Here is a 288,358-nt window from a genome sequence, read left to right as displayed (position 1 = left end):
TTAAGGCATATGTAATTAAGAATATTATATGTCAAACAACAACTTGGTCATACTTACCTAGTGGTAAGATATTATCCCTTTAAGGTAATGTGACCTTTCATTTAGAACAGTTTGTTGCTGACCAAGTCTGCCTTAGAAATTTACTTATTTGGTTAATATATCTGCTTAGAGTCCTAAGAGAACCAGCTACTCAGAATTGTGAGACAGTTGTTTGTTTTGTTTGTTTGTTTGTTTGTTTGGGGTTTGCAAGATAATGGGGTTAAGTGATTTGCCCAAGATCACACAGCTGGGAAATTATTAAGTGTCTGAGGCCAGATTTGAACTCAGGTACTCCTGACTTCGGGGCTAGTGCTCTATCCACTCTGCCACCTAGCTGCCCCAGTGTTGTTCATTTTGAATTTGATAAGCTGTAGAATACTGGACATTTGTGACCATTAAACTGTTCTGCAATTATGGGACAAATGTAATTCTGTGTTTGTGATTTTAGATAAAAGATTAAAATTTCAGTTCAAATCATTAACTAAGGTAAGATCATTTGCAGAGAGGATTCAGTGTCTGAAACCAGAGAAAAGCAAAAAGACAGATATTATAACCATCAGCTAAGCTTGAAGTTAGAAGTGATGGATACTATAATTGCTGTTAATTAAGCCCAGTTGAGTAGAATGATCAGCTTAAAAGCAGAGAATCAGAGAAGTCATCTACTAGTTTGAAATATACAGTATTCCAAAAGTCTTAATGCAATTTCAGCCTTTAATATGGAATACCGTGTATAATTTAAGACCAGTTTACCTGTTGATCAAGTATTATAAACATAAATTCAATTCAGCATCTTTTCAATAGAGAAGCTAATTTAATCAAGTTTTTTTTTTTTAATGGATAGTTCTTGAGAAGAAAAAGGATAATGACATGTATACTTCCAGAGTTTTGTTACCTTGATAGCATGGATTTTCTTTTCTCATATGCATCAACAGCAAATTACTTCGTTTTCACTCCTGCCTCAAGATAGATCATAAAAAAGGATAGTTCCATTTTCTACCAATTTTTAAAATAACTTTTGCTTCAATAAATGAGAAAATCTTTCACTGGGAAGTAGACAGAGAGGTTAAGTTTCTTGAGGTGAGAGACCATGGATGCTATTTCTTCATGTTATTGAGTGAATTTGTGAAACCATGACCCAGGCTTCTGCATGAATTCCGTGTATTTATTTTTCCTGAATTTGTCTTAATGCTAAAATATTATTAACTATTTTAAACATATTTTAAGTAAATGATTGGCTGTGCTTGAGATCTCAAAGCGTTATACCTATGAGTGACTTATTTTTCCTTAGATTATACTCAAAACTTTTCCATCCTGTTCCTTAATCTCAGTCCTTGAATTCATACCCATTAGAGATATTAGATATTTCAGATAACTTCAGCCATTTGGCCATTTGAATTCTCTCTCTCTCTCTCTCTCTCTCTCTCTCTCTCTCTCTCTCCTCTGATTAAATAATTCCTCCCAGAGCTTCCTTTTTGGGGAAAGAGTACCTAGTCCAGTTATTCCTTCATTTTTCACTCTTTCTCAGTTTCTTTTTTATATGTTCTCTTCTCTCATCTGAATGTAAACTCCTTAGGGACAGGGACTTTCTTCCCTTTGGTTTCTATCTGTATTTCTCACACATCACATATTTCCTGGCATATAGTAAATACTTATTTGTTGATGCTGTAGTTGATTGGTTTTGTTTAAAATAAAACACATTAGTGGAAGCTTAAGAGCTAGAGTGTTGAGTAGATAAAGAATATTTCCCCACAGCAGTTACTTCTAAGACACTGAGAGAGTCTGAGTGTAACTAAATGATTGTAGTCCTCTTCTTTGAACCAAAGTCAGAGCAGGTTGGAGTGAGTGAGTCAGCTCAAATAGTGAGGAGTCCAAATGACCTATTTGAGAGTTGTCAAGCCACTGAAATTGTAGGTATATCCTCCATAAACCTATGAAATAGTGCTTTGCATCTGAGACCCTAATGTTGACTCAGTCAGGGTAATCTCTCTCACCACTGACCTTTGACTCTATATTAAAATATTTCTCTTTTGTTTAGACTTAGTTCCACAGCACCTTAGAAGTACTTATTTATTGGTGAGCATATTTTGTCCAATATACTTAGGCATAAGAATTCACAGTTTCTCTTCACTTGAATGATTTTCTTTTCTAAAAGCTAAATTATCCAGGTCAAGACTGACCATAAAAGAAGGATAGTCCCCTTTCCTACCAATTTTTAAAAGTCCCTTTTGCTTCAATAAATGAGAAAAACTTGCATTGGGCAGTAGACCAGAGAGGTTAAGTTTCTTGAGGTCAGAGACCATGAATCCTGTTTCTTCAGTGTTCTCCCACACCCCCCCCCCCCCATGCAGTGAGTCTGAACACAGTGGGTGTTCAGAAATACTGCTAATGGGTTGATTTTACATCCAGGGAGAGCATCTCACCCACTGCCATTTGCCTTTTCCACCCTCATTTTCACACAATCCCCACTCTGTTTCTATACTCATGTAAAACCCTTTGCCCTTTCACTATAACCCTGAAGAGGGAGGCAGCAGAATCTGAGGAAAGGTCAGGCTGAAAAAATTAGGTATGGCAGAAGAGAACAATGTGGTCAAACAAAAGAGATAAACAGTAATAATGTATCATCCCAATGATATTTAGTGAAATTAGATGCATTAAGCAGAAAAGAAAGCTCATGGATGGAGCTGCAAGGGATCTCACAGACTATGTAGTCCAAACTTCTCATTCTTCAAACGAGGAAATTGAGGTTCACTGGTTAAATGATATTTCCATGGTCACACAGGTAACAGAATCATATCCTCTGATTTGCAAATTTAGCACTCCTTTATATTCTTATTTTAAAAAACTATCCTTTTTATAATGACTATAACAATCACCTTTGATACATAAAGAAGACTATGAAGAGATTTTAAAAAGAAAATGTGAAATTCTGTTACATATAGTTTTATAAGGATATATTAAATTAAACAAGATAATAGCAAAATTTCTGTTTTAACTCCTTCTGTACTTCATCTTGTTCTTCTTTTGTACAAAGAAATCCCAAAGTCTATGGAAGTCAAATCAGAAACTATTCCTATCTCCTTAGCATATTTTACCCCCCATCCCTCTCCACCCTCACACACCATGGGAGCTTTCAGAAGATAAGAGTTCCAAACTACATTTAAAAATTTGAGAACAACTTGGCTTAGAATTACTGGAAAAATTTCAACATAGTTGTATGGTGAAAATAACACTGGATTTGGTTCCTGAAGATCTGGATTCAAAGTTATGGCTTTTACAGTTTACTCTTTGGGACTTGTTTCACTTAATCTCTCTAAGTACTGTCATCTCAAGTACTCCACTTGCATTACACATCTCAAAGAATTGTGAGGAAAGGATTTTGTAGTGTTGGGTACTAGATATGTGGGAGCTTTGATTATTGGCATAGGAAACAGACACTCTGCCAGCTTCAGGAGAGTCAACTTCATTAACATTACTGGAGCACAGGGCTCAGTCAGAAATCTTGTCTAAACAGGAAACACAAAATATTTTGTTTTGAGAAATGGAGGTTGAAAGGTTACATTTATTTTGAGAAATGGAGGTTGTGAGGTTAGACTTCTAAGGCAGAGACTATTATTCCCTCTCTTCTCTGAAATAATATTGGTATCTTCTCTGACCACACAACTGCCAGTGAAGAATTTGTTTTGGGTACAATGATGATGGGAAGAAGTGAGAATACAGGTTTCTTCACATCTCTCATCCCTTATTTATTCATCCCACAGGATGCATTTGCTTGAGTGAAGACAATGTGGAGATTGGTTTGATTTGGTCTGGGATGAGATACATTGAGTCTAAGTCTGCACTCACTCAATATGGCTCATCCCCAGGGCAGGCAGGGAGCAGAGAAGGATTACAATGTTCCTAGATTATCTGAATCTGCATATGGCATCCAGATCCCATTCTATGACTGTTTTTGAGGTTCATGTGATTTATCAGTAACCATTGTAATATTATCTTTTTTCTACTGAGTATTAAAAACCCATCTGTTTTTGCTCATATAAGGTAGCATCTTCATCCTAATCCAGCTGGAGGAAGTCAGAGGCCTTATTCAGAATTGAAGCTGCTTCTCTGGTTATGTATTGTTGGTAGACTTTAATCAGTGAAAGTAGATGGTAACACATACATGACAGAAGTACTAAGGGTTCAAATTTTCATCTGTTCCTGGGAGGGCATGATAAGGAACAAAGTCATGTTTGTCTTTCTTGTTCTCTGGGTGCTGGAGTAAGGCAAAGAGACAGAGAATATACATGATTGGTTTGGACCAGAGTAGTGTGGGAATCAGCTATTTTTACATTGAAGGGGGTTGGTTATCAGACAAACAGATACAGTTTTGGAAAAGGTTCAGAGGCAAGAAATGACTGGATGAACATAGTTAATGATTGTGCAACACTCACTATTCACAGACTGAATTGAAAATAAAATGCTAAATTAAGGGTTAGCCAAAATTGCATTCCAGGAATTCAAAGGATTAGGGTTAAAACCTGTGCAAAGACTTTATACAATTAATAGATTCAAAGATTGCTAGAGATAAAAAAATCCTTTGTAGTAGATCATCTATCATCCAACAAATAAAGAAAATGATACCCAGAGAGGTTGAGTAATTTGCTTAGGCTCAGTGAATTGAAATTATGGAAATTTCACATCAAATTACAAAATTCTTGTTCTACTTCCTTGATTCATCCAGATGAACCTAAGCTATTGTAAGCTACTATGCTAATTGGTCCTGCTTCCATCTCTTGAATAGAAGACAACTATGTCAGGATAATAGTTGATGACCTCCATGAGTTTGGTCTTAAATAAAATTATTAATTCAAACATGGTGTAAACCTCCAGGGACAAATGTATCAAGAAAAAAAAAAACAAAGAAAATTAGGTTAATATCCAGGTTTGTTAATATTTCTCTAAGTTTGCTGATCATGCAGATTTACATGGGGGCCTGGCTAGAAAACCAGACCACAAATGGAGTTTTGGAGAGGGGTTCTTATACAGGTAGGAACTGAAATGCTGTTGCTAGAGTCCTCATTCAGGGTAGAGCTGGAAAACATATATTATGCCTGGAAGACATGCTTAGAAGAATGGGTCCTCCCAGCCCAGGATTTTTGTGCCTTTATGCTAAGATCTCTCCAAAGTATGTGAATCTTCCCCTTTCAGGATGCTTGTACCACCCGTGACCAGTGATACAATTGAGAAGTTCATATTTGTTATTAGGAGTCAACATAGTGGACAAGCTTAAGTACTAAATTTGTAGATGATTACTTTCTGACCTTTGACAAATATAACCTTTCTGGGTCTTCATCTTTTCATCTTTAAAATGAAAGTGTCTGAAGCAAATTAGTTTATAAATGAATTCTAACAATCATTTTCAAAGTAATTGATATCTACAATATAGAAATTATCTTGAAAATTAAGGAAATAAGGCAATCTAGCAAACTCCTTTTCTTAATCAAATACGATTCTAATATTTCTAATCTTGGGTAGGATCATACACAAATCAGGAAGAAACAAAACAGAGAAACAGAACTGCAGAATAATCTCACTAATTAATATTAGAGCAAATACTTTAAATAAATCTTCAAAAGGAAAACCCAATTGTGCAGAAAATAATTCACTAACACTAAGTAGAATATATTCTAAGGAGGTAGAAAACGGTACAATTTTGGGAAGGTAATTAATCTAATTGTATAAGCATCAAAGTTAGCACAACCTACATTACATATATATATATATATATATATATATATATATATATATATACACACATTTGAAAAACCTTTGTCAAAATACTATACTCATCTGTGTTAAAAATCATAAAGGCATAATTATGGAAAGGTCCTTTAATATTATTAAAAGCATGCATTTAAAACTAAGAACGAGCATTGTTTTTGATGAAAAAGCTCTAGAAACTTTTCTAATATAAGCAGGGATAAAGCAAGAATGGTTCTGTTTTAAACTACTCACTGATATAATTCTAGAAATTATCACTACAAATATAAGGCATAGGGATAAAATTAAAATATAATGAGATGATATGCAGATGTGATAATCATGTACCTAGAAAATCCCAGAGAATCAATGAAGACAATAATTGAGATAATTAATCAGCAACATATCAAGATATGAAATTAAATATTCAAAAATCATCAGCATTTTTATAGGGAACTAATAAAAACAAAGAAAAATTCAATCATAAAAGAAATTCTATTCAATACAGTAAAACAATAGAATACCCGAATTTAATCTACAATGAGATACCCAAAATAAATAAAGACTGACTTAAAAATATTCTTCAGAGAGGATATACTCAAGAAAAAAAATTCTGAAGACACAAAAGGAAAGAATTCTGGTGAATGGGGAAAATGGTATCTAGTAGAAGAGATCAAAGTGAATACACATGAATCTCATCATCAAATTTAAACTTTTGAAAGAAATGTATAACCCCTATGCAAACATGGCAGAAGGGAATTCTGGGTCCCTAGAAACTTCTCAGCTATGAAAATATTTCCTGGTGGTCTTGCAGTCAGGGGAACACCTTGACAGGAAGGCTCATCTTACTCTGTGGACATGAGATGTACCATAGATCTTTTGTGTCACCAGTTGTTCACCAGATGTTGAGTAATCTAACCTTTGCTACATTTCCTGCTTCTGTAGCTCCCGCTTATGCTGTAGAGCCCCTTACCCTCTGTGGTTTTAGCCTTTATAAACTTCACTCTCCCTTTGTTCATTGCTGTACGATTTGGTTGTTAGCCCCTACAGTCACCAGCAATAAATTCCACCCTAAAACTCTGCTGGTCTTGATCTCACATCTGTTTCAGCACAACAATGGAAACAAAGCCAGGTGAATGTAGATGCATATGAGTTTAGCATGATCCTATAAACTGGTTTCAGAAATGCTAAATTTTTGAACAAGATGAGTCTGGCTATGAAAGTTAATGAAGTTTTTTAATGTAATATTTTATTTTTCCAATTATATATATATTAAAAGTTTTTAAACAATTGATTTTTGGAAAAAAACTTTTAAGTTCAAAATTCTATCTTTTCCTCTCTCCCTACCCTTCATCCTCCCTGTGATGAAAGAAACTCAGATACATTAAACATATGCAATCATAGAAAACATTTCTATAGAAGCTATTTTATACAAAAAGACATGAGAGAAAGAAAGAACATAAGAGTTTGTATTGAGACAAAATCAGTTCTTTCTCTTATTATTAGTACTTATTAGTACTGTGGGATTGTCTTGGATCATTGTATTATTGAGAATAACCAAGTAATTAAGTTTTTCATTGTACAATATTGCTGTTAATGCATTCTCCTGATTCTACTTATTTCACTTTCCATCAGTTCATGTCCAGGTTTTTCTGAAATTATCCTGTTTGATATTTCTCATAGCACAATGATATTTTAGCACTATTATATGCCACAGATTGTTTAACCATTTCCCAGTTGATGGGCATCCCTTCACTTTCCAATTCTTAGCCACTACAAAAAGCTGCTATAAATATTTTTGTACAAATATGTCCTTTACCCCTTTTTCATGTCCACAAAGGAGTTTTTTTTAAAGCTATATTGAGTGAAAAAAAGAAGGTATGATAACATGACAACAAAGAAAGAAGAATTGATAGTTTTTAGTTTCTATTTTTCCCTAGCAAAGGAAATTACTTTTATACTGGAAATGACATTACAGAAGGACTAAAAGGTGCTGATACCCCAAATAAATAAGGAGATGGTATAAAGGAATACCTAGTTGCCCCTGATAAATTCTAGTAACCTAGTTCAGATGAATTAAAAGGGTCCAGATATTTTATGCAATTTATCATATAGATTTTAAAAGAATTAGCAGGTGTGATTACTGAGAAACTGTCAGTAATATTTGAAAGATCATGGAGAACAGGGAGGTACCACAATATTGGAGAAGAGAAAATATAGGTCAGATATTTTACAAGAAAAGAATAGAGTATGCAAATTGTGATCCAGTGTGCTTGACTTCAATTCCTAGGGAAACTCTAGAATTGATCATTAAAAAAATGATTATTTAATATCTAGAGAAGGAAGTAGTTTTTACAAAGGGACAGCCATTACTTTAGTAAATACAGAACATTCCAAACTAACCACATGAGAAAAATGTCGTGATATACATTTTAGCCAAGTTATTGTTCTGGTGAAAATGGAGAGATATGAATTAAACAATAATACAATCATGTGAATTTATAGATGGCTAAATGTTCAAAAATGAAAATGGTGAACTCATCATCAAAAGAAGAGGAAATTAAAATAATAGCAACTATTTTGCCCAATTATATGTCACTAAATCTGATAATCTAAGCAAAATTAATGAGCATTTCTAAAAAATATAAATTACCCAGATTAACAGAAGAAGAATCAGAATACTTGAATAACTTCATATTAGAAAAAGAAATTGAACAGGCCATCAATGAACTCCCTGAGAAAAAATTTCCAGCACTATATGGATCCATAAATTAATTATACCAAACATTAAAAGAACAATGAGCTCTAATACTATATAAATTTTTGTGGAAAATAGGTGAAGAAGAATCAATTGTTTAAAATACAATTAAAATACAATTTCTCTTACATAATCAATATGGTTCCTATAGTTAAACCAAGAGAGCTTAAATAGAGAAAGAAAACTATAAACTACTTTCCTTAATGAATATTGGTACAAAATCTAAATAAAATATTAATAAGATTACAGCATTATGTCACAAGGATCATACGCTAAGAACATTTGGGATTTATACCAGAAAGATGGAGCTGGTTCAATAATAGAAAAACTATCTGTATTGATATATTAACCACTTCAATAAAAAATCAGCAGAAATCATATAATTAGCTCAGTAGATGCAGAAAAAAAGCCTTTGATGAAATATGGTACTCATTCCTATTAAAAACACTATAGAAATAAATGAAACTTTCCTTAAAATAATAAGTAGTATCTATCTAAGATATCAGCAAGCATTATTAGTAATGGAGATAAGTGAGAAGCCTTCCCAATAAGAACAGGGCTAAAGCAAGGATGCCCATTATGCTCCTGTATTGCACCAGAAAATGTAAGTTATAGCAATAAAAGAAGAAAAAGAAACTGAAGGAATTTGAATAGGCACAGAGTATTATCATTCTTTGCTGATGATGATGAGAATCCTAAAGTATCACTAAAAATTATTTGAAATAATTAACAATTTTAAGAAAGTTGAAGGTTATAAAACAAACCCATATAAATCATCAGCATTTTTATATAGTACCAATAGAACTCAGTAGCAAGAGACAGAAAGAGAAATTCCATTCAAAATAACTGTAGACAACACAAAATACTAGAGAATCTACCTGCCAAGACAAATCCAAAAACTATATGATTTTAATGACAAAACAATTTTCACACAAATAAAATCAGATCTCAACAACTGGGAAAACATCAATTACTCATATGTTAATATAATAAAAATGACAATTATAATCTAAATTAATTTACTTATTAGGTGCCATACCAATCAAACTACCTAAATTAATTTATAGGACTAAGAAAAAATAAAATTTATCTGGAAGAGCAAAAGACAAAGAATCTCAAGGGAATTAATTAAAAAAAACTGAAAGAAGAAGGTCTAGTCATACCAAATCTCAAACTATTTTATAAAGAAGTTGCCATCAAAACTGTTTGGTACTGGCTAAAAAATAAAGTGGTGGATCAGTGGTCTAAATTAGGTACACAAGACACAGTAGTGAATTACCTTCCTATTCTACTGTTTGATAAACCAAAAGATGCCAGCTTCTGAGATTGGAACTCACAATATGACAAAAACTGCTAGGAAAAGTGGAATATAGCTTGGCATAAGCTAAGTATAGATAGACATCTTACACCATATACCAAGATAAGGTCAAAATTGTTACATGATTTAGCCATAAAAGGTGAAACCATAAACATATTAGGAGAGCAAGAAATATTTTAACTGTCATATCCATGGAGAAGGGAAGAATCAATGACTAGCAAGAGATAGGGGAGCTTACTAGATGCAAAATGAATAATTAAAAGGTTTTGCAGAAACAAATTCAATGTTACCAAGATTAGAAGGAAAGCAGAAAGTTGGGAAACAATTTTTATATCAAATATCTCTGATATATATCTCAATTCTCAAATATACAGAAAACTGAATCAAATTTATAAGAATAAATTAAAACAACTGAGGTTCCACCTCATACCTATCAGTTTAGCTAATATGATAGAAAATGAAAATTATAAATGTTGGAGAGGATGTGCACAATTTGGATATATACACTATTGCTAGAGGTGTGAACTAATCCACCCATTCTGAAGGACAATTTGGAATTATGTCCAAGGCCAATCAAATTGTGCATACTCTTTGATCCAGGAATACCATTACCAGTTTGTATCAGAAAGATTTAAAAGGGGAAGAAAGGACCTACTTATAAAAAATTAATAGTAGCTCTTTTTGTGGTGGGGAAGAATTGGAAATTGAGGGAATATCTTTAAATTGGGAAATGACTAAAAATATGGCATATGAATGCAAAGAAATACTATTGTACTTTAAGAAATGGCAGGCAGACGATTTTCAGAAAAATTTGAACAGACTCACATGAACTGATGCAAAGGGAGCAGAGAACCAGGAGCACATTGTACATAGTAATGGTAGCATTGTAAAAGGATCAACCAGGATGAACTTAGCTATCTTCAACAATACAATGATCCAAGATAATTTCAAAGGACTCATGGTGAAAAATACTATTCACCTCCAATGAAAGAACTGATGAATTCTGAAGGCAGATTGAAACACACTAATTTCAAATTATTTTTTCATAGTTTTTCTTTTGTCCTATTTCTTCTTTTACAATATAATTAATATGGAAATATATTTTACATGATTGCAAGATATCAAATTATCTTTTGTCTGGGGAAGAGGATAGGTGAAGATTGGAGGAGAAAAATTTGGAGCTTAAAATTTAAAAAAATGAATGTGAAAACTTGTCTTTACATATGGAAAAAATAAAATACTCAAAAAAGAAATACTAAAATTTGACTCAAATTTATAAGAATAAAAGTCCTTTCCCAATTGATGAATCAGATGAAGTATTCAAAGCAATCTATATTCATATGAATAAATGCTCTAAATCACTATTGATTAGAGAAATACAAATCAAGACCACTTGAGATTCCACATCATACCTATCAGTTTTTAATGGTTCAATTTCCATATGGGAGGAAGTCTAGTGAAATACTTTAGGAATCTTTGGTTTGTGGCCCACATTTTACAATGACTTAGAACAGTAGTTCTTCATTTGGGATCCATGAACTTAATTTTTAAAATACTTTGATAATTATATTTCAATATAATTATTTTTCTTTGTCTTTCTATACATTTAATTTTATGTAATTTTCATGCACTTTAAAACATTTCCTTTTGACTTCACAAGATTGTCTAAGGGTTCCAAGACACAGAACAAGTTAAGAAACCCTGATTAGATAAATTAATAAATAACATGGTCATCAAATTTGTAGCTGACACGAAGTTGAGAAGGATACTTAACACAATGGATGACAGAGTAAGGATTTAAAAGATCTAAAGAGATTCTGGAAGATTAGAGCATATGCCTGAATCTTATATAATTCAATTTAATAGGAACAAATAAAAAATGTGCACTTGGACATCAAAAAAATCAACTTCACAATATAAGATGGGGAAATATGTATAGCTAGTAGATGTTATGAAAAGATCTGGGGGTTTTATTGGACAGCAAGCTCAGTAAAAATTAATAGTGTGATGTGGAAGACAAAGAATCTAATTTAATCTTGGATCACTTTAGAGGCTAAAAGCTTCCAGCAATAGTTATGTGATAGTCCTTTCATACTGTGATGTTGTCAAACTCTATTTAGAATATGGCATTCAGTTCTGGGCACTGCTGTATAAGAAAGACTTTGATAAAATGAAGAATGTTGAGGGGAGCACAACAAAATGGTGAATGTCCTTGGATTCATGACATGAGATGTTTATATATAAATAAATAAATTGTAGATTAATTATAATGCATAATAATAATAATTAAGCTGGTTGATCAGTTAATAAACATTTATTAAGTATCTATTATGTAGAAGTATCTATTATGTTGGGGATATAAAAAGAGGCAAAAGACAGTTCCTGCCCTCAAGGAACTCATAATCTTATAGACCAGATGAAAAGAAAATCTGTGTGTGTGTGTGTGGGGGGGTGGATATGATAACTATCTTTAAGCATCTGAAGGACTGATATGCTTTGGGAGTAAAGTAATGAATAGAAGTTGCCCAGGGGAAATTTAGGTAAATTCTCTCTTCTTGGCATGTAGTAGAAGGTAGTAGAAGCAGGACATCTTGTTAGATGACTTATTCAGTTCAGTGAAAAGTGTGCATTGGACAAAGGGGCCATTATAGTGTTCTAAGTCTCAAATTCTATGTTTGTGTAAAGTAATTCAGAAATTTGATTTTCTATCATGCAATTTGGAAAAGTTGACCAAAAAAATGGTAACAGCAGATACTGAAAGTACTATGGGAAGATAGGAAAATTCATACAATACTGATGGAGTTATAAAGTGGTCTAGTCAGTCTGGATTCCAAATTGGAATTGTGTAAGAAAAGGAACTAAATATCTAAATGTCTTGATCCACCTTGCTACTGCCTATATCTGAAATATTCCCCTGAAAGTCAAAGATTTAAACAGAAATTCGAAATTTACCAAATATCCCTAGTAGAACTCATTGTGATAGCAAATAAACTAGAAACAATGTAGGCATACATTGATTGAAAATTTATTGTTAATATTCTATGGTATATGAATATTATATAATGGTACTCTATATTAAAAATGACAAATGTGAAGAATTCAGAGAAACAGAGGAAACTCTGCATGAATTCATTCAAAGTGAAATAAACATTTGCAAAATATATGACTTGGGGGGCAAGTGATAACTTTCCTGGGTCTCAGTTTCCTCAGTTGTAAAATAAGAGAAAATAGAAGTCTTGTGTTGTGTTCTCCCCTCGCATTTTATAGTTGGTTTAATAAATCAATATTATTATTATTATTATTACTATTTTCCACTAAATATAAATATACAAAAAATTTAAGCAGAAAAGATAATCATTACAGGAAGCTCTGCTGAAGAACTGAAAGACATTAAGTATATATATATATATATGTATATATACATATATATATATATATGCACAAATGTAAATGGAAAGAACATTAAAAAGAAATCAGACTCCGAGGAACTGAATAACCAAAAAAGATACTGTAGAACAGCTAGGGAAACTTATACCCTTCCTTACTGAAGCTAGGGTATTATAGGTTCTTTACATTGTCAAATATGATCATTGTATTTGATGTCTTTGTTTAATGGGTTATAATTTGTCACAAAAGAGAGTTCATTCTAGAAGAAGGAGATTGAAATGATTGTGAAATGGTATAGTTGTCATTCTTTCTTGAAGAGGATCAAAATGGCATCACTATTTTTGGGTCAAGTTGCATGGTGTCCAACTGTGACTGATCAGACCAATAAGAGCTAAGAAGGTTGAGCACAAATAGTCCATATTAATATTCGGAATGGAAGATATTTCTAAAGTTTCTACTTCAGGATCACATTCCTGCCTGCCTCAGTTAAACAGGAGAGGGTTGGAGAAAAGCAGACAATTTTTAGGGCACCTTCTCTAGCTCCTTCCTCTCCCCAAGAAGTGAGCAGTACAATCCTTAAAAGATACTCAGGGGGGCTGACAAATCCCTTTATTACTTCTGTTCAGTGAGAAGATGACCCTATGGCCTAAGTCACCCTGTGTGCAGAGTATCCACACATACTGCTTCATCACTTTCTTTACCTATTGCCATCAGGACCTTGAGACAGGTAAAAATGGTAAAATAGTAGGAGGAATATCTTTTGACTCAAGAATAAATTGGGTTTGACTTCTGGACAAGATGGCAGAGAGAAGCCAGGCCCTGTGTAAAGGTCTCCTGATCTTCCCTCATAAACAATATGAAACAAACCTCTTAATAGAAGTCCTATTGAGAAAACCCTATGAGTCAGATAGAATGATTTAAAAACAATAAATCCTAAATAGAAGGACAGTAAAGAGATGGGAGGATGGAGGAGACTGAATGGAGTGAATTTCATTACATTAAGAGGTACAAAGGACTTATTGCAATAGAGGGGAAGAAGGGAGGAGGTGAAAACTGCCTGAATCTTACTCTCATCAGATTGGCTTAAAGTTAACATATATACACGCAAACACAGTGAAGTTAAGAAACTTATCTTACCTTTAAAGTGTTAAATGGGGGAAAAGAGGGGGGAGGAAAGGGGAATCAATAGAAGGAAGGGAAGGAAGAAGGGGCCAAGGGAAAGGGGGAAAAAGGGGAGGGGGTTGGATATAGGAGGGCAAACACACTGAAGGTGGTAGTATTCAGAAACAAAACACTGGGGAATATGGATAAAGGGAAGAAAGGGGGGAAATACAGAGGGAAGATAACATCTGAGGGAAATAAAGAGTTAGTAATTATAACTTTGAATGTGAATGGGATGAACTCTCCCTTAAAATATAAGTGAATAGCAGAGTGGTTTAAAAACCAGAATCCTATAATATGCTGCTTACAAGAAACTCATCTGAAACAGGGAGATACATATAAAGGTAAATAGTTGGAGCATAAAATATATTTTGCTTCAGCTGAAGTGAAAAAATCAGGGGTAGCAATCCTTATTTCAGACAAAGCAGCTGCAAAAATAGATAGCATTAAAAGAGATAAGGAAGGAAACTGTATCCTCCTAAAAGGTACTATAGACAATAAAGCAATTTCAATACTAAATATGTATGTGCCCAATGGTATATATAGCATCCAGATTCTTAGAGGAGAAGCTGAAGGAGTTACAGGAAGACATAGACAGCATCTTAGATTTAGATAAATCTATCTATCTATAAAATAAACAAGAAAGAAGTTAAGGAGGTAAATAGGTTGTTAGAAAACTTAGACATGATAGACTTATGGAGGAAACAGAATGGGGATAGAAAGAAATATACTTTCTTATCTGCAGTACATGGCACTTACACAAAAACTGACCATGTGCTAGGGCATAAAAACCTAATAATCAATTGCAGAAAGGCAGAAATAGTGAATAAATCTTTCTCAGATCATAATGCAATAAAAATCATAAGCAATACTGGGCCAGGGAGATATAGAACCAAAACTAATTGGAAGCTGAATAACCTCATTTTAAAGAATGAGTGGATCGAGAGGCAGCGCCAGGTGCAGCGTGCCGAGCCAGGCACTGGGCCAACATGCGAGACGGGGAGAAGGGCAAGAAGATCTTCGTGCAGAAGTGCGCCCAGTGCCACACGCTGGAGCAGGGCGGCAAGCACAAGACCGGCCCCAACCTGCACGGGCTCTTCGGCCGCAAGATGGGCCAGGCCGCGGGCTTCTCCTACACCGACGCCAGCAAGAACAAAGGGATCACCTGGGGAGAGGTCACCTTGATGGAGTACCTGGAGAACCCCAAGGAGTACATCCCCGGCACGAAGATGATCTTTGCGGGCATCAAGAAGAAGGGGGAGAGGGCCGACTTGATAGCCTACCTGAAGAAGGCCACGGAGGAGTAACGCGTGCACTCCGCCTCATTTATTTTGAAAAGCAGCCGATGAGACTTCTTTCCTTTTTTTACATGTACCATAACGACCCTATTTAAAGTGGTTTCATCGACCTGAGCATTTCGATCATGAATGGCTGTTCTAATAGAGAAATTATGTAGATTAGGTAGACTTGGGTTTAGATAAGAAATGATCCCTTCTCTCTGTTTTGGTCATAAGTCCAGTCACAACCAAGCTGTCACACTTGAATGTTTATTTTAAAAGATTTAGGCAACTTTTTTTTTTTTTAAAGCAAGGGCTATGTGCCCCATGTCTTAGAAAAGTTTTAATTAAATCTGGCTTCTTTCACCAAACTATGGGGAAAGCCTACTTAATAATTTCATATGACTTTTACCTGTTACGGGTTTTTTGGGGTGGGAGAATTGTTCTTGGGGTGGGGGTGGGGAGTTATGCCCCAGCCTGTCCAAAGGCCAGTCCTATTGAATCCATCTTAAATTCCCTAACTTTGTGCATAAGTAACTTAATTACAATGATTTCATTAAATACTGCCTTTAACTTGTTGAAAGGCATTTCAGTGCTTGTCTAAGGACTGAGTAAAGGTCATCCCATCACTGCAGGAGTTTAGTTAGAGATAGGATCTCCTGACTTGCTAAGTACCTGTTTTGAAGACCTGTTGAATTGAAAGATTACAGACATGGGGCAGCTAGGTGGAGTAGTGGATAAAGCACCTGGCCTTGGAGTCAGGAGTACCTGGGTTCAAATCTGGTCTCAGACACTTAATAATTACCTAGCTGTGTGGCCTTGGGCAAGCCACTTAACCCCATTTGCCTTGCAAAAAAAAACCCTAAAAAAAAGAAAGAATATAGACATGTTCTTAGTATGTGAATAGCACTGGTGTATTCACTTGGAGAGTCCAGTTTAGGGATGTAACATTAGTACTGCATCTGTAGCCATATTTAAAACTTAATACACTTGGAGGATTCAGTTGTATGGAGATGTGCCATTAGTGCATCCATGGTCACCCCCAAAACTTGATTCAGCAATTAAACATTTGTGAATATAAAAAAAAGAATGAGTGGATCAAGCAACAAATTATAGAAAGAATTAATTATTTCATCATAGATAATAACAATAATGAAACAACATACCAAAACCTATGGGATACACTCAAGTCAGCTGTCAGGGATATATTATATCATTAAATGCTTATATGAATAAATCAGAGAAAGAGGAAATCAATGAACTAAATATACAACTAAAAAAATTAGAGAAAGAACAAATTAAAAAACCTCCAGTTAAATACCAAATTAGAAAAAAAGAAAGAAGAAAACTAAATTGCTAGTATCATAAATGAAAAAGGTGAACTCACCACTAATGAGTAGGAAATTAAAGTAATAATTCAGAATTATTTTGCTCAACTCTATGCCAATAAATTTGATAATCTAAATGAAATGAATGAATATTTACAAAAATATAAGTTGCCCCGGTTAAATGAAGAGGAAATTAAATACCTAAATAACCCTATCTCAGAAAAAAGAAATTCAACAAGTCATTATTGAACTACCTAAGAAAAAATCTCCAGGGCCAGATGGATTCATGAGTGAATTCTATCAAACATGTAGGGAACAACTGGTTCCAATTCTATATAAACTATCTGGAAAAATAGGTGAAGACAGAACTCTGACTAAATCTTTCTATGACACCAATATGGTGGTGATACCTATACCAGAAAGAGTTGAAATAGAGAAAGAACATTATAGACCTATCTTGCTGATGAATATAGATGCAAAAATCTTAAATAAAATCTTATCAAAATGATTACAACAAGTTATCACTAGGATAATATTACAATCAAGTAGGATTTATCCCAGGAATGCAGGGTTGGTTCAATATCAAGGAAAACTGGCAGTATAATTAATTGTATCAATAACAAATCTATCAGAAATCATATGATTATATCAATAGATGCCGAAAAAGCTTTTGACAAAATACAAGCATCCATTCCTACTAAAAACACTAGACAGTGTAGGAATAAATGGATTATTCCTTAGAATAATAAACAGTATCTATATGAAACCACCAGCAAGCATTATATGCAATGGGGATAGGCTAGAGGCATTCCCAATAAGATCAGGGGTGAAACAAGGATGCCCATTATCATCACTACTATTTAATATTGTATTAGAAATATTAGCTTCAGCAAGAAGAGAAGAAAAGGAAATTGAAGGAATTAGGATAGGGAAGGAAGAGACAAAACTCTCACTCTTTGCAGATGACATGATGGTATACCTAGAGAATCCCAAGAAATCATCCAAAAAAACCCTACTAGATATAATTTGCAACTTTAGCAAATTCACAGGATATTAAATAAACTCTCACAAATCCTCAACATTTCTATATATGACTAGCAAGATGCAGCAGAAAGAGCTAGAAAGAGAAATTCCATTCAAAGTAACCTCAGACAATATAAACTAACTGAAAGTCTACCTGTCAAGGCAGACTCAGAAACCTTTTGAAGACAATTACAAAACACTTCTCACACAAATAAAATCTGACTTAAATAACTGGGCAAGTATCAACTGCTCATGGATAGCCTGAGCAAATATAAAAGAAATGATAATTCTACCAAAATTAAACTACTTATTTAGTGCCCTACCAATCAAAATTCCAAAAAACCCTACTTTAATTAGTTAGGAAAAATTGTTAGTAAATTCATATAGAGAAATAAAAAGTTGAGAATCTCCAGGGATTTAATGAAAAAAAGTGCAAAAGAAGATGGCCTAGCCTTACCAGATCTAAAATTATATTATAAAGCATCAGTCATCAAAACTGTCTGGTATGAGCTAAGAAATAGAGTGGTGGATGAGTGGAATAGACTAGGTGCAATAGCAGGAAATAATTATAGCAATCTGCTGCCTGAACTCAGAGTCCAGCTACTGGGATAAAAATTCCCTCTTTGATAAAAACTGTTGAGAAAATTGGAAGTTAGTATGGAAGAAACTTGGATTAGACCAACACCTCACACCCTATACCAAGATAAGATCAAAATGGATACAGGATTTAGGCATAAAAAAACAATACTATAAGCAAACTAGGAGAACAATGAATAGTTTACCTGTCAGATCTATGGAAAGGGAAGCAATTTTTCATTAAGGAAGAGATAGAGAACACCATTAAAGATAAACTAGATAATTTTGATTACATTATAATTAAAAAGCTTTTGCACAGACAAAACCACTGTAACCAAGATAAAAAAAATGCGATAAATTGGGAAACAATTTTTATGACTAGTGTTTCTGACAAAGGACTCATTTTTAAAATATACAGAGAACTGAGTCAATTTTTTTTTAAAAAAAAAGACAAGCTGGAGCAGCTAAATGGTGCAGTGAATAGAGCATTGGTCTTGGAATCAGGAGTACCTGAGTTCAAATCTGACCTCAGACACTTAATAAAGGACAATGATCAATGTTGGGAGGGATGTGGGAAATCTGGGACACTAATACATTCTTTCTGGAGAGCAATTTGGAATTATGCCCAATGGGCAATACAAATGTGCATACCCTTTGATCCAGCAATACCACTACTGGGTCTATACCCTGAAGAGATTATGAAAAGGGGTATAAACATCACCCGTACAAAAATATTCATAGCAACTCTGTTTGTGGTGGCAAAGAAATGGAAAATGAGGGAAGGTCCATCAATTGGGGAATAGCTGAATAAACTGTGGTATATGTATGTGATGGAACACTATTGTCAATTAGAAACCAGGAGGGATGGGAATTCAGGGAAGCTTGGAAGGATTTGCATGAACTGATGCTGAGTGAGATGAGCAGAAACAGAAGAACATTGTACACCCTAACAGCAACATGGGAGTGATGATCAACCTTAATGGATTTGCTCATACCAACAGGGAAACAATCAGGCAAAATTTTGGGGTATCTGTGATGGAGAATGCCATCTGTATCCTGAGAAAGAATTGTTCAATTTGAACAAAGACCAAGAACTATTACCTTTAATTTTTTTAAAAATGTTGTCTTAATATTATGTAATTCTGCTATATCTTATACTATGTTTCTTCCTTGAGGATATGATTTCTCTCTCATCACATTTAACTTAGATTAATGTATACTATGGGAACGATGTAAAGAATAGCAAACTACCTTCTGTGGGGGGGTATGGATGCAAAACTGGGGGAAAATTGTAAAACTGAAAATAAATAAAACCTTTCTAAAATTAAAAAAATAAATTGGGTTTAAATGAGGCAGAGTTGTGTGAAGTTATCTGTCTCTCTTTCTCAATCATCCATGTCCAGTGGCAAGACAAAAGTAAAGACAACTGGTGATGGCTTGTATTACAGTGATGTCTTTGATGTCTAAGCCCTCCACAGATCCTGTTTTATTCCCTTTCAATAACTATTGGAACAAACTGTTTTTAACTGCCCATTCCACTTGGGGAAATCTTCACATGTTTCTGGTAGACCCTGTCCTACTTCACCAACAGGTTTGAGACCCCTCCATTACCCTCAAATTAGGTTAGCCCAACTGCTGAAATGAGTTCCTGGGCTATAGTATTTGTGCATGATACAGTTACTTCTTGTCATAAGTGAGAGTTGTTTGAAAGTAGTCTTGAAAAGAGGTTGGCCTCTCTCACAGCAGAGATGCTAACTTCCTTGAACACCCTTATACCATTGTGAAATTAAGTCATGTGACATCCATAAAATATATTTTAAAAACACAAAAATGAGTTCTATTTTGGATTATCTCTTAAGTGCTCCTCTAGTCCTAAATCCTATGATCTTTTGAATCTCTATGCATGGTTTATACACTCTAGAAAACATCAGAGAGTGAAGATCAATAGTCTAGTGGGTAATATCAGATTTCTGAAGTGATTCAGAATATTTATGGGGTTAATATTGCATTATTTCAACATGTTTTTACTATCAACTGGATGACACCCATATAATGTAGCATTTCCCACTGCACATAAATAGAACCTGTTATTTACCCAGAGCAACAATAAGAGATTGAGCTTGAAGTCTGATGGACCTCAAAGGAATCAGCTGAGAGAAAGATTTAGCATGCCCAACAACAGTAGTTTTGATGATTTGACAGTTTTGAACCAAGTCCACTGACAGCCTTAGGTGATACTCCATATTCTGACAACTTACTATATACAATGCTTCGTGGATGTTTGTCACAAACTTTCTTGAAATCCAAAAATATGGTTGAGACAGAAAAATTTTGTTAGGGGAAGTGTTTTGAGTAAATTCAGAGAATCAGGGGCGGCTAGGTGGTGCATTGGATAGAGCACCAGCCTTGGAGTCAGGAGTACCTGGGTTCAAATAGGACCTCAGACACTTAATAATTACCTAGCTGTGTGGCCTTGGACAAGCCACTTAACCCCATTGCCTTGAAAAATCTAAAAAAAAATTCAGAGAATCATTTGCTGAGAGGGGAGATCAAAAGTCAGGATGGATGGGTTGCCAATAATGTGAGGAAAGGCTGATTTTTGAGCTCAAATCTCTCTCAGTGAATAAAAGTTTCATTTAGAATCACTTAGATTGGCTAGTAAAAGGCTGACTTTAGAAAATGTGATTAGGAAATCCCTCAGAGTTCATGAAACAGAATAGATTCTCTCAGAATGATGCTACAAAGGAATCAGCAGGGTTGACGAGTTAACGAAGAGATAAAGAATAGGTTTTTAAGTTTCCATAGTTTCCTAGAAAATTTTATGTTAACTATACTATGCCAGGATTTATAAACTGTGGGACAGAAAAAATTGTGCCAAAAAAGGAAGTGGTTGTCATCATCATCATCTGAAATAGCACTATTCCTGGAGTTGGAGGATTGAGCGCTCTGACATTTACTAGTTTGTGACTTTGGACAAGTTTCCTCATCTGTAAAATAGATGACCCATAATATCCCTTCTAGATCTTTAATCATCACCCAATGTATAGTAATTATAATTAATAATTTGCAATTATTGTATAGAAATTATAATTAATAATGCATTGATGTTATTGTTTAACTAAGTAGAAATATACCAAAAATGTAAGCAGTATAGACAGTTATAGTAGACTTTACTGAGGAGCTGAAAGGCATTAAGGACTTGAAGTCCAATTATAATCAGAAGTAACTGGGGAGGAGTTCCATATATACTAGTTAAACATCTCAAGAAACTGAAGATTCATTAAGCACTGGCATCCCTTAAAAATACTTCTGATCCTGTGATCTTGGCTGCCTACTTGTCATAATACTAGGTAATTTTTTTTTGGCAATAGGTTGTAATGTATCTCACTAATGTCTATATTTTTTAAAACATATTCACAGATTTATTTGAAAAGTGATGATGTAAAGTTAAAACATAGTTTTCCTTTAATGATGAAAAATAGATTTAAAGAATAAAATGAACACCCAAAGAAGTAGAATTCTCCATATAGGTATAGCTTGAGTTTATTGATCAGACGATTTAAATTCCCAGCATACCTAACTTTTAAATAAGTCTTTATAAATATTCAGATTTACTGGAGGTGGGAGGGAAACAACTCAACAATTAGGGTGTAATTTTTTTTGCTGCACAAAAGTTTTCATCACAGATCCCTTTTAAATAATTACCTCTAAATGTGCATTTATATTATAATTAAGTCTATCAAAAGTTCTTTAAAGACAATTTTCAGGCATGCATTTATTGTTCAAAATCAATACCCCTATGTCCAAGACCAAATGTATATTATTATAAGAATAAGCAATGATGAGAGCTTTCAACTGCCTTCCAAGCTTGCACTACTTATCTGAAGCATAACAGCTGCGCTTGCTTCTGATTTTAATTCTAAAAATAGAGTGACCAATGCCATTAGTAGCACTGTACATTTTTAACTTGGGCTACCTAAAGGCTAATTCATTGAGGACAAGGATTTGCCAATACAGGGATATTCCTTAAGTTCAGACTTGGTCTCGAAGTTTAGCTGGTACATTCCACCATGGTCCCTTCATCTTTTTTAAAAAATTTTTATTTTGAATTTTTTACAATTTTCTTCCTAATCTTTCTTCCCTCCCCCATCCCCCACAGAAGGCAGTTTGTTAGTCTTTACATTGCTTCCTTGGTATACATTGATCCACGTTGAATGTGATGAGAGAGAAATCATATCCTTAAGGAAGAAAAGTAAAGTATTGTGCTTGATTGTCCCACTAAGGGAATGAGCAAGTCCATCAAGGTTGGTCATCACTCCCATGTTGCTACTAGGGTGTACAGTGTTCTTCTGGTTTTGTTCATCTTGCTCAGCATCAGTCCAAGCAAATCTTTCCAGGCTTCCCTGAATTCCCATCCCTCCTGGCTTCTAATAGAACAACAGTGTTCCATCACATTACATATACTACATTTTGTTAAGCCCAATTGAAGGACATTTACTTAATTTCCAATTCTTTGCCACCACGAACAGAGCTGCTATGAATATTTTTGTACAAGTGATGGTTTTTTATATACATTACTAAAATACTCTTGTTTAAGAGCAAACATAATACCCCCACCCTCCAAAAATATAGACCCTCATGAGAAATAAAGTAAAGGAAAGAGAAAAAATGTATTTCAGTTTGTGTTCTGATACCATCAGCTCTGTCTCAGGTGGATCATATTCTTTATGATAAATCCATCATAAAAGTTACTTCCATATTTTTTCACTGTTGCTGTTGCTGATTGTAATTCCCTCCATCCATTCCTCCCCACTACCATATATTATATTTTCTCTCTCCTTTCACTCTGTCCCTCTTCTAAAATGTGCTGTAGGGTAGCTGAATGGCTCAGTGGACTGATGACCAGCTCTGGGGCCAAGAGGCCCTGAGCTCACATACCACCCCTGAGACCCAGTAACCACCCAGCCCTGTGGTCCTAGACAGGCCACCCAATCCTATCCCCTTGCAAGAAGTAAAAAAATGTTATGTATCTGACTATTCTCTCCTATGATCTACCCTCTCCCCTTTGACCCACATATAACCCCTTCCCCCTTTCCCCCTTCTCTCCTTTTAACTCTAGATGTCTATATCCTATTCAGTGTATGCACTGTTTCCTTTCTGAGCCATTTCTGATGAGAGTGAAGGTTCCCTCATTCCCCCTCACCTTCCCCCTTCCATATATTGGAAAAACTCATTTTATATATATCTATATCTATATCTATATCTATCTATCTATCTATATATATATATTACATATGATATATAATATATACATGTAATATATATTACATATAATAATTTCATATATATTATATGTTACTTCATATAATATATATTTTATATAAAATACCTTAGCCTATTCCACCTCTCCTTTCTCTTACTCCCAATGCATTTCCCTTTTAGTCATTGACTCCATTTTTACACCATATTATATCTTCAAATTCAGCTCTCTCCTGTGCTTCATCTGTAAAAGCTCCTTCTACATACTCTATTAAATGAGAAGTTTCATATGAGTAGTACCAGTATCATTTTTCTATGCAGGAATACATGCAGTTCATCATCATTAAGTCCCTCATATTTTACCCTCCTCCTCTGTTCTCTATGCTTCCCCTGAGTCCTGTATTTGAAGGTCAAACTTTCTGTTCAGATCTGGTCGTTTCAACAGGAACATTCAAAATTCCTCTGTTTCATTGAAAGTCCATCTTTTCCCCTGGAAGAGGATGTTCAGTTTTGCTGAGTAGTTGATTCTTGGTTGCATTCCAAGCTCTTTTGTCTTCTGGAATATTATATTCCAAGCCCTACAAGCCCTTAATGTAGTTGCTGCTAAGTCTTCTGTGATCCTGCCTGCAGCTCCATGATATTTGACTTGTGTCCTTCTGGCTCTTTGTAATATTTTCTCTTTGACTTGGGAATTCTGGGATTTGGCTATAATGTTCCTGGGTTATTTTTTTTTAATCTCTTTCCGGGGGAGATTGGTGGATTCTCTCAACTTCTATTTTGCTTTCTGCTTCTAGGATATCAGTGCAATTTTCCTGTAGGATTTCTTTAAAAATGAGGTCAAAGTTCTTTTCCTGATCATGACTTTTAGGTTTCCCAATAATTTTTAAATGATCTTTCCTGAATCCATCTTCCAGATCAGTTGTTTTTTTCAATGAAATGTTTCACATTTTCTTCTAATTTTTCATTCTTTTGGTGTTGAATTATTGTGTCTTGATTTCTCATAAAGGCATCAGCTTCCTTTAACTCCATTCTACATCTGAAGGATTTGTTTTTTTCAGAGAGCTTTCTTATCTCCTTTTCCATATGGTCAATTCTCTTTTTTAAAGCATTCTTCTCCTCAATAACTTTTTGAGCTGTTTTATCCATTTGACCTATGCTGGTTTTTAGCATGTTATTTTCTTCATTTTTGGATCTCCTTGACTAAGCTGCTAACTTCTTTTTCATGTTTTTTCCTGCATCTCTCTCATTTCTTTTTCCAATTTTTCTTCTATCTCCCTTACTTGATTTTCAAAATCCTTTTTTATCTCTGTCATAGGCTGAGCCCAACTTTTGTTTTTCTTGGAGTATTTAGATGCATGAATTTGTACTTTCTCATCTTCATATTGAGTATTTTGATCTTTCTTGGGATCATAGACAAATAATTTCTCAATGGTATTCCTCTTTTTTTCTCTGTTTACTCATTTCTCCAGCCTGTGCCTGGTCTTGGGGTGCTTCTTGAGTTTTTGAGTATTATTGGGACACCTGCTTTGGGGGGGGGGTGTTGGGACACCCCACTGGGACCTTTATATGCCTGTACTTTGATATGTAGATGACCTCAGGCACTCCCCTCTGCCCTGGAGCTGTGAGGAGGAGCCCTGCTATCTTAGTATGGAAGACCAAACTACAACCTGGATCTGAGTGTGTGAAAACAGCAGAGTCCTGCCCCAGGGAGAGCAGAGAGATTTCTGCAGTCTCTCCTGCGGGCTGTGGTCTGGAGGTGCAGGCTGGTTTACCCAGATTCCCACTGCAGGTTCTCGCTTCAGGGCTACTCTGAGGCCAGTGCTCCTCACTCCATACTCATTCTGGTGCAGCAGAGTTCTATCACTGCCCCTTCAAGCTGTTCCCGGTGACCCCCAGGCAGGGCTGGGCTGCTGTGTGGAGCTGTGGCCCAGGCTTTTTTCTAAACCCCCTATCCTGGTGAAATACATTTTTCCTGTGGACCTCCTAAATTATCTTGGACTGGGAAAATGTATCACTCAGTTTTTCTGTGGGTTCTGCCCCCTCTAAATTTTGGCTAGAGTCATCATTTGACAGCTTTTGGAGTTTATTGGGGGACGATTTTCCGGGAAATACTGCCATCATGGTTCTGCCTGGTTCCTTCAGCTTAATGCAACTGGTGAATCTAGTGGTTGGCAATCTTGAATCCAAGGGGATTATGAAAATCCTTAGAGACTTTTAATAGTTTTCCTGTAGGAAATATTAGAGGAACTCACAGACAGTAAGGAACTATTTTTCCATAAGATGGGGGGGGGGTGACTCAACAGGTAGTCTGTCTCCTTAAATAAAAGACAAAGAAAGCCAATTTAGTTTAGACAAGTCTGTGATGGTGATTAAAGGAAATCACTAGAATCTGAGGGAAGACCACTCCTCTAGATACAAGAGGAATTAGCCTAGTCATGATTGAGAAAAAAAAATCAGAAAATATGCCCATTCAAGCCATGATTATCATGAATGCTAAACTTACTTGGCACAATTACAGACAGCAAATAGATCTTAGCTAAATACAAAACGTTAGCTTTCAAGTATGGCTAGAGTTCAAATTCTGCCCTCATCACATATTACCTTTGTGATTTTGAAGAAATCACTGGCCATCTATTTTCTCATCTATAAAAAGGAGAGGTTGGGCTAGATAGCTAAGTTCCCTTTGAATTTCACAACTATGATCCTCTGTAGTTGTGACCTCCTCAAAGGGAGACACTATAAATGGAGATAATAGGTATCAGAAAAATTATGATATGACTTTGTCTGACTTAACTTCTTCTATGATAGAGATAAGATCTCCATATCGTCTCCTTGCATTGCTGCATCAGTACTCTGTATATTGTACCATTTTCTCCTTGGTTGTCGATGATATCAATATCTCACATGAATCTTGCCTGACCTTGTAACCCCAATATCTATTTTCCCTATTGTTACTCTGGATCAGAATACCCAATATTTTCACTAATTTTCATATACAGTAGATCAGAAAACAACCTAGTTTGGAAATTGATGCCCTAGGGAAGAGACCAAAAAATACTAATTTCCCTACCACTCCATCCATGAGTTGACGTCTCACTTTTCCATATCTTTCTAACACTTTTATAGGAGCAATATACTGACTTGCTCTGATCTGTGCTAACGCACAATTGCATAACCTTCACTTAAGTGAGTTAATTGAGTGTGTATATGTAGGAGGGTGGCATGGAAAGCTTGCCTCTGCCAAAATGATGCTACTTTGGAATTAAACAGACTGTTACTTTTTAAGGAAAGACTGACAAGTTAAAACCAATATAGAGGTGAACAACAAGGATGGTAAAAGGACTTGAAACCATGCCAAACAGAATTAGTTGAAGGAACTAAGAAGGGTTAGCCTAGAAAAGAGATTGAAAATAGGCATGATAACTGATAAATATTTAAAGGGTCATCAGGTGAAAGAGGAATTTGATTTGTTTTCTCTGACCCCAGAAGACAAAATGAGAAACAATGGGTTGAAGAGAAGAAAAGTTTGCTTTAATATAGGGAAACAAGTTCCTTAACAACTGGAGCTATTCTTTCTTTTTCTTAGGATTTTGCAAGGCAATGGGGTTAAGTGGCTTGCCCAGGGCCACACAGCTAGGTAATTATTAAGTGTCTGAGGTCGGATTTGAACTCAGGTCCTTCTGATTCCAAGACAGGTGCTCTATCCACTGCACCACCTAGCTGCCCCAACAACTGGAGCTATTGAAAATGGAATGGGGTGGCTTTAGGAAGGCATGAATTTTCCACAAATGAACGTTTTCACTTAGGATGAATATTAGGGGACTAACTGGTCAAATATATGTTAAATGAGATGACCTCTAGGGTTTTCTCAGCTCTGAAATTATGATTTGTTATGGGAAGCAGGTCATCCTTAAAGTTCTATTCTCTTCCCTCTTGGCTATTTTTATGATTGTTTTCTGTGGACTATGCCTGCCTTTGGATCCATTTCTTCAAAAATCAGATCACATTTTTCTGCTTGGCTCCCTAAATATCTTGAAAGGCAAAAGTTAACAACTGGTTCTAAGGCAGAAGTTGTATTTATAGATGACAGTAATTATGTTTTTTGTAGATACTTAATAAATGCTTAAGGTAGCTAAGTGGCATAGTGGATAGAAGGATGGGCCTGGAGTCAGGAAGACACAAATTCAAATCTAGCCTCAAACATTTCTTAACTCTATGACCTTGGGCAAGTCACTTAACCTGTTTGCCTCAATTTCCTCATCTGTAAATGAGCTGGGAAAGGAAATGCCAAACCATTCCATTTCTTTACCAAGAAAATTTCTAAAATAGCTGGACATGACTGTAATAACAGAATAACAAACACAATAAATGCTTGTGAAATTAATTATTATATTATTGAAATGGCTTGCTCCTTGCCTGATCTCTAGAAATAGGGTACTATGCTCAGAGCATGACCCATCCCTATATCCCTAAATATATTGTCTCCCTTTTATCCACTAATTCCCACCATGAACAAAGACCCCTTCCTGTGGAGACTTGTATATACAATATAGTGAACTTCTCTTATCCTAGTTTTATTAATAATAGCTGCACTTATATAATGTTTTATCTATTTGAGCTGTGAAGGGTGTTTTCATCACCCCTGATGTCAACTAGTCATCTTCAAAATGGAGAAAAAACAAAAAAATCTGTTTTAATTTATTTTATCATCACAATAAGCCTGTGAGATAGGTATTATTATTATTTTATCATAATTTTATAGATGAAAAAACTGTATCTGAAAGCAACTAGTAAGTATCTGAGGCAAACCAGTTTTTCCTAACTTTGTTCAGCACTCTATTCACTATACATTATTGCTGTTCCCCACTATCTCCTAGTTTCTCTTGATTTGTCTTTGAAAAGTCTAAGCCACTATGTTCAGAATTTCTTTTTGTTTCCTGTTATTTCAATCTGACTTCCTTGAGATGATGTTTTTGAATACTTCTCTAATTAACTGAGGTTATTTGACTACTATTCCTAATCACCACTTTGGAAATGTAAGTAGTAGACTTTTTCTGAACCAACACACAACTTAGAACCAAGTTCTTTGCTGACACTAACCAAAAGAAGTTGTATCCAACCTTGTTTAAATTACTCCTTAATTGAATAATTGAGTGACATTTCCTCCATATCTTACTATGTTATTTCCAAGTATTTGTATTGTCCCATACCCTTCATCATAAAAAACTGGAGGAAAGTTAGGAAAGGGATGCATGAGTAAAGAGAGAATATTAGTCTACTGCATTAGGAAACAGTATGAGAATTGACTTGGTCTGCTTTAGGTTCACCTATTCTTACTCATTATCAATTTAGTGCTGTATATGTGATAATGGACAGAATCATAAACCTTGGAAGAGGGTATTTCTTGGACGATGGGGAGGAAGTTGGATCTTCTAAAAAATACAGATATTAAGTTGGCTCAGTCCTTCCTTCAACAAATAATGAATGAATGAAACACCACAGATTAAAAACTTGCCATGTGAGAGGCACTTTGTTAAACACTGAGAACAGAAACAGAAAAAAGAAAGGTAGTCCTTGTTCTCAAGGAACTCGTATTCTAATTTAGAAAGCATAACATAAGAGAAAATTCATCTGCAGAGAAAATGGAAAGGCAGAGAAATGCTAAAGATTCAGTGGCAGTCAGATGGTCAAGCTCATTGAGCCTTTGGTTACATCGGTAAGTCAGAAGATACTGCTAGGAGTCTGAAGCAAAATATAGGAAGGGCAAGTAGTGAGACTTAGAGGAACTTAGGAGAGAATATCAGGATCTGTGGTGGTTCTTTATCTCATAGGAAGAAATAGAGTTGGTGACTCCCATATATCTAAACTCTGTGTATCCTCAAGCAGTTCAGATAGATGAGGTCCTGCAGAGGGGTAGAGGGAAGAATAAGGAGAAGGAAAGGATATATGTAGTGGCAGTAAGTCTTCTTATCTCCTGACCATCTTTGACAGTTCTCAAAAGATGAAGAATGGGGAGGGCAAATACTCAAACATGTGTGTACATGTACATATATATATATATATACATTTATGAATACATAGACATACATATACACACACACATATATACTACTTGCCCTCCTAAAATGTACCCTATTCTATTTGCTCAAGGAAGACCTATGCACAAATAACTCTAATACAAAGTGGACTTATGTAACAAAGTTACAACATGACTGGTACAAAATTGCTGTTGTCTTTTGTTCAGTTTTGTAAGTCCAGTAAAGGGAAGAGATTCTGTCTAGGTAACTTAAAAATCTGTTGCAGGTCAGAGATGACCGGGTTGGATACCTGGCAGTTTAGATTGGGAAGATACAAGCCAGTCATAGTTCATCAAACACTTAACAAAAGGAGATATACATAACCATTGTAGGTGAAGGAGAGTTAACAAGGACATACTGCAAGGACATGCTCCCCTTCCTCTAAGTTGCCTGTAGTTGTCTACCTGTCAAGCATCAGGGAGGATGTGAATCTTTTGGGGCTTAGTTTTCCTAAACAAATTGGGTTTTCAGGATGATTGCATTACCTTTTAAGAAAAAGTACTCTCCTGCACATAGAGAGAGAAACTTGGGTAGAAATTTCTTCTATCACAACATATACAAATTCTCAAAAGTGTTAGGTAATAGATCTGAGAGGAGACAATGTCACAAAGAACACCAGCTTTGGAACCAGGAAGGCCTGGATTCAAGTCTTACTTCTGACACAGACATAGCTATATGACCCTGTGCAGATCACTTAACTTTGTGGTGCTCCAGGCATTGCTCTATAGTGAGAAACTTATTTTCATTGGTTGAGGGAGTTTGCTCTTTAGTAGTCACCTATTTCAATGAAATTCCAGAGCCAATACTCTCCCCTTCAAAAATCTGAGATCCTTTGGACCAGGGATTCTTTATTTGTCTTCTATCTCTATCTATCTATCTATCTATCTATCTATCTATCTATCTATCTATCTATCTATCTATCTATCTATCATCTATCTATCTATCATCTATCATCTATCTATCTATCTATCTATCTATCTATCTATCTATCTATCCTTCTAACTATTCATCCATTTTTCATCCATCCATCCATCCTATAGATTTTATCTAATATGTTATATATATATATGTATATGCATGTATATATAGATGTATGTGTGTAATTGCACTGAGTAATTCTTTATCAAGCCTTCCCAAACTTGTTGATCCCTTTTAAACTGTATATTGATTGCTCCATTGTCAAATTAACAGTTAAATGCAGCGTGTGTGTGTGCGTGTGTGTAAAAGAGAGAGAGAGAAATAAAGTTTCATAAAAGGAAATGAATCTTTTAGAAGTATTTTTGTCTGACTGAATTAATAATATTATCTTTATTCTGTAAGAAGAAAAACCCAAGATCTGTCTCTTCAATGAAGCCGATGTTAAGAAACAATATTATAGACAACAGTACCATAGTTTACATAATACAAAATTATATAGTTAATATTTGGGGTCAACCAAATCTTTACTTCATCATCTGTGATTAGAAGCTGACTTGGAACATAAGATGTATGATACATTATCGATTCCCAGAGAGAAAGAATGCGACTGTACTTGAATATCAATTGTTCTGTAAGGTTGTACCTTTCCTATTTGGAGGGGCTGGAGTTTCCTTAGAAACTAGAAGATGGCTTATTACAGACATTTACAGAGATGTGGTCTACACACAGTCAATTAACACCATGTTTCTTTCACAAATGACTTATTCAGACTGCCTCACAATGAATTACTAATGGAAGAATTACCAGTGCATCCAGGCTATAAAGGGGCTTTTTGCAGTGGCTACTGACAAGCACGGTATAACACCATATGGTTATTTCTATAGTTTTAACTGATTAAGATTCAAGCTGATAGTAATTTCCCACTGGGCTAGAGTAGAAAGAATACTTTTACAGATCACAAGTAACACAGAAAGAGTCAATAGATGGTTTCCTTCTACATTATAAAACCCTTAATATACAAAAGTTTTGGCTGGCCAGTCTGCAATTGATTTCATTGCTACTTGATCACAGTTGGTCTCAGGAAAATCTTTTCAGATATTTCCAGTTCCAAGTTGCAGGATATCTGCTTGGATCTTGATATTTGAGATCTGAATTAGAGCTAGTAAAAAGGATATGGATGTCAGTGACCTATAGAAACTCATGCCTTACATGGACTAGAGTATATAACTTTGAACATGTCATATATTCATCACTATATTCTTTAAAGGAATCTTTGGTGGGGGGGGTTCTTTTGGGAATATGATGAAAGATTTAACAGTGGCAAGAACAAGAATACTTGCATGAATTGATGCAGAGTGAAAGATGCCAGAATAGGAAAGCTTTATACACAATGACTACAACAATGTAAACAAAGAACAAAGACAATAATAAAAACAAGGCCAAACACTGAATACTGTTTTTGTCCCTAAAGAAAAAGATGAGAAAACACTTCTCTCCTTTATTTGCACAAATAGGGGGAAATGTACACAGAAGACTTATATTGTTATGTTGAAAATTGCCCCCACCTTTTTAATCTTTTAAAAATCTTTTGTTGCAAGAGGGTGAAAGAATATATTTGAGAAGAAAGGTTAGAAACAGAAGATAAATAATTTTTTTAAAATTACTATTAACTCAGTTCAGTTTTCTTTTGTTTCTAGTTAATTTTTAAAAATACATTCATGTCTATAAATAAACAACTACAGTAATTCTGGATGGTAAAATACAAGGTATTACTTCGGATTAGTTCTTCATCGCTTGAGATTTTTCTGAGAATCTAGAGAATGAAAAGACAACCTTGATTGTCCTTCCAGAGTCAGCTCCTTGAAGGCAAGGATTATTTTTCTGTCTTTGGTATTTGCAGTGCTTGCAAAATGCTTGGCACATAGTGAGTGCTTTAAAAATGCCTATTTACCAACTGACTTACAAAGAATAGTTGTAAGAATAAGAAAAAGTTGACTAATAAAAAATAGAGACACCAAAAAAAGGGGATTGGAAAGTGGGATAATAATTTCTCAAAAATATTTAGAGGTGACGTCTATTTGTAGGGGCTTACTAATAATCTCAACCCAGATATGTCATTGGGAGAAAACTATAGGCCAATAAAAATTTTCAAAATCTCACAATTTTCTCCTCACCCTGTACCCCTAGATAAATTTAGATTTCTTTCTCCTTTTAAATGAGCAGCATTATGGTGGATAGAAATCTGAGCTTAGAGAGAAGGCCTAGATTCAATCCCTGTTTCTAATATATACTATGTGATTTTACGAAAGACACCTAACCTCTAAGTGCTCTACTACTTCTCTGAGAGTGTGAAGAAGATTTTGCCAGTCTCCATCAGTAGAGGGAGCTTGTCTTCCAAGAAACTGGCATACTAATGAAATCAGAGGCCCCTGCATGGCCCCTGTTCTCCTAGTTGAATGTTGAGATTCAACCTGTGAACTAGTATCTTTGATACAAATACCATTTTTCCATTGATGAAGATAAATTTGTAATTTAGCTCAGAATTTCAAACAAAGGCAACTACTGAGCATTGTCTTCATTTTAGAATGCTTCTGTTTTGTTATGGGGACATATATCTTTGACTTTGACAGCAAGAAGAGATTTAATGATTCAGATTTTCTGACCTCTTCAGAGCCGCAAATTGTGGGGGTACAACAAAATTCTCATTTAATTTAGGAAAAATTATGTCTAACTCGCTTTTTATGATTTGGTATATATGAACTAAACTTTTTTTCAAGAACTTAATATTTGAAAACCCATGATTGCATCCATTATCCAAATAGGATATATTTAATCTTTTCTTTTATCAAGGCTTTTAAATAAAGAGTTCCAGAAGAGCAGCAAACTTGTGGAATGGTATACTCTTAGTATGCAGGATGACATAGAAGTGAATTTGAAGTGAATAAAAAGGACCAAGAAAAATTATTCAGTTAAAGAAAATAATACACACACAGCATTTCCTTGAGGGAAAGGACTACATTTAATTTTATCTTTATATTGGTGCCTAGCACAGTGCCATGCATTCATTAGGGAACTAAAGTTTGCTGAATGAATGAAAATGATAGAGCTCTTAATTTTGCATTTTCAAGTATTGATTCTATTAATATCTTTTTGAACTCATCATATCCTCCAGAAAAAAAATCTTGCAATTGAGGGAACTTATTCTAATGTACATCACCACTGTGATAGAATAATAAATTTTGATTTCTTTTTGTTGGGCTTCTTACATCAGAGAGATAGGATTTTTATTAAAAATAAATTTGCTGGCTATTTGATGTCAGTTGATGATATTTTATTCCGTGCTCAGCTCTTCCATAGAGAAAAAATAATATAATGCTACATTTAATTATGCCTTTTACAAAATCTGCTTAATGTCCCTGAGATGTAGTGTTGTGATACTCATTTTTAAAGAATGAAATTGAAATCAGTAATGATAGAACTGTATAGGAACAGCAGGTCTCAACATTTTCTTGTTTACTAATAAGAGTAGCACCTTCAGACAATCAAGCTTTTGTATTCAGAGGTGAACATAATCTAGTGATTGCATTTGCATGTTGAAGTATTGATCCCGTTAGCATCTTTTTTAAGCACACCTGTGGTGTGTCCTTTGGAAATACTGCTTCACAATGTGATGGGGACTATCTAGAATAATTCATTAATATGGTGAGAAAATTTTTCTTTAAAGATATGAGTCTCTCTTGGTCTACTCTGAATGCATAAATATATGAGGGGAAATTCTTTAAGTTTCTGCAGTGAAGGAGAGGAAGGTGAATGGGATATGAGAAGGAATTGAGGGAGATCATCCTATTTTAATTGTATAGGCAAGGTTTCATATTATTTCTTCCTTTTTGTACCTACTCAGAAGATAAGAGTTGTGTTTTGTTTTTGAGACTGGATCTCTATTTTTCATGGACTGGAAGTGATGCAGCCACTCATGTCTATAATCCAATGCTACTTGGTATCCCAAAGCATTGATACCCAATATGGGCTGTTTCCCTTCCTTAAGCACCTTGGTGACCCTCTGCTCTGGAAGTGTACCATATTAGTATCCAAATTAACACCAAGATCCACTTAACTTTTGCCTAACTGCAGTTCAAAATTACTGACCCCAAAGATTCCACCAGTTTTAGAGATTAGAGATATGTCATCATGCCAGGCTTCAAGATTATCTGGGGAAAAAACTGGAAGGAGAAAAACTAATCTAAGAAAATGGAACAGGTTTGATTTCAGTGCTCATGGGTCTTTGAAGAATGTTCCCTTTTCTTAAAATCTATAGCTATTAAGATTCTAAATACAAATGTGACACATGGATTCTGGGCTCACTCTCTCAACCTCCAATGCTTGGCACAGTGCCCCATATCTGGCACATAGCATTTAATAAATATGTCTTTTTGAATGATCACACTTGGACTAGCAGGTCAAGTCCCCAGAGTTTGACTGGTTACTTCTTCCCTCAGGCTTTTAGGGGTAACACTAAGTAGTTTGTGGGCATGTGGAATTTTAGTACGATAACCTATAAGCCCCTAAGGTATATTATATATATATATATATATATATATATATATGTATATGTATATAAGGTATATTATATTATACTATCACTTAACTAGCTACCATCTCCTCAATATCAATAACTCAATTAACATCAATTTGATTTTGCAAATAGGTATTTTTGGAGATAATACAGTGAGGACAGAAACTTTCTGCCTTCTTAAATCAGGATCTAGTCTCCCCTTTACATATTCACTTAGTCCTTGAAGAGAAGGAACCTAAAGACAGATAGTAAATAAGCAGTTATTAGGTACTTCCTGTCTTCCCAGCACTGTACTAATTGTTCATTTTCTACAGAAAATTTCCTACTCAAATCTACCCATTTGTAGTCAAGGAAGGGGGTACTTCCTGACTTGAGGTGTAATTTTCTCCCTTTAAGGAGTGCTCACCAAGTTCACTTATGGACAAGTTATTTCCTCATTTTTAGACCTTGCTGTACTGATAGCTATGGTTATTAGCAGATTTTGTCACTATCTCAAGATGTTGGACTTCTAAAGGACCTTCTAACTTTTCAAAGTTTACAAATTCTTTAGGTTCATTTCATTTCTGATACTAATTCATCTAAGATCAAGAAACAATAAAACAGTGTTCACATGTTCAGGGCTATATAATAGAAGCCAGGTAGAAAAATAAGGGATCAATTGTAATATGCTGGGACAGTTGCTAGTCTCATCTCTATTCTCCTTTTCCCTCCCCTTCTTCCCACTCCTCTCATCCCCTACCCCAAGCACATAGTATTTCTTCCTCCTCATATGAAAGCTGTCCTGATGAAAAAAAAAAGATGATTTGTCCAAATGACTTTTTATCTGCATATTCAGATTTGGCTCAGCAGTTAAATAAAAGGCTTTTCAATCACTATGCAGTCAACTGGTAGAAAATAGTGAGAGATAAATTGATAATTTATGGAATTATGAAGTGGGGTAGATATGCCAAGTTCTTTGAGTACTCACTGGGAAAGATCATGATTGGCAGTGGGAAACAGGGCAGCAATCACACTTTAATAACTACAAAGGGTATAAGGGTAAACAGCACGGAAAATAAAGAGACAAAGAGCAAAAAAATGGAGTTGAGAGGCAGATGGTGTGGAGGCAGGTAGCATGGGGAAGAAGATGAGAGGAGAAGAGGCAGAGCATATCAAATGCTGGGCACCATGGATCTGTTGAAGTTAGAAGATTGCTTGGGGGAAGGATTTTTAAGGACTCATTTTTATAGGGCTTTTTGGGAATCAGATCAACTTCTATCTATGTCACCTAGGGATTAGTTCATTAACATATCCAGATCATCTCAAAGTGATGAATAAAACTTCACAGTTAACATATATACTTCTTCTCAAAGTTATCAGTACTTTTTTTATGTTCCACTGACCTAGAATGGTGGCGGTCTGGAATTTGTCTCACGTCACATGTCATATGACCAGAATCCTGACAGCAGCACCTAGATGTTTTCCCCCCAGGTTTTGAATTTTAGTTAATATATGACACAATTTATATATTGTGCTCCTTTGATCTTTGGAACTAGAAAGGGTGACAGTGGTTGGGGGAACAGAACAAGATACATTATTAACACAGAAAATACATATTACTGCTATGAAGATGAATGGGAAATGATTCATTCATCATGCCTTTATATGGATTAGCAATAGACCAAGCATATCAGCCCTTATTGCCCTATCCCTCCTTCCATAAATTCTATGATATTAAAATGGTACTTCTCCTGAAAGTACTGTAGACTGAACTAACAGTTTCTCTAAGTGTAGAGCAGGCCTAATTAGGGGAGAATAAGAAAATACAAGATAGTCTTATTTTTGTTCCCAGGAGAGAAGCAATGGCATATCATAAGAGTTTATATACTATGAGTCATTGTAAATAGAATAGAAAACTCTCATCAAATGGTTCCTCCTGTCCTTACTCTATACAATGATTTGTGCATAGTAGGGACCTGTAAAATATCTTTATTGATTTCTTGATTTACCCATCCTTTATCTAGATAATTTTTTTTTCAAACTGCCAAACTTACTGCAGAAAACAAAACCAAAAACTTTCTTCTGAAAGCCTTTCTAACATGGGAGATATACCCACTGGTGCTTATTACTCCTATATAGTTTTCTCATTTTTTATGACTGTGAGTCCATGTAGTTCAAAATGCGCAGGGATCATTAAAATTTGGAATTTTGAACTTGGAAAAGAAGAAATGATATGGTTCCAGAAAGGTTTATATGACCAATTAATTAAATGTTAGAGTTAGATGGTTGTTGTTTCAAGAATTGATTATTCCTGTAATGTAAAAGGGACTGGTATCCTTCAAAACTTTGAACTGAAGAAATTACATACAACCTTTTACCAAAGAATCTTATAGGATTAATTCATTAAAATTGCACAACATCTTTACAAAGGAGATTGGATGTCTTTGTTTATAGGAAAAATTAAGAAATCAGGTCCCAAGGTGTTTAAAGTAATCTGCCTAGTGTTACATAGAAGAAGCTAAAATCAAATCCAGATGTCCTAATGCCTTTTTATCTAGTTCTCTGAATATGTACTGTTTTAGATTTTTTAAAAGTATTTTCTAATAAATTTTGTGTTCACTCTAACAAGGTAGGTACATATATAATTATTGAAAAAGAAGACAAAATTTTTACTGCTTAAGGAGAGAGCACAGAGAATATATCCTGGATTATCTGATTAAGGGGAATTCTTATTCCTGATAATATTAACCAAGATATCTCCCACTGCATGCATTTTTAAGTCAGACTCTATAGTTTGGTACTTTCATAAGTACAGAGATATTTTAGCATTGGAGAAAAGCTAGGCATAGCAATAAGATGGAACAAAAGAAGGAACAAATATGGGCAAAATGGAAGAAAATTATCTTTCATAATTATGGGTAGAGGAAGAGTTCATGACCATATAAAGGACAGAGAAGAGCATAACTGAGTAAAATGGACAATTTTGATAATATGAAATTTAAAACATTTTGCCCCAACAAAACCAAAATAGAAAGGAAATACCTAAATATTGCATCATATTTATCTAGTAAAAATCTAATTAGCAAGATATAAACTCAAATTTATGGACAAGTGCCATTCACTGATAGATGAATGGCCAAAAGATTTTGAACAGGAGATTTCAAAGGAAGAAACAAGATAGCAACAAGTATGTGAAAAAAATGCTCTAAATCACCAATAATTAGAGAAGTGCAAATGGAAATAATTCTAAGCTACACAATTACACCCATCAAATTTTCAAAAGTGACAAAAAGGAAAATAATAGTTGTGGAGGTGAGTAATATAATGTTGGGGCAGCTAGGTGGCAAGTGGATAAAGCACTGGACAGAGAGTCAGAAAGATCCGAGTTCAAATTCAGCCTCATGTACTTGCTAACTGTGTGACTCCATCCTCCACTTCCCAGGCAGTCACTTAATACTGTGTGACTCAGTTTCCTCATTTGTAAAATGAGCTAAAGTATAATGTGGCAAATCATTCCAGTATCTTTGTCAAAAAACTCCAAATAGGCTCATAAGGAGCTGGACATGATTGAAATGACTAAGCGACAATACACCATTGGTGAAACTCCAAATTAGTCCAGCCCTTTTGTAAAGCAATTTGGAACTATGTTCAAAAAGTCACCAACTGTGTAAATCCCTTTGGCCCAGCAATAATGTCTTTAAACTTACTCTCCAAAGTGATCAAAGAAAGAAGAAAAAATTATGCATCTATTTTACATATATAATATGATGCATATTATATTATATATTGCAAAATAAAATATATTAGACTTTTCATTCCTATCTGACTTTTCATGATCTCATTTGGGATTTTCTTGTCAAAGACTGAAGCCATTTCCTTCTCTTCAGATGAAGAAACTGGGGTATATAAGATTAAGTGACTTGCCCTGGGTCACATAGATATTAAATATCTTAAGCCAGATTTAAACTTAGGAAGAGATTCTTCCTGACTCCAGGTCCAGTATTCTATTTATCATGTCACCTAGCTACCTCAAAAATGTATATAATAACATTATTCATATAAAAAACAATTTGTAAAACCTTAAGAATTCTAATCAATGAAACAGCTAACCATGATTTCAAAGGACAGAAGATAAAGTACCTACTCATCTCAATAGAAAGATAATGAACTCGGAGGCAGCTAGGTGGTGCAGTGGATAGATCCCTGGCCCTGCAGTCATGAGTACCTGAGTTCAAATCTGGCCTCAGACACTTAATAATTACGTAGCTGTGTGGCCTTGGGCAAGCCATTTAACCCCATTGCCTTGCAAAAAAGAAACTAAAATAAAGATGATGAAGTCAATATGCAGAATAAGACATGCATCTACAGACAGATATGGGAATTTGCTTTGCTTGGCAATTCTTCCCCCCCTCCCCCCAATTTCCTATAAGAACTTGGATTTTCTTTTCTTTTTTTCCTTTTCCTGTGAAGATATATTAGAGGGTATGAAGGAGGGAATGATGGGAATAAAGTAGCAAAAGAAAAGAAGATAAGTTTTTTTTTAAAAAAGGAGAATCATCAAAGCATTTATTTAAACAAAGAGAATAGAAGGAATACCAGAAAGAATAGACATATAGGGCAATCTTGAAAATCTATAGATTAAATTAATCATATAATAAAAAGGGATAAAATTCCAACTCTGCTCTCTACTATCTGTGTGATTTGGGGGATGTTATTTAATCTCACTAAATTCTAATTCTCTCAACTATAAAATGAACAGGTTAGACTAGATGACTTCAAAGGTCCTTTCCAATGCTAAATTCATGATACTATGGTTTCATTAAGTATTTAAAATGTTCTGCATTCTCCAGATCCTAGATGTGCATATTCACAATCATATTTCAAATTCAAGTACAAATCAATTTGAATTACTTGTTGTTTTGTATTATCTACCCTCTGCTCTTCTCCAGTCCAAAAGTTATCTATATTCACCGATATCTCAGAACTGATCTGCTTTAGTGCATACCTTTTAATTTTTCTGTAAATGCTATCTTTCTTTCTTGGGTGGAAATAAAGCTAACTTAAAATAAAATCCTATGTCTTTCCTTTACACTGTTGAAAAATGATAAGATCATTAGAAAAGAATTAGAAGAAATGATATCTTCTATATGGTTGTTCAATTAAATATGAGAGGGGTTGGACTAAACCTCCAACGCTCCTACCATGTCTACAGCTCTGATCCTGTATTTATCTTCCAATAGGTACAAAGTTCTAATCTAACTAGAACTGATTTTTCTCTCTAAATTTGCCATCTTTCAGACCTGGAACTCCAAGAAAGGCAAGGGAAGTAATTATACTTTTTAGTTCTGCTAGGCTGCCCCAGGATTTGTAATTAGATGTCTTGGACTAAGACCCTAGCTTTGCAATTTTCTATATGACCTTGCACAAGTCACTTGTCTTTTCAGTTTCCCTATCAGTTTCCATAAGAGAGTTTAATTAAATGACTTTCAAGATCCCTTCTTCTCATTCCAATGAGACAAAAAAGTTCATTTCAATTACAAACTATAATAGTGAAATTAGTAAGAAATGCAAAGAGAGATTGACTATAGATAAAACTAAATGCTAGTAACCCACACGTATCTTTTTGAGACTTTACAAGGATGAAAAGCAATACTCTATCTAAAATCTCTTCCCTGTGTGGGTGTCCTCCTTTTCTCATCACAACTATTATTTAGGAGATTGTTAATGGTAATTGTAGATCTTCATAGCCCCATAAAAATCATAGGGAATTAGTATAAGCTAATTTCAGAGTAAGAGGAGCTAGGTGATTTGAGTTCTGGGCTTGGAATCAGGAAGACCCAAATTCAAATCTGGCCTCAGATACTTACTAGCTGTGTGTCAGTTACATACTGGCTCTGTGCCAGTCACTTACCCTGGCAAGTCACTCAATCCTGTTTGCTTCAGTTTCCTCATCTATAAAAGGAGCTGGAGAAGAAAATGGCAAATCATTTCAGTATCTTTGTCACAAAGAGTTGGGCATGACCCAGCAACAACAACTATAAAAATTCATGGTGAATTATGCCTTCCATTATCTCCATTCCAGTATTTTAGGACAAGTACTAGAAGTTACCCCAGAAGTTATTCTCATCTCTTATAATTCCAGTGCTTTAATTATTTTCTATTTATCCTGTATATAGATTGCTTTTTATGTATTTCTTTGTTGTTTTCACAATTAGACTGTAAGCTCCTTTAGGACAGGGACTTTTGCCTCTTTGAATCTTCAGCTCTTAGTATAGTGCCTGCCATATAGAAGTATTTAATGAAAGTTGGTTGACTGTGAATGATTTTAGATATGATGAAAAAGAGATTTAGGCAGGTTAAGCAACTTGTTTGGAATCACAAAGCTAGTAACCTTAAGATGTGGATTCAGTGACTATCTGGAAAATATAACCATGGCTATCCTGGGAATCTGTCCAGAATCATTGGACCAGTGAGTCCTGCTTGCCAGAATTTTGAAGGTATATTCTGGGCCTCGCAGAGGTCACTTAATTTTCCAATATGCTAATGGTCATTCTTTCCTTTATTATGACTCTGTGGGATTTGCATCTTTTGCAAAGTTGGCCTGTCCAAGGGGACAGACATTTTCTCACTTATGACTCCCCACTGTTCTCTCTCAAAGGCAAAATCAGGCAGCCTGGACCCTAGAGTTTTTGCCAGAATCTTAAAGACCATGGCTGTGAGTCTTAGAGAATTTCTACAGCAACCTTGAGATATCATCCTTATAATACCCTTGGGCTCTATATCCTAATTCTATCACAATGGAATTCTTAAAATTTATTTTATGCTTAACCACAAAAGGGAACACAGTTTATGGTTGGGAGTAATGTGCTGATCTAGCATTTTTGTAAGTTTGGGACTCCAAATGCTATTAGAGATTTGGGATTCATATCTTTCCCTTTAGGGAAAAGAGATGCTCATAGCTCCTACTTGGGCTTTCCATGACCTAGTCCTTTATAACTACCTTGGAAATGGTTCTTCTCTCTATTGTATGGAAGAGGGCAGTAGGAGGGGGACTGTCGGTAGGTGGGAGATAGAAAGTGATGTCAGGGAAAATATAGTGCCTTGGAAATAGAAAGATTTATTTTATGGAATACTATATTCATAATAAAATTATGTTACTCAGGAGGAAAAGAACCCATTGGAATGGTAAAAAAGTTTTCAAAAGAAAATAGTTTTCTATATAGCACACAAGGTACCTGTATATGTGTCAATGGAAGACATATCTTTTATGAGTCATTTGAAGAGATAAAGAAGTCTAGAAGTCAGTAAACAAGATTAAGCTTCAATGAAACTAGTTCTTTTTTCTTTTCTATCCAAAAGCTAAATATTCTGTCCCTAATATTTGAGATGAAAATTATTCACCTCTCACTATTTTTGAGGACTTCTCTCATGACTAATGGCTTAATGAAGCCATTGGGAAGGCCCTCATAATGGACCCAAATAGTGAATGATTTCCAGAATAAATTAAAAAAAAAGCAAAATAATATTTTCCCATTCTGTCTTTCTTCCAGAGAGATTCTGTAAAAACAGAAGATAGAGTAAGAATCCATTAAGGATGGCATTGAGTCAAAGAGATATGGGATGTTGTGAGCATCATATAAAAATAATATCATTCTTCTGATCAGTCATTCAGTCAACAAGCATTTATTAAATGCCTACATTGTGCTAAGACTTGGGAATACAAAGAAAGGAAAACAAACAAAAAAGAAGAAACAATTTAGGCTCCACTCTTAAGGAATTTATGCTCTAATGGGGGAGGGGAATAACATGAAAATTATATAAATACAGGATTTGTTGGGGATAATCAACAGAGCAATAGCATTAGTATTAAAGGAGATTAGGAAAGGTTTATTACAAAAGGTTAGATTTTAGCTGAAGCTTGAAGAAAGATGTGGAGATGAGAAAGGAAAGAATTTTGAGTATCCAGGATAGCCAGTGAAAATGATAGAAGTGCGGAAATGCAGTTTCTTGTTTGAGCAACAGCAAGGAGGCCATTGCCATTGTATACCAGAATGTATTTCTGGGAGTAAAGGTTAGGGAAATTGGAAAGGTAGGAAAAAGTCAAGTTCTGAAAAGTTCTGAATTTCAGATCGAGGATTTTATATCTAATTCTAGAGATGAAAGAGAAACACTAGAGTTGATTGAATACATGGTATGTAAGACATGGTCAGACTTGAGCTTAGGAAGATCAGTTTGACAGCTGAGTGAAAGCTAGATTGGAGTGGGAAGTGCATTAATTAAGGCAGGAAGATGAACTGGAAGGGTATTTCAGCAGTTGGGTCTGGTCCAGGATTATGCACTCTAGAGTGCATCAGACTATTTGAGAATGTCTTAATCTACTCAATTTTGGAATTATTGTCCTGAACTTGTATGAATCTCATTGATGAGTGAACCAATGCAAATACATACGGTCCATTAGAACTATCCAGTTGCATATAGCACCATCCTCCACATCTCCATGTAACTATTGTCCTGAGTCATCTCTTAGCCCTCCACCAAATTTACAAATTGATATTACCAAACACTCTGGAAAGGGCATGTCAGTCATTACTCTTACTATTCAGTTCATCATCCCTTTGACTTCTGAATCTAAAATATCCTTTCCTTGCCATCCCTCCTTTATATGCATTGTTCCCCCCACCCAACAGCCTGTGTTTTTGAGGGCAGACAACATCTTGGTTTTGTATTTGTCCTCAGTACTTGACAGGGGGCCTGATAAAATGCTTAAGAAATGTTTTTATTACTTCATTTCATTTCATTCACTTCCCTTAGGAGTTGGGATGCAATTCTTTTCCCCATTAGTAAATACTTCCACTAAAAAATGAACAGAAACTTTTCTCTACTAGTTTATTTCTCATAGAAAACTACTGGCAAGAAGAAATTACACAGAGAGATGGAGCCTATGGTCTAAACCAATGGGATCAAATCCACATAAAAATGGATTGACTTGAAAAGCAACAAATTAGCATTATCTCTGTTGCATTGTATTTTTATTGATTTTGTTAAACATTTCCTAATTACACTTCAATCTGATTCTGGCATGCTCATTAGTTTCAAAGAAAGTGAATTGGATACCTCTGACCTAGAATACTCATCCTGGCCATGTAAATTAGCTGAACCTAACTAGGAGTTTGTTTGTGATTACAGAAATCCTTAAACATGTTATTGGAAGTATCTATTTGAAACCATCAACAGTCATATGCAATGGGGATAGGCTAGAGGCATTCCCAATTAGATCAGGGGTGAAACAAGGATGCCCATTACCACCACTACTATTCAATATTGTATTAGAAATGTTAGCCTCAGCAATAAGAGAAGAGAAAGAAATTGAAGGAATTAAAATTGGAAAGGAAGAAACAAAACTCTTACTCTGCAGATACATGATGTTATACCTAGAGAATCCCCAAAAATCATCTAAAAATTGCTAGAAACAATTAAAATTTTAGTCACAGAATATAAAATAAAGCCCATAAATTCTCAGCATTTCTATATACTAATAGCAAGATACAGCAGCAAGAGCTAGAAAGAGAAATTCCATTCAAAATAACTTCAGACAATATAAAATACCTGCCAAGGCAGACTCAGAAACTCTATGAAAACAACTACAAAACACTTCTCTCACAAATAAAATCAGACTTAAAAAACTGGGCAAATATCAGGGTTCATGGATAGGCCAAGCTAATATAATTAAAATGACAATTCTACTTAAATTAAATTACTTATTTAGTGCCATACCAATCAAAATTCCAAAAAAAATTACTTTAATGAGTTAGAAAAATTGTAAGTAAATTCATATGGAGAAATAAAAAGTCAGGAATTTCCAGGAATTAAGGGGAAAAAGTACAAAAGAAGGTGGCCTAGCCCTACCAGATCTAAAATTATATTATAAAGCATCAGTCATCAAAACTGTCTGTTATTGGCTAAGAAATAGAGTGATGGATCAGTGGAATACACTAAGTGCAATAGCAGGAAATGATTATAATAATTTGCTATTTGATAAACCCAAAGAGTCCAGCTTTTGGAATTAAAAACTCTCTCTTTGATTAAAAACTTGGGAAAATTGTAAGTTAGTATGGCAGAAACTCAGATAAGACCAACACCTAATATATTATACCAAGATAAGATCAAAATGTATACAGGATTTAGACAAAAAAAAAGACAATATTATAAGCAAACTAGGAGATCAAGGAAGAGTTTACCTGAAAGATCTACGAAGAGGGAAGTTTATGACCAAGGAAGAGATGGAGAACATCACTAAAAATCAACTAGATAATTTTGATTACATTAAGTTAAAAAGCTTCTGTATAGACAAAACCACTGTAACCAAGATCAAAAGAAATGTAGTAAATTGGGAAATAATGTTTACAACCAGAATTTCTGACAAAGGATTCATTTCTAAAATATATAGAGAACTGAGTCAAATTTATGGGAAAAAAGCCATTCCCCAGTTAACAAATGGTCAAAAGCTATGCCGAGGCAATTTATAGATGAGGAAATCAAAGCTATCCATAGTCATATGGAAAATTGCTCTAAATCATTACTTATTAGAGAAATGCAAATTAAAGCATCTCTGAGATATCACCTCACACCTCTCAGACTGGCCAATATGACCAGAAAGGACAATGATCATCAGTGTTGGAAGGGATGTGGGAAATCTGGGACACTAATGCATTGTTGGTGGAGCTGTGAACTCATCCAACCTTTCTGGAGAGCATTTTGGAATTACACCCAAAGGGCAATAAAAATATGCATACCCTTTGATCCAGCAATACCACTACTGGGTCTATACCCTGAAGAGATCATGAAAAAGGGTAAAAACATGATTTATACAAAAATATTCATAGCAGCTTTATTTCTGGTAGCAAAGAATTGGAAATTGAGTGAATGTCTATCAATTGGGGAATGACTGAACAAATTGTGGTAGATGTACCTTATGGAATACTATGGTTCTATTAGAAACCAGGAGGGATGAGAATTCAGAGAAGCCTCCAGGGATTTGCCAGAACTAATGCTGAGTGTGATGAGCAGAACCAGAAGACATTGCACAGCATAACAACAACATGGTGTTGAAGAGCAACCTTAATGGACTTCCTCATTTCATAAGTGCAAAAATCAGGGACAATTTTGGGGTATCTGTGATGGAGAATACTATCTGTATCCAGAGAAAGAATTGCGGAGTCTGAACAAAGACCAAAGACTATTACCTTTAATTTAAAAAAAAAAAAAGTTTTCTTATGTAATCTTGCTATCTCTTACATTTTATTTTTTTTTCTTAAGGATATGATTTCTCTCTCAACACATTCAATTTAGATCAATGTATAGCGTGAAAACAATGTGAAGACTAACAGACTGACTTCTGTGGGGGGTGGTGGTAGGGAAGCGAGATTTGGGGAAAACTGTAAAATTCAAAAATAAATAAATAGATTTATTTTAAATATTAAAAAAAGAAAAAGAAATGCACCAGAAAAAAATTATTGGAACCTGATTTTTTTTTTACTATGATTATTATAAATGAAAGGAGGATTGACCAAAGGGGTACAATTCAACTCACATGGCTATTTGGTGAACCTGATTCTGGAAGTTTTAGATGGTGTAAAATTCAGGAGCTTGGTTCTATTTTTTAGAGCATGCACAAATGTATCATAACCAGTTCCAGCTGATTATTATTTTGGTGAACAAGATCCTTTTGGCTGGGTGCTAGGCTGCAACTCAGTTTGCATACAGAAGGGATTAATCATCCAAATCAAACTTTCTTGTTTCTGGTGACTGGGGGCGGGGGTGGGGAGTAGAAAGTAGCTTTTGTGAAAGAGATATTGGTGTTTTTGAACACTATCAGTTCAGTATGAGTCAGCGGTATGATGTGGCAGCCAAAAAACTGAATGTGATCTTGGGCTATATTAATAGAAGTGTAGTGTCTGAAATAAACAAAGTAATAACCTTACTGAACTGTTCCTTGATCAGGTCACAAGGAAATTATTGGGATTGGCTCTCAGGACTGGTTTGGGATTGAGCAGAATGATGAGGAGACTCTAAAGTGCCTTGGAGGAGAAGCTGATGAAATTAGGAATGTTTGTCAAAAAATGAGGGGAGAAGTAATATCCAATATTTGAAGTGTTTGACAAAAGAAATAAAGATTAGGATCTCTTTAGCCTTCTCCTAAAAGGCAGAACTAGTTCCAAAGGGTGAAACTCCAAGGAAGCATGTCTCTGCTCAATACAAGGGAAATTTTTCTTTGGAATTATTCAAAAGTAGAATGGAATGCCTGAAAGAAGCCAGGAGTTAATCTAAAGGGGAAGACAAAAAGTTTTCAGATAACAAGAATCTTCTGAATTCAATAATTTATCTTAGACATCACAGTTTGCATCTTAATGATATTCAATTATTATTAAATTAAAAAAATTGAAAATATTTTTAGAAGTTTTTACATGTTGTTTAGATATTACTATGCCATAATAGGAGACAGCTTAGCATAGCACAGAGTAGATGTAGAGAACTAGTCTCAGATCCAGGAAGTCAAGAGGCAGGGCTTTAAATCCTGCCTCTGACTCATATTAGCTATGACCCGGAGCGCAATACTTGGACTCTCAGTGCTCTGACAACTCTTTAAGAGTAAAAGTTGTCAAGAAGGTGCTGACCTACCTTGGTAGAGGGGGTTGCACACTGACAATTCACTAAATGACTGAAATCATAGAGTCAGTCCTTATTTTAATATAGCCTAATTGATTAAAGTTCTTGACCCTCCATAGAAGAAATATATACTGTAAAACAGGGGAAAAAAGCAAAGTATTTATATGGGAAAAACAATGACACAGACTTGCAGCAAACTTGGATGTTTTAAAGAAAGAAGAAAGTATTTGCCATCAAGTTAGAAAAAAAATACCCTTGGGGCTGAGAGAAGAGTACATTATACCAGTATATTCCCCATGAGAGCTGCCAGATGCCCAGTTTCTGAACCTGAAAAAGTGTAAACAGCACCCTGGGGAAAACAGAACTCACAGAACTGTCCTAGCTTATCGAGCCACTGACCCAGAGATGCCAATAATGGGGATGGAGAAAATATAGTTTGACTCTAATTCTGGATGAGCAGAAATGAGGGAAGCATTCCAACTTTAGGTGAAACCCTGTGACACTTACCTGGGCAGGAAGCATAACTAATTTCATATTCTAGATGTCTCTTAATGCTCCACTGTACCCAATAAAATTATGAAATAACACATTAGGCAAAAACACTTTCTCCAAATGGTGAAGAGTAAATCTCCAAAATAAATCCAAGATTCGACAGAAATGCTGTTTGCCCCTAATTTCCTCCCTTATATTCAACAATGACATCAAATTCAAGCCTAGGAAATGCTGAAGATGGATGGGGGACAAGGGTACTCTATATTCACCTACTACCCATACAGAAACTAAGAGGTGGTGTGGTATGGAAAATATGGGTGGGTATTGGGTGACTTGGATTCTAGTTTTAGTTATGATACATCAGTTTCTTTATGTGTAAATAAGGTGGTTCAGCTGAACAATGACTCAAGTCTTTTGAGCTCTAAAATTTTAAGATTTTTGGACTTCAGCAAAGTTTAAGCGCCATGCATAGGAATAGATTTTAAAAATATACATATCACAAATAAACAGACAGACAGACACACACAGACACACACACACAGACACACACACACAGACACACACACACACACACACACACACACACAGCCCTTGTTGCAAAACAAAACAAAACAAATAATTCCTGCCCTCAAGGTGGCTGGATAGTTGATTATCCTTAGAGAGAGTTAAATTGATCTAGAAATTAATCACGTTAAAATATAGGCATACTTGATCTTTCAAAAGTCCAAGGTTCTATTATCTACTGAATACTTAATATGTGGGTTAGCTAGGTGGCATAATGAATACAGTACTGTCCTGAAGTCAGGAAGCTAAGAGTTCCACTCTTATCTGAGACACTGCTCTGGACAAGTCAATTAACCTCTCTCTGCCTCTATTGTCCCATCTGAAATAGGATAGTAACAGTACCTGCCCACAGAGTTGTCATGCAGATAAAGTTAAATAATAAATATAAAAAAGATTTTCACACCTTAAAGTACCATACAAATGCTAGCTGTGATGAAAAACAGATCCTAGAGATAAAAGATGATGAAAAAAAATCAAATTTTCTTTCTCTCTTCCAAATGGGAAAGAAATGGAATCTACTTTGTCAATCACCACAAAAAAGGTCTTAGATACTGTATAAAGGATATGCTAGTTGTATCAGGATATAAATATTTATTAATATGAACAAATTTCAATCTTTATTAAAAATGAGAGTTTTGGAAAGCACACTCTTAACATGTCTACCGCAATAGACTGGATAAGCAGTAATGCAGAGTGGATTGGGTGCTGAACTTTGAACAGTAAGAATTTGATTCCTATCCCATCTCTGGGTCTTACTAGTTATGTGACTTTAGGAAGTCATTTGTCTTTTCTGAACATTAGTTTACTTATCTGTAACTGGGATGATACAGCATCTGCTTCACTCAGTTGTTATGAAGACTAAAATAAGATCTTACAGTACTAAATGTCAACTATCACTTCTATTTTTATCATCATATAGAGGTCCCTGATTAGCCATAGAGCATAGAAAGCTGTTACCAGTATGTTTAGGAGCTATTGACTATGTTCTCATTATTAGTATCACAAACAATCTCAAAGAAAGAAGAAAAAGAGGCACTTTCTAAGATAAACCTTTCAATGATTACTATATAAAATGAGAGAGTACTCTCTGGTAGTATGAGTTCATTGACATTCCACTGATGACAGTGACACTAATATCATTTGACTGATCTGGTATTTAGAGTTAAAAAATCTTGTCTATATTTTTTACTTTTCAATGTAACTTTCTTTATGAAGTAAGTTTTTTAAAAATCACCCATGAATTCACTCAAGATTGCTTAGTTGTAATATTATAATTGTGTGACTCAGTTTGTCTTCTCACTAACTTTTACCTAGTTTTATCTTTTATCTTGAATATTCTTCAATTTAAATAAACTTACTTGAACAAATATTTATTTTCTACATTGCCTAGTTGGGGAAGATAAAAATATGAGATGAGACAAGGTTCTGGGATTCTTAATAGGGAAGCACCAAATTTAAAGTACTTGAAAAATTATTATTTAACCAAGGTTGCTTACAATTTCCTGCTTTTATAATATTCTGTTCTGACCTTCCAAATTAATACAGGTCAATTGAAGGAAGAAAAGGGCTAGAACTCAGAATACCTATGCTGATCACAATGCTATGTTCTACCTTCAATCAAAGGGTCATATATTGCAGAGCATTCTGCCTGTCTAAATATAAATACTATAAATATTGCCTTTAATGTCAGTGGTAGGTATAAGGCATGGGTAAGAACAAAGGGGCATACAAGGTAATTGGAGGAGGCAGCTAGGTGGTGCAGTGGATAGAGCACCAGCCTAGGAGTCAGGAGTACCTGGGTTCAAATCCGGTCTCAGACACTTAATAATTACTTTGTGTGGCCTTGGGCAAGCCACTTAACCCCATTGCCTTGAAAAAACCTGAAAAAAGAAAAAAAGGTAATTGGAGAGAGATTAATGAAGAGAGAAGAGAGTAAGTTTTTTTTTTTAAATGGTAGAGACTTGATATAGAGTACCTATGGGACAGAAAATACTAAGAAGGAAAAAAGTACTATGAACATATTTCTCTTAAAGAGCTTTAAGCAATGAAATTGTTACCACAATAAGGAAACTCAGAAGCCACTTTAGCATACAGAAAGTTTGGAATAACATGGTTGACATGGGCAATAAACCAGTTTAGGAAATAAACTCATTTGCACAATGTTCTGAAGGGGTATGATGGAACATTAAGGGCAGTATAAATATCACAAATAAGTGAAAAGTATTGATAAAAACTGACCTCCAGTGAAATGAGAAAATTTGGAGATGAAATTGAATGAACTAACAAGAGACCTGAAATGATCAGCTAGTATTTCTATAGCAGGCTGCTCTCATTATGTGCTTATTGTTGAGCCATCATCATAGGGCACTACTACTTTAGTACCTTATTTAATAGGTGATGAAATTATAATGTTACCCCATAAGAGAAAGTTAGAGAGAATGGTTGAACACAGAAAAAAAATCTGTGCTGGAGGAAATACATTTTTACAGATAGTAAAGGATCAATTTGTAAACTATTTCAGAAGAGAAATTTCCTAAAGAATTGAAAAGTTCCCAGATGATGCTTAAAAATACAAAACAGAGAATATAAATGTAATAATTTGCTACAATAATTAGCTCATTTGAACTTAGTGAAACATTATAATGGTCCTTAAGAACCACATGATCCCCTCCTCTTCATGTCAGGAATGTTATTTTAGACAGTTATGAATTTAATCCCTGTCACTCTGAATTCTCAGTTATTAAAATTCCCAACATTGAGGACTAATGCTGGGAATTTTAATAACTGAGAATTTATCTCTGGTTTTAATGCCTGGATTCTTTGAGACCTCCAATTTACTTTTGAAATAAACCTAACTATAAGGAAATTATTTTCATTTTCATGAGCAGAACATTCCTCCTTGTAGTTTCTAATCATAGGAATGAGATTTGTCTTTTGGAGCAAGATTGAAAAGATTTTGTCAAATTCTTCACATAATGGCTATGAATTCTCTCCTCTTTTTTTGACAAACATTCCTTTTTTTTCCTCCATTGGGACACTTTAGTCTCTTCATCATCCTGGTTGCCTTGCTATAGTCCAGCTTCAGTTTTAAGCATCCCAAACTATAGAGCCAATCTCAGTAGCTTACTTGTAACCTTACCAGGGAAGAATTCAGCAGGGTTATCACTTTGTTTACTTTAGATACTACATTTCTATTAATATAGCCCAAGATCACATTCAATTTCTTGGCTGCCACATTACTTGGCTGGGCCTCCCACAGAGCTTGTTGTGTACAAAAACATCAATATCTTTCACATGAACTACTTTCTAGCTATCTTTCTCCCATCTTGTATTTGTAAGCCATTATATATAATTGTTAACTTCCCAGACCAATTTCTCCCTGAAAGGAAGAAAGAATCAACAAATAGAGAGTATCTATCTCCTCTTTTTGAGGCTATATGCTGGTGAACTTTTGGGGGGGAATTTGAAATGCTGACTGAGAGGACTGTGAATTCAAAACTTGGATCTGCCGTTTACTATCTGTGTATCCTTGGACAGATCATCCAAACTCCAATTTCCTCATCTGTAAAAGAAGGGATTGGATTAGATGACCCCTCAGGTACCTTCCAGATTTGGAGCTAAGATTCTATTCTAAATATGTATATTAAACACACACACACACATGTATATATATATATATATATATATATATATATATATATATTATATACACACATTGCTTTATTTATGAGTACATATGTATTGATAGATAGATAGATAGATAGATAGATAGATAGATAGATATACAAAGTTAGTGTGGGAACTAAACTTCTAATTTTGTTGGTATGTAGAACTTCTAGAGGAGGGAACTCATATATCAATGCATATTTACACTTTCTCTGCAACTTAGGCTGCTGCCTAGAGTGCAGAGAAGTTAAATGAATTACCTGGGTTTTCACAGCCAGTTTGTTTCAGAAGTAGAACCTGAATCCAGATCTTCCTGGATCTCAAACCACCTTACTATGCACTCTGCCATACTGCCTCTTATGTGTGTGTGTTGGCATGCAAATATATATGTATATACATATATATACATACATGTATATATGTGTGTATACAAATATGTGTATATATTTCAGATATATTTAACTATGAAATTTACATACAACATACCTCCTAAATTATATTTATATTAATCTTTTTATGTTTCTAAAAGCACAAGAAATTGGGTGACTCTTCAAAGATAGAAAAGTAGATAGTTGGTTAGAGAATTCATCACAGCTGACACTAACCCTGTGCAAGCCCCACTGAAGCATGATGTCTGTGGAACCAGAGAATTGTGTCTGCTCTAATCTACCCTTCCATTGATTAGTTTTAACTTTGCTTGAGGAATTTATTGTCCTGGTCAATCTTTGAAAACCAAGAGGTGAAAAAAATCATCTGATCCCAATTAAAAGGATGTTTCCCTTCTATGGTGTGAAAAATCACCATCTTCTCTTTGTTCCAATTTCCTGGGAAGCTTTATAATAGAAGGCAGCCTTAGGCCACTTTATGGCTCTCTTGGCACCTAATTGATTTCAACAGGCTTATATGTCATGCTCTGAAATACTTCCTTTCTAGGAAAATAGTTAATAAGGATCCATCTTTTCTTCCCCAGATTTCCAAGAAGTAATTGAGTAAAAAGGTAAAAAATTATAGAAAATAACATTGTTATTGCCTCCTATACATATGATGCCAGATATATAGACCTTTTAATCCCCAGAGGTCTCCAAATTCCTCTCATTTTAATCTGTTCAACTATGGTTTGTCTATCTACCAACAAGAAATATTTTCATTTCTCTAATCTTTTTCCTTTTTTCTATTCAGGTGCATCATTTTCAGTTGAAGCAACCAAAATTGGAGATGACTTTCAGAGTGAGATTGAACTATTCATTTCTTATTTTCCAGGTGATTTTCTATCTCCAATTGAATAAGAAATGAATGTTTTCAAGTGAAAAGAACTCCTTAAAGTTCCACATCATTACCAGATTGCAAGTCTACTTTTAGTTATCAGAGTTTCATACAGACTGATCAGAAATTGGTTCTTCCTTTAGCTGTATGCTATTTTATATATATATTTCTCTCTTGAAAGTAAATGATCAATTAAGAAGACATTTATTAAGTATCTACTGTGTGAAAGTTACTGTTCCAGATACATCTTTTCTGCTCCAAATTTCCAAAGCAATTCAGTTCCAAAAGAAGTAGTTGAATAAAATGTAAACACATTTTAGAAAAAAAAATAGAGATGCAATATTTTTATTGGATAGAGAGATGGTGTTAGACTCAGGAAGACCTTGGTTCAAATCTATCCTGGGCTCTTGTCACTGCACCACTAAATACACTAGGCAACTCTCATTTCAGAAATATATTTCAGAAAAATGTGGACCTGCATTATTAGAGAAAGTTTCCTTAGCCAATATTTTCCTATGAGTCTTCTGTGTTTTATTGGAGCCCCAGCTTTATTTACTGAGATAAGCAGTGACATAGGCAAGGGGGAGAAGCTACAAAGTGCTTAGGAAATATGTTGAGAGAAACAATACTATCAGTTAGGAAGATTAGGGAAAGTTCAATAGAGGAGTTAGTATTTTGTGATGAGTTTTGAAGGAAGATAAGAAATCTGAAAGGTGGAGATGAGGAAGAAGTATGTTCTAGGTAAGAGACAGTATATACTATAAAGCCATGGCAACTTGTTCTGATAAATTATCTATCACTTCAACTTTCAATCTAAGAGAAAAAGTTGTCATATAAACTAGAAATAGAAGAGGTCTTATAGATCATCTAGTGTGACTCTTTCATTTTACAGGTGAGAAAAAATGATGCTTTTAATGGTTAAATGCCTTATCCAGAGTCACAAAGATAGATATCAGCAGGGCCAATATTGGAACCTAGGTTTTTAGATTCCAGATCTAGTGCAAGAGGAGAAAACAAAACCATATTTTTATGTATTGGCCATCAATAGAATGGGTTACAAGATTTATTCTGACATTTGATCATAACTTCTTTTTTTTAAGGTTTTTGCAAGGCAAATGGGGTTAAGTGGTTTGCCCAAGACTACACAGCTAGGTAATTATCAAGTGTCTGAGACCGGATTTGAACCCAGGTACTACTGACTCCAGGGCCGGTGCTCTATCCACTGCGCCACCTAGCTGCCCTGATCATAACTTCTTATATGATTAATTCAATTTTATTTAATTAAAGGTCCCTGCTACATGCAAGGCATCATGGAAATACAAAGATGAAATATGACAAAGTTCTTGTCTTTAAAGAGTGTAGTCTAATAGAAGTGCTAAGAATCCACTCATAGAGAAGTAATACTCAAGGTAGAATATGATGGGGCAAAGGAGAATCCATGAAAAAAAATATTATGTTTAGAACTCCAGCCCATGATCCATACTTTGAAGAAAGAAAATGATTTTTATCAGTCTGACATGTGGAATGACTGCTTCACCAGTGTTAGAGATGGTCCATGTATGCATATGGAGTTGGGAAAATGCAAGAAAAGATTAAAGAACAGGTAAGCAACCTGGTTTGAACTGGAGTGTGTAGAGGTTGATAGCATAAAATGACTCTAAATATAAGAGAAACCTCATTTTGAAAGACCTTATGTGATATGCTACAGGGTTTATATTTTACTGTATTGGCAATAGTGGATCTTTGAAGGTTTAGAGCAGGAGTAGGTTTGTTGGTAAAAGGTGAAAGGGAGAAGATCAAACACATTCATTGTCATCCTACTCTTTGGGTCCCTCCTGCCCCTTCCCCCTTTTCCTGTTTCTTTTTGTGTATTGTCTTCACACATCAAGCTCCTTGAGGACAAGGACTATCTTTTTATTAATTGTACCCTTAACTTTCTCACTGCTGGTCACATACAAGCATAATACAAGGTGCTTGATAAATGTTGACTGGATTAAATTGATGTATAACATGGGGCAGCTAGGTGGCGCAGTGGATAGAGCACCGGCTCTGGAGTCAGGAGTACCTGGGTTCAAATCCGGCCTCAGACACTTAATAATTACCTAGTTGTGTGGCCTTGGGCAAGCCACTTAACCCCATTTGCCTTGCAAAAACTAAAAAAATAAATTAAAAAATAAATTGATCTATAACAGTATCTTCTGCTTTGTCTTATGCTTCCTTCTGGAAGGATAATCTCAATCTTTTCGATAGAGCATGAGATGAAGTTATTTGGTGAGGGAGATGGATGTAGAAGAATTTAGGGATTAGAGGATAGAAGAGGGGATTTGGAAAAGAGATTATAGGAACTGTGATAAGCAGTCACAGATGAATAAAAAGATTACTATGCAGTAGGGCCAGGTTTCATTGTAGTTACATAGCAAAAATATAGAATTGATCCACTTTTGACTTTCTCTTGCTGGGCTTAGATATTCCAGAAAGGATCAGAAAAAGAAGTAAATTAATTTGAGTATTAGAAGGATTGGAATGATAAAGAGAGACAAGATGGAGAAAGGAAGGAAATGAAGTTGAAATAAGGGTAAAGGATAGAATAGGAAAGCAAGGAGAGATTGAAGGATTGAAAGCCAAGGAGAGGATGAAGAAGAGGTTCAGTAGGAGTGATGAAGCAGAAGAGAAGTGACAGGATATTTTAGCATACTGTGGTCAAAGAAGGGGGAATATCAGAATTTAGGATCTTGGAGTTAGAACTCAAGTGGTCTAAAATAAGACCACTTCTGTGAGTAATTGAGACAGAGCAGTGATGAAAGAGGTTGAATAATGGAAGGTCATAGAGGGGAAGGAACAAGCATTTGTTAATCTTCCTATTGTGTGCCAGATACTGCTAAGCACTACAAATATCTCATTTGATCCTTATGATCAGAGCTATTGTCATTCCCACTTTATAGTTGAGAAAACTGAGCCAAGTCACTTGGGCAAGGTCACACAATTAGTAATTGTCTGAGGCTATATTTGAACTGGCCTGTTTCCAGACCCAATACTCTATCCAGTGAGCCACCTAGCTGAACAGAGAAACCAGGATGTTAGAAAAGACATGCATGTAAATATTGAAGTCACAAGAATATTAGTAGAGATTAGAATGGAAAGGTAAACTGTAAGCTAGGTCCTCAAAGTTGGGCAAATATCCTGAAGGTTGTGAGGTGATTGTGACAAAGATTTGGAAAGAGTGCCATGATCAGATCACTTGAATATCAAAGAAGGAGTTGCCTGACAATGGCAGAGGAAGACTCAAGGAACGGATGTTGAAGGAACATGTAGATTCTTCCTTCCCTTCTCATTTGGGGTCAGAGTGGAGTTAATGAAAGAGCAGTCAATGTAAAAAAATGGTGCTGAGGGTTATAATATCTTTTGAAGAAATCCAGATTTCCACTACAGAATATAAAAAAGTAAAAATATTGAGGATAAAGGGGACACTCTGGGGGTTCTAGAATACACAGAAGAAGAGGACAGGAGAAGGTAGGAACTGAAGAGGGACAAAATTGAGCTAAATAGAGATAAGGTGTAAGAAAATATTGTTGGGTAAGGCAATAGCTCTGCATGTATAGGATTAAGATACCAAGAGTTGGAGATTTAAAAATCATGGCATAGAAAGAGAATCATATCAGCAAGAGTTTGTAGAAAAAACACAAGTTTTTATTAAGTGTATGTCTGACATAAACTTTATAGATTTCCTCCCCAGAAAATTTCATTAACTTGAAAGAGTAGCAATTGTTAGGAAAGGCCCTTTAATAGGAAGACTTCAAATATCTCTTATTCCAAGACATATAATCTTAGAGATTGAAGCTGCAATTTAACTGGTACAAGGAATTTCTATATTACAAACTCCTCCTACCTGGTCAACATCTTCTCTACAACTTATGATCAGTACTAAGAGATTAAGAGACTTTTCCAGGGTCACATAGCCAATATGTCTCAGAGGAGAACTTAGACCAAGATATTCCTGGCTCCTTAGAGAAGATCTCTATCTCTCAAAGTAAGTCATACAACTTCTCATAGAATCCTATAATTGCAATTTTGGATCAAATAAACACCTGGTTAAACAGCCAGGAATTTATTGAAAATCTATAAATCCATGTGGAGATAGACTTACAGACAAGGATTTAATCATGGCACTCATGTTGGTTTAGGTGAACCCAAACCAATCCTTTATTCTCCTCATAGATGCCAGCTCAAGATTTGAGACCTATCCTATGCCAAGAGATTGATGGTCACAAGAGGCCAATTATATTTACCAGCACAGGTTTGACTAAGAATGAGACTCATTACCCTGTCCACAAGCTTGAGTTCTTGGCTTTGAATTGAGCTATCACTGAAAAGTTGAACCACTATGTATATAGAGTAAAACTCCAAATATGGACTAATGATAATCAATTTACATATTTTGATCTGTGCCAAATTGGATGCTGCTTACCTGAGATGGACAGTAGCATTGGTCAATCACTACTTCATCTCAATCTAGAGACCTGGAGAAAACTAATATCAGTGCAGATACCTCACCCATGTAAATCTGGAGCTATAAGAAAGTGAAAGGATTATCCGAGATATCCAAGAAGTTGGACTACAAGTGGACCATCAAAATGGCTTGCCAAATGCATATGTAAATCTTACTTCATTGAAGTACTTCCCTGCCACAATTGTCTGTAGATGACTAACAGTGAAAACAGGTGACTAATGAAAGACTAAAAGAAGTGCTGTTGGAACCAAAAAGGAAAGAAGTGATCTAAACAACTGAAAATCAGTCGGGAAAAAGACACTTCACTTTTTAAACAATGGCAGAAATCAGGGCATTGACTCAGTCTGTTACTAATTCTATAATATAGAACCAGTTAATAGCTGATGCCCCCTAAACATATCCAATACCTATGAATACTTTACATGAAAACTTTGGACATATAAGTAAAGAAAAAGTCCTCAAACCATAAGAATTAGATTTAACTGGTTTAAGATAGCTGCAGATTGAACCAAAAAACTTGTGTTAGATATGCACTAAGAAAAAATATAACCAACTTCTGCTGAATATTTGGTAATATTTGGTACCAGCAAGCCATTTCAATGTGTCTGTGATTTTTGAGGAGATAGCCAAAAAATTACATATCTTAATAGTAACTATTTTACTAGCTATGCATAAGTCAGAAAGCATCTACTGTCACCAAACTGTTGGGGAAAAGTATTTTACATTGCATAGATTTTCTTTCAGGACCCACTCACACCACGATAGTGATCATGAGAGCAAACACTCAAAGAAATGGCTTCTGCAGGTAACAAAAAGCCTAGAAGTCCTCCTTTCTAACTGCAGAGAGACTCAAAATCTGGATGTTTCACCCACACTCTCAAATATGCTGAAAATTCTGATATCAGAACAAAAAGCTGAATGAAGTCAACATGTATCTTGTGCATGTGTCTAATACTACCAGAAATGATACTATAGATTTTATACTTTATTGTTCATATTTGAGAGAGAACCAGATCTACCTTGTTTACTTTTGAAATCTCAGTGGAAGGAGATATAATGCAACTTGGTATAACTTTCAGTCAAGAGAGAGCATAAAAGGAGTCTATTACCTATCTATAACATAACTATCGTTAAGAAAATCTGTGACAGAAAAGAAGCTAATATGATACTAAAATACACTATCAAGACATTCAACATGGAGACAGAGCCCTGTTGGGAAACCTTAGCATTCAAGTGATTAACAAACTAGTTTGTCCAATGGAAAGCCAAACCAAACAAGATATTGAGAATATTTGTTAATTTACAAAAGAGTCCCAGAGAATGGAAGGATCCCTATTAAGATTATTCATTACAACCATCTAATTACTGTAGAAGAGATTTTCCAAAGAAGATGGAGAGATAATAGACTCTCACCTTGTCTAAAGCTGAACAAAAAGGGGGGCAGCTAGGTGGTATAGTGGATAAAGCACTGGCCTTGGAGTAAGGAGTACCTGGGTTCAAATCCGGTCTCAGACATTTAATAATTACCTAGTTGTGTGGCCTTGGGCAAGCCACTTAACCCCATTTACCTTGCAAAAAAAAACAACCTAAAAAAAAGATGAACAAAAGGGATTGCCCACCATCTCTACCAAAAATTGCCTGGTTCAAATATAGGCAAAGAGATATTTCCAGTTTTACAATGATCCTGATAGTCAAATAAAACTAATTTTTGCCTCAGGTTTAAGAATGGAAAAATAAATCAATGATAAGAGAACTGAACTCAACAATCTAGTCACTAGATAAACATTATGTAAAAGGTGAACTTGAAGAGTTAAAAATGTATTTAGAAAACAATGCCATAGTTCACTCATATAAAGTGTACCTTGCATGTAATTGTACATGTCTATTGCTGTACCTACTGCATATTTGAGTGTGCTAGTTTTTTAATTTGCTGGCATGTTCATTTGATTATGTTGTATGTTAAGTTCATGCTATAATAATACCTTAAATATTTTGTTAATTATTTCCATATATGTTAATGTTTATAGTTATAATGTGTTTTTAAGCATAATCTTATTAATGGAGTTATTAAAACCATTTAGCTTTCCTTTATTAGGTTTTCCTTGCTATTTTGTTTATATATTGCTGCATAATATGAATAAGCATATACTGTGTCTTGAACATAACTTAGACATCTATCACTCATGTACTCCTATGATCTTTTGTTTAGTGGCATATCTATAGAATATATTGTTATACACATTTATCTTTCTATTTTAAATGATACTATAATTTGATTCCTGAGATATCATAAAACACTTCTTGTTTTAAAGTTCTGATGTTTGTGTTTTAGCTATACAGCAACAGATTTCAAGTTTTTCCTCCTGATTTTTGCAGAAAACTGCAAAAATTTCAATCCAAAGGACTGAAGGACAGCCTTTAAATATGTGTCCATAAGGGCGGCTAGGTGGCGCAGTGGATAAAGCACCAGCCCTGGAGTCAGGCATACCTGGGTTCAAATCTAGTCTCAGACATTTAATAATTACCTGGCTGTGTGGCCTTGGGCAAGCCACTTAACCCCATTTGCCTTGCAAAAAAACCTAAAAAAAAATATGTGTCCATGGAGGGAGATATGACTTCTGATTGGCTGAGAGACCAATGAGCCCATGATGCTGTGTAGACCATATTTGTGGAAAAGAGATTGCTTTGGTCACCTATGCCTTTTATTGTAACTCTAATCTCCAGTTCCACAATCAATGAAAAGGCCTTTTTTTTTCATCATACAGTTATGGAATAAGAAACCTATGGGGAATGCTTGTACATCCTCTGAAGTTGAGAATGGGGCTCCTCCATTCAACTCAATTCATTAAAAATTTCCAGAAACAAATGTCCCTGAACTGAATGTTGAGGCCCCTGACCATGCTCTCAGAATTGTGCCTTCACTGGCTGCTGGATTTCTAAAAGATCAGAACAACTAATACTTGTAGACCTCAATAGGTCATGAGACTTGGGTTGGTCTATGAGTCATCATTTAGATGGAAAATTTTAGTTTAGTATGGTTTGGAACTATACATGAATACTCTGTTAGAGACTGATCTATTGATTCCTGGATTTGAGAGAGAGAGAGCAGGAAACTATCAAGCTTTAAGTACATATTGACTTGTATGTTTGGCATTTACAAGTATATATACTAACATATTTTCCTGCATTTTTTTCACCACTACAATTTCATCCCACCTTTGAAAATGTCACTAAATTTTCCACAGTGATATGATTCAGGAGTAGCACCAAACCTGGAGTCATAGGAAGGAAGGAAGGAAGGAAGGAAGGAAGGAAGGAAGGAAGGAAGGAAGGAAGGAATAGAGGAAAGGAGGGCAGGAGAAAGGAAGGAAGGGAGGAACGGAGGAAGGGAGGGAGAAAGGAAGGAAGGATGGAAGGAAAGAGAAGGAAGGAGGGAAAGAGAAGGAAGGAGGGAAAGAGAAGAAAGGAGGCGAGGAAACAAGGAATGAGGGAGAAAAGGAAGGAAGAGGAAGGAAAAAGAGAAAGAAAGGGGAAAAAGCATTGCTTTAACATTTATTATATGCCAGACACTGAGCCAGGTAGCGACCCCTATCTCATTTGATCCTGACAACAATCCTGGGAGATAGCTTCTGCTGTTATTCCTATTTTACTGAGACAGTGACTTTCCCAGGGTCACACAGCTAGTAAGTGTCTGAGGCTGAATTTGAATTCAGGTCTTCCTACTTGCAGGTCAATTGGAAAATATTAGTTATGTCACTTACTACCTTTGTGAGGTTGGGCAAGTGATGGAACCTCTATAAATCTCTTTTCTTGCCTGTAAAGTAAGGTTTTATTACAGTATATGCACTCCACAATCCTTTCTAGCTCACATCTATGATCCTGTGATTAAGCATATGTTTTCATGAATTGCCTTTCAATTTGGCTACCGTCATGGAAGGTTAATTTATTTATTCCAATAAACATCACCAAGAATTAAACTATTTGGTGAATATATCTCTACTATACTATACTTTGAAATGAAATATTTTGGTTTTGAGTATATCAATACCTTGATGGTAAAGGAGATTTTGGGGGATTGATTAGCTAGACTATGGTCTTAACTTTTCCATCTCCTTTGGTGGAATAAAAGATTTGGGGGCACTTAAGTATTTATCTAAAGAGATGGGTTTTGTATTAAATTTCTGCAAATAAAAATTCCTGGTATTTTCTAGTTATTCATTTTATTTGAAAACATGCCAAGAAATTTCTTTTTACTTCAGAAACACGTACACCTCTGCATCAAGGAATACCACATTAAATTTCTAGCTACAGGGGAAGTTAAAGTCTAGTCTAACAACCTTATAAATAAGGAAACTGGGAATCAGAGAGGTTATAAGTCATTTGTCTGTGGCCATATTGGCAGTAAATGGCAGACCCAGAATCTGACCCACATCCTCTGACTTCATATTCACTAATCTCTGTTATCCTATGGTGAGGCTTAAATACTGTACAAATAGAGCCAGAAATACATGAAAAAAAATCTGAGAAAGTGAAAAAGGGTCAAGACTTTATTTAAATTTAGTCTATTGTCATATTATGGAAGAAGTCTTGATAAGCCCTCACATCAGAGGTGTTACCTCTCTCTGAACTCCACCTTTGGTATTCATCTGTCATCCAGCTCTCACTTGTGAGCCCAAGAAACTGTAGCAAATGGAGTGGATATACTCTGGTAGACTATGTCAACAGACAGGCTAAACCAGGATAAGCACAACCAACATGTCTCAAACCTGTTAGTGAGTTATGGGAATGGTTACATCAAGTATATGAAGATAATCCCCAGTGGAATGAATTGATGAGAACAATTTGTTCCAAGAGTTATGAAGGCAGCTGAAGTAGAGATTGATCAGACATCAAAGAAACAATCATATACTATATCCAACACCATTGCCAGTCATCCTGACTTTTGTCCTGCCATTGGACTTCAATAACTCTGGAGGAGAGAATGAGGCTGCAACTTTCTCATTTAAATTCAATTCATTCACGAGTCAAGACATCATCTATGATGTCAGTGGTGCTCTTCAAAAATGAAGGACAGGCAATAACAACATTTATCATAGTTTACTGTCAGAAACAAACTATTTTATGCTAGAATTGTTTTCTATTTTACAGTAGAATTACCGAAGTTGGATATCATTACAAACCAGAAAGTTCAAAATTCAGAGTAATGAGTTAGATATTGTGTTCTGGTAGAGAAGCTAGTATAGGAAGGACACATGCACATTTCTCACCTGGCTGAAATTATTTTGGACTTTTGTGACTTCTCTCCAATGTCCCTTGTATGGTCATCTGTGGGAAATTTCATCATCTTGCAAGATCCAGTCATTTTGGTATTGGCCCTCATCAACACCCTTTATCCCTATGATTAGAGGGTGGAGACATCAACTATTAATCCTCCATGGGTAGGTGGAATAGGACCAATATCTTATTTCCCACTAGGGTGCATTCATTTTAGACTTGATTTCTCCTATCACACCTTCATGCTCCCTCTATTTTTCAGCTTTTATTTGTGGGTTGTCTTCCCACATTAGACAGTAAACTCCTTGAGGGCAAGAACCGTCTTTATTTTTCATATTTGTATCTAAAGTATCTAGCAGATAATAGATGCTTAATAAATGTATTGACTGTTAGTTGAACATAGCATGAAATAACTGACCATTAGAGCCAAGATCAGCTTTGAGCTGACTCTTATGTTCTGATTCTAGGCATTTTCATTTGTTTCCCATGCCTGGAACTCTTTCCATTCTCATCCTTAACCTCCCAGTTTCCCACTAAAGAAGGCTTTCTGAAGAAATCTTTTGGTCTCCCTTAATGAGAGTGCCTTTCCCCTACGCATTATCTCCTATTTATCCTGGATGATGATGATGATGTTTGTCCTTCATTCTTGAAGACTATCATATCAGAGAAGTGATACCTTGACATGCAAGTGGATTAGAGTGAGAGAGATGTGGGGTTGTTACCAGCCTCACTTTCTCCTCCAGAGCCATCTGGATCCAGGGGACAGATATAGATTAGGACAACAGGAAATGAGGCAATCAGGGTTAAGTAACTTGCCCAAGTCACACAGCTAGTAAGCGCCTGAGGTCAAATTTGAACTCAGGTCCTCTTGAGTCCAGGGCAGGTACTGGACTCACTGCTCCATCTAACTGCCCCATATCCTTGTTTGTACATTCTTGTATGCATTTTGCCTCTCTCATGAGATTGTGAACTCCTTAAGGGAAGGGACTGGCTTTTTCCTTTTCTTCGAATTCTTTGTAGGCAGTTAATAAATGTTTCTTTACTTGTTGACTAGTTTCTTGTGTTTATGGAGATGCAGAGGAAACTCTGGGGTATACTATAGTTTTGAGAAAGGCAGCATGTTATAGTGGAAACAGCAGCAAAATTGAGTTCAAATGGTTGAAGTTTGCATTTGGGTTCTGACAGTAGCTATGTAGACTTAGATAACTCATTTAACCTTTTTGCACCTCAAACTCCATGTCTAAAACATGGGAATAGTAATTCTTGAAATATATTCCTAATGATGTTTCTGTGAAAATATGTTTTGCTTCTCTGAATGACAAATGGTTAATATGTAAAGTAATCATTCTTCCTACTGGAGGAGAAGGTGAAAGGTTTAGAAGAATATCTCTCTATAGATTACTGGGTTGAAAAAAGAGTTCCTTGGAAAAAATGAAAGGAGTAAAAAAAGGTGGGAAAAATACAAACACAAACCAAAACCAAAAACATCAGATGTATGGAAGCAAGGAGTTTAAGGAGATATCTAAGAATTGTTTTGGAATTTTTTGATAACAAGTAAATATGTAGAAATAATGTATTTTTGAGCAAAAGGTAATGTATCTCAAGAAGAATGGTTATATATATATATATATATATATATATATATATACATACATATATATATATATATATAATATATATGTATTTGTCCAGAATCTTATAAATCTGGTCAAGAAGGATTGAAAATGAAAATGGAGGGTAAAGGAGAAAAGTGCCAACACATTTGTCAAGAATCTGTTGATTTGTCATCACAGAATAGTGAATACAATGTGTGAAGAATATTAGTAGAGAGAACCATAAATTCATAGTTAATAGTAGCCAAGAAGAAAAAGAGACAGCAATAAAACCCCTTACCTCAGATACCTATACATAAATGCAAAATACATGAAAAATAAATAAGACAAGTTAGAAATTCTGTTGTAATTCTATTGTCATGAGACAAATTAAACATAGTCTTTGCTAAGACATTAGGGACTAGGGCTCCTGATTGACCCATGGCTGTGGAATTGTTTGCCTAATTCAAAAAGATTTACATTAAAGGGGTGTCAAAGTAGTATTATATGTTAAGAAGATAAACTTCTGTTTTTGGTTTTTTCTTAGTTTTTTTGCAAGGCAATGGGGTTAAGTGGCTTGCCCAAGGCCACACAGCTAGGTAATTATTAAGTGTCTGAGACCGGATTTGAACCCAGGTACTCCTGACTCCAGGGCTGGTGCTCTATCCTCTGCACTACCTAGCCACCCAAGAAGATAAACTTCTGAGAAAATTCAGAGATTACCAGGGTGAAAGTATGGTGGAAGAGTTGGATTAAGTGTATATGGAAAAAAGAAATAATATTTTCTTGGGAATACACTACTACTGAGCACATGGATCAAAAAAGGATACAGACAAGAGGTTGGTTTACAAATCTGATGTAGTAGTGATGGGACTTCTTTAATTTAAATATCTGTTGAAAATGCTCCATGCCAAAAGCAAAGAAGCTGATAAATATTTTACTTTCTTTAATGATGATATCATTTTTCAAAAGGTGGAGAAAGTAACAAAGGGAATTGTTGTTCTACATTTGAGTCTCCAATTAGGAATATTTGATGTCTGAGGAACAAATAATAGGAAACTGTGGGGTTTTGAATCTGTCACAAAAAAACATAGGACAGTTATCCCTAGATTTGGGGAATGACTTCAAATTAGAGGTATTAGACTAAATGGTTTCTGTGAATTCATTCAGCTCTATAACTATGAAAGAGCAGAGAGAAAGGTTATGGCTTGAAATGTTATATGGTAATGAATGAATCAATGGCTGAAGAAACATTTCTTAATTATTTTCACTTGGATTTCAGTAAATAATTTGAAAAATTCAAATTCTTGTTGGGTATTAGATGGGTTGGGAATTGTTTGAACAATTAGACTAAAGAATAAATTAACAGATCAAGGGCAATTTGGAAGGAATCATCTTTGGAGGATGGGATGGGGTGGGATTGGGGGGGCAGAGAAACATTGATTTTTTAAAAATAAATGATGTAGAAGAAAATGTGGTTGTATGTTTGTCAAATTTTCATATGATATGTAACTAGGAGTGGTAGTTCACATGTTATATTACTGCACTGTGTCACCAAGACTAGAATCTATGCCCTGGAGGATTCAACCCCTTCATCCATGAAACTCCTTTTCTGAAGTGTCACTGTATGGTTGCCTGAGTCATCCACTACATTTAGTTTTAGCTGTAGATACAGTACACTTTACTAACCAATTATTATGCCAAAATACACATAATCCACCCCTTCTTTCCAATTCTAGAGACATAAATTACCTTTGCCATTGCTTTTTGTAGCAAAAAAGCAAATAGCTTTCTGTAGTTTCCTCTATGGCTGCACTCACTAACTCTTTAAAATTTACCTCTTCAAAGAAAATATTCCTCTATGGTCACATGCATGGGTCTCCAATAAGCTTCTTGAAGGTACTTTTACATTTATATTACTTGCACTTATCATAATTTTTGACAGATAGTAAGTACTTAATGAAAACTCATTCATTCAAAAAGTTCTTAACATATTACAATGAAAAGATAAACATAATTAGATAAAATTTTATATAAAAATATAATTATATAGATTTATATAGATAAATTAGATAAATGTAAAGTCCTGCTTTGGGATTAAAACACTGCAAAAGAATTTATTATGGAAAAGGCAGCTAGACAACATTACTTGTGGAAAAAGATCTTGGGATTTTGTACTACAAGCTCAGTAAGAGTCAAAAGCAGCACAGTGGTCAAGAAAGATAAGATCAAAAATATCATTTAAAAAAATATGGCATCCCAGGGTGACAGTTTTTGTTTTCCTACTACACTCTGTACTGGTCACATCACATATGGACTATTGTGTTCAGCTCTGGTTCTACATGTTGGCAAGCCACTTGTCTACTGTTATTTGTCATCAAGACACAAATTCAACACTATTTGCAAAATTAAAAAGCAGAGCGTGATATTGAAGCCTATATTAGGTGTCATTAGGTTGCAAAACAGCTGAGGAACTTCAAATGACAGGATTAAAATGAAATTGATAAAAGATGCTATCAAAGAAATATGTGAGAGGAATAGAGGATGGACTGATCATGGAGTGATGATGAGGGATCAGAAGTAGATAGAGTGCTCAAAGAATGTGATAAAAGCTTCCAATACATAAGGTTTACACTATATGGAGAATAAGGATCTCACAAGATAAGAAAGCTTGGATGAGTGGAGAGTTGCACCACTGACAGGAATTCCTAAATCAATGGGATCAAAAATCCATTTTAGTAGTTGAGTATTTGAGAGTTGACTAGCTGGAGCTCAATCAAAGGAGGGTTACCAGCATGTTCCCTGGATAAGAAGTTTAGGATATTTAGGGATGTTTTGCCAAGTCAAGAGAAGACTTACCAGGAAGAAGAGAGCTGACTTCAAATATCTGAAGAGATATAATGAAAAGCGGCATTAACCTTTCTCTGACTGTCCCCAACCATATCTAGAGGCAGTGAGTGGAAGTTGCAGACAACTGTAGGCTCAATGTAAGGAAAAACTTTCTAACAGTTAGAACAATTCAGGAAAGGATTAATATGGGAAATCATTGACTCCCATACAGTTTCAAGCATTGCCTGGCCCACTTATCAGGGAACTCAATGAAAATTCCTATTCAGGTTCAATTTGGTCTAAAAAAAGAAAACAAAACTCTGCATCTTCTTCTAAATCGAAGATTCTGGGATTTGAGGAAATCAGCTTTTGAGGGAAGACTTGAGCTGTGTTGGATTCAAACTGCAAATCACAGCAATACGAAGAGTCACCACATTCTAGCACTGCTATCCTGGAAGCAACCATGGCTTCTCCTACATCTCTCATTCTGGGACAGGATAGGGAAGAGATCAAGGAATCAACTAAGAAAATCTGAATTGGAATGGATAGGAAAAAAAAAAACCACTGTAAGAAATAGGTTTCTAATATTCTCATGGGTAAATCAGTGCCCCAGGTTATATTCCTATAATGTCACTATTTAGACAAATATGTAGATGATCCTTTTGGATATGGTGTAATTATTTAAATGAGGAATGATTGAAATTATCATCTGTGATTGGTTATGGCTTCTGAGATGCTAGCATACAATTTTTTAAGAAAACATAAAATCTTCCAGTATAGAAGTCAAATAATTGCAATGCGTTTTCTCTGAGTTTGACATAATACACTGTTACTGTAACTTGATGGTATAATTGGAGCTTTGGGGCTCTTTGGTTCTATGAGTTGGTAAAATTCAAAACCAAGGGAAAATAAAATATCTAAGAGAAACATTCTTAGCATCGCTAATAAATTGTGATTTGTTTGGCAATTTCACCTAATGATTTAAAAAATTGCATTGAACATAGAATGCTGAACATTTTTTTTCTTTTTCCAAAGTCTAGTTGTCCATGATCTGTAGCCAGGCTCCCTCTAACATTCCTTAGGCCTTAATTAAATAAGAGCAGGACAGGACATCAGGATTTGGGTTCATGATAAACATCCCTGGCTTGAACAGGAGATGTTGCTTTAATGATTTGGAATCTGTCCAGGAAGCACGCACTGGCTAGCAGGCAAATTTGACAGCTACTGGATCTCCCTGGCAAGAACATTCCAACCAATTAAAAGCTAGACCAGAAATAATGGTTTGTCACTGAATTGTGTAACAGAAACCAATTGGTCCAGATTAACCAAAGGATTAACTTTTCTAACTGAATTTAAAGGTCACAAGGAGCTGGCTTTAAAGAGAAAAGCATTCAATTAGAGAGGCAAACGATTTTTAGATGTTGGATGTGCAGACGAAAATTAGGTTTACAGATTGTGCAAAATCATTTATGGTAGATTCAGTAAATTGCTGCCTCTTTTTATGACAGGATATCATAGTTAATGGTATTTAAGTGTGTGTGTGTGTGTGTACATATATGTATATATTTAAAATAAATGATCAAATAATTCAAAGGTATTTCCCTTATTGTTTTAAAGAATCTGACCAATGTCTAATAATAGTATATACTTCAAAAGATTTCCTGCTAAGTAAATATGCATTCTTGATAATGGAAACTACAACTCTCTCATGAAAGCAGGAGTAAATGAATAAGTTGATTTTCCCAATTCATTGTGGTTCCTGAGACTAGCTCTTGAAAGGGTAGGACATACACTTCTGGATTTGCTGCACCCTTTTGATAGCTATACCAATGGGCACCCAGGATAGCTCCTCCCAAAATATTTGTAGCTATTTTACTACCACTTAAATCACTTTCTATCTCCCTTCTCCAGACAATAAAGAAATCTTTTTTCTTAAAAAAGTCATGCCCCTGATATTTATGATCTTTCTTCTTTCCTTTCTCCTATTTAATCCTTTCCTGAAAGAAGTCACAGCTTGATAGAAGTACAGTCAGCTATTTAAAGTTAAATATGGCATCATGAAAATACATGCATGATGGATAAATTATAGGATCCAGGATTCATGTTATCATTTCAATTCACAACCATCTTATCTGGAGCCTTGTTGTTTAGGGAAAGTCTCCAAGGTTGACTGTAATATGCACAGTCCTCCAATAACTCTACTCATTTTATAATTTTTTATGTATTATATTTGTGTCACCAGCCCCAAGTGTAGCACCTGGCACATAGTGGATGCTTAACAAATGCTTGTTTATTGATCAATATAGAAGTATTCTTAGGATTTTATCAGGATTAGAATTCATCAGTGATTAGCAGTTATGAAGTCATTGCTCATATCAGTCTTAGAGAATCATAGGCATGTTCTCTTCATGCTATCCAATTTGAGAATAGCTTAATCACTTCCAAGTTACTCAACCAGACTCAGGATACAGAGGGTATTCTAAGAGTAATTTCCAAGTATTTCCACATATAGAAATATAACTCTTCCTTCTGGAGCATTGTCTTCAAAACAGATTATAAAAAGATAATTTTCTAAAGGCAGTAATCATTCTTGTATGTTTTATATTGGTTAGATCATATTTCCTTAAATAGTTTTTTCTTAAACTATGCTATACTTATGAATAGATTAAATCTTTTACTTCCATAGGGTAGCAGGACTTAAAATAATTTATTAGCAATATTTAGTCCATATAGCTCAAAGCAAAAATCATATTTTAACACAAAAGAGACTGAACAGGAGAGTTAACTGTTCAACCAGATGAACTTATATGGAGCCTTTATTTGAAACTTTGTTTCTAGGACAGTATGGATTCTTACTGGCAACCCATTCATACTTTGCTGAAGAGGAATGATTGAGTCTCAGTGATTGGAGTTGAAATGAATGGTTTAGATTGTGGTGAATCAATCACCACTTTGCACTGTGTCAATAAAAGGACATGGCAACATTAGTCTCTTCTCCCTCTTCTTGAATGATTATGAAATAGCTGAATTCAGGACAGAGACCAGAGATCTGAGAACATACTTTGGTTCCTGATCAACACCAATATTTTAGCATAGACCCCAAGGATCAACTTCCTCCCTGATGCCAATCTCAACCCAGGAATGACAGCCTATTCCTAGAGGCAGTTTCAATCTCAACAATTATATGTAATCATGAATTCCTAAACTCAGAGTGATGGGATCTTGTATTATTTATTTTTGCATGTTTTCAAATATGTAGCCCTATGAGAGTATAAGCACATGGGAGAATAATGGATATTCTTGAACTCTAACCATCTAGAAACAGAAAAGGTGATCCTGAAATATATTTCTTGGAGAAAAGATGATCCTGGGATTAGTCTTCAGGAAAAAAAAGTAGTCATGTAGAATACCAACCTCAGGATTGTCTCTCTAGGAATCCTTAGTTTATAAGTTCTGAAAATAAGTCTTTTAGAAACAGAAGGATGAAGAGTTGGACAATGTCAAATTCTTGGAAGAGAGAAATAGGCACATGATCCCACATATAAAAGAGCATCCAGGGACTCAGTCATGATATGGAGGACCAAAACACCTGGATTTAGACTTTTGCCACTATTTTCATTTTGGAGGGAAGGTATGGGAAAGAGTTTTTACCTCTCTAGTAGTTTCAAATTTTTTTTTGAAAGTGTGAACCAGTCATATATATCAATAAACATGATACTTTCCCACTTTTGGATTAAAGAAATTTCATGTTATTCATTAGCATCTTAGTCTTTTTGGCTGAGGATTTTTTACTCAGTTTCTGCATCATTCTTTTAAATATTATTTAGTATTTTATTTTTTCCCAATTATATGTAAAAACAATTTTAACATTCTCTTTTCCCCATTGAGAAGTCAAGTGATTTGACATAGGTTATACATGTGTATAGTCATGCAAAACACATTATTATGTAAGTCATTCTGTGAAAGAAAACAGATAACCCCCCTCCTAGAAAGTAAAGTATCTTTAATCTATATTCAGCTTCTTAAAAATTGATTTGAATCATTGTACTTCTGAGTATTCATCATAGATTATCATACAGTATTGTTGTTACTGTGCATAATGTTCTCTTGGTCCTTCTTATTTCACTTTGCACCAGGTCATATAAGTCTGAGCATCCTGCTCATCATTTCTTGAAGTACTTAAAGAAAGGTATTCCATCACAATCATTCCCCAACTGATGGACATTCCCTCAATTTCCAATTCTTTGCTACTACTAAAAGAGTTGCAATAAATAGTTTTGTACACATAGATCCTTTTCCTTTTTATTTTTTTATCTCTTTGCAATATAATCCTTGTAGTGGTTTTGCTTGGTCAAAGATTATACATGGTTTTATAACTCTTTGGACAAAGTTCCAAATTGTTTTCCAGATATATCATTCTTTTTTATGGTAATAAGCATAAAACAACAAAGTATTTGGTTATAACATAGGTTCTATGTTTACAATGGTAGAATAAATCTAAAAAAGGTTATCATTGGAAGCTTATGATGAAACCAAGCTGGTGGCCTTTCTCCATAGTTTCTGAAATGGCTGAACCTTGGGTGATAAGACTGTGAGAAGACTCCACTTGAAAAGACTTTAACCAAAGGTTATGGCAACCATCTGAAAAGCACTTTTTGTGTTTTTTCATTTGGTCCTCTTATCAATAACCAACATAACTCTTTTAGATAACCTGTGTGAACACTGACTAGTTCTTTTTAAAGGATTTTTAAAAAAATTCTTGATTCCAACTTTCTCAATTCCATTTGTGTTTCTAGCTGGGAAATAAAGACTGAGAAATATCCCCAAAATGAGCCTTCCTCGTTATCTTTGAGGTTTAGCTTGAAGGAATTGTGGAAAATTCACCAAAAATCACATTCCTTCTTTATTCCCATGTTCTTGACATGGGAGGCTTTCCAAGACAGTTTATGCCTTCTGGTGCTTGTGGAAACTGAGACTTTTGCATCGTTAGTTTTGTTCAACAATGCAGTATGTGAAAATAAAATAATTTAGTGTCAACATAATTCCCTATTATTAACTTTGAAAAGGTGCAAAATAAAAAGAAACAAAACAAATCAGGTTAAGTTGAAACATAGACTCTTTTACAAAGAGGTAACATCAGATACACATACCTCACACAATATATATATCTTTCCTCCCATTTCCACCTAGAATAATTCTTCACTTCCCAGACAAACTGCATATTGGAAGGCAGAGGCGAATTACACTTGAGACCATCCTGTCGAAAATAGATGGAGTTTTTAGAATTGTGCATGGCTCACCAAATCAACTTCTCTTTTGTGGAACCCCAAATAAGGAAAATAAAACCCAATCAAACTTAGAGAAATCCACTAGAGGGGAATAAAACACTAAGAGAATAATCACAGTGGCAGCAGCAGCAACAACAGGCCAACTTCATAACTTATATAAAGTTGACCTGACTAGTTAGTGCAGAGGCTTTGGGAGGGCGGGAAGCAGGAGTTCTCCCCTCCCTTTCTCCTTTCTATTTTCACTTCTCCTGTTTCCTCTGCAGCCTTGGGAAACTCATTAAAAGCAAAGCAAAACTAGCCACATCATTACATCCACTTAAGGTAGAGCCCAGCTAGCCAGTTTATGCCAGTGACAGTAATAACCACCACTTCTCAATTTTTTGCCCTTAGTGGCATCATGGTTTGGGCTGGAATTTTTTTTTATTTGTCTTACTTTGAAATTTACATGTCTTCAGAACAACTAAAATTCGCAAGAACAAACTAATTAATGGATTCCATTTTTGACAGCTACAAGAAGACGGATGAGAAAGTAACATGCTTCTGGCAGCGTGTTATCAATTGGGAGGCAACAGTGCATTCCCTCTATGTGGAACAGTGAGCTGGAACAGACACTGACAGATGACACGGCCCTTTGACAGTGAAGCCTGTACAAGCTGACAGCTCCACTTGCAGTCAGTCAAGTCCACATTTTGCACTGGAATTTCAACCCACTTGATTTGCAGAATATGCTTTTTTTCCTACTTGCAGCATGTAGAAGAGGTGAATAAAAATTTCAGGGCATTTACATTAACCAGTGGATTCTAGGATCCATTACCCAACTTTCCTTTCACCCTTAAAGGGGCTAATAATAATAAAAGGGGGGTAGGATAGATCCTCCAACAAACTGCAGAGTATTCATCTCAGAATAGGATAATATTTCTCTTTAGATTAAGGTTTTCCTATGATAGTGATATAATTCTTATGTAAATCAAAACATTTCAGGAAATATATTGTAAAATTTATAAAAGTTCTCAGAGTTAAAAAGTGATTTTTAATTTAAAAAAATGTAGAGTCTTCATAAAATGGCTATTCTTTATTGTACAGTGCCTGGAACATAATAACTATTATTTAAATGTTAATATTCATTATTAATTTCATCATCATCATCATCATCATCATCATCATCATCATCTTTACTGTGCCCTTAGCATTGTGAAGCTACATCAAAATTCCAACTGCCTTATTTCTTTTTAAATAAATTATTATTATTTGTGCTGATTGAGGTCTTAGATGACAGTTCTTACTCTTATCACTTTTCAAGTTATGTTTCTTCCACTTGAAGTCAGATTTATGCAGGAAGTTGGTTTTCTTTGTGGTTTTTGGAGAGTTATTTAACATATTTATACTTTAGTTTCATTCTCTACAAAATGTTTAGCTCTGTACAACTATCAGCATTGCATCTTTCCTTCCCATAGAGTACATCACAGAAGTAGTAATAAAATAAAAGGTGCCATCAATAAATGGTTTTTCATTTTATAGCTGTGTAACAATTCTAGAATCCATGATCTCAAAGGAAGCTGTATTTATAGGTGAAATAAAATGTTTCATTAACTTTACAGTCTCTATTGTCCTTAAAAATCTGAACTTGAATTTCTTCCAAAGGACAACAGAAAGGAACATTCAATTCAATTAAACAAGCATTTATTAAGGAAGAAAAAATAAATATAAAAATCAATCCCTATCTTCATGGAGCTTGTAAGAGAATTGTTGAAAAAAGATGTAGTCCAAAAGCAAATACAAAGTAGTGGGAAATAGTTCATAATCCAGAAAAATCTATTTTCCAATAATTTAGTGCCTTTATTGCATAGTAATAACTTAACCCTCATATTATTCCTCACAGTTTACAAAGCCCTTTCCTCACAATGGTTCCCATGAAGTAGGGGATACAAGTATTACTATGGCTATTTTATAGATGAAGAAATTAAGATTTAGAGACATTAAATGACTTACCCAGAGGTACACCAGCTAATAAGTAACAGAATTGAAACTCCAAATCAGGTCTTTTGTCCTTATTTCCCATGATTTTTTTCCCTTTTTAATGTGCTTCTTGAAGTACTTTGAAATAAAGACAAGTTTCCTTATTCACTCAATATGAAATAAAGGAAGGAAACCACTCAGGAGAAGGCTGCTGGTTAGTAGCCAAGTGATCAGAGATAGATCAGAATGTTTGCTTTCAAATTCTGGCTCTCTCACTGTCTACTTGAGCAACAGCATGTGAGTCATGACCTCCCTGGGACCCTTTCCTCATTTTTGAAAAAAAGAGGTTGGTCCTTTAGTTCCACTTTAGTTCTAGATTAATTTGTGTACCTCCAAATGTTAAGGAGGCCACTCCTCTCCCCAGAATTTTCAAGAACATGTTGAGAGCTACCATCCTTTTATTTTTATTTTTTTATTTTATTTTATTTTTATGTTTTTGCAAGGCAAATGGGGTTAAGTGGCTTGCCCAAGGCCACACAGCTAGGTAATTATTAAGTGTCTGAGACTGGATTTGAACCCAGATACTCCTGACTCCAGGGCCGGTGCTTTATCCATTGTGCCACCTAGCCGCCCCTGAGAGCTACCATCCTTTTAAACATGATTCTAACAAATGATATTGTCATATGTAGTAAGAATCATCAGACCATTAACAAATTTCACCTATGCATCTTCAGAATAGGCTCTCAGACTAGAAAGATCAGGAATAACAGTTCCCAGTTTAAAAGAAGTCCAAGCAAAATGAATTACAATTAGAATTCTGTTATTGATTTCATTTTCAATGAATTCTTTAAAAGGTATTTTTCTGGGAACTAGCTACAGTGATGAAAGGTAAACAATTAAAATGGAAAAGTTGTTTTCCTGAACACAATATTTCTATTAATATAGATATCAATCTGAACAACCTCTTGGCCCAATTTAGTTCCCATTGATATTATAGCAAACATGCTGAAGCAAGGAACAAATATATAAAAATGAGCATAAAAATATCATAACATTTCCATTTTCTTAATACTTTATGAAAACCTTTCCTTTAAACTGATATATAACAGAACGTAGTACACAAAATGCCTGTAATTCCAACTATGAGAAAGACTGAGGCTGATGAGTCTCTTGAGCTGTTTGGTTCTAAGCTTCAATAGGGCTAAGCCTATGAAATGTCCAGACTAAGCCTAGCATCAGCATGGTGAGTATCTTGGATCAAGGATGGGAAGGGTGAGGTGACAGGAGGAGGAGGAGGAGGAAACTGATTGTCAATGGTCAGAAAATACCCAGGTCAGAAATGGAACAGCTCAAAGCTACTGGGTTAAACAGTATTGAGATTGGGCCATGAATGGCACCTGCATTCAACATATGAAAACTAAATTTATTACCTGTTCTCCACCAGCTTCCTCACTTCCCTAAAACTGTCAAGGGTATTATCATCATCTTCCTCATTAATGAAGCTCACAACCTGGATGACATTCTTGACTATCCATTCTCTCTAGGGTCTCATAAACTGTAAGCGGTCAAGTCTTGTTATTTCTACCTTCTCAATAACTTTCTTATTCACTCCCTTCTCTTCTTTATCATTGTAAGCAGCCTGGTGCAGATACTCATCACTTTGTGACTGTACTATTACAATGACCTACTGCTTGGGCTCCCTGCATCCATTCTTTCCCCTTTCAAAGCCATATTCCAACTCAACTGACAAATTGATCTCTCTGAAATGCAGTTCTGACCATATGGACCTCCTATTCAATAAAGACCCTTTTATCTCTAGGGTCAAATACAAAATATTATTTAGTTTTCAAAGCCTATCATGATCTGGTCTCTTCCTACCTTTCCAGACTCCTTAAACCTACACTCTTTTATGTGATCTTTGATCCAGTGACACAGACCTTGCAGACACCACCTCCATCTTCCAGCTCTGGGTACTTTCACAGGTCTGTCCATAATTTTTGGAATGATCTTCCTCATCTCAACTTACTAGCTTTTTTTAATTTTTCATTCAAATCTCAACTATTTCCTGCTTTCTATAAAAAAAACCTTAGCCATTATGCCTTAATCTTAGTACCTTCTCTCTGAGATGATTTCCCTATTTATCACACATATATGATAAACATATACATCTTATATGTATATAATACATATGATAAATGTATGCATGTATTTAAATGTGTATATATAAATATATTATATTTCATAAGTATAAAATTTATAAATGCATATATATTTATTTTTATAAAGTTGTTTGCATGTTGCCTCCCCATAAGGTGGTAAGTTTATTGAAGGCAACGATTGAGTTTTTTCCCATTTTTAAATCTCTGGAACTTAGCACAATATATAGGTTCTTCAAGCTGTGTGAACTAAAGAAACCCAATTTTAAAACTTTTTGTAATTCAACTTTAAAATAAAAAAAACTGATGAATGTCACTACTTGGATATTATAGGTTACAATATGATAAGAAGAGAATAAAACCAGGTATTTTTCAAGGCTGGGGCTAAAAGGAAAGTTCTTTTTTTTAAATGAATGATGGATGAATAATTTATGATAAAATAGATAATTTTAATTACATCAATTTGAAAATTTTTTCCATGAACAAAATCAATGCAGTCAATATTAAAAGTGAATATATCAAGTGGCTAGGTGGTACAGTGGATGGAGCACCTGCCCTGGAGTCAGGAGTACCTGAGTTCAAATCAGACCTCAGATGCTTAATAATTACCTAGCTGTGTGGCCTTGGGCAAGCCACTTAACCCCATTTGCCTTTCAAAATCCTAAAAAAAAGTGAATCTATGAAGTGAGAAAATATTTGTATTAAATATTTCAAATAACAGTACGATAGCTAAGCTATATAGTCAACACAAATATATAAAAACTGGAGTCAACTTTCCCAATAAATAACTGATAAAAGAATATGAAAAAATGATTCTCAATGGAAAATTTCAAATTATTAACACTCAAATGAAATACTATTTCAAATCACTAATAAGAGAAGTGTAAATCATAATAGCTTTCAGTTTAAGAAGTTCAGAAAACAAAAAATGATAAAAGTGTAGGTTTGTGGAAAATCAGATATAGCAATACTTTATGAATTGGTCTAAACATTCTGGACTAATTTATTTGTGGAGCATTCTGAAGCAATTCACTTATTTATTTATTTATTTATTTATTTATTTATTCAATTATAAGTAAAGATAATTTTCAACATTCATTTTTAAAAATTTTCTCCTTCCTAATATTGCCTCTCTCCACCTTCAAATAGAAGTAATCTGACATAGGTTATCATGTTTAATTATGTTGCATATATATCCATATTAATCACATTGTGAGGGAAAAAAGATGAAGACAAAAGAAAAAAGTTTTAAAAAGTGGAAATGGTATACTTTGGTCTGCATTCAGATTATATAGTTTTTTCACTCTGGATGTGGATGACATTTTCCATCATAGGTCTTTTAGGATTGTTTTTGATTACTATATTGCTAAGAAGGGCTAAGTCTATTGTAAGTGATCATTGCACAATGTTGCTGTTAGTGTGTACAATGTTCTCTTAACTCTGCTCACTTCAGTCACACACTGTTCATAACTTTTCAGGTTTTTCTGAAATCTGTCTGCTCATAATTTCTTATAGAGTTATAATATTCCATTACATTCATATATTCAGTCATTTGCCAATTGATGGACATCCTGTCCATTTCCACTTCTTTGTCACCACAAGAAAGAGCTGCAATAAATATTTTTGTACCTGTAGGTCTTTTCTCCTTTTGTAATATCTTTGGGATAAAGACCTAGTTGTGATATTGTTGGATCAAAGGGTATGCACAGTTTAATTGCCCTTTAGGCAAAGTTCCAAATTGCTCTCAAGAATGGTTGGATCAATTCATAACTCCATTAGTGGCCAAGTTTTCCCATATCCCTCCAATACTGATCATTTTCCTTTTCTATCATATTAGCCAATCTTATAGATGTGAGGTGGTATCTCAGAGTTGTTTTAATTTGCATAATAATGACAGAGAATTTTTTCATAAGATTATAATTTTAATTTTTTCATCTGAAAACTGCCTGTTCATATCCTTTGATCATTTTTAACAATTGAGAAATGACTTATATTCTTATAAGTTTGATTCAGTTCTCTATATATTTTAGAAATGAGACTTTTATCAGAAAAACCTGTCTGTATAGATTGTTTCCCAGCTTGGAAAGCAATTTTAATTATGCCCAAAATGTGACTTAAACATCTATTCCCTTTGGACTAGAGATCCCAATGTTAAGCATAAACTCTAAGAATGTCAAAGATAGAAAAAAAGCTCCTATATATACCAAAACATTCAAGGAAGTATTTTTGGTATTAGCAAAGAACTAGAAACAAAGTAGATATATGTTGGATAATAATAATAATAATAATAATAATAATAATAATAATAATAATAATAATGATAGCTGATACTTACTTATCCAGTGCTTTAACATTTGCAAAGTACTTTAAAAATATTATCTCATTTGATCTTCACAACAAACCTGGGAGATTGTTGTTGCTGTTCAGTGATTTTTTAGTCATGTCCAACTCTTTGTGACCCCCATTTGAGTTTTCTTGGCAACATTAGTGAAGCCTTTTGCCATTTTCCTCTCTAGCATATTTTACAAAAGAGGAAAGTGAGGCAATCAGAATTAAGTGACTTGCCCAGAATCCCTCAGTTAGTATCTGAAGCTAGATTTGAATTCAGGGAGGAGTCTTCCCACCTTTAGCACCCTGTCCACTGGACCATAACTGTCCCATCCTGGGAGGTAGACACCATTGTTATCTCTTTTTATAGTTGAGGAAACTGAGGCAAACAGAGGTCAAGGGACTTAACCAGGGTCATGCACTATTTTGATGAACAATCTTTTTTCATTTTCTTTCTTTTTTCTTATGTAAGATGATAAAAATATGGTGATGTCAAAACAAAAGCTTATAAATTTGGAGTAAAAGGAATATTAAAAATCATCTAAACCAATCTCTTCACTTTACAAATGAGGAAAGTGGTATTCAAAGTGACTTTTCCAATGTAATAAGTAGAATCAAGATATGAACTCAAATCCTTTGACTCTGAAACAGGTAAGTTGTTCAATGGATAGTGTCAACAGGACTTGAGTTCAAATCCAACCTCAGACACTTACTAGCTCAGTAACCCTGGGCAAGTTACATAATCCTGTTTGCCTCAGTTCCTCATTTGTAAATTGGGGAAAGAAACATCCAGTATCCCTGGCAAGAAAACACCAAATGGGGTCACAGAGTCAGATACAACTGAAAGGACACAACAAACTTTGACTTTGAATCTTGCTCTCTTTTACCTAAATACCTTCCTTAACTTTTTTAAAAAGTGGGAGGGGAAAAAAACCTGATTCAGACTTCCTTGGATAGAGGCGTTTTTTGTTAAATATACAACAGTCAATGTCATATTCCCTTTTCACACCACCCCAACCCTATGGATCACCTAAGGGTATTAGAGAAAGAAGGTAAAAGATTTGAATAGTCCTTCTGATGAAAACTTGGTCAGGATGGAAAGAGGAGCATTTAAAACACACAGAAAAGGAAAGAGGTAAGAAACAAGATTCAATGAGAAAAGGGGAGACAAGCATCTCCCTCTCTCTTCTCAGACTGCGTCTGGCTCAAGGCGTCCTCCTCTCTTAGTTGAATCATTTTAGGAGTATGCTAATTGGTCTCTCTGTGTCCAGTATTTCCATTGTGCAGTTCATCCTGAATTTAGCTGTCAAATTGATGTTCTTATAGTTCTTATAGGTCTGACCATGTCATCTGTGCTCAAGATATCAGTGGTTCTTTCTTGCTTCAAGTGTAAGATACAAACTCCTCTTTTTAGCTTTTATAACTCTTCACATCTGTGAAGTCTTTCTTGACTCATTGATTTTTACTCTCCTTTGCATTGGCATGTTGCAGTCAAACTGGCCTATTTATGTTAATTCCTCTGCAAAACATTCATCTTCCATATCTATGTCTTATACAGGTTTTCTTCCAGTTCTGGTCAGCATTTATCATACCCTATTGGGCATTATAGATTCTGTGTGTTTGTGTAACTGTATGATCTTTTTAATAGAAGACAAGCTTCTGAAGGGAAGGGAATTGTTTCTTATCCGATTTTTGAATCCCCAGCAATTAACATAATGCCCTATACACAATTTATGCTTAATAAATGTTTATTAAATGGAATGGAATGGATTTGAATCAAATTGAACCTGAAAAGGAGTGCATGTCCAATGTATTATTTGGCCAATTACAGTGATTTTGTTGATGGTTCTAAAAATATTTTATTTTATCATCTATATATTTTTAAAAAGTATAATCAGTAAGTGAGCAATTTTTTTACATTTCTTGAATAAAATAGGATGTTTCTTGAATTGAAAACAAAAGATATCCAGCCCATTATGCATGTTGATGCAAGACTTTAGAATAGAAATATCTCCTATATCCTAATAAAATCATTTAGCATTCTTTCCCATATTTCTGAGGAGATGAAGTACTATAGAGAGAAAATGTTGCACAGTGATGAACTTGGTCATAGTGTTGACTGGTATTCCTGAACTGTTTTTGTCATAAGAAAGGTGGGAGGTCAATTGGAAATGCATTATGGTTTTAAAACAAAAAGTTATTAATTTAAAAACCAGGGATTGAATTAGTAGTGTTATGGTATTATGAGAACATAATTATGTAATCTATTAGCCCAAAGTTTGGCACTTTGTAAGTACTATAGAAATGTTAGTTATTATTATGTGGCACATTTTTTGTTAGACTCATTTTATAAGGATATTAACCCTAACAAACAGCATATAGCTTACTATCTTTTATACATAAAAATAAGATATGTACATAAAACCATGTCTATAATTTATCTCTTTATATATATATATACATATATATTTATCTGTTAGTCTGTACATATGTCTATCTACCCACAGTTTCATATATATCTTCTATCAGTTTCTAATCCAGTTTCTAAATGTCAAATCCAGATCCTTGTCATTATTCTATTTCTATAAAACTCCTTTGACACATTTTCTTAACCTGCATTTGCTGTTTATGCCTCAGAATATAGCTTTAAGCTATATCTGTAACAGTAGTTACTAAGGTATTGCCTATGAAAATTTTTTTAAATCTAAAAAATTCACAAATTTCAAAATAATTGCTATCTAGCTTGTTTGATAAAAGCTATGATTACAAAAGACTTCTATGTATTCAATAATGCTTCATTTATATTTTACTAATCATAATAGCATCCACATGCATTTAAAATAGGAATGCATATACATGAAAGGCATTTATTCAGTTTACACCATTCTGAGATGGGAATTCTGGTTGAAATGATGGAAGATTCATCCTTGGATGTGGTTCCATGTCTGGTTTGTTTTAGTTTCAATTTTTAGTTTGGTTCAGATTTTCTTTTTTAAAAAAATTCAGTGATATTTTCACACAAGTCTTTAAATGTTTTCTGAATTCCTCATAATCATCATTTCTCTTTCTTGGTACTGTAATAATTCATCACATTAACATATCAGGGCAACAAATTTACTGGTGTTCATATGAATTTGAAAAACTCTTCCTAGCAGGATACTTGATAGGTTTCCTGAATGTTCTGTAATGCCTTGCATCTGGAGCTGGAGCAGGAAAATCTGAAGTCAAATTCTGTCTTAGTGATGAAGTTTTGGTTTAGTAATTCCTTGTTTTAGTAAATCCTGGCTGAGGAAGCTAGACAAACCACAATATCCTTCAGTTTCCTTAAATATAAAATGAGGAGATTGGGCTTAATTGCCTCTGATTATATGATCTTATGACCTAGGATCCCACAATAACTTCTTGACACTCCAGCTTCCCCCCACCCTCAATCCCAATTGTCTGTAGGTCTTAGATTAAAACCATTGTTCTAATGTTTGTCTTTCATTTTCGAAGAAGACCACAACATTAGGGAAGTAATGTGATGACAAGCACATGAATTGGATTTTGAGTGAGGGGGTTCTGTGCTAAGTCAGCAGCCTCACTTTCTCCTCCAGAACCATCTGGATCCATAGCCAGAAATGAATAAGGGTGACTGAAGATGGTCCTGGATGGAAGGCAATCAGAGTTAAGTGAGTTGCCCAAGTGTCTGAGGCTGGATGCGAATTCCCATCCTCCTGAATCCAAGGTCAGTGCTCTAACCACTGTGCCAAGTGATGCCAAGCTTCCAAATGGAGATTGAAAGATTCAGCTATCCAGATGTGCTATATTTATAACAAATAGACTTAATTTTGTGATAGGCACAACTTGTAAGGGTCTACTCAAGCCACATTGTGATTATTTTCTTTTGACATTTAAAATATATTTTATTAAGAAAATAGTGGTTAAGACACACAAAGTGAAACATTTGTAGGTAACACATGTGCAATGATTCATAATGGAAAACTGGAACTTTAAAAGGCTGGTGTCATTGTACTAAGTATTAGCCAGAATTTCATTGCTAGACAATAGTTTCTAGTTATGTACTCTATTACCATATAGTAGCAAAGAATATCAGGAGGCAGAGCCAAGATGTGGAGTAGCAAGAAGAAATATAGTAAACTACACCTTCACCTCCTCATTCCTCCAAACAGATCTAGGAAAGGCATGAAACCCTTATCAGGAAATCTAAGGGGGAAAAAATACGAATCATTTTTCTAGATCAGGTCACTATGGGGAGGCAGAGGTCCAAAGACACTGGAAATGGGATTTAGCCAGGAACACAACCTTGCAAAGTACTCTGTCATTGGGACAATTTATTTTTGGACATGCCAATGCAGAAATTTGTTTTGCTTCATCATACATTTTTGTAATAGGAGTCTTGTTTTTCTTTCTTTCTCAATTTGAGGGGGGAGGAAGAAAAGACAAATTTTAGCTAGCTTTTTTCTTTATTAATTTGGAGGAATAAAAGGAAATTTTATTTTCTAAATAAAATTGTTTTTTTTTTAAAACAAGACTATGGATAACTTCTAGAGGACAGATAAAAGAATCCAAAGAGGCTCCAAAAATCTGAAGGAGCAATATCTAATGAAAGGATTTTTTAGGGGGAGGGAATGAGGGGGAGTCACACTACTTCAATAACAAATAATTCAAAACTTTCCGACAGAATTCCTTTTCTCTTATAGAGCTTAGAGTCCACGTGATTTGAAGGAAAAATCCCCATTTCATTGCAATTTCCAAAAAAAGGATAACACAGACATCTCTCCCTCCCTCTATTCTTGGCCTTGTCCTCTTCAAGGGAGCTGCTACACTTTTGTATATGATGAAACATAAGAGAATTAGTTCTTAATCCATAACCTCACAATCATGGTCCATTTTGACCATTTTTCCATCTCTATTCTTTCATTGTATTAAGGAACTCTAGCATCACAAGATGATATAAAATGAGGGGACTGGACTAGATAACTTTCATTTCTGAATCCATGAACCTTTTTTCTATCAGGACCCAGACTAGATATAAAAATAATAAAAAGCTTTCATGGATTTAGCTGCTTGTTTTATTAATTGGACATTTCTTTCTTTTTGGGGGAGATGATTGACACCCAAGTTTACTAATAAGCCTTTCTTGTCTTTCTCTCATTAGAGAGGAGAAAGGGTTTTCCCAGACCAAAGAGGAGTCTGGTCAGGTAAACTTCTCCCTAGGTCAAGGTGTTTGTTACCTGTAGAGAGCTCCCATTATTAAACAAACCAATATTTTAATTTTATTATAAAATTTAACAAGTTTAAAGTAGTTTTTATCTGTTAAGTATATTTTTGATTTATTTCTCAAGTACTTCTGACTAGACATTATCCAAACAAAAATCATTCTCAGTTCCCTCAAATCATGAGCATCATTTACTTTACTCCTCACAAACACATTGTTGAAGTCATATTTAACTTCTTTAACTTCTATATTTCAAAAAATTCTACCAGTTTCTTCACCCAGAAACCAATGAAATTTTTTTTATTATGTTTACCATTCATAGCCTCATTCAAAGGTTAATATTTCTATTTGGAATTTTACAAACTTTTCTTTCCTTTCTCTTTATAATTTTACCTTGTGAACTCAATATTCTATGACTAAGAAGCCTTCTTGAAAACATTCTGAAGCTTCTAACCTCTTTTAAACTGACTTTCACTGCTTTCAAAATAAATTAAAAGTCTTGCTCTCATTTTTAACTCTAAAAGTCTCTAACTTAATGTCCTGGATTATATCTATGGACATCTTTCCTGAACTCATGTTCCCTAGTTTTTGGACCACTAATATTCTTCTCCAATTGCCTTGAATAACCTGACTATTTTTCTTTATCTCTTTCCTTAAGACTCATTCATTCTGGAAAACCTTCCCCAGAATATTGTCCAACTATTGATTTCTGCATTTTGCTGAAGCTCCATAAATATTAATATTCCACAAAGTACATCATTGAGATGTGGACTGAATAACTGGCAAGAGGAAATCTTCTATTATGGCTGTGTCTACATAATGCCAAAACCACCAGTTCATTTAGTCAAATAAATCAGTTAAAGGGGAGGCAATATGGAAAGAGTCCTAGCTTTGTTTTCAAGACCTCTGTATTTGATTGCTGGCTACAATGCTTACTGGCTGTGAGACCATTGTCTCCAAGCTTTAATTTCATTATCTATAGCATCGGGATAATAATATTTATACATGTATATGTGTATATATCAGAGTGCCAGGCAATAGCAATTGGTTAATAAATTATCAATGGATTGATTGATCCTAAGGTTTTATGAAGGAAATGCTTTATGAGTCATTAAGTTCTATAGAAATGTGAGTTATCATTGTTCTGTAGGTCTTGTAGATAAAACCAGTAGTTGGTTGAATGTTTTTCTTTTTCACTGACATATTTGCACTGTATAACAGAGGATATGAAATCCTGTTTTTGAGAATATGTAAGTTTTGATTGATTTTTTTCATATTTATTTAAGGCATCATTTATCAATTGCAACTGACTGACAGTGATATAAATTGAGATGTTAATTAAAGTATCTCCTAACTCCCCACAGGAGAAATGACTAATATCTAAATCAGACTTTTTGCTCCTGAAATGCAACTATAACATAATGATCATGTGGTATCTTGTCAGGTTCTTTGCCTGTTCATCACTAGCTAGGTATCAAATGGTTATTGGATTCAGAGTAATAGGCCTTTTTAGCATCACCTATTTCTCTCTCTGTCTCTCTCTCTCTCTCTCCCTCTCTCCATCTCTCTTAGAGCAAGTTACTAGCTGCAGAATTTCTAGATAGTTGTCTTCAGGGGATAAATGCTAATAACCAAGTAACTAGATAAATGAGGGTACAAACTAAATATTGGAGATAATTACTGTTACAGAGAGGAGTCTAGTTTTAACCACCTGGGGATATAGTTTACTGAATTAAACTATAGTCTAAGTTCCTCCTCTAATAACTTCTAGGTTCTATCACCTTTTCCCAAACTCTCTCCCCATGTCCAAAAGTACGTCCTCTGTTAATCTCAGAATTTCTAGTTTTCTTCAGATCTTAACTCAAAGATCATCTTCTACATAAAATCTTTCCTGATCATCCTAGAAATTAGAAGCTGAAAATTTATGTTATAATAAATTACTTTTAAAAACATAACTATCATTTGATTTTATATTTTATCCATTAATTTACAGTAATATTCTCTTCTAATTTTCCTCTCATTGGAAAAAAAGAAATGGAAAACATTTACCATGTATGCATAGTCAAGTAAAACAAATTTTCAAACTTTACATTTCTAAAATTTTCACCATTCTGTTAGATAAGTAGCATATTTGATCACTGTGTCTCTGAAATTGTGATTGATCATTGAATTATTCAGAGTTTAAAGTTTTTACTTCAAGGAAAACAAAATAAATTTTGCTCAACTCCCTATTAAAATGCTGTATGAATCTTTATGTTTAAGGTATATCTTAAATGTACCTTTTGGTTTTGTTTTTTAATTTATTTTGTTATCTATTTCCATTTTGTGAGTTTGTTCCATTTACATTCATGGTTATGATGAATAATTGTGTATTTTCCTCCATCCTTTATGAATATTTCCCTTCTCTTTGATTTCTACATACTCTTTGTGGAGAAGAAGAGGGTGGTGAAAGAGGAAAAGGATGCCTAGCACTAGTTCTCTAGGTTTAATGCAATCTTTTTCTGCTCTATGGTCCCTATTCTCTTTCTCTCACCTAGAGCCCAACCTCTTGTGCCAAACTGATAATTCTGTTTTTTATCATTTCTTCTATAATTCTACTTTATTTTCCGGGTTTTTTTGCTCTACTAACCCTAGAATGCCACCCTTAGTCCGAGACTACCTGTCAGTCAACCTTGGATTTGTGATGTGGAACTATAAGCAATAGAACTTCAGTTGCTACCTGTTCTTGCACCCTCTACCGACTTAGGGCATTCTGTGTTAGATTTGGGACCTCTTGTTTCCCTGATGCACATTGTTAGCTCTCTTTAGCTCTCTTTCAGCACTGCTGTTCTCAGCTAAATCCTGTCCACAACTGTCCATAGATTTGTCTCTCTATACTGATATGGACTGGAAAAAAAACACAATGGAACTTTATCCTGGATTTTCCTGACAGGATTTGGTTTGGTATATTTTTTAAATCTTTGTGAAGGAGTTATGGGTGAGGGTTGGGATAACTTTCTGCTATTCTTCTATCTTGGCTTCTTTCTCATATATATATTTTATAAAATATCTATTATATATAGAGAGATATAGATATAGATACATATATACACGCACATAAACACAAAATCATATTGCTCCATAGAATTTAAGCTCCTTGAAGGTAAGAACTGTTTTCATTTTTAACCTTTGTATTATCAGTACTTAGCACATAATGTGTACTTAATAAATATTTATTAACTGAATCCAGAAAGTTTTCTCAAAGGGCAATATTCTATTACTAGTGTGAATCTGCTTCTATTGTTAGTCCAAACTAGATTCCCTTGGTTCCCTGCTAAATGAATTTCTTCTGGCCACTAGCTTCTACTAAATTAAAAACCTTTTCTCTTTTTTTCTGTCTTCTGACTCTTGTCCTGGACTTTTTGGATTTGCCATTAAACTATCCCACCCTGGGACTAAATTTATTAGGTCATTTCTAAAGGAGCTCTGTTTATTCATTGAGAAAAATTACTTTACTGTGAAGTTATAGGCCTTATACCAGACATCAGTATGAAAAGTTTCACACTCAAGGCACTTGCAATAAGGGCAATTCTCCACTGGACTGTTCCATAGGACACTGAGCCAAACCCTGCCATACAGCCTTCAATAGCACTGTTACTATTGCAGGCAAGGACTTCAATTTCCATGTCATCTGATGATCCATGAACTCTGTCAACGATAGATAAATAAAAGAGCGATCTGTTTCAAAAAGCTTTGCAGCTTCAGTCTGTCTTTGAAACCTTATTTATTGTGCACTATAATACGTCAATTTAGAACTCGTGTTTGGTCAACTCTTTTGAAAAATGTTAGAACTGCAATCTGTACTTTCTTTGTTGGTTTGAATTTTTCATAAAAGAATTTTTTCAATAATAAAAAATAACCAAAAGGGCTTTCATTCATGAAAATATGTAAGGCATTTGAAAGCCTAGTACATGTAGGAGTAATATCCTTTTGTAAAGCTTTTTGAAGAAAATTTCTTTTAACTCTTTTCTATCTCACAAATGGCTCTGACTTATTGAGAATACTCTCTTCACAAATAACAACTAAAAAACATACCTTGATGAAAATGGATGTCATTGGGAGTGGAAAGAGGTGGAGAATAGATCAAGGTTAGACTAGTTTGAGAAAAGAGGGAGCAAAGAAAGAAAGCAATGAATTTCTTAAGGCTAAATCCTGCAAGTATTCCTTGGCTATTTTTGTTTAAACAAAAGAAGAAAAGGCGAAGTTTAAATGTCACTAGTCATTCTTTTTCCATCTGACTTTTAGAAGTTCTTTTTTTCAGTTTCTTTTCCCTTTTATTTTCTCACTTCCTAAATCTAAGCATCACCAAGGGATTTAATCATTGAGTTAGTCAGAAAAGCAGTACTTTGAATCTTTCATCAATTAACACTTTCCAGAATACCTACCTCTAATAAGAGACTTTGGGGAAAGAGGAATCAAATTTTTCATGATAATTTAAGAATAAGCCAAATTTGGGGGATAGGGTGAAAAGGGTCAAGAGAGTGGGGATATCAGATAAAAGTTGCCCAGAATATAATCAGATGACATGTAATTTCTTGTAAGTTTCCTACAAAGTCAGCTACTACATAACCTTGATATATCTTTTCTGAAAGGTAAAAGTTACAATTAAAGTAGGTCCATTCAGCTCAGAGAGACTTTCATTAAAGTATATCATTGACCATAAAAACCTTAACAGTTGCTCCATTTTTTTTAGTATCTATTTCAAGGAGTCCTAAAAATTTTTCAAACTAGTAATTCCATCTATGTAATTTAGACACAACTATACAACTTCTTATGAATCCTTTTCTGTAAGTTTCTGCCCCTGGTTATTGATAAGAGATGATCATAAAAAACAAGTCAATATAGCCCATCATTTGACAATTAACTAGGAGTTCAGATAGCAGATCAATATACCCAATATGGTGTACAACTAACTGTGCAAGGTCCTGAGGGATAGACAAAAATAAATTTGATAGTCTCTGACTTCAAGAAACTTAAAAATTAGTAGAGGTGATGAAATATGTAGAAAAATAACTATTAATTCAAATTAGATCATGAAAAATGCCCAAGAGGTATGAATTCTAAGAAAGTTCTAAGCAGAAAAATCATGAACCAGAAATTATGAAAAGAAGCCTTAAGTACACCAGAGGAGGTAGCTCAAGAACTCAAGAATTTAAAAATAAAATTGAGTCACATCATCAGGGTGAAACTTCTTTAAGGATATATGTCCCTAAGTTATGGGATAAATCAAATAGCATTTTTCAAGTTTTAAATATATGTTAGATACTGTGCTAACTGCTAAGAATACAAATACAAACAAAGAAAGACATAATCCTTGCCCTAGTGGAGCTTATATTTTAATGGGGGAAGATAAGTATAAAAAATGGCTGAAAAGCATAAGGGTAAAAGAAGAAATTGGAGTTAGAATTAGAATTTTCTGTAAAGTGTCAGTTCTGGGAAGAATTGACCAATCAAAAGAAAGAACCTCAGGAGTAGAATGATCTTCCAAGAAAAGAAGGCTGTATCCACTGGTCTAGGAATTCCCACCATGAAAGATTCCATTTAGAGGATAATGATAGGTGAAGTATGTGTATCAAAAAGGAAGAAGTAGGGGCAGCTAGGTGGTGCAGTGGATAGAGCACCGGCCCTGGAGTCAGGAGTACCTGAGTTCAAATCCATCCTCAGACACTTAATAATTTCCCAGCTGTGTGGTCTTGGGCAAGCCACTTAACCCCATTGCCTTGTAAAAAAAAAAAAACGGAGGAAAAAAGTTTGCTGAATTTTCATCGGAATCTATTAATAGCTCAAGTAAGTAAATAAAGTTCAAGTAAGTAAATAAGCCTCATGAACATAGTTTAGCTAACAATACCCATAATAAGGCCTCATTCTCAATATACACATTCAAGAAGATAGACATATACCAGCATAAGGAACTTTCAGTGTAGAAAGTAGAATTCATAAAATGCCCATACCGTTTGGTATTCAAAGAATCCATTGCTTGGGAAGCATGCTGAAGAGATTAAAATGAGAAAGATTTTATATACTCCAAAATATTCATAGCAGAACTCAAAAAAAAAATAATTGGAAACAGTGTAGAAATTCATTCATTTGGGGAATAGTTACCCAAATTATAGAATTCTTATCTTTAAGAAATGATGAATACAAAGAATTTAAAAAATATTAGAAATCTTATTAGAATTAACATATAATCAGGTAGCTGAATTCACAATGCTTACAACATCAATGTAAGGGAAAACAATAAAAAAAGATGTTGTGATTATAATGATTGAATGGATCTGAGGACAAATGTTCATCATCACATATTCAATTTGATCATAATGATCAAATTTGGCCCCACAGAAGAAATGGAAAAAAAATTTCTCTCTTTACCTTTTTTGTATATGTAAGCAATTGTAGAATACTGTGTGTACTTTGGGGGCTCATTTGATATACTTTTTATGGTGATCAAGGAAAACATCTGAACAACTGAATTTTTAAATCACTTCATGACATTATAGGGTGTGGATCTTTGTTTTTTAAAAAAATGAATTGGACATATGCCTTAGCCCTCTTTTTTTTCTTTTCTTTGCAAGGCAATGGGGTTAAGTGGCTTGCCCAAGGCCACACAGCTGGGTAATTATTAAGTGTCTGAGGCCGGATTTGAACTCAGGTACTCCTGACTCCAGGACTGGTGCTCTATCCACTGTGCCACCTAGCTGCCCCAGCCTTACTGCTCTTGCTGAGGACCATGTGCCTTGCTAGAAGGGTGAAATCAACTCTTGATTGGTTAAGCTATGAAAACTTAGAATGTCTATGGCATACTTATCAGTTTTTAATTTCTTAAAATGTAGTAACATGTTTCAGGGCAGGTTAGGTGGCTTAGTGGAAAGACCACTGGCCCTGGAGTCAGGAGTGCCTGAGTTCAAATCCGGCCTCAGACACTTAATAATTACCTAGCTGTGTGGCCTTGGGCAAGCCACTTAACCCCATTGCCTTGCAAGAAAGAAAGGAGGAAAAAGTTTGCTGAATTTTCATCGGGATCTATTAGTAGTTCAAGTAAGTAAATAAAGTTCAAGTAAGTAAATAAGCCTCATGAACATAGTCTAGCTAATAACACCCATCATAAGGCCTCATTCTCAATATACACATTCAAGAAGATAGACATACACCACCATAAGGAACTTTTCAGTGTAGAAAGTAGAATTCATAAAATGGCTATACCATTTGGTATTCAATGAATTAGGACCTGAGTTCAGAACTGGCCTCAGACACTCAATAATTACCTAGCTGTGTGACCTTGGGCAAGTCACTTAACCCCATTGCCTTGTAAGAAATAAAGAATGTAGTAACATGTTTCAAAACTTTCCCTCTTTGTTCTTTTTACACTAAACCTACAGCACATTGGAAAAAGAATCCTAGATTCTAGTCCTGAAGCTACTTGAATCTCAGCTTCCTGACAAATAAAATGACTATTATTGTAAGTATTAGACCATGTGATCTTTGTCACTTCTTCGGTCTCTAAGAACCATGCTGATACTTAATTTTACAAAATTTCTTTTTTATCAATGCTGAGCTATAATGAATTCTCTCTGAAACTTTCAAATACCTATAATAAAGGGAAAATCACTTAAAGGTGTCTTGTATGAGGGGAGAAGCCAAATCTAGATGAAATGGTTTTCTTTTTTTCTAAGAAGGTCTTGAGAACTCATCTAATTCAGAAGTGCAAAATCCAGCCTGCTCACATCCCAAAATAAAGGTGCAGCATTTCAATGGAGAGTCATGCAAAGTTCATTCCTGGGCTTCAGGAGGTGTCCTTGCCACTCATTTTCCTTGATTATGTGATGGTGAACATTTGTCCTTGGATCCATTCAAGAAGCCATCTTCTGGAAGCTGAAAATGGAGAATAATATACTGGTTGGTTGGTGCTGGACCAAGTGATTGATTCATTTATAGTCTATGAAATGACATATTTTTCACCACCTTCCTAAACAAGAAAATGATTTCAGATCCTGAGACATGATTGTTACAAATGGGCAGTCATCCCTATACTATTCTCATAGAATGACAAGAATATGCATTAAATATTTGTGTTTTTTCTTTTAAAAAACATACTTTCAAACAAGACAGTTTCGGGGGTAGTTTACAACTCTATTTTTAATGTTCTGATTTCACTACAGATAGTATAACTGCAAGGAAAACACATTTACAAAAAGCTGTTGCCTTTAGAATTTTAAATCTGGCAAGGTTTTTAGCAGTAAAACCTTGGCTAAATAAAAAGTTGCATCTTTTTATGTATCAGGGTGTTAATTGGGCTTTTCTTGCTGTCATGAAGAGTAACAGCAGATGTTGATCTAAAGTAACTCCTTATCAAGGTACAGTGGTTGATCCTTGGAGATAGCATTTTCTCTGGGGTCTTCATTGACCTGGTTTATTTTCATTTTACAGTTTTACATGCTGTATCAACTACTTAGGCCTATGGTGAGTGATTCAGAAAATATTCTAATATAATTGGGGGGGAACCTCCTTAAGGAAATTTATATACATACATATACATATATATATGTATATATACATATATATATATGTATTTCCCCCAATGAACTATAGCCATGTCAAGGTGAGAATAACTAATCTCTTCACCTTGATGCGCTAAGTTAAATAGTGTGAAAAAAATCAGAAGACAATGGTGAATAAAATGAGCTGCATGAATAACATGTTATTTCCTTGCATAAATAAAGTTTGTGTGATGATTAAAGCTTAGTGGCTCAACCATGGTAGGGGGAGGGGAAGGACTCAGTTATTTTACATACCAAAAGAATGCATTTTTCTACTGATATATTGATTATCATTTTCAATAAAAGAAAAATATTAAATTAATGGAAGATTGGTATTCCCATATTTACCATAGCATTTCAAAGCCAGGCAAAGAGTCCAAGACCATTTTACTTCTTGCATTTAAACAGTTTGTATTCAAATCCTACCTTTGTCAGGTTGAAAAAATATGCTTCATATAGTCATTCAGGAGAATTGTAAGGACAGCTTCAGTTAGTAGAACCTGGTTGGTTTGTAATAGATACTAGAGGAATAATCTTAGAGTAATGTTTCTATTTTATAATGGGACTATAAAATTCAGAGTTGGAAAAGAATATACAAGTCTTCAATTCCAATCCCCTAATTATGGTTAGGTGATCTACCTAAGGCTGCATAGACAGTAAAAAAACACACAACAGATTTTGGATTCAAACTTAGATCCTCTGATTATGAATCTTTCCATAAAGAAGTTTTCTGGAATCTACAGTGAAGTCACTTTTGAGTCACTTAGATTTGCTATACTATCAAAACTGTCCATGTTTGTTAATACCTATGAAAGATTTTATTGGTTTAACTTCAATAGAAGCCAAAATAATTCCTCCTTTTTCCTCTAGTAGATCTAGGAGTCTGAAAACAACATTCTATCATTTGAATTTAATAACAATAATAACACTGATTTAGCACTTCAAAATTCACAAAGAACTTTAGATACATTATCTCATTTGAAACTCACAAGACCTAAATAGGATCTTAAAATGATAGATTTAGAGGTGGAAATTAACTTAGAAGCTGTCTTTTTAACCCCTTTATTTTACAGAAAGAAAATGAAGATGCAGAGAATCTAAGTAATTTGTCCAAAGTCACAAAATAAGTGATGGAAGAAAAATAACTACTCATTTATTGTTCTTTCCACTGGAACCATGATGTACCCACAAATGTTACTATTATTATTAGAATGAAGATAATTATGATGTTTATGATAATGATGATGGTGATGGTGATGGTGATGGTGATGGTGATGGTGATGGTGATGGTGATGGTGATGGTGATGGTGATGGTGATGGTGATGGTGACGGTGATGATAAGGAGGAGGAGGAAGAGAAAGATGAAGTTTGGAACTATGATTTCAATGTCAGTAAAAAGTGTCAAACATACCACTGGTAGGCAGAATATAGAAAATGTCAATAAGTGGTTATTTTTAAGTTGGTGGCTTACAAGGGTCCTTATGTACAGTTTAGATATTCTGATTTTATTTAAGTTTGTCACCTCTGACCTCTATCAGTATAAATAAGAAACTATCCACTACTCCATTCTATCTCCCAGTTGAGATAGGTGACAATGATAAAAAAGAAGAGAGAGAGAGAGAGAGAGAGAGAGAGAGAGAGAAAAAGATTTATGACTAAAAATCTGATTAAGTCTACCAATGGCTACCATATAACACTGAAGTTGCACTAAGTGCTCAGCAGAGAACATCTAGTCAGAGTTCCCTTTAAATGAAGCTTTCACAGTAGAGATTTACCCTTTTTGCATGTCATTAGGCAATCTGCCTTTTGGTTATCTCACTAGACCTTAGAGTAGGATGTACATGTTCTTGCCCATGTAATTCATTTCATCAATGCTAAAAAAGGCCTCAGTCATAAATCCTGTTGACAGAAAGTAATATCCCTCAGCAAAGGGACTTATTCATATAGACAGCCTATGGATGCGTATATTAAGAATGAGAAGGAAGGCTCCAAAGGTATTGTATATATGATCTCCAAAGTAAATTGTACCATTTCTATAATGGTCACAGCAAAGGAGTTAAGTCAATGCTCACTTTTTGTCACATATCAAACCATAAATGATGAAATGGTGTTAGAAATCTGTCCTTCCATGCCCTCAGAAAAAAGATCTAGGAGGATAGCAACTATTAATGGTAGGAGTCCTGCTATTCTTTTTTAGGCTTCTGGGTACAAGACAGTGAGCCCATGGAAAACTTGGAAAGCTCTTGCCTACATGATTTATGGCTATTGCCAGTTCTTTATTCCTTCACTTTCATAAGCACCAAATTCACTTAGAAAACTTGAAAAAAAACCCTGCCAATCCTAGGCTATTTTAGGTTTTCTTCATCTTCTCCTGACCTTTGGGTTGACAAGCAAGAGAACAAAATGAAAAATGGACTATGCAGTCTTGACCATGATTACAAACTATTGTGGGCTGGATGAGGAGGGGAGGGGAAGAAAACATCATCTGCAGTCGAGATAGTTGAATACTCTTAGTTAATGGCAATGGGGAACCTTAAAATATTGAGGACAAGAAATAAAAAAAGAAAGGCTAGATTTCATATTTACCTCTACATTTATGAAATAAAAATCTGAGGTTAGGTATGTTTTTAAGACTCTACTCACACTAGTAAAGTCTTGGGGAGTAATTTGTGTGTGCTTGCATTTTTATGCCAGCCTGGTTATAAGTTCTAATGCAATTCCTTTAATACCCCCTACACTGTTATTGATCCCCTTGAGAAAATAAGCAAATTTAGCATTTTTAAAGTGTATTTGTCAATAACCACTTTGCTCCCATTACCATGCCTAGATCTTGTGTGAACATCAAATCATTTCAATATTTTTGACAGTTTTTCATTCTTGCCATATACAACACTGCTAAATTTGAAAGTGAAAGCAAGATAATGAAGAAATTTGCAAAGTGCCGATATATATTTCTCTCTCTTTCCCTTCCTGAACTTTTCCTTCTAGGTAAGGAAGGAAGTGTAAGGTGCAATTTAATCTATTCAAATGGAACCCTAGCTTTGGAAATTTGAGAGAATTTTCTTTCATACATATACATGTATAAACAATAGCACTATGAAAGGTAAACTTAGCCCTCCCATCCACCTAAATCTCTAGAACATGTGCATACATTAAACTAGTTCAAAATTAATAAAACTCTCTAAATTATGCATGGCACAGGGGGTGAAAAAAAGTTGATAACAGGAACTGCTTCCTGCCTGGTGCTATGAATTTGGTAATTCACTGACATCAACCCCATGGCTATGCACTAGAGAAGATCATAATAAGGTATAATTGTTGCTTGCTCATTTGTTTGAACTCCAAAACTATATCAAATAACACTTAATTATACGCATAGAATACCATTACAGGAGGGAACTCATGTTTGAATAGCTCAGGAGAAGCAAAGACATTTAATATTATTCTACTCCTGTAGGTGAAAACAGAGACAAAGTTGTGGCTGCTAATTTATATGGAGTTTGATGTTTTTCTTTCTTGTAAATATCAGAAGTAAGTTTAAAGAAAATTTCTTGGCATTGGAATCCATAAAGTTGTAGAGGCTCCCATCTGGTATCTGCCCTCTGATTACCCAGAATGTTGGCTGGCTGTTTGAGGGACACATTTGCGAGCTGGCCAAGTTTAAAGGTCTTCTGGAGGTAAAACAATGCCCACTCTTTTACAAGAGCACCATTGTTCCTTCACAATGAAGCGCTCCGGCTGATTTGAATGTCAACAATTCAGAAAAGTTGATGTTTGGAGCCATCAAATAAAATGTTTTTGTGAAACAGTTTATTATTTCAGTGGTAATTATTTGAATCATTCATGGTAAAGGATGTTTGCTAATGAGAGCTTGGCGGCTGGAAATTCCAGAGAGACTGAATGCTCTTTGTGCTGACAAAAAGGCCCAAATCACTGGAGAGCAACTGACTGGACAAATCATTCATCTATGCAAATGCCAGCTGAAATGGTCAGATGCATTTATTACCCTCCTCATTATAGTAAACAAGGCAGGAATCGTGACTGGCAGTTATCAACTTGCCCTGAAGTGTGATTTGTTCTCCTACCACTATTTAAATGAGAGGAAAAAAGGCATGCCACCAGGGATTTGCTTGGTTTATAAAAGAGTAAATGTCACCTAGCCCAGTGCTTAAAGCCTGGTGATTGACAAATGTTTTATTTGACATATCAAACAATGATGGTTTTCATATCAAATAGTCCATATTTGTTAGCAAAAAACTTAACCCTTTAAAGATTTTTCATGGCCACCAGCTCTTGTCTTCAAGAGCTGGGAAACTAGAACACAGATGGCAAATTACATTAAAGGTAATACCAGATACCTCTGCACATAATGTGCAAAGACCTAAAAATACCTTGCATTGGGTGACAGAAATGACACAATGTTTTATCACAGCACATATACTGTAAAATGTTCTTCTGAACTGATAATGCAAATTAAATGGATGTTGACCTACTTGCACTTACTAAGTATTTTTTTCTGCTGCTTAGTGCAAGATAAGCAAAACATTAAAGGATTTATACAGCATATGTCACAGCAAAACCGGAATTGTCTGATGTAACTGTGTTTAAATGTCACCATGGTGGCACTAGATGCTTGGGGTTGTAGCATTCCCAGAGAAACTCACAGTTCCCTTATAACCTCATATCTTCTTGTGTTCAAAACTTTTTCTTTCTTTTCCCCTTTAGAGCTAAACTTTTCAAACACAGTTTCAGTCCAGATGTTTATTTACGAGTGTGTCTCTTGCCATACAGGTAGGAAATAATAGAATTTGAATTTATAAACCAGAGGCATGGTTTGTTGTACTCAACATAGAGTCATTGGCTTTATGAGCTTTTATGAACACATGTTTTGGCAACTGGATTCCTCAGGCCCGTATTTTAATCTGTTGCTTCTGCTAAGTTTTTGAGAGTCACTCTTTTTCTCCTTTCATCTTCTAATTTTCTAATTAGAATTTAGGTAATTTTCTAATTCAATCAAGCTTCTAATTTTAAAAATCTAGTAACTTTCAAAAAAGTCTTAGGAAAGGGTCTGATTAATCAAAATCTTGATGGAAGATATGAGGGAGAGCGTATGCTAAAAATGAATAGTACTGTTGAGTTATCGTTATTTTTCTTTTAGGTCATTGAGAAGAATATGTTAAAATACCTAAAAAACATAGACTAACACACAAGAATTCTGATTGAAAAAGCACAGGTTCGGGGGTCAAGGCCTGTATTCAAATTCTGATTCTGCTACTTACCAACTGTGAAAATTTGTTTAAATCTTTTATTGGGGGGGGGTTCTCTAGGCCTGTTTCTTCATCTATAATATGGGGAGAAGGAACAAACTAAATGATCCCTAAGGTCCTTATGATGATCCTATCAACTTCAGGTATTTTTTATCTTACTCAGGGTATTTTGACCCTGAGTTTTCATTGGTAGAAATACTCAATGAGAAAACTAGTTCTACAAATGCAGAAGGGTAGACAATTGCTCTACAACTCAGTCTTAGAGAGTTGTCTGGGATCTGTGCTTATCCAGGATCGCACTTTAGTGCCGAGATCAGGAACTGAACTTGAACTTCAGTCTTTCTGATTCTTGACTGTACCCACTATATCAGGGTATCAAACTCAAATAATAATAGGAGCCACTGAGCCATACATAAAGATCCCTGTGACTTTGAAAATGACTTATTATCTATTGCTTTATTTCATTTTTATTCATTTTCTTAATTTTTTCAATTACATTTTAATCTAATTCAGGCTACCCCAGGGAGCATTGCAATATTCCAATTTTTGAATAGTTTAAATTAAATTGTCATAATTAGTAATTTCAAAGGAAAAATTAGGTATTCTTTTATAAATAAGGTATCATGGCAGTACATGATAATGGAACAAATACTGGTATGGAGTCAAAGGACCTGGGTTCAAATTTCATCTCTACCATTTACTACCTGTGAGAGTTTAGTCAAGTCACTTTATGTCCTTGGGTTTCAGTTTCCTCCTTTATATAATGAGAAACTGGAAGTAGAACAGTAAGGTCCTCACCAGTTTTAGATCTATAATTGCATAGCTATTTATTTGAGGTAAAAGAAATAGGTTTTCTCAAGATAATATTATATCAATTCATGTTTGTTTGCCAATGTGTAAACAGCAGTCCTTTTTTGAGTGACTAAGATAGGAAACTCTTCCATTTCTAACTGTTAGGTATGGAAATTGTTAAACATTACCATTCCATAGCAATATATAATGCCTTAGTTCAGAGTCACTCCTTTTTTGTAGAAGTACTAAATTGCTCTCTAATGCCATTGCTGGCATGAAATATGGAACTTTGCTAGACATACCCAATGCTCCAGTCCAACTGATCTATTTATTCTTCCCTAAATATGACCTATGCTTTTCTATCTCCACCTCTTGGTTCATAATCTAGAGTTGGAAACATAGAGAAACTATAGGTCCTCACAGCTCTCTATAATGCAAGTATTAATATTTTTGTGCTTCATTCTTGAAGAACCATGACATCAGGGAAATGATGTCATGGCAAACATGTGGATTGGATTTGAGTGAGGGAGGACTGTGCTAAGCTACTAGCCTCACTTTCCCCTCCAGAGTCATCTGGGTCCAGTGACCAGATATGAATCAGGATGACTGGAAATGTGCTGGAGGAGAGACAATCAAGTTTAAGTGACTTGCCCAAGGTCACAGCAGTAGTTAGTGTCAAGTGTCTGAGATCAGATTTGAACTCTTGTTCTCCTGAATCCAAGACCAGTGCTCTATCCATTGTGCCATCTAGCTGCCCATATTGCAAGTAAGAGAAGCCTTGGCAGAATAATGTTCTTAGATAGTTTTATATCTTATGTAAGCAAATTCAAAATAATCATTTAGTTCATTATTTAGAAAGATCAGACAATTCTTTTTTTAGTCAGTACAGGACTAGAATTCTGAATTTAGCTGTAGATACATAGAGACTCATGGAAGCAAAGTTTTGTATGGAAATTTTAAGTAAAAAGGACAAAAAAGGAAGTTTTTTTAAAATTAAAATTCTCTATGTACTCTCATTCATCAAATTGTTTAAATTTGTATTTCTTTGATTTTAATGATTTTGTTCAATTGTTGACTTTTCCAGCATATATGGAACAAATATAGGAAATGTATATGTGTAATTTATACACACACACACACACACACACACACACACACACACACACACACACACACATATATATGTATATATATATATACATATATATATATATATATATATATATATATATAGGAGATGTGTGTGTGAGAGAGAGAGGAGAGAAAAGAAAAAGAAGAGGAAGAGAAAGAAAAAAGAAAGAGGAAGAGGAAGAAGAAGGAAAAGGAGGAGGAGAAAGACAAATTTACAGCTTGTGCTCAAGGCATGACCAGACAAATGGTGATATGACAGAAATGTAACACATCATGAATTTGAGGTAAGTTTATTGAGGTAGATTTTATTCATTATAAGAGAAAGGGCACATTTTGAAATTTTAGAATAGATTTGATTTTAGGATAAGTAAAATAAATTGCTATCTTGTTTTATAGGTACTAGATATAGAGAATCTGGCAACCTGAAGAAGTTTATAGCTAAATAAACTTAAGAAGGACCCTGATAAATTCATGAAAGACATATTTATACTTGTTTACTAAGAGGAGCTGGGCTATTTGGAGTTCTAACCCTAACCTTTTGAGGTTGGTTTTCATGAAAGTCAAACTTTTGTTTCTTATAAAGCATCTCATAGTATAATTGTCATAGATAAAGTCATAGTTTGAATGGAAACTCTTCTGATTCAATATCATTTTTTATTTTTGTTACCTTATGTATTATTAATTTGCTTTTATAAGAAAATGATTACTCATTAGTTTCTGTTACCTATAATAATACTTATTACCTAATATCTTTAACAGTTTGTCTCCAGTCAGCACTATGTCAAGATAAAGAGGACACCCTAGTAATGGTGGTAACCTGAAAATCTAATCATCTAAGCAGATTCTAATTCAGAGATTTATGGGAGCATAGTAGAAAACCAGACAAATAAATATGACTATATTTTTATTCTAGGTTAATGATTCCTTTAGAGTGAGGATTCAGAATGCACAGGATGGTGTGGAAAATAATAGCAAAAGAGAGCCCTGTATAGGGTCATGAAATATCAATTAGTTATTTTTGAGCACTTATATGTGTTCAGAATGACAATAGGTGCTATTGAGAGTGATGAGATATAAGATTTGGTTTCTGTCCTCAAGGAGTTTACAAACTAGTTAGCCAGACAAGGCCAATACACCATGAAAGAATTAGAGGACAATGAAGGGAAGTATATAATTATAGAAGAATTTGAATCAATGGTCAACAAGCATTTTTGAATAGTTTTTACAGGTCTCATTTACCTCTAATGCCTCCTTAAAATGAAAAGGTAAACCTGGAGCTTGTCAGAGAATTAGCTCTGACAGATCCTACTAAATTAGGAAGGCTTTGACTATAGGTTAGTGTTGGTTGTGCATCATCATAGAACTCCTAATTATCATGGAAAGTTTTCTCACTAGAGACAGCTAGGTGGCACAGTGGTTAGAATGAGCCAGGAGGACCTAAATTCAAATCTAGCTTCAGACATTTAGAAGCTATGTGATTCTGGGCAAGTGTAAAATGGGAATCATAGCACCTACCTACCAGGGTTGTTCTGAGAATCAAATGAAATAATATTTGGAAAACTTTTAGCACACAGTAGGCAACTGGCACATTGTAGGCACTTAAATATTTGTTCCCCTGCCATTAGCTAAAGAAAGGTTTTCACCAAAAAAATTCAAAAGAGATTAAGAGGTTTTTTAATCTGGATGAAATGGAGTTTCCAATCTGATGAAATTGCAGGGTGGCTAGTTGGCACAATAGATAGAGCACTGGTCTTGGAATCAGGAGGATTATAGTTCAAATCCTGTCCCCGAAACTTACTAGGTGTGTGACCTTGGGCAAGTGACTTAACTCTGTCCCACATCCAGGGTCATCTCCAGTCATGTCCTGATTCATTTCTGGCTACTGGACCCAGATGGCTCTGGAGGAGAAAGTGAGGCTGGTGACTTAGCGCAGCACCCCTCACTCAAAATCCAATTTCACATGATTCCTTGTCATGGCATCACCTCCCAGATGTCTTCTTCAAAAATGAAGGACAAGGGGGCAGTTATGTGGCCCAGTGGATAGAGCACTGGCCCTGGAGTCAGGAGGACTGGAGCTCAAATATGGTCTCAGATACACCTAGCTGTGTGACCTTCAAGATCACTTAACCCCGTTGCCTTGTAAAAACAAAAAGAAACTAAAAACAAAATGAAAGACAAAACAAACACTTAAAATTTTGGAGGTTCATTACTAGCCAAAGAATATTTCTATTTCTAACAAGGAATAAAAGTAGAAGGCAATGCCCTACTTAGCTCCACCTAAGGTTTTTTCCCCCCTTTAATTTGCTGACTCCCTTCATTTGTATAGAAATTAAAACAATCTTATGATTTAGAAAACCAAAAGGCATCAAACTCTTTGTTGAAAAAGCTCATTTTAGAACTCCTCTCAAATATCTATCATGAGATCACTGTAGCTTACATTAACTTCTCCAGTTTCTGTAGTTATTATTTGTACTATTTATTTTAGCATTTAAGTCTTTAAGTCTTTGCATTTGACTATCTTCTATGCTTATGTCTTGACTCCTAAAATAGATTACAAACTCCTTCATGTGTTTTATTTTCTTTATTTGTAGGAATTTAGAATTAGAAGGGACCTTAGAGATCATCTAATCTAATACTAGTTCTCCAGAAGAGTAAACTGAGGTAGTCATTTGACATTTAATCTTAAACAATTTTGAAAGACAGTAATTCTATCTTTCAAATGAGGAACCACTATTCCAAATGACTAGTGATGAACAATGGTATCCACTTTTTGATAAGTGATAGAGGTGTGTGAGTGTACGTGAGAAAGTGAGAGAGAGACAAAGAGCAAGAGAGCATGGATAGATAAATAGATAGATAGATAGATAGATAGATAGATAGATAGATAGATAGATAGATAGATAGATAGATAGATGATATACATATAATGTGAGAATTTGTTTTATTTGACTATACATATTTGCAACAATCTTTATTTTTCTTGTTGTCTCAATGGGAATATGATAAGGGAAGAGGAAGAAAAGTAGATCTAAAAATGAAATGTTACAGTAAATGTTAAAGTAAACGTTTCAGGGAAACTTGTATCAACTGATACAGAGTGAAGTGAGTCAAACCAGCAAACAATTTATATTGTAACAGCAAAACTGTAAAGGTAATCAGCTTTGAAAGATATGGTAACTCTAATCAACACAATGAACAAACACAATCTCAAGGTCTAATCATTTCCTTGTGAATTCTCTTCAGCCATGTTCAGTCTTTTCAATGATACATATTTGTGGGGCCGAATATGTCCTAGGTTTGTAAGAAGAATATTTTATTGCTGGTTTTCTTAAGCTATTTCACTATATGTCTTTGCTTTGAACAAATCCCATACTCTGTCTAGTAAAAAATAAAGATATTGGTGGTGGTTCATGAACTCTGGTTTTGTCTGGATAAAAACACCAGAGTATTTTAAACCTGAAAATAGCTTTGTTTGAGAGGTTCATTGATGTGGGAGGGTCATGTGCATTTATGTATTCTTATGACAAGCTATTTCCACTCATATAAAAAGCAGAATAATAACCAAAATCATCTTCTCTTAGATTTCTTGATTAAGAAGAAACCAAAGCTGAAATTCACAAATGAAACAAAAGTTATCTAGCCAGTGTTAGGATTAACAATGTTTTAGCCTTTGTGCCTAAAATCCTGATCATTCCACCAATAAACAAATATCCCTGAAGCCTATTCTGCATTAGGGACTTTATAATTCCAAATTCTTGCATTTTACTGATAGTAAAGATTAAATAGAGAAAGGGTATGGTGAGTCTATGATTACATACTGATGTTTGCTAAAGCATAGACAAAAACTTTATTCGATGATGTTAGTTTTGAAGAAGCTTTTAATGTAACTTTAAAGAAATTCCTCATGCTTTCATAAATTTAGAAGGATAAAAAAACATTGTGACTTAAATTTGCTATTCTAACAAAAGTTTTGAGATGTTTTCAAATATTTAAATCTGGGCAAGAGTACAAACATTTTCAACAGAAGCTAAAATTTGAAGCTTTAAAAATCAATATATAAATTAGCTACATCAGTCTATGCATCTAATTCACCATCAGAGAGTCACAGTCTCTATTTCTGAGAAGCTCTATGCACTTAAGTCTCATTGGTAAAATACTAATTTGTCAGTCAGCTTTGGTCCACAGAACATTTCAGATTCTAATGAGGAAAATGACACTCAAGTCCTAATCTCTAGACATATGTGAGCTGAGTGGGAAGAGAAACCAGGTATAATTTATCCAGCATAAAACTCAAGTAGACTCCAATTGTAATAGCTTATTAAAACGGGAACTGTTATTTCATAGAATTTTAAGGTATTAAGAGACCTTAAAGGCCATCTAGTTCAAGTATTTCACTTACAAATTATTAAAGAACCCCAGAGGGATCAGGCAAATTGCCCAAGGTCACACAACTAGTTAGTTAATTGGTCTAGAATTAAAATCCAGGTCTTCTGATTCCCAGACAATATATTTTTTCTTATACTGTTCTCACCCCTATGGTCTTGTAAATGATGGTTTTATGATGTTCAAACCAGAAGTTAAAAGGTATCACGTAGGCATCCTTATTGATTCATTTTATATCACCAAAGTACTGTTGATTCTTCCTCTGAAATATGTTTCCCATCTGCCTATTCTTTCTTACTGTTAACATTTCAGTGCAGGCTATCCTGCCATTATTCTCCTCTTCCAAACCCTGCTGAGGAATGTTTTCCAAAATAGTCAAGTTAAAACACCACATTCATCACATCACTCTGCTCCAAATCTTTTACTGTATTTCCATTGACTAGAGTGGAAGTTCAATCTTCACAGGGTCTCACACTATCTTGCACCAAATGTCATGCCTATTCTTATCTCTTTGTGATCTAGCCAGGACAGCTTTCTCATCCTCCCCACTTACCAACCCCAAGCCTATGTTTATTCACATTTATAGTCTCAAGTTTATAAATCAAGGTTCAGCCACATTAAAAGTGGGTTACCCCAGTGGGCTAAGAGAGGGGGTGTAAGGCATATGTCTATTTTTCAAGCCCTTTCCCTCAGTTTGAAATTAAACTTCTATTTAACTCCTGACTTTTCTGTCTCTAGCCTGATCTCTGGTTCTAGCCATCCACAGGTTAGAGGCTGGTTTGATACAGTTGAGAAATATGTGGAATGCTCTCTACCTATTCATATTATCTCCTTTTAGAACTCCTCTCAGTTCAGTTCTCTACCATGAAATCTTTATCACTGGAGCTCACATCGACTTCTTCAATTCCTATAGCACTTATTGTTTGTAATATTCATTTTAACACTTAAGTTTTTAAGTCTTTGTTTTTAAGTGTCTCCCATGCATATGTCTTGTCTCCTGAAATAGATTTCAAACTCTTTCATGTGTTTTACTTTTTTATTTGTAAGAATTTAGAATTAGAAGGGACCTTAGAGATCAATTAATAATCCAATACCAATTCTACTGAGGTAGTCATTTAGCATTTAATCTTAAACAATTTCGAAAGACAATTTTGATCAGTACAATGACCAATCACTATTCTAGAGGACTCGTGATGAACCGTGCTATCCACCTTTTGCTAGATGATACACCTCTGTTTGTGTATGAAAGAGAGAGAGTCAGCATACACACATATTATATGTGCATATATATTACAATAAATGTGAGAAATTGTTTTATTTGACTATACATATTTGTAACAAGTTTTATTTTTCTCGATTTCTCAATGGGGATAGGAGAAGGGAAGAGAAAGAGAAATTGAATCTAAAAATGAAATAAAATTTGACTAAAAACATTTAATGCTAAAGTGACTTATCTAAACTCATAAGTAGTGAGTGGCATAATCTGAATTAATACTTAACTCATTTTGGAGGTTTTGAATATTCTGAAATATCTAATATTTTTCCTGTTTATTGTTCTTTCTCATGAAGTGCAGAATATGCTGTGTTTCAAAAAGCTTCAAAGTTTCAAAATTTCATTTAATGAAATTGAATTTTTAAAAAATGATAATAAAATATTTTTACATCTTAATTTGTAAAAGGTTGGGGTCTTCTTAGGCTCTAGGTTTAACACCATTACTGTGTGAATGTGATACAACAGTGGACATAGTTTTGTATGTGAGGATGATGCCCCTGTCATCTAGTGGAATGGGGAGAAAGAATAAAGGGAACCCAAAATTGCTGACAACTTGGGTGACTAGGTAATTGATCTTTATATGATACAGGACTCAAAGATTTCCACCAGGCTCTTTGCCTTTCAGAGGATACACTCAAATGTATTTCTCAAATCTATATTCTTGGTCCTCAACATTCTCCTATGTTTCAGGTCTTTCTCACCAAATATAGGTTTGAAAATCTTACCCTAGATATCCCATAGGCATTGCAAACTCAATATAAATGAAATAGAAGCCATTGTTTTCTGTAACATAATCAGCTTTCTGATATCTGTTGAGGGCATCACCATCCTTCCAGTTACCCAGGTTCCCAATTTCAAAGTCACCTATAACATCCTTCTTCCTCATCTCCCAAATTTATTCATTTACCAAGCTTTGTTCAATTCAACCTCCACAATAGCAATTGCATTTATCTACTCCTTTCTCTTTACTCACACAACTACCACACTAACCTGGACCCTAATTTTTTACTTAGGCTATTGTGATAAATTCCTGATTGATTTCCCTGTCTCAAGTCACTCCTCTCTCCAATCTATCCTCCAAAAGGTTGACAATTCCTAAGCCATATATCTAACCACATCATTCTGCTTCTTAAGAAACATTTAGTGATTCCCTTTGCCTCATAAATTTCTCAACCTGGCATTTAAAGACCTCCAAAATTTGACTCCCATTTACCTTTCCAGGCTGATTTTATATTTTCTCTTCATGCACTCTGTGTTTTAGCCAAACTGGCCTATTCGTTATTCCTCAAATCCAGTGTTTCATCTCTCATTTATGTACCTTTGAACTAAATTCCCTTTGTACCCCTTCTCTTTGTCAAAGGGAATCATACATACCAGAATCCTTTTTTGGTCAACCCTCTACTCCTGGCTCTATTGTTCTCACCTTTCTCACTATAACTTATATTTTACTCATTGGTATAGTCATTGTATCCCACCCCAAAGTCCTTGCTCTCCAGCAGAATGCGAAATCTTTACAAATGATATCTGATTTATTCAATATGTGTGTGTTCCTAACATACAAAACAGTGTTTTTTATAGAGTAGCAGCTACTTTTAAAAAAATCAATTAATCAATAAGCATTTATTAAGTGCCTGCTATATACATGAGTGCATCTTGTGCTAAGCACTGAGGAAAATAAAAAGAGAAAAAAAGATAGGTCTTGCCCTCAAGGAGCTTACAATCTAATGTTTGCTAAATTTAACTGAATGGAAATGGGTCTTTAACTGAATTTTCAAGTATCAGTATGATCTAATTAGGAGAAAGGAAGGAGAGCAGCATAGGGGAAAAAAAGATCTCTACAAACAAACAAAGATAGAAGTGAGTTTGGCATATTGGAGAGATCTTGATGTCAGCCAAGTTGTATTTGAAGGTTCTTGGGAGGCAGTAAGAGATAAGGTTGGATCATCCAGTCTTGAATTCCACATAAAATGTCTAGATTTGATGCTATAGGGAGTATAGAGTTACTGAAGATTTTTCAGTGAGTACTGAAGGATTTTTGGGGGGTGTGAATTATGAAAGCAGTGCTTAAAGAAGATTTTTCTAATGTTGGTAAAAAACAAGGTATTAAAGAAGAGAACATGGGGGGGGTGGCTAGGTGGCACAGTGGATAAAGCACCAGCCCTGGAGTCAGGAGTACCTGGGTTCAAATCCAGCCTCAGACAATAATTACCTAGCTGTGTGGCCTTGGGCAAGCCACTTAACCCCATTTGCCTTGCAAAAACCTAAAAAAAAAAGAAAAAAGAGAACATGACTAGCAAAAATGGGTTTACAAAACTGCCTTTAATATGAAAGACAAAGTGTTGCTGAATCTCCATAACCAGAGAGCTAACAATATACTACATACTTTTCAAAGTTGTGGTGCTTGACATAACATAACAGAGAGTGTTTAATATAAAAAGTGTTAAACTGGCGGTTATGGAATCTGAATTTGAATTCTGCCTCTACTGTTTACTGACTATGTGATCCTGGATGAGTCATTTAACTTCTTTGGGTCTTAGTTTCATCTGTGAAAGGAGGGGATCCTCAGAAGTCCCTTCTACTTATAACTCTATGATCCTTTGATGTAGGATTTTCTTTCAATAATTATTGTTTTAGATTTTGTACTTATTAGTAGTGATATCACCACAGTTAACACATCCTCTAGGAATAGAGCTCCTTTATAATGATGTGAGCCACATTAAGGACAAAACAAAACAAAACAATTCATAAATCAAATGAAGCAATATTGGCGGAGGACATATGACTCAATAGTAATTTTCTTGCCAAAGCAGACTCTGGACAGTTTGAATTACTATTTATTTACTGTGTGAAGCTGCAGTTGGAATTCTTCCCTGACTGATTAAAAGTTGTCTTTCCCTATTCTGATGTCTAAAATAAAAAGGAACTTGAGGAATAAACCTCTGGCACTGAGGTGAAAACAGACCAAGAACTCTTTGCACTGGACTCATAGCCTAGAGTCCTCCATTTATGACCCAGTCCTGTATGAAATTCTACTTTTTGAAAAATCTTCCTTTCCAATTCTTCTAAAAAATCCACCATTAGTTTGTTTCTCAAGTTTCTCCTGGGGAATCTAGCTGACCACATTTACCATTGCTTTTATATCTTCATTTAGTTAGATATCGCATCTTCTTTCTCTGTGTCTTCGTATTTGTTATATTCCACATTTGAAATGTACTTCATCTTCACTTAAGTCTCTTGGAATCTTGGGTTTCCTTCATGGTTCAACTCAAATATTACTTTTACATGTAATCTTCCCTGATCAGTCTGGTTAGTTCTTTCCCTTTCAAAACTAAATTTTATTCATTTTGTCAATATTTTGTATATACATATATATATTTATATGTAAATGTTTATATGCACATTTATACATATTTACTAGCATGTGTCCATGTTATCTCAAACATCAGAATGCAGCATCTTCAAGGAAAGACTCACTTTTGTTTTTGTAACTCTAGTGCTTAAAAAGTGTTATTTTGTTATTCAATTAACTCTTCATGACACCTTTTTTTTTAAGTTTTTTTTTTTTTGGCAGTGGTTTGTCACTTCTTTCTCCAGCTCGTTTTATAGACAAGAAAAATGAGACAAATTAAGTGACTTGACCAGGGCTGCAGAGCTAGTAAGCATCTGAGGCTAGATTTGAACTCTGGTCTTACTGATTCCAGACTTGTACTCTACCCACTAAATGATTGATTGAATTAGTCTAAATTACTGGACTCTTTTAAACTACCATTTAGGTCTTTTCCAGCATGAGAATTTACTACTAATTTGTACATCTGCTAAATCCATTAAATATGTATATGTTAAGGCCATGACTTTTCTTTGAAGGTGCATAACTAAAAAGAGGACTGATCCCAGGCAAACTATGGAATCCTTGAATCAAAACCATTTCAAGCTTGGTCTTCAGTCTTTGTTTTCTGTCTTCTGTTATGTATCCTCTTCTTTTTTTTTTAGGTTTTTTTTCCCCCAAGGCAATGGGGTTAAGTGGCTTGCCCAAGGCCACACAGCTAGGTAATTATTAAGTGTCTGAGGTTGTATTTGAACCCAGGTACTCCTGACTCCAAGGCTGGTGCTCTATTCACTGCTCCACTTAGGCGCCCCACGTATCCTCTTTCTAACCTTTACTACTGCTGCCCAACCCACTCCCCCAGATACTGTAATAAACACTGGAAAATATCATGCCTCTTAAACTTTTCTTGAGAATCACTAATTTTTAAAGGAAGAATAACTTCAACTGTCTTGGTCTCAGTTCTCTCCTCTGTAAATTGAAGACATTGGATTAGATGACCTCTGAGGTCTCTTCTAGTTCTTAATTATGATCCTATTATCCTTTTTTTCTCTTTCTCATTACTTTAACTGCTCCTCTTCTTCAAGATTCTTAGATGTTTATTTGTTTTCTAACACACTTGACATTTTTTAGTATTTAGTGGCATTTTCATATTCACATTCTACCTTTCTTTGATATCTTTGATATCCTCAACAGCCCTGTTGTTATTCCTCCTCTATTCGTCACATATCACCTAATAAAATTTCTGACAGCAAAGTTCACGAAGCATACCTTGAAAGTTTCCCCATCATTGATAGAAATATTACTGCATAGTAAAATGTTTATGTCAGTATTGACATAAGGGAAAGATAGTATGACAAATTGGATAAGATGTTAGACTTGAAATCAGACAGACCTGGCTTCAAACCTTGCCTCCTTACTGTTATTAGCTGTGTCACTCTCACTACTCAATAATCTTCAGTAGCTCTTTATTACAGCAGATATTAAATACAAAATTCCCTCTTTGGCTTTTAAAAACCTTTCATCAACCAGTTCCTTCCTACCTTTCCATCCTTCTTATACTCTACTCTTCCGTGCATATTCTGAAATCCAGTGACACTGGCCTCTTTTTTGTTTCTTGCACAAGATACTCCATCTCCCAACTCACTACCTTTTTCACTGGTTGTCCTCCAGGCCTGAAATGCTCACCTCCTTGTCTCTACCACCTGTATTCCCTGGCTTTCTTCAAGTCCCAGCTAAATTCTCCCTTAGAGCACCTCCCCCCTTTACCCTGTATATATCTTATTTATTGATAGTTGGTTTTATGTTTCTCCCATTAGAATGTCAGCTTCTTTGCACAAGGGTTGTTTTTTTATTTTTTATAGCCTAAATAGTTATCAGAATGCCAGACACACAGTAAGAGCTTAATAAATGCTTCTTGACTTGATTTGACCATAGCATGTCATTTAGCTCCTCTGAGTCTCAGGAAGCTACAAATTATAGATAGCTGGGGGGGGGGGGATTTTCCACTCCAATAAAAAAAAAATCACAGGTTCTTGATGTTGACAACCCAGGCATGACTTTAAAAAAAAACACATTTAACCATTTCAGTTTTATTCTTTAAAATATGGCATTAAAATATACATAGTTAATGGATATAGCCTTGTTTTTATAATCTACCTCTGTTAAGTTCAGTTGGTTGGTTATTTCTTTCCACTTTTGTTTTGCAAAATACTGTATCATTTAAGTAAAACATCTGAACTATGTTAGGTAATAGTCTATGGTCAAGCCTAAATTGTCACTTAAAAAATGAATTAGGTATGTAATCTTGGCAGAACTTTGTTGGGGGAAGGGGCGTTTTGTTTTGTCAAATAGCTTTGCATAATTTCAAGGTCTAACTTTCAAGGTCTCTTCTTTCCCATCTCAGAGCCCTGTTCTGTATTTAAATTTTTATTTATATATTATAATGTTTATATTTAGCCTCAGCATTAAATGGAATCATTATAATGTAATCAGTCTGGTTTCCTACAAACCTATGGATCATAGCTGGGGATGCTCAAAATTTAAAGAAGAAAACCCTTCAAGAAATGAATGCCAAAGAGGCGTGGAACTCTCAGTGGGTCTAGGTTTCATTGTCCCTAATGAAAAAAAAAGACAAAAGAAATGTGTCTCTTCACTCATTTTTAGAGGCATAAAGCTCTCTGCTTCTGGAACCATATGAATAGTAAAAATCATAAGAAGATTCATTAAGTTAGATAAACACTACTGAGGTCACCTAGTTCAGACCTTTACCCAAAGCATGAATTTTGACCATAATATCCCTAATTGGGATCTATCCATTGTCTAATAGATCAATGTCTAGTTGCCCCAGGATGCCTGAACCAGCTTAAAATGTAATTGGGAAATATTTAACAAAATAAATAAAAATTAGTATAGAACATAACTAATGTTAAAAGTGGTTTTCTAAGTAAATGGGTGGGCTTAAGGAATCCTTATGTACACTTTAGGGGCCCCTGTTTCTATTTAAATTTGACACCATTGTTTTAAATGACCTCCACTGTTCTCAAGGAAGTATACAATCAATTGAAATCTACCTTTCTGGAACTTTTACCTATTGTTCCTCCTACTGCCCTCTAGAGATCTATGGTGAACATGTTTAACTACTCTTCACTTCAAATATTTGAATAAAGTCATCATTTGCTTCCCCTCCTCCAACAATTCTTCTCTAGGATAAGCATTCCCAGATTCTTCAACGAATCCTCATATGAAATAGTCTCTATTCCCTCACCACCTTGGTCAGCCTCCTCTGGATATACTCTAACTTGGCAATGTCCCTCAAAAATGGGTTTCTTAGAGCTTGTCATAATATTTTAGATGTAGTTGGACCAAGACAGACTACTGTCACCTCATTCTGGATACTATAATACTAATAGAACAGCATTAAATACTTTTAGCTTTAATATATTTAACTCATCATATTGTTAACTCATATTGGGTTAACTCTTCTAAGAACTTTAGGGCTTTTTCCTTCCCATGAGTCTCTTTTCTAGATATTTCCTCTCCATCCTTTGTGCAGTTGAAAATTTTAAACCAGGTATGGGACTTCATATTTTGTCCTATTAAATTTCAATATATTCTCTTCAATTTGCCATTTCCTCTCTTGTGAAATCTTCTTTGGATAGCAAATCTGTCATCAAATCTATTGCTATACCTTCTATATTGGTATCATGTTCAAATTTTAATAAGTACACCATCTATGCTTTCATTCAAATGATTGCTAAAAATGTTGGACAAAATTGTTCAGGAACCCATGAGGTAGTTCCCTAGAGTCTACTCTTCACTAAAAATTTTTTGGACCTGATAGTCAGTCAGTCAGTCTTGAGCCCTCTAAGTTGTACCATAATTCAATATAATTGTGTACTCTTCATTGTGTTCACAGGGACATATTACAATAGCATTAAGTTCCTTAAAAGAAAAGACTGTTTCATTTTTGATTTTGTGTTCAGAGCACCCAGGATAGTGCCTTACAAATGGTTGGAACTTAATCAATATTTACTGAATTGAATTTGTGGAACATATGATATACCTTGTCAAATGTCAGCTGAAATTCAATTATACTGTCTTCTAAGGCAGGGGGTCTTCATATTTTTTTGTCATGAACCTTTTGGTGGTCTGGTGAAGTGTTTGGATCCTTTCTTAGAATAATATTTTAAATGTATAACATATAAAGGACTATAATGGGAATTCATTATATTGAAATATGTGTATTAATATATATTAAAAAATTCATGGACTCCATGTTAAGAATCTCTGCTCTAAGATCCTCCCTGATAAAGGAGTTTAATACCTTTGTCAATGTAAGTGGGGTTAGAATGACATGATTTTTTTTTCTTAATGAACCCATTCTGGTTCATTTTGATCACCTCTGCATTTTCTTTGTGCTCACAATATAACTAACACTTGATCTAGAATTTGACTAAAAGTCAAAATCAAGTTAATTAAAACAATTAAAGTAAATCAACATTAAGTAGACAAGTCTAAAGTCTAAAGTATGTATCTTCTTCCTTCTTTTTAAAATTAGAATAACTTTGGTTTATGTCTTTCAGGATCTGCTCATACTCATTAGTGAGCTGTAGAGGCTGCACAGACTTAAAAGATAGATAGCTCACATGAAATCCTGAGCAAAAAAAAAGCCCTTAACTTCTTAAAAGCTCCCCAGAAATCCATCCCTACTGTGTTGAATTCCCCTTGTCTCAGGATCCCCATTTGGCTAATTAGTGGATAGACCTATTCTTCTCCTTTATCACAATTTCTCACAGGTGGCACCCTTCCCATGTTATTAGAGACTTTATAAATTACAAAAAATAGTGAATTGGACACCATTAACTCATCCTTCCTCAGCACATTTGTATTGATCCTCTTTCATTCCTACTTAATTTCTAGGAAAAGACCATGAGTGGAATTCATAATGGCCCACCCTACTCACTGACTAGCAACAGTAAGTAGCCTTACCCTTCTCAGAATGGACACTCTCCAGGCTAGTTGTTCTGCTCCTTTTTCTCACAATTCCTCAAAAATCACTGACAGAGGTTCAGTGGTTAAAACAGCCAGCTCTTTCAGTATCCTTGGATATAGTTCACTTATTCAATCAAAAAAAAGCATTTATTAAATGTCTTTATGGATATTGGATTATGTTAGGGTCTGATCAAGCAGAAAGTTTAGATAAGACAATGTCCCTAGCCCTCTGTTCTTTACAATACTCTATGCTTGCTATATTAGAGATATATAAAAAAATGTATTCATTTTGAAGAAGGGGAGGGCCTTTAAAATGGGAAGATTAGAGGAAACTTTAAGAAGGTGGTATTTGATTTTATTTAAAAAAGGATTGCATAGCTCTAAAGTTATAAAGGATCTAAGAGTCATATAATTCAACTCTAATTTTACAGATAAGGAGATGCCCATGGTAGTTATCACTCCAAGATGCTAGAGATAGAAAACATCAAAGGGAAAATATGATTGACTCCAAAGCTAGTGCTTCTTCTTTCTACTGAAGCATACTACCCAACTTAGCAAAATTCCAGGGGAATTTTGAGCAAAGACAGAGGCTTGGAATATCAATATGTTTTTAGTGAAGGGCAAACAAAAGCACAGAGTAGTTCAGGGTGGGTGAAGAATTAAGTAAGGATAAAAGAAATATGGACAGATTGGCAGGTACCAGATTCCAAACAGAATTTGAACTTTAGTTTTAGTTTAGACTTGTGATTTCTATCTTGGAACTTTTTCTGTGACCTCTAACAATACTTAAGACCTAAAAAATTGCTAGTTTACTTTTTCAATCAATGCAAATCAGTAACCCCTATAAGAGTTCAGAAAGCTCCAAGGGGAACTTTAAGTTTTAAGTGACTTGCTCAGTCATAAAAATAGTATTTATCAAATTAAATTTTTTCTCCCTAATTCCAAGGTTGGCCTTCTATCAGCTAAGCCATGTTGACCTTTCTTTAATAGTAATAATAGATCATTGACACTATATGTATAGTGTTTTAAAGTTCACTAAACATTTTGGTATACAACATGGAGTAACTACAGTTTTTTTAGTAGAGGAATTATGGGATTAGATATATGCCTTAAAAATTATCCTCATATAAAGTGATACAAAGAACAAATTGGAAAGGAGAGAATAAAGAATCAACTATATTTTGGGGGGAAGCTATTAAAATATTTCAAGTAGTAAGATGCTGTTCAAGGGTAATAGGAATAGAGAGGAATGGCAGAATCTGTCAGTTGATTAAATATAAGCATGAGGAAGAAGGAAGAGTCAAAGATTACCCCAAAGTTAAAAACATGGAACACCAGGGCAAATGGTGGAGCCACAGATAAAAAGAGTGAAACCAAAAAGAGGGAGAGGGTTGTGGAGAAATAGAATAAACTTGGTTGAGAACATGTTAGTGGCAGCTAGATGGACCAGGGGATAGAGCACTGAGCCCAGACTCAGAACACTCATCTTTGTGAATTCAAATTTGGCCTCAGAATAGCTGTGTGATCCTCAGCAAGTCAGTTAACCTTATTTACCTCAGTTTCCTTATCCATAAAATGAGTTGGAAAAAAGAAATGACAAACCACTACAATATCTTTGCCAGGAAAACCCCAAGTGGCATCACAAAGAGTTGGACATGATTGAAACAACTGAATAACAAAACCTCTAGTACCATGATCCCATAAGCAATTGGAGTCATGATTATGGAGGGGGAGAAGACATAGGCATACACACACACACACACACACACACACACACATATACACAGAAGCAAAGAGAGACACACAGAGAAAGATAGATACAGAAAGAGAGAAGGGAATAGTTTGCAATTATTTTAGTAGAACTGAATGGGAGTTAAAAATATAGGAGTGAATGAAATTGTCAAAGGAGACAGTAGTAATAGAGGACAGATACATCTAAAAAGAATGGAAATATCTGCATGAAATAATGCTGAGTGAAGTGAACAGAACCAAGAGAACATTGTACACATTAACAACAACATTGTGAGATGATCAACTATGATGGATGGAGCTCCTCTCAGCAGTTCAGGGATCAAGGATAATCCTGAAAAACCTGCTATGGACAATGTCATCCACATACAGAGGAAAAAACTGAAATCTGAATGCAGAGCAAAGCATACTGTGCTCACTTTTTAAAAACTTCTTTAATGTTTTTCCTTTCTTTCTCTTTTTTTTCTTTTCCCTTAGTACTAACATGAGCCAACACAGCAGCTAGATGATGTAGTGGAAAGTGACTGGTCTTGAGTCGGGGGATGGGAGTTTGAATCCTGCCTCAGACACATGATACTCACTAGCTGTGTGACCTTGGGCAAGTCACTTAATTCTGATTGCCTCGCATCTAGAGCCATTTCCAGTTGTCCTAATTCTTATCTAGCCATTGGACCCAGATGACTCTGGTGGAGAAAGTGAGGTTGGTGATTAGCCCAACACCCCCCTCACTCAAATCCAATTCATGTGCTTGTTATTGCATCACCTTCCTGATGTCATGGTCTTCTTTGAGAATGAAGGATAAACATCATCATCATCAATTCCTCTTTCACAATATGACTAATATAGAAATATGTTAAACACAATGGGAAAGGGAAGGGAGGGTTGTAGGAAAATGTGGACCTCAACTTGCAAATGGATGAATGTTGAAATCTATCTTTGTATGTAATTGGAAAATAAATAAAATAAAAATTTCAATGAAAAAGATAGAGGACAAAAGAAAGATAGGAATTGGGAAGTTTATTTAAACCAGTTACATGCTTCCTTTGTAAAAGGCATTGTTCTGCAGTGATTAGAGGAGTGGTGTCTCAGAATTTGGAAGAACTGAGTTCAAGTTACACTATTTATTGTGTGACCCTGAACAAGTCAGTTAACCTCTCAATATCCCTAGGTAACTAAGACTAGAATTTGCACACAAGTTGCAGACTTATTTTGGTGAATATAAAATCAATTTACAAAGAACTTAAAATCATTTTTATTCTAGTCTGAAGTTCATAAGAACCTAGACTTAGAGCTGGAAAAGGACCTAGGAGGTCATTGAGTTCAACGCCCTCACTTTACAGATAAGAAAAATGAAGCATAAGGTTAAATAACTTGTCCACTGTCACAGAACTTGCATATGTGAAAGATCTGAATAAAATTTTCTTAAATATAAGCCCATATAGGGGCAACTAGGTAGCACAGTGGATAGAGCACTGGTCCTGGGGTCAGGAGTACCTGAGTTCAAATCTGACCTCAGACACTTAATAATTACCTAGCTGTGGGACCTTGGACAAGCCACTTAACCCCATTGCCTTGCAAAAAAACCTAAAAAAAATACAAGCCCAGTGCTCTAGCTATGATACCACCTACCTGCATTCTCACTGGTGGGTAAAACAAAAAGAAAATAGAAGTTTGGTACCATCTTGTCTCCATTATCTCTTATCCTTATCCTTTTTATAGTAATCAGTGGTCCCTAAACAATTGCTGATCTTGCCTCAAGAATAACAACAACATCTACAAAAAGTCTTGTATCTTTTTTTATCTTTTTCTTAACTCTTGTGTTTGCTCTTCAAAATTTCTATGTAGATTTGGTTTCATCATCAGGAAAAAAATTCTGTTTTATTAAATGTTCATTTTTTTTCCTCTGTAGGATTATAATTAGTTTTTCTGGGGAAGTTAGTCTTGGTTGGGATCCTATATCTGTTACCTTATGGAATATCATATTCCAAGTTGTTTGCTCTTTTGTAGATGCTAAATTATGTGTGATCCTGACTGTGGTTCCTCAGTACTTGAATTTTTTCTATCTGAATGCTTACAACATTTTTTTCTTTAGGCCTGAATGCTCAAGATTTTGGTTATAATGTTCTTGGGAATTTTCATTTTGAGGTTTCTTTCAGGAGATTATTGATGGATTATTTCTATTTCTACTTATCTTCTGGTTCTAAAAGATCTGGACAATTTTCTTTTATGATTTCTTGAGTGATAAATGTATACATACATACATACATACATACACACACATACATATATATATATATATATATATATATATTTATATATGTGATGTTTGTCCTTTACTCTCAAAGAAGACCATGATATCAGAGGAGGTGATGTCATGATATGCACATGAATTAGATTTAGGGGGGAGGGGGCTATGCTAAGTAACCAGGCTCACTTTCTCCTTCAGAACCATCTAGATCTAGTGGTTAGATATGAATTAGGATGATTGTAGATGACCCTGGATGTGAGGCAATCAGGGTTAAGTGACTTTTCCAAAGTTACATAGCTAGTGAGTATCATGTGTCTGAGGCTGGATTTGAACTCCTGGGTTCCTGACTTAAAGACCCACTGTATATGTATGTATATTTTGTTCATAGCTTTCTTTAAGTAAGATCAGTGATTCTCAAAAGGTCTCTCTTTGATCTGTTTTCTAGGTCAACTGTTTTTACTAAAGATGTCTTACATTTACTTCTTATCTTTCTAGAGTTTGAATTTATTTTTTAAAAATGTTGGGGGGGAAGCTAGGTGGTGCAGTAGATAGAGCACCGGCCCTGGGGTCAGGTGGACCTGAGTTCAAATCCAGCCTCAGACACATAATAATAAATAAATAATTTTTGGGGTAATCACATATTGTTATTAGCTTCTATTTGACCAGTTCTGATATTTATGGAGTTTTCTGCTGAAGCAAGATTTTATATCTCTTGTACCAAATTGCTAATTCTATTTCTTATCCTTTCTTCCTTATCTCTCATTTCTTTTCCAAATTTTCCTCTAGCACTCATTATAAAGATATTTTAAACTCTAAAAAAAAAAAAACAAAAGCAAATGCAAACCTCTTGATTTATTTCATCAGGAATTCTAATTTAGCTTGTGCCTGAAATATGTTTGGCATTGTGGTTTTGTTTATGGATATTTGGAGTCATTCTCTTTTTCTTCATATATGTCTTGGGTGTACTTGCCAGCAAAATAGATTTTAATGGTGAAATTTTTTTCTTGTTCACTCATTTTTCCAACCTACTTCCTGCTTCCGCTTTATTTTAGGGTCAGACTGTTCACTTTTGCAAGAAGCATCTGGATTGGCCTTATGTCCTCTTGGTTCCTTCAGATAATTTCTTGGGCAAGTGAGTACTGAATTTTCTCCAGTTCTCAGAGACAACTCACATACCTACCAGCTTTTAATGTTCTTAAAATGGTTAGATCCAGGGCAAAGTTTTATTTCTGTCTTCCTGGTCTAATCCATTCAAGTTGCTGACCTGGTTTTGGGTCTGATAAACATACTTCTTGGTTTGCCCCTAGTTGAAATTCCAATAGACTGTTTCTGTATATTCTCAATATAAGCTAGTTGGAAAATTCTTTTTTTTTTTTTAAATTCTACAAGTGACAAAACTATGGTTTCTCCTTGGTCTGAGATTCCTAGATGGTTATTCTACCTAAGACTTCAGGAAGGAACTAGCACCCTGAATCGTTCCTGAGATCAAAACCTCATTATTGTTGCTTGCTTCTGAATATGTTACTTGTCCAATATCCTGACTCAGGTCCATAGCTACTCTTCAACTTGGAATGTGATCCTTAAGTGCAAAACCCCTCGTCAGACATCCCTGGATCTCTGACCCAGAACTGGACAATTATTAGAAGAGTTATAGGTTGGCACTTACTCTTTCATCCCACAGAAGTTTAGGTCCCTCTGTGCTATATTTGGATCCTTTTCTTGCCTTTGTCCAGAACCTCTTTATTTGCTGGAATGCTTTTGCACAGTTCCTCCTGGTTAGATCTCATCCCCAGTGTCTGAAGATTTCACTTTCTATCCCTTTACCCTGATATAGTCTGGAAAAATAATTTACTGGGATTATTTTCATGGATTTCCAAATTAGGAGTTGGCCCATTGTGTTCTATAGATTTGTTTTCACAGAGTCATGGTATATAGCAAGGTTGTACTTCTTGCTAGTGTACCATGCTGATTCTACCCTTCAAACCATAAAGTTCTGTAAAGGTAAGGAAAAATAATCATTACCCTAATTATTTATCTGAAAATCTACTTTAGGACTTAATTTTTTGCTAGGACATAACCCCAGGAAGAATTGAAGTAACTCTCTGCCAGCCACTATTCCTAATTTTACCTCCAAGTTTTTTTAAGAGATGAAGACAATAAACCCTTTGACACTGTGATTCCATTACTACTAAATCCCATAGAGATGATTGATAGGAAGAAAGTCCCCAAATATACCAAAATATTTTATAGCAGAACTTCTTTGTAATTGTAAAGAATTAGAAACAAAGTACATTACTATCAATAAGAAAAATTACTAAACAACTCATGTTCCATGAATATTATGGAATACTGCTATTCTGTAATAAGTGTTGAATTCAAGGAAGCTTGTCAAAATTTTTACAGTCTGATGCAGGGTGAAGTAAGCAAAGCTAAGGAAACAATATACATGATAATAACAATAATGAATATAAAAGAACCACAAAACAATAAAAAATGCTGCAAAAATTTTGAAGAACAAATATTGCTTTAGAAAAAAGTATATGAGAAGACAAACCTAACTCACTCTTTCCTAGAAATAGGTTAAAGGAAATTGGAATCTGTTTTAGGGTTGATTTTTTTTTACTGATTTTATTTTCTTTTTCTTTAAAAATATTATTTGTTAAATGAGATGGTTCTGGTCAGGGGAAGAGAGAGGAACATGCAGGAAAAAATTTTGATGAAAAATATTTTAAAAAAATCAAAATTTATTTTTAAAAAGAGATAAGAATAATTTTTGAGATTGAGTCTACAAATCTAGACATATAAAATAATATTTTATATCTTAAGAAGAAACTAAGAGGGAGACCCCTTTTCAAAAAATAACTTTTCTATCTCCAAATTTAAGGAAAGAGAATGTTGTAGCTTGATGCATACAGAAGTGAATAAAAATAGTAGGAGATAAATATTCTTGACTCTGCCTCTGACTTTAAGGTGAACCCACTATTCAGTAATGGCTAGTGATGAATTATACTTTTACCTGATAGAAAGTAGGAGAAGCTAGTGAACTAGATATCAAATGTGTCAGGGTTTCTATAACGGAGTCTTTGTTGGCAAGTTAAGCAACTTTTAATGGAGAAAAGAATTGTACTAAATAAAAAAAAAATCTCTGGAAATAAAAGTTATATGTGAATGAATTATTTCTTTCATAATAACATGATATACATCTTCCATTCAAAGATATTAATATCAATCCTTTTATTATGCAAGGCTTTTTCTAGCTTCTGCATCCTAATTAACATAACCATCTATTTCCATATGAACAGGGATCCATGCTAATTGTACATTAATTCCTAAGATGAATAATTGATATATTGGATGCAACACCTCAAAAAGCTAAATCGTGTTTGGTGCTTGAAGTAACAAGTCCTGAGCCATGAGTTAATCAAGAAAACTATACATAGGTCTTCATTAACATACCAAGAATCAGCCCACCAATAACAAAATCACTGAACATGCACATTTAATGGTGCAAAATTCAATCATACTTAACTTAGCCTGAAAATATCAGTATCTTAATAATATCTTGTATTTTTATAGAGCTTTTGCTGTGAGAAGCTCAAAGTACTTTTGCATATCTCTTCTGATTAATCATCCAAATATTTCATAAGTTAGGATGACATTCCCCCCACCATTTTACATAGAAGAAAAACCAAGAGATAGAGAGTTAAATAGTTCAACTAAAGTCACACAGAAAGTATTTAGAAGTATTAAAATGTGGAAGTGTTGCACAACTGTATTTCCACATTTTAATACATCCAAATTTTTTCAATATGCTGGACTCTTGTGACAATCACCATTGCTTCCCCAATATTTCTAAAAAAGTTGGAAGAGGAAAATGGGATGTGATGGTGATAAGTGCAGGAGAGTGGTTTTCAGACCCGATAGAGACAATTAAAACGTCCAAAGTTCTTCAAATACATTATTTCATTTTTAGTTATAATAGCCTTATAAGGCAGGAATTATAGATGTCATTAATGTCACTTTAGAGATGAAGAAACTGTAACTATTAGCATTTATTAGCATTATATATATGTATATATATATATATATATATATATATATAGAGAGAGAGAGAGAGGATAGATAGATAGATAGATAGATAGATAGATAGATAGATAGAGGGATAGATAGATATATACCTAATAATTGTCAGAGACAAGATTTGAACCTAGGTGTTTGGACTCCAGATCCTGCATCCTATTGCTATACTTCACTGCCTTCTTTAGTTTATAAAAAGGGTCACAGATTGACATAAGGTTGTTCTGAAGGGCACAAATGGCTTACAGATTATTACTTAACCATAACAAGTTTGTAGTGTTAGTAGTTAAATGAAATGGAATGACTTTAGAAAGATGTAATGTGAATGGAAAGCAAGAGGATAATAAATTTTCTGTATAAAATATTCTTCTCTCCTTCCTGCCCTCTTCTGCACACTTATAAATGTGGTTCTTGAACTACTTAATAGTTAAAATCTTGCTGCATTTAAAAATAGAGGCTTCAAGCCAGGAGTAAAATATTACAAGGTCAAACCTGAGGCATCCAGTAGAAGAACCAGATGCCCTCTATATAGATTTGTAAACAGCAAAACTCACTGAGAACGTGAAATGACTGATTCAACATGTTTCCAGAAGAAAATGAAGGTAAATTAGAGGCATGAGGTAAACAAGAAGGGGGAAAACTTTGCCATAAATCAGCAATTACAGGTAGTTAGTCAATATCACAAGTTTGATGCAGTGCCCAAGCTGACTAATGGTATGAGAACATTAAGTCGTAGGTCGCAAAGTCACAGGAAGCCCTTGTTCAGATTTACTTTGTAGCTGTCTCGGCTTAGAGCTGTTGTTATGAATTACAAATTGAATATCTTTCCTGTGCCAGCATTCAGATGGCACTCTGCTGGGTTTTCAGGGGCTGAAAGAAGAGACAAGCAGGATCTGAATAGCAGATACACTTACATTTAGAAATCTGACATTTCAAAGGTTAATCCATAGTCTAGCTCCTGAGTTGTTGGCATTATACCAGAATTGTAGCTAGAAAGTTCTTATAACATTGATATCTGTACTGTTCATTTGGCTACCAAGTCAGACCATTATAAGTATTCTAAGGTTTCTGTGAATATCTCACTTGTTCTGTCACTGCATAGGTTTCTATTTTGCACCAGTTTTTTTTAGTAAAACAAAAATGCTATATAGATTTACATCCCAACCCCCACATTTCAAGGGAATTCTAAGTCTCTACAGTGTCAACATAAATGCTTAACAAGATCCTCTTCATCTGCCACATATTGCTTTGTAACATCAGTACCCTGTTCATGTTAAGTTTCATCTTTCAGAAACAAGATTCTGCAAGTGAAATGGCCTAAAGGATTTTTAATGTTTTCTCTGAAAATGGTATTTGTCAGTCTTTCTCTCTGTAAGAACCTGTCGGCTTAGATTCATAAAACTATCTAGAATTTAAAATAAGCACAAGAAAAAAAATGGAATAGAGATTATACATCAAAACACAATTTGTAGGAAATACTCCAAGATCTGTGTAAGTGGACTTGAATTCCCATTACTGCCAGTAAAACAAAACAAAACAAAACAAAAAACAAAATAACACAATGACATTGCTTGGGTTTTAAAGAAAAGATACCTTCCCCCAACAAGCTTATGAATTTTAAGAAAGTAATGAAAAAATTACTTTCAAGTATGACTGCTGTCTGTACTAAACATAAGAAAAGTTATTGATTCAATATTCAGGAGTTAGATTCTATATATGTGTACATACATACATGTAAACATAGGGATGGGGCTGAACCTATGACTTCATCTGCATAGGATACTCCTAGATAAAGAAAGTTCCTTCACCAATTCAGGTTGGTACTATCTCAGCAACTTGTAGTTTTTGAAAATTGCCTGAATGTGAGCTGTTCAACTGAGAGGTTAATTGACATGTCCGTGGTCATATAGAAAGTTTCCATCAGAGGTAGAAACTGAATCTCTATCTTCTTGACTTAAAAGTCAGCTATCTGTCCAAAATGATATACTACCATTTTTCTTACATATATATATATATATATATATATATATATATATATATGTATATGTATACACACATATATATATATATCTGAAACAATTTCAAGTTTCTTTAAAGGTAAGCATATGATTAAGTGTTTGAATGAGTGGAATAGGTAGTAATAGAAAATCACAAAAGGGGAAAAGTCTAAGGTGGTTTAAGAAGACTTTGGGACTTAAGCTGACCTTGAAATAGACAATACAGTGCTAAGGAAACTATTCAGAGTGAATATTGACACAATTTGTCAGTAGAAGTTTATTGTTTCTGAAGCTGGAAGGAACTTTGAGGATTATCTGAAGGTCAAGAGCTTTAGTGAGGTGATTTGCAGCTAAGTAATACAGTGGATAGAGTGTCAGGCCTGGAGTCAGGAAGAACTGAGTTTGAATCTGGTCTCAGATATCTCCTAGTTGTGTGTCCCTAGGCAAGTCACAACCTCTACTTGCCTCACTGTCTTCAGGGTGCTGTGAAGATCAAATGAGATAATATTTGTAAAGTGCTTAGCGCTGTGACAGACCCATAGGAAGTGCTAGATAAATCCTTGTTTTCTTTCTTCCAAGAAAAGTAGCAAAGACAGGATTCAAATCCAAGGCTTTTCCTGCAACAAAATCTCTCTTCTTATATTAATATTTTTGATATTTTGAAATGTCATTGTGATTGAAAATGCCCAAACCCTGTATTCAACCACTTTGTAAAAGTCTTTAAAAGCATAGCCAGGTGGTTCTTAAAGTAAATGCATAGAATACATTACTAGAGCAACCTAGAGTAGGATATAAATGAGTTCCATTGGCATAACTTAATAAGGCACTATGGTAGATTTTAAAAAATTGGATTTGTGGTTTCATTGGTGTTGGGAGCTCCTGGTATAAAACTGATGCTTCTCCGATATTCAGTGTTAGGTACTTAGTGAATAAGATAGACCCTGTCTTCCAGTAACTTGCATTCTAAGTGGGGGGGGGGACAAAACATAAGGGAGACCTGGAAGGAAATGGGGGTGGGCAGGCTAATAAGTGCAGCAGTCTGGTTTGGAGTGGGGGAGAGGAGTTGTCAGGTTATAAAGTGGATGTCTGTTTCCAGACAAGATAAAAAAGGTCAGCTATCATAGCCCAAAAGGTTTTCCAAAGGTGTGATTCAAGGTTTCTTTGGGGGGGGGGGCAAGTAGAGAAGGCACAACTTGGCTACTGGAAACAAAATGATGCTTTTTGCTAATGAAGTTCTCTGCAGTAGGTTGATGGTAATTGTTCAGTCTACCTTGAAGGCCCAACCATAACTGACTGGTCTATCTTGAAGCCTGGTTTATCTACATATGACTCATTATTTTCCTGCCATCATATCCATTAATTACATGTGAATATTACTATAGGAAAGGTTGTACCATGGGCAGGCATCTCCCCTCTTATACCCATTTTGCTTCCTGAATTTTGCTGTTTGCTCCTTTTCCTAAATTTTCTTCCTACCCACCTTCCAACCCAACCATAAAACTATAGGAAAAGTTTTGAAAAAAATTACTTCTCCTCAAGAAAAGGCTTCTCAGGAAATTACTCTAATGTATTTAAATATATCTTCATAGAAGGCTGAAACCACAGGAAGAACAGAATAAAGTAACAATTTTAATATGATGATATGAAGTTAAATCAGGATAAGAACCATTATATGTGATAAGAATCTCAGAAAACTCAAAGAAAGGAGAGAAATGTACTTTTTCTCAAAAATAGAAACTGATTCAAATGTATAAAAACTTAGTGCTATTCTCCAATAGAACAAAGAGACAAACAGGTAGATTTTAGAGAGAAATCCAGAGTTGAGACAATAGAAATGAATGGATGCTCTCAATCATTAAAAATCAGAGATATATAAATAGAAAGCAACTAATTCCACCTCAAACCCATCATACTAGCAAAGTTGACAAAAGATGAAAATGAGAAATGTTAGAGGAACTATTGGAAATCAGGCATCCTAGTAGACTGTTAATACAGTTATCAATTTGTTCAGCTACTCTGTAAAACAATCTGGAACTATAATCAGAAAGTCATTAAAATAAAGATATCCTTTAACATAATGGTATAACTATAATACCTCAAAAAGAACAAAGAAGGGGCAGCTAGGTGGCGTAGTGGATAAAGCACCAGCCTTGGAGTCAGGAGTACCTGGGTTCAAATCCTATCTCAGACACTTAATAATCACCTAGCTGTGTGGACTTGGGCAAACCACTTAACCCCATTTGCCTTGCAAAAAACCTAAAAAAAAAAGAACAAAGAAAGGGGAAAATACAGATGTAAAAAATATTTATAGCAGATTTTTTGATGGTTGCCAAAAAAAGGAAACTAAAGAGATATCCAGGAATGACTAAACACAATATAATATATAAATGTAAAATGGAACATTATTTTGCCATAAGAAATGATGAAACAGACAGTTGAGAAGAAAATGGAAGATGTCTATGAATGGATGAAAAATGAAGTGAGAAGTGAATGTTTTATACAATAACAAGGATATTATCAAGTAAAACAATTTTAAAGAAGTTTAAAGACAAATAAATTAAATAACAAATCACTAGTCCAGAAAACTGTAGATGAAGGATACCAATGATCTCGTTTAGAGATGATAAACTTAAAATTCAGAGAGAAACATAATATTTTGGGACATGGCCAATGTGGTCATTTATTTTATTGAGTTATGTATGATTATGGCAAGGATTTTGTTTATTACTTGTTACTCAATTGGAGGAAGTGGTAATGGAAGAAACAGATTTTAAATAATGCAAAAATAGAAAATTTATTTTCTAATTTAAAAACAAAAAACAAAAAATCAAACTAGAAAATTTAAGCTTCCAAGTTTGCCATTGAGGACAAACTAATTTGAAAAGAAGGTAATAAAAGGCTTAAATTATTTAGGTTATTTAGGTCCACTGTTAACACTGATTTAATCACTCAACCTGCTTTTTTTTCCTGTGCAGAAGAAAATAAGGTATAAGCTATGCCATTAGGAATTTCTGGAGTTCTTTACTTTTTTATATTAGTGAGTATTATTAGTGACTCAGTAAAGAGAACATACTTATCTGTTTAATGCATCCAGATCTCATCAGAAAATAATAATGATGATGATGATGATGATGATGATGATGATGATGATGATGATGATGATGATGTTGATGATGATGATGATAGCTAACATTTACATGAGCTTATTATGTACCAGGAACTGTGTTATTTTTTCCAAATATTTTCTCATTTAATCATCATAAAAACTTTGAGTGGAAGGTACTATTATTTCTCTATTTTATAGATGAGCAGATTGAGGCAAACAGAGGTATGTGACTTGCCCAGGGTCACCCAATTAGTAAGTATCAGGTCTGATTTTTAACTCAAATTTTCTTGGCTCAAGGCATAATACTGGGTCACCTAGCTGCAATATAATACAGATATCTATGAAAAGTATCTTTTAGACCATGGACATATGGTTTGGTTACACTGATATATAAAATACATATATATATATACATATATATATATACATATATATTATATATTATATATATCTTATTTAAAACAACTATCTGACCAAGTGCCTCAGGAAGCCATGTAATAAAATGTCAGCTCCTTGAAGGCAGGATGTATTTTATCTTTTTGCTTTTATAGCTCAAGCATTTATCACAATTCCTTACACAGAGCAGTAAGTTATTGAATGTTTGTTGATTAAATTTCATTCAGTCACCTCCCTATACACTCCAATTCAAGTAATATACCAACTAAATCATTCAATGAGACTTTTTAGGTTTCTAGTTTCAATTTGTACTTTCCTAAAACATTTGGTGATATTTAAAAGAATCATCTTAAGTCACTGGTTCAAATTTTAAACATAAGAATCACTAGTTAATACATTTTTGTAATTTAGATATTTCAAAAAAAAATTCAGAATAATTTACTGAATCTAAGAACATATATCCAACTTATCAAAGTTTATTAAGCTCCCAACAGTGTATAAACCATTGTGTTAGGTTCTGGGATAGAAGGAAAGATAAAATATATAGTTCATGGTTTTTTAACCTGGGATGAATTTTATTTCTTTTTTAATTTTTAAAAGATTTTATTTATTTTGAGTTTTATAATTTTTCCCTTAATTTTACTTCCCTCCCCCCCCCCCACATAAGGCAATTTGCCAGTCCTTACATTGTTTCCATGGTATACATTGATCCAAATGGAATGTGATGAGAGAGAAATCATATCCTTAAGGAAGAAACATAAAGTAAGGGAGATAGCAAGATCAGACAATAAGATATCAGGTTTTTTCCCCTAAATTAAAGGTAATAGTCCTTGGTCTTTGTTCAAACTCCACAGTCATAAATTTTATTTCTAAAAAATATTTTGATAAAGTATATTTAAACATATTTGATATTTTATAAGCTTCTATATTTATTTTATCCATTTCGAAATGTTATTCCGAGAAGAGATCCAAAAGTTTCTCTAGATCAGAGATGTCAAACTAGTTGCCCATAAACTACTTATAGCCTACATCACTCTAAAATACATTCTTTGTCAAATTAATTTGGAAATGTTTAATACAAGAACTTTAAAATATAATAAAATATAGATATATTAGATTTTAAAACTAATTCAATGTATGGGCTGCATGGGTATTTATGTATAGATTAGTGACTACCACTTCTATTTATATTTGACAACACTAGCTCTAACCTGCCAAAGGGATCCATAACACAAATCTGGTCATATCCTTATGGAGCTTAAAATCTGCTAAGATACAATATGTATATGTATAACTTATATCAGATTACTTGCTCTCATGGGGAGGAGGGAGGGAAGGGAGAGAGTTAGAAAAAATGTGGGACTCAAAATCTTACAAAAATGAATGGTGAAAACTATCTTTACAAGTAATTGGAAAACATACATTTTTTTTTAAAAAAGAGGATACACTATATATAGAGTCATAAAATATATATACAATAATATACGGTAGTATACAATATTATCTGGTAAGTGCATTAGATAAGTGCAAAAATAATGTGCTTTTATAAGGGCTAATGATACAAAAATGGAATCATTACAGACTGGAGGGTATCAAGGAAGGATTCATGGAAGAGATGGAATGTGGATTGGACTTTAGATAGTGGATTCCTATTCATTCAGTGACAAAAGGGACAGTGACCATACCAGAAATAATGATTGGCAGGAACAGAAGCCGCAAAGTACTTCAGTTTAGTTAGAGTATATAACTTGTATGTTTGGAGGAGAGTATTGGAGAATGATATAAGATAAATCTGCAAAGGGAGGGAGGTTCTAGGTTGTGGAATATTCTGAAGATTCTGGGATTTTTTTTAATACAACTTGTTTAAGAGTCAAAGGACATGGTTTCAAATGCTAATTCTGCCACTTATACTTAGTTTACCTTGGGTAACCACTCTGACTTGAATTTTTTCATCTCTAAAATTAGATGTTTGGACATAATGACCTCTGAGTTCCCTTCTAACTAATTTGTTAAATTATGAATTTTATTTAATAAACAATATTGAATCATTGAGCATTTTTTTTTTAGTGAGTAGCATCTCTACAAATCTCCACAAACCTCCTCAGAGGTTCTGTCAGAAGCATTAAGGATGCAATAGATGCTGGAAAACTTTGTCAAATAAAATCTAAGGGAGTGAGTTCTTTAGTTCTCCTGTATTATAAGGGAATACTTGGGCAGGTAGGTCATGCAGTGGATAGAGAACTGGACCAGGAATCAGGAAGACTTACATTTAAATTCAGGTTCAGATACTTACTAGTTTTATAATATTTTATTTTTGTTGTTTTAGCCAATCATTTATTAATTTTGAAATATCTACATCTACAACACCTCTCAAGTCTATCTCCTCTATTCACTGAATTTCCACTTTAGTTTATACCCTCATCAATTTGATTTCAATGGCCTCCTAACTCATCTCCCTGTCTTATATATCTCCTCCAAGCCATCTTCCACATAGCGACCAAAATAATTTTTTTATAGGCACAGATTTGATCATGTTACTTTTCTACTCAATAAACTCTAAGGGCTCTCTTTTACCTCTAGGATAACATAATAAACCTTTTTTGCTTGTCTCTTAAAGCATTCCACAATGTAGTCTGAAACAACCTTTCTGGTTTCATCATACATTATTATTTCCCTTTCTACACTCTATAGTCTGGTCAAACTCTGATCCTCACAAAGTGCCTTTCCTTAGAATTTACTACCTTCTTATCTCTTACTGTTCCTCTTCTCCCTCCTTTTTCTCCTTAAAGAAGTCTTCATTTGCTTCAAACCCTGTTAAAACATTAAAATAATACAAATTATTTCTAATTACTCCTCCATTACTAGTTGCCCTTTCTCTTTAAAACCATTAACTACTATGTATTTAGCTTGTATGTCTTTATATGAAATTACTCTGCATATAATACATATTTATTAGCTCCTCAAATGAAAATATAAGTTCTTTGAAAGAGGAATTCTTTGCTTTCATTTTTGTATTTCCAACATCTAATGTCTGTCTTACTGTAGACAAATAATTGCTGTTTGATTCATTAATGACAATGTAGAAGTTATAAGTTGTGGGATCATAAATCTAAAAGCTGAACAGGATCTTAAAAATGATCTAGTACAACATCCTCATTTTACAGATGAGGCAACTGAGAGCTAGATTAAATGACTTGCCCATTTACACAGATGATAAGAATGGAAAATAGAAATTGCCTCTGACTCCAGAGACAGAGATCTTAGATTATGGGAAATGTGCATGTATGGCTCTCCACTTGTATTTACCTCTAGAATTAGCCTTAATTTGTGAGAGTATGAAAAGACTGGAGGAAAAGACCTCATGCAGAAACAAGGGATGTATCTAACTTTAGAGGTGTCCCCTTAGGTCATCCACATAGTGCAATTCCAGTTCTGGGGACAATGATGGAAAAAGTCCTGTCAGATAAATTACATATCAATGGCACAGCCCTGAATTCAAAATACATCATATCCTGTAGAGAGATCAAGGAAAATAAGGATTGTAAAAGTATTGACTGTGGCAATTAAAAATGTTCATTGGTGATCTTAAAGAGAGTGGTTTCGGTAGAGTAATTCAGATCGAATTAAGGAAATAGAAAGTAGTGAAAAATGTGAGGCACTAATAGATAATACTTTTCAAGAAGTCTGGTTTTAAAAGAGAACAAAAATATACCTTTTCAGGTTGGAGAGATGCAAACATATTCTACTCATGGGAACACTGAGGGAAAGGTAAGGTAGCAAGCATTTATTATCTACTAGTGCCAGGCACTATTTTAGATGCTTTACAAATGTTATCTGAGTCTTAAAACAACCCTGTGAGGTGAGTGCCACTTTACAGTTGAGGAAACTGAAGCAAACAGAAGTTAAGTTAAACTAGTGTCAGATTATGTGTTTGAACTCAGGTTTCCTAATTCTAGGCTCAGCATACTATATACTATACCATCTCCAGCTTTTAAATAGATCTTACTTAAGAATGAAAAGAGAAAATTAGTTGATATAGTTAGAATGTTTCTTAACTTTCTCTGCTGTCACTGGATAAAAACCACACTTAGAACTCTTACCAATGACCTGTTGCTATATATTAGAGTAGTGGCTGGCGGGGTGGGGAGAGGTAGTTTGGTTCTCTTATTTCATTTACACAGAGAAATCCCAGTATGAAAACTGCTTCCAGTGATCCAGAAAAGAAACTCATCTATAAATTGTAGGGTACACTTGAGTAAACTTGAAAGTTTCCCCACTATTACATATCTAGAATTTGTCAGAACTAGAACCTTGGGCTTCCTGACTCCAAAGCTCTCCACATATGAGACTGTCGCTTGATATATGTGTGAATAGTTCCAAATTTGTGCAATTACTTAGCACTCTACTTTGAGATAACTATAGTAAAAATATGGGGAGGGGTTGTTACTTTAGGGTAGCATAGCTTGGGGTTGATACATTAACATTGTTTGTAGAATTAGGGACAAAGAGGCCTATTCTGACCTGCTTCTTCTTCCCCCTCCCCCTCCCCCATCTCTATTTGGGTAGAACATTAAAACTTTTGAGGCTAATATAGAATGTTGAACAACTAGTCTGCTGAGCTTGTGGCTTTATGTACAATCATGCCTTGTTAGAGTCCTCTTCATTTGTAATATTACTGTTACAGTGTAGGATGATATTCAGTTCCAAACAACACTCCACTTGATGACTAGGGATTAGCTCTGTCTGTGGTATCACTAAATGATAAGCATCAACATTTTACTTTTCCTTTCTACCCTGCAATTTGACCCTTCTCTTCAGTCTACAAAGAATGAGAATGAAATGATTCTTAAAACGATAAGTTAGAGGGAGGGAATTTGAATAATAATAATAACTATTGTCATATAACCTAGTAACATCAGCAAAACCATTCACTAAAAACCTCTTCTCTTCTTAAACATAAACAAGTCTACTCTTCATTTTTTTATTTTTATTTTTTATCCCCACCTACCTTCCCTCCCTTCACCCCCCACACAGAAGGCAGTCTGATAATCTTTGCATTGTTTCCACACTCTACATTGATCAAAATTGAATGTATTTAGAGAAAAATCATATCCTTGAGGAAAAGATAAAAAATTAAAGATAGCAAAATTATGTAGTAGTAAGACAACTTTGTTTTTAATTGAAGGTAATAGTCTTTGGGCTTCATTTAAATTCCACAGTTCTTTCTCTGGATACAGATGATATTCTCTGTCACAGATACCCTAAAATTGTCCCTGATTGTTGCTCTGATGGAATGAGCAAGTCTATTAAGGTTGATCATCACCCCCATGTTGCTGTTAGGATGTACAATGTTCCTCTGGTTCTGTTCATCTCACTCAGCATCAGTTCATGCAAATCCCTCTAGGCTTCCCTGAATTCCTATCCCTCCTGGTTTCTAATAGAACAATAATGTTCCATGACATACATATAGCACAATTTGCTAAGCCATTCCCCAATTGAAGGACATTTACTTGATTTCCATTTCTTTGCCACCACAAACAGGGCTGCTATGAATATTTTCGTACAAGTGATGTTTTTACCCTTTTTCATCATCTCTTCAGGGTATAGACCCAGTAGTGGTATTGCTGGATCAAAGGGTATGCAGGTTTTTGTTGTCCTTTGGGCGTAGATCCAAATTTCTCTCCAGAAAGGTTAGATGAGTTCACAGCTCCACCAACAGTGTAATAATGTCCCAGATTTCCCACAACCCTTCCTACAATCATCATTATCCTTTCTGGTCATATTGGCCAGTCTGAGAGGTGTGTGAGGTGGTACCTCAGAGAAGCTTTAATTTGCATTTCTCTAATAATTAAGAGCAATTTTTCATATGACTATGGATTGCTTTGATCTCCTCATCTGTAAATTGCCTTTGTATATTCTTTGACCATTTGTCAACTGGGGTATGGCTTTTTAAAAAAATATGACTCAGTTCTCTGTATATTTTAGAAATGAGTCCTTGGTCAGAATCATTATTTGTAAAGATTGTTTCCCAGTTTACTACATTTCTTTTGATCTTGGTTACAGTGGTTTTATCTGTGCAAAAGCTTTTTAATTTAATGTAATCGAAATCATCTAGTTTGTTTTTGGTAATGTTGTCTATCTTTTCCTTAGTCATAAACTGCTCCCCTTTCCATAGATCTGACAGGTAAACTAGGAGCTTTTTAAAAAAACAAGTTGACATAACTATGAAACACTCAGCTCTTAGGTATCAACCCTGGAGGAAGAATACATCACTTAAGGGTGCTCTCAGTTCTTAAGACAACAGTTGATCTTCTTTTTGAGAGTAAGGAAGAGGATATTTCTCACTACCATTCCATTGACAAGGACATTTTACAGCAGAAGCAAAAGGGCCATCAGCATTATATACTTAGATGCAGAATGAGAGAGATATTGAAAAGGATAGCTTCCTGAATCCCAATCTCTTATATAGAAGAGAGTATATTATGAATTCCCTAATTTATTTGATCCCAGAATCTAGGCAAGGAAGGCTGGCTGAACAAATTATGACACATAAATGTAATGTAATGTAATATTACATAAAAATAATTAAGTGGGAAAGAAGTGGTATATAAATTTATGCTGAGCAAAGTAAGTAGAATGAGTGGAACGATTTGTACAAGAACAATATTATAAAGACAAACAAATTAAATGACTTAAAAACTTCAATTAATGCAATTAGCTACCACAAATCAAGAGGAATGATGATAAAAAATGTTATACACTTCCTCAAGAAGGAAAAAGGAGACATTTTGAACATAGCCAATGTGAGAATTTATTTTGCCTGGCTATATTTTTACAAGGGGTTTTTTTTTTAATAAGAGAAGTTGTTGCATTCAAAGAGTTCAGCAGAATTCCCTTCCTCACACACAAAAACACACAACAACAAAACACCAGAAAATGAAAACAGAAAGAAGGACAGAAGGAATCACAGACAAACAAGGACCATTTTAAAAGTAATGTGTTGAATTTATTATATGTTTAAAAAGAAAAGTAAAATCTACACGAGATTGTCAATTTCTTGTACATCTCTTCTGTTCTACAATATATAATGTTCATTTTATTTGGTATTTAAGGTTAGAATAAAAAATATGCTTTAGGGAACTTTGTCTCTTCTATGGCTTCCTGTCAGGCTTTGAAGCGGACCAACTGGTTCAAGTCATGTCTAAGAGCCAAGTGGAGACAGAGGCAATAGTTCTTATATTCTAACCAGCCCACCATTTGCATGTGAACACTAGGCTACTTCTATCTCTTTTTCTTTACTAATATTAGGCATAATTTTTTTTAAATTTGGAGAGTCAATCTGTTAATGAGGTTGGGGAATAGAATTTGTGAAACACTAACTTGCTATAAGAACAATGGCCTTAATTTGAATGTCTAGTTCAACTAGAATAAGTGAGTCCTGTAGGAATCAATCTGTAATCAGTTTTAATCTAAGAGTAAAAGTTAGATCATTTGATTAATCATACTCACACAAACTTTCAGGGGAAATCTGAAAGAAACCATTCAATTATTATACTAAATTTAAAATTTTTCATAGTAGCATTCAATTATTTAATTATTATTTTAATTCAACTTTTTAACCTCCCTAAAACAGACAGATACAGAGACACAGGGACAGAGATAGGGAGACAGAGACAGAGAGATGGGGGAGGGGGAGAAATACATTATAAAATTAAAGTGTTTAACTATCAGTTATTGTAAATCTGGTTTTTAGTTTGAGTTATGCCAAAATTCAATACTGAAGAAAATAAGAACCTGATCACATGATATTTTTTGCATTGAAAAATTTATTTCTGTATCCTGAAGAGATCATGAAAAGGGATAAAAATCCCACATGTACAAAAATAATCATAACAGCTCTTTTTGTCATGGCAAAAAATTGGAAATTGAGGGGATTCCCATCAATTGGGAATGGCTCAACAAATTGTGGTGTGTATATATATATATATGTATATATGTATATATGTATATATATATATATGTTTGTATGTGTGTATGTGTGTGGTGTGTGTGTGTGTGTGTGTGTGTGTGTGTGTGTGTGTGTGAAGGAACACTATTATTCTATAAGAAATCATGAGAGATAGGATTTCAGAAAAGCCTGGAAAGACTTGCATGAATTGATGCTGAGTGAATCAAGCAGAACCAGAAGAACATTATATACATTAACAATAACATGGGGTGATGATCAACCTTGATGGATTTGTTCATTTCAGCAGCACAGTAATCAAAGACAATTTTAAAAGACTTATGATGAAAAAATACCATACATATCCAGAGAAGAAATTATGGAGTTTAAAAGCTTATTATCTTCAATTTTTAGAAGTTGTCCTATCTATTATATAATTTTGTTATATCTAATCTTCTCTTTATTCCATTTGTATCTGATTCTTCTCTCACAACACATTCATTTTTGACTTATGTTTAGTATGTTTACAAATGTAAAGCCTATATCAGATTACTTTCTGTCTGGGGCATGCAGAAAGGAAGAAAACTTGTAAATCTCAAAACCTTGCAAAAAAATATGATTGGTTAAAAACTACCATTGTGTCTAGTTGGAAAAATAAATTAAATATTCATTTTTTATAAAAAGAAATTTATTAGTTATAGAAAGTTCTATCTCTGTTCACTGTAGTGAGCATCACATAGCTATAAATTGTTTGGCATAAGGAAAATGCTACATTGCTTTTTTTGACTTTTGACAGTGTTCATGAGACAATTTTTTGTGTAAGGTAATCTGGAAGTACATTTAACTAGTCACATGTTTGATAATGAATTTTAAAATTCAGAGTTTTAAATACATAATATTGTTTATGATCTTGTCATGCTCCAAATTTTCTTATATTGTGAAATTTTGTAAACAACTGTATCGAAGGGGAATTTTCCCCTTATAATCTAAGTGTTGTTAGATTAAAGATTGTATTGTTGAGAAACTAAAGAAGGGAATGAATGGATTAGGAAGTTATTCGATAGGGTCATTTCTGAGTTAACAGAATTTTTACTGAACCAGAGTCAGAATACTATTAATTATGAAGAGTTTTCATTGGTTTTCAGAGCAAGGTATTGCTCCAACTTGTTGCTAAATTAAGGCAGGAAATATATACATGAATCATGAGTAGGTAGGTGGGTTACAAAAACAATAAAACAATCATTTGACTGGTTTTCTTGGGATTAGAGCAGACTGATTCACTTTACTTAGCACAGACAAGTTCTGATTTCTATGAATCCCAGGCCAGAGTCTGCCTGTGAAAAAAAATCTCTAGAAACTAAATTAGTAGTAAATTTATTACACATATTTATTAATATTTAAATCACAATTTCTTTTAACAGTGTTGACTATGTGCTGTAATTTTCTAAAATATTGTAATTTAAGAAATTATAAACTCCCATGTTTTTGCCTATATTAAAAGAAAATCCTGTAATCCTAAAAGGGATCATCTAGTCATAAATCTTTATCAACTCTGTGCAAGAGTTCTCCAGGTTGTGGAATTTCTATGGAAATCTGTGCACAAAATTGGGTGTAATTTTCAAGTCTGTTTCATCTAAAAATATCTTTATATGTAAGTTAATTTGGAGGTTTATAGCAATTTGCTAGTGTTTTTATTCTAGGGCTTTAAGTGAACTATCTATGTAGAATTATTTCTAGTGATATATTTAAAGACAAAAATATATTGAGTAAATTTTAAAGGTCTGGTAAACTGTCATATGCTCTCTTTCACTTAGAAAAAACTCATACTCTTCACTATTAGGAAAAAAAACCTTTTGGCTAAAAGAAATTTGTACTTAGAAACCTTGCGGTAATTAGGGACTTACTATTATTCTCCTGACTCAATTTCCCCAACATGACATTTGCAACATGACATTGGTGGAATTTAAGTCCGGCTCAGTGTAATTGGCCATCTACATAACTGATATCAAAATACCTTATGTCCCTATTCTTTTATGGAAAATTTATATAATAATGTCAGATGATCAGTACGAACACAATATTAAATTCTTATCTTATAGGCTGATACTGAAGCACAGCAGAATTACTATACACTCTAAACAACTAGCTAATCAGGTATTTAGCTTTGGTGTCTGTTACTAGCTATATATTCCCATGTTAATTAAGATCCTTCCATTTCTCATAGTACTATGGAGACAGGTAGGGGAATGATATAAAGGTTTGTGAAACCATGGTATGATTCTATTATTTAGAGAATATAATTGTCTTGGTTCTGTTTTAAGGAAAGAAATATCGGCAAATTTAGTTATCTTAGAAAAGGAATGACTTATGATCTATCTTGTAAATGCCTTAAAAAGAGATTTATTTCTTCCTAGGGATTATTCATTTAAACATGACTAGAAGTTGAAAATGTTTTATTTTAATTTACTTGACATGTACTGTTTTGAAACTGGTTATTCAATGTACACACATACACACACACACACACCATTTCTGAACCTTTTGTTACAATTGAATTGTAATGTTTAAATGAATTCGTTTTTGCATTATAGTCCATATTCTTATAAAAGTGTTCTGTTATTAATTTCTTAGCAAACTCTCATAATTCTAATGGGGTAATGAATAATGCCAGGCATAAAAACAGTTCTAATATTCTGCTTGTATTTGAGTTTTCTATGGATATCAATGTGACAATTAAGTTTCCTGGTGTAAAAGGTTTCATATTTCATTTTCTTATAATAAAGACAAGGTTTGACCTGGTTATCAGCAAAGTAAAATTGGTGTTAAGCCCAATTTTGTAGACTGTTCCTTTTAGCAGAGAATAAAATCTCTTCAATTGATCTGAGCTGGAGAAGACCTGCTCCAGTTCACACCCAAACCAAAGACTGATTTGGATCTATCCAGGAAGAAACATATCTAAATTTTACTTTGCTGTCTCCCCTTTTGTACCATTTATTTGTATGATCCACTTATAAATGAAGATTGCCTTCTTTGATTTTGTCAAAGTGCCTTATTCACCATCTCACATTATATGCCCTCTACTTCTGGCTCATATATCTTAGTGACCATACCTTTGGTTGTGTTTTATTTCAAGCTGTGCTCTACTGTACTCCTCAAATCCCCACACCTTTTCCCATTGTCTACTGGTGACACTATGATGCCACTTTGACCAAATGGGGGAACACTTATGTCACCTAAAAACAAATATAAAAGTTGTCTATTTTATTTTCTCTCTAATAACAAATATGAATCTCTCCATTATATTAACAGTCACAGGCTTTGTGGATTCTCTAGCAAAACGGATAAGGTACTCCTTTAAATGGATATATTGTATGAGCTTCCCACTCCATGCCAAATTGAGGGCCACTCCCTTGTCGGACAAGTCAGAAGCAGCTTTTTCAGATCCTTCCTTCTGATGGTTGTATAAGAATCCCTCTCTTAACTCCATTTTGGGGTCTGGTTTTCTAGCCAGGCCCCTACACATTCCCATGTAATTAGTAAGGGAAATTTAAACATGTATGCTAACCTAATTGTTTGTTCTTTCATGAGGGAAAAAACTCTAGAGGCTACCATTTGTCCCTTATTAGGATTAAACTCTAATGAATAAAACCATGCTCAGTTTAATTCTTTACTAAACAGTTAAACTCATGGAGGTTGTCAATATATAATTAAATAAAAGAAAGAACAAGGAGGCCAATGAACAATCTGAGATCCAGGAGGATCCAGAATCTAGGCCTATTGTTTGCAGCCAGTAAAGCAGCAAAACTCTGAGGAGTGAGTGGGATAAAGTCTGAGATTTCTTCAGTAGAATATTATAGATTAGAACTGTCTCTTCTGCCTCTCTTCCCTTGACAAAAAACTTATGAGATACCAGTGAATGTTATTAGGCCTGGAATGTGAAAGGCAAATTGACTTTTGTTCCTTATTTACTGAGTCTTCAGGAAGAAGACATAAATCTGATTGGATTATTTAAATTAGCTTACTGGCTTAGATTGTAAAGACCACATTCTTAACTAATGAGGATGGGTCAGTGTGTGTAGTGGGGAATTGCATTAGGATAAATGCTATTCCTGGGTCTTTTCCCCTTTGCCTCAGTCTCTCTCTGATTGGGGCCCTTTCCTGGAGAAACCAATAAAACTTTTTCTTCATACCTTGAGAGATCTCTCAAATTTATTTAAGTGACACTTGTTCCACACAGGAGAAATGTGACTTTGGACTTGAACTTTGTGGGACTAATGCTATGCCATACTCCTGACTCTTTACCATGCATACTATAGAAACCTCTTCACCCTATTTCCAGACTTCTCACAATGGATCTAGATTCTCCTTGGACTTTCTGTTTATATTTGTATTCCCAGTGTTTTAACACAATCTCTAGCATATAATAATTAATGTTTGTTGATTTGTCATTAAATAAAGGAGTATGCAGAAAAGTGTATAAAAATTGGGAAGGTAGAAAGGGGTGAGATTATGAAGGATGTTGAACACCAAGCACAAAATTTTATATTTGATCCTAGAAGTGATTGAATAGGGGTTTGACATGTTTGACTTGTAGGAAGTCAATTTTTGGAAGATTAGGAAGATTAATTTTATAACTGATCAATAAATGGAAATCTTCAGGTAGAGAGACCAACCTGTAGGCTATCAAAATAGTCCAAGAAGGAAGTGATGAGGTCCTGTATCAACATGGTTAGTGTCAATGTCAGAAGAGAGAAGGGGCATATAGAAGTGTTACTAAGGTAAAATTGACAGGACTTAGCAACAGATAATACTTACCTTGTCTTCTTCCAGGGGTTTTTGCAAAGCAAAGACAAGAAATCATTATTTTTATTCTTAAAAATTTGACTAATGGTTAAAAGAAATTCCAGTAGTAAAGGAGGCTATCAAGAGTTGGGGGTTGGGGCAGCTAGGTGGCTTAGTGGATAAAGCACCGGCCTTGGAGTCAGGAGTACCTGGGTTCAAATCCAGTCTCAGACACTTAATAATTACCTAGCTGTGTGGCCTTGGGCAAGCCACTTAACCCCATCGCCTTGCAAAAACCTAAAAAATAAAAAAAGAGTTGGGGGGGGGGGTCTTTCCTTATTGTGTTGTTTGAGGGTTAGTAGAATGACTACCCAGAGGGGGAAAATACTATTGGAAAGCATGTGGGAAAGACATTGTAATATCATCCTGCTTATGACCAGGCCATCTTTATGATGTGGAATTTTATTTATTTTGATTTTTATTTCTCCAGTAACCATAACTTTTAATATAAAACCTTTAATATATCAATTGCATATGTTCTCTTTCTCTTTGTCTTCAAAACACAAGGAATATCCTACCCTTCCATTTTCTGAGAAATTATATGGTCCCAGAAGAGATTAAGTACAGCCTTTTGGCTGCAACCCCTAGAGTTAAGGGGTATGGAGATGATGTTTATGGTGAATGTTTCAGTTATTCTTGTCCAAAGAAAATCAGTTGGTTAGTTCTTGGTTTGTTTCACTAACAAGCGGACTCTATAAAATGTTTCAGGGGAAAGAGATCTTATAGATCATCTAGGACAGCCACGACAACAGTTTGCTAGTAGAAGAACTGGAACCAGAACCCAGATCTCCAGATCAACACCTACTTTAAAAGTTTGTTATATACACAAACATACATACACACACATACAGATATATGTATAAAAAACTCTAATCACATACATAGTCCATATATAAATAGATAGATAGATATATTTATGGGAGATTTTATGGCTAGACAAATATGACAGAGGCTAAGGAAAGGATGATACTTATATTTAATTTATACATAAAATTATATATATATATATATATAACTTGTGAAGTAGGTGTACAAAAATTTTGTCATTTGTATTAATTGGATTTAGATTGCACTTTAATTAGTGGTGAGTCAGTTTGCCAACTTGTTGCAATGCACTTTCCTTTAAAGGGACCATAATATAATCTGGATCCTATTGGCTCTAATACAATCAGACATCCACAGGTGATATTAGGAAGCTGGTGGGAAGGACAATAATTTAAGGGCGAATCAGCTGAGTAGTGTGGTTTGGCACCTGGTGCAACCTTGGTGGTGTAATACTTTACTGCAAGAATTCTTTACTTGTTGTAGATCTCTTGGGCCGTCTTACTGAAAGCCATCACCAGTTTATGCTGGATATATCTTGCCTGGACAATGTTACCTTCTTCCATAGATTGTGGGCTATTCAAAAGCAGGGCTCGTTTTTTTTTGGCTTTCTTTGCATTCCCAGGGACCCTTAGCAGTATCCACTCATACTGTCACTTAATGCTTCCTGACTGGACGCCTTCTCAGGATAGTGTTTCAGGGGTATAAAATACATAGAAAAACTGGTTTTATTGAAATAAAGATTTTTTTTACCAGTCAAGTTCACGGACAGGAGGAGTCAAGTCCACCACCAGCTGGTCTAGGACTCTTCAACCTAAGCCATTACAGACCCGCCCCCCGCTGACCCCGCCTCCCCTCCGTCATTGGCCGGGGAGGAGGCGACGCGCCGCGTCACGCCCCGCGGCCCCGCCCCCGCGCGCCCTTCCCTCCGCCTCCTCCTCGCTTCCGGGGCCCCGCGCGTGCCCCGTGCGCGTGCGCGCGCGCCCTCCCCGCCCGCGCCCCTCCCCCGCGGCCGCAGCCGCTTCTCCCCGGCTTGGCCGGTCTTCCTCCGCTCCTCCGCAGCGGTTGTCGCCCTCGAGGCTCGGGGCCTGCTCACCCTTTGCCCCCCACCCTTCCCTCCATGGGAGCCGGCTGCTGCCCGCACCGCCGGGCCGGGCCGCGTCGCCGTGAAGCTCCACGGAGAGGGAGCCGAGCCGCTTTCCGGAACTCCCCGGCCTGGTACCGTCCTTTATTTACTTCTCCCTCCTCCAGCCCCGGCCCCGGCGCCCCTCCTTTGTGGAGGCGGGGGCGGGGCCGGGCCGGGGCGGAGCGCCGAGCCCGCGCGGGCCCCCCCCCGCACGCGCGCGCAGCGACGCCTTCCGCCCCTCCCCCTCCTCTCCCGCCCCTCCCCCTCCTGGAAGACCCCACCTCCCTTTCCCGCCCAACTCCTCTCTTTCCCTTCCTGCTTGGCACTGCCCCGCACTTTATCTAGGAGGGAGGGGTGAGACTGGGTGAGATGCTCCTGGCCAACCCTTGGCAATGGCTCTGACCTTGCATCCCGCCTTACACCTGCCTTTAGCGCCAAGGTGGAGGGAGGCCCATGAACTGGGTGGACAGTCGGGCGCTGCCCGGCAAGCAATACCACCTCATGCGTCTAGGGGGCGCTACTCAACGTGGGGCCCCAGAGCCCCCTGCTGTGCGCATGCCTCGGAGTTGGGTGACTTCCCTTACCCGTGCAGTCTCTAGAGTTCTTAGTCTGGGGTCTGGAAACTTTCAAACACATATATACATATTTATGTGATACATGCATATGTACACATGTGTAGGTATAGCACCTATGCATTTAAATAAATATATTTATTTTATATGTAGACAACATGGATACTTTTAAAAGTATTTAAATACAGATACGTATTTGGTTATTTGCATATATTTAAATAAATTTAATTCAAACAATTAAATTTAAATAAAATTTCTTGGGCCCCATAATGAACTATACAGCATAATGTTATTATACTTGAAATGTTCTTATTAAGGCTAAATATAAATTCTAGAATACTTTTAATTGGTAACCCTATCCTTTGTCTTTTAATATCTGTCATAAATATATAGCTAACATTTGAATTAAATAGATTTATATAATTAGCATGTCCTTAATTAGCATGTTCAAAAGTCAATAATAGTAAATAAACATTAACAGACTACTTTGTGTTGGACTCTATTAAAAACTGGGAGTAGAAATACAATTACATTTTTTAAAACAAAGACAGTTCTTATCCTCAAAGAACATAAAATCTACTGAAGGGGCTTGCAATCTAATGAGTATATGTGTGAGTACTAGACCCCAGGTGAATTTATACTATATAACTATCTAAAATATGAATTATATATTGATAACAGTTGTATAATTTATTTCCATTATACTCATATCAGTCAGTAAGCACTTATTAAGCACCTACTGTATGCCAGACACTGTACTAAGCTCTTAGGATACAAAGAAAGGCAGAAGACAGTCTCTGATCTTCAAGAATATAGTCTAATGAGGGAGACAACATTCAAACTATATATATATATATATATATATATATATATATATATATATACACACATATATATGTGTGTGTATGTATAAAGGTATTGCATTAAGGGGAAATCAGACAAGGCTTCTCATAGAAGATAGGGTCTTAACTGAAACTTGAAAGAAGTGGAGATGAATAAGGAGAGTATACATATTTTAAAAAACTCCACCAAAACATTCTGCCCCCTCCCCTTGGAATGTATCCCTTCCCCCCCCCCCCCCCAATTTCATTATATTTGTTCTTTCATCCTAAAGGATACAGGCCTTTTGTCTTCTTAAGATAACTCTCTACTTAAAGTGATAAGGTTAGACCTGGAAGGGATCATCTTTTAGGTCATCTACCCCATCTTCTTCATTTTATAGGTGAGAAAGTTGAGGACTTGAAAGGCACATAGGGTAATAATAGTTGGAATTCAAAAACCTTTACTCTTCTATTTCACAACACTGTCTGCAATCTGAGATCTGCATTTTCCACCTCTGATTTCATTTATGGTTCAAGTTTATAATCTTCAGGATGAGTATTGATATAATTATGTGCAGTTTCAAATGGAAAGATTTTATAAAAGAGTGTTTGATATGTTTAATCAACTGTAAAAGGAACACATTTCCTGCTTTTCTATTTCATGTGTGTTGGCCTTGCTGTTATACTTTGGCCATAAAGTTTTTGGCTTAAAATTAAATATACAAGAATTACAGAACAGTATTGGTGTGAATTTATTCTACTTGACTATTTAAACACAGTTCAAAATAATTTATGCTTATGTCGTAGTCTAGATATAAATGCTTTAACCAGTGACATTAAAGTAAGTTTTGGTAAAATGAATATGTAATTTGAATTTTATAGATATCTATAAGTGTGGACTTTTTCTTCATGGTAAAGATTATGTGCCATCCATGCCTTCTCACCTTTTGTGACTTATATACATATCTTCCCAGAAATCCTGGGGACCTTTCTCTTGACATTGTGTGTATGGATTTTTCAGAATCTCTTTCAGGTGTCCCTGCCTCATGCTATATGACCAGACCAACTTCTTTTTAAGTCATATCTTTATGATTATATCCTTTTTGTGAATTTTCTTGCACAAGTACTACTCTTATCGCTTCTTAGCATAATCTTCACCACTATTCTGGATGATCTTTCAACTTTAATCTTTGAATGACTTTGATCCATCACTTTTCATATTTTACCAACACTAGAAAAATGTTGTTGTTAAAAAGATGTACCTTTGTTCCAGGAGAATGCTTGGAATTATTAAAAGCACTGTGAAATTTCTCAAATGCTGCTTCTCTTCTAATTAGTTCTGGGCCCAGTTTATTATCCATGTGCATTTATCCATATTTTACAAGTGAGGAAGTTGAGGCTGAGAAGTTAAATAACTTGCCTAGAGTTATAGAATCAAGAAATGCCTGATAGGATCTAAGCTCATTAAACTGATAGAATTTAAACTACCAAGTTCAACACTATATCTGCTGTGCCTCAACCCAAGACATAGACACAAACCAGAACTGGAAGAGATTTTAGAGATCATCTAGTTCACCACCACACCCATTTCAAAAAGGTTGAAGTTAAGCCCTAGAGAAGTTAAGTGACTTGACCAAAGTCACACAGATCATAATCAACAGAAGATTTGACCCTAGGACCTCTGACTTGAAAGTTCAAAGCTTATTTCTATGTACCTCACTTCTTTCACTTAGTGGTGACAAATAACAATAACAATACAAAAGTGATTTTTTTTCTCCCAAGTTTTTCATTAGAGTAGTCGATAATGGATGAACTAAAAGTAGCATTTGCTCATTGAAGTTCTTAGAATATCTGATAGAACCCATAGATCCCATTTCATTTCTGTCATGTTTGTGTGTGTGTGTGTGTGTGTGTGTGTGTGTGTGAGAGAGAGAGAGAGAGAGAGAGAGAGAGAGAGAGAAGAGAGAGAGAGAGAGAGAGAGAGATTGAGAGAGAGACTTTCACATTAAATGTTGGAGAAAACAGCAATCTGTGTCTATATTTCTTTCCTACCTTTAGAGGATATTTTAATACTTGGCCAGCCCTAGAAGGTTGTGTTTAGGGTAGTCCTGGGAGGACTGTTAGAATCATGAATAGATATTATCCCCTTCCTAAATTTTTTCAGTTAAGATGGCTAGTTTTTTAGTTTAAACGACTAGTTGTTGATCTGATTATTTATGAACTCTCACTTAATTTCTTTCTACTTTATGACTTTGGTGACTTAATAATTTCATTATGTTAGGTAACATTGTAAAGTTGAAAAGTTCATATAGGTAATGTTCCTCAAGAAAAAATGTAGAAGAGAGAATTACTTCTGAATTTTTGATGACCCAGTCCTAGCTATACCCTAAATATGAACTATTATCTCCATTTTCCCTTTTTGTCTAATTTACCTCAAAAATGATCATTTGTATACAGTGAGTGCTTAATAAATGATTATTGAATTAGAATATTCTGCCTTCTCATTGCTACCTTTTCAAATCTTTATCTTCCTTGAAAGATTATTTCAGGCTCTGCTTCCTCAGTGAAAACTGTCCTGAGCCTTTCAACTGAGATTGTGCTTTACCTTTTAAAAATTTTCTTAGCATTATATTTGGATCTTTCCATTACCTCTATACCTTCTTATTTTGTATTAATATTTACATGTGTAGGTAAGCTTAGAATGTAAGTTCCTCAAGGGCAGGTACTATTATTTTTATCTTTGAATTTCTAGCACTTACAACAGGGGCTTACACATAATAAACAATAATATTATGTTTGTTGAATTAACTGCTATGGTTATTTGTTTCTATTTAGTTTCTTGATATGTTTGAAATGATCATTTCATTTAGTTGCTTCTTAAACTTGGATGTCTCACATAATGTTATTATACTTGAAATGTTCTTATTAAGACTAAATATAAATTCTAGAATACTTTTAATAGGTAGCCCTATCCTTTGTCTTTAAATAACTGTCATAAATGTATAGCTAATATTTGAATTAAGTAAATTCATGTAATTAGCATATTCTTAATAACCAGAGAGAAAAATCATTTCTTTCTCTCAGAAGAGTCTATCAAAAATTGTTACTACCATAAATGCCCAATTTTTAAACCTCTTGTTACTCTAAATAATTTAACCAATTTAGAATTATTCCAAATTCACATATACTTCTTATCCCAGTAATTAAACTGTAATATTTATCTGACTGACATATAAAGCGTAAATATGAAAGGGTACAATTTTTTTATCTTAGTAAAACCCAAGTACCTTTGTGGATTTTATCACCATAATTCCTTCTAAAATATTGTAACTCTTTTTTTAATCTGTCCATTTGGGGCTGCTAGGTGGCACAGTGGAGAGAGCACTGACTCTGGAGTCAGGAGTACCTGAGTTCAAATTTGACCTTAGACACTTAATAATTACCTAGCTGTGTGGTCTTGGGCAAACCACTTAACCCCATTTGCCTTGCAAAAAAAAAATTAAAAAAAAATCTGTCCATTTCCAGTTGCCCACTGGGATGAGGAAACAATTCTATATATGCTTTTGATCCCCATATTTGTTTCTCCTTGACCATTTTAGAAAGACACTCTTCTGGGAATCTTAGCAACTCGGAACTTCTTCATATGATCACCTGGAACTGGTCATTATAGAATATGATATTTTCTCTCCCATTTCTCTTTTTTCTCTTGTTTTCCTGCTATACATCAACTCTGTTGGACTTTCAATAAATTTACTAAAGAAAATTTAGAGCAAAGTGAACTAAGAGAAATTCTTATGAACTACACAATTTCATGTTTTTAGGATCACTAGGTTCAGTTGTTTTAAATCTTCCCCTCTTTTCCCAGTCCTCATATTCCTGAATTTGGATTCTTTTCTCTAGCTAGATCTTGTTTATTCCATGTGGTAGAGATTCCTGTTCTTCTTTTATTTGGACATTCTAAACATATCACTTCAGACATTTTTAGGGGACTGTGGAGTAAAACAAGCAAAGGATTGAGGATTATTTTGTTTTGGATATCTTTCTTTGTAAGAATTTGTTCATCATCTTCAGCCCTTGGGAGCATTAACTCATAGTTTTCCCCTTTCTTTATGTTATTTCTATCTCCTGTTGGTATCTTCTTTGACTTTTGACCTCTAGAGAAAAAAATAAACTTTCCCTCCAAGTTTATATCCTTGATTTCAGACTATACCACACTGACTTTCAGAAGTCTCTCTTGACTTTTACTTTTTACATCCTAGTTTCAAGAAACCCAATTCTAGTCAAAGTTTTTTTTTTTCCCTTGGTTCATATTTGGACTTTGTGCAGGAATATACAAGACACAAATGGGGAAGAAAATGACATTAAAACATCTACAAACAGAGGGCAAAAAAACACAACTTGGGCACAGACTCAAATAGAATTCCTGGAAGAAATGAGGGAGAAGTTTTTTTAAAGTTAAAAATTTTTCATAGATGAAATGAGTGTTCAAGGGGGGGAAAACAAAAAAGAAATGAAAGAAAGAATTGTAAAGTAAACATCTTCACATAAGAGATATAAAACTTTTCCCAAGAATAAACTCCCTGAAATAAAAGAAAATGTATGGTATTTCATAGGGAAAAACGACTAACCTAGAGAGCAGATCAAGGAAAAAAAAATAAGAATCACTGGATTATTTGAACACCTTGAACAAAATAATGAACTTAGATTCTTTTCAAGAAATCTTAAAAGAAACCAGCCCAGATCTCTTATAATTAGAGGGCAAATAATAAAAGAATCTCCTAGTTACCATCAGAAAGGGAGAAAAAAATCATGCCCAAATAAAATTTCCAGGAAAATCTTAGTCAAAATCTAGAGCTTCTAGGTCAGAGAAAAAACATTGCAGCCAGAAAAAAAAAAATTCAAGTACAAAAAAAGCCACTGTTTTATTTAGTCACAGTGTGATAATAGCTACTAGTAATAAAGGAGCAGAATTTGGAATATGGTATTACAGTCAATACTTTGCCTAATAAAATTGGTAATAATTGTAAGGAGGGGTGGTTAATGAAGTAGAGAACTTCTAAGCATTTCTTATGAAAAGACCATGCTACATAGAAACTTTGAAATTCTAATAAGGAAATGAGAAAAATTCTAATATGGAAGTGAAGATAAACACAAATGAGCAATGATGATATACTAAATGAAGATAAACTTACATTGAACTATGAGATGATGCTTGTTTCTTCTGAACACCATCATCATCAGGGTTCATTAAAGAAATTCAATAGTGTTTGTCCTTCATTTTCAAGGAAGATCATGACATCAGGATGGTGTTTGGATTTGAGTGAGGGGGCTGTGCTGTCACCAGTCTCACTTTTTTCTTTCAGAGCCATCTTTGTCCAGTGACCAGATATGAATCTGGAGATGATCCAAGATGCCAGGCAATCAAGGTTAAGTGACTTGCCGAAAGCCTCACAGCTATTAAGTGTCTGAGGTCAGATTTGAACTCATGTTCTCCTAATTTCAGGGCTGACATTCTACCCACTGTGCCATGGGTATGGTTTATTGTGTTTTGATGATCTTAAGAAAAAGGAAAGAGAAGGGTAAGAGGAATACTTGGGAGAGAGGGGAAGGAACATAAAGGAAAATTATCTTATATTTGGGGTATACAAGTGGACATCCATTCACACAAGGAGGAAGTGTAGGAGAGTGGCTGATAGATGAACCTTAATCCAAACTGGTCAAAAGAAGGAAAAATACTGTATATGACTTTAGAAGGCTATACCTGTTTCAGAAGGAAGAGGGTAGGTTACACACACACACACACACACACACACACACACACACACACACACACATTTATGTAATGTAGTATCCCCTTTTTAATTACCACAGTATTATCTATGGATCATCATGGTAAAACTTGCTTTTCCTCAAGTTTCCACATGGTCTCTTAGACTGAGGTCAAGCAGGGAATAGCTGTGTATATTTCAGGGTTTGAAACTTCATTGTCCAATCTCCTTTGAACATTCTGTTCCCAGCTTTCACCCTTCTTTAAAATTTATATTCATCAACAAATTGACTGGGATACAGTCAACAAATTGACTGGGATACATTTGAATTTACATTTATTTACCCAATTCAGAACAAGGAGGCTTAAACATTATTTTTGAATGCTTTCCCTAATTCCTTGAGTTAAATGTTCACAGAAAAAGTCCATGTGACGTCTTATGGTTCCAAACTTATATGCAGAAAACATACCAAAATACAGTTATACAACTTCAACAAACAACATTTTTTACTGTTTGTCAGATGCTCTGCTTATTTATTAGCACTTAAGGGACAGTCTTGGTGCTCAAAATTTCCTCTCAAAGAGAAAAAGAAAGAAAATTGAGCTTCTTTAAGAGTGAAAACCTCATTTTCCCCTATATATATCAATCTCAGAATATGTAGTGTTTTATATATATAGGGATTAGAAATCTGGGGTCAATTGGAAATCCTCTTGCCCTCAGAATGAGAAAATAGAAGCATGGTGAAGAGCTTTTGAGTAAAAACCAGCAAATGCAAAAACAAGAATGATATTGCCATTGGAGTATATAGATTACTTGAACAAAAAAAAAAACTCATGAAATAGATGAGTTTAGGAAACAGCTTTGAAACTGCCTGAGAGAGGCAAGATAGAATATCAGCAGGAGACTTCCGGTGTTTGAAAATAAATTGGAGCACTTTCTCTGCTTTCCTCCCTCCCTCTGGCAATCAATCCATTCACAAACAGTTATTTTACTTTTACTTGTGCCTGACACCAAGTTAAAGTGCTGGGGATATAAAAAGAGGTCTTTGCCCTGAAGGAGTTTACCATTTAGCTTGAGAAACAATGTAAGCAAATATATAGAAAGTCTGCTAAATACAGGATAGATAGGATATAATAGCAGGCAGGCAATTAGAATTAAGAAGGATCTCAATGAAAGACAGAAATTCATTGGAATAAAGTAAGTCAAGTCATTAGGCAGAGGGGATGAGGGAGAGCATTCTAAGCAGAAAGTACAGTCAGAGAAAATGTTTGGAGCCAAGAGAAGTGTCTCTTTTGTGGAACAGCCCAGAGGCTAGGGAAATTGGACCAAAGACTGTATATTTATATTGGGAACTGAGATGTAAGAAAGCTAGATTATGAAGGACTTTGAATGTCAGATAAGATATTTTGTATCTGATTCTGGAGATTAGAGAGTCACTGGAGTTTACTGAAATAAGGGAATAACATGGTTGAACCTACATTTTAGGAAAATCATTGTAGTGGCTGAATGGGGAATGAATTAGAATGGGGAGAAACTTGAGACAGACTCACAAGTTGATTTTTTACTCTCTGTCCTCAATTTTACAGTAAAAGTGAGAAGTACCTGCATTAGAGAGGCAATGAAAGAGGAGAGAGAGGGGAGTTTATTAGACAGAGGTTGCAAAGTGAAATCTAAAGGCATTGGCAACAACAAGTTGATAAGGGGTAAGGGGAGGGTGAGAGAGAGAGAGAAGAATGGGAGGAGATAACTTTTGGAGATGACTTTTCAAGTGGGAAAGGGCAGAAATAGAAGGTTTTTTCTTTTAAGGATAAGGGAGACATGGGCACATTTGTAAGCAATAGATAATAAGCTAGTAAAGTGAGAGATTGAAAGTAAGTGAAAGAATGAGGATGACAAGAGGGGGTAATCTGTTGGAGGAGAAGGGATAGAATGAGATCACTTGAACAGAGTGGTAAAGAATAAAGCCACTTCATTATTCTTGCCCTCTCCTTCTTTTCCTTCTCCCTTTCTTTGTCAAAAATGGTGCAGCTAATAATTTGTTTCTTTTTTATTGATATCTTCTTTACTTATTGCTATATTCTATGTCTTATATCATCATAATTTCTTACATGCAAAACCATGTGCAATATATAACAACTATGGATCTTTCATATTCATGAAGAAGTGGATTGGAGATATTCTCTCATATCTCTTCAGTTGAGTCCAGCTTGGTCTTCATAATTTTATTGGATTTACTTTTGATTTTTTGGTATAAAGTTCTTTCCATTTACTTTGTTCTAATTACCATGTTTATCATTTTCTTGACTTAGCTTACTCATGTTACATTAGTTCCAAAGGATTTTCCCATGCTTTTATGTATTTATCACGTAATTCTTATAGCAGAGTAATATTCTATTATATTCATTTGCCACAAGTTGTTTAACCATTTCTTTCTTTCTTTTTTTTTGTTTTTTAGAGTTTTTTTTGCAAGGCAGTGGGATTAAGTGGCTTGCCCAAGGCTGTACAGCTAGATAATTATTAAGTGTTGAGGCCGAATTTGAACCCAGGTACTCCTAACTGTGGTGCTCTATCCACTGCACCACCTAGCTGCCCCTGAGCCACCTAGCTGCCTCAACCATTTCTGAATTGATGGGTATCTAGTGTATTTCTAATTTTTAGTTTTCACAAAATATGCTGCTATAAATATTTTAGTGTGTATAGGAATTTTCTTCTTATAGTTGTTTTCCTTGAGCCCAGTAGTAGGATCTCTGTTTCAAAGGATTTGATCATTTTAATCACTTCATTTTCAAAATTGCTTTCCAGAATGATTGTACCATTTCACAGCTCTACTAACAGTTTATTAGCAGTATACTGCAAACCTATCATTTGACAACTCTTCCACCATTGACTATTGCTGGTTTTTTTCTTATTTTTGCCAGTTATCAGGGTGTGAGATGAAATTTCAGGGTTTTTTATTTAAATTTCTTTGATTTGTGATGTAGAGTGATTTGAATTTCACTTGGTTGTGAATTCTTTGCAATATTTTAGAGAACTATCTGTTCATATCCTTTGACCATATTGGGAAAGTAATATTAATTATATATATATATGTAATATATGTGTATATGTATATATGCATAATTATTTGTTGTTTATATTTCTTGGATTTAAAACCTCTATCAGAGAAATTTGATTAAAAGTTTTTTTCTTTATTTTACCATTACCTTTTCATGCTTGGTGCATTAATTTTGACTCCATTTCTTTTTTTAAATTTATTTTTATTAAAGATATTATTTGAGTTTTACAATTTTCCCCCAATCTTGCTTCCCTCCCCCCACCCCACCCCCCACAGAAAGCATGTTGTACCTTGATCCAAATTGGGTGTGATGAGAGAGAAATCATATCCTTAAAGAGAAGAGAAGTTTAAGAGGTAACAAGATCAGACAATAAGATATGTTTTTTTTTTTTTTCTAAATTAAAGGGAATAGTCCTTGCACTTTGTTCAAACTCCACAGCTCCTTATTTGGATACAGATGGCACTCTCCTTTGCAGACAGCCCAAAATTGTTCCCGATTGTTGCACTGATGGAATGAGCAAGTCCTTCAAGGTTGAATATCACTCCCATGTTGCTGTTAGGGTGTACAGTGTTTTTCTGGTTCTGCTCATCTCACTCAGCATCAGTTCATGAAAATCCCTCCAGGTTTCCCTGAAATCCCATCCCTCCTGGTTTCTAATAGAACAATAGTGTTCCATGACATACATATACCACATTTTGCTAAGCCATTCCCCAATTGAAGGACATTTACTGGATTTCCAATTCTTTCCCACCACAGACAGGACTGCTATGAATATTTTTGTACAAGTGATGTTTTTACCCTTTTTCATCATCTCTTCAGGGTATAGACCCAGTAGTGGTATTGCTGGATCAAAGGATATGCACATTTTTGTTGCTCTTTGGGCGTAGATCCAAATTTCTCTCCAGAAAGGTTGGATAAGTTCACAGCTCCACCAACAGTGTAATATTGTCCCAGATTTCCCACAACCCTTTCAACAATCATCATTATCCTTTCTGGTCATATTGGCCAGTCTGAGAAGTGTGAGGTGGTACCTCAGAGAAGCTTTAATTTGCATTTCTCTAATAAGTAATGATTTAGAGCAATTTTTCATATGACTGTGGATTGCTTTGATCTCCTTATTTGTAAATTGCCTTTGCATATACTTTGACTATTTATCAACTGGGGAATGGCTTTTCTTTTAAAAAAATGGACTCAGTTCTGTTTATTTTAGAAATGAGTCCTTTGTCAGAAACATTAGTTGTAAAGATTGTTTCCCAATTTACAACATTTCTTTTGATCTTGGTTACAGTGGTTTTGTCTGTGCAAAAGGTTTTTAATTTATTGTAATCAAAATCATCTAGTTTGTTTTTAATGATGTTCTCCATCTCTTCCTTAGTCATAAACTGCTCCTCTTTCCATAGATCTGACTAGTAAACTACTTCTTGATCTTCTAGTTTGCTTATAATATTGTTTTTTTACGTCTAAATCCTGTGTCCATTGTGATCGAAGAGAGTTTTTATCCCAGTAGCTGGACTCTTTGGGTTTATCAAACAGCAGATTACTATAATTGTTTCCTGCTATTGCACCTAGTCTACTCCACTGGTCCACCACTCTATTTCTTAGCCAATACAAGACATATGCTTTATAATATAATTTTAGATCTGGTAGGGCTAAACCACTTTCTTTTGTACTTTTTTCCTTTGAATTCCTGGAAATTCTTATGTATTTTTATTTCTCCATATGAAATTACTTACAACTTCTAATTCATTAAAGTAAGTTTTTGGAATTTTGATTGGTGTTGTGGCTTGCTTCCTTGGGGCCCACAGCGGTGACCCTCCCTCCCGAGGGGAGCTGAGAATAAGGAGTCAAGCCACTGCTGCCTTATGCCTCCAGCTCAATTTTATTACTGGTTAGCTATTACATATATACTGTTAGATCTTCCAGGGTAGAACAAAGAATAATGAGGGAATGGTGTTGCAAGTGGTGTGTACGTGCAGCATCTTGCATTACAGGATAAGGGAGTATGTTAGGGAGGAGGTGATAAGACACAGCTTTGTCTACTGCCCTTGGTCGGTGGGGCAGAATGTCCAGCTCCCAAGGACTCCGGCACAACTTTATCTCTAAGGGCAGCTTGCCAGCTCCTGAGATTGTCCAGGTGGCAGTTAACTTGGAGATGATTTGTGTCATGGCAGTTAGAATAGCCTGTGTACCCACAGATTGGTAGGGCACTAAACAGGTAGTTTAGTTTTGGTAGAATTGTCATTTTTATTATATTAGCTTGACCTATCCATGATCAGTTGATGTTTACCCAGTTATTTAAATCTGATTTTTTTGTGAGAAGTGTTTTGTAATTGTTTTCAAAAAGTTTCTGAGTATGCCTTGGCCAATAGACTCCCAGGTATTTTATATTGTCTGAGGTTACTTTGAATGGGATTTCTTTTTCTAGCTCTTCCTGCTTTATCTTGCTAGTCATATGTAGAAATGTTGAGGATCTATGAGGGTTTATTTTATATCCTGCAACTTTGCTAAAATTGCTAATTGTTTCCAGTAGTGTTTTGGATGATTTCTTGGGATTCTCTAGGTATTCTCTAGATATACCATCATGTTATCTCTTCCTTCCCAATTCTAATTCTTTCAATTTCTTTTTCTTCTCTTATTGCTGAAGCTAACTTTTCTAATATGATATTGAATAGTAGTGGTGATAATGGGCATCCTTGTTTCACCCCCAATCTTATTGGGAATACCTGTAGCCTCTCCCCATTGAATATAATGCTTGTTGATGGTTTCAGATAGGTACTGGTTATTATTCTAAGGAACAATCCACTTATTCCTACATTCTCTAGTGTTTTTATTAGGAATGGGTGCTGTATTTTGTCAAAATCTTTTTCAGCATCTATTGATATAATCATTTAATTTCTGATAGATTTGTTGTTGATAAAATTAATTATACTAACAGTTTTCCTAATATTGTACCAACTCTGCATTCCTGGGATAAATCCTCCTTGGTCCAAATGTATTATCCTAGGGATAACTTGTAATTGTTTTGTTAAGATTTTATTTAAAATATTTGCATCTATAGTCATCAGTGAGATAGGTCCATAATTTTCTTTCTCTGTTTTAACTCTTCCTGGTTTAGGTATCAGCACCGTATTGGTGTCATAGAAAGAGTTAGACAGACTTCTGTTTTTCCAAAGAGTTTATATAGAATTGGAACCAATTTTTCCTTAAATGTTTGGTAGAATTTACTTGTGAATCCATCAGGCCCTGGAGATTTTTTCTTAGGTGTTTCAAAGAGATAGGATTGTTTTTTTTAAATTTATTTTTATTAAAGATATATTTGAGTTTTACAATTTCCCCCCCAATCTTGCTTCCCTCCCCCCCCCCCCCCACAAAAAGCACTCTGTCAGTCTTTTCCTTGTTTCCATGTTGTACCTTGATCCAAATTGGGTGTGATGGGAGAGAAATCATATCCTTAAAGAAGAGAAGAGAAGTCTAAGAGGTAACAAGATCAGACAATAAGATGTCTGTTTTTTTCTAAATTAAAGGGAATAGTCCTTGAACTTTGTTCAAACTCCACAACTCCTTATCTGGATACAGATGGCACTCTCCTTTGCAGACAGCCCCAAATTGTTCCCGATTGTTGCACTGATGGAATGAGCGAGTCCTTCAAGGTTGAACATCACTCCCATGTTGCTGTTAGGGAATACAGTGTTTTTCTGTTTCTGCTCATCTCACTCAGCATCAGTTCATGCAAATCCCTCCAGGCTTCCCTGAAATCCTGTCCCTCCTAGTTTCTAATAGAACAATAGTGTTCCATGACATACATATACCACAGTTTGCTAAGCCATTCCTCAATTGAAGGACATTTACTTGATTTCCATTTCTTTGCCACCACAAACAGGGCTGCTGTAAATATTTTTGTACAAGTAATGTTTTTACCCTTTTTCATCATCTCTTCAGGGTATAGACCCAGTAGTGGTATTGCTGAGTCAAAGGGTATGCACATTTTTTGTTGCCCTTTGGGCACAGTTCCAAATAGCTCTCCAGAAGGGTTGGATGAGTTCACAGCTCCATCAACAGTGTCATAGTGTCCCAGATTTCCCACAACCCTTCCAACAATGATCATTATCCTTTGTGGTCATATTGGCCAATCTGAGAGATGTGAAGTGGTACCTCAGAGAAGCTTTAATTTGCATTTCTCTAATAATTAATGATTTAGAGCATTTTTTCATTTGACTGTGGATTGCTTTGATCTCCTCATCTGTAAATTGCCTTTGCATATCCTTTGACCATTTGGCTTTTTGTTTTAAAAATATGATTCAGTTCTCTGTATATTTTAGAAATTAGTCCTTGTCAGAATCATTAGTTGTAAAGATTGTTTCCCAATTTACTACATTTTTTTTGATCTTGGTTACATTGGTTTTATCTGTGCAAAAACTTTTTAATTTAATGTAATTGAAATCATCTAATTGGATTTTGGTGATGTTCTCCAACTCTTACTTATATGATTTGTATTGCATTATGATCTGAGAAAGATTTATTCACTTTTTCTGCCTTTCTGCAATTGATTATTAGGTTTTTATGGCCTAGCACATGGCCATATTTTATGTAAGTGCCATGTACTGTAGATAAGAAAGTATATTTCTTTTTATCCCCATTCTGTTTCTTCCATAAGTCTATCATGTCTAAGTTTTCTAACAACCTATTTACCTCCTTAACTTCTTTCTTGTTTATTTTATAGATAGATAGATTTATCTAAATCTAAGAGTGGGAGGTTGAGGTCTCCCACTAGTAGAGTTTTGCTGTCTATGTCTTCCTGTAACTCCTTCAGCTTCTCCTCTAAGAATCTGGATACTATATATACCATTGGGCACATACATATTTAGTATTGAAATTACTTTATTGTCTATAGTACCTTTTAGGAGGATACAGTTTCCTTCCTTATCCCTTTTAATGCTATCTATTTTTGCTGCTGCTTTTTCTGAGATAAGGATTGCTACTCCTGCTTTTTTTACTTCAGCTGAAGCAAAACATATTTTGCTCCAACCTTTTACTTTTACTCTATATGTATCTCTCTGCTTCAAATCAATTTCTTGTAAATAGTATATTGTAGGCTTCTGATTTTTAATCCACTCTGCTATTTGCATATGTTTTAAGGGAGAGTTCATCCCATTCACATTCAAGGTTATGATTACTAATTCTTTATTGCCCTCTGTGCTGTCTTCCCTCTGTTTGTATTTTTCCCCCTTCCTCCCTTATCCATATTCCCCAGTATTTTGTTTCTGAATACCACTCCCTTCAGTGTTTGCCCTCCTATATCACCCCTCGCCCTCCTATATCACCCCTCCCCTTCCTTTCCCCTTTCCCTTTTTCCATTCCCCCCCTTTTCTCCTTTTAATACTTGAAAGTTTAGATGTTTTTTTTAAGTTAACTGAGTATGCGTAGGTTGACTTTAAGGCAAGTCTGATGAGAAGGTTCAGTTGTTTCTCATCTGCTCCCTTCTATTACCATAGGTTTTTTGTACCTCTTAGTGTAATGAGATTTACCCCATTCAATCTCCTCCCTCCTCCAGTCTCTTTCCTGTCCCCTTTTTAAGGAGGTAGTGTTTTTTAGAACATTCTATCTAAGTCATAGAAAATTCTTAAGTATCTGTCCCTTTTAGTTCTGTATATTCTCTTGAATATAGTCAAAATTCCTGAGAGTTATTAGTCTTTCTCCCAAGTGGGGTTAACGTCAGCTACATCTTTTAGATAGCAGTCTCATGGATAGGTCATGAATGTCCATCATTTCTGGCTAGGTATATTCTCCCTGTTAGAGTTACAATTCTCAAGATTTATGAGAATCTTTTTTTCCCCCATGCTGGGATATAGCCAGTTTCTACTTACTGGATTGAATTTTTTTTTCCCCTTTTACCGTCCCCCCCTTTTCTTTTTTTACCTTTTCATGAGTCTCTTGAACCTCCTCTTTGATGTCCAGATTTCCTGTTTAGCTTTGGTCTTTTCATCAGAACTTTTTTGGAATTCTTCCCTTTTGTTAAATGTCCATCTTTTTCCCTTGAAGAGAATGCTCAGCTTTGTGGGAAAGTAGATTCTTGACTGCATTCCAAGCTCCCTTGCTCTTCGAAATATCTCGTTCCAGGCCCTTCGATCCCTTAACTTTGATGCAGCCAGGTCCTGCAAGATCCTTACTGTGGCTCCTTGATATTTAAATTGTTTCTTTCTGGCTGCTTGCAGGATTTTCTCTTTTATCTGATAGTTCTGGAGTTTGGCTACAACATTCCTTGGTGTTTTCATTTTAGGATCTTTTCTGGTGGGGATCGATGTACTCTTTCAACAACTACTTTGCCTTCTGATTCCATGATATCAGGGAAGTTTTCCATCACTAGATCCTGTAATATTAAGTCCAGGCTTTTTTTCTCTTCAATGTTTTCAGTAAGTCCTATAATTTTCAGGTTGCTTCTCCTCGATCTATTCTTGAAGTCATTGGTTTTGTTGATGAGGTATTTTATATTTTCTTCTATTTTTTTCTATTTTTTTGATTTTGTTTAACTGACTCTTGCTGTCTCATGGAGTCATTAGATTCTGTAGACTCCTTTCTTTTTTGGGGGGGGAGGAGTTTTCTTCATTAACCTTTTGCAACTCCTTTTCCAATTGGTCAATTCTACTTTGAAAGAGCTTTCCATTTAACCAACTGAGGTTTTGAGAGAATTAATTTCTTTTTTTGCATTTGCCCAATTGAGGATCTGAGAGAATTATTCTCATTTTGTAATTGTCCAGTTGATGATCTGAGAGATTTATTCTCCTTTTGTATTTGTCCAATTTTACTATCTGAGGTTTTGTTTTCTTGTTGTAAGGTATTGACTCTCCCAAATTTTTAAGCTCCTTCCTTATTTCTTCAAGGAAGTCTTTCTGTCCTGAAGGCCAGATTGTATTCTCCTCAGAGGTTCCAGGTCTCTCTGAGTTAGGGTCTTTCCTTTCCAAGAATTTTTCTGTGGATCCACCTTTCCACTGACCCTTCGTAATTTTGCTAAGACCTTGAGTTGGGGAGGGGCTGGTTCACAGGGGCTTGGGATGCTAAAGGCTTTACACACTGAGTGCAGTTTCTCTGGATAGCCAGTAGGAGGTGTTGGCTGATTTCTCTGGAGTGTCTGTGACCTAGATTGAAGCCTTCTCCCTTTGCTTGAAGGGAGGAGCTGGAGCTATTTAATTCTTTTTTCTTCAATCAATGGTGGGCTTTACCCTGGTCCTGAGGTCATTCCTCAGCTGGGCTGGTCACACACCTGGGCCTGAGGCAGAAGTAGTTTGCCTTTGTTCAGGAAGAAGTCTGAGTTGTAATGGGACTCAGAGTTCCTCAGACCAGAGGAGCCCAGGGATGGTGTCCACAGCTCTCCTGCACCAGAACTCTCCCCCCAGCCCTGCCCTCAAGCTCCTGGGGGACAGCACCAACACCAGCACCTCTGCTCCCTAGTTGACTCAAGCCCCTACTGTCTAGCCCCACAGCCGATCCAGCAGGTCCGGCTCTCAGGCCCCTCAGACTCCTGGCTCCAGTTCAGCTGTTAATCTGGCAGATCTTGGGCTGATCTTCCCTCTGAGTCCAGACTCACCCACCCGAATTCGGCTGGGTGCTGCCACCAGAGACAAATCCTGAGGTAGATGTTCTTTCTCCTGGCTTTTCTTTCTGGGTTTTGTGGGTTGGATTTCTTTTAAGAGGTTTGTTTCATGTGATAGATGGGGAAGAGATCAGGAGACTTTAGAACTGTGCCTGTCTTCTCTCCATCATCTTGGCCGGCGAGATAGGATTGTTTAGGTATTCAATCTCCTCTTCATTTAATGTGGGCAACTTATATTTTTGTAAATATTCACCCATTTCACTTAAATTGTCAAATTTATTGGCATAGTTGGGCAAAATAATCCCAAATTATTACTTTAATTTCCTACTCATTTGTGGTGAGTGTACCTTTTTCATTTTTGATACTAGCAATTTGGTTTTCTTCTTTGTTTTTTTTTAATCAAATTGATGAAAGGTTTATCAATTTTTATTGTTTTTTCATAAAACATACTCTTGGTTTTATTTATTAATTCAGTAGGTTTTTTTGCTTTTGATTTTATTTCTCCTTTAATTTTTAGAATGTCTAATTTAGTATTTAATTGGGGTTTTTATTTGTTCTTTCTCTGATTTTTTTTTAGTTGCATATTTAGTTCATTGTTTTTCACTTTCTCTAATTTATTTATGTAAGCATTTAAAGATATAATATTTCCCATGGCAGCTGCTTTTGGTGAATCCCATAGGTTTTGGTATGTTGTTTCATTACTGTCATTATCTAGGACAAAATGATTCTTTCTATAATTTATTGTTTGATCTACTCATTCTTTGAAATGAGGTTATTCAGTTTCCAATTAGTTCTAGTGCTATATCTCCCTGGCCCAGTAATGCATATGATTTTTATTGCATTGGAATCTGAGAAAGTTATATTCAATATTTCTGCCTTTCTGCAATTTATTATTAGGTTTTTATGCCCTAGTACATGGTCAATTTTTGTATAAGTGCCATGTACTGCAGAGAAAAAGGTATATTCCTTTCTATCCTCATTCAATTTCCTCCATAAGTCCATATCTAGGTTTTCTAACAATCTATTTACCTCCTTAACTTCTTTCTTGTTTATTTTATGATTCTGTTTATCTAAATCTGAGAGCAGGAAGTTGAGGTCTTCCACTAGTAGAGTTTTTTGCTGTCTATGTCTTCCTGTAGTTCTTTCAGCTTCTCCTCTGAGAATTTGAATGCTATCCCATTGGGTGCATACATATTCATTATTGAAATCACTTTATTGTCTATGGTACCGTTTAGGAGGATATAGTTTCCTTCCTTATCTCTTTTAATGCTACCTATTTTTGCAGCTGCTTTGTCTGAGATAAGGTTTGCTACCCATGCTATTTTCACTTCAGCTGAAGCAAAATATATTTTGCTCCAACCTTTTCCCTCTGCTCTATATGTATTTCTCTGCTTCAAATAAGTTTCTTGTAAGCAGCATATTGTAGGATTCTGGTTTGTAATCCACTTTGCTATTCACTTAAGTTTTAAGGGAGAGTTCATCTCATTCACATTCAAAGTATAATTACTAACTTTGTTGCCCTTTAAGCCATCTTCCCTCTGTTTGTATTTTCCCCACTTTTTTCCCTTTATACATATTCCCTAGTATTTTGTTTCTGAATACCACTCCCTTCGATGTGTTTGCCCTCCTATATCCACTTCTCTCCTTTCTTTCCCCTTTCCCTTTTTTCCCTTTCCCTTCCCTTCCTTCTGTTAGTTCCCCTTTTCCTCCCCTTCCCTGTCTCCAACCCCCCTCCTCTTCCCCCCTTTTAATACTTGAAAGGTAAGATGTTTTTTAACTTAACTGATTTTGTGTAAGTTAACTTTAAGCCAAGTCTGATGAGAGGAAGATTCAGGTGTTTCTCATCTCCTCCCTTCTTCCCCTCTATTATCATAGGCTTTTTGTACCTCTTAATGTAATGAGATTTACCCCATTCAATCCCCTCCCTTCTCCCATCTCCTTCCTATCCCCCCCTTTCTAAGGAGGAAGTGTTTTTAAATCATTCTGAGTCATAGAAAATCCTGAGTATCCATCACTTCTGGCTATGTGTATTTTCTCTGATAGAGTTCCAGTTCTTAAGAGTTATGAGACTTTTTTTCTCATGCTGGGACATAGCAGTTTCATCTTATTGGATAGCAGTTTTTTCCTTTACCCCCACCCTTGTCTTTTTATCTTTTCATGTGTCTCTTGAACCTCCTGTTTGATGTCTGAATTTTTTATTTAGCTCTGATTTTTTCATCAAGAATTGTTGGCAGTCTTCCATTTTGTTAAATGTCCATCTTTTTGCCTGAAAGAGAAGGCTCAACTTTGCTGGATAGTGGATTCTTGGTTGCATTCCAAGTTCCCTTGTTCTTCAGAATATCTGGTTCTAGGTCCTCCAATCTCTTAATGTTGACAGCCAGGTCCTCTGTAATCCTTACTGTGGCTCCTTGGTATTTAAATTGTTTCGTTCTGGCTGCTTGCAGGATTTTCTTTTTTATCTGATAGTTATGGAATTTGGCCACACCATTTGTTGGTGTTTTCATTTTAGGATCTCTTTCCGGAGGGGAGCAGCATATTCTTTCAATAACTATTTTGCCCTCTGATTCCATAATAATCAGGACAATTTTCCATCACTAAATCCTGTAATATTAAGTCTTGGCTTTTTTTCTCTTCAGTGTTTTCAGGAAGACCTACAATTCTCAAGTTGTCTCTTCTCGATCTATTCTCAAGGTCAGTGGTTTTGCTTATGAGGTATTTTACATTTTCTTCTATTTTTTCTATTTTTTGGTTTTGTTTAACAGGCTCTTGCTATCTCATGAAGTCATTAGTTTCCACAGACTACATTCTTTTTTTTTTTAGAGAAGAATTTTCTTCATTTACCTTTTGCAACTCCTTATGGAAGGCAAATGAGGTTAAGTGACTTGCCCAAGGCCACACAGCTTGGCAATTATTCAGTGACTGAGGCCAGATTTGAACTCAGGTACTCCTGATTCCAGGGCCCGTGCTCTATCCACTGCACACCTAGCCGCCCCTCAATTGTATTTTTGAAAGAGCTTTCCATTTGACCAATTAAGATTTGGAGAGAATTATTTTCTTTTTAAATTTGTGCTATTGAGTATCTGAGAGAATTATTCTCATTTTGTATTTGTCCAATTGTATTTTTCAATGATTTGTTTTCTTGTTGCAAGGTGTTAATCTTCTCTTGGGTTTCTTTTCCCAAATTTTACCCTTGATTTTTTAAACTCCTTTCTTATTTCTTCAAGGAAGTCTTTCTGTGCTGGAGACCAGATCATCTTCTCCTCAGAGGTTTTAAGTCTCTCTGAGTTAGGGTCTTTTCTTTCCAAGAATTTTTCTATGGACCCTCCTTCTTCTGGCCTTTCTTCATTTTACTAAGACTTTGAGTTGTGGAGGGGCTGGTTCACAGAAGTTTGGTGTTGGGATCCCTAAGAGGCTTTACTCACTGAGTGCTTTATCCCCAGATGGCCAGTAGGGGTGCTAGATTTTTGGTCACTGAGTGTAATATCTCCAGCTGGTCAGTAGGGAGCAGGTTGCTTTCTCTGGAGTGTCTGTGACCTTGATTGAGGCCCTCACTCTCCCTTGGCCTAGATGGAGTGGTTGAAGCTGTTAAATACTTTCGTCTTTGATCAATAGTGAGCTATATCCTGATGTTGTTAGCTGAGGTGGTTCTGCTGTTTGGCCTTAGCCTGGGGCAGAGATAGTGTGTAATTGTGTTTGTTCTTGAGAAGAGACTTCAGCTGAAATGGAGGTGTAGACCCTTGAGTTCCTCCTAACCAGAGGAGCCCAGGGATGATGTCTCTAGCTCTCCCACACTAGAACTCTCCTTCTAGCGTGTCAGCAAGCTCCAGAAGGTCAGCACCAACAGCAATTCCTCTGCTCCCTAGCTGACCGAAGCCCCTGCTGTTGCCCCGGACTCTAGCCCTGCCGCTGATCATGCTGGGCCACTGATCAAGCCTGTTCAGTTGTTGGGTCCTCAGGATCATGGGCTCCAGCTCTGCTGCTAATTAGGCTAATCTATGGCCAATCCAGGCTCCCAGGCTCTGCTGGTCCAGTGCTCCTGGCAGAGTTCACCCTCTGCACCCAGACGCACCCATGATTGTGGAAGACAAATCCTGAGGTAGTTGCTCTTTATCCTGTCTTTTCTTTCTGGGTTTTGTTGATCGGATTTCTGTTTAAGAGGTTTGTCTAATATATATGGGGAAAGATCAGGAAATTTTAAAACTGTGCTTGTCTTCTCTCCGCCATCTTGGCCATACCTGAATCAGGATTTTCTAAATAGACCATTATGTCATTAGTGAGCAGGAATAATTTTATTTTTTTCTCTATCCGTCTTTATTCCTTTAATGTCTTTCCATTTTATCTCTGTTGCTGGCTTTATCAGATACTATTGGGGAGAGTGGGGATCCTTGTCTAACTCCTATCAGTTATTTGAAAAGTTCCCCATTGCAAAGGATGCTTTTTTTAAAATTTTAGATACTTTTTATTTTTTTTAAAGGTCCCTCTATGTCTGTATTTTGTAGGGCTTTTTGACAAAGAGAGGTTTTGCACTTTGTCAAATACTTGCTCTGCATCTATTGAGATGATCGTGCTATTTTGAATAGTTTTTTAATTATGTTGATTGTTTTCCTAATGTTGAACCATCCTTGGATCCCTGATATAAATTCTTCATGATAATAATCAGTGGCCTCTTGGATAAATTTCTGTAGGCTGTTGGGTGGCATTGTGTTTAAAATTTTTGAGTCAGTGTTCATTATTAAGATTGACCTTCAGTTTTCTTTCCATGTTTTATCTATTCCTGGTTTAAGTATTAGGTTTATATTTATCTCATTAAAAGATTTTGTAAGGTTCTTTCTTTTATGTTTTTGAGAATAACTTTTAATGGATGAACATTAACTGATCTTTAAAATTTCCATAGAAGTCATAGGGAATCCATCAGGACCATTTTTTTCATATTTAGGTCTCTTCTTTTTTGAGATTGAATTCTTTAATATTTATAATTAGTCTTCTGTTAGTATGGATATTTTAAATTTTTGAATATATTCTTATATTTCTTTTGTGTTTTCAGTTTTATTAGAATATAACTTTCCATGCTCTGATTATTCTTTTTTTATTTGTTCTGGTTTTGCTCTGATAATTGTTTTTTTGTTATTTTATTGATTTGATTTTCTGCTCTCATCCTTTTAACAGATTAGTTAAGGGTTTATCAATTTTATTGGTCTTTTCAAAGAACCAAATTTTAGTTTTATTTATAATTTCTATTTTTTTGTTTCCTATTTATCTTTCCCTTTGTATTTTAATATCTTCTCTTTTATATTTACTTTAGGTTTGTTTCTTTGTAGGTTTTCTAATTTTAAAAAATGTTAATAACAGAAAGCTATATGAACTTCAGATCTTGTAAATGAGTTTAGGGACATCTGCATAAATGTTGAAAAACAAAGAAAAATGATCCAACACTCAGTGAGATGAAGTAGCCTGTGGAAATTAAGAAAACAAGGAATCCCCAAACCAGCTGGTTTCTAAATGATTCGAAAGATTGATGAGAATTATGAGAGCAAAAATTTCTAAATAAAAATAATGGGCAAAATAGAAAAAAATGGAATCTCCAATGGCAAAGAAACAAAAAAAAGACAACATAAAGTAGGAAATCAAATTCATAGAAGCAAAGGGCAATCTAGAAGAAAAGAAAAAAACAAACATTACATACTTAGCTTCAAGCAGTACATACTGGTCTTAAAGACAAAATACATAGAGACAATCTCAAGGTTATAGCTCTCCAGAAGAATATGACAGCTCACCCCCCCCCACCCAAAAAAACCCCTTAACATTATAATGCATGAAATGATAGAACTACCAAGAACTTAAGAGTACAGAAAATGAAATACCAATTAAATAATTAAAGATTATCTCCAGAAAAGAAAAAAAATGGTTAAATTTAGCAATTCAGTTCAGAAATAACAAATTCTGCCATTCATGAGGAGAAAGATTGAAATAAAAAGGAAAAGATATTCAAATAATGCAAGACTGTCTGTACCCACTAGAAAAGAGGGTGAAATGGAATAATATTTTCCAAGGATCAGTGGAGCAGGAGGTAGCCCAAGGTTATCTATCCTGCAAATCTGAATTTAACTGTAAATGGGGAAAAAAATAGAAATTCAATAATGAGGTAGGATTTGAAACATTTTCAAAAAGAAATCCTGAATCGAAGAAACTGTTTGCACAGGTGTTTTAGTTTTTCTTTAATTTTTCATATTGTATTCTTTTTTTAGGAATTCTGGTTCAGTTGCTCAGTGTCACATAGCTAGTAAGTATCTGAAGTGGAATTTGAACTCAATCCACTGCTCATCTGCCTGCCCAATTTTTTTTAATAAAAGAAACATTGACCTTATTAACACCAGCTAAGTTTACAAAGCAAATATTTGCTTTGATTTTTACAAAGATTTTTTGACCTCAGGAGTTCATAATCAAATGGAGAGAATAACATGCATATAACTGTGTACAGATACAATATAGGATAACTTAGAGATGATTTCAAGAGGAAAGTACTCACGTTAAAGGAGGAAAAGGGGTTGTTAACCAAGAAAGACTTCTTGCAGAAGGTAGATTTTGGCTGGGACCTCAAGTATGCTAGGGAAACTAAAAGGAATGAGAATTGGAATTTTTTTACTTGTTAATTTTTTTCTGTTTTTCTTTTTTTAGTTATTTGTCCAATTCAACCATCTTTGTAATTTTTCAAAGTTTTTTTATATTCTTGATTTCCTTCTTGTTTAATTTTTTTATTAGATTTGTCTGTCTCTGAATGATCCTTAGCTATTTTAGTTGCTGTCTGTTCTTTCTTGGAAATTAATTGACTTTAAATATTTAGATGCAAGGTCATTTGGTGCACAAATGATAAGCATTGAATAATACTGTGTTTCCCCATGTATAAGATGCTCCCATGTATAAGATGCACCTTAATTTGGGGGCCTGAAATTAAAAAAAATATATTGCATAAAGTTATTGAACTCAAGTTTTATTCATCATAAAATTCATACAACTCCTCATCACTGTCTAAACTCCCATCCTTTAGTTTGTCCTCATCTGTATTTGATGACCAGTCACTGTCTTAGGAGAGACTACTCTTCTGTCTGTGCTCTGGTCTGTGGTTGACCACAAGTACTCCCTGGGCAAGTCTGGTGCATAGATGCATGCTTAACCAATTCTGTTTCATGAATCTGAAGCCCCATTTGTGTCCTCCTTTGAAATCAGTCACTTCGTTTTCATCAACAATTCTTCTTGCCTCCTGCTGAACCATCTTTGTTGACACAGGAATTCCAAAAAAAAAATCTTAACATCATAATGCATGAAATAATAAAACTGCCAAGAACTTAAGAGCACAGAAAATGAAATACCAATTAAATAATTAAAGATTATCCCCAGAGAAGGGAAAAAAATGGTTAAATTTAGCAGTTCAGTTCAGAAATAACAGATTCTGCCAGTCATGTGGAGAAAGATTGAAATAAAATGGGAAAGAGATTCAAATAATGCAAGACTATTCTGTAGTCTTTGCTCTTCAACCCACCCCTCTCTAATTCAGGCCATTTTGCTGACTTGTCTCTCATGGCCTTCTTCTGCTGGGGCATTTTCAGTTGGGTTTCTTTTTCCCCTTAGTCAGTCTTCAATTGTTTTCTTAGTTGAAGGAAGATCAAACTTTCCTTCAACAGCATGATTTCCATTCACTTTTACAAACTGGATCACTTTTAACTTGAATTCAGCACTGTTCAAAAGTCTTTTCTGAGCCATTTCTGGGCAGAATGTGACAAAATGTAACCTAATATACCAGGAACAAATGCAAAACAATGAGCATAAAGACAACAAGCATGAAAAAGCAGGAAATGCAAGTAAAATAATCTACAATCACTGTATAAGATGCTCCCAGTTTTTAGACTCCAAATTTTTCAGAAAAGGGTACATCTTATATGTGGGGAAATATGGTAATTCTTGACAATTGTACCTTTTCAGCATTACTTTTCCTATGTATCTCTTTAAAAAAAACACCCTATTTTTGTTGTTGCTTTGTTTAAGATAATGATTTCTATCATGACTTTTTTTGTTTAGTGAAACTTAATGAATTTTGTTCTAGTCTTTTATTTTAGCACTGTTTGAATTTTCATATTCCATGTTTCTTAACATGTATACGACATTTTTGGTTTTCCTATTTTGTTTTCCTCTTTTGTTTTATCAGTGAGTTCATCCCATTCCTATTTATAGTTTTACTTGTGTATTGCCTTCCATCCTATCCTTTTTTCATTTTTGTCTAGCTTTTCTCCTTTTCCCTTCCTTACAATAAAGAAGGTGGTGAGAGAGAAGGAATGTGCTCAGCACTGTTCTATTTCCTTCTATGATTTCTTTAACCTCTTCATGGGTACAGGTAGTTTTTCTTTTCAGTTTAAGTATTTTTCTTTATGTGTTTTTTCAACTACATACAAGGGTAGTTTTCATCAATATTTTTTTTAATTTTGCAAAGTTTTACATTTTTCTCCCTTCCTCCCTTCTCTCCCCCTCCCCCTGACAAAAAGTAAGCTAATATAGGCTCTACATGTGTAACTATGCTAATCATAGATTCATGTTGTGAAAGAAGAATCAAATCCAAATGGAAGAAAAATACTAGGGAGAGAAAAAACAGACATAATACAAAAGATGACTTTTAAAAATTGAAGATTGTAAGCTTTGATCTGCGGTTTCTTATCTTGATATGGATGGTATTACAAGTCTTTTAGAATTGTCTTTGATATTGTATGCTGAAATGATCAGGTCCATCACAGATGATCATCATCCAGTGTTGTTTTTAGTGTGTATAATGTTTTTTTGGTTCTGCTCATTTCATTCAGTATCAGTTCATGTAAGTCTTTCCAAGCTTTTTTGAAGTCATGATTTCTTATAGAAAAATAGTATTCCATAACATTCATATGTCACAATTTGTTTAGCCATTCTCCAGTTGATGGGCATCCCTCAGTTTCCAATTCTTTGCCACCACGAAAAGAACTGCTATGAATATTTTTTACTTGTGGATTTTTTACCCTTTTTCATGATCTCTTTGGGATATAGACCTAGTAGTTATATTACTGGATCAAAGGTAATGCACAATTTTATTGCCCCCTGGGCATAATTCCAAATTGCTCTCCAGAAAGGTTGGATGAATTCACAAGTCCACCAACAATGCATTAGTGTCAGTTTTCCACATCCCCTCCAGCATTGATCATTTTCCTTTTTAGTCATATTACCAATATGATAGATGTGAGGTGGTACTTCAGAGTTATTTTAATTTGCCTTTCCCTAATCAATAATGACTTGGAACAATTTTTCATATTACTGTAGATAACTTTAATTTCTTCAACTGAGAATTGCCTTTCCATGTCCTTTTGACTATTTATCAATTGGGAAATGATTTGTTTTCTTATAAATTCGACTCAGGTTTCTATATATCTTATAAATGATTCCTTTGTCAGAAACATTATTTGTAAAAATTGTTTTCCAATTTACTGCATTTCTTTTAATCTTGGTTGCATTGGTTTGTTTGGTATTAGAAGTTTTTAATCCCCCCCCCCCCCGTAACCCTGTCTTGCTTTTATTTCTGCCTTCTAATTCTACTTTCCAAAGATTGTTCATTTGCAGAGTTCATTTGTGGAACATAGAGATCAGCTTATATAAATCTATAGGTGTCAGAGGGAAGAGTTCAAAGAACTGTTTGCAATCTAGTTTTGTTTAAATGTAGAGTTATGAAGGAGAGTTTTGTGAAATAAAGTCTGATAGGTATAGAAAACTAGATTGTAGAGGGTCTTAAATGTTAAATTAAAATGTTTTTTTAACTGCCTTAATTAATCCAAAGAAGGTTTTAGAGCATAATGAGACCTGTATCTTAGAGCCTGATGGAAGATAGATTAGAGAGACTTAAAACTGGAAGATCAATTATGAAGCTATTTTAGCAGGACAGAGTTGATGAATATTTGAAATAAGGAAGTGGCCTTGTGACTGAAGAGGGGAGCAATATTAAAGATATCACATATAATCAAGAATTCTTTGGCAATTAGTCATGGGGGAAAAAGGGACAGGGAATAAAAATGGATTTGAGAAGGATGATGTCCTTACCAAGAAATAATAAAGTTAATAAGTTGAATGAGTTAAAAGGTGAGGATGGGCTAAATAATGCATTCTCTTTCAGATGTGTTGAGTCTGAGATGCTTATGAGTTAACTGGAATATATTTAATAGGAAGTCAGTGATGAGTGATTGGATATTTAATACTAAAGGACAATTTTGGCTTGTCCCTGTATTCTTGCTGTTTTTGTATTATCTGTTTCATTAACAAACTCGTTTCCCTTTAATAATTTTTCTAGTTGTCTATATGTCAGTAATGGAACCCATACACTGACTTGTATTTTAAAACTTTGAATGTTAAAAAAAATCAGTATTCTAGGAAATAGCTTCCTTTTATGTCTCCAATCACCTCTTTCAAGAATCCTCCTTTAATTTCCATTAGAGTTTCTTTGTGACTATAGTACAGAAAAATCTTTTATATATTCAAGTCTCCTTTTGTACTTGCAGAAGTATTTCTTTTTACCTCATTCTCCTTGATCCAGTGAATTTTCAATATGTATCATTCCATCCTCCTTCTGGATATCTTCATAGCTTTTTCATATATCTGATTCTTGCCCATTATGTTTCAGTTTTTTGTTAGCCCCCCCCCCTTCTTTATACCAATTCTTCAAATTCTTGTAGAAAGTTTTTTGGTCTGTGTGCCTTTTCTTCAGTTTTCTATCTTTATTCTTTAATGTCATTTAAATGTACCTTTTTAAAACTAAAGCAAGTTTAATTTGACTTCCTTCCTGCCTTCCTGCCTTCCTGCCTTCATTTCTTCCTCAATTCCTTTCCTTCCTTCCTTATTGTCACCTCCAACAATTCCCTTTCTCCCAATACAGCCCAAGTAAATAATATTTAGTAAAATATATCAAAATATGGGAAATATCTGCCTGTGTATGCCTTAGTCTTGTACACCACCTTTTTGCTGATAGGCGGGATGCATTCTTTGCCATCAATTCACTGGAAATCAAGGTTATTCACTTAATTATCAATGTTCTGAAGTTTTTCCACTGCTGTTTTTCTATGTATTATTATCAGTGTTTATATTTTTTCTTCAATTACTTATTTTATCATGTACCAATTCTTGCACACCTCCCCAGATTTCTGAATTCTTCATAGTCATCAATTCTTATAGTTCTTATCATGACCCTTTACATTTATCTACCACAATTTTTTAGCCATTTCACAAATGATGCATACCCATTTTGTTTCCAGGTCTTAATTACTACAAAAACTGTTGCTTACAAATATTATTGTATATAAGAGTTATATTCTTTTGTCTTTGACCATCTTAGGGGTAAATATTTATTAATGGCATCACTAAGTGAAAGAGTATGTCTAATTTTAGTATTATTCCTTATACTTTGAACTTATGCTTTAAAATTTCTTTCTCAAGCCATGTTGTCTATCTTCCCTCAGATACACACACACACACACACACACACACACACACACACACGAATCTCTCTTTTTTTTTGGAAAGTGGATCAAATGTGCATATCTAATTTCATTCCCTTTCTTGAGTTATATTTTCTATTTTAGTCTATTCCCTATTATATTGTTTTTGATTAAGCCAGAAATATCTTCTCAATTTAATATATCTTTAATACTTTGGCAATATTCACAACTACAAAGTTTTCTTTTACTGACATATATATCTCTCTCTATATATGATATTATATATAAAAATGTATATTATACATATATATTCCTAAAAATGTTAGTTTTTCCCTACATCTAGATTTTTAAAAGTGCTGTTGAAATTCTCTTTTGTACTTTCTTACTACTTTTTTACTTAATACTTTATTGTAATGTGGACATATTTTTCCTCATGGACTATTTCAGAAATAGTATAACCATTGGCCTTCAGAATATTTTTTGTGCTTTATTTTCCATTCTCCTTTTCTCTTATACAAGTAAGACTTGTTTTCCATATTGTAAAAACCTTATTTAACTTATTTCAGGACACTATTTAAACTTAACTTTTCATTCACTTTGGCCCCAGCTCATTTTTAATCTTTTCTCTTACTTTTCTACTACAAACTTCTTTTTCTTCAAGCTGGTTATTGCTGTACAGGCAGAACTCCTCTGTAGTTCCTGCCATCCTGCTTCTCTCCGCCTCATCGACTTTCCATCTCACTTCAAATCTCAGTAGAAAACATATGTTCTCCCTTGTCTATACCTCTTAATTTCTCTTTTCCACTGCTATTACTTTCTCTGTAATTGTATTATTTAACTTTGTAAAGCATTTTAGAATATGAACGATGCAGTTGGAAATAAAGTTGTATTATAATAGAATCATGTAGTATAGAACAAATTGCTTTCCAAAGAGAGTAGAAGTCTCATGATGCAGTTTAAAATGATTTTGTTTTTCTATTCATTGGCTGCTAGTTTAAAACTTCAGGTATTTTAGAGAATTGTTACTCCTTTAAACAATGTTGGAAGAAGATGATGGGTGCAGTGATCTAAGCAGGTGAAATAACAAAGGCTACCTGAGTTCTAATTCCAGCTTGCTAAATGATCAGACAAAAATATAAATCTTCATACTTTTTCTTTCTTTCTTTTTTTTGGGTTTATTTTATATTATTTCAATAATCTTGTTGTGAGTGTTAACATGATCCCCCACCCCCTGAAGGATGAGAAACCTCATCAGTAGTGAGAGGGGGGGAAAAGTGTACTTCACTCTATATTCAGATTCCAATGGCTCTGTCTCTGAAAAGAGTTGTCTTATTTAGCATAAGTCCACCACAGAAGTTGCTTCAATATTTTCCCCACAGTTGCTATTACTAGCTTTATTTACCTCAACTCTATTCCTCCCCACTCTCATTTATTCCATTCTCTCTTTCTCTCTTTTCATCCTATCCCTGTCCAGAAATGTGTTGTATATGAGAACCCTCTCCCATGATCTTCCCTCTCTTCTATCACTTACTCTCCCCTTCCCTCCCTTATCCCATCCCTTTCCTCTAGGGTAAGATAGATTTCTGTACCCTGTTAAGTGTGTATGTTATTTCCTCTCTGAGCCATTTCTGATGAGAATGACAGCTCACTTATTCCCTCTCACCTTCCCCTATTCCACTCCATTGAAAAAGCTTTTTCTTGACTCATGTGAAATATCTTAGCCCCTTCTTCCTCTCTTTTCTCTTCCTTCCAATACTTTCCTTTATCAACCATTGACTCTTTTTTACTATATTATACCATTATGTTCAGCTCCTTCCTGGGCCTTGACTATATTTATGCTCTTCTAATTGCTCTAATAAATGAGAAAGTTAATATGAGTTATCAGTATCTTCTTCCCATACAGGAATACTAACAGTGCAATATCATTAAGTTCCTCATAATTAGTACTTCTCATCCACCCCCTCTATGGTTAACCTGAGTCCTGAACTTGGAGATAAAACTTTATGTTCAGCTCTGGTTGTTTCAGTAGGAAAGTTGGAAAGCCCCCTGTTTCATTGAAAGTCCATCTTTCCCCCTGAAAGAGGATGTTCAATTTTGCTGGGTAGCTGATTCTCGGTTGTAGACCAAGGTTGTATACCTTCTGGAATATCGTATTCCAATCCCTATGAGCCCTTAATGTAGATGTTGCCAGATCCTGTGTAATCCTGACTGAGAGCCATGTAGTTGAACTAGTTGTTTCTGGCAGCTTTTAGTATTTTCTCTTTGACTTAGGAGTTTTGGAATTTGGCTATAATATTCCTGGAAGTTTTTCCTTTTGGGATCTCTTTTGGGAGGTGATTGGTGAATTCCCTCAATTTCTATTTTACCCTCTCCTCGGATCTCAGGGCAGTTTTGCTGTATTATTTCTTGAAAAATGAAGTCTAGGCTATTTTCCTGGTCATGACTTTCAATAATTTTAAAATTATCTCTTTTGGATCAGTTGTTTGTCCAGTGAGATATTTCATATTTTCTTCTAATTTTTGGTCTTTTTTTGGTACAGTTTTATTTTTTCCTGATTTTTTGCAAAGTCATTAGCCTTCTTTAGTCTCATTCTTCATTTGAAGGAGTTATTTTCTTCAAAGAACTTTTTCATCCTCTTTTCCAGCTGGCCAGGTCTGCTTTTTAAGGCATTTTCTCCTCATTTGCCTTTGTGTGACTTTTTCCATTTGGCCTAAATTGGTTTTTAACATTTATTTTCTTCAGTATTTTTTGTATTTCTTTCGCCAAACTGTTGACTTGGTTTTCATGATTTATTTGTATCACTGTCATTTCTCCTCCTATTTTTTCCTCTACTTCCCTTAATTGCTTTTCAAAGTCTTTTTTCTTTTGCGCTCATCCATTGCCTGAGCTTATTTTCTCTTTCTCTTGGAGGTTTTGGATATAGAAACTTCAACTTTGTCATCTTCTGAGTATGTATTTGGGTCTTCCATGGGACCAAAGTAATTTTCTATGACTAAATTCTTCTTTTTCTGTTGTTTGCTCATTTCCTCAGCCTATAACTGATTTGCTGCACTTCCAAGGCTTGGGGTTTTTTTTGGGACACCCCACAGGGACCTTAATTCCTCCAAGGTCTTATGAGAGGTTCTGACTGCTCTTTTGTCTGTGCTTTGGGATGTGGAGAATCATAGGTTCTCCCCTCTGTCCTGGAGTTGCAAGAATGGTTCCTCTCGGCTAGAGTAGTGTTGTGGGGGCTCAAACTGCAACCTTTATCTGAGTGTGGGCATACAGCAGAGTCCTGCCCCAGGAAGAGCAGAGAGATCTCTGCAGTCTCCCCCCAACCCCCTTACCATCTGTGGGCTGAAAGCTCTGGATGTGTTGGATGACTTTGCCAATTCCTGCTGTAAGTTTTCATGGCAGGGCTGCTCTGAGGCTGTCGCTCTACTCTGGTGTGGCAGAGGTCTTTCATCACCTCTTCAAGCTGTCCCTGGTGATCCTTGGGCCAAGAGGTCTGGAAACCACCCCCCTCTGCCACAGACCCATGTGCCCAGTCCGGCTGCACTGTGGCTGGGGCTCTTTCCACCTCTTGATCCTGGTGAAGCCGATCTTTCCTGTAGTAATTCTAAGTTGTCTTGGACTGGGAAATCACGCAGTCTTTCTGTGGGTTCTGCCCCTCTATATTTTAACTAGAGTCATAATTTGATGGCTTTTGGAGTTTTGGGGGGGAAACGAGTTTCTGGGAATTCCTGCTTTCACGCTGCCATCTTGTCTCTACCCCTACCTCCATATTCTTTTTTAAGTGAGTGTAAAAACAATAGTAACCTTGTCTATTATTTTGAATTTAGATTACCTTAGTAATTTGACAAAATCATATTTTTTTGATGAAAATATTTTGAAGGGGAAGTTTCGACACATTTTTAAAGGATTGTAAAAATCTTTTTTTTAAAAAAAGAACCTCAAGATAAATGCTCTAGAAGTAACAAAGTGATATTTTGTAACCATTCTTTTCACAAAAGTCAGGGTACAAATTTTTACTTGCCTACATGTTCTTAGATAAATAAGTAACTTTGTCAGTGTATGTTCTTTTAATCCCTACATTCTTTTTCAAAGTACTTTTGCAGATTATATTTTATACTTAGTGTATCACATGCTTGAGGAAAAGTCCATAAATATAGGGACAGTTTTTTGTATACATTAGCAATTTGATTCAATTCAGCACTTGTTAATGTGTAAGATACTATCATATGTTCTAGGTATATAAAGGGATATAGGGATAGGGATATAAAGATACCAAAATAATAGTTTTTATTCTCTGTTAACAAACATTTATTAAGCACCTGCTAGATATGAGGGACTGTGGTAGACTCTGGATATAAAGACAAAAGTGAAACAGACCCTGCCAGTCCTTAAAGACACTTACAATCTAGTTAGAGAAAGTAACATATACATAGGTATTTTCAAAATGGATACAAGATAGTTTGGGGGGAAAGGCACTAGAACTGGGCGGGGTAGGGTGAATCAAGAAAGGCATGTAAAATGTGTTATTTGTGTTGAACATTGAAGGAAATGGTTTTAGGAAGCAGAGATGAAGGAAAAGATAGTCAATATGCAAAACAAAGAGAAGACAAATACCACATATGAGGAATGGCAAGAAAACTAAAGACCATAGCTTGCCTGAAAAATAAGCAATGTATTAGTGCTGAATATGGGGACAGGTTATGAGTGACTTTAAATGCCAACTAGTTTATATTTTATCATATAGGTAATAGGGAAGAGTAATATGATCAGACCAATACTTTTAACACAGACCAACACAACTTAGGTGGTTCAGTGGAGGAAGAAAAGATGATGCAGTACAACTAATTAAGAGGCTCTCATACTATTTCAGACAAATGATCATGATGCCTTGGACTAGGTTGGTTAGTTATCATACCAATAGAATAAAGGAAATAGATGTGTCAGATGTTGGGGGGGTAGAAATGGCAATATTTGGCATGGATATGTGGTGGTAAGTGAACCTGAGGAGGCAAGGATAAGACCCCCTTTGGGACTGGAAGGATGGTGATTCCTTCAAGTTAAATAATGCAGTTTGGAAAAAAAGAGTATGTTTTAGGGAAAAAAAAATGAGTTCTGTTTTGAACATGTTAATTTTTGACATGCCTTTAGAACATCATATTGGAAAAGGGTCCCTGGGGTGCAGGTCAGAAAACTGCTTCTGCTACCAAGAGCTGGCACTCCTAGGCGCCCTGGGGCTGTTACCAGGAGGCTGAAGTTCCTTTGCTCAGATGTAGTGCCACCCCTCCAACCCCATGGAACACAGTTTTCCCACTATTTTCCAGGTTACCTTGGGTTGTAGAGTTGCCTCACTGGATCTTTCTGTGGGTTCTCTCTCTTGAAAATTAAGTTAGAGTCATACTTTTTAAGTTTTTGAAATATTTTGGAGAGAGCACCTAAGACTCTTCTCCTGCTGCCATTCTATTTTGTTTTTTTTTAATATTTTATGTGGTTCCATTTTACATTCTAGTCAAGGATTTCATCAAACCTCATTAATATCTAGGAGGTCAAATTTAGGTGGCTTGGAGGCAGGAAGACTTTAGTTCAAATTTTATCTCAGATAATAGCTTCATGACCTTGAGCAAATCACTTAACTTCTGATGTCTTAGTTTCCTCAAATGTCTTTTCCAGGGTTCTGAGGATCCAATGAGATAATACCTGTTAAGCACTTAGCACCATGTCTGGCCTCAGGGAGGCATTCTATAAATGCTGATGATGTGGTTACTATTATAGTGATTGTAATTATACATTTATCTTATGTTAGAATTTCTAGTTCATCATGCCTGATAAGCCATATGTTCTGTGTTTGTGGACAGTGAATGGAACCCATGAGTTCTATCACTATCTTTATGCATTTTGTCCTCTGTGAACCCCTTTGTGATTCAGGTTCTATACTTTCTGAATTGTGGTTAACTGTTGAAGTCTGTCTTGGGTGGATGTAGATTGGCACTTTTCTCTCTGCCATTTTCTTTTCAGTTTAAAGCTATCTTAATTAATCCAAGACTCCAGACAGTCCTCCCTAACCTTTGTTAAATTCTTAGATAAAGATCTAATTAACTACTTCACTTCTCAAATCTTTTTTTTCTTCTCTCTCCATTGTCTTTGATGCATGATTAAAACCTCTAAAGTGGTAAATTTCATGCCAAAAATTTTATAATTTTTGGCCGTACTTTTTGGTTTTTTTTTTCTGGCAATATCATTTATACCCATGTGACTTACCAGAAGTGGATAGTAGTCACCCACTTTGACAAATCTTGAGAGGCTTTTTGTTCCAACTTGATCATATGATCTGGGAAGATAGCAAACATCTCTCTTAGAAGGTTAACTAATAGCTTCCTTAATACCCTTCTGAAAGGAAATCACCAATTTTTATTCTCTTCTTTTTTCCTTTTAACCTTACTGAATTATCTTTCATCTGATAGTGAGTTAATTTTTCATTCTTTCTCACTTAATACAACTCCTTTTCTTCTGAAACTATATACATCCATTGTTTCAAAATGTTGTATGTATTAATCTTAAGGTCAATATTTAATGAAGATTTCATATAATCTGTAATTGAAAATATAGTTGACAGTTATGAAATAACTATAGCAAAAGTTAATTTACCAATCTGTAATAATTCTTAGGTGATTTGATTTTTATAAGTTGGGAAAAAGAAAATAGTTATAATTTATTATTAACAAATCCCAAATTTTTGTCTTCTAGATGAAGATTATCATTTCAACTTCTATATATGAAATCTGCATGGAACCTAGAATATCCCTCTATTCTGGACCTATGGATGAGTGCCTACATTTGAGTTTCTTTTGGGAATTCTATGATTTTCACATGTGGGGTAAGTGATATCTAGACAAACAGGGAGGCTAGCATAAAGTGCTTTAACAAATAGTGCTAAAAATTCTAAGTTAAAACTTTATTGTCTATCCTTAATTTATAAGATAGTTAATTTTATTAGGTCTTGATGAACCATCAACTTCAAAAAGCCATATTCCTTTAATGTAAAATCTGTGCCATATATGTCTGAGAGTAGTAATAAGTGATAGAAACAATTAAAATTTGAAATTGTTTCCATAACAAATACAACTTTTAGATCAAATATTTATACAATACAAGCTATATATTATATTTTTCAACTAAGTAGTAAATTCAAAGGCAATGTTTCTTGGAATATGCCTGTAGAATTCAGGTAAAGAAAAAAAGATTTCTTATTAGTATACTATCTACTTATATTATCTATATATTGTTAAGATATAGTTTCTATGCAGACTTAAAAATATGAATGAAATTAAAACTCTATTTAGTACTAGTAGATTGATTGAATACACTTATAGTCAAATATCAAATGTTTGATCTGTGTATTTCCTTCAATAATTTTGGATTTTTCTGACAAACCAAATTGAAGAAAAGTCCATTTGTTTAATTTTTGAACATGTTTTTCTGACCTATTTAAATCATTCTCTTTCATTTAGCACTTCTTTTATTTTTTCAGAAGATCGTTCAAAGAGTTAAAACACCTTACTGAGGACACCTGACCTTTAGAAGCATCATAATTCATATCTAGATGTCACCAGTGTTTCCCATGTTAACAGTTCTGACTATGTTTTATTATATATGCCTTCGGCGACGAGCCAGGACAGCTACAAGAGGAGAAATGATGAACAGCCGTAGAACTATTGAATCAAACAGTCGAACTTTACCTATTAATTCAGAAGTAGTCCAGTATGCCAAAGAAGTATTGGATTTCAGTTCCCATTATGGCAGTGAAAACAGTATGTCATACACCATGTGGAATTTGGTGGGTATACCAAATGTATACCCAAGTTCTGGGGACTTTACTCAGGCTGCTGTATTTCGGACTTATGGAACATGGTGGAATCAGTGTCCCAGTGCTTCCTTGCCATTCAGGAGAACTCCACAAAACTTTCAGAGCCAGGACTATGTAGAACTTGCTTTTGAAGAACCAGTATATCCTACTGCTGTTCATGTTCTGGAAACTTATCATCCTGGGGCAGTCATTAGAATTCTGGCTTGTTCTGCAAATCCTTATTCCCCAAATCCACCAGCTGAAGTAAGGTAAAACTTCATTCAACAATATAAGTAACCAAATGACCAAAATCAAGTTGGTTATAGTTTTATTTTCAGATTAAATATATACATACACACAAATATATAGCCTTACTGCTATTTCTCACTTTCAGCAGGATGTTGATACCATCCTCTCCTCTCACTTCCCCACTAATACTGACTTTGGTCTTAAGTATCTTTGAGCTCAAATTTACTATGAAACTTGAATCTGCTCTCTTTTTCAATAGAACTGCCTGCCATTGCTTCTCAAGTTTCTAGGGACTTGACTTCCATCCATTCTTGCCAGTACTTAAAGCACATCCTGGACTTTACATTTGCCATGGATAGAATCCTTCATTATGTATTGTCTCCCCCAGTTATAGTTCATTCTTCTTGAAAGCCAGGACTGCCTTACAGTTTTATTTTTAGTCCTAGCTCTAATACAGTGCTTGACATGTATGAAATAAATGCTTAGTAAATGCACACACATACACATATACACAAAACATGCACACACTGTTTCTTAGTTTCTTATCCCTATTGTTTTTTTGTCTCTGTCTCTCTCTTTCTTTTTGGGTCACACAGCTAGGAAGTATCAAGTATCTAAATACGGACTTGAACTCCGGTCCTCCTGACTCTTAAGGCTGGTGCCCTAACCACTGTACCATCCTGCTACCCATCCTTATTGTTTCTCTCACTTGATGTGGATATTTCTCTTGCTTTTCTGTGAATTCTTTAACAAAATTATCACTATAGTTCCATATCTTGTAGAATATTCTAAGATTTTGACAAATGTAGGAAAGACATATTATATGAAAAGAAATTTTAAAGTACATCTTATTTTTTTGGTATATACATACCTGTAATATATGTATATGAATTATATTGGTGAATTTATATATGTGCATCTATATGTGTGTATGTGTGTACAGAATATTAAGTATATTCTGTATATGTGTATATATATATATGTGTGTGTGTGTGTGTGTATATATATGTGTGTGTGTGTGTGTGTGTGTGTGTGTGTGTGTGTATTTCCTAAAAAAACAAAAATCAATTGAACTGGTATGTTTTGATTCCCTATCTGTTAGTTTTGAGACTAGCTTAGATGTGGTGTGCTTATAAAACTTGTCACAAAACTATATATTTCTACCTCTTGTATTCATTAAGGATACTCTTGATGCATACATATTAGCATAGCATAAAAATTTTATGGAGATGAGAAAGCAATATAAACAAACTTGTAGTTGCTGATGTTTTCTTAATAACCAGGAATGCAGCCCAAAAATGAAATGTATTTTGGACTAAGTTCACATTTTATTTGTTCTGGAAGGTACCATGGTTCAGGGGAAAGAACACTACATTTGGAGCCATAGGACTTGAGATTTAATACTTTATCTTTCAGTTTTTTCCTTTGTAACCTTTGTCAGGTCATTTAACATCTCTAGTCCTCAATTTTCTCATCTGTAAAATTAGGGAATTGGATTTTGTGGTTTAGACTACAAGGCTACTGTGCCTGCTAGCATCAGATACAAAGAAGGGTAAAACTAGTCCCTAATTTCAATAACCTTACTTTCTAATGCGGGGGCGGGGGGAGACAACATGCAAACCACTATGTAGAAACAAGATGTATACAGGATCAATTGAAGGTAATCTCAGAGGAAAGTCACTAGTCTTCAGAGAGATTTGGAAGTGCTTCTTGCACAAGGGGAGAATTTAGAAGACCTGAAGGAAGCCAGGAAGTTGGGAAGCAGAGCTAAGGAAGAAGATCATTCCAGGCATGGGGGATAGCTGATGAAAAGGCATGAAATGAGGAGATGGAGTATCTTGTGTAAGAGCCATCCAGGAAACCAGAGTCTCTGATTTGTTAAGTACATAGAGGGGAATAGAGTATAAGAAGATTGAAAAAGTAGGAAGGGAATAGATTATAAGGGAATTTAAAAGTCAAAGAGAGGATTTTTTTATTTAATCTTAAAGTAATAGGAAATTACTCATATTTATTGAATAAGTAGGTTCAATACATGGTCATTGAAAAGGCAGAAAAAAAGTAAAACTTTTTTAATATAGCAGGAAAAAATACATAATATGCATATTTACCTTTTTTTCCCCCTAGGCTTATTAGAGTGTCTCTTTGATAGTTAGTTTGCTGTCTCATGAAGTCATTAGTTTCCGCAGACTCCATTCTTTTTTTTAGGGAGGAGTTTTCTTCATTTTACCTTTTGCAACTCCTTTTCCAGTTGGTCAGTTCTACTTTTGAAAGAGCTTTCCATTTGACCAATTGAGGTTTTGAAAGAATTATTTTCTTTTTGCATTTGCCCAATTGAGGATCTCATTTTGTATTTGTCCAATTGAGGATCTGAGAGATTGTCTCATTTTGTATTTCACCAATTGTATTTTCCAATGATTTGGTTTCTTGTTGCAAAGTGTTAATTGTCTCTCCCAAATTTTCCAATTGATTTTTAAACTCCCTTTTTCATTGAAGTCTTTCTATGCTAGAGACCAGATCATATTCTCCTCAGAGGTTCTAGGTCTCTCTGAGTTAGGGTCTTTTCCTTCCAAGAATTTTACTATGGATCTATCTTCCTGCCAACCTTTCTTCATTTTGCTAAGACCTTGAGTTGGGGAGGGGCTGGTTCACAGTGATTTGGTGTTGGGATACCTAGAGGCTTTACTCACTGAGTGCAATTTCTCTGGCTGGCCAGTAGGAGGTGCTGATTACTTTCTCTGGAGTGTCTGTGACCTTGATTGAGGCTTTCTCCCTTAGCCTAAAGGGAGTGATTGAAGCTGTTAAATACTCTGGCCTTCAGTCAATGGTGGGCTTTACCCTGGGGTGAGGTCATCCCTCTCCCTATTGTCAGCTGGGCTGATTCTTCTGCTCATACCCCTGTGGGTGGGGCAGAAGTAGTCTGTAATTGTGTTTGTTCTGGGAAGAGGCCTCAGCCACAAAGGAGGTGTGGATTCAGAGTTCCTCAGATCCAAGGAGCCCAGGGATGGTGTCCACAACTCTCCTGAAGTGGATCAGCTCTGTCAGCAAGCTCCAGAGGGTCAGCACCAACACCAATGCCTCTGCTCCCTGTGGTTGACCCAAGCCCCCGTGGTCTAACCCTGCTGCTAATCAAGCAGGTCCAGCACTCGGGCCCTCAGGCTCCCAGGGCTCCAATCCAGCCCCTAATCAGACTGATCAGTGGCTGATCTGCCCTCTGAGCCCAGACTCACCTAGGGCTGTGGAAGACAAATCCTGAGGTAGATGTTCTTTCTCCTGGCTTTTCTTTCTGGGTTTTGTGGATCAGATTTCTGTTAAGAGGTTTGTTTCGTATCATAGATGGGGAAAGATCAGGAGACTTTAGATCTGTGCCTGTCTTCTCTCCACCATCTTGGCCAGAAGTCGGTAGTTAGTTTGGAAGTATTTCTGGGTATTTCTGGTAAGCATATTTAGGATGTTTGAAGTGATGATCATTTACATGAGTTACTTTCATTCAAACAAAAGTTCAAATAAGGGTTCCTTAGAGCTTAGCATTCCTGATTTTAAATTTTAGCAGTCAGTGTGGAACTTTGAGTCATTTTGCAAGTCATATGTAATCAGGAACATTATTTTAAAGAATAACTTAAATTTTCGGGGCCTGAACAGAGAATTTATGCCGACTGTTGTTATAACTAGCTTAATAAAATGCTGTTATTCTGTCTACTTTCAGAGAAATGTAAATAGCTTTAACAATAAATTTTACCTTTTATACAGGCAGCTGTTCCCTCATATGCTAGTTTATTATCCATTAAGTTCTTGGCACATAGCAAACCCTTAGTAAATGGTTCACAGTGGTCCTCTCAGTCCCTCAGTTAAAGTGCAATGGGAACTTTCTCCTCCTATTCCACTTTGCTCTTTCTTTTGCCGATAGAGTGCTTATCCTCAGTGTTATCTCCCATCCACACTGCTCTGATTCTCAATATTCCAATATTAGAAGAAAAGTTGCTTTGATAGTAGAAATAATAAGGACAAAAGGGGAAGGAGGAGGAAAAATAAATGGTTGTGCTATTGCCCTCTTTTTTCTCACCATCTCCACCCAGCTCCCAGGCCTCATCCTTTTCTCAGTTGTTCTGTTATTGTACAATCTACAACTCCACTCTCCCCCAAACAATGCTTCTGATTCTCACCCATTTCCAGGACATCCTTGCAATAGACCAAGGGGAGCCACATCAGACAGAGCTCTACTTCCATTGATCCACATTGTTAGGATTATAGTAGGGAATATATATTCCTGGGATTTCAAATGTAATTTCCTTTAGAAACATTATTACAAATAATAGATTAGAGTGCTACATTTCAGGTACATTAAATGTTAAATAGACCTTTATGGACTAGTCTGGGAATCTCAATACTATTTATATCTTCTATGGGAATGTGTCTTGAATTCCCAGAAACCAACTTCATAATGAACTTTTGGAGGGCAGCCTATTGGAGATTTCCTGTATAATTCACTAATTCATTCATTACTTTCAAACCACCTTGCTAATTTACTGGGAGCTGCTTTTATTATTTATGAATTAGTGAAAAAATTGAATATTCAGTTTTTGTTTGGGAATTGGGAAGTTATGTCAAATCCTTTTGTATATTTGTTTTTTAGAATTATAGAATGTATGAGTTGGAAAGGACCTTAAAGACCATCTTCATAGGACCCTTGTGAATTTTTTTAATCTGCTTGTTACAAAGCTGCCTCTATTTCATTTCAAAACTTGAAGAATGTGTATTAGTTTCTTTCCAACAATCACTTAACCTCCAAAAGTGGATGGCTGCATAACTGATTTTGAGTATAAATCATGCTGTTAGGTTTCTAACTGAGAGTTGCATGGTGTTTGATTTTCATTCAAGTTAATATTTATTTACTAATTTATTCTCAGAATTTGCCTATCAATTTTTAAACTTTATTCCACAACTCAGCTCATTTAAATTCTTTTAAGTAAAAACATCAATGATCAGTATGCATATTCCAAAATCATAATAGAATATGCCAAAGGTCTTGCCCAATTGCTTAATCACAGCATATGACTTTATGTTCAACTCATCAGCATCAAAAAATAATACAGTGAGGTAGGATAGATAAGGCAAATGGTGGTGGAAACTACATTTGATGAAGCAAAACCTTAACAGATTACATTTTTACTTTTATTTTCTTATTTAGTTTAGTGATAGTTGAAGAGCTGGTGCAAATGATGAAGGCAAATATGTAAAAAACCTGGGAGGATTGTTATAGTTCTCCATTCTGAATACATATATGTGGTTTACAAATTCTGTTAATTCTCTGGACTTTCATGGTCTGTGACATGAAATAATATTATATTTGATATTAGGCATAGTAATGCCAAGTTCAAGACAAATCCAAAAGTTTTCTTTCAGTGGAAACTACAATAACAAGTCACTACTCTCGAATCACTGTCTTCTATTTGCAAGTCATTGAGCTAGATATTGTAAGAAATAGTAAGATGTTGGATCACATTTGGATATTCTCTCTCAATTTTTGTAATTGTTCTGTTGTGGTCTTTTTTTTCTTTTTGTTTTTAGGTTTTTGCAAGGCAAATGGGGTTAAGTGGCTTGCTCAAGGCCTCACAGCTAGGTAATTATTAAGTGTCTGAGGCCAGATTTGAACTCAGGTACTCCTGACTTCAGGGCCGATGCTCTATCCACTGTACCCCCTAGCCACCCCCATGTGTACAATGTTAATTGACTCCTTAATTCTATCTCTCATCTCTCTCTCTCTTAGACTCTAGTTCTTTGTATTTAGCAATCTGTTCCATAACTCTCCTTAGACATCCACAGATATTTCAAATTCATTATGTCCAAAACTGCAAACTCACCTTCCTTTTAAGTTCCTTAGTTATGTTTCTATTGATATTACTCCCATTCTTTGACATCAGTATTTGCAACTAAACACTATTATTGATTTTTCATCCTCATTGGCTCCCTAACCCCATTATATGTCTTTTCAATACATTGTGAATCTGTTCTGTTTCTTTTATCCAAACCACTGTTCCTTTAGTTCAGACCCCAATTAACACTTAAACTATTTCAATAACTTTCTCATTTATCTCACTGTATCCTCCCTCACAATTCAGCCATCACATAGTTGCCAAGTCAGTATTTGAAAAACACAGGTCTGACTACCACCTTAACAGTCAGCTTAAAAAAGTGAATCTTGGGATTAGAATATTTTTGAATTTTATTATATTTGGCCAGTGAGGAAATTGTTACCTGACAATAAATGTTAGCCATATCATACTATGTAGACTATCATTTAAATGACAAGTGGAAATACTTTTACCCAAGTGACTTAAGAGTTGGTAGTTTTCCAAAATTTAAGTTTTTTTAGAGTCTTTACAATGAATGCATTTTTCTTCTATAGATGAACTTCTCAAGCAAAATTAAAGCTATTCTCCTTTTCAATCTATTAAGATCTGTTTCATTAATAGTAGAGGTTGAATTTTAAACAATATATTCATTTTAATGCAGATGCCACAAAATTAATTTACGCTATTCTCATAGTTGGTATTAAATTAATTTCATATAGCCATAGGCCTATAAATTAATTTTCCTGTGTTTTTCATTTTCCTTCTTATGTCATCTTGATACCCTGAAAAGTAATATAAACAAACTAATATTTTATGTGCTGATGGTGAGGTTATTTTTGTTTGTTCTAAGTCTTTCTTTTTCTAGAGATATCTGTTAAGATTCATATAGTACTGTACTTTAATCAGTGTGTCATATTTACAACTTGTGATTTGCTCACATCTAAATATATTCATGCCATATAGAAGTCAAATGCAAAAATTATGTAAATGTAACATTAAGCCTAATGTACTTCAACACAGCATCAGAAAATGTTAGGAAAGACTCTTCAAAGTAGTTTTAACATACCAATCTTGAATGTTCTGTGTGTATATATATATATATATATATATATATATATGCCTATAATTTAAAACAATGTTCTAAACACTAACTTTCAGATTTCTATTTCTAACATTAACATTTACATTAATTTTGTTTTCTTTTATGAAAAGAAAGCTGTTGTAGCTTGTTACATGCAGGCTATCCTCACTTTACACATATTTACATACCACAAGTTTATATTTATATTTAATACCCTTGGGAGAAATCATTTGCATATGTCATATTCTACTATTCATTTTTTGGTATTGTTTGGTTGCTTCAGTTGTGTCTGACTCATGTCTGACTTTGTACGATTTTCTTGGCAAAGATATGAAGTGGTTTGCTATATCCTTCTGTAGCTTATTTCACAGATGAACTGAGTTAGATATAGTTAAGAGACTTGCCCAGGGCCACAGAGATGGTAAGTATCTGAGGCCAGATTTGAACTTTCCTGGGCTCAGAGAACCATACAAAGATAAAGTATAGAATTCATGTACAGTATGGTAGGAGTACTAACATATATAAAAATATATGTATATGCATATATATATATACATACATATATATATATATATAAATTCACATATGACATAAGAAGGGGATACCAGTTGCCATAAAATCATAGAAAGAAACTGCCAACTAGAAGTATGAGTGCCATAACAAAAAACATGAAAAACATAGAATTTATATTAGGCCTTTAAAGAGAAGTATGATGTCAATGGGTAGAACAGGGAATGATGTGAACAAAGGTATAGTGATAGTGAACAGTTTTATTTGACTAGACTATAGAATAAGTGAGTAGAGTAGTGGATTTTCAATCATGATGTCATCTCAGTGTCCTTACTTTCACTTACCCTATCTAATAATTCCCAAATTTGTCATTTTTGTTTTCATATTTTTTGAATATATTTCCTTCTCTTCATTTCCACAGTCACTATCCTAGTTCAATTCCCTCTTCAGCTCTTACTATTTCAGTAGTCTCCTATTTTTATCTTCCTACTCCATCCCATCCTCTAAATGACTACCAATGTGATTTAAATAAATCACTTCAGGAATAAAATGTAAATTCTGACCATGTCATTCCACCATATCTCTACCCTTCCCCCACCCTCAATTATAGGGGCTTTTTATTATATCTTTTATTGAATATAAACTTTTTTATTTTATATTTAAAGTTCTTTGAAGTTTGATCCCTTCTTGCTTTTCTGCTCTTATTCCATATTCCTTTCCTATGCTCTCTGTAGTAATAGCTATCCTGGCCTACTTGCTGTTCCCCATGTGCAACACTCCATTTCTTTTCTTGCCTTTCCTTAGTACTGACTCTCTCCATGAATGGAATGCTTTCTCACCTTGCCTCTTTCTCCTAGAGTTCTTGGTTTCCTTTAGGACTCAGTTCAAACTTTATCTAATCTTAAAGGTCCTTTCTGCCCCCCCCCAGCTATTAGTATCTTCCCTTCTAAAGTTGTCTTGTATTTGATGCAAACATACACATACATTCACAATAGCTTGTGATATAAAGGGACTATCTATCTATCTATCTATCTATCTATCTATCTATCTACCTACATACCTATCTATCTATAGTTATTTATAAAAGGCAAAAATACTAGGAATTTAATGGAAGTAGAAAAGATTAAGAAGAGGTATCACAAATACACAAAAGAACCATACATCATCTTTAATGATTATGATATAGTTAATGATCTAGAACAAGACATCTTGGAGAATGAAGTCAACTGGGCCTAAGGAACAACAATAAGACTAATAGAGATGATGGAATTCCAACTGATTTATTTAAAACCTTAAAAGATGATGCTGTTAAAATGCTGCACTCAATATGCTAGCAAATTTGAAAAATACATCAATGGTTACTGGATTGAAAAAGATCAATTTACATCCCAGGCCTAAAGAAAGACAGTCCCAAGGAATATTCAAATTACTGAAAAATTGTACTCATTCCATACTCCTACAAAGTCTTGTTTAAATTCTGCAAACCAGGCTTCAGCAATATGTGACCTGAGAATTAATATTTGAGCAAACTGGTTTTTTAAGAGGCAGAGAAACTAGAAACCAAATTGCCAACATTTGCTGCATTGTAGAGGAAGCAAGGGAATTCCAGAAAAAATATCTTTTTTTTTTTTGCTTCATTGACTATAGTAAAGACTTTGTGTAAATCACAGCAAAATATGGCAAGTCCTCAAAGAGATGGGAGTACTAGATAATTTTACTTGTCCCTGAAGAATCTGTATGTGGGCCAAGTAATAACATTTAGAACTGAATAAGATACAACTGATTGGCTTAATATTAGAAAAGGAGTACAAGACTGCATGTTGTCACCTTGTTTATTCAATCAGAATACATCATGTGAAATGCTAGGATGGGTGAATCAAAATCTGGATTTCAGGTTGTGAGGAGAAATATCAACAATCTCAGATAACTAGATAAAAGCACTTTGAAAAAAGTGAAGAGGAATTGAGAAGCCACTTGATGATGGTGAAAGAGGAGAATTTAAAAGTTGGCTCAAAGCTAACATCAAAAAAACTAAGGTCTTGGCAACTCATAAACTTCCTGGCAAATAGAAGAAGAAATAGAAACAATGTCAGATTTTGTATTCTTGGGTTCAAAGATCATTGCAGATGGCAATTGCAGTTGTGAAATTAAAAGATCCTTACTCCTTGGAAGGAAAGTTATGACAATTTAAGGCAGAATACTAAAAAGAGATATCATCTTTCTGATAAAGGTCTGTCAAAACTTTGGTTTTTTTTCTAGGAATATTAAATAACTGTGACTGTTGGATTGTAGGGAAAACTGAGGGCCACGTAATTGATTCTTTCAAGTTGTAGTGCTAGAGAAGACTTGAGAATTCCTTGGACACCAAGGAGATCCAGTCAGTTAACACTTAAAGAAATTAACTCAGGCTGTTCACTGGAAGATCACATCTAGAAACTGAAGCTTAAATATTTTGGCCACATAATTGAGAAGACAGGACTCAATGCAAAAGACCCTGATGTTGGAAAAGATTGAAGGCAAAAGAAAAGGGGAAAGATGATGATGAGGTGACTAGATAGTATCAAGGAAACAACATGAAAAAGTGAGAGCTGATTTCAGTTCATAAATCTTTGGAAGCGGCATAGCCAGTTTTAATTTTAAAGGGTCCTCAATTACACTTGTTTCTGGGTCTCAAAATCTGCTGTCTAAAGCAGAGCTGTCTGACCTTTTTAGTTCTGAGCCACATTACCCAACAAAACCTTGTCAAGAACTGTATATAAAAATTTAATATTTATTTGACTATGAGTATTGCATTTATTATTGTATCATTACTATTGTATTTATGATTATATAGGAATATTGTGTCATAAAAATTTATTGATACAGCAACCTATTAACCAGCTGAAAAATAATCTGACAGATTTTGTGTAGAAGTTATTGAAACGTTATAACAAATTATGACCAATTCTTTTGTCTTTGAATATCAATCAATCAATCAACAAGCACAGGGCAATTGTTTTAATGGTCTCTGAAATAGGAAGGTTTGAGGAGAGAGTGCAACTAGCAAAGTTCAGTGAAATCAGTATTTTAAAGAGCAACTTATAGTAGTTGCAACCTTTATCATTTTTGGTTAATAATCAAATTAATTTGATTCCTAATATTCATAGCAAGGAGATTGTTAGCTTACTCATAAATTATTCTTTTTTTAGAATCAAATAAGCCATACAGTTTTTTCTTTAACAAATTCTGTCTTGAAAAGCAAATAAAATTTTTTGCTTTCATTACAGGCCACTAGTGGTCTTTAATAAATGAAACTTAAGAGAGTTTGCCAATCTTTATGTGATCATTAGTTAAACTAGTGAAGTCCCTCTTTGTGTACTTAAGAGAGCTTAATATCGGCTCATGGTTAAATCTAAGGTAATTGGTCTCAGGTTCCCTTTTGACCTTCTCTCCCTTGCACGGTTTAATGCTTTTGAGGAAATACTCTTTCAGAGTGCAACAGATATAATCTTATCTTCATCTGGAACCAGAGCTCCTTATAAAATTACAGATAAAAATGAACAAAAGTTTAAATAGAGCAAGAAACCCATGAGGGAAATGAGTTGTTCAGGTAGAAGTGAAGCAGAGGAAAGCCTGGAGAGGTGATAACATATCCAAGTAAATAGCAAATTCTTTGAAAATATATGAGGCATTCAGTCAGACAAAATTTCACTTGCTCCTGATTATAGCAGTACCTTTCCATGCCATCCACTTTCTTCTGTTGTGTATTCACTTTGGGTCCCTCTCTTCTCTGAAAAGGGCAAAAGTTCCTGGGATTCCCTTGTCCTATACAGTTTTGAGTTTCCATGATCCTTCATTCTTCCACCTAGGAACGACTACATTTAATCACTTTCCCCTCCTTCCCCTCTATATCTTATTAATAAATGATTGCTCTTGCCTTTACTTCTGGAATTACATTCATCATTAGATATTATTTATATTTATATAATCTATATATGTGTCTGTCTGCTTTCTGTCTGTCTGTCTATCTATATTTTACTTTGAAGCTTCAGCTGTGTTATTTTGCATATTGCATATATTTATATCTTTCTTTTTTATAACCACTTTCAAGTCTTTTGAAACAATGGCTCTATTCCTAGGAAAATTTTGTTGAAAGTAATTGTTTTAAGCCTGTAAGCCCAGAGAGAATGTTGGTATTCACATAATATCAGTTAACATTTATAACCTTTTCTTTGTAAACCAAACTCTGATAGGTATTGTGAGACACAGAAGGCATTTGAATTTCACCTTGAGTTTATAATTTTGTAAAGAGAAATCAACATGGTTTTCTATAAGGAATTGATGTTAATCTTAATTCTCCCTTAGATATTTGTAGGAGATAGGGATTATACCTATGATTCTATTGCAGATAAGGAAATTCCCTACTGTACTAATGCAGATCAGTACCTTCTCTACAATTTATAACATTATAGAGTTGACTAGAGCACTGAGAGGTTAAGTGAATTGTCCAGAGTCATATAACCAGTTTGTATTAGAAGGACTTGAACCCACATTTTCCTTACTTTCAAGGTGGATTTTTTATTTACTATGCCATGCTGCCTCTAATATGGCTCAGTTATTTTGTTTGCAGTTAATTCCTAAAACTACAGATAGACTCATGATGAAATATAAGTATACAATATATAGACTAGAGTCTTCTTTTTTTCCCTCCCTATTGGATCTAGGGTATATGACATATATCATATAACATATATCACATATCAGCCTAAGTATTATCCTGAGATCCTTTCATTGAGCCAATATTTGCTATTTCCGTGTCTTCTGATCCATATACATACTACACATACACACACACACACACATATATATATGCATACATATATATATATATATATATATATACACATACACACACATATGTGTACATTGAAGAATAAGAGTAGTAAAGACTTGGTTTCTGTCCTCAAGGAATTTATAGTCTAGTTGGAGAATCACTTCAAATGCTTGAATATTTGAATAAATTGAAGCTCTGCAGGATTAAGAGCAAAATACTGATCAAGTGATAGATCGATAGTAACTACAAGCATTTTTTAGTGTTTCCTAATTTACAAAGTACTTCTCTCCCAGTGAATCTGCAAATATCATTTTCATCTATATCAGATAAAGAAATTGAGGTGTAATGAAGTTGTTACTTGCTCAAGATCATATAATTAGTGAATGACTGAGGCAGTACTTGATCCATCTTTTTTGACATCTAATCTAGTGCTTTCTTCCTTTACCCCAGTGTGTTACTTCTCCTTCAGTGTCAGATCCTACCACTTCATCCAGTGAATTGAAATTACCATGACCACTATTCTTAATCTCTGGGGAATATTTGATTTCCTAGCTATCTTGGCCTTATTCTTGATGTAGATATTCCATTTTCCCATTATTTCATCTAATGCAGAGTTGAGTTTTTTAAAGGAACTATTCCTAGGAAACTAAAAACAAGAATTACAAAAAAAATCTTATCAGATATAGAATTTTTAATCCGGAATCCTTACCTGTCTCTTGAAATCTTTATTTCTCTTTAAGGCTTAATTTAAATGCCACTTCCTAAATGATGTCCTCCCAGATCCTGCTAGTTTTAAGTGCACTTTGTCCCCATCCCTTACCTTAACCAATTGCTTTGTCTGTATTGACTTGAATATATGTTCTATTGATAAAATGTAAGCTTCTCAAGAGCAAGAGCTATTTTACTTTGCCTTTATTTTCTTACTTTCTAGCACCAGTCCTGGTACTTAATAGATGAATTATTTTTGTTGTTGTTAAAGAAGTACCATTTGGGATTTTCTTGGCAAAGATACTGAAGTGGGTTGCCATTTCCTTCTCCAGTGGATCCATTTTATCAGGCAATCAGAAACTAAGTGACTTGCCATAGCTAGGAAGTATTTAAGACTAGATTTGAACTCATATTTTCCTGACTTCAGGCCCAGTACTCTATCTAGTGAGCCAGCAAATTTCTTTTAATGAATAATAATCAAATTTAATATCATGGAAGGATTTACCTTTCACAGAATCATATCTTTATCTTTCCAGACTAGTAGCTGAACCTAGACTGCCTAGAAACGATATAATTTTGATTGTGACACCAGTATTTTTGAAACCTGTCTGCATCATGTCAACTTGCCTCATTATTTAGTAGTAGACTTTTATCTCTTCTGGATTCAAAACTGGTAACTTTCTACTAAGATTGTGTCAGATTTAATGGCTATACCTCTCAATTCATTTGCAAAGCAATGATTATTTGAGTAAAAAAAAAGATCATGCCTTTGTTGATTTATGTTATTTTTCTCTGATACTTCATGTCTATTCCACTAACTCTCCCCCAGTCATCTCATCCTTCTGTCAAAATACATGCACTATAGGGGCAGCTAGGTAGGTCAGTGGATAGAGCACTGACCCCGAATCAAGAGAACCTGAATTCAGAGCTGGCCTCGAGCAAGTCATTGAACCCTGTTGCCTTAAATAAATAAAATTCAAAATACATGCCTAAACTCCCCCATTGAGAACTTTTTCTCTAGGTTTCCACAGAAAAATATGTCATACATAGAAAACAATGCTTTCATAATAAGTCATCCCTTCACAATAAAGGATCAAATAAGAGAAACATTGAATGGTGGATTGGGAAGGTTAGATGAGCTTAAAGATTTCTATAGACATTATGAAAGCATTGTTTTGAGAAAATTAATTTGTTGATAATAAGAAAGATTGATTGACAGTAAGGAAACATGAGTCCAACTCTTAGCTTTCTAATATAATTGAAACCTGATGTGAGGTGATAGTAATGAGAGTTAAGAAGGAACTTACCATAAAACACATTTCAGTAGAACAAATGGCAGGGTTTGGCATTGGGTAGGCGTTGAGGGGAAGCTTTCTTCTAAGTAAGAATAAAACAACATCGAAGGTTTTCATCTTCATCGTTCTGAAAGAAAGGAAATAATAGGAAAGATGGGGTTGCTGTTTGGGAAGTAATATGTTGAATTTAGTTTTTGTTAATAGAATCAGCACCATTAGTTAATAGAAGAGCTTTTTTTGTAGGGAACTTTCCTACTTTGAGCTACTTTCCTTTATCCTCTTCTCATTCTTCCACTTCTAAAACTGAGAAATGTGGAATCTGTGAAATAAAACATCTCTGCAATTGTGGGAAGATGTCAAAGTTTGTTGAATTATAGCTATATTTAGTTTTTGTTTTTCTATAACTTGACAATTGTCAGATTATTTAGGAGTTTTTGAGACCATCATTTTACTCTTTAAAAATAATTTAGATTGAGTAAAAATACACCTTAATCTATCATTATTATCACCTCATTATAGGTTAAGTTTCTTTCTTTGACAGGTGGGAAATTCTTTGGTCAGAGAGACCCACAAAGGTGAATACTCCTCAGGCTCGCCAGTTTAAACCTTGTATCAAACAGATAAATTTTCCTTCAAATCTCATTCGACTGGAAGTAAATAGCACTCTTCTGGACTATTACACTGAATTAGATGCAGTTGTGCTACATGGGGTGAAGGACAAACCTGTACTTTCACTTAAGACTTCACTCATTGACATGAATGATCTGGATGAAGAGGATTATGAAGAGAAAAATAGTTGTGAAATGGAGGCTCTTAGCAAACAGTTCAACAGTGCTGCTCTCCGGGAATGGACAAACAATGGCTATTTTGATAAACTACCTTATGAGGTAAGCCAAAAATATCTTAATTAAAAATATGAAATGCCTATATGTACAAACAAATTAATGCCATATAAGGTTATTGAAGAAATGCTAACGACTTAAGAGATCATACTTTCTTCAAGTACTCCTTTATATATTTTTATTTAATTTGCTAAAATACAAAGTTCTTTATGATTTACTGAAATAGATTTCAAAAGACATATACTTAGTGAAATATTTTAAACCCTAATGTGAGATATTTTAATTTGAAGTAATTGAACTTTTAAAAAAATCCATTTATGTCTAATTGATTCAGGTTAGCTTTCTTAATTAATCAATAAGCGTTTGTCATTATTAATACATTTTATTCTTAATGTATTGACAGTTATACTGAATTTGTGAAATTTTATTATAGCTAATATAAATTACCCAGCTGACATAGAATCCACAATATTTGAAAACAGAAAAAAAAAGAGACAGGATTAAACAGGAGGCAGGTTAAAAGGGGGGGGGGGCTTTGGGTAATTTCTTCATTTCTCCTTAATGTGCTCCTTAGCTTTAAAGGAGTATTTATTTATTTGTTTGTATATTTTTTGTTTTGTTTTCCCAACTAGATTTCTAACACCCTTAGGATGAGTGGAGTAAGGAAGACTAAGTTAAGGGAGTAGGGAGAGGGAGGAATTACAGGAGAGGAAGAGAAAATGAAAACAGAGATAGAAAGAATTTTTATATTAGGAAGAAATAAGGACTAAGCTGTACAACAAGAACTCCAAAACAGTACTGTGCCATTAGACTTTGTATAATTGCATCCATAGATAGAGTTGGGGAGATGATTTGAAGACTGGAGTGCACAGTCAGATGAATGGACTATTTCTTTGATTCTTAACCTCTCCTTCCAGAATTTAGAAATTTGAAAATTGTATGAATAAGTTTAATGTAGTATGTTGACTTTATATGCCATGGAAAATCTGTGAATCTTATTAATTTGGCTTTTTGACATATCATGTTTCTTAAACATTTTGTACAAATCGAGTATTTTAAATATATTTAAAAAGCATGCTTTCAGAAGTCATTCTGTTGTGAATGCTTTCACTAAGTGAAGTCATTTTTTAAAGCAAATCCTTTAATTTATCTTTTGCATATACTTATGGATTTTTATATATATTGCCATTTTTGTACAAAGCAAGATAACCTGAGTTATTTCTGAATACTGAGTTGCTAATATTTTTCCTCATTGTTTTTTCTCTTAATTTTTTGTTTGATATTTTAGGTTGCATTATTTTGTTAACATACTTCATTGGATATACTGATTATAATTTATTTTCTTCCACATGAAATTATTTTGAGTTGAATCTGAGTTGTCTATGATCATACTTTATCTTTTTAAAAAATTCCCAAATTCTATACTTTATCTGAGAAAAGGTTTCTGCTGTAAATTTTCAAATTCAGATCAATTAATACTGAACTTGATGAATATAGTATTGTTGCTACCATGTTCCATGATTTTCAGAATAGAAATAGAAGATTGGGCTGTCACTGTCTCATCATAAAATAACCTCTAGTCCACAAAATAAGGTTAGTTTTTCATTTGTAGGCAATTCATCCCATTACATGAATGAAAGTAAACAACTACTAAAACATTTAAATCATATCTTCAAATTTACAAAGAGATTTAGAGGCATTATTTCTTTTAATCTTCACAACTAATCTATGAGATAAGTACTACAGTTATGATGATCCGTAGTTTAATGGAAAGGAGCATTATATGACTGGTCCATAATTATACCTTTTCTAAATATCAGAGTCAGTTTTCTAAGACATGGCTCTTGTCTTTGTGGGCATTGTTCTTTTTAACCACACAATGCTGCCTTTCTACAACAGAATAATTCAAAGCATAATAGTTCTCTGATGAGAAAAAAAAAACTGAAAGGGGGAGGTTATATTGAATATATTCTTTTTTTAAAATAAAATTAACTATTTAGGGATTCCTTCTGAACACACCATATCATAGATTCATTGTGGTATCAAATTGTTCTTTATGTTAGGATACCCATGGATAAAGAACAGGATTCTGACAGATACCAAAGTCTTTGTTGGTAATGATTAATGTATGTTTCTATTTAGGCTTGAAACCTATTAACTTTTGTTTACTTATAGATTTAAAAAGTTCTTTACTTATATTTTAATGCCATCATTCCTATATTTACATTTCATTCTACCTTTTCTATTTTTGTTTTAGCTAGTGTTATTTTTTTCAGTAAATATCATGGATTATTGTTCTATATCAAGAATTGAACAATTAAAAAAGTATGTATTGGTAACTCTACCAAAAATTCCTTAGGAAGTCATCTTAATTAATATTTACTGGTGTTATAAGTAATACAGATTATTTAATGTTCAACCTGAAGATGTTTTTAACCCATTCTCTAAAAGCTCAAAAGTATTTACAGTTAAAAAAGATATAAATGTAGTTTAGACAGTATAACTGTCTTTTAGAATAGTATTTAGTATAACTAAATCACATGAAAAAGTGATTGATAAATTTGTTCATAATGGTTTGATGATGCCTTTTGTAAAACTAATTTTGAAATGTTAATACTTTATGCACTTAAATTTATGCATTTTAGTTTTGGTCATTGTAACATTTGGTATTTACTTTTTTTCTTTTTATGTTGCACATGCTTTAAAAGTAATGTAATTTTGACCAAAATGAACAGTCTGGAGAATGTGGATATTTACCATTTTTTTAAATGTTCAAAAAATAAAGACTTTTTGTATTGCATTTTCTTTACTATAAAAGAAAAAATGATAGGTGGGATTTTTTAATCACCCTTCATATTTATCTTTCTTCATTTAAAAACATATCTTTATGTATGTCTGTGTGTGTGTGTTTCCTGATAGTTCAGCCACAATAAGTTGTTGAACTACAAACTGACTAGTGCCTAACATTCAAATATGCTTTACTTTCAGACTATTAAATAAAATAAATGAATAACTTATGGGAAGGAGTTGAATCATCATTCAAAATGGTACTATTCACTCTTGTATCACTTAGAAATGCTAAGTTATATCTTGTTTACCTTGTATTTTAGCAGAACTCCTATTTTAGACACAGAGCCTAAATGCAATTTTGAAGAATAAAAGGAATAGTCAGAAGGAGCTAGAAATACTTTGAGTTTTACAAACTTCTGATGCCATGTTATTGTGTTTTGATGCAAATAGTAGCTTTCTTTTCAATATTTTTTCAGTGTTTAGCTCATTAAAAAATACTGTTTTGATTATAATTTTACAGTTTGACTTTAATAATATTTTTAATTTTTATCTTGATATTCCCATTTTTTATCTTTTATGTAGCTCATCCAGTTGATTTTGAGTCATCTTACACTACCTGACCTATGTAGATTAGCACAAACTTGTAAACTACTCTATCAACATTGCTGTGATCCTCTACAATACACTCATCTCAATTTGCAACCTTATTGGGCAAAGCTGAATGACACGTCTCTGGAATACCTACAGTCTCGTTGCACACTAGTCCAATGGCTGAATTTATCTTGGACCGGAAATAGGGGCTTCATCTCTGTTTCAGGATTTGGCAGGTTAGTGTCTAACATGGAAAGATTCACCAAGGGCTGTGGATAGTTATTATGATTAAGGTTCAAAATACCGTGCAGTGCATTTTTATGAGACTATAATTTGCATAGCAGTAGATTAATTTCTCTTAAAAGTAATGTCTTGGGGCAGCTAGGTGGTACAGTGGCTAGAGCATGAGCCCTGGAGTCAGGGGGATCTGAGTTCAAATCGGACCTCAGACACTTACCTAGCTGTGTGACCTTGGACAGGTCACTTAACCCCATTGCCTTGCAAAAAACTAAAAAAAAGGAACGTAGCATTTTGGTTGAATAACTTAAGAAATCTCAAACTATAATGTTATTTAGTGAAACTATAGCTTTTATGAAAAATAATTTTAAGAAAAAAGTCCTTTTTTTCATTTTTATGTCCATGAAAGTCTTTCTTTAAAGAAAAATCCTTTTCTCATTCTCATATTTTCAGATTATATGAATAACACATTAAAAACTATTTCAAAATCAAATCTACCTCTCTAATGTGATTTGTCAGAAATGGAAAACAATTTATTACTGAACATTTTTAATTAAATCTTAATTACATGTGCAATGCATCACCCAAATTTAGAAGCTCATTTGAACTAATTATGTTGAAAAATGCAATTGCACTCTAAATAGGCGACCACACTTGCAGACCTGCCCAGGTGTTTCTGCTCCCTTCTATTTAGATACTTAGTTTCCTTACTATTAAATGTCACCTGTTAAAAACTGGAAGCTTACACAATTATATATTTATTTAGGAATAGTGTCATTTTATCTTATGTTGTAAATTTGTGGGGGCTTTTAGTTCCTTGTTGATGACAGTTTCATTATATAATAATGCTTAAACTGTTTTTTAACAAAATATCCAAAATATCAGCATTATTGAGAAGTATTTCAAAGACAAAAGAGTAATCCTAGCTATATTTTTAGTTCTGTTATTATATCGGGTAGGCTTTTTTTCTATTGAACTTTAATAAGGTTTTTTAAAAAGTGTATATGAATTCATAAAGGTTGGTACATAAGCAGAACCTAAATGATTATGTGAACTAGATTTTAAATATTTTACAACTATAAGAATATGTATAATATATTTCTATTTCTGCTTTATGAAATTTCAAAAGTTTGTAATAATAATAATGATAATAACTTGATATAGAGATTTAATGTTTGCAAAGCCACTTTATATATATGTTGTCTCATTTAATCTTCACAAACCGTGGAGGTGTAGGTGTTGTTATTGTCCTCATTTTACAGATGAAGAAACTGAAACAAAGAACAGTTAAAATGATTTTCAGAGTCACACAGCTAGTGAGTCTCTGAGCTCCAGGTCCAGTGCTTTGTCCACTTCACTGACAGCCTATATAAGGAATACCTACAGTACAAAAATGACAATTTTAATTTCTGAAGGATATGTGCCTTTTTTATTTGTACAAATTGGAAGCCATTCACTCAGTCTGTTCCTCTTCGTCTTATACTTCTGTCTTCAAGTAAGATCAGAAAGACCTGGAGCTAGTAATAATAACAAGTTACATTTAGAAGTGTGGGGGGGAGGACTTTTTTCTGCCAAGGGCCATTTGGATATTTATAACATCATTTGCAGGCTATATTTAGTCAAACATTTAATTAATTCAGGCCCAAAAAGCTTCTAGATTTATTGAATTTTGAGTCCTGCTTTTGGTTGCCTTGGCAATGCTCTCAGTGGGAAGTTCCCCACACCTGATTTAGGGTGGGAAGAATTAAGACAACCTGAGAATAATGGGGGCTATTGACATTCTGTAACAAGCATAAGATGTTAAGCTTCTTGAGGACAGGGACTTCACATCTCTCATAGCAGCTAACATAGATCCTTCCTATAGAAAGAAGACAGACATTCAATCACAAATACTAACTTAGCCCCACAGTGCCTAACATTGTATTATGTACTAAAGATGAAGAGAGAAGAAAATAAAATAATCCTCAGTCTTTAACACAAATCCTGGTATATATAGTAAATGCTCAACAAATACTTTTCTAAATACAGAATAGTTAAAAGCAATGAATTAGAATGAAGGGTATTTGCAAAAAGGGGGTGGGGATGGGAATCAGGAAAGACTTTAGAAGGTGATGGGGTCTCAATTAGGGTTGTAATTGTATGAATTGAGAAAAGAGAACATGTCGGAGAAGCAGATATGACATTATTTGACCATTTAATTGACTATATGAAGTGAGTTAGAATGAGAAGTTGATAATATTTAAGTTAAAAACTTAGAAGACTGGAAGAATAGTGGTACCTTTAGCAGAAATAAGGAAGCAAAGTTACTTCCCAAAGAGGTGTGGGGTCACATGGAAAGACATTGAATTCTGTCAGACATGATGAGTTTTACATGTCTAAAAGGCACTTAGAGATGGACTGAAATGTAGGGAAATACTGGATATATTGGTTTGTGATTCATTTGTATATAGGTGATGATTAAATCCTTGGAATTGATGAGCTCACCAAAAGAAGTTTAGAGAGAAGAAAGAAGAGACAACAAACAGCATAGCTCACTGGAGAATACCCACAGTTAGGGGCCTTGATATGGGTGCTCATCAAGTAAAGGAAACTAAAAAGGAACAGGATACCCAGGTAGGAGAATAAAGGCTAGTAATGTCATGAAAAGTCAGAGAGGACCTTTCAAATCTCATAGTGTTATAGACATCTCCCTTCAGTGACAGAAATAAACAGTAGATATATGTACTTATTGAACGTATTGTGATGGACTGAGGTCTGTCTCCTCACCAAAGCAGGGAGGAAAAAAGATAGACAAAATGAGGCTAATTACAGAGGCTTATCTGGTTACTGTATCAGAAACAGTTACAAAATGTATGTACACACCCCAAATTCATGTAGATATCGCATTAATTGAGCATTCTGCAAATGTTCATAAGGGTTGGGCTCATTTGTCAGTCCTCCAATTATAGTTGTTTAAACTTTTTAAATTTATATAGCTAAAGCTAGTTCATAAGAAGAAATAGGAAGAAAAAAGAAATTTGTTTTTCTAAATTTTAGATTATTGTTTAATGGTTAGAGTTTTTGCAACATTAAACCTTTATTTTTTAAAACTAGAAATTTAGTTTCTGTTGTCAGTTTCATTCAAGTTAGTCGATTGAGCTTGTTTAAAGAATTACAAAAATACAAAAACGAATGCAGATACTTTATATTTAACTATAATATTTTAGTCAGGAAGCCATTTGATCTTTTAAAAATGTTTTATTGATGCATTTTAAAAAACTTTTCCATCATTCTCTATCCCCCTAGAATAGAATTCTTTCTTATAACAAAGAAATACAAAACATGCTGGAACAATGACCAAAGACATTCAATCTTAATATCATTCCTTTATTCTTCAATGTTTATATCAAGTGAATATTTATTAAAAGAAGGAGGGGAACAATATTTTTTCAAGGGGGGGCATTAAAAGTTTTTCTGACTGATTGCTGTTGGCCCCTTTACTTTGACTACTGAATTGATAGTCATTATGATTTGTAGGCAGCATTCCCAGAATAAACAATAAATATTCATAACTTGATTATTAATGAATAATCTATGAATAAGTATGGTCTATTTATGCTCATTACTGTGAACAAGATTTATTTATAATAATTTAAAGAAAAAAGTAGATTTTTTTTCCAAAGTAGAGATAAGTGTTAAATGATTGGTTTCTAGAGATCCTGGTAATAGACTGATGTAACACCATCTTGTTGTTGATAATTCTTATATAGATACAGTATCTCTTTAGGTTGAAACTATTTTGCATGATTTTTCTAATAAATGTTTAGGAAATTATATCCTTAAAGTATTCAGCAAGTAGATTTAGGTGAAGACTCTGATACTTTGTACCAGTAGAAATCTTTGATCAGAATAGATAACTTTGTCCTTTCTGTATATGCAAATCTGTAAATGAATAACTTAAGATATTGCCTGCATTTATCAGTTTTATGCAACTTATTAAAATCAAATTTATTATAATTTTTGAATTCTTCTCAAGTCTCTAGAAGCTAAATCCTTTTAGATTCTTAGACCCCTGGAGATTTTTATTTCTAGTAAACATAACCATTCTCAACTTCCAAAAGTTGCCCTTTTCTAGTTTTTTTTTTTTTAGGTTTTTTTGCAAGGCAAATGGGGTTAAGTGGCTTGCCCAAGGCCACACAGCTAGGTAATTATTAAGTGTCTGAGACCGGATTTGAACCCAGGTACTCCTGACTCCAAGGCTGGTGCTTTATCCACTACGCCACCTAGCCGCCCCCCGTTTTCTAGTTTTAAACTTTCCCTAAACCAATTGCTGATACTTTTAGTTAAATAGAAGATATTGATTAAGCACTTACTATATACTAGGCATTGTGCTAAGAGCTAGAAATATAAAGAAAGGGGCCTTGATATGGGTCTTTGAACTCACAGAATTCACATTCTACTAGAGAAGATAATATGCAAATAATTCTCTATATACAATATACAGAGTAAATGGAAACTGATCTCAAAGGGAAGACACTAGCAGTGGGAGGGTTGGGGGTAAGACAGGGTAGAGGAGTAGGAAAATTTTCCTGCTGAACAAGGAATTTGAGCTGAATCTTGAAGTCAAGAAGAGCAGGATGAAGATCTGAGGCAAGAGAGCCTTCTGCTTCTTTTACATTGTATCATTTCATTTGTTTTATGGTGTTTCACTATATTTTCCTCAGTCTTTGCTTATAATCTTGTTTTTGCCCAGTCTCAAAAATGCATTTCTTGTTCTTTATGTAGTTTTCAAAAGTCCTACCACTTGTCATAAAACTGCAGAGGTCCCTATTGTCTCAAGGACACGGTACAGACATCTTTGTTTGACTTTTTAAAGTCTTTCATAAATGACCATCAGCAAGACTTTAACCATTCTGTGGTCCTGCCGAACTGACCTGCTGCTTGCTAGTCTTCACATACAACTTTCTATTTTCTTTCTTCATGCTTTTGCAGTAGTTTCCTTCTCCCCTTCCCCCATTCCTAGAATGTATTTTCTCCATACCTCTCACAGTTGGAACTCATTTAGTACTCATTTACCCCTTATAACTGTTAGTGCCTTCTCCTTCACCAAATTTAATTTTAATATGATAGAACCTTAAGCTTATTTTGTATTTGTTTATTTATGTGTACTTTGTGTTTTTCTGAACATTTTTTTGTGTTTGTGCTCTGAGCACTGAGGCTTTCTTGTTTTCTTTCTATTCCTAGGACAGTGCTTGACCCATAGTAGACATTTAATAAATGCTTATTGATTGATAAATAATATAAATAGCTTATTACACATGAACAACTTTACTGTGTTCATTCATCAGTCTATTTTCTGTATCCATGTCTGTGTTAGTTTGTCTCTTTTTCTGGAGGAAAAGTTCTTTCAGATTCTCTTTCTACTATACTATACCTGTCACCAGGGAACACCTGGGTGTTCAAAAATTCTTAGTTCATTTTTAAGCACTAATTTTTAGTAGTGTAAAACTGCACTAAGACTTTGGGATAACTTGAATATAGTTAAGTATTTGATGACTACTTTTTTAATAATTTTTATCCACAATTTCTTTTTATCTGAAGTAAAATAGTATACAGAATAAAATTACAGTTATTTAGAATAGCAATGAATTTAAACTTTTTCAAGATTCATTGCAATATGAATAAGAAACACATAGTTAAGAGTCAGGCCTAAGACTTTTACCTATTGCTCCTACTACTTCTTACTAAATAGGCATGCTCTTAGAATGAGTACCTGATTCTGGCTTGAATAAACAAATATTAAATTGTTCACTCATGAGATATTAGTTATGTCAGGGTGCAAAATATCATTTAGAAAATTATTTCTTTTTCTGTACTATATATTACTTTGAAAAAATTAATTCATCTCATAAGGATAATTTATTTGTACATTATAGACTTGTTTTCTTTATATAGCATGAGACAGTTTTAGATTCTTTATTTGAAGTCTTTTTAAAATATCATCATCATCATCATCATCATTGGTGAATATTTTGTGAGAACCTACAAAGTGCGTCACAGTCACCTGGAGTTATAACAGATATAGTTGGGTGACAGGAAATGGAAAAGCTATAAGTTTACATAAAACTAGCTATTTCAAGATGACAAGCTAACTATAATAAGTTACCTATTTCAAAGATAAGTAGCTTGTTTGTGGTGAAAAAAATAATTGACTAAGATAAAAATACTTATTATATGTGTTATATGAGTGACAATAGAAATCATAATTGGCTCTTGGTAAGTCTTTAGATACTTCTGCCTTCTTGGGAGGTATATGCTTTGGTAAAGGTAATGAAAAGAAATTAATGTAGATTTATATAATGATTCAATTAAGCTGTTGATAGAAAAAGTGTTCAATGGAGAGGGAAGTTAAGCAAAGCTAAATCATCAATTTTAATATATGTTTCTCTTATTTCTTTAAATTACTATGAAACTGTTCTGTTTGTCATTGGATTTCTGATGTTTAATTTGATGTTAGTCTATAAATTCTTTTGTACTATCATTGCAGAGGAAAATATAGTGCCCAGGAATTCTAGACAAAGAAATATAAAACAAATTGCCATGAAGCATAATGGAAATTCTTGAACATTGAACTCTATTGGAGACTTGATTCTAAAAGGACTGACTTACATTAGAGGGTGTCATTTTCCATATATATCCATAAACAAAAGGTTTAGAAAAATAGAATGTTCTATTGTGTGGGTCAAAGGTAGCATTAAGAAAATTCCTTTCCAGGGCAGCTAGGTGGCATAGTGGATAAAGCACCAGCCCTGGAGTCAGGAGTACCTGGGTTCAAATTCGGTGTCAGACATTTAATAATTACCTAGCTGTGTGGCCTTGGGCAAGCCACTTAACCCCGTTTGCCTTGCAAGAACCTAAAAAAAAAGAAAATTCCTTTCCCTAAAAATGTACTAAAAGTATAAACTTTTTATAATCTGCTTCTAACTTGCAAATATGTAAATAATTTGAAAATTCTCACTGTTCCATGGTGTCCATGGTTGGAAGAATAAAGAAGATATAGTTTTTAGGGCTGGAACTGGATAGAAGCGCAGATGCCATCTAAGCCAATTCCCTCTTTTTACAGATGAGGAAACTTGAGATTGAGGGAGGGTTAATGACTTGTCCAATTTCATTCAAATAGTAAGCATCTGGGATGGTATTCAGATAACCCTCTGACTTTGCCATCATGGCACCTTTCACAATATTGCATTGATCTGAACATTCAATGGCCATAGCAATATCACCATCCTATTTGACAAAAGGCCTTGTTACCAACCATAAGTATCAGTCTCTGGTTAACCATCTAATTAGAGAAAAGGTTTATCTGCTGGTCTGATATAAATGGGAAACAAACATTTATTAGTAAAAGCTGTGGAAGAGGGAAAGCTCAGATAGAGAGGCCAGGGACTTCACAGGCAAAGTTCCAGTCATGATAATTGGAAGAATATGTTGCCCAAGAAAAAAAAATTGGTCCAATGGGATGATCAGAAACTTTAAATAAATTTATTTCTTGCTTTTTCATTTTCTTCTCCCTTTATATTTATATCTATATATCCTCCACCCTCAATCTCTACCCTGGAGTCATTCCTGTTAACAAAGAATAAAAAACAGGAAGAAAAGCAGATTGATAATACTAACCAACACATCAGCTAAGTTAGACAAGATGCACCTTTCTAAAGAAGGAAGGGAAGTGTTGGCTTTCCTCTCTTATGGCTAAACTTGGCCATTATAAGTAGAGTTCAATTTTGATTGTTTTTTACTTTATTTTGATAATTTTTTCATTATTTTTTCCTGGTTCTTCTTACTTCATCTGTAATAATTTATGTAAATCTAACTGTCTTTTTCTGACTGTTTTTAATCATTTTTTCTTATGGTATAATAATAGTTCACCTTGTTCACAAGCCACAATTTGTTTAGCCATTTCCATGTCTATGACCTTTGCTTCATCTCTTAATTCCTTGCTACTAGAAGTATTGCTATAAATTTTGGTATAGATAGGACCCTTCTTTTTATCTTTAGACCCCTTAGAATATATGCATAGGTTAAATGATATTTTGGTTTCTTTCTGACCCTTATAATTATCTCATCATTATTCTCTAAAACCGTCAAGATATTCATTTTAGGCTGTTCCCTCTGGGACGTTTCTACCAGTGCCTTGTACAACTTGCCCAAAGAATTCCCCTTTTCCTCAGCTGACCAGAACAATGCCAGTTCTCACATGGAACAAAGAGGACACTGCCCCATAGTAAACTATTCTCTCACTATGTTCCTGATTATGTTGCCTGCCACTAATTTATATTATACCTTCTTGCTTATTATCTTCTTTTCCCTATTTGCCTAAAAATCTCTCTCTCCCAGATACCAGTTTCCCTTAAAAGTTCTAACTAAGGTAGGATGAGTGACCTTTTAAAACATCAGGTTCCCCAAGTCCATACTTAGCAGAAGTTCATCTGTCTCCTTTTATTGGAAAGTCTCTTTTTGTTTATATAAGCATTCATCAATGGAACCTCCTCTACCTCCATCCCATTTTCAGTCCCTCCTTTCCTTTTCCTCCTTAGCCACTCCTCTATAGATTTTTTTCTTCCTAAGACAAGGGCCATATTTTCCTCATTGTTAGTCCTCAGTTTGACCCAGGAACATTACCCTCCCTTCATTCATCCTGTTTTACTGCCTTATTTCATTTGTCCTCCTATTTTAATATAAATACTCAAAAAATATAAATCTATCTGCAGGTACATTGTCACCAGATCCTATCCATAATACCCCATGTGAACTTCTTCATTGTTTTTGACATCTGATTTCTACTTTTACCACAGTATATTTGTATATATCTAGGAAGAAGTCTCTTAGTTCTCTCTACTCTCACTCTGTTGTTGCTATCCTTGACTTCAGCATTTGAAATTCCATTGTTTGGGGAGTTCTTTGTAAAAATGTTTCAAGTGCCTCTTTATAATTAAACATCCATCTTTTTCATTTATAATTCAGTTCAGATTAGCAAGGTAGATCTCTGGGTTCCATTTATCTTTGGGACACATTATTCCATTTCATCCTGTGCTTTCCAATTGATACAGAAGTCTTGTGTTATTCAAATTTTCATTCCTTTGAATTGAATGTCTTTCTCCTGGTCACTTGCAGAATTTGTTTCTGAGTTGAACTATTAAATTTAACCACAGTGTCCCTTAGATTTTGCAGTCTTGGACATTTTTCTGGAAGTGATCTTTGAATTCTTTCAATTGTTATTTCATTTTCTGTGTTTTAAAGTTCCAGGCAAATTCTCTTGCATTATGTTCAGAAGTTCAACAGTTCTCTTGTTTTATGATATTTTGCTTTTTGTTTTGTCATGTTCTTCTGGGACAACTGTGATTTATATATTGCACACATCCTGTCTTTGACGTAAATATATTTTTGCTTGAAAATTGAGTATATTTTCTTTCAATGCTTTGATTTTTGCCTTTCTTCTATATTTTCATTTCTATATAGTTGCATTCCCATTCTATTGTTTTCTCTCTTTTTCTCTATCTTTATCAGATGTGTCATTGTAAATTGAATATTTTCTACTCTGCCCATTAATTTTGCCATATTGGCTATAAATTTTGGTCTAATAATTCTTATTTCTCTTTTAAACCATACAAGAACAAATATGTTGTGATTTGATGTTCTTCTCACATTCCAGAATTCTTTGCCTCATTGTTAGAACATTTTCCTATATTTATTTATTAATAGATGCTTGACCTCATTTACTGTTTCTGGTGGTCATATTTCTTCCTGCTGTTAGAAGTCTTCCCTTTTGATTTATCTCCTTACATTCAAAATCTGAGTATTCTTGACATCTTTGGTAATTTCAATCCTTTTGTTCCCACCATAATTTTCTCCTATTGTTTGCTTTCTGACTCCCTCCCTTCTGATGGTGGTTTTACTGAAGGCTAGATCTCAAATTGTCTCAGCCTCCTCCCATATTGGACAATTCACAGTTCATCAACCTAAGTCTCTATTTCAAGTGAATTTTCAGAGAAGAGAATTGGATCTAGCAAAATGCTGAGTTCCTTCCAATAAGACTTAGTAAAGTATTCCAAAATGCCTCCCTCTTCCATGGTTCTTTCCTGGTGTCCTATCCTGTTCTTTCTGTCCATCAGTTCACTAGCCAGTGACCAGAAGAGAACTGCCATATTGATGTTAAAGCATTGATTTCTGTAGATTGTATCTTCAAAGCTCTGACAGGAAACTGGTATGGGGGATGGAGTTGAGCTCTTTTTCAATCCAGACATGTATCCACTCTCTTTTACTCTGTTTTTCAGCTTACCTGCATAGACATTGTTGGTATGACACTGTCTATCTCTCATGGTCCCAGCAAACTTCTGTAGACTTGAAACCTGGATCTCCATGGCACTGGAAGAAGGAAGGGGGATTGGGGGATGGGCTTGGGTTTCATTGTAAACCTGTGTATTAGGTCTTTGGGCTTCATCAGAAGTCCAAGTATCAGGTCCTTGGGTAGTTTAGTGTAGCTTTGAAACTTTTAGCATGGTGGTAGAGGGAAAGGGGGTGTTGAATAAGCCAAGAGTATGTGTCAGCTCATGAATTTGAAAATTTTAAAACTTCTTTTGTATTCTGGGTGTTTTAGAGAATAGAGATAAAGTTTCTTTATTTTGACTAACAGTTTCTATTTTGAAGGGATTTGAGAGGTAGAGGGGAATCAGAGAAAATATCTAGTCCTCCATCTTGTTGGTCACATGACCTCTAAGTTTTGGTCACTTTCTTAGTATGATTCCTAATTTTTCCCAGAATGGCTGGGTCAATTTACAGCTCCAACAATAATGCATCAGGGTGTCTTTCCATATTGTCTAGTTCCATATTTTTTCATCTTTGTCAATTTTAGGGGGTATTAAGTGAACCCTCAGGAGTCTGTGGTATACACTGATTGGTGATTTGAAGATATTTTTCATGTGCTTGTTTAGTAATATGAAATCTTTTCATTTATTTCTATTCTTTGACCACTTTTTCATTGGAGAATGACCTTAGTTTAAATTATAGTTTTATATATATAATTATGTATATTATATATCATATATAGTAATAGTTTTATATATATATATAACATAATATGGATTTTCATTTTAATTTCACTTGTTCCTAGTTAGTTTATTCCCTATATCTTCAACTTGGGAGCTATGGATTTTTGTTTTAATTTCATTTGTTCCTGGTGAGTTTACTCCCTATATCTTCAATATAGAGCTATGAGATTTTTAACAAAGACTATTTGTTATTTTTATCATACTTGAAAGGAAATGTGGGAAAATGAATAGATAGAGAACTAACCTAGGAGGCAAGGAGACTTGAGTTCAAGTCCAGCCTCTGACACCCACTGGCCGTGTGACCCTAGTTATGTCCCTTCACCTCTCAGTGCCCTAAGCAACTGTCTAAGATCATAATACAGAAAAGATGCTGACCTGTTTTGGCAGAAGGTGTTTGTCACCATAACACTAAAATTTCAAGTTCAGTCCCTGATTTTTTTTTCCTAGATACAAGTAGTCAGCTGAAATAGAAATATTTTGATTATGGATGTTGAGTTCAACTTCATTCATTACTGATTTTTAAATCACATACTTTTTCTCCTGAAGATTTTTTAAAAAGAAAAAATTTAAAATTTAAAAATTAATGTTTAGTCATTTTAAAATAATATAGAAAATAAGTTATCAATTATTTTATCCATTGACAGTCATTTAAAAATATCTCAAATAACAGGAATTAATTACTTCAGGTATAGGATAGAAAGAGATACTTGTCCAATAAACTTTCCGTATTAGAGGACAGTTAATTTGGCATTTACTTCCAATCTCTGAAATAGCATAGTAATAAGAACGGTTTCGTCATACTAAAAGTAAACAACACAACTGATATCAGTTACTTTTGAGAAGAACTTTTTAATATTTGACATTGTTTTCAAAGATTTATTCCCCTCCCCAGTGGAAAAAAAAATATCGACTAGATTTAATCAGTTGATTAGGGGTCATGGTTGGTTCATGAGTCACCGCTATGATCACTCAGCATATTCAGTGTCTTTCTCTTTTGAAAATCAAGTTTTATGTGAATTGTTTAAGCTTGGAATAAATACAAAAAAAAATTGGAAACCAAAGAAGGTATAAAAATAAAGATTTTAGAAAAACATTCAGAAGCCACAACAAATTTGTCACTGTAAAACATAGCTTTGCTAATTAGTGTCTAATCAATAAAATACCATAGTGGTTAATTTTCTTATGTACTTATACTATTCCTATTTTTGCAGTACAAATTATTTTACCTACTTTGCCTTGTTAAACATTTGTACACTTAGGGGGCAGCTAGGTGGCGCAGTGGATAGAACACTGGCTCTGGAGTTAGGGGTACCTGAGTTCAAATTTGATCTTAGACACTTAATAAATACCTAGCTGTGTGACCTTGGGCAAGCCACTTAGCCCCCATTGCCTTGCAAAAACCTAAAAAAAAAAAATTGTAGACTACACATTTCTCATTGTAGATTTTGCCTGGTTTTGTTTTAATGGTGGCTAACTTGAATACATGTGTGAATATATTGACATGTCTTAATGTATGAACATATAGATGTAATATTATATGGAGGGATATATGCATGCACATATATATATATACACACACATACACACATACATACAAATAAGCACATAGAGAAATCTGACTTAGTAATCATAGCAAGATAAGTTAGGCTGTGGAAACTTCAGAGAACTTGGTGTTAAACAGAAAAACTGTTCCCATTGCATTTTTCTCAGCTTGAAATTTAGGTTGTAGAACCTAATACTAACAGTATTTAATTATTAATATACTTCAATAGTTTAAGCAGGTATTCTGTGACTGAACCTCATTGTTAGTGTTCAAAATTCCTGACAAGGACTAAGAGTGAAAATTTATTCCAATTAATGAGATTGAGAAGGCTCTAGTTTTTACCACTTGCTGAAGTCAAGACTCTTGGTCTTATGCCAAGAATACTTCGGCAAGCGGCACACCATTTAAAACTTAAATTTGATGAGAAAGAGGAGTGGCATTTCCTCAGTTAATTTTGGTTCTTATACTACATTTTTTTCAGCTGATAGTTAAGTTTGCTTTGATAGTTTATTTTTAAACTGATCTCTTGTGCAAATCATTGTTTGTTGTGCACATCTACAATGTTAGAGTTATCCTACATATGAGAAAACAGCAGCTGAGAGTTAAGATAGCCTGTCTGTGATGCTTGCTTGCAGACTCAAGAGTTACAATCACTACCCAGGCCTTCTCATTTTCTTTTTTATTCTTATACCATTTCACTGCGATTTTTGAAGAAAGAAATCAGATTCTATTATTAAATGCTGATTATAAAACATTTGAAGAGAATTGTCCTGAGAGACAATTTTTAAAATTGCTTATTTGATTCTTTTCATTACCATCTTAAGTTGAAATGCTTCTTTATCAAAATATGTAATTATATCATCATTCGTAGCTTTTTTTTTTGTTGGAGCACCTATAAAAAATGGGCCTGGCTATAGTGGGAAACTGTACTTCTGTCAACCTCTTCCTCATTCCAAATGAGGTACTAAAGAAATAGTAAGATGTTTTTAGGATGTAGTATTTCAGTGCTAGAGTTTTCTCATACACTGAGGGGTAAATGTGCCTTGCCCAAGGTCATATAGCTGGTAGCAAGACATGGATTCAACTCTGCTTTACTCTAAATCTAGTTCTTTCTCTATACTACATGCTGCCTCTCAGCTGACCAATGCTAGTATGCTATTTCTTTTTAATTTGGCATAGCAATCTTGTTCCATATTCAGGGTTTTCTAATAGTTAGAGGCATGTATTTAAAATAGCTGGCTAGCCTTCCTTCCAGAACATTTAAAAATGATCCTAATAGGCAGCAGAAAACTTGATATGGTAACTAGGCTTATTGTTTAAAGTGATAGTTTTGCTTTGTGAAAAGAATTCTTTTTAGCTTGAAATTCTCTTAGGTCCCAAAGTTACTTCTAAAATTTCATGGTAGGCTAGTAGCTACCTGGTGTAGGTAGAGATTCTCTTTTTCTATGTGCATCTAATTTTGAAATTGTGATTACTGTGCTGATATGGATCTTACTGAAACTCTTTGTTGGTCTATAGGTTGGATTATATCATAACATAATATGTGAGGCTGCCTCTCAAGAACATATGGTAATTTCAGTGAATACAAAGTACAGTGGCTTAGCAGCTAATAATACCAGCTTCAGGGAATACTTTACAACTGTTTATTTCAGCTCATCCAGAAGTTTATGAAGGTAAAATAAGGCAGATAGTAAAATTTTTCTTATCTGATTTGTGGTAGCTTAATTTAGTCTATTTTTTAGTGTGGTATTTATTATGTGTTATGATGATTGAATGGGCACTGTTATGAAAACATCTTTTCCAGGATTCTAGAAAATCTGAAAAGGAAAGAAATTTAGCTAAGTTATACTTAGCAGTTAAAATGTGAATGTCACATAAGAAGGAGAAAAAGTGTCCTTTGCTCTGTTAATTTCCTGCTGTGTGTTCACTGAGTTTTTTCAGTGAAGTGTAGCCACTTAATTTATTTTTCAGGTTAATTTATTTTAGTCTAACCATGCATATTTTTAGTATGCAGATGAATATAAGAGAATTTAAGTGTTCCAAGTTATAAATTTGCCATAATAGAAATGCATACTTGTAACAGCATCTGTTTAGAATTGACAATATTCCAAAGCCCTGCAAAAAATTGAATTAATTTTTTTCAATTCACATGAAAAATATTTTTCACAGGTTCCTGAAAATTTGTGGATCTGAATTAGTACGCCTTGAATTGGCTTGTGGCCACTTCCTCAATGAAACTTGTTTGGAGGTTATTTCTGAGATGTGTCCAAATCTTCAGGAATTAAATCTCTCCTCCTGTGATAAGTTACCACCCCAGGCTTTCAACCATATTGCCAAATTGTGTGGCCTTAAGCGACTTGTTCTTTATCGAACAAAAGTAGAGGTAAGAATTACTCATTTCCTTTTGTCATTTTCCATGACCAAATTACAAGCTTATCTAGCATAATGTTTTTAGTTGGTTCCACCATGTTAGATAAAACCTTGGTTCAGTGGATCATTAGTTCCATAATATTAATGTTATAAGTGAGAGATTTATTCTTGAGGTAAGGTTTATGTAGATGTCCAGATGAAACTGCTATAGAAGCTTGGAGGAAAAGTATTGGAGCAAGACTTGGGTCTAAGCTTAGTGTATCAAAAAGCACTCTTGTCCTGGTTAACTTTAGTGGAAGCAGTGACCCTAAGTAGAGGGATGTTCCTGAAGAGGGTGTGGTACTAAATAAAATGTAGATATAATGGGGGAAGGTGTTTAGTGAGTTTTACATATGGGAGTAGGTAAAGTACAGAGGAATTAGGATGAATCTAGGCATGGGAAGACTGTGGGATGGAGAGCCAAGTGAGGAGGTGGGGAAGGAGAATATTAACCTGAACTCTAGCAAAATCTTTAATAACTGAGTTTTACAGTATTAAGATGGAGAGTTGATTTTAATGTATTAATGGCATTACAAAATTTCCTTGGTTTGAACTATATATGGCATAAACAACAGGTAATTAGTTGACTGCTTATACTGATATTCATTTAAAAATTTTAAATTTCTTATGCTCTAAATATTATAAAATCAGTAATAATCTTGTCATATTTGTATCCTGCATACTGTGGTATAGTAATGAGAAGGTATGAGTTAATGAAATGGGTCATAGACGTGGGAGGAGAGCAAGTCCTCTTGAAAGAAACACAATTTTAATTTTTTTTGCATTTGTGCAAAATTCTGAACTTAATAAATTTCAAATAAAATGAGTATTTCTCTATAGACAGTAAAACATAAAGCAGAGGATTGATTGTACATGAAAATGAATTTTATGTACAGCTTGCTTTTCTTTTAAAATATATAATAAATTCAACATGTAACTTTCAAAGCTGTCCTTCCTTCTGGCCTTCCTTCTGTTCTCTTCTATGCATTTCAAAAACATATCTCAATGACTCTCTTTTCTTCTTCTTTCTCTTTTTGGACAACCCCCTCCCAAGTTCCTCTCTTCTTTCCCAGAAAAGAGAAAAACACAACCTTTGAAACAAATATTCATAGTTAGGTCACAAATCCCTATATTGGTCATGTCTGAAAGTATGTCTTATTTTTCATCTTGAGTCTACTCTATCAGGAGATAGGCAGAATGTTTCCTTATCAGTCCTCTGGAATTTTGGTTGGTCTTTGCAGATCAGAGTTCTTAAATCTTTCAAAGCTGTTTGTCTTTATTGATAGCACTGATGTATAAATTGTTCTCTTTGTTCTGCTCACTTCATGCTGTATCAATTCATAAAAGTTTTTCCAGGTTTCCTTGAAATTATCCCTTTCATAATTTCTTAAGGCACAATAGTATTTCATTGCATATTTCATAATTTATTCAACTGTTCTTCAATTCATGGATATAACCTTAGCTTCAGTTCTTTACTATAAGGAAAAGAGCCAGTATAAATATTTTTGGTACATATAGGTCATTTTCTTCATTCTTTGATTTCTTTGGTGTACAAATCTGGCAAAACTATTTTTAAGTCAAAAGGTTTGTACAATTTATTTTAAATTATTTATAGCATAGTTGAACCAGTTCACAGATCCACTAATAATTAGTATATTTGTTTTCCCACAGCCCCTCCAACTATTTCTCATTTTCTTTTTTTTTGGAACTGTAAATTGCTGATCTGAATTGTAAAATGAAACCTCCAAGTTGTTTTAATTTGTATTTCTCTAATTTTTAGTGATTTGAATCATTTTTATATATGCTTATTGATAGCCTTGATTTTTTTTATTTGAAAATTGTTCACCTTTCTATATTTACATATAGAAAAAGGACCCTTATAAATTTGAGTCAGTTCTTGAGGTCTTTATCAGAGAAAATTTCTGCAAAGATTATTTCTTGCAGTTAACTATTTCCCTTCCAATTTTAACTGAATTGGTTTTGTTTCTTCTCAAAATAACCCAACAACTTGGAAATTGGCATTATTCTGGACTGGACTTTGAGGAATAGTATTTATGTCACCATAATTTAAGAAGTACTAGTTTTTCCCCACAGAAAAATTATACATATATACAATCACACACACATTACTATTTTATGAATACTACATTCAAAGCAATAAAGTAGTAGAAGTACACAGGTGAAAAATTAAATACTCTTTTCCCTTAGGTGCTTATATTTTACTGCAGCGTATAGACAGTATATAATATAGACATAGACAAGTTGTTGATCTTAAGATATCAGTAGAATATCTAGAGTAAAGTATCCAGCAGGTAGTTAGAAATGACTGGAGTTTAAGAGAGCAATTAAGGCACATTATAATAAAATAATGATTGGAAACTTTAACCATCTAATCATTTATTAGATCTATCTATTTTTCTGACTAAAGAAGAGCAGGTAAAAATTATCTTATCTTGTTGAGGATTTTATCCTTTAAAAATTGCCGGAACCAAAAGGGCAACTTGTATTCTGGGCCACTCGTACCAGTAAGAAAGAAGCTTGTTGGAGGGGGTGGGGGTGTAAATAATGAGAACCTTGTCAGGAGATTGACCTTTCCAGTTTAGAGTTTTTGATGGGTAAAGCCAGGCAGTCTAGCTTGCACCTTAGATTTTTAGGAGAGCTGACTTCAAAGCATTCAAAGAAAACATAGTAGGAATACTTTTGGAGAAATAAAGAGGATAAAAGAAGAAATATGATTATTGCTCAGGATTTATAAGACAATTATGAACTTTATTTATCTGTATGCATGTTATTTCACCTCCATAAAATCCAAACTCTTTGAGGAAAGGGTCAGTTTGATTTTTTGCCTTTCTGTTTCCCACTCCTTTGCACAATGTAAATGTTTGTTAAATTAAATTAACTGCATGAAAAACTGGAGAATTGTGTATGAAATTAAGAAGACTCATAGGGAGTTGATTCTCAATATAAGCTGGGAGACATATATATAATAGACAACCTAACAAATTTGAAGAATTGTCACCAGATTCAAATGAACTATCTCCTTGAACTAGCAGGTGTAATGATATCTGGAGAATAGGAAAGCTATGATAGGGTTAAAGGATGGCACATGTTTTGATTTTGAGAATAGATTCAGTAAACTCTTAAGTCATCTGTACCCCAAGGAAACCAAAGAAAGGAAAAAGGACCCCTATTTACATGGATACTTAATACTTAATAAGGAATGACTGACATATTTGGATATATGAATATAATGGATTATTATTATATCTTTTAATTCTGAAATGGACAGTTCAGTGATAGCTAGAAAAACTTGCATAAACTGATATAGAATTATGTAGCAGAACCTAGAAAACAATTTATACAGTAATAGTGACCACATAAAGACAAACAGCTTTGAAAGATTTAAGAACTCTGATACAAGCAATGACTAATCATAATTCAAGAGGACAGATGAGGAAACATGCTAACTCCTGAGAGAGAGGGAGATGGACTCAAAGAGGCAGACCAAGACATACATTTTCAGATATGATCAGAATGTGAATTTGCTTGATTATGCACATGTCATAAAGATTTCATTATACTTTTTGTTTTTATTGACAGGGTTGAGATGGAGAGAGTAGTGAAGGATATAGTTGCCAAAAAATAAATAAAATAGTGTTAATGAAGCATTTCTTCAAAATGCATAGAAAAAATGATAGAGAAGACTAGAGAAAAATACAGATAAGCAGGACAACTTTGAAAGTCACATGTATTTATTATATACTTTAAAAGAAAAGAAAACTGTAAATAACAGAAATTTACAGTTTCACATGCAGCCCTTTTCTGTTTTATGAATGTGGGGGTGTTTCATTTAATTGATATTTGTTAACATTATACAAAATTCAGGTGAATAAAACACATGTCATGACATTCAAAATGATAGGAAAAGTCTAAAATTAAATAATTGATTAGTCATTATCTAAAAAGAAGGAAGTAGTGATCATAGAGATCCAATCTGACTTCATCAAGGTCATGCCACAATAAAATCATGTTCCTTTATCATGTGGTTAGTAAATTGGTGAATGTGTGCTCTCTCTCTCTCTCTCTCTCTCTCTCTCTCTCTCTCTCTCTCTCTCTCTCTGTATATATATATATATATTTGTATATATATATAAAACTTAGATTTTAGTAAAGAATTCAGCAAAATTTCTTTAAAAATTCTTATAGATAAGATGGCAAAATGTGTTCTAAGAAATAACATAGTCAGATGAACTTGAAATCAGTTGAATGACTAAAACATGAGTCATTAATATTTTGGTTTGAATTTGAAAGGAAATGGAATAACCCAGAAATCTGCTTGATTCTCTTACTAAATTGTATATGATGCAAAGCCAAGAGGAATAACTAGAATGCTAAATAGCAAAGTGTTCATAAAGATATCAGCAAGAAGATCAAATAAGATGAAATTTAATATGTAGAAATGGAAAATATTACCCTTTGATTCAAAAAGACGAACAACAAAAACAAGTAAAAATAGTCTCATAAGTACATCAGTCATGACTTGAAAATTTTTCTGAAAATGATTTAGAAATTTCAGCGACCTATAACTTTGATATGTCAGTAGTTTGATGTGGCAACCAAAAAGAAGCAATGTGATATTAAACTGCATAGAAAAGATTAGGTAGGTGATAGGACTGCTATATTCTTCCCCTTCTCTCCCCCTCCTGCCCCCACCTCCCAATATAGACCATATCTGGGGTATTGTGTTCAGTTCTGGATGTTCTTTTTTAAAATGGAGTGTTGATAAAGTTGGAGATCATTGAGAGGAGGTTAATGGGGTTGGTAGAAGGCCTTAATTTCATGCCATATTAGAATCAGCTGAAAGAACTGGCATTGTTTAGCTTGGAGAAGAGAAGACAGAGAATACAGGATACTTGTCATGAAGTATTTGAGACTATCAACTTGGAAAAGAGATTAGACTTAAGCTGCTTGATGCCAGAATGCAGAAACAGGTGAAGTGAAAGGGTAGAAGATTCAAAGAAAAGTTAAGCAGCCAATAAGGAAAAACTTGTAATAACTAGAACTACCCAAAAGTGAAAGGGGTACCCTGGAAGTCTTCCAGCAAAGATTGGATGACCACCTGATTTTGTATATTTAGAAGAGATTTTTGTTCATGTATAAGTTGAACCAGATGCCTTCCGAAGTCTCTTGTATGACTCTGAGTTTCAGACAGTGCAGTGATAGGGAGGACCCCTGCTGTCTTGTGGTCATGAGCACTAAGGAACCTCTCTGCCTTGAAACTGTGACCACACCCCCACTTTGTTGCAGCAACAGGTGCTAATGCTCTTCTTTGTTGTAAAACTGAGACCAATTTCCCCTGCAACTGCAGGCACTGGTGCATCTGTCTGCCTGGGACTGCTGTTCCTCTGCAGCAGCAAGTGCTAGTGCTCTTTCTTTGTCCTGGATCTGCAACCCAGAATTATGTAGGGTCAAAGCAACGGGGTCCTCTGTCCATTGTCAGTTCAGGGCTGCCTGTAATCTTTCTCTGACCAGTTTCTTGACTGCCTTGCAATTTCTGAGTAGAGAGCTCCTAGATTTGCTTTCACTGCTGTCACAACCACATCCAAGCCACAGCTGGTATTGCTGAGGGGTTGCCCTCTTGGCCAGCTCCCAGCTGAGACTTTACCTAGGGTCATAGACCTCTCTTGCCAACCTCCTAAATTGCCTTGGTCTGAAAAATGTATTACTCTCATCATTTGTTGGTTCTATTTTAGTTACTATTTTAAAGTTGTTTGAATGTTACTCTTTGGGGAGTTCAGTGGGGTTGCAACTTCTACTTCGCCATCTTGGCTCCCACCAAATTTAAGGTAATACATATATATACACATATAAACTCACCTATAAATACACACATATTCACATACATATAGATATAGATATATTTCTTAGTTGTAAATAGTTTGCTTTGTATCCCTATATGAATGTGAGCTTGTTGGAAGCACAAAATAAGAGCTTATTCATTTGAATTCTATTGATTATAGACATTCTATTTGTAATGGTTTTGTAGCTCATGCATATGATTTTCAAGCAAAAGACTTACAAAATGTCAGACTTGAGTGGGCATCAGAGATCTACTCTATTTATAGAGTTCTAATTAGAAAAATATTTCTATCAAGCCTGAATCTGCCTCTTTACAAGTTTATTGTAGCATTTAAGTCTGCCCTCCACAACTAATCTAAACAAGTCTAGTTACTGTTTCTATGTAACAACCTTTCAAATATATATATATCTCCAAACAACTGCCATGTCCAACTTAAGTCCTTTTCTTCAAGTTTCATGTCTGTAGTTACTTCAGTATGTCCTCTTAAGACCTGAGCTTGAGGTCAGTGACCATCCCAGTTTCTCTCCTGTGGATAATCTAGTTTGTCAGTTTTCTTCTTCATTAGTTGTGGTCTGACTGGGGTGAGGTATAGTGAGACTTTCCCTAGTTTTTTCCTTCTAATGCCTTACCTTAAGTGTCAAATATCCAACCTAGGATACTGTCATACCAGATTAAAATGGAATTGGAAAATGTTTAACAATATAAATAAAAAATACAGTGCAATATGGATGATTTTAATTTGTCGTTTTCTGGGTCAATATGGTACCCAAAGGGATTTTTCTATTTGAATTTGACACCACTGGTTGAACCTCATTCCTCTCAGTGAATTAAAGATCATAGACTTTCTTGTTTGCTATGTTATCCTACTCACATTGAATATGCAGTTTACTAAAAACCCCAGATATTTTTCAGATTAACTTCTATTTAGTCATTTCCCTTCCAACAGATATATGATATTTTGATAAGCTGATTTTTTTTAAAAAGACTTTATCTCCATTAAATTTCATTTGGCCTAGTATTATAGCCCAGATATCTCCAAATTGGAGGTCATGCCTATTAGAGGATCTCAATTCTTTTCAATTCAATTCAATAAAACTTTATTAAGTGCTTGCAATTTTCTAAGTGTTAGGGATACCAATAAGAAAAATAAAGCCAATATTTGTCCTCAAGGGGCTTATCTAATGGGAAAGACAACACACAAAAGGAAGGGGTAGCAACAAGTGCATCTATCATGTTCTGTGGAGTCCAAACCAACCAGAGATGTTAATGGAAGGTTGAAAATTGGAAAACTGGTGGGAATGCAGAATTTGGGTTAGGCTAATCTCCCCTAAGTCATCAATGGGTTTGAGGCCTATTGCTTACTCTCAGCCTACTTTAGCTTGTCTATCAGAACAGTTTTGTTGTTTTTTTTAACCAGGGTATGAATGCTACACATGCTACTGCATGCAACAGCCATACTGTATATAGTGTTTTCTTGGCTCTACTACATTTAGCATCAGTTCATATAAACTCTCCTTGCTTTTTTGGTATTCCTTATACATATCTTTTCTTACAGTATGATTATTTCATTATATTCATGTATCAATTTTGTTTAGTCATTTCCCTAATTGATGGACATCTACTTTGTTTCTAGTTCTTAACTCTCAAAAAGTTCTACTAGAGATATTTTGAAATATATGGGAACTTTTTTATTTGGCAGCTTACTTTGGGGTATTAAGCCCAATAATGGAGTCTCTGGTTTAAAGTACCAGGGACATTTTAGTTACTTTATTTGCATAATTCCATTTTGCTTTCCAAAATTATACCATTTCACAGTTCTACCAACAATGTATTAGAGTGCCTATCTTTCCAGAACCCCTCCAACATTAATTGTTAACATTATTTGTTGTTTTTGCTAATTTGGAGGGTGTGAGATAAAATTTCAGGTTATTTTGAAAGTGCATTTTTCTTATAATGAGTGATTTGGAATATTTATATGTAGTTGCAAATATTTTGCAATTCCTTTAAAAACTATTAACATCCTTTGACTATTTATCTAATGGAGAATGATTGTCAAATATATTTATTCATTATATAACTTGGCAACCAAATCCTCATCAAGATATTTGATGCAAAGATTTTCCCCCATTTGACCACTTCCCTTCTCCTCTTAGATGTATGAATGTTTCTTTGCACAAGCTTTTCAATTTCAGTTAATCAAGTTGACTATGTTTTAAAATTGCCTCCTGTCTCTTTGTTTAAGAGTACATCTCTTATCCATATCTGTAAAAGGTATATTATTTCTTTTTCTTACTTTTTTATAATATGATCTTTAATATTAAGGTCACATCTCTATTTAGAATAGGTAGTAGAGTGTGGGGTAAGGCATTGATCTAAGCCTAATTTATACAGACTTCTTTCCAGTATTCCTAGTTTTTATCAGATAACTCATTTTCCCCTAGATACCTTATAATGACCACTGTATTAAACATTATGTTGTTGAGTTTGATTGTTTTGCATTCTCCCTTGTCTAGTATATTCCATTGATCTTTTTTAACCAACAACAGATTGTTTTGATGACTGCTGTTTTATAATTTAGTTTGAGATCTGAAGTGCTATTCCTCTTTTATCATTACTTCTTTTATCATTTCCCTTTATATTCTAAATATAATCTTTTTAAAATGAATTTTGTTATTATTTCATCAAATTCTTTAAAGTTACCACTTGGTAATTTGATTGGTATAGCATGAAAAGTATAATTTTGTTGCTATTATCATTTTTAGTATATTGGCATAGCATAGTCATGAGCACTGAATATTCTTCCAGATACTTTATTTGTTTAAGCAGTTTTTTATTGATATTTTATTTTATTTTTCCAATTACATTATGAAAGTTTTTCAGCATTCATTCACTTGCATGTTTGTTACATATTTTTGAGGAATCAGTACTAAGGGAAAAGAAAGAAAACTATGAAATAGGAAGGAAAAACATAAGAGAAAAAGTGAACATTGTCTCTATTCAGATTCTGTGTTTTTTTTTTTTTTCCGTAGCAGATCTCCTAGGGTTGTCCTAGCTCTCTGAACTGCGGCTGATCATCTCACAATGTTGTTGTTGATGTGTACAATGTTCACTTGGTTCTGCTCCCTTTGCTCAGCATCAGATCCTGTAACTCATTCTATGTTTCTCTAAAATCTGACCATTCATGGTTTCTTATAGAACAGTAGTACTCCATAACACTCATATCATAACTTGATCAGCCATTCCCCAATTGATGGGCATCCCCTCGATTTCCAGTTCTTTGCCACTACAAAAATAACAGCTGTAAATATTTTTGAACATTTAGGACTTTTCCTATTTTTATAAATTTTTATTTTGGAAATAGGCCTCTAGGAATTTCTAGGTCAAAGGGTATAATTAGTTTTATTGCGTTTTGGGCATGGTTCCATATTACTCTCCAGAATGGTTGGATTAGTTCACAACTACAATAACAGTGCATTTAATGTCCCAGTCTTCCCATAACTTCTCCAGCATTGATCATCTAATCTGATAGGTGGAAGGTGTACCTCATGGTTGTTTTAATATGCATTTCTCTAATCAGTAATGATTTGGAGAATTTTTTTCATATGACTATATATAACTTTAATATCTTCCATTTGAAACTGCCTGTTCATATCCTTTGACCATTTATCAATTGGGGAATTACTTTGTAAACTTATAAATTTGATTTGATTCTCTATATATTTTAGAAATGAGACCTTTGACGACAGTGAGGTGCTGCAGTAGATAAGAGCACTGACCCTGGAATCAGAAGGACATGAGTTCAAATTCGACCTCAGACAATTACCTAACTGTGTGACCTTGGGCAAGTCACTTAACCTCATTGTCTTGCAACCCCACCCCATGAGACCTTTATCAGAACCACTAACTGTGAAAATCATTTTCCAGTTTTCTGTTTTCCTTCTAATCTTGGCTGCATTGGTATTATTAATACAAAACCTTTTTAATTTAATATCGTCAAAATCATTTGCTTTGCAATTTATATTGTACCCTATTTCTTGTTCTTTTTTTAGGTTTTTGCAAGGCAAATGGGGTTAAGTGGCTTGCCCAAGACCACACAGCTAGGTAATTATTAAGTGTCTGAGGCTAGATTTGAACTCAGGTACTCCTGACTCCAGGGCTGGTGCTCTATCAGCTGCACCACCTAGCTGCCCCCTAGTTCTTTTTTGGTCATGAATTGCTCCCTTTTCCATAGATGCAACAGATAGAGCATTTCTTAGTCTCTTAATAGGTCAGTGGTATTGCCCTTTTTGTGTAAATTCTGTACCCATTTTGACCTTATTTTGATATAGGGTGTGAGGTGTGGGTCTATGCCTAGGATAATGCACCACATAAAGGTAGGATTTTTACCAGGTAGGCAGGGATGGTTCAATATTAGGAAAACACTCAACATAATTTGACATATCAATAATAAAACCAATAGAAATCATGTGATTATCTCAATAGAGGCTAAAAAATATCTTTAATGAAATATAAAACCCATTCCTGTTAAAAACACTAGAAGATAAAGAAAAAATGGAGGTTTCTATAAAATAATAAGCATTATCTATCTAAAACCATCAACAAACAGTATATGTAATGGGGATAAACTAAGAGCATTTCCAGTAAGATCAGGGGTGAAACAAGAATGCCTATTATCTTCACTACTATTCAATATAAAATTAAATATGTTTCCTTTAGCAATAAGAGAAGGAAAAAGAAATTGAAGTATTTAGAATTGGCAATGAGGAAGAAAATCTTTCACTTTGCAGGTGATAATTATGATATACATAGAGAACCCTAGAAAATAAATTAAAATACTACTTGAAACAACGACTTTGGCAAAGTAACAATATAAAGTAAATCCACATAAATCATCAGGATTTCTATATATGAATAATAAAGCCCAAGAGCAAGAGATAGAAAGAGAAAATAATTAATTAATTGATTGATTGATTAAACTAACTGTAGAGAACATAAAATATTTGGGAATCTACCTCCCAAGACAAACCCAGAAACTGTTTGAACAAAATTTTAAAATACTTTTTACACAAATAAAGTTAGATCTAAAAAATTGTAAAAATGTCAATTTCTCATGGTTAAGCAGTGTTTCTTTAACTACATCTATGCAGATCATTTGTGTGCTTTGGAAGGTTGATTCTCAGACATTTTATTCATTGTATAGTTATTTGGAATGTGATTTCCCTTTCTTGCTTGTGCTTTCTTATTTATATAGAAATACTGTTGATTTTTGAATTTTTATTTTGTAGCCTGCAACTTTGCTGAAACTACTTGTTGTCTTAATAGCTTTGCTAATTCCATGGGGGTTTCCAAGTAAACTATCTTTATCAGCAAATAGGAATAGTTATATACTCTTTACATATCTTTATTTTTGATTAATTCCTTTCTTCTTTCCTCTTAGTATTTGGTAGCATTTCCAGAACCATATTAAATCATAGTGGGGAGAATGAACATTCTTATTTCACACCTTTATTTATTTGAAAAGGTATAGTTTTACCCCATTGCATATCATATTTGCTTCAGTTTTAGATTGATGCTTTTTGTGACATAATTCTATTCCTAGACTTTGTAAGATTTGTCTGTTTTTTAACATAAAAGATTACTGTATTTTATTAAAGGATATTTTTATATATGATGAGATGATTTGTGGTTTTGTCTGTTTTGGTTTCTAATTATGTTGAACCATCCTTGCATGTTTATAATAATAATTATAATGCATAATAAATGGTGTCTTGCATAAATCAATGTAGTCTGACTGTATTTTGTTAAAAAAATTTTAATCAATGTTCTTTAATTATATTGCCCTATTTTTTCTGTTTTATCTTACCCTGGTTTAGGTATTAAGGGTATATTTGTTTTGGGGCAGCTAGGTGGCACAGTGGATAGAGCACTGGCTCTGGAGTCAGGAGAATCTGAATTCAAATCCAGGTTCAGACACTTAGTAATCATCTAGCTATATGACCTTGGGCAAGTCACTTAACTCCATCACCTTGCAAAAAACAACAAAAAAGTATATTTGTTTCATAAAAAGATTGTAGCAAAATTTCTTCAGGTCAGGTAGGTGACAGAGTAGATAAAATGCTAAGTGTGAAATCAGGAAGACAGATTAACTATGAAATCAGGAAGACTGGCAATTGAATATCAACAAAAAGATTCTTTTTCAGTTTTTGAAAATAATTTGTAAACTATAGATACTGTGAATTCTCCAGGAGGTCCCTCTTCACCACTACCCCCACCACCTTTGATAGTTTCTTTACAGATAAATCTATTTTCTTTTTTGAGATTGGGTTATTTAAATCTCTGACTGATCTTCTGAGTTTAAATATTTTTTATTTCTAAGATAAATCTATTTTCTTTTTTGAGATTGGGTTATTTAAATCTCTGACTGATCTTCTGAGTTTAAATATTTTTTATTTCTAATGTATTACTTTCTTTCTGTTCTCTATTTTTAACATATGACTGTGCTTAGTGTATTCTGATTATTTTTTTATTTCAGTTTTGCTGTGATTTTACCCTTGTTCATTTTCAACCTTATTGATTGGCTTTTCTGCTCTCTTCTTTTTTGATCAGATTAACTAAAAGTTTATCGGTTGTATTAGTCTTTTAAAAATAGGTTTTTTATTACTTTTATGTTTTTTTGTTTCAAATTTGCCTATTACTCTTCATATTTTTAATATTTCTTCTTTGATGTTTACTTTAGGCTTATTTGTTGATTTTTTCATATTTTGAAATGCATATTCAGTTCATTAATCTTCTCTTTTTCTATTCTATTAATATGTGATTATAAGGATATTATTTTCTTCCTAAGGAGAAAATGTATCCTAGATGCATCTATTAATGCATTCCTGAAATTTTTAAGTTATTTCATTTTCATAATTTTCATTTACAGTTAGAAAAACTTGAATCTGTAATGATAAGTTTCATTACAGAAATAAAAGAGAAAACAATAGATTGTGAATGCTAATAACATGGAAGTGAAAACCTAGAAGAAGATAAACTTTAACGAAAATATGCTCATTATGCCACCCACTTTAGTCTTTCCCCATCTGAGTCAAGATGGTACTTCTTTAGCTGTAATTCAATTGCCTTCTGGAATAACATATTCTAAGTCCTTCAAGCCCTTAATGTAGATGCTGCCAAATCCTGTGTAATCCTGACTGTAGCTCCATGGTAGTTGAATTGTTTCTTTCTAGCAGCTTTTAGTATTTTTCTCTTTGACTTGGGAGTTTTGGAATTTGCTATAATATTTCTGGGAGTTTTTTTGGGGGGGGATTTCTTTCAAGAGGTGATTGATGGATTCCCTCTTTCTATTTTATCCTCTGCTTCTAGGATCTCAGGACAATTTTCCTTTATTATTTCTTGAAAAATGAAGCCTAGGGCTCTTTTCCTGGTTGTGACTTTCAAGTAGTCCAATAATTTTTAAATTATCTCTTCTGGATCTGTTTTCTAGGTCAGTTGTTTTTCCAGCGAGATATTTCACACTTTCTTCTGAGGTTCCTTGATAAAATCTTTGACATAGTACTTTCCCCTTAATTTCCTTAAACTCACTTCTTGACTCCCTCTCTTCTGACAGTTAGCTCTCAAAGTGTCCAAGTGTCTTCCCATGGGGCATTTCAAGGTTCAACCAGTTTAGGTATCTACCCCAAGTGCCTTTTGGCTGATCAGAATTTACTTAGCTGGGTGCTTTGGTTTTTCCCTCAGGTTTGATAGTGTGCAGCACAGGTCTCCATGTGCATAGTGAGACCTGTCCCCTCCATCTTTTCCTAAGTTCTTTGGCCGGGCACTGGCAGTCCAGAGCCTGTTTTCCCAGCACTTGTAGTTCAGCACTTTTTAGCACTGGTGATTCTGGTTTGCAGCCCTAGCAGACTTTTGCTCCTTAAGGGCTATGACCAAATTGAATATTGAGTCCTTCTTGCAAACTGAACTAGGTCTTGAGGACATCCTCTTTGTAAAGGGGGAAGGGCAACTGGTCTTAGGGGTAAGTTTCATGTAAGCTTCTGAAAGTATCTTTGGCTCTGCTACTGTAGCTTTGCTGCTGGTAGCGTGAGAGGTATCATCCAACAATTCTGTGTTAATAATATCTGATGTTTGTTCTTCATTCTTGAAGAAGACCATGATAATAGGGAGGTGATGCCATGACAAACATGTTAATTGGATTAGAGTGAGGGAGCACTGTGCTAAGTCACCAGTCTTACTTTCATCTCCAGAACCACCTAGGTTCACTGGTCAGATATGATTCAGGATGACTGGAGATGGTCCTAGATGCAGAGCAGTCAGGGTTAAGTGACTTGACCAAGGTCACATGGCTAAAAATTGTTAAGTGTCTGAGACCGTATTCAAACTCCTATCCTCTTGACTCCAAGGGCAGTGCCACCTAGTTGCCCCTATTAATAGCATACTATGTACCAGGGTATATTGGGCATACAAAGACATGAAGGAAGCATTTGCAGAAAGAAATAGGGAAGCAGATCAGCATGTCTGATTCATAATCAAGTATGGATGTCCTTACTCCAGGGTTGAAGGTTCAGATTCTGGGAAGATGAGTGATAAATCAGCATGCTAAATCATCTGCTTATAGTTTAATAGCAAGTCCCTTCACCACATCCAAAATTGTCTTCACCTGCGTCCTGTGATGAAGATGAAAAATACTCTTTAGCTACTTTCTAGATTAAGACTATGATTTAGAATCTAACTTTGTCAATATTAATGCTTATAGCAGTTTATCATTTTCTTTCCTTTTATATTATATTTTTATAGTATATTGCTGGTCTTACATACATATGTATACTCTCTCTATATATGTATATATATAATACATACACACACACACACACACACACACACTAGTCTTTGATCAGGAATACAACTTCCAGTTAGAACATTGTTCCAATGGGAAATAAAATTTTCTCTGCTCCTATCCATTTTGTAGCATAGTTTCCAGGAATTCAATATGTCAAAAAATATGTAATGCTTGTATATATACTCTTAATAGCAATTCCATTAAGTAGTGTGAAATACTACTAACATTGGCAGACATCCAGTTTACCCTCATTGACTTGTCTCCCTTTCACTCTGACCAGTTGCATGTCAGGAGGTAAAAGTAATGAGTAAAGAGTAGACTTCTGGAAAAAAAAAAGAGTAGACTTCTGCTGTATCCTTAATAAATTTATAGTAACTCAAGTTTTAAGGATGAAAATAAGAGAGATCTAGAGCCTCAAATGCAAGCTCTTGTGATTGATTCATCTGTTCTTTTCCTTCACATTTCTCACTCTTCCTCCATTCTTATTTCTTCTCATTCTGTTCATTCTCTCTTCCTTCTTTGTTTCAGTTCTCCTTCTTAGTCTTTCTTTTCTGCCCCCTCCCAATTCAAAACAAAGGGAAGACTTACTTATTGGGTCAAAAGGAATAAGAGAAAGAGTCTTGTTATTCTCAATCCTCAAGCATTAAACTTGGCAATTATGTCACAGAATTAGACCAGGAAGAGATTTGTCTAATGTATTCTTTTTTACAAATGAAGAAACAGAAGTCTGGAGAAATTAAATGGCTTACCCAATGTGATACAAGTATTTAAATATCCATTAAGGCCCTTTAAGTCTATCTCATTTATTACTTCATTGTAATGCACCTCAATCCCGGGTCTGCTATCAGTTCCTCCTATCTTATTGTCATTTTTTTGTTTTAGGTTTTTGCAAGGCAAATGGGGTTAAGTGGCTTGCCCAAGGACACACAGCTAGGTAATTATTAGGTGTTTGAGACTAGATTTGAACGCAGGTACTCCTGACTCCAGGGCCCCTGCTTTATCCACTGCGCCACCTAGCTGCTGCTTATTGTCATTTTTAGATAGATTAGTTGAGACTTGGAAGATCTGTGGTCTAAGAAAGAACTTCTAAATATATATACTGGCACCATATTTGTTAGGGGTTTCAGTCCTGAAAAAATATCTTCTAAAATAAATTCTATAAATTGGGTTTGTGAATCCATTTCTTCTACTTGGAATGTATATTCAGGATTACAATTGAAAATCCCTTGAGCAAAATAATAGTAATGGAGCAACCACAAAAATAAAATCAGTCTCTTGACTATTCTGGTCAGTGCCATTTGCCCAGTTATTTAATATGAACAGGGCTAAGGATTGTGGGCTAAGGCTATGGACCTTACCAGCAAGGATGTTATATATTAGTAATATAGAGAAGAAAAATTAATATATAATCATCCTTCCCTTTGGTTCAAGCTTTTCATTGCCAGGAATAATATGTAGTGCTTCTTCCTTAATTTTATCCTCTTTGCAATCTTGTTTCTATTCACTGCCATTTCTCTTGATGTCATTTTCTCCAGAGGCATCCATGATCTCTTAAATTGCCACATTCATTGACTTCCTCTCATTTTTAATGTATGTTTTCCCAGTGTTTGACTTTGTATGTTACAAACTCAAAAATGTGCTTATAAAATTAAATAAATTTTTAGGGGCAAAGAATGCCCTTTGTTTTTCTAGGAAGTTTCATTGAAGAAATACCCACTCCAAGTGGCCTAGGAACTTTTATAGTGCTTAATTTCACTGTCCTCTCCTAGATAGTATGGTATTCTCAATGATTTGGAGCGAAAGTAATTCAAGTAATTATAACTCACTAGGTCTTTATGGAGTAACTAATGTGTTCCAGACTCAGTGTTGTTGTTTAGTTATTTTCCAGTCATGTCCAACCCTTTGTGACCCTATTTAGTGTTTTCTTGGCAAAGATACAGGAGTAGTTTGCCTTTTCCTTCTCTGACTCATTTAACAGATGAGTAAATTGAGACAGAATTAAGTGACATGCTGAAGTCAAGTTTCTGAAGATCAGATTTGAAATCGGGGAGATGAGTCTTCCTGTCTCCAGGCCCAGCATTCTATCCAGTATGCCATTTAGCTGCTCTGATACAAGACAAACATGAAAACAAGTCTACCTCTAGGGATACAGGAGCTTTCAATTTAAAGGCAAAACAACATCTACACAGATAAATAAATACTATATACATATACATATATATATATATATATACATATATATATATATGTATATATATACACATATTTATATATGTTGTAACTTCCAAGAAAAAGTGTTATCACTTGAGGGGAACCAGAAAAGCCTCCCATAAAGGATGGCACTTGAGCTGAGCAAGGCTATTACAGTAATGGAACTAGAGGTTTCATGGTGGCAGAGGAGGGAACACTCTAGTTATGAGCTGCATAGCTTATGCAAAGGCATAATGGGAGAAGATAGACTTTTGTGAACATTGTTGTACAATAAATCAGTTTAATCAGAGCCTAGAGTTTGTGAGAGAAAATTTTGAAGGACTTTATATGGCAGAGATATTTTTATTTTCTATTTTTAGGTTTGGTTTGTTCTTTGAAAACTACTTTTTCATAGCTTTTGAGCATTTATCAATTGAAAAATGATTCTTGTTTTTATAAATTTATCTCATATAGATTTGAAAAATGAGTCATTTATCAGAGGAACTTGTTGCAAATACTTTTTCTTTGTTCCTGCTTTTCTTCTAATTTTGGCTGTATTACTATTATTTATGCAAAAACATTTTAATTAACATAATCAAAATTCATCATTTTACCTCCTATGATCCTCTCTCTAGCTCTTCTTTGATCATGAGCTCTTCTCCCAAACATACACCTAGCAGGTAGTTTTTTTCATTCATCACTATTTTATTTATGGTATTATCTTCAAATCCAAATCATGTATACATTTGGAGCTTGTCTTTGTATATGGTGTGAAATGTTAATCTATTTTATCTACCTTTTGTTAGACTACTATTCAGTTTTCCCAGCAGTTTTTTTTCAGATAGTGAGTTTGTGCTCAGCTCAACCTATGTGCAATTACTATTTATCCAGTTCTTTAATCTGTCTTATTTAGTGCAGAAAATGTTTTGTAATTGTGTTCATATTGTTCCTGAGTGTGTCTTGGTAGGTAGACTACCAAGTATTTTATACTGTCTGCTGTTATTTTCAATGGGATTTCCCTTTCTTATTTCTTCCTGCTGGGTTTTGTTATTAATATAAAGAACTGATGATTTGCATGGGTTTATTTTATATTCTGCAAATTTGCTAAACTTGTTAATTTTTTCAAGTAGTTTTTCAGTTAATTCTTTGGGATTTTTTAAGTGTGCCATCATATTAACTGGTTATGTTTCTTCTTTGTCTATTTTTATTCCTTCAACTTCCTTTTCATGTCTTATTGCTTGAGTTAACATTTTAGAACAATATGAAATAATAAGGATGATAATGAGCATCTTATTTCACCTCTTATTAGAAAGACTTTTCAGTTCATCTCCATTATAGATAATGCTTATTCTTGATTTTAGGTAGATTGTTACTTATTTTAAGAAAAGCTCTTATTTATTCCCAAACATTCTAGTTTTTTTTAATAGGAGTAGGTGTTTTTTTATCAAAAGTGGTTTTTTGCATCTATTGATATAAATCATATCATTTTGGGTTTGTTCTTTTTTTATTACTGTTACTTATAGGACCATTTGAATGCTTACAGTTTCCTGTTTTTGAATTTGCCCTGCAACCCTAGTATAAATTCCACCTGTTAAAGTGTATGATCATTGTGGTATATTGCTGTAATCTTCTTGCTAGTATTTTACTTAAAATTTTTGCATCACCATTTATTAGGGAAATTGTTCTGGAATTTTCTTTCTCCATATTTACTCTCCATGATATTAGGACCTAAAAGGAATTTCATAATACTCCTTTACCCTTATGAAGTATGGGTCATGAAGAAGAGGTAAAGGAAACTTCTCTGATAGAGGTCTCATGTCCAAGACACACACACACACACACACACACACACACACACACAGAATTAGTTCAGATTTCCATAGTTTACTGGTAAAAGGATATAAACAGGTAGTTTTTCAAAGAAAAAAACAAACTATCAACTAGCATATGGAAAAAATTCTATAAGACAGTAATAATAAGAGAAATGCCTATTAAAACATTTATGATATTCTATCTCACAGCCAAAGAATACAAAAGAATACAAAAAAAGTGAAGTAACATTTGTAAGTGACATTTGTGGGGAAAATACTAACACTATTACTTTGTTAGGGGAGGCAAAATGATCTTGCCATTCTGCACAGCAATTTGACACCATGCCCCTATAAACTAGAGTACATGCCCTTTGACTGGGCATTACTCTATGTACCCAAATATTTATAGCAACTCTTAACTGTAAGCCAAGGACATGGCCATCAGTAACAAATTGTGGTATATTAATAAAATGCAATAAGAACTGGTGAAAGGGATGATTTTAGTGAAACTGAGAAGACGTGTATGAATTGAATAGAGCATGATGAATCAGAAGCAAGAAAGCAATTTATACTATAACAATAACATTGGGAAGACAAACAGCTTTGAAAGGTTTTTCTACTCTGATCAATGCAGAAGTTAACCACGATTCTAGAAGGCTAATAAGGAAACACTCTATCTCCCTCCTTATAAGATGTGATGAACTCAGGGTACAAAATAAGATAAAGATAATTTTTTGACATGACTGATATGGGAATTGTTTGTTTTGATTGACTTTGCTTATAGAAAAGTTTTATTTTTCCTTTTATCAAAAATTTTTGGGTGAGAATAATGAAGGAGAAAGGATGAACATAGTTTGGGTTTTTTTTAAAGAGAAGATAATCATTGAAACATTTATTTAAAACTTCATAAAAGAGGATAAAAAAGGTCATAAGTAATTGTAGACAAGGAGAACTGCTTTGTAAATTAACATGTTGTTTTTAGAATATAATTTTTAGAAAGCTACACTTTAATAGCTTTGTATATATTCTTTTTTCTCTTCTATCATTTAAATGGGAATAGGGTTTAAGGTCAGAATAAAAATTTAATAATTTTATTTTAATGTTATATTTTATTTTTTTCAAATTACATACAAAACTAGTCTTCAGCATTTATCTTTCTGTATGGTTTTGAGTTTCACATTTTTTTACCTCCCTCACGTCCACCACCCCACCCCATAACAGTAAGTAATCTGATATAGGTTATAGATATACAATCATGTCTATTATATTTCCATATTAATCATGTTGTGAAAGAAGAATCAGAACCAAAGGGAAAAAACATGAGGGAAAAAACATAAAACAAGTTTTAAAAAATGAAAATAGTATGCTTTAGTCATTATTCAGACTCCACAATTTTTTTCTCTGGGTGTGGAATGTGGATTTTCCATCACTAGCCTTTTAGAATTGTCCTTGATCACTGAACTGCTGAGAGGAGCTGAGTCCATCATGGTTGATCATCACTCAGTGTTGCTGTTAGTGTATACCGTGTTTTCCTTGTTGTGCTATTTTTATTTTATAAAACAAATGGACCAAATTCTTTACCCTTAGGAAATAATCAGGTAGAAACACAGGATTGCATATTCAATATTTTCCATGGAATGGCAGTTGAAGTAGCTTTGTAGCACAGATTTGGGCAGCTTCCAGTAGCAATGAGGGAAGTCAGAAAATAACTTGAGAATATTTTAAAATTTTTTTTAGGTTTTTGCAAGGCAGATGGGGTTAAATGGATTGCCCAAGGCCACACAGCTAGGTAATTATTAAATGTCTGAGGCCAGATTTGAACTCAGGTACTCCTGACTCTAGGGCCGGTGCTCTATCTACTGCACCCTGAAAATATTTTTAAAAGGCTTAAACAACAAGTATTTCAAAAAGGGAAGAAAAACCATCAAAAAAATCCCGGATCACAAATAAATCAACAGATGGATTCTTAAAACTAGAAGAAAAAATGATTATTGAATTCTCAAAAAACTTACAAAGCTGTCTTGACAAGTATTATGAAACAAAGGAAAGTAAACGAACGCCTAATGAAATATAGAGGGCTTTATTATCCAAGAAAGCACCAACAACACCAAAATCTCCTGAATGGTTAAAAAACTGAAATCGACAAAAAAAATCAAGGTTAATATAGGTCAAAAGCTAGAGTTCTCCTTGCAGAATTTTAACACAGTCAACATGATAGGAAAACATTGAACTATGATAGAAAACCCCTCTAAAGTAATAGAGATTTTTTTTATTGGTTTATGCAAGGCAATGGGATTAAGTGGGTTGCCCAAGTCACAGAGCTAGATAATTATTGTGTCTGAGTCCACCAGACTCCAGGGTCAGTGCTTCTATCCACTGCACCACCTAGCTACCCAATAATAAAAAAGATTAACAGATGTAGAACACAAAAATAACTGAAGTAGAGGTAAATTGGCAGGAGAAAATAAAAAGGCAACAACATTCCATACAAGCCAGGCCAGTGCACTTGTTCTTGAAGACAGTATATATAGACTACTGAAAAAATTTAGGTCTCTCAAAAAAAGAGACTTATATGAGAAATCAAAAAACTTAAGCCTGTTATACAGGAAACTACATGATAGAACTGCCCCAAACTTGAAAGAAAGGACTGCGAAAAATCCAAAGACACTTAGAAAAATCTAAAAAAGGACAAAATTCTTCTAATATACTAAGATACATAATGACAAATTATTCAGGTGACCAGGAGAAAATTCATTCAATAAAATAGAAAAGAAATTCAAATAATATAAGATTATTATACAGCGAGCCATTAGAAGGGATGTAATAGTGTATTCCAGTAATTCCAATTGCAACCTCAAATGACTTAAACTGCAAACCAAAGTCAGACCATCAATCAGAAAGGTTGGATATTCAACAATAAAGAGGCATTGGAGTTATTACTGGGGAAATTGTGAGAAAAATATCTTATGTGCAGATCCCCTTGACATCAGAAACATGGAAAGGAAAATAAATATAATTATTAAGGAAAAATAAATAGTGAAATAAATTTCTCAGCATTTAAATGTTATTTTTTTAAAAAAAGAACCAGATAGTGATATAAAGTTAAAAGGGGGTACAAAAAGATATCCAAATACTAAAAAGCATACAGAGATATACAAATTATTAGAAACAGAAGAAATAAAGGTAGAAGAGCAAAACCTAAGCACCATGAACTAAACTCAAAATCCCATAATTTCTGCGTCACACTATTTCATGTGCAAAATTAGAGGAGGAAGGAAGTGGGAAAAGAGGGAGGTGGTAGACAGAAGGGAATGGATAATGCATCACCCCTATAAATTTCCATGACTGACTAGCAAAAGGATAATGATAATAATCACACACACACACACACACACACACACACACACACACACACACACCCCTCCATAAACATAGACACCAATTATATATTCTTATAATGTCTTAGCAAGAAGCATGGCTGAAGGAAAATAGAAGAGGCAATAGAAGAGCAGAACAATGGAATTAATTTAGGAAATAATAATAATAACTATTTACTGGTCTAAGCTTGCAAAATGCTATGTTTTCATTTAGCCCCACAACACCACCTAAATTCTGGATATTATTATCCCCATTCTATAAACTGAAGAAACTGAGCCACATAGTGAATAAGTGACTTGCCCAAGATTGCATAGCTAAATTAGTATCTATAGCCAAATTTGAACTCATCCCTTCCTGACTGCAAATCTGACACTCTATCCATTTAGCCTTTTACCTGCCTCAGCTACCTGAAGGAAGACTGGAAAGGAGGACAAGTGTATCAATTCAGTACTGAGAATGGAATCCCACCACAAAATATTTCCAAAGAAGTATACCTATGATGGGATATGGAAATGTCTTGATGGTTCTAATCTAGGGTTAGAGGGGGAGTTAGTGCATTTGGAGGCTACTTTCATGTAAAAAGTTATACTTACACAGGCAAAATCCTGACCAAAGAGAAGAGATGTTTGGGGATAGCTAATCTACCAAGAGGATGAGAAGCTATCTTAGAGAGGAGATTGAAGCAGAACTATCAGAGTTGGGCAGGGAGTAAGTTTGGACTATTTTATTTGTGATACAGGGTACTTTTTAACTTGTAATGCTGTTGTATTTACATGACTTCTTTGACAAATTGAATTACAGAGTCCTGTGATTCTTTTAAAAGAGGATCTATATCCCATGAGTTATTTAAAAAAAAAAACCCTTTAAATAAAAGCCTTTAAAAGAAACACTTCCCTTAAATGACTTAACTGAGAAAGGAAAGAAGGAAAAAAGGGAAGAAGTAGATAATTAAATAATTAAAGGAAGGAAAAAAAACTATATTAAGTAAGTAAATTTCACCCTTCCTACAAAGAAAAAGAGGAAAAGGATAGGCAGGGTAGGGAAGAGAGAAGATGAGAAGGGTATTTACTACAAAGTTTCAGTTAAAGAGAGGAAAGAGGAAGAGGAATTTTTTTTAAAGCACTGCAGGAAAAAGGAAAAAAACCACAAGCTTAGCTCAATCTTAAATTGCTAGGAAAACTGAAAGCACCCTGGCAGAAATTAAGTTTAGGGGAAACATATTATGCCATATGCTATAATAAACTCAAAATGAATATGAGACCTGATATTAAATATAACATATAAAATTAGGAAAGAACCATATTAGTTACTTCAGGTGGTAAACTCAACTAAATAAAAGATAGAAGCTGTTATAAAGAAATTAAATAGATTGTTTCAATTACATGAAATTGAAAAGAGATTTTCCTTGAATAAGAAGGCTAAGAGTTGACTGGAAAGAAAATCTTTTTGTCAGATATCTCATATAAAGTTGTAATATCCAAAATACATTGGGAACTAGATCAAATATACAAAACTAAATACCATTCCCCAACTGAAGTTGTCAAAGGATATCAATAAGCAGTTCTCAAAATAAGAATTGCAGCTATTAATAACTATAGGAAAGTTTGCTCTTTTTCAACAATAATTGAAATGAAAATCAAGACAATGCTGAGATTTTTCTTCACACTTGGCAAATTGACAGACATGATTAATAATCAGTTCTAGAGGTATTTTGGAAGAACAGACAATACTAATGCATTGTTAGTGGAGCTAGGAATTACTCTAGTCATTCTGGAAAGCAATTGAAAATTATTTGAAGAAATGTCTTTGCTCTTTGGTCCAGATACCACAATAAAGTATATACACCTCAAGGAGATCAACAACAAAAAACTTTATACACCGGAATATTTCTAGTAGCATTTTCTGAGGTAGCAAAAAACTAGAAACAAATTAGATGTACTTTCACTGAAAAATGATCACACAAATTGTAGTACTGAAGTTACTAAAATATTATTGTTCTATTAGAAACAGTGAAAGGATGAATAAAAATAAAATTAGAAAGATTTAAGTAAATAGAAACTGGAAAAAATAAATAAAATGCTATAGCAATGCAAATGAATAAAAACAACATTGAAACAATCAAAACTGAACTCTACTAAATTAAACTCCATTGACTTTGGAGTTTGACTCCAAAGAAGATCTACAAGAAGGTACTCTTTTCAACCCTCCTACCCATGGGTCTGGAACACTGCAAACAATGTCAGATTTTTTTTGCAACATATATATTATGTGCTCAGCTCTTGTTTCTTTCCTTTTTTTATTTTTTGTTTTAAAAGATTTGTTTGCTGGGAGGTGGAAGGGAGAGGAATGCATTTAAAAGTATAGGTGATGAGACCAACAATAATAATTAAAAAAGAAAAAGAAAAATAGGAAAAATGTTCAAGTTTTTTATTTCATTAGGTATTTATGTAATTCTTTTGTTTTAATTACTTTTTGCATTTTATATAAATATTTTATTTGTTTTTCCAGCTATATACAATGGTAGTTTTTAACCAGTCATTTTTTTTGCAAAATTTTGAGTTATACAATTTTTCTCCCTCCCTTCTTTCCTCTCTCCTCAGATACAGGTTCTACATTTGTAACCATGGTAAATATAGATAAAAACTGTATTGTGAGAGAAGAATCAATTCAAAAGAAAGAAAGAAAACATTAGACATAACAAAATATATACAATTAAATTCTTATAGAAATTTAAAAATAAAATATGAAATGTATTTTAAGCACTTAGACAAGGTGAAGTACTTTGAGAACCCTTTAATTTATTTTGATTTTTTTTTTCATTGTTTTGACAAGTCACTGAGGTGAATCCTTTTTTTTTTTTTAGGTTTTCTTTTTTTTTGCAAGGCAAATGGAGTCAAGTGGCTTGCCCAAGGCCACACAGCTAGGTAATTATTAAGGTCTGAGACCAGATTTGAACCCAGGTACTCCTAACTCCAGGGCTGGTGCTTTATCCACTGTGCCACCTAGCCTCCTTGAGGTGAATCTTTAAAAAAAAAAAGTAAAAACTTTAAGAATAGGTATTTATATGATATAGATACTTGTCTGCTTTAATTTTATTAACCAGAACCATAATTGTCACGGTAGTGGGAGAACTGGTGAGACCTAGATTGTATATATTAGGGAAAATTGAAAAAGCAGATGAGAAAGAAAAAATATTTGATAAAACACAATCAAGGAGGTGAGAAGGAATGAGAGCAAAATAAGTAATTCACATACCAGAGGAATGAGAGCAAAATAAGTAATTCACATACCAGAGGAAAAGGAGGCCTCCTGTAAAAAAAAATCTTTCCTGATTTACTTTTTAATGTTCTATGTTCACTTGAAATTTAAATTTTTTTTGAATAAGTTCATTTTTATTTTAGTTTGTTTTTTTAACTCATTTTGTGATTTCTTCAGGATAAGTAAGGAACTTCCTCTACCAATGCAGATAGGTACCTTGTTCCAAATTTATAGTCTTAGAGAGTTGCTTGGAGCACTTAGAGACTAAATGACTTATCCAGGGTCACACAGTCTGTGTTTCTTAAGGTAGAACTTGACCTCAGGTTTTCCTGACTCCAAAGCAAGTGATTCATTCTCCACATCATATTACCTTTCCTCACATAACGTGGACATTAAATGCTGTTAATGGAATGTGATGATTGTGAATATTTCTGTTATTTTTGCTAAAGTTATACTGATATTTGCCAAAATATGGTTCTTGAATTTTCATTTGTAAAATGTGCTTTTTTTCAGGATGATATCTATAGGATGCTCTTGTGTTGAATTTTGCACTGCAAAAATACTCATATATAGTATTCAGGCAATGAAAAATTAATTTTGCTCTAATTCTTCTCTTAAGTTACTGATTTAATGAGCTATAAATGGCAATAATATGTGATGGTATTATTGCATGTAAGTAGCCCTTGATTCTTGCTATAGGGACTTCCAGAAACTGCATTATAAGACAGAACATCCATTAGTGAATCACATTGACCACTGTTCACATATTATTCCTGGAAAAATCTCAACATTAAACAAATCAAATACTACCAAAATATTAAAAAGGAGATACAGCAATTATATACTTTAGAATAATTTAGATAATAAATTTTAATTCAGATCAAGTGACCAAAATAATGTTGTCTAAAAATGAAAAGCATAGCAATCATAGATCAATAAATTGTCATCACAAGGGCAGCTAGGTGGATAGAGCACCTGCCCTGGAGTCAGGAGTACCTGAGTTCAAACCGGGCCTCAGACACTTAATAATTACCTAGCTGTGTGGACTTGGGAAAGCCACTTAATCTCATTTGCCTTGAAAAATCCTAAAAAAACAAACAAACAGACAAATAAATAAATAAATAAATTGTCATCACAATTGTGACTTTGATAATCTTGATAATTTTTTATCTCTCCATCAAAAACAACTATCTCCTTACCTTCCATATGCAAAAAAACTCAGGTTTCTTGATTCTTCCATACTCTTAAACTAAGGTTCTATGTAATTATTCCCTTTAACAGTCAGACTCCTAGAAAAAGCTGTCTACCCTCATTGCCTCTACTTTCTCTTCACTCTACACACAGATTTGACTGCACTACTCACAAATTTGACTGCACTATATCTTTGCCTGCACAACTAAATTTTTTTTTAGGTTTTTGCAGGGCAATGGGGTTAAGTGGCTTGCCCAAGGCCACACAGCTAGGTAATTATTAAGTGTCTGAGGCCAGATTTGAACTCAGGTACTCCTGACTCCAGGGCCGGTGCTCTATCCACTGCACCACCTAGCCACCCCCCCCCCCACAATGTTGTTGTTAATGTGTACAATGATCTCTTCAGTGCCTTCATTTAGCTTCAGTTCCTGTAATTCTTTCCATGCTTCTCTAGCATCTGACCATTCATGGTTTCTTATAGAACAATAGTTCTTCATAACATTCATATACCATAACTTGTTCATTCAGCCTTTGCTCAATTGATGGCATCCCCTCAATTTCCAATTCTTTGCCACTAAAAAAAAGAACTGCTATGAATCTTTTGGAGCATGTCAGACTTTTCCCATTTTTTATGATTTGTTCTGGATATAGGCCTAGTATTGGTATTAGTAGATCAAAGGGTTTGTTCAGTTTTATTGTTCTTTGGGTATACTTCCATGTTGCTGTCCAGAATGGTTGGGTTAAGTTCACAACTCCACCAACAGTGCATTAATATCCCAATCCTCCCACAATGTCTCCAACATTGATCATTTTCCCTTTTTTGTCATCTTAGCCAATTTGATAGGTGTGAGGTAGTATCTCTTAATTGTTTTAACTTTCATTTCTCTAATCAATAATGCTTTGGAGCATTTTTCATTTGACTATATATAACTTTAATTTCTTAATTTGAAAACTGCCTGTGTATATTCTTTGACCATTTATCAATTGGGAAATGACTTGTAACCTTATAAATTTGATTCAGTTATCTAAATATTTTAGAAATGAGACCTTTATCTAAATCTGTGAAAATTGTTTCCCAACTTCCTGTTTTTCTTCTAATCTTGGCAGCATTGGTTTTATCATTGCAAAAACTTTTAAATTTAATGTACCCAAAACCATCCATTTGGCCTTTTATAATATACTCTATTTCTTATTTGGTCATAAGTTTCTCTCCTTTCCATAGATCTGACAGATAAAAGATTAATGTTATTGTCTTTGAATTTGTCAAACATTAAATTACTATACTCCTTTGTAACTGTTTCTTTTGAACCTATCCTAGTGTAATAGACCATGGTTCTAGTTCTTAAACAATATCAGGCAGTTTTAATAACTACTGCATTATAATATAGTTTGGGATCTGATAGAGCAAAACCATATTCTTTTGCAATTTTTGCCAGCTCCCTTGATATTCTTGACCTTTTTTTGGTCCAAATGAATTTTGGTACTATTTTTTCTAGCACAATAAAATACTTATTTAGTAGTTTGATTAGTCTGATGCTGAATAAAGCATTTAATTTGGATAGAATTGTCATTTTTATTATATTAATTTGGCCTAACTATGGGCAATTTTTCCACTTGTTTAAATCTGACTTTATTTATGTGAAAAGTGTTTTGTAATTGTGTTCATACAGTTTGTGAGTTTGCCCTGGGAGGTAGATTTCCAAGTATTTTTCTTGTCTGCAGTTAGTTTAAATGGAATTTCTCTTTCTGTCTCTTTCCCTTGAGTTTTGTTTTTCATATATAGAAATGTTGATAATTTATGTGGATTTATTTATGTCCTGCTACTTTTCTGAAGTTGTGTTTCAAGTAGTTTTTTTAAGATGATTTTTCTAGGGTTCTCTTAAGTATAGCATCGTATTACCTGCAAAGAGTGAAAAGTTTGCCTCCTCATTGTGAATTCTAATGCCTTCAATATCTTTTTCTTCTTTTATTGCTAAAGGTGACATTTCTAATACTATATTGAATGATAATGGTGATACTGGATATCCTTATTTTCACCCTTGATCTTATTGGAAATGCCCCTAGTAAATCCCCATAACATAAAGTATTTATTGATGTTTTTAGATAATAATTTATTATTTTAAAGAAAACTCCCATTTATTCCTATGTTGTATTTTCTCAGACTTTTTTAGCATCTTTTGAGATAATCGTAAGATTGTTTTTCATGTGTTCAAAAAATTCTATCTGATTGTGGTGTATTATCCTAGTAATAACTTGCTGTAATCTCTGCTAAAATTTTATTTAAGATTTTTATATCAGCAATCATTACAGAGATTGATCTATAATTTTCTTTATTTTGACTCTTCCTGGTTTAGGTTACCATATTAATATCATAAAAGGAATTTGACAGAACTCCTATTTTTTTTTAAAATAGTATATATAGAATTGGAATAATTGTTTCTTAAATTCTTGGTAGAATTCACTTGGCAATACATCTGGACCTAGAGACTTTCTCTTAGGAAGTTTATTGATGATTTATTCATTATTTTCTTTTTTGTTAATCTGGGTAATTTGTGTTTTTGAAGTTATCAAATTTATTGGCATACAATTAGGCAACATATCTTTGAACTATTTTTTAATTTCCTCCTCAGTGGTGGTGAGTTTCACTCTTTTCATTTTTGATACTGGTAAGGGTATTCTTTTTTAAAAAGATTAACCAAAGTTTTATTTATTTTATTTTTTCATAAAACCAACTCTTAGTTATATTTATTAGATCATGGTTTTCTTGCTTTCAATTTTATTAATCTCTTCATTTTCAGAATTCCTAATTTGGTATTTAATTGGGTTTCTTTAATTTGTTCTTTTTCTAGCTTTTTTAGTTGAGCACCCAATTCATCAATCTCTTTCTCTATTTTATTCATATAAGCATTTAGAGATATAAAATTTCTCCTAAAAATTTCTTTGAATGCATCCCATAAATTTTACTATGATGTCTCATTGTTTTCATTTTCTTGGATGAAATGATTATTTGTGTGATTTTTTTTATCCACTAGGTCCTTAAAATTAAGTTATTTAGATTCCAAATAATTTTTGGTTTATTTTTTCACAGCCCTTCATTACATGTAATTTTTATTACATCATGACTTGAAAAATAGGCATATATTATTTTCCCTTTCTATATTTGATTATAAGATTTTTATGGCCTAGTTCATAGTCAATTTTGGTATAGGTACCTTGTATTGCTGAGAAACAAGTATATTCTTTTCTATAATTTCAGTTTTCTCCGGAGGTCTATCATATTTGAGTTTGCTAAGGCTTTATTCACCTTCTTAAATTTCTTCTTGTTGGGGCGGTTAGGTGGTGCAGTGGATAAAGCACTGGCCCTGGAGTCAGGAGTACATGAGTTCAAATCCAGCCTCAGACACTTAATAATTGCCTAGCTGTATGGCCTTGGGCAAGCCACTTAACCCCCATTGCCTTGCAAAAATCTAAAAAATAATTCTTTGTATTTTGTGTTCAAATTTATCTTATTCTGAGAGAGGAAGTTTGAGGTTCCCCATTATTAAAGTTTTGCTGTCTGTGTATCCTTGTAATTCATTCAGCTTCTCTAAGTATGTGTATGCTATAATACTAGGGGCATAAATGTTTAATAATGTTATAATTTCATTGCCTGTGGTGCCTTTTAAGAAAATGAGGTTACTTTTCTTATCCATTTTAATGAGATCTATTTTGCTTTTGCTTTGTCTGAGATCAAGATCTCAAACCCTGATTTTTTAAAATTTCTGCTGAAGCATAATTTAATAATTTATAATACTAAAGCATAATCCATCACTCTATTTGTAGTCCTTTGCTTCAAATGAGTTTCTTGTAAACAACATATTATAGAATTCTGGGTTTTAATCCATTCTGCAATCTGCTTGTTTTATGGGAAAGTTCATCCCATTCATATTTACAGTTAAGATTACTAATTGTATGTTTTCCTCCATGTTATCTTTCCCTGTTTCTACTTTTCTCTTTCCTTTCCTCTTATTCCTCCTCATTACTGTTTTGCTTCCTTTCCCCTTTAACTTTTCTTTTAAATTTTAAATTTTTTTACTTTCACTTTGCTTTCCCTTTTATTAGTCCCTTCTTCCTTTTTCTTTCCCTTTCCCCCTTTATTCCCCTTAGGGTAGGATAGATTTTTTTTCTTGTTTTTTATTTGCAAGGCAATGAGGTTAAGTGACTTGTCCAAAGTCACATGACTAGATACATATTAAGTGTCTGAATCCAGATTTGAACTCAAGTCCTCCTGACTCTATCAACTATTCCACCTAGCTGCCCCTAGGATAGACTTTTAAACCCAATTGGGAATGTTTGTGATTCCCTGTCTGGGCCAAATCTATTGTGTAGGATTTACTCACTGTTTAAACCCTCCCTTCTTTCTCTCTACTGTAATAGGTTTTGTGCCTCTTTACCTGGTGCTATGCCAAGACTTCTCCTAGTAAAGTCCTTTTTTTTGTTTTTATTGTTTTAACCCTGTCTTGTACTTATATAACCTTAATATACTCTTTTTTATCTGACCTGATAGAATATCTATTCTCAAAGGTTTCATTGAAAAGCTGCATTGCCTCATTGTCACTCCCCTTTTCTGTCTCACTAGAAATATACTTCTCAAGAGTCATAAACCACATCAAATTATAATTACTTTATACCTTACCCTCTTTTCAAGTATCTCCTATGGACACACAATCCTCATGAGTCAGAGCATCATGCGAAGCCAAATCATTTTATGAACAAGTTATTCCCCCCTCCCCAGCATACTCCCTTCAATTGTAACCAGAGCACAAAGACAAGCAAAATCTCTTTATGATGTTTTCATATCTAAGTATACTTTTTCCCTCCTCTATAGTACTCCAACCATAGCCTTACAATCCTCCCCAACCAAAGTACCTGGTATACTTTCTCCTTCTGTCCATTTTGCACTCCAACCATGGTACTTAAACCCTGGTTAACTTAAGTATGGATCACTTCCTAATCTCTTTATGCCCAACCCTTCTAAGTAGGTGCCCACCCTCTGCCCTTGTACTACAAACCTCTAGGTATCAAATAAAGTAAAATCCCTTCTGATTTAATTATGTATAGAGCCTCTAAGTACTTTAATTACTGAGATACCCTGAAGGTCTTTAAGAAACTTTAGAATTGATGGTAAAGCATAGGAGAGACTAGCACAGGACTATCCAGCATAGAGTGTCCTCATCAGAGAAAGTACTGGGCTCTGTGAACAAGAATTAAAGTAGTTCAAAGGTAATGTGAGATACATACATTTAGAGTAAAAACCCTAGGTGTTCACCTGGATTATTTGTGCCAGACCTGTGATAGAGCATTCTGAGCTTGTATTGGTCTGCTCAGCCACAATCAGATACACTGTAATTTATCTCAAACATAGAGAGGTCATTTTGGTCTTCTTTGATAATGAAGGCCAATAACTAACCATACCCACATTGTCTAAGTACATTCTCTTCAACTATATCTAATCTTTTACCTATCCTAAGAGAAATATAATTCTCAAGGGTTACAAGTGTTATTTTCCCTTATAGGCTTTTTTACAATTTAATGTTCTTAATTAACATTTTTGGGGGGTTTTATTTGCCTTTCCATTTACTTTTTTATGTAGACTTGTATTTGAAGATTAAACTCTCTTCAGTTCTGTTCTTTTTAGCAAGAAATTTTAGAAGTATTCTATTTCATTGAACATCCATCTTTTTCCCTGACAAAATATGCTTAGATTGAGTATAGTAAAGTATTGGTTGTAATTCAAAATCCTTTGACTTCCAAAATATCATATTCCAGCTCTCCAGTTCTTTAATGTTGAAGCTAATAAGTCCTGTGTAATTTGTATTTCAGAGGCTTCTTTTTGGCTGCTTATAGAATAGTCACTCTTATTTGAGAATTCTGGAATTTGGCTATGATAGTCCTTGGATATTTTAATCCTGGGGTCTCTTTCTGGAGGTGTTCTATATATTCTTTCAAGTACTATTTTGTCTTCTTGATCTAGTATGTTAGGGAAGTTTTCCATGAAAATTTCCTGAAAGAAATTTTCCAGGCTTTTTTTTTGATCTAGGCTTTCTGATAGACCAATATTTTGTAAATTATCTCTCTGGATCTATTTTTCAGGTCATTTGTTTTTCCTCAAAGGTACTTTATGTTTTCTTCAGTTTTTTCAACCATTTGATTTTGTTTGATAGAATCTTGGTGTCTTGTAGTTTCTGTTTGTCCAATTCTAATTTTTAAGGTTTTTATTTTCTTCAGTTAACTTTTGTGTTTCCTTTTACAGTTGGTTAATTTTACTTTTTTGCTGAGGTGCATTCCCTTTCCAGTTGGTGGATTTGAGCTTTAGATGAGTTGCATCCCTTTTCCAGTTAGTTGATTTTAATTTTTGAAGAGTTAAATTCTTTTTCCAGTTAACTATTTTTACTTTTAAAGGAATTGATTTCTCTGGTCAATTTTTCATAATTTTTCTCCATGGCTCTCATTTCTTCTTTCCATTTTTCTGCTTCCTCTCTTCTTTGGTTTTTAAAATCTTTTTTATGCTCTTATTTAAGGTTTTGGATTTGAGTCCCATTCATAGACTCCATTGAGACTTCTCATGAAGGTAATTTTTCACTGCTTTCTTCTTCTGAGATGCTATTTTTATTATATCTGCATAGTTGTTAGTGCTCTTTTAGTTTTTTTGTTCAATTTGTTTGTTGAGTTCTGTCTGGAGTATAGGGAGTGTAGTCCTTCACTTTTTGTGCTGGGGCTGGAGTATGATCCCTAGCTTATCTTTGGACAAGATGTTGCCTGTGTAGCCCAGGTGTGCAGAGATTTGTTTCTTTATGTCCAGGTTCTTTCTATACTTGGGTTTGTTCCCAATCCAGTCCTGCCTGTCATCCCAGTATTCCCAGGGTTCAGACTTTATCTGGATTATTTCCTGCTGGCTTGCTATCTTAACTGCAGGCACTTGCTCTGTGATCTAACTGCTGGGACTTGGATTTCACTATGGCTAAAAGCCACCCACTGGCTGTCTCACTGTCCCACCTAGCTGGATTTTATTTTCCTTTTCCTCTAAAGAGAATGACCTTCACTGAAAATCCTCCATGATGTCTACAGGTGAAAATTTGTTTCTGTCTTTCTTTTTTTGGTGGGATTTGTAGCTTTAATGTCTGTGTAAAGACTTCATTCAACCCATTCTTTAAAAAACACTTTACACATCATTTTAGTAATAGAAAGAATATTTTTAATCTGATGAAAAATCTATCTAAAATCAAATACCAACCTTTTATTCAATGTGGAAACATCCAATAATACAGGAATAATGCAAGGATACTCTCATTGCGTCCTATCATTTGGTATAGTTCTAGTAATGTTAGCAGTAGCAAAAAGAAGAGGAAGAAGTTAAAGGCAGAAAAATAGGCAAAGAGAAGACAAAATTGTTCCTATTTCTTGATAACATGATAATTCTAGTCATAGTAACATCATTAGCAAACCCCACATGCAAAATAATTACAGAAATGGTAAAATATCTGAGAGGCTACTAATCATACTACTTCAATGAATCTCTAGATTTCATTGCTCAGTCATTTAAATAATCAAAGATTTACTTTACAGAACCACATAAAATAATAACAAAAATCATTTGGAGTGACAAAAGTTTTAGGCTCTCAATTAATGAAAAAGAAGTAGGAATGAAGAGAGAAGTAGCACTTCCAGCCCTCAAATCCTATCATAAAGTAGGAAATATCAGTACTTTTTGGGGTTAGTAAAAAAATACAGTAGAAAAGACAAGATATGTGTGGTCTTGGGCAAGCCACTTAACCCCATTTGCCTTGCAAAAACCTAAAAAATAAAAGACAAGATAAGGAAGAATTTTTTAAAACAACTGAATTCAATTAATTACCAAACAACAATATTTATTAAGTCCTTCGTATATGCCAAAGCAGTTTGCTCAATGCTAGAGACACACATACACATACACATACCCCGCTACACACATACATCATAATGGAAGTATTCAAGGAGTCCATATTCTAATAAATAAAACAGCATGAAAATGTTGAAGTCCACATATAACATAGTCAAAGTGACTTCAGGGCATTTTGGAAAGGGAGTGAATTAGCAGCCAGGGGAAAGCAGTTGGTAAATAGCTTATGTAGAAGGTAAGTTGTCTTAAAGGAAATCCAAGATTTCAGGAGCCATAAAAAAAGGAGAGAGCACATTCCAAGCATGGGAGACATTCTTAAACTTGTATGACTGAACTGCAAGTGTTAAAGGAATAGCATATAAGAAAACTAGAAAATTAGGAAAGGGACAAGTTTTGAAAAGCTGTAAATGTTAACCAGAATAGCTTTAAATTTTGAGTCAAGGGGCAGTAGGGAGCTACAAGAGTTTTTTACTGGATAGTAGGGGTGTGTTATGTGGGAGTTTCCTATGTGGAGGGTGGCCTGTAGTGGGGAGAAATTCAAGACAAGGAGACTAAACAGGAGAACCTTCCAGTAGTAAAGGCAAAAGTTAATGAGGAGTTTGAGGAAATTGTGTGTGAATAAAGTTATATAAGCTTTCAAAGAACCATAAGGCAGGCATTATATTACTTAAAGGCATGTAATCCCTTACCTTATAGTTGTGCAGGCATATATTAATGACTCAGGCATACAGAAGCCAGTATACCTACAAATGAGTGCCCAGACCTCCTGGGTCTTCTCATAGCTTTTTGTTATTGCTGGGCACATTCACAGAGCCTGAGTGGAGGGAGGTCTTAAGAGCAGTTATCATTCCTGGGTAGTCTGAACTGTGATCCCTCCCTCCTTTATTGAATACAGGGAATCTGTGATTGGTAAAGTTTGCTAACCTTCTACACTTGGATTAAATGAATTTTTGCTAGACTGTTTGCTAGCCTTGCATTCCTAACCCTAAATGTAGCTGACCAAGCTAGTTCTTGGGTACATAGAAATTTCTCAGTATATAGGTGGGTCAATCAGCAGTCAAACATGGAGTCACTTTTGTCAGCTAGGCTCTAACAATATGTCATTCCTCCTAAGGACTTAATCTATGGTGTCAGGGAAATATCCAAGGGATATTATGAAATTTGAAAAGACAAGAATTGGGAACTGGTTAGATATATTTTATGAATGATAGTGAGAAGTCAAGAATAACTTACTGCAAATATGAACCTGGATAACTGAAAGGATGGTGTTGCCCTTGATGGCAATAGGGAATCTCAGAAAAGGAATAGATTTGAAGGAAAAGATAATTAATTCTTTTTTTGGGCACATTGAATTTCAGACACCTACAGGATACCTTGTTCAAAATGTTCAGTAGGCAGTTGGTGATAGAACTTGATCAAGCCCAGAAAAGAGACCAGGACAGGATACATAGATATGGAAGTCACCTACAAAGAGATGAAATTGAACCCATGGGAACTAATGATGTCATTTTGAGATTATATAAAGAAAAAAAGGGCAACAGGCCTCAATAATCCTAGTGTTCAATAAATCCAGAAACAAAATTGAAGGAGAATTCTTCAATAGTGAGAACTGGCAAGGTAGAAATTAGGTTCAAACCAACATCTCATGCCTTATGTAATCATAAGTTAAAAATAGATAAATGATTTCAATATGAAATAAAATAGAAGAAAAGCATATCAAGTGCCTTTCTCAGCCATAGTTAAGAAAAGATTTCTTAACGTACAAGAGACAGAGGAAAATCACAAAAGATAAAATAGGTAATCTCAGATTTCTGTTTGAAAAATATTTGCCCAAACTAAATCAGTGTAAATAGAAGACAATAAGTTATTGACTGGGGAGAATTTCTTTGCATCATATGTTGCTGATAAGGATGTGATATACAAAACATATGAGAAACAAATACACATAAAACCAGCAACTATTAGGTTGCTTCAATCAGTGAATAAAAGAACAGCAGAAACTGTTAACAAAATGAAAGATTGTTCCCAGTTACTGATAATAAGAAAAATGAAAACCAAAAGAATTTTGAGGTTGCACTTCATACCTAGAATAATGGCAAAGATGTCAAATGATGGCTATAATCAGTCTTGGGAAGAGAGTGGAGGGTGCTGCAGAAAGTAAGGTATATTGGTGGCTCTGTGGGTAGAGCACCGGCCCTGGAGTCAGGAGTACCTGAGTTCAAATTTGGCCTCAGACACTTAATAATTACCTAGCTGTGTGGCCTTGGGCAAGCCACTTAACCCCATTTGCCTTGCAAAAATCTTAAAAAAAAAAGAAAAGAAAAGAAAGAAAGTAAGGTATATTTATGATGGTGATAATGTTTGCCCTTCATTCTTGAAGAAGAGCATGATATCAGCGAGGTGATACCATATTAAGCACATGAATTGTATTTGAGTGAGGTGGTGCTGTGCTAAGTTACCAACCTCACTTTCTCCTCCAGAGCCATCTGGGTCAGTTGGCCAGATATGATTTAGGATGACTGGAGATGACCCTGGATGAGAGGCAATAAGGGTTAAGTGACTTGCCCAAGATCACACAGCTAGTAAATGGCAAGTGTCTGAGAATGGATTCTCATCCTTCTGACTCCAAGACCAGCTAGCTGCCCTAAGGTTTATTAATACACTGTTGATGAACCAACTATTGTGGAAAGCAGTTTAGAATTATTTAAGAAAATGACTGAAATATCCTATCCTTTGACACAAAGATTCTACGCTAGCCTTAAACCCCAGTTACAGAAACACCCCACCATATTTCTAGCAGTATATCTTATATCAGTAAATACAATTATTACAACTGGAGATTAAATACAAATGTTTCTTATAACACACAGAAATTGAATTCTCTGTATTTATGTTGATCAAAATTGTCTCAAAAGAAGAGATGAGAAAATATACTTTTTGTGAAGGTGGAGGGCTATAAGGCATTTCACATGGTTTACATTCTCAAACTTGGGTTAACATGTTATTTAGCATTTTTGGTTGATTTTTTAATTTTATTTTTCCAATTACTTGTTATGGAAGTTTTTCAACATTCATCCCCTTGCATATTTATAAGTTACACAGCTTTCTTCCATATTCCCTTCCCTACCTCTGAATGGTCTAGTGAACATTGTGCATGTTCATTTATGTTTAACATATTTATATATTGTCATTTTGTGTATGAGGAATTAGGACCAAAGGAAAAGAAAGAAAAGCATGGATAGGAAGGAAAATATAAGCGAGATTTTTAAAAAGTAAATATAATGTTCCTTCTGTAGTCCTTTCTTTGTTTCATTTTGTTTTGTTTTGTTCATCTGGATATGAATTGGGTTGTCCATAACAGTCCTCCAGGGTTGTACTAGCTCTCTAAATTGCTGAGAGGAGCTGCAACCATTAAAGTTGATCAGCAACAAAGTTGGTTTTGTTGTTGTTGTTTCGTTTTTTAGGATTTTGCAAGGCAAATGGGGTTAAGTGGCTTACCCAAGGCCACACAGCTAGGTAATTATTAAGTGTCTGAGGCCAGATTTAAACTCAGGTACTCCTGACTCCAGGGCCAGTGCTCTATTCACTGTGCCACCTAGTTACCCCTGCTCCAATGTTGTTAATGTTTACAAGGTTCTCTTGGTTCTCCTCCCTTCATTCAGCATCAGTTCCTGCTTCTCTAGAGTTTGACCATTCATGGTTTCTTATAGAACAATAGTACTTCGTAACATTCATATACTACAACTTATTCAGCCATTCCCCAAATGTTGGACATCCCCTCAATTTCCAATTTTTGCTACTACAAAAAGAGCTACTATGAATATTTTGGAACATGTGGGACTTTTCTCATTTTTTTATGATTTCTTCTGGATGCTCTCCAGAATGGTTGGATTAGTTCACAACACTGCCATCAGTGTATTAATGTCCCAATCCTCTCATCACTTCTCCAACATTGATCATTTTCCCTTTTTTTGTCTTCTTAGCCAGTCTGATAGGTGTGAGGTATTATCTCATAGTTGTTTTAATTTGCATTTCTCTAAGCAGTAATGATTTGGATCATTTTTTCATATGATTATATATGGCTTTAATTTCTTCATTGAAAACTGCTTGTGCATATCCTTTGGCCATTTATCAATTGGGGATATGACTTGTAATCTTACAAATTTGATTCAATTCACTAAATATTTTAGAAATGAGATTTTTATCAGAACCTCTAACTGAAAATTCTTTCCCAGCTTTCCATTTTCCTTCTAATCTTGGGAACATTGGTTTTATTAGTGCAACAAGTTTAATATACTCAAAATCATCTATATTGTATTTTATTATGTACTCTATTTCTTCTTTGATCAAAAATTTCTCTTTTCCATAGATCTGACAGACGCAATATTTCTTGATCTGTTAATTGGTCTTTGGTATTGCACCTTTATGTTTAAATCCTGTATCCATTTTGATCTTATTTTGGTATAGGGTCTGAGTTGTGGGTCTGTGCCTAGTTTTTGCCAGTTTTTTTCTTTTCCAGTTTCCTCAACAATTTTTGTTGAATAGTGAGTTCTCCTATCTTGGAAGTTATTGTCTTTGAGTTTGTCAAACAATAGATTACAATAGTCATTTATTGCTGTTTCTTTTCTTTCCTTTTGGTTTTTGCAAGACAATGGGGTTTAAGTGAATTAAGTTATTTGGTAGTTTGATTGGTCTGGCACTGAATAATTTAATTTGAGTAGAATTGTCATTTTTATTATATTAGCTCAGCCTAACCATGAGCAATTGTTTAGATCTGACTTTATTTGTGTAAAAAGTTTTTTTGCAATTGTGTTCATACAGTTTGTGAGTAGGTCTTGGGAGGTAGTTTCCCAGGTATTTTTTATTGTCTGCATTTATTTTAATTGAAATTTCTCTTTCTATTTCTTGCCCTTGGGCTTTATTGTTCATTTATATAAATACTGGTGATTTATGTGGGTTTATTTGTATCCTGCTACTTTGCTGAAGTTGTTAATTGTTTTAAGATGGTTTTCTAGGCTTCTCTAAGTAATCTTATCACCTGCAAAGAGTAAAAGGTTTGCTTCTTCATTGTCAATTCTAACTCTTTCAATTTCTTTTTCTTTTCTTATTGCTAAAACTAACAACATTTCTAATAATATTTTGAATAGTAATGGTGATACTGGGCATCCTTGTTGGAAATGCTCTTAGTTTATTCCCATTACATATAATATTTGTTGATGGTTTTAGATAGCTACTGTTTATTATTTTAAGGAAAACTCCATTTATTCCTATACTCTCTAGCATTTTTAAAAGGAATGTAATTCTCAAAGCATCTTTGCTTTTTTTTCAGCACCTATTGAAATAGTTATATGATTTCTTTTGTTTTTGTTTTTGATATTTTCAATTATGTTGAGTGTTTTCCTAATATTAAACCATCTCTTCCTACCTGGTACAAATTCTACCTGGTCATGATGTTTTATCCTAATAATAACTTTATTATAATCTCTTTGCCATAATTTTATTTAAGATTTTTGCATCAATGTTCTTTAGAGAAATTGTTTTTGACTCTTCCTGGTTTAGGTATCAATACCATATTGGTGTCATAAAAGGAATTTGGTAGAACTCTTATTTTTAATGGTTTTTGCAGAATTGGAATTAATTGTTCATAAAAAAGTTTGGTAGAATTCATTTGTAAATCCATCTGGACCTGGAGACTTTTTTAGGAAGTTTATTGATGGTTTCTTCAATTTCTTTTTTTGAAATGAGGTCATTTAAGTATTTTATTTCCTCTTCTGTTATTCTGGGTAGGTTGTAGTTTTGAAAATATTCATCCATTTAACTCAGGTTTTCAAATTTATTGGCATTCAGTTGGGCAAAATAGCTCTGAATTATCTCTTTAGTTTCTTTCTCACTTGTAGTGAGTTTGACCTTTTCATTTTTGATAATGGCAATTTGGTATTCTTCCTTTTTTAAAAAAAAATCAGATTTACCAATAGTTTATCTAATTTATTGGTTTTTTCATAAAACCAGCCCTTAGTTTTATTTATTAGATCAATGATTTTCTTGTTTTCAATTTTATTAATCTCTCCTTTGATTTTCAGAATTTCTAATTTGATATTTAATTAGTGTTCTTTAATTTGTTCTTTTTCTAGCTTTTTCAGTGGCATACCCAATTCATTGATTTATCATGAGCCTAAGTACATGCAAAGTCAAATCATTTCTTGAATTATTTAGGCCCCTCCCAACAAGCCCACTCCCTCCTATTGTAACCTAAGTGTCAAGCAAAGCAAAATTTCTTCATGATGTTTTTGTATACAGACCCTCTAATTACACTCTCACCCTCTTTCTCTAGAGTACTCCACTTTAGCCCTACAATCCTCTCCAACCAAGTATCCAGTATTCTCCCTCCCTTTAGCACTCCAACCATAGTACTAAAACCTTGGTTAATTTAAGTATGGATTAAGGCGAGATCACTTCTTAATCTCTTTATGTCCAACCCTTCTAAGTATGTGCCCACCCTCTACCCCTTATTGTACTACAACCTTCCTTAACCAAGGTATCTAAAAAAAAATTAAGGTTATTTCTGATTTAATTATTATAGAGCCTTTAAGTACTCTTAAGTACTGGGACATTCTGAAGGTCTTCTTAAGAACTTTAGATTTAGGGGATTTAGGGGCAGCTAGGTGGTGCCCTGGATAGAGCACCAGTCCTGGAGTCAGGAGTACCTGAGTTAAAATTCAGCCTCAGACACTAAATAATTACTAGCTGTGTGGCCTTGGGCAAGCCACTTAACCCCATTTGCCTTGCAAAAAACTTAAAAAAAACTTTAGATTTGATTGTAAGGCATGAAAGAGACTAGCACAAGACTGCTCAGCATGGAGTGTCCTCATCAGAGAAAGTACTGAGCTCTGTGAACAAGGCAGAATTAAAGTAGCTCAAAAGTAATGTGAGATACATAGGGTAAGAGTAAGCACCCCAGGTGTTCACCTGGACCTCAGGTTAGAGCATTCTGAGCTTATCCACAGTCAGAAATGCTGCAATTTGTCTCAAACATAGTGAGGTTGTTTTGGTCTTCTTTGATAATGAAGGACAAGAACCAACCATACTCATATTATCTAAGGACAAGCTCTTCAACTATATTCAATCCTTTAACTATCCTAAGAGAAATAAAGTTCTCAAGATTTACAAGTGTTGTTTTCCCTTGTAGATTTGTGTATGTTTAATGTTCTTAACTAGCATTTGTTTTTTGTTTTTTTCCCCTTTCCACTTACTTTTTTAATGCAGTCTTGTATTTGAAGATTGAAACCTATGTTGAAGGTAATGTTGAAGTTGTTAATTCTGAGTGTGTTTTCTTTACTTTTAAAAGGCTTCTGTTCGGCTGCTTGTAGTATTTTCTTCTTTAAGAATTCTAGAATTTGGCTATGTTAATCTTTTTTTTTTTTAATCCTGGGGTCTCTTTCTGGAGGTGTTCTATATTATTCTTTCAGGTACTGTTTTGTCTTCTTGATCTAGTATATTGGGACAGTTTTCCATGATAATTTCCTGAACAATATTTTCCAGACTTTTTTTGATCTAGACTCTCTAGTAGACCGATAATTTGTTAACCATCTCTTTTAGATTTATTTTCCAGGTTGTTTATTTTTCCTCAAAGGTACTCTATGTTTTCTTCAATTTTTTTTCAACCATTTGATTTTGTTTGATAGAATCTTGGTATCTCATAGATTCATTAGTTTCTATTTGTCCAATTCTAATTTTTTTTTTTTTTAGGATTTTGCAAGGCAAATGGGGTTAAGTGGCTTGCCCAAGGCCACACAGCTAGGTAATTATTAAGTGTCTGAGGCCAGATTTGAACTCAGGTACTCCTGATTCTAGGGCCAGTGCTCTATCCACTGGACCATCTAGCCACACCCCCAATTCTAATTTTTAAAATTTAATTTCTTCAGTTAACTTTTGTGTTTCCTTTTAAAGTTGGTTAATTTTACTTTTCACTGAGTTGTTTTTCTTTTCCATTTGATTAATTTTACTTTTTAGTGAGTTATCTTTTCCATTTCATGAATTTTGCTTTTTTGCTGAGTTGCATTCCCTTTCCAATTGGTTGTTTTGACTTTTAGGTGAGTTGAATTCCTTTACAAGTTGATCAATTTTTTTTTCTTTTGATGATTTATTGTCTTTTTCCAGTTGGTTATTTTTACTTCTGAAGGCCCTGGCTCTCATTTCTTCTTTCCATTTTTCTTCTTCCTCTCCTTTGGTTTAAAATTTTTTTTTTTATGCTTTTATTTGAGGTTTTGGATTTGAGTCCCATTTATAGACCCCATTGAGACTTCCCAGGTAGGTAATTTGTACTGCTTTCTTCTTCTGAGATGGCATTTTTTTTAAACCTCTGTCTGCATAGTAGCTTTCTGTGGTTAGCACTCTTTGATTTTTTGCTCATTTTGATTGCTGAGCTCTGTTCCTTGGGTATAAGGACTGTAGTTCTCAGCTTTTTGTGCTGGGGCTGGGGTCTTATTCCTGGTTTATCACTTGCCAAGATAACAGTCTGTGCAGCCCTGGTGTTGCCTATGCAGAGGTTTGTTTTGTCTGTTATGTCCAGGCTTTATCTTTGCAGTAGTTTGGTCTTTTCTGTAGTCCCAGTGTTCTCAGCTTTCAAACTTTGTCTGGGGTTAAGACCCTCCCTACTAATCTGCTGCCTAACTGAACCTGGACCTGGGCTGCACTGTGGCTTTGAAGCCTCCCATTGACTCTTCTGCCATCCCACCTAGCTGGGCTTTACTTATCCTTTTCCCCTGAAGAGACAGGCCTTCACTGAAGCTCCTCCATGATGTTTACAGTTGAAAACTTGTCTCTCTCTCTCTCTCTCTCTCTCTCTCTCTGTCTCTTGCTCTCTCTCGCTCTCTCTCTCTCTCTCTCACTGGGAACTGTAGCTTTAGTGTCTGTGAAGAGGCCTCGTATACCATTGTGTAGGGAGCATGCTGGCTTAATATCACCATCTTGACTCTGCCCCAGAAGTCAGTAGTGACCATTTCTTTAGCATTTAATTTTGTTTTTAATTTATGGAGTAAGACAACCATTTCCATAACCTAATACTACAAAAAAGGTTATTGCATGAAATAGCAAATCTGCTGTTTACAACTTGCTATTCCTTTCAAATATACAACATAATTATATTTATATTATTTTTTTCCTTTCCTTCCCCCAGATGACTACCATTAGAAACAAATAAGTGAATATATATTTATAAATATATATTTATAGGGGTGACTAGGTGGTGCAATGGATAGAGCACTGACCCTGGAAATTACCTAGCTGTGTGGCCTTGGGCTTCATTGAACTCATTCATTATTTTTTATAGCACAATAGTAGTCCATCACAGTCAAACACCACAACTTGTTCAGTCATTCCCCAATTGATAGATATCCCTGCAGTTTCCAGTTCTATAAGCATTTTAGGACATACAGATTCTTGTCTTTTTTTTCTATTCCTATTCCTAATAATCTTCAGAAATAGATCAAGTAGTGGCATAACCAGGTCAAAAGGTTGAGGTAGTTTAATAATTCTTTGAGCATAATTCTGAATTGCTCTCCAAAATATTGGATCAATTCACAATTCCACCAGTGAATTAGTATCCCGGTTTTTCCACATCCCTTCCAACATTTGTCACTCTCTCCTTCTCTCACTTAAACAGTCTGGCAGGTGTAAAATGATCTCATTTTTTAAAATTTGCGTGAGCATTTTTTCATATGTCTATAAATTGTTTAATTTATTTATTGGAAAACTATTCATATCCTTTAACCATCTATATCAATTGGGGAATGACTTGTATTCTTTGAGATTTGACAAACTTCCATAGATATAGATATATATACATATATATATATATATATATATATATATCTCCAATAAATTGTCCATTCTTCCCCTTTTTCTGCTTTCCTTCTGATCTTGGCCACATTTGTTTTATTTGTAAAAAAATTGTTTTAATTTAACGTAGATGAAATTATTCATTTTATACCTAACTTTGCTTTATATCTCTTGTTTATTCATAAATTATTTACCTAATCATAAATCTGATAACTGTTGTGTTCTTGTAAAATATCTCTTTATATCTAGTCATTTATCCATTTTGACCTTATCTTGGTAAACAATATTGGTCTATGCCGAGTTTTTGCCATGCTGTTTTCTGGTTTCCCTAACAATTATTTTACCAAATAGTGAATTATTATCCCAAAATCTTAAGTCTTTACTCTTGTTAAAAATATACTTATTATGTCTAATCTTTTCTATTGATCTAGCTTTCTTGTTTCATAGCCAGTACCAGACAGATTAATAATTATTAGTTTAGGATTCAATACTGCTATACCTTCTTCCTTTATTTTTTATTTCTTTTGATATTCTTGACCTTTTTCTAAATGAATTTGGTCAATTTTTTCTAATTCAGCAAAAAATGTGCTAATTTAATTAGGATGGTATTGAATTTATGTAGTATTTTTGGAAGAACATTCTCCCTCTCCTGGTTTTTTAACTTGTTAAAAATGATGAATATTTGGGTAGAAAAAGGAGAAAGAGTATTTTCAGTTAAAAATAAGAGATGATAATAATAAGAATGTTTTATAATGTCTTTGTCTAGTGATGATTCTGTGGTTATTAAAAAAATATACAACAGGGGCGGCTAGGTGGCATAGTGGATAAAGCACCGGCCTTGGAGTCAGGAGTACCTGGGTTCAAATCTGGTCTCAGACACTTAATAATTACTTAGCTGTGTGGCCTTGGGCAAGCCACTTAACCCCATTTGCCTTGCAAAAAAAAAAAAAGAAAAAAAAACCTAAAAAAAATACAACAAATCTGAGTGTGTTTCCATGGTAGAAAATTTTAAAAAGAAAATTCATGGAAAGTAGATTTGTATATGCTTTGAACTTGGGACATATTAGTAGCAATAAAGAACTCTTTGCAAAGTATTTTTCAGTCTTGAAGGGGTGGGCAAAATTAGGTACTTTATCCTGCATTGATCATTAGTGGTTTGTGTGGAGTTTTAAATTTTTATCTAGTTCCTACAATGGAAGCATTTTCAAATTTCCATTCTAGGACAGTATGTTTTGGGGTTTTTTTGTTTGTTTGGTTTTTATTTTTAGGTTTTTTGCAAGGCAATGGGATTAAGTGGCTTGCCCAAGGCCACACAGCTAGATAATTATTAAGTGTCTGAGGCCAGATTTGAACTCAGGTACTCCTGATTCCAGGGCCAGTGCTCTATCCACTGCATCACCTAGTTGTCCCAACAGTATGTTTCAAAAAGTCACCTTAGTAAGAAATAGAGACATAATGCAAGCAGAAAAAAGAAGTAAGGTGAAGTAATAAATTTCCAATTGTTGAATCATTGCTTAAGATCTTCACCCTTCCCCAAAACAACAGATGAAAACAGCTCATTTTTGTAATAGGATCTGTCAGGAATCTGCTAATTATGGTTCAAAGGTAGCTTAACAAATTAGCATTATGTAATGAGAAGGAGGAAGCCTGCTATGGAAATGAACCTTCTGCATAAACTCCAAGAGACTGAGTGAGTCCCTCAATATGGTGAGTAGGCAGAACAAAAAGTATGACATGAGAATTAGGCATAAGAACTACCAGCAAGAATGATTGAGGACTGAAGATGTCACTTCCAGCAAGTATAGAGAAATCACTCTTGGTTCTCCAAGTCATCAGAGAAAGAACTTTTCCTTAAAGGATTGGAGGGAGTGTTAGCTTAGGGAAATCAAAGAGAAAGAAGAATCTTAAGAGGAATAGAAGATTATTGAATCTTTATGCATGAGTTTAAAGAGAATGTGACAAGAAAAAAATCAAATTCGAACATTTTAGAGCTATGTAAACCTATGAGACTTTACCACAAAAGGATCAATTTTTATCTTCTGAGAAGGAAAGAGATTACAGGACTATATACAGCAAATGCTTACATGAATCCATAGATGACACTACACACATAGATGGCACTGATAGAGAGGCCATTGCTTTGGGGGCAGAGGAAATAGTTGCTGGAGATCATATAAAAGTACTTAGACAGAAACTCAACTTGACATTAGCAATAACTTATCCAGGATACATATGCAATATTTTACCAAAAAAAAAAAATACCTACCAGGACTTTGCAAAGTCAGAAAGTAAATAATTAGTAGGAGGATGGTGTCTGATAATGGTATCTGGGATCTGGAACATGATTTTTAAAAATGCTAGTTCTTGATAATGGAAAAATGTGCATTTAGCAAGAATTAATAAAATATATTTTAAAGCCAAGGATAGAAGGTAAAAGAGTGAGCTGCCCACTTGTATCTGCCAAGTACCACAGAGTAGCTGACGAGATAACAAAGAAAATTATGAATTGAAAATGTCAGTAATTCACAGGTCATAATATCCAAGAAGAAACTCAGAAACAGCTTTGACCAAAAACAACTTTATATGTGAATGCATCAACCCTGGCTTAAGTCACTTAAGTGACTTAAAAATTCAGTGTCACAGAGCCAAATGCAACCTGGGTATTTTGGAGTTCTACTCCAGTGCCTCCTTGGTAAGCAGATGACTTTGAATTCTCAAAAAAATATCCAATCAAATGACAGTCTCTAATAGATTTTACATTCTAGAAAGGCTTTGAATACAGTCCCAATGACAAATTATCAAGCTTCCAAGAATGCCTTAAGTAAGGAGATATAAGCCACTCAGTGATGAATTCCTTGACTTAGCAGACCAGGAAGTATGGGTGGGGGGCCATGAGGGGATCAGGAGAAAAGACAGGCCTTTGGGCTTGTGGAGTCTCCTTTGTTTCTCCATTTCTTACTTGCTACATTGCTTTTGAACTTTTTTTTTTTTACTCTTTCTTTAACCTTATTGCTACCAAGGAACACCTCCTTGGGAATTCTTGTTATCCTGCAAGATTGAATTAACTTTGCAATCTTCTAACTAGAGGCTACATTTAATGAAGGGATCTAGAATAGTCCTCTCCCCATTTCCCACCAGTTGCACTGATGTTGGATTTCTTTGAACTTCTCAATCATGCCTTGGGCTGCTACATTCCCTCTTCTACAACCTTCTACTCCACTGATTTTCAACTTTCTTTTGTCAGTTGTCTTCTCTCATTAGATTATAAATTCTTTTTATTATTTGTATTCCCAGAACTAAGCTCAGTGCCCAATAGTAGATGTTTAATAAATTTTTATTGACTATTGTCTGAAGTGGAAGTGGAAGATGGTATGGAACACTGCACTGTATTACAGATTCAATGTGATTGTTGGATTTGTTAAACTTTTTTTGTTATAAGTGTGCTTAGATGGTGGGGTGATGCAATATGAAATATAGGTGTTGTAAAAGCAAAAGATTAAGAAAAATTTTATAAGAAAAATTTCATTTTCTTTTCTGTTCATTACCTGTTGAACTCATATAGGAACTTAGGGGAGATTTTGTAGGTACAGGCTCAGGATATGGTTATTTATGTTGATACTTAGTGTCACACACACACAGACACGCACACACATATGCACACCTTATGGAGAAAAATATTGTTCTTAACTTTTCTTAGCAAATGATCTAGTTCTTACCAGCCATTGAATAGACATTTTAGAATTTTATGTGCTAATAAATTTCCAAAATAGAAGTCAGTCAGAAACTTTGCATTTATTTTAAAGCTATGCCATAGCAAATCTTTATTATATATCTAAAATTATTGAAGTTTTCAAAAATGAGTGCATATAATCTTGTCATCCGTGAAATGTCTCTTTAATTTAATTAGTAATATGTTACAGGTCACTTATATCTCCCATGTGTCTTTTCATTGCCCTTTGGATGATCTATAACTTTATTACTTCATAAATCACGTTATTCAATGTTATTAGTCATGCAATATGCCTCTACTTGTTTCCTGATAGTGCTGTCACCAAGGATATCCTCAGTTCCTATATAGGTTTTACATAAATGTGAAAGGAGGCATAGATATGTAGTTATTGATTTTCTTTTGGTCATATTTTTATATTAATAAAGTTTGAAATTTTTTCATGTCTTGGTACCTTCTCTTCTCCAGATGTCTTGTAAATCAGTCCAGTGGAAAGTTGACAATTTCTTCCCTGTATATATTTTGTCCATTCTGACTTTTCCTATCTTTGATCTCTTTTGTACCATTTCTACTTCCTGTATAAGCACATCTATATTGAGATGCTAAAGTCCAAATGGAATTTTTTTATTGTTCTTAATGGAGATTATTTATTAAAATGTCATTTTGCCAGTTGTTTACTTTTTTATTGTTTGTAGTCTTCCTTCCATTTTCACCTTTGAATGCCCTTGAATTGGCTTTATTTAGTTCCTTCTTGGCAAGTTTTCTTAAATTGATTTTACCCCTCACTACTCCCTGCTTTATGAGACAATACGTCTCACAATCATACATTATACTTTTTTATAAAATCATAAAGATGAGTTTATATTATAATACAGTGTTGCCTTTGGTAACCATCTTTCTCCATTTGGCAAATATCAAATGTTCACTGCTTTATGGGTTCTTTTGGTTTCTTTGTCAAGTCACTTCAATAGCATTTTTTCCATTTTGAGTTTTGACTTGTTTCCCTTCCTCCCCTCTTTAAAAGCTGGAAGGTCAATATTTGATATAGACATACAAGGAATGATGCAATCCATATTTCCTTATGGATTCTTTCTGCGGAGGTGGATAGCATTTTCCTTCAAAAGTCCTTTGTATTTGATTTGAATGATCATATTATTTAGAATAGCTTAGTCATTCACAGTTTCTCTTTGAACAATTTTACTGTTACTGTTTACAACTTTCACTCTGCTTATTCAGTGTTGTTGTGGTGAGCATTGGATACAAAGAAAAGTAAAAATATTTCTTGTCCCAAAGAGCTTGTAATCAAAGGGGGTAAACAAGTTGCTAATTGATTGTACTACCAGTATTTATACAAGCTAATTGGAGATAATCTTAGAGGAAAGGCACTTGCATTAAAGGAGTGCTACCTTCCCTCTTCTACATGCCCTGGGGTGCTACACCAGGAAAGACTTCTTGCAAAAGGTAGAACTTTATTTGAAACTTAACATCAGACAGAAAAGCCTTAAAGTGGAAAGGAGTAGGAGTATTCTAGTTGTGTACTGAACACAATTTTCAGTCTGCCCCAAATTTTCCAACTCAGAAGAATCTGTGAGTTTGTATTTCATTGTGAAGTCGCTTTTGAGCACTGAAGATTACTCCATACCATGATGAGTAAGGGGCTTCAGTGTTTATATGATTTAGTCTGTGTTAATGGTGTGATTTGTTGGAACTCAAGTATAACAATAGAAGATAGAGTTGCAAAGAAATTCCTAACAACAAGGTGTTAAAGTGAATTTTATTTTTTACAAAAACACTAGATAGGACTCCTCAAGGGCTTGTATTTTTTTTTAAATAAGCTTATTTTGTTTGAAGTGTCTCATTAATTTCTCTTAAGTGAGAGAATCTTAACTAGGCTCTGACTAGGTGTTTTATACCATATTTTTCTAAGTGACATATTCTTTAAAAAAAAGCGATATTTTTCACAGTTCCAAAAGGCTTAGAATTGGTTAAGCAAAGGTTACGAAATATCTTCATAACTTTGTTAGCAAGGTATTTTTTATTTATTTGATAAAGCTAAAAATTTTTACTATGTCAGAATATTTTAAATACTTTTAAAATTCTTTTAATGTTATAGAAGAGGGTTTAAAACCTGAAGCTTTATTTTAATTGTTTTCCTCAAAGTTATATTATTATTATTATTATTATTATTATTATTATTACTTAAAGGTAATTTTAAATGCCATACCCCAAGCAATAGCCTAATGTGACTTTTGGACACTGTTTAGTGTACAAAATGGATGGGGCTTAAGTGACAGAAACATGACTGTAAAGTACACATTATATTTGTTTCAGTCAGCATGTTCCTAGTGACAGGTGCTCAATGGTTGTTGGTATCCTTGTCAGCAAAGGAGAATCCTTTGACATTAAAGTCACCAGCTCAATCCTGATTCATTGTGACTCTATTGGCAGTTCCATCAGGCAGCAACTGATCGGTGAATGTCAGAGCTGCTGATGTTCTTTAAGGATGTCACCAGCCCTCTGTGTTTTTTGGCTTAGCCTTACTTGTTGTTCAAACTTACCAGACTTTCAAACAGTTTTCCTTTGGGAAATGAGCTGAGAGGTCATAGGGAATATGGGTATCTTCAGGGCATGCAAAACCATATCCAAAGTGACTTACATTGAGGCTTGTAATGATTACCTTGACTCTAAGCCAATCAATGGTTGGAGCATCTGGGGACTCATTAAATGGCATTTGTGGTTTCTGGAACCTAGGTTTTGAGCTATATTTCAGGGAAAGTGGTGACAGTCTTTAATGTCTAATTGACCTCTTCTCTTTGTTTCCCTTTCCATATTTGTCTCTGATGTGGTCCCCGATGGCAGCAAACAGCGCTGCTCAGCATTTTGAACTTCTGTTCAGAGCTTCAGCACCTCAGTCTGGGGAGCTGTGTAATGGTAAGTATTTGAAAGTATTCTCACTCTCTTTCCCTTTTGTGTGCAGTACCACCCCCAACCCTGTTTCAGATTAATGGTAAATTATTTTCTTTCATTTTCCTTCCCACCCGCTTTCAGATATTTCTTTTAAAGTTTATTTAAAAATGAAATGCTGATGGTATTATCTAAGGGAGTAGCAAGGCATATAATTGTATGGGCATTAGGAAAACTATTGGACTCAGAGTCAGCTTGATAAAAGGGTCTCCCATTACTCTACTACTGTGATCAGTCTTTAGGCAAATCACTTAGTCTCTCTGGGTCTCAGTTTCCTTAACTCTAAAATTAGAAGATGACTAAATTGTAGCTAAAGTTCCTTCTAACTCTAAAATTCTGTGATTCTAAGTGAAATTGGAAGAATCTATTAATGACTTTCCATCTTTTTCATACTGATTATGTGAAGGAATAAGTATAAATGTTATGAAATCAATTATCTCCTAAAGAAAGGATAGAGGAATTCTGTTGTGTATACTAGTGAAAAATTATATGTTTATCATTGTAATATAGGACCAGAAGATTCCCAAAAAGTTAGTTTAGGATTGACAGGCACACCCAGAAAATTTTTTTTTGTTTTTTTTAAGCTCTTAGTAGAAGCAGATCCTAAGTAGGCAGTTTGGAGGTTCACAATAGCCAGATTGTGCCACTTGAAATCCCCAAATAATCCTTAAATTTTTTATAGACAAAGAATAGATGAACTGTAGCATTATGAGTAACTAGTCCTACTCTGTTCAGTAACTACATCTAAAGAAACCCCTAGAAGAGCCAGAACTGCCAAATGTTATGGGAATAGAAGACAAAGAGACTGCATGCCCTTTAACCCTCAAACCCTCACAGTGAAGCTGAATAATTATTTTATATAAGTTCAGACCTCTCAGTGACTTCTTGGCCAATTTTGCTCATAGAAAGGAAGAATATAAAGATCCATAGGCCAGTAACTCCCTGGGTGTGGCAGCAAGTCAGTCTTTGTGTTGGTCTGAGACTTTGTCCTTAGAAACTACTCTTGTCCTCTAGTGACAGAATTCTTGCCTTATGCATCCATCTTTTGTCTTGCACTTTAATCTTCTGATATCTAACTTTTTTGAATCTGATATATGATTGCTAATCAGACTGTAATACTAATGAATACTAGTGTCAAAAAAATCAATTTCTACTGCATACCTTTAAGATCCTGCTCTTCACCTGCTTAGGTTGGCACCCTAGATTTTGGTTTCATTTTAGACTTTAGCTAACAGTACTAACATCCAACCTGCCCTCTCCCCCTAATGCTCAGCTATCAAAGTGATCTTTCTAAAATTCATGTCACTTCCTACTCAATAAATTCTAGTGGCTCCCCATCACTTTCAGGATCAAAATAAAATTATGTGTTTCATTTTCAAAGCTCTATATAACCGGCCATGCCCCTCTCCAAAACCTTTCCAGCATTCATATACCTTATAATCCCACCCTCCCCACTGCAAGATGCTCTGGGATTCAGTAATGTTGACCTTGGTCTTTCTCTAACAAGACCCTCCCATCTCTCAATTCCAGACCTTTTCACTATCTCTATTTATTTGTTTGTTTGTTTGTTTGTTTTCATCCATATATGCATGTATATTTCCAAATTGCAAAACTTCCTTCCACCCCCCTTTTCTACCCCCTTCCCCTCAGTGAGGAACAGTCAGATTAGCATTGACTGTCCCTCTTGCATGAGATGCTTTGCTCCTTCCTCTGTCTGTCAGCTCCATCAAGACCCAGCTAAAAACCTCAAATTTGACAAGAAACCTTTCCCAGTCCTTTTTAATTCTAGTTCTTAATTCTTCCCTCTCTTCACCATCTCCAGTTTAACCTGTTTATAACTTGTTCATAGTTGTTATGGTCTCTACTAGACTGGGTGCTTCTTGAGAGCAGGGATTGTCTTTGCCTTTCCTGGTATCCTCAGTCCTTAGCACAGTGCTTAGAACCGATGAATCTTTAGTCAGTGTTTATTGACCGACTTTGCTGATTTTCCTGGTTTCAGATCTAATTTTTTCCTGTCCTAAACTAACATAGCCCTATTTGTATTCAGACTGAGACCTCTGGCCTTTTCCTGACTCTGCCTAGATTCCTTAGCCTGCCCTTACTTGATATGACATAGGAGGAGAGGAACTATGACTTAGAAAAGACTCTATCCTTTCTCTTCCTCCCTAAACTGGCATATTGAATATAATAGGAGCATAATCAACTTTAGACTTAAATGAATATATGAACATTAGTGAATCCTGCTGCTACATAAGACTCAGTGATAAGAATCACAGCCAGTAGTTTTTTCAATGGCATCTTAGTAAGGCTGCAGGGAGCCAGCTACAAGTATATTTATGTGTTGCTAATACTGAAGTGGACAGTAATCTGGCAGTTGCTATATTTTATCTTGGCAGTTCTGTCTTTGGAAGGATTTTTTTGTTGCTTTTTTTTATTAGTTGAACTAGCTTATCATCAAATTAGATATTGTTATATTTTGGTTTGTTTGTACTTCACAAGCACTAAATAATTGCCAAAATGATACTTTTACTACTTTTAAAGTGATTGCTTCCTGACGATATCCCAAGGCATGTTTGTCTTTGAAGTGAAGTTCTCACTCACTGTATCCCAATTCCTCACATAGCAACTATAATCTCAGTTAACTAAACAAATTATTTGTAAAAAAAATTTAAGCCCATTTGAGCAGAGCAGTAAGTTAGAGACAATCAACAATATTTAGTCCCATTATAATATTCACATTTTTGATATTCCTGTTTTATTACATAAACTGGTTCTGAAGAAAAATTTCCAGAAATCTCATAGCAGAGTTCAAAATTCACTAATATGATAAGTAGAGAGCACTCACTACCAGTAATTTAGTACCACATTAATTTTAGTTTCTTACCTACTAGTTTGTAAGATGGCATATTAGCATTCTTCATTTCTGGCATACTTCAGACAACATAAAGAATTTCATTGTTGAACTATGTAATGAATTGTTTTATGCCAGGGTTGAACCTTTCAGATAATTTTATAGTGAGATAGAGTACACCAGAACTTACTCTCTTTTAGCTTTGCTTTTGAGAACCTAGGATCACCCTTACAGCATAATACAGCACTGACATAGCATTAGTAAAAAAGCATATTGCTATGTTAATCTTATCTTTATGTTATGACCATATGTAGCATTTACCTGGTAAAGACTGGTTCTCAGCCTCTTTCCAGGTTAATTTTCAGACCAACACAGTATATTAATTATGAAGGATTAAATTTGTTTCATATATTTTATTAAATATCTTAGTTATATCCACTATAAAATAGAATATTGGTCTAGAATTAAAACAAGCTCTACTGGACACAAGAAGATCTTAGTGCTGTGATAGACTTAAAACCTTGCTCGGATGAGCAGTTGATAAGCAGCAGAATTTTGCATTTGGAGGGAAATTTAATCTGGTGTCTCAACGATTAGATTTTTGCAAAATAATTTTGAGGACTGTGGTCAAGGGATAGGATATAAATAAGTAAAAAATTGTACCCACATATATTCAGAACTGGTGTTTATTGTTATATAGGTTTATTCCTGAGACATAAACAAAGTTGAGTTGGTATGGAGTACCCTAACTCATTCTTGTAGTGAGTTCCATACTAAGAGGTAATTAAAGTTATCAAAATGTTTACCTTATAGAATGTTCAAATTATTTTTTGTATCTAGAATCACAGCTATGAGGTTAGAGGGCAAGTGGCAATGATAGTTAATATATCATTCTTGAATATTCTCTGAAATTCATTTTATTTTCAGAAAGATAAATTGACAGTGTTGTAATGAAAGTGAGTTCTAAACAAATCCTCACCATTGATCAAGTTATTTGTCATTTTTTAGCCTTTGTATTATAATGTTTATAGTATTAATGAAACTCTTTGAAAAATTCTGAGTTCTTAATATGTTTGAAAAAGATTGTGGACCTTTTTGACCTCAAAGAATGCTGAATAAATGTCAGCCTGGAGGGAGATGTCTTTTGCAGCACCCTACATATCTACACTTTGGCCTATTTCCATTCAATACATTAATCAATGATTTGAAGACTATATAGAGGGTATACTTTTAAAATTTTTAGATGAAATAAATCTGAAAAAGATAACTAATATTCTGAATAAATAAATTGAAATTTCAACAGATTAAAATAGAGATAAAACCAACAATCAAATCTTGTACTTGCTTGGATTTTAAAAAAATCATAAGTATAGGATGGAGGAGAAAGAAGTTCACGTGAAAAAAATAAAGCCTAGAGATTTTAATGAACTACAATAAATTCACTGTGATTTAGCAGCCAAAAGACCTAATGCAATCCTAGGCTGCATGAATAGAAATGTACTTTCCATAGTGAGGAGAGAATAGTCCTACTGCACACTGACTTGTTCAAACCACATCCAGAATATTGTTTCTGGTTTCTAGGTACTGCATTTTAGAAGTAACATTAACAAGATGGAATACTTCTATGTTGGCATAACCAGGATGCCATGGGGGTCATGAAACCATGCCTTGGGGAGAACAGTTGAAGAATTAAAGATATTTATTGTAGCGAAAAGAGAACCTAAAGAAATAACATGACATAGTGGGAAAACACTGGTTTTGGAAATTTAGAAACTGTGTATAAATTCTGGTCTGTTGTTTATTACTTGTGTGACAGGGCTTTAGTTTCCTCAACTTGAAAATGAAGTAGTTGGATTAAATGATCTCTGAGGTTACTTCTACTTCCAGATTCTATGATACTATGATATGATATCCATCAGTAATATGAAGGAAGGAATGGACTTCCTCTTCTTAGCTCAGATAAGCAGAATTATGACCAGTGGGGAGATGTCACTTTTATTCAATATAAGGAAAACCTTGCTAACAGTCTTAAAAAAAATGGAATGACCACCTTGATAAGAATTTGGTGATGAGTTGGATTAAATACCTTTGAATTCCCTTCCAACTCTAAAATTCTATAATATTTCTATCATACTTTTCTAGTTTAAGACTTTTTCTAAGCACAATGCTTTGTACTACTCATGGTAATAAAAATTGCAATATTATTAACTAAAATCCCAAATTTATAGAAAACAGAAAAAAATTTTCTAGAATTCTAAAGTCTGAAGGGATCTTAGAGATAATTTAGTTAAAAGATTCTTTTAGAATTTGACTTACCTAAGGACACATAATACTTAGTAGCTTAGCTTGGATCACAACCTTCAGATTAGGCCACTTCTATTTTGCTGTACCAACTCACTCTTGGCCAGTTTTAACTCTCTTCCCCTCTATATCTGTTAGCAAATAGCTATTTCTGTACTGTCTTCTATTTGGTATACATGCTAAAAAGCAGTGAAATAACCCATTGACGAAACAAGGAGAAAAAAAAGTATGTGTAGGACTTTAATAGTCTACTCACTTAGTAATAAGCTCTTTATAAATAAAAGTTGGCCATATACTCTATGTATTGACAGTTCTAAAAATATAGTGTTTATTTATCAAAATGGTCATTTTTTCACTTCATTCTTAATATAAGATTTCATTAATAGCAGTAGTATTCATCTCATTTTTTTGCCTCTTAAGGATCCCCATCATGGAAGCTCTTGCTAGTAGAGAACAGACAACACCATTTACAGAAAGAGAACTACCAGTTTGACAATCAGAAGTCTTAGCTTTGTATTCTTGTGTTTGCTTCTCATTAATTGTGTGACCCTGGTCAAGTCCCGTACATCTTTGTACTTTGTTTTTTTTTCCTTTCTGAAAGTAAAGATTATATATATATATATATATATATATATATATGTATATATATATATATATAATGTTCTTATTCACATATCTTTGCAGTGTAAAAATATTTAGTTTGATCACAATTAAATTTCAGTTCCTTCAGATCACATCTGTTTTTCATCCTGTCAACATTGCTTATAAGTTACCTTTGTGAGAAAAGATATTAATGGGACATTCTTGATTGATCACAAAGTTGCTAGAACCTAGTTTAATTCTTGTCATATTAGACATAGAAACCTCTATTTTTATTACCAACCACAGTTCTCAGTCTACATGCTATTTAAGATTCAGTGGATACAAATTCAGCCTTATCAAAACTATTACATTTTAACTGCTTAATTGTAAAATGTAGAACTTATTCTATGCAGGTCTCTTCACTTTAGGAAACAAATTCCTTATACACCATTTTGCTTTCTGGATTCCATTTTCTCTTTAACTCATGTTACTACAAAGGAAAATATTCTGCTGAAAAGAATTTTGGCCTGTAGTTGAAACAAAGATATGGCAAAACTTTTAAAATAACATATTTTAAAATAAATAACTTTTCAATAAAATATTATATTAAATTCTAACATGCAATCCTGTATTCTATATTCAAAAATAAATAATAGAAATAGATAATCTGTAAGTGAAACTATAAGATGGTTTGGGAAACTTTTATTATATTATCCACTTCATTGTTGCTTTTATATTATTCCCATAAGGAACATAGCAATAATTTTGCTTGGATTTTTAATCATTCTCAAAATACCTTGATATATCACATAAAATAGAAGTCAACAAAAAATTACACATAATCCATATTTTTTCTTTCCCTTTACTGTGTTTACTTCTTTTTCAGGCAGCTGGGCAGCATTTATTCAGTATCCATCAGCAGAAAGAGATGGAAACACTTAAAGCTAAGGAGCAAAATGTTCAGTCTTTCTTTACCAGCTTCCAAACTCCAGTTTTTGTGGCTTGTAGTTTTCTAGCTACTTATTGATACTGACAGAATTCAGTAGTAAATTTTTCCAGTTGTGTCCATTAAATTCCAGATCTATTGATTTGTTTAACCAATTACTACCATTACTATTCTTAATTAGGGCCTATTACCATACATAGATAGTGTTTAGTGACTCTCAAAAAACAAGTATTCTTGATAGGTAGACAGAAGGTGACATGAAGTTTATAACATTTAGTAACATATCTTTCAGGAGGATGAAGTTCAGGAGATCAATTGTGGGTACAAAATGTCAGAATTAGGATCAACCCCACCCACCCCCAATTCTATAAAACTTGATGATGATGCTGTTCCTTAAAATGAATTTGTCTTTAATTCGTGTATTATTCATTATACATAGAATTTCATTAAATAATTTCCGTTAAATGTAGTGGGTATTCTTTTATCATTTTATGGTCAAACATTAGTGATCAGATCTTTATCAATAAGAATGTGAGTATACAGATAACCAACTTTATAAAGAGATGTGTTTAAAAAGTTCAGGTTAGGTTTGGGATTTCAAACTTGAGACATTTTCCCATAGAAACAATGTTCTAAACATTGTTAGATAATTTCCTCAATGATCCATAAAAGTAAAGTACTATAGAAGTTAATCATTATGTAATAGTGTGTCTTTGCACTAATGCATTGTTGCTGGGGCTGTGAACTGATCTAAGCTTTCTGGAGAGCAACTTGGAATTAGGCCCAAAGGGCAATAAAAATTTGCATGTTCTTTGATCCAGCAATACCACTACTGGGTCTGTATCCTGAAGAGATCAGGAAAAAAGGGTAAAAACCCCATATATACAAAAATATTCATAGCAACCCTGTTTGTGGTGGCAAAGTTGGAAATCAAGGAGATGCCCATCAATTGGGAAATGGCTTAGCAAACTGTGGTATATGTATGTGATTGAACACTATTGTTCTATTAGAAACCAGGAGGGAGGGGAGTTCAGAGAAGCCTGGAAAGACTTGCATTAATTGATGCTGAATGAGATGAGCAGAACCAGAAAAACATTGTACATTCTAACGGCATGGGGTAATGATCAACATTCATGGACTTGTTCACTCCATCAGTGCAGTAATTAGGGACAATTTTAGGGCATCTGTTATGGAGAAAAAAACATCTGTATCCAGAGAAAGAACTGTGGAGGTTAAATGCAGATCAAAGATTATTATCTTTAATTTTTAAGAAATCATCTTAAGTATTACATAATTTTCTTTATCTAATATTTTCTTTCTTCCTTAAGGTTATGTTTTTTCTCTCAACATATTCAATTTTGATATATACATATCATGTAAACAAATGTAAAGACTATCATATTGCCTTATGTTGGAGAGAGGAAGGAAGGGGAGGGCGTGGAAATTGTAAAATTCAAAACCTTGCAAAAAGTGATTGGTAGAGACTACTATTGTAGATAATTGGAAAACAAGTAAAATATTTATATATAAAAAAGAAACTGATATACAATATTGATGAACTTGTCCAGATAACCAACTTTCGACATAATTTTCCATAAACCCTCACAACTGACAATATCAAAGATCTACAGATGTTGTATACAGACCTCTCTTCTGTTCCTGCCATTTTACCTGGAGTTGTCAGGCAAAAAACACCATATCAACAGTTCCTTCACCCTCTCTGAAGTCACACTGGCTCTCAGGGAGGTGACCATCTTCCAGATAAAGGATCAGCCTATTGAGGACTCTGGCAAGAACCTTACCAGCAATGACTAAAAGATAAATACCCCTATGATAGTCACAGGATAATCTGTTTCAGCAGTACAATAGTACAAAAAAGACAATTTTAAAAGATTTGATGGAAAATAAAATCCATATCCAGGGGGGAAAATAGTGTGCCTTTGGAGAAAATGTATTTAGAATTCCAGTTTGAAATGTCATTTATTCTGTGTTTTTTGTGATAGAAAGAAAATACCCTCTTTCTTCACCTATCAGTCAAATCCTCCAGGTCACCCGCTATAACTGCTGAGCTGGTGGTGTTTCTAACAGGATAGGATTTGGGGGAGGTGGGATCAGGAATATGGGATTGTGAGATTAGGTACAAGAAAGATATTAAGGTGGAACGAGGGACCAAAAAGAGCTCCAGGAGTTGTGATCAGGGAGCCATAGGTTTAGTGCTCCCTATTAATATAAACCCCTAAAGAAAATCCTCAGCTAGTTCCTCTCATCTCCATTTCTTCCTTTTATTTAGATATTGACCTACTTGCCTTTCTTTTGCCTTGGAAATTTGGGGGCTAGGGGGTGGGAGGGGAGTCAGTTCACATTAATTCATGCAGTAAGCAGTAATTTAAAAACTATATCCTATTGTCCCTTCCCCACTTTTTCTTTTTTTTTTTTTTCAGGGATACAGAAACATATAGATGAAAAAGTGGTAACATTTTTGTTATAACAAAATGGGATGTGATGTACAACTCTATGAGGAAGTGCATAAGATGGGGATGGGGAGTGGAAATGCTTCATTATCAGGTCAAATTAGGACTGAATCTTGGACAGTCATAGCTGACCATTTGGATCAAATGGAAGAGGAGTCTCTTTTATACTTATTTAGTCTTTCCACCTTATTCCCAATTCTGCACCTGCCTGGAGAACTAGATAGGGACTATTCTAAAGACAACTAAACCTTGGGGTTATGGTAACTGTTCAGGTTTTCTCTTGGTGTGACAACAGTCTAGAAACATACATACAATCTTGCAAACTTTAATGGGTAATTAAGACTAACTTTTTAAAAGTTGACATTTCTGAGAAAAGCAATATATATGAAATATTGATCTTTGCTTCACAGATTGAAGACTATGATGTGATAGCTAGTATGATAGGAGCCAAATGCAAAAAACTCCGTACCCTGGATCTTTGGAGATGCAAGAATATTACTGAAAATGGAATAGCAGAACTGGCTTCTGGATGTCAGCTTTTGGAGGAACTTGACCTTGGTTGGTGCCCTACCCTACAGAGCAGCACTGGATGCTTTGCAAACCTGGCCCGGAAACTACCGAACTTGCAAAAGCTTTTTCTTACAGCTAATAGGTCTGTGTGTGATACAGATATTGAAGAGCTGGCCAATAACTGCTCTCGTTTACGGCAACTAGATATATTAGGTAAGGAAATGTTCTGTGATATCTCTTAAAATCATATTCCTTTGATATAGAAACAGCTTTTAGATAGAAGGAAAAGAACAGCCTGACATACAAATTTAGCATTTTGCATTGGGTATCATACAAAGTGCTATACAAGTTGTAGAAGAATATACTTATTTTTTAAAAGATTCAGTATATCCTTAAAATAATGCAATCACCATAAAATACAATTATAAACATAATTGATCATTTAAGAGATCTTAAGATGATAATAAAAAAGATGGAAGGCAGTTATAGGACTGAAAGATAATACTAATTAGAAAGATTAAAATATCAAATCAGGACTATCTGGATTCAAGTCTCATCTCTAACAAATGTAGAATCAAGTCAGAAAGACTTGAATTCAAGTCTAACCTCTGTCAAATATTTATTGTTTTACCCTTCGCAATCACTTAATCTCTTAGCTCCTCAGACAACTCTCTAAGAGACTAAGCTGCATATATGTATGTTAGTAGAGGAACTTATTCATAGGATCTCCCTACAAAGGTGAAATCAGTAGTCCAGAGGCAAACAAACAGCAGAATTAAAACAAATCAGATTTATAAGTAATGCAATTACTAATTTGATGAGAAAACTGAATTTAATTAATAGTGATTTTCAAGTAAATGAAGGAATAACTAGGCAGTCTCAATGAGGACAGAATATTAATAAGTATATTTAATCTATGGTATGAAAGGTATCTATATCTACATCTTAGATCAACAGTGAACTGATTCTTTAAAGAAATTTTGGGATTTCCATCTTCAAAGATCTAGCAACTGAAGACCTGCCCAAATACAAATAATTTGAAATCCCTTCTCACTCTAACATTCTTAGTTTCATACATTCATCATATGAAACATTCTTTAAAAACACGTATGAGATTATTATGGTTTATATTTAGTCATTTTCAGTTATTCCAACTCTTCATGACCCTGTTTGGAATATTCTTGGCAAAGATACTAGATATTAGGGTAGTTAGCTATTGGTTTGACATTTCCTTTTCCAGCTCATTTTATATAAGAGTCCAACAGGGTTGGACTTGTCTAGTGTCACACAGCAAGTAAGTGTCTGAGTCCTCCACTCTTTACCATGTCACCTAGACCTAGTTGCCTTAAATAGAAGTTACTAACTGCTAATATACATACATACAAAAGTACTTCTGTTACCTAATGCTATCAAAATAAAAGGTAATAAGAACCTCAATTAATTGATGGTGTCAATATGACTAGAGGGAACAAGAATAATATTATAGACTATAAAAGTAGAATCTATAAGTCTTGGTAATTGAATGAATTGGGAATATGGAGATAGAAGAGTCAAAAATAACTAAGGTGTTGGGTCTGTATGACTTTTAAAATGGTAGTACCATTAAACAGAACTAAGGAAGTAGAGAAAGGGACCATTTTATGAGAAAATGATGAGCAAAGATCTACTATTACAGAATGTTAAAGATAGGTAGGATCTTGAAAATCATCTTGTCTAACCTCTTTATCACAGATGAGAAAACTGGAATCTAGCCTTGAAATGACTAATGTAAGGTCATAAACTAATTTTAAAAATAGAGTGTTTTCTTGAATCAAGTTTTCTGATTCCAGAAACAGCAATTTTTCTGCTTCATCAGTGAGTCATAGGTGGAAATTACCAATAATTAAAACTAATTCTAATGTCATGTTTCTGAAAATACTTTTAATAGAAAAATAGTAATCTGTAAGAAACTTAGAAAAAAATCAAGGCTGATATTTTAAAAATCTTCATATTCATATTATTGAAGAACCCTAGTTGGACCATTACTGTTATTTATTTTAGAATGAGAAAATAGGAATGTAGATGACCAACTTTTTTTTCATTATAACATGAAAAGTGTTGCCAAAATTCAAGGTCCTAACCTCATAAAGAATAAAAAATCCAGACTTAGAAATAGAAGTCATTAAATTATCTCAGATTTTTAGTGATTAAAAGTATGGAAATTTATCTGAAGTCAGAGCAATTAATTTTCTGTGAAATAATACTCAAGTCATTTCATTAAAGTGTGTTTATAAATTAACAGTTCACTTAACCTTCTTTTTTTCTTAACAGGGACAAGAATGGTAAGCCCTGCATCTTTAAGAAAATTGCTGGAATCTTGTAGAAATCTTTCTTTACTTGATGTCTCCTTCTGTTCACAAATTGATAATAGAGTTGTTCTGGAATTGAATGCCAGTTTTCCTAATGTGTTCATTAAAAAAAGCTTCACTCAGTGACTCATATCTCTACGTGCTGCCATGGAATTAATTTGACATCATGTGATTGGTTTTGTTTGTTTTGGGAGTGGATAGAAGTGGACATACACTTTTTAAAAGGAAAATAAGAAAAGACTCAAATCAAGTAAAAAAGATAAAATATTTTTATAAAATAAGGGCATCTATATAAGAACATAAGATGCTAAGGAATTATTAATAATGATTCTTCTTCCATCCCTAGCTGTTGCTTTATTAATTAATCACCGATAATGCACGTTTTAATCATTAATTACAAATTCAACCTAAAAATTTCCTTTAATGTAAAACTTTTAACCGACATGTAAAGAAACATTTTTTGTGCAATAAAGTAGTGATATTTATGTAAAAATAAAGTTAATTTTCCACACTTAGCAATGAGGAATGATATTTACCCAGTGCCTTTATTTACTGAGTTATGGAATTTTAAAATCAAGCTTTTGTGATCTGGCATGTAATATTTCTCATAGAAAAAGAAGAATTTTAAGGAAATTTTACTTTCTCTTAATTTCTTTTTGGGGGGGGATTGGAAATAGATTTGGACCTCCTCATTTTACTCTATAACTTATGTGGTAGGAGGCGTACATTCCCTTTTAAAAAGATGACAAAAATGATATTTTACAGTGCACCTTTAATGATATAGTACATGCACAAAAGAACCCTCTGGGAATGTGTAGCAGAAACAAAAAAGAAAGAAAATTACCTACTTCTTCTAGCTACTGTATATATAATATTGGTGTCAAGTACTTACTGTCACATAACTGATAATGTATAGAGAACCCAAAAGCAATTTTCTTCTCAAATTCCTGTCACCTTGGATTGTGTTGACTTGTGCTGCATCTGCTTACCATATGAAACACTGAAAAATATATGATCTATGATAATATATCAGCAACTCTTCCTCAGATTGAATACTTGGCTGATAAAAAAGAGAAAACACTCATTTTGTGTAGAACAAGACCACAACCAACTCTCATTCATAAACTAAATATCTAGGTTTGATACCTGTTCAGGACTTTTTCCTTCCTTCTGCTACTTTAATTTGGCAGTTTCACTGTTTACAGTTAACATTAGCATCACAGTATGAGCAGAGTAAACAAAAAACAGGAATGGGGAATATAAACTAGTTAGCTTTCCAACTATTTTTTTGACAGTCTTAATGATTTTATAGAATAAGGGTTTGAAAATGAAAGAATTCCTCAAGTTAATAGTGGACAGGTGAATTTCTATTTTGCTATTCAGGGAAACTATGCTTTTAATAAAACTTTATAAAAAAATATAAATATTTTAATTGATTATTTTAACATCTTTCTATTTTTAAATTTTAAGTTCCAAATTCCCTCCATTTTTCCCACACCCTATGACAAGTTAATCAATATATCAATTATACATGTGAAATCTTTTACAGTATTTCCATATTAACCATATTTCCAAAACAAGAAAAATAAATTTTACTTCAATTTGCCATCAGATTTCATCAATTCTCTCTCTTGTGTTGCTTAGGATTTTTTATGAATCCTTTGAAATTATCTTGAATAATTATGTTAAAGCAGTCAAGTCTTTCACAGTTGATCATAATAATGCTGCAACTGTACACAGTAATGGTCTGGTTCTTCTCACTTCACTTTGCATCAGTTCATATAGGTTCTGCCATGTTTTTCTGAAATTATTCCCCCTCATTATCTCTTATAGCATAATGTAACATCAGAATTTTGATAAGATATTCACCCCTTTGATTTCCAATTCTTGACACCATAAAAAGACCTGTTACAAATATTTTGTATTAGAGATCCTTTTCTTTTTTTCTTGTTTTTTATTTTGTCTCTGAGACTCAGACTTGGTAGTGGTATTATTGACTCAAAGAGTATGCTCAGTTTTATAGCCCTGTAAGGCATTATTACAAATTATTTTCCACAATGGTTGGACTTTTACTATCTCTACCAGCAGTTCTTTTAGTGTACCTTTTTTTTCCTTAAAAAAACCCCTAAAGATAAATCAGTCTACCCTTATCATTCTAGAAAGGTGATTGAGTTAAAATCCAGAAGGAGATATGCATATTTAGACATGGCCCATACAGGACTTTGTTTTGCCAGATTATACAGATTGTTGGGATTTGTTTGGTTTGGTGTTTTTAATAGTTCTTTTGGGGAGATAGAAATCATTTTTAAGTGGGAAATGTTTTGCAAGTTTGCAAAATAATTTTTTCTAGCTCAACAAATATCTGAATACATGTTTATTATATGTATATATGTATTTATTTATTATCCAATATTATTGTAATTATTATTATTATTATTAAAAATAGTAAAGGATGTGGAATACACTAGAAAATTAGCATAACCTCTATAACTAACACATGCAAAAATAAGAATTGCATTTGTAGGTCAGACCCAAGGCCCTTCTAGCCTAGGATTCTGTCTGTATTATACTGTCTTTAAAGCACATGTTGTTATTCATATAAGCATTTAAAGAGTATAATATATTCCCTGACAGCCACCTTGAGTATATGCTATAGGTTTTGGTATGTTGTTTCATTATTGTCATTATCTAGGATAAAATAATTAATTCTTTGTGAAATTTGTTGCTTGATCCCCTCATTCTTTAAAATGAGGTTATTCAGTTTCCAGTTTGTTTTGGGTTATATCTCCCTGACCCAATATTGCATATGATTTTTATTGCATTATTATCTGAGAAAGATGTATTCACTATTTCTGCCTTTCGGCAATTGATTAAGTTTTTATGCCCTAGTACCTGGTCAATTTTGGTGTAAGTGCCATATACTGCAGAAAAGAAAGTATATTCCTTTCTATCCCCATTCAGTTTTCTCCATAAGTCTGTCATGCCTAAGTTTTCTAACAATCTATTTACTTCAACTTCCTTCTTGTTTATTTTATAGTTAGATTTATCTAAATCTGAGAGCAGGAGGTTGAGGTCTCCCACTAGTAGAGTTTTGCTGTCTATGTCTTCCTGTAACTCCTTCAGCTTCTTCTCTAAGAATATTAATGCTATACCATTGGGCACATACATATTTAGTATTGAAATTACTTTATTATCTATGGTATCTTTTAGGAGGATATAGTTTCCTTCCTTATCTCTTTTAATGTTATCTATTTTTGCAGCTGCTTTGTCTGAGATAAGGATTGCTACCCCTGCTTTTTTCACTTCAGCTGAAGCAAAATATATTTTATGCTCCAACCTTTTACCTTTATATTTATCTCCCTGTTTCAGATGAGTTTCTTGTAAGCAGAATATTATAGGATTCTGGTTTTTTAATCCACTCTGATATTCACTTATGTTTTAAGGGAGAGTTCATCCCATTCACATTCAAAGTTATAATTACTATTTCCCTCCATGTTATGTTCCCTCATTTGAATTTTCCCTTTTTTTCCCCTTTATCCATATTCCCCAGTATTTTGTTTCTGAATTCCACCTCGTTCACTGTGTTTGCCCTCCTGTATCCAACCCCTCCCCTTTTTCACCCTTTCCCTTTGCCCCTTCTTCTTTCCCTTCCTTCTGTTGATTCCCCCTTTCCTCCCCCTCCCCTTTTCCCCTTTTAACTCTTTAAAGGTAAGATAGGTTTCTTAATTTATCTGAGTGTGTGTATGTTAACTGTAAGCCAATCTGATGAGAATAAGGTTCAGGTGGTTCTTACCTTCTCCCTTCTTGCCCTCTATTGCAATAAGTCCTTTGTACATCTTGATATAATGAGATTTATCCCATTCAGTCTCCTCCATCCTCCCATCTCTTTATTGTCTTCCTTTTTAAGGAGGTATTGTTTTTAAATCATTCTGAGTCACAGAAAGGTCATGAGTGTCTATCACTTCTGCCTATTCTCTCTACTAGAATTACAATTATTGAGAGTTATTAGAGTCTTTCTCCCAGGTAAGGCTATATCCAGTTTCATCTTATTGGATAACAGTTTCTCGAATAAGTCATACATGTCCATCTCCTCTAGCTAATTAAATTCTCTCTAATAGAGTTACAATTCTCAAGAATTGTTAAAATCTTTCTTCCAGGTAGGGATATTGCTAGTTCCATCTTTGATAAGTTTTATCCCTCCCCACCTTCCCCGTTTTTAAAAATTTTACCTTTTCATGTGTCTCTCGAGTCTCTTGTTTGAAGTGCAAATTTTATATTAACTCTAGTCTTTTCATCAGGAAAAGTTGGAAGTCGCCTATTTCATTAAATGTCCATCCTTTGCCCTGGAAGAAAAGGTTCAGTCTTGCCAGGTAATGCATTCTTGGCTGCATTCCAAGCTCCCTTGTTTTTCAAAATATCTCGTTCCAGGCCTTTTGATCCCTTAATTTTGATGCTGCCAGGTCCTGTGTAATCCTTTCTGTGGCTCCTTGGTATTTAAATTGTTTCTTTCTGGCTGCTTGCAAGATTTTCAATTTTTATCTGATAGTTCTGGGATCTGGCTACAATATTCCTTGTTTTTATTCGGGGATCCCTTTCCAGAGGGGATGGATGTATTTTTTTTTTCTTTTTAAGGTTTTTGCAAGGCAATGGGGTTAAGTGGCTTGCCCAAGGCCACACGGCTATGTAATTATTAAGTGTCTGAGGCTGGATTCCACTAAACCACATAGCCACCCTGATGTATTTTTTTCAGTAACTATTTTACCCTCTGGTTCCATGATATCAGGGCAGTTCTCCATCACTAAATCCTGTAATATTGAGTCCAGGGTTTTTTCTCTTCAATGTTTTTAGAAAGACTAATAATTTTTAGGTTATATTTCCTTGATCTATTCTCAAGGTCAATGACGAGGTATTTAACATTTTCTTCTATTTTTTCAATGTTTTGGTTTTGTTTAATCAATTCTTGTTGTCTCATGAAGTCATTGATTTCCATAGATTCCATTCTTTTTAGCGAAGAATTTTCTTAATTTACCTTTTGCAACTCCTTTTCCAATTGGTTAATTCTATTTTTGTAAGATTTTTCCCTTTGATCATTTGAGGTTTTGAGAGAATTGTTTTCTTTTTGCATTTGTTCAATTGTATTTTCCAAGAATTTGTTTTCTTGTTGCAAAGTGTTAATTTTCCCTTGGGTTTCTTTTCCCAAATTTTCCAGTTGATTTTTTTTTTAGTTTTTTGCAACGCAAATGGGGTTAAATGGTTTGCTCAAGGCCGCACACCTAGGTAATTAATTATTAAGTGTGTGAGGCTGGATTTGAACTCAAGTACTTCTGACTCCAGGGCTGGTGCTCTATCCACTGTGCCACCTAGCTGCCACCAGTTGATTTTTGAACGCCTTCCTGATTTCTTCAAGAAAATCTTCCTGTTCTGGAGACCAAATCATATTCTCCTCAGAGGTTCTACATCTCTCTGAATTAGAGTCTTTAACTTCTAGGAATTTTTCTATGGTTCCCCCCTTTTCACTGGCCTTTCTTAATTTTCCCAAGATCTTGTGTTGGGGGAGGGGCTGGTTTGGTGTTGAGGTCCCTAGAGGCTTTACTCATTGAGTGTAGTATCTCCAGCTGGCCAGTAGGGGGTGTTGGAGGCGTTTCTCACTGTGTGTAATACCCCTCCCGGCCAGTAGGGGGTGTTGGAGGCTTTTCTCACTTATGTGTAATGCCCTTCCTGGCCAGTAGGGGGTGCTGGGGCTGGTACCTACCCTGCAGCCCTTCCTGTAAGTCCCAGACTGGCAGTCCCATGGCCACGCCTCCACACTCCGGCTGTTTCCCACAGTGAAAGCCCCCACATCTGCACTCAGATTACTCCTGCCCACCCCCCCCACTGGCTGTCAGCCCTCTGCGCTCGCCACACCCCCATCTCCTAAGACGGGCCTTGAGGTTCCCGCTGGGCTTCTCACTTCTTCTTCTGGGTTTTGTCCATGGGACTTCCATGAAGAGCTTTGTTTCATATTGTTGATGAGGGAAGATGAGGAGACCCCAGCACAGGGCCCAGCTTCTCTCCGCCATCTCGGCCAGAAGTTCTTTAAAGCATATATTGAAGAAAGACTTAAGCTGTCATCCTTGAAATCATTACCAAACATTAGAGTTGCAGCCCACAAATATTTTCATTTTTCCTGCTACTCATTTATCTAATCCCTTTTTTCTGTTGTTGATTTTTCTTTTATTTTTTTTAAATTTAAGGTAATAGGGTTGAGGTGACTTGCCCAAGGTCACACAGCTAGGCAGTTATTAAGTATCTGAGGTCGCATTTGAACTCAGGTCCTCCTGACCCCAGGGCAGTTGCTCTATCCACTGTGCCACCTAGCTGCCCCTAGCTAATCCCTTTTAAAACAAACTCAGATTTATGTTTCACCACTCTGTGAGGTCATAAATTCCGTAAGTTTACTACTACTACTGCTACCCACTATGTTATGCAAACTCTTTGAATCTTCAAGAGGTGGCTCCATATTTAAGAATTCTAATATTCTGCATCTCAATCAGTATTCATCTTATCTTCAGAGTTCATGATTTTATAAACTTCAATCATATTTTCTCCTCTCTGTTTTTTAGTTTGGTTCAATAAACATCTAGTACTACTTTGTGCACTTTGTTTCGTTTTTTTTCATAGTAAGGAATTGTAATTTTATTTGTGGCCTGCTGTTGTTTGTTCTTTGTTCTGGAAGAGGATCGTGGCATCAGGAAGAAGATACTATGACTTGCAGGTGAATTGGATTTAAGTGAGAAGATATTGTGCAAAGTCACCAGCCTCATTTTCTCCTCCAGAGCCATTTGGGTCCAAGATGTAGATCAGGTTGATTGGAAATGGCCCTGGATACAGGCGACTTTGGACTTCTTAAACTGAGGTCTTTAACAGGGTTCAGTTTGACTAAAATAATGCCTATTCAGTGATTTAAGGTTAGTTTTAAAATGAGACAGAGAATTGACCGCTTTATCTAGGCAAAAATAAAAATCAGTCCATTGATGGGAACAAAAGCAATTCACTTAGCCTATCCAGGCCCAAACCCTGATTAAGGTAGGGTTTGTCCTGAGAACTATTGTGACCACTCTATGAGCACCAGAGGGATTTGGGTTTAAGGTCTAGTCCTTAAGAAACAAATCTAACCTGCAAATCCAAGATATCTTGCAAAGCTTCTGAGATCAAAATTTACATTTCTTTGTGAGCAGCCCCTTTTCATGCAAGTGAATTGGATAATGAGGGAGGGCTATGCAAAGTCACCAGCTTTGCTTTCTCCTCCTGAACCCTTTGGATCCAGTGGCAAGATAAAGATCAGGATGAGTGGAGATGAAACCTGGATGCAGTGGGAGACTTTGTCATTTTTACTACAACTTAATCTGCTATCAAGCCTTTGTTTTAAAAAAAAATGTTGATTTGTGAGCTATCAGGAGTAAAAAAGTAAGGGCTTAATATCACCCTAGCCAATTTTCTGATGTTAGACTACGTGATTTTTCTGTGGATCTGATATACCTGAAAAGTTCTTACAAAACAAACATAAGGAGACTCCAGAAGAATGACCTCTTGGTCCATTATCCCTATTGTCATCAGTGTGTGTCTTTATTTTGTAATAAATGTTGATTTCAACATGTAGCTAAGAAAAAGTAATTTTGTCAGGGGCTATTCATGGGGAGTGGAAACATTCCTTGATCCCTGTTTGGAAGAAAAATTAAAGAACAGTAGATTGTTGAATTCAACTTGCTCCAGAATTAAAAATTGTAATGTGCTTATATCTTATAAGGAAAAATAACTTTTTTTAGGATATCCACCTTTTTCCCCATAGATTGATCAATTAGGAGATTGTAGTGGAAACAAGAAGAAAAACAAAGGTAGTTTTATTTTACTATGTTTCTCCTGTTTACCTAAATTGACAAAACTTTCAGACAATAGTTCTCGTGAAAGAATGTGTTCTGTTACTAAGAGAACTGGGAAGCAAATACCATGTTTAGTTACCATTTTCTATAATGAATAAAATATATGGATTACTTGAATTTTTTATTCAGACTTTTAAAAGATGCTTATCATTGATTTATTTAGAAATAGAGCACCATTTGCAGATTTGCACAGGACTTTTCTTTTTCATTCATTTGCTATTGATATTTCATAAATAGTCCCGTTTATGAAATGTTGTAAAAATTTTGCCAGTGACTTTAATAGAATACTTGTAATTTCCCACTAAATAAATGAGGTGATGGTTGGCAGAAAAAAAAAGCAAAACTCACTAGTTTAAAAAAAAGATGCTTTTAATTAGAGCTCATGAAAATATACTACATTAATTTAGGGACTTGGTTCTTAACACTAATTTTAAGCCTTGGAGCAAGCAGAAAGCCTTTGATAATCTTGGCTCTAAGAATAAATTTTTGATTTATCTTTTGAGAAAAACTGAAGTACTATATTTGCTTATCAGAAAGGAAAAACTACTAAAAACAGTTTTCAGAATTTGATTTTATCAATTCATAATGTATGTTAATGGCAATTATTCTTAATATAATGTGTATTTATCTAATAAAATCTGTAATCTTTTGTTGCTACAAAGATTTGGAATAAGAATTGTGATGCAATGTACAGAAAGTAACTGGCCTAATAGAATTGGTTATTTGTGGGTTATCTTTTTACTTGATAGAGAAAAAAACTGATAATCATGATATTTATAATTCAGATAGATAATTGACCCCTACCTATTTTGTGTTATGCTTTGCATTTAGTATACATAGCCTATTTATTTCATTTTCTTTCATTGTTAAAACTATATCTCAAGACCTGAGATTACTGAGTCAAATTTCAGAAAGCTCCTACTATAGCACCCAAATAGATGTTTTCAGTCTTTTGCAGAATCTGGTTTTTGAAATTTTGTATCTAAAACCCCACACAATTGAAGTTATAATGAACTTAGAAATGTAAAAGTGTCAACTTTTATTTACTTTTAACATAAAATCCACCTCAGCTTGTAAAATTAAGACTTAAATAAAATAATTAAATCTAACTCTAAATGTCCATAGCTCATTAATTAGGCATGGTTCAAGATGGATTTCATTGGGGCAACTTTTGGGGATCTCCCTCAAGATAAAAAAAAATTATTGAAAATAATGTAGTTCTAGTTCCCTGTTTTACTTATCCATAGAATGATACTCTTCCAGATATAGGTATTTTGTATAATAGGTGAGTTGCTTTGCATGGAAGGCTATTTGATTTTTATTTTCAAGAGCTGTAATTCATTGTTTTAGAATAATCAGTCTTTTCAAAACCCATTTTACTTATTAATAATGGTATGTTACATGAAATGTAGAAATTCTATTAGAACATGGTACCAGAACAGTATTATCATATTTGGATATGTAACACTCTACCAGTAGAGGGAAGCATTAGGAATGATGGCAAAGCATCTTGAAAGATAGGATCTTTTTTCTTCCCTTATCAACTTAGGAGAAGTGATGGGATAGAAGAGAGCATATTGTACAGAGGAGCCACATTAGTAATCAGTGGTAGCAGTTGAGAGACAGGGCTGGGGTACATAGTGTTGACTGGAGAGTCATAAGATAGCCATGGCGGATCAACCTCTGGACTCTGAGTAGGGGGGTTGCCTTGAACTCCTACTGAATGACAAGGAAACTTTGTGTTTGCTGGGATTATAAAGTATTCTACTCATTCCATTCTCTTACCTCCCCTCCACCTGTTTTCTATGTCAAGCAAACTTTTACACTTGATTTTCTGTTTATGTTCTATGGGTACTTGTATCTTGTTTGTCTCTCTTCAAGTAAGATGAATGGTTGAACTTGGATGTGATTTCATGATGTTTAATTTTGAAAATATAGAGAGTATGCAATGCAGGGATTGCCCTGAGGGGTTTTCTTCATCCCATAGAATATATAAGTTAGGAGTTTCTCCCTTCTGGCTTGGTGGCAGGATGTTGCCTGAGGATGTTTATGAGCCATTTATTCTTTATTTTTAAAATAACTTTATAAACTTCTAGAATTGAACATAAAATGGAATCTGGGACTCCCCACCTCCTTTCCTGTCTCTAGATATATAATGAACCTACACTTCATGGTGGGGATAACGTGTTTGTGTGTGTGTGTGTGTGTGTGTGTGTGTGTGTGTGTGTGTTAAGACAATGACTATGAAGGCCCTGTTGCTACAAATAAGTTTCCTTTTCCCTGACCTAGAACAACATCTGTCAGTTGGAGGGAAGGAGGAACAAGGAGGAACTCGAGAGAAAGCACTTCCTCCATGTAGGTTTAGTAGACAACTATAGAAGTTTGTGAGAATTTTACTCCTGTATCTTCCTCTCTGATGAATGAGGAGAGATTTCAGCCAAACATGCTTGAGATGTACAGCAACAACTATTGATAGAGATAGAAAAAAAAGTCATATATATTTTATGAACTCCAAACCAGCACCTACCTTCCATAAATATGTTTAATACAAAATTTATCTTCAATATATATATATATATATACATATATATATATATATATGAATCATAGTACCAGGTTTCAATATTGCCCAGAGGGCGCTAGAATCTCTAATTGAACTTTTCTAAAGGATATGTAATTAATTTCAAAGCCAATACCTTTCAAATAAAGACTGCATACTCTTAGAGAAAATATTCCATATGGAAGAGATTAATTGGTTTTGATGATTTCTGTTTTTAAACAAATAAATAGACTTTTAAAGTTTTTTCCCACATAGACATTTTGTGTTCATGTTGAAATGAACCACCTAAATGAGCCAATAATCCCTCTGAAAGTCATTGAACTCTAAAGAGAACACTCTAAAGTGATATCAAAAAAAAACCTGAAAACAAAATTGAAGCCCACCAATTGAGGAATTGATGAACAAAATGTTGTATCAGGATGGTGGAAATTATATGTTTTAAGGAATTATAAATGTGGAAAAAATGAACTTGCAAGAACTGATGTAAAGAAATAAGAAAATCTGAAA

General features: G+C 34.4%; 1 protein-coding gene and 1 pseudogene across 4 annotated transcripts; both read left to right on the top strand.

Annotated features, from left to right (window-relative positions):
- Positions 1 to 15,391: 15,391 nt before the first annotated feature.
- On the top strand, positions 15,392 to 15,709 carry LOC141489807 (cytochrome c, somatic pseudogene; annotated as a pseudogene).
- A 127,403-nt stretch (positions 15,710 to 143,112) lies between these two features.
- On the top strand, positions 143,113 to 278,891 carry FBXL4 (F-box and leucine rich repeat protein 4). Of its 4 annotated transcripts, XM_074187216.1 has the most exons (10): positions 143,113 to 143,350; positions 150,015 to 150,121; positions 179,291 to 179,420; positions 180,075 to 180,658; positions 195,436 to 195,781; positions 199,109 to 199,353; positions 214,154 to 214,367; positions 265,259 to 265,330; positions 274,925 to 275,237; positions 277,335 to 278,891. In XM_074187216.1, the coding sequence occupies exons 4-10, from the start codon at positions 180,147 to 180,149 to the stop codon at positions 277,496 to 277,498; spliced, it is 1,866 nt and encodes a 621-aa protein (XP_074043317.1). In that variant the 5' UTR covers positions 143,113 to 143,350; positions 150,015 to 150,121; positions 179,291 to 179,420; positions 180,075 to 180,146; the 3' UTR covers positions 277,499 to 278,891. The 4 variants fall into 4 exon arrangements, with proteins under 4 accessions (XP_074043317.1, XP_074043316.1, XP_074043319.1 ...); XM_074187215.1 differs by lacking the exon at positions 150,015 to 150,121; XM_074187218.1 differs by lacking the exon at positions 150,015 to 150,121 and having other exon boundaries at positions 180,055 to 180,658.
- The last annotated feature ends 9,467 nt before the right edge of the window (positions 278,892 to 288,358 follow it).

Source organism: Macrotis lagotis, chromosome 5 (genome assembly GCF_037893015.1).
Source record: "Macrotis lagotis isolate mMagLag1 chromosome 5, bilby.v1.9.chrom.fasta, whole genome shotgun sequence".
In the NCBI taxonomy this organism is placed as follows: Eukaryota; Metazoa; Chordata; class Mammalia; order Peramelemorphia; family Peramelidae; genus Macrotis; species Macrotis lagotis.
Note: the sequence above shows the minus strand (reverse complement) of the source record. Positions and strands in the feature narration are given on the sequence as shown.

Excerpts from the sequence above, each read along its gene's own strand:
- FBXL4 (XM_074187215.1), top strand. The coding sequence starts at position 180,147 with ATGTCACCAGTGTTTCCCATGTTAACAGTTCTGACTATGTTTTATTAT. Across the intron at positions 265,331-274,924 it reads GTCTGGGGAGCTGTGTAATG|ATTGAAGACTATGATGTGAT; the intron begins GTAAGTATTTGA and ends TTTGCTTCACAG. Across the intron at positions 275,238-277,334 it reads ACGGCAACTAGATATATTAG|GGACAAGAATGGTAAGCCCT; the intron begins GTAAGGAAATGT and ends TTTTCTTAACAG.